Source organism: Nycticebus coucang, chromosome 10, assembly GCF_027406575.1.
Source record: "Nycticebus coucang isolate mNycCou1 chromosome 10, mNycCou1.pri, whole genome shotgun sequence".
Taxonomy (NCBI): Eukaryota; Metazoa; Chordata; class Mammalia; order Primates; family Lorisidae; genus Nycticebus; species Nycticebus coucang.
The window spans coordinates 76,997,259-77,253,986 of NC_069789.1; the positions used below are offsets into that span (position 1 = coordinate 76,997,259).

Here is a 256,728-nt window from a genome sequence, read left to right on the forward strand (position 1 = left end):
CTAAATTATTTCTTAATTTCTGCATTGTTTGAATGCTTCACACTGAAATAAAACATTATGTTTTATAATAAAATAACTAAAGATAACAATTACATATAAAAGGTAAACTCATCCAATAAAATGAATGAAAATTTTAGCATATATCTACCCATCATTAAATAAAGAAATGTGGTAAAGATATAGCTGTTCTAGATGAGGCATCATCAGCCAAAACAAATGGAAAAAGTAGAACTCCAAAATTCTTTGTTTCTAATTTTGGAGTGACCTTGAAAATTAGGCATTCAAATGGCTCATTATGACCTTAATCTCTATTCCCCTAAACATTCCTAGCCCTATTTAGTAAGAATTTAGGCTAAACAGGAACCAACCAATGATTGTAGGTCCCTCGAATAGCAGCTCTGTTAGAGGAGTTCTAGGACCTATATAATTATCTTGGGATTCTACTCTCCTATTAATCTATATCCCACAGTCTCAAAGGAAAATATCAGGTGTTGTTTGCTAATTAGTCTCTTAGCGATCCCTCAGAAAATTCCTACTGATTTAGCACATGATTACTGGAAGAAACTACAAATTGTAGGTTGAGAATTTAATATTTGAATTTCCCATCTTATACATCTCTATTCCAAGGAATTTTCATTTTCCAGACACTTTGATATCACCATATGGCAAAAAGCTCGAACAATTTATGTGTCTTAGGCTGGTTTTGGAAGCCTCGACTTGTCTCGAAATCTGGCACAAATGGTTTGAGGGATCACTGCAAGAGAGTAGCCACTGCTGTTGGGATAGAGTGGGGGCGGAATTGTGCATAGATAAAGGGACCCAGGAACATGGCTGAAAAGGGCAGGATAGATGTCTGAAGTGGCCAAATGCCCAGAGCTGGAGCAAGAATATAACGTACAGGCAAAAGGAAGTACAGGAAGCAGGACTCAGCGTGTAAGTATAAGGGGGTGCAAGGGACTTATCTGAAAACTGGATCAGGGAGTCTGAAGCCAAGGACATCGAGAGTAGTATTCCTTCTCCTACAGCAGGAAGGATAGCACGTAAGGTGCGGGAGCCAGGGAGAGACACAATGTGGCTGACACGAACTGAAGCTGGCAAAAGGATACCCCTGACCTGGACTCTATGAGGGGTGTCCAACCTGGGGCCCAAGGGCTGCAGATTGATTTTGTGAGGGCTGTTTTTCACTTATCGGTGGTGTTGGATATCACGAAAAGTATGCCCAGATCTTTGTATTTGCTAATCAGCTTTTGTAAGTGTTTGTGTAGTTAATGTATAGCTGAAGACAACTCTTATTCTTCCCATGTACAGCAGAGATATAAAAAGGTTGGACACCCCTGCAAGTGGGCTGAATATGAAAACACACGCAAAACCCAGAATTATTGAGTGAAGATCATGAAAAAGAGGGCCAGTTAGAATATCTAGGGATGTGGATCCAAACAGCTCCAAATTGGGAAGGGGTAGGGGTGGGAAAAAGATAGACATGAGGAATGAAAGAGTGAGTTGAGAAGAGCCAGGGACGATGAGAGCTGGGCTTAGGAGGATTTGTCTGGGTTCTCCTCATTTCTGTGACCCCTTGGCCTACTCCATCGCTGTCTCTTTTGTGGCTTCTCATCATCACCTTAAACCCTACAGTTTTGTAATGTCCCAGGATTTTGACTTAGGACCTTTTTCTCTCTTAATTTATACCCTCTCCTTAAGTAATCCTATTTAGTCACACAGACTTAAGTACCAACCATGTGTTGACAACTCTCAATTTTCTCCAAACTTATGGACCTCGTAAGTTTCCCCAAACTTACAGATCTCTCTAAACTTATGCCAGCTTTCTATTCACCTCTTCCTTTAGATGTCTAATAGGTATGTCAAATATAAAATGCCCAAACTGGACCTCCTCTTTGAATTGTGAACCAAGAACACTATATAATTGTTAATTGTTCTTCTGTTTGTAGCTGTAATATCTATGCTGCTTTGCTAGGAAGTTAGAAGAAATTATTCTTCACAAGTAATTCAAATGTAGAATTAATGTTTTCAGGGTATTTGCATGCATATTCACTTATATATTATTCCCCTATGGAGTCTATAAATAACCAGCCTCATTAATTCAAAAAGATGTAAAATGTAGACCTCATCTTCAAAGGACCCAGCATTTAGTGGGGGAGATAAACACATACCAAATGTGAAGCAGCCAATAAGAGTAAAGGCAATAGGAATAACTCTCCTTTGAGGCCCATTATTAATTCTACACTATGGAATACTGTCTCTCATAGGGGTCCAGTCATGGCAATATTAGCTTTAATCCTGGAAATTGAAGAAAAGTTGTAGATAAATTTCCAACTGTGCTAATAGCCAATAACTTCATAAACTCTGTGTCAGGTACTGCATCAAGTATTTTATAAGTTATCATTTCATTCACAACAACCTAGTGAAGAAATTACTATCATCATTAACATTTTAAAGCATTTCAATACTTGCCTAAGTCACCTCAAAATAACATCTTCATCACTATTTTAAATTGCCTTCTTATAATTGGTGGCCCTGCTTTAATAAAATAGTGTCTAGGGTATTTTTAAATATTTGTAATAAAAGAATCAGTGTATATATCCCTTATACTTCAGTAATAATCCTTAATTACTAGACATATTGGGGAAAAAGACCACAGCACAGAAACTCACCTCTATAAAACAGTGGGGCCAATTTTCCAAAGCTCATAAAGGCACGGTAGCAGAGACTGGTCCTTTTGAGTTTCCTGCTGATTACCTCCAGAAATAAGCTCTTAATTCTAAAGTACATTTTATGTTTAGGGCCTTCTCTTATTACTACACATAGATAAGCTAAGATGGAAAATTCATCAGACTTGGAGAGAGTCTAAGAGACGAGCAGCCAAAGCCTGTAGGAATACAGCCTTCCAAATTTATTATCTGTTATGCATTAATTTATCGCATATGGCAGGAACTTAAACCAGATGTATTTTAATGGTGGAGGATATCCCATGACCAGGGCACAGAAATATGGCCTCAACTTGAAATGAGAGAATAAGAACTCATAGGTGGTTCAGAAGTTTTCTTTTATCCTAGTTGTACACTAGAGTAAAAGTTTTCTAATCATCTCTTTTCAAACTAACTGAGGCTCCATTTCTTAACATGGACACATACCAGTGGGGGTGGAGTCAGGGGGTCAGGGACATTGGAAAACAAATGGTCCTTGCCCCCACCCCCTGCATTAGTATGCGACTCTTCTGGAAATTATTGAAACTTCTGAATTTGAAATACAATCATTTTCATTTTTAGAAAGACCCAAGATTTTCTGAGTATTTCTTAAACTAAAGCAAAACATTCTTGGAAAAGACAGCTCTGATATTAACATTCACATGTCCCCATCTGGAATTTATTTATTTATTTATTTATTTATTTATTTATTTATTATTGTTGGGGATTCATTGAGCATACCCATCTGGAATTTAAACATCACATTTTCATAGCCAGAATTCAGTAAAACTTCTTTGTCTGTAACCTGTATTTTTTTTTTTAACTAAAGCTTTAAAAAGTCTAATAAATCAAGTCACATTTAAATGTCAAAAAATAGTTTTATTTTTAATTTTTTTAATTAAATCATAGCTGTGTACATTAATGCGATCATGGGGCACCATACACTGGTTTTATAGACCATTTGACACATTTTCATCACACTGGTTAACATAGCCTTCCTGGCATTTTCTTAGTTATTGTGTTAAGACATTTATATTCTACATTTAGTAAGCTTCACATGTACCCTTGTAAGATGGTAGGTGTAATCCCACCAGTCACCCTCCCTCTGCCCATGATCCCCCTCCCTCCCTTCCCTCTTTCCCTTCCCCATATTCTTAGGTTATAACTGGGTTATAGCTTTCATATGAAAGCCAAACTTTACTAAGAATATAGTTTTATTTTAATGAGGTACATCTAAGGTAAACATTTTTCCATATTAGCACAGAAAGAGTTACGGTTATGTAGTTACAAAACCTTTTTATTTTTCAAAAATTTTTAAATTGGGCAGCGCCTGTGGCTCAGTCGGTAAGGCGCCGGCCCCATGTACCGAGGGTGGCGGGTTCAAACTCGGCCCCGGCTGAACTGCAACCAAAAAATAGCTGGGCGTTGTGGCGGGCGCCTGTGGTCCCAGGTACTCGGGAGGCTGAGGCAGGAGAATCGCTTGAGCCCAGGAGTTGGAGGTTTCTGTGAGCTGTGTGAGGCCACAGCACTCTACCGAGGGCCATAAGGTGAGACTCTGTCTCTACAAAAAAAAAAAAAAATTTTTAAATTACGAAATTTTAAAATTTAAATTATGAAAAATTTTCTTATAGTAAATGCTTTAGTTCAGGAATAATCTTGGAAACAAAAAGTATGAAGTCTGGAATAAATTATTTCTCTTTTTCTGAGGGGAAATTATCTTGAAAATTATTGAGCAACAATTTCTCATAAGTACTTGTGATTTAGCTTTATTTGGTTTTACAATACATATATGTGATAAGATAAATTTGTAAAAATAACTAGTCAATTTAGACAATTCCTAGCACAAAGTAGCCCCAGATAATCAATTGTGCTGTGAAGAGACACTCAGGCGCACACATACCTGTAATTGACTGCCAAAAAAAGTTAATTTGCTCAAAACTAGAAATTATTGACCACCTAAGAAAAGCAGGAAGATATCTCTCTCTTTAAGGAGTAATCTGTAAGAAACTACTAGATGATGTCTGAATATCTATCTCGTTATATTGTTCATAGACGTCCAAGACAATTGGTTCATTGGTTTAACTGTCCTTGAACTTGTGCTGAGCACTTACTATGGTGTGGACACTCTTCTAGGTACTGGAGGGAGAAAACAAAAAAGATGTGCAAATGATATATTTTACTTGGCCAGTTTAGGGAAATTATATGGTCACATTTTTTTCTTACAAAGGTAAAATTTACGTATGTACAGCTATTAAGTATGCAAATGAATGAGTTTTAGCATACCTGTATACCCATGTAACCAACACCCCAATCAAAATATTGGACATTTCGGTAAATCCCTCAAAGCTGCTTCATGCCCTCATTCAGTCTTCCTTCCCCCAAGACTGTCTTCTTCTGACTTCTATAATCATGGGTTAGTTTATCTGTTCTTAAAACTCACATAAATGGAATTATATAATATGTATTTTTTTGTCCCTCCTGTTTTTTTTACTCCACTTAATGTTTTAGAGATTCATGGTATTGCAGTAGTAGTTCATTCTATTAGTGTGTAATAGTCCATCATTTTAAATACACCACAATTGTTGTTAACTATTCATTATCCTGTTGATGGACCTTTGTATCCAGGTTTTGACTATCAGGTCTTTTTGTGAATATATATTTTCATTCTTTTGGGTAAATAACCTGAAAGTTGAACTGCTGGGTCAGTAGGTGGGTGTATAATTTCCTAAGAAGCTCTCAAACTTTCCAGAATGGCTGAATCATTTTATTCTCCCACCAGCCATGTATGAGAGTTCCACTTGTACCATATATCCTCATCAACATCTGGTGTCAGTCTCTTTAGCTTTAACCATTTTAATGGGCTTAAAGTGGAATTTTAGTGTGGTTTTAATTAACATTTCCCTGATGACTAACGACCAATGTTGATTGCTTTTCATGTAGTTACTGGTTACTTGTACATCTTTTTTTTGGTGAAATGTCTGTTCAAGTCTTTTTTAATTGGGTTGTCTTTCTATTTTTGATTTGTAGAAGTCCCTTATATATTGTGAATCAAATTGTTTATCAGATAACATACTTTACTTTGTTTTTTTTATGTTTTTGAGACAGAGTCTTACTCTGTTGCCCTGGTAAGAGTCCCTCAGCATCATAGCTCACAGCAAACATCAAACTCCTGGGCTCAAGTAATCCTCCTATCTCAGCCTCCAAAGTAGCTGGGACTACAGGCACCCACCACCATGCCTGGCTAGTTTTTCTATTTTTAGTAGAGAATGGGTCTCTACTAGCTCAGGCTGGTCTCGATCTCCTGAGCTGAAGTGACATATCCTCTTTGGCCTCCCAGGGTGCTAAGATTACAGACATGAGCAACCATGCCCAGCAGATATATGTATTAAGAATATTTTCTCAAAGAAAAAATATTTTCTCTTTGCTGAGCACAGTGGCTTATGCTTGTAATCCTACTTCTTTGGGAGGCTGAGTAGGGTGGATTGCCTGAGCTCAGGAGTTCCAGACCAGCCTGAGCCAGAGCTAGACTTTGCCTCTAAAAATAGCTAGGTGTTGCGGCCAGAGCCTGTAGTCCCAGCTACTTGGGAGGCTGAGGCAAGAGAATCACTTGAGCCAAGAGTTTGAGGTCACTGTGAGCTATTATGCCACAGCACTCCATTCAGAGTGACAAAGTAAGATTCTGCCTAAAAAACAAAAACAAAATATTTTCTCCCAGTTCAGGGCTTGCATTTTTAATAGACTATTTTTTAGAACAGTTTTAGACTTGCAGCAGAATTGAGCAGAAAACACAGAGATTCCCCAAATGCTTCCTGTCTCACAAATGCACATTCTTCCCCCATCTTGACATCCTGCACTGGAGTGATACATTTGTTCCAGCTGAAGAATCTACATTAACACAACGTGGCTAGAGTCCACAGTTTACATTAGGTTTCACTCTCCGTGTTGAAAATTCTGTGGATTTGGGTGGCGCCTGTGGCTCAAGGAGTAGGGCGCCAGTCCCACATGCCGGAGGTGGTGGGTTCAAACCCAGCCCCGGCCAAAAAAAAACACACACACACACACAAAAAAAGAAAATTCTATGGATTTGACCAAGGTATAATGGCATGTATGAGGTTGGACAATCCAGTCTGCGAACTCAGCCTAGAAAAAGTGCTACAAATCTCATGACAGAGTATCACTATAGCCACCTTCAAAGTGCTCACTGCCCTTGGCCATCTTGAGACTCTTATATAGCATCATAGTATCATATAAACTAGTGTCACCCCCCTAAAAATCCTCTGTGCTCTGCCTGTTCGTTCCTCCTTCCCCTTGATTCCTGGAAACCACTGTCTTTTGCTATCTCCAGAACTTTGCCTTTTCCAGAATATCGCATAATTGGAATCAGACAATATGTAGCCTTTTCGTTTTTGCAGTTTTTTTTTGGCTGGGGCCAATCTTTGAACCCACCAACTCCGTATATGGGGCCAGCGCCCTACTCACTTAGCCACAGGCGCCGCCCAACATGTAGCCTTTTCAGATGGATTTTTCCCAGTGAGTACTATACATTTAAGGTTCCTCCACATCTTTTCATGGCTTGATAGCTCATTTCTTTTTATTGCTAAATAATATTCCTTACCCGGATGTACCACAGTTTGTTTATACATTCACATACTGAAGATGATCTTGGTTACCCCTAAGTTTTGGGGTATTTTGAATAAAGCTGCTATAAACCTGTGTACAGGTTTTGTGTGGACTGGAGGTATGTTTTCAATTCATTTGTGTAAGTATCAAGGAAAGCAATTGGTGGATCATATGTAAACAAATGTTTAGTTTTTTAATTTCTGAGTCCTATAGTTTTTTACATTTAAGTCTGTGACCCATTTTGAGTGACTATTTATTGATTTATTAGAGATGGGTCTTGCACTATCACCCAGGCTGGAGCACAGAGCCGTGATCACTGCTCATTGCAGCCTCTAATCCTGGCCTCGAGCAATCCTTCCAGCTCAGCCTTCTGAGTAGCTGAGACTACAGGTGCAAGCCACTGAGCCTAAAAAATTATAGTTATTTTTTGTGAGGGGTGTAAGGTGTTTTTCTAGATTTATGTTTTTGCATTGGAAGTCCAGTTGTTCCAGCACCATTTATTGAAAAAGCTTTTCTTGCTCCCCTGCATGGCCTTTGTTCCTTTGTCAAAGATCAGTTGACTCCATATGAAGGCCCATTTCTGGGCTCTCTCTTCTGATCCATTGATCTGTTGATTCTTTGCCACACCACACTGTTTTTGCAGTTGCCCTAGAGTTTGCAATACACATTTATAACTAATTCAAGTCTAATTTAAAATAACAGTACATCTCTTCATGGGTAGTGCAAGTACTTTATAGTAACAAAATAAGACTAATTTCTTCCTCCTGTCCCTGTATCATTGCTGTCATTCATTTTGCTTACGCATAAGCATATGTATGTACATATTTAAGTAGACTGCTGCTATTACTATTTTGAACAAAATATTATCTATTAAATCAATTAAAAATGAAAGTAAGTTTATCTTTTCCCTTTATTCCTTCTTCTGGGTTCTTCCTTTCTTTATGTAAAACTGAGTTTCTGGCCTATTACATTTTTCATCTCTCTGAAGAACTTTATTTATTTATTTTTTTGAAGCAGAGTCTCACTATGTCACCCTCAGTAGAGTGCTGTTGAGTCACAGCTCAGAGCATCCTCAAACTCTTGGGCTTAAGTGATTCTCTTGCCTCAGCCTCCCAACTAGCTGGAACTACAGGTGCCTGCCACAATGCCCAGCTATTTTTTGTTGCAGTTGTTACTGTTGTTTAGCAGGTTCAGGCCGGGTTCAAACCCGCCAGCCTGGGTATATGTGGTCAGCACCCTACACACCGAGGTACAGGTGTCGTCCCCAGAACTTTTATGTTTTAAATCTTTATTTACTTATTTCTTTATTTGTGTATTTATTTTTTTGAGGCAGAGTCTCACTATGTTGTCCCAGGCTAGGGTGCTATAACCTCATAGCTCACAGCAACCTCAAACGCCTAGGTTCAATCCTCTTGCTTCAGCCTCCCAAGTAGCTGGGACTACAGGCACCTGCCACAAAGCCTGATTAGTTTTTCTATTATTTTAGTAGAGATGGGGTCTCACTCTTTCTCAGGCTGGTCTAGAACTCCTGCACTCAAGCAATCAACCCACCTCAGCATTCCAAGTGCTAGGATTACAGGTGTGAGCCACCATACTGGGCATGAAGAACTTTTTAAAACATTTCTTGCAAGGTAGGTCTACTGGTAACAAGTTCTCACAATTTTTGCTTTTCTGAGAAACTCTTTACTTCTTCTTCACTTTTTTTTTTTTGAGACACAGTCTCACTTTGTCACCCTTGGTAGAATGCTGGGGCTTCATAACTCACAGCAATCTCAAACTTTCGGGCTCAAGCAATTCTCTTGCCTGAGCCTCCCTAGTAGCTGGGACTACAGGCACCTGCCACAATGCTGGCAATTTTTCTTTTTTAAGAGACAGGGTCTCGCTCTGGCTCAGGTTGGTCTCGAACCTGTGAGCTCAAGCAATCCATCCACCTCAGCCTCCCAGAGTGCTACATTACAGGTGTGAGTCACTGGAGTGCTAGATTACAGGTGTGAGGCACTGCGTCTGACCTATTTCTCCTTCACTTTTGAAAGGTAACTTTACAGGGTACGGAAGTTTAGGTTGGTGGGTTTTTTTTTCTCTCAACACTTGATACATTTCACTTCAATCTCTGTTCATACTTGCTTAGTTTCTGAGAAGTCAGATGTATTTCTTATGTAGTATCCTCTTGGCTTTTTTCCAGATTTTTTTTGCATCTTTGATTTTCTGCAGTTTGAATCCCATAGGCCTCTGTGCAAGTCGGTGTTCCTGCACCTACTTAACTGTCCAACCTCACACACACTAAGTTATCCTGCTTGGTGTTCTGGGACCCTCTTGGATGTGTGGTTTGGTGTCTGACATTAATTTGGGAAAATTCTCAGTCACTATTGCTTCAAATATTCCTTCTGTTTCTTTATTTCTTTTCCTTCTGGTATTCCCATTCCAAGTATGTTACACTTTCCACAGTTATTAAATATTCTGGGGGTTATTCTTAGTCTTTTTTTCTCATTGTTTTCAGTTTTGGATGTTTCTATTGAGATATTCTGAAGCTCAGAGTCTTTTCTCAGCCACATCCAGTCAACCAATGGGCCCATCAAAGGCACTCTTCATTACTGTTACAGTGTTTATTTGGTCTCTAGCATTTCTTTTTGATTCTAGTTTAGAATTTCCATCTCCCTGCTTACATTGTCTGTTCTTCCATGCTGTCTTTTTTATCTATGGCAGCCCTTAGCATATTAATCACAGTGGTCTTAAATCACTGGTCTGATAATTCCAAAATTATTCTGTCTTCTCAAATCATATTTTATGGTTTTTGTTTTGGATTTTCGTAGGTACTACGGTTTGAATGTGTTCCCCAAAAAGCATGTTTTGGAAGCATAATCTCTAATACAATACAGCTGGGAAGTGAAACCTAATGAGGGGTGATTAGGCCATGAGGACAGGTGTTAAGGCCATTATCATAGGAATGGGCTCCTTATAAAAAAGAAGAGTCAAAAAAATAAAATAAAAGGAAGAATTCAGCCTCTCTTTTCATTTTATCTCTTTTCCCTCTTGCCTTCTGCCATGGGGTAATTCAGCAAGTAGGCCCTCACTAAATGCTGGCCCCAGGACCTTAAACTTCCCAGGCTCCAGAACTGTGAGCCAATAATTTTTTGTTCATTAGAAATTAGGTAGTTTCACATATTCTATTATAGCAGTACAAAACATACAAAGGCAACATGCCCTTTAATTGTTTTATTAATTAATTTATTTTTATTTTATTTTTTTATTTTTCCGTAGAACAGAAGTTTATCAAGTAATTGCCTCACATAAGAACACCAGACCTAGGTGGTTACTGTTTGTTTGAATGTGTCCTCCTAAAATTCAACTGTTGCAAAATTAATTTCCAAATTCATATGTTGATGGCATTTGGAGGTGGGGCCTTTTTTTTTTGTTTTAGTTAATCACTTTTTTTTATTGTTAAATCATAGCTGTGTACATTAGTGCAATCAAGGGGTACAATGTGCTGGTTTCATATACAATCTGAAATATTCTCATCAAACTGTTCAACGTAGCCTTCATGGCATTTTCTTAGTTACTGTATGTAGACATTTGTATTCTGCATTTAGTAAGTTTCACCTGTACCCATTCTAAGATGCACCGTAGGTGTAGCCCCACCCATTACCTTCCCTCCACCCTAACCTCCCCCCTCCCTTCCCCTTCCTTGGCCCTTTCCCCATATTCTTGTGCTATAGTTGGGTTATAGCCTTCATGTGAAAGCTATAATTTAGCTTCATAGTAGGGCTGAGTACATTGGATACTTTTTCTTCCATTCCTGAGATACTTTGCTAAGAAGAATATGTTCCAGCTCCATCCATGTAAACATGAAAGAGGTAAAGTCTCCATCTTTCTTTAAGGCTGCATAGTATTCCATGGTATACATGTACCACAATTTGCTAGTCCATTTGTGGGTCGATGGGTACTTGGGCTTCTTCCATGACTTAGCAATTATGAATTGGGCTGCAATAAACATTCTGGGACAGATGTCTTTGTTATAATGTGAATTTTGGTCTTCTGGGTATAAACCTAGAAAAGGAATTATAGGATCGAATGGCAGGTCTATTTTTAGGTCTCTAAGTATTCTCCAAACATCCTTCCAGAAGGAATGTATAAGTGTGCATTCCCACCATCAGTGTAGAAGTGTGCCCTTTGCTCCACATCCACGCCAAAATCTCTGGTTTTGGGATTTTGTTATGTGGGCTACTCTTACTGGGGTTAGTTGATATCTCAAAGTAGTTTTGATTTGCATTTCTCTGATGATTAAGGATGATGAGCTATTTTTCATGTGTTTGTAGATCGTGCGTCTGTCTTCCTTAGAGAAGTTTCTCTTCAAGTCCCTTGCCCACCCTGAGATGGGATCACATGTTCTTTTCTTGCTAATACATTTGAGTTCTCTGTGGATTCTGGTTATTAGGCCTTTATCGTAGGTATAACCTGCAAATATTTTCTCCCATTCTGAGGGCTGTCTGCTTGCTTTACTTACTATATTCTTGGCTGTGCAGAAGCTTTTTAGTTTGATCAGGTCCCAGTAGTGTACTTTTGATACTGCTTCAATTGCCTGGGGAGTCCTCCTTGTAAAATATTCAGGCCGATTCCTTCAAGAGTTTTCCCTGCACTTTCTTCAAGTATTTTTATAGTTTCATGTCTTAAGTTTCAATCTTTTATCCAGTAAGAGTCTATCTTAGTTAATGGTGAAAGGTGTGGATCCAGTTTCAATCTTCTACAGATTGCCAGGCAGTTCACCCAGCACCGTTTGTTAAATAGGGAATCTTTTCCCCACAGAATGTTTTTAATTGGCTTGTCAAAGATCAAATAGTGGTAAGTAGCTGGATTCATCTCTTGGTTCTCTATTCTGTGCCAGACATCAACTTCTCTGTTTTTGTGCCAATACCATGCTGTTTTGATCACTATCAATTTATAGTACAGTCTCAGGTCTGGTAGCGTGATTCCTCCTGCTTTGTTTTTATTGCTGAGTAATGTTTTGGCTATTCGAGGTTTTTTTCTGATTCCATATAGAACGAAGTATTATTTTTTCAAGATCTTTAAAATGTGACGATGGAGCTTTAATAGGAATTGCATTAAAATTATACATTGCTTTGGGTAGTATAGACATTTTTACAATGTTGATTCTTCCCAGCCATGAGCAGGGCATGTTTTTCCATTTGTTAGCATCTTCAGCTATTTCTTTTCTTAAAGTTTCATAGTTCTCTTTGTAGAGCTCTTTCACATCCTTTGTTAGGTATACTCCCAAATATTTCACCTTCTTTGGCACTACTGTGAAAGGAATAGAGTCCTTGACTGCTTTTTCGGCTTGGTTATTGTTGGTGTGAAAAAGGCTACAGATTTATGGGTGTTGATTTTGTAGCCTGAGACATTGCTTTATTCCTTCATCACTTCTAAAAGTTTTGTAGTAGAGTCCCTAGTGTTTTCCAGATATACGATCATATCATCTGCGAAGAGTGAAAGTTTGATCTCTTCTGACCCTATGTGGATACCCTTGATCGCCTTTTCTTCCTAATTGCAGTGGCTAAAACTTCCATTACAATGTTAAAGAGCAATGGAGACAATGGGCAACCTTGCCTGGTTCCTGATCTAAGTGGAAATGATTTCAATTTAACTCCATTCGATACAATATTGGCTGTGGGTTTGCTGTAGATGGCCTCTATTAGTTTAAGAAATGTCCCTTCTATACCAATTTTCTTAAGTATTCTGATTATGAAGGGATGCTGGATATTATCAAAAGCTTTTTCTGCATCAATTGAAAGAATCATATGGTCCTTATTTTTTAGTTTGTTTATGTGCTGAATTACATTTATGGATTTACGTATATTGAACCAGCCTTGAGACCCTGGGATAAATCCCACTTGGTCGTGGTGTATGATTTTTTTGATGTGTTATTAGATTCTGTTTGTTAGGATCTTATTGAGTATTTTTGCATCAATATTCGTTAGTGATATTGGTCTATAATTTTCTTTTCTTGTTGGGTCTTTCCCTGGTTTGGGGATCAAGGTGATGTTTGCTTCGTAGAATGTGTTGGGTAACATTCCTTCTTTTTCTATATTTTGGAAGAGGTTTAGTAATATAGGTACTAGTTCTTCTTTAAAGGTTTGGTAGAATTCTGATGTAAAGCTGTCTGGTCCTGGGCTTTTCTTTTTAGGGAGATTTTGTATAGTTGATGCTATTTCAGAACTTGATATAGGCCAGTTCAAAATTTCCACTCCATTGTGGCTAAGTCTTGGTAGGTGGCGTACTTCCAGGTATTGGTCGATTTCTTTCAGATTTTCATATTGCTGAGGGTAGAGTTTCTTGTAGTATTCATTAAGGATGTTTTGAATTTCTGAGGGGTCTGTTGTTATTTCATCATTACCATTTCTGATCGATGAAATTAGAGATTTTACTCTTTTTTTCCTGGTTAGGTTGGCCAAAGGTTTATCTATATTATTGATCTTTTCAAAAAACCAACTTTTGGATTTATTTATTTATTTATTTTATTTTATTTTATTTTTTGTAGAGACAGAGTCTCACTTTATGGCCCTCGGTAGAGTGCCGTGGCCTCACACAGCTCACAGCAACCTCCAACTCCTGGGCTTAAGTGATTCTCTTGCCTCAGCCTCCCGAGTAGCTGGGACTACAGGCGCCCGCCACAACGCCCGGCTATTTTTTGGTTGCAGTTTGGCCGGGGCCGGGTTTGAACCCGCCACCCTCGGTATATGGGGCAGGCGCCTTACCCACTGAGCCACAGGCGCCGCCCAACTTTTTGATTTATTGATTGGTTGTATAATTCTTTTGTTTTCAATTTCACTTAATTCTGCTTTGATTTTGGTTATTTCTTTTCTTCTGCTGGGTTTGGGTTGGAGTGTTCTTCCTTCTCCAGTTGCTTGAGAAGTCCCATTAAGTTATTAACTTCCTCTCTTTCCGTTTTCTTGAGGAAGGCTTACAGTGCTATAAATTTGCCTCTTAGGACTGCCTTTATAGTATCCCAGAGGTTCTGATAATTAGTGTCTTGATTGTTGTTTTGTTCCAAAAATTTGGTGATTTCCTTCTTAATCTCTTCTATTACCCATCTATCCTTCAGCATAAGGTTGTTTAGCTTCCATGTTTTTGTATGGGTATGCAGGTTCCTGTTGTTATTTAGTTCAACTTTTATTCCATGATGGTCTGAGAAGATGCAAGGAACAATTTCTATTTTTTTAAGTTTGCTGAGGTTAGATTTGTGGCCCAGGATGTGGTTGATTTTGGACTATGTTCTGTGGGCTGATGAGAAGAATGTGTATTCAGTTTTGTTGGGATGAAATGTTCTGTAGATGTTTGTTAAGTCCTGATGTTGAATGGTTAGGTTTAAATCTAAAATTTCTTTGCTTAGCTTCTTTTTGGAGGATCTATCCAGCACTGCTAAAGGGGTGTTAAAATCTCCAACTACTATGGAACTGGAGGAAATCAAGTTGCTCATGTCTGTTAGAGTTTCTCTTATAAATTGAGGTGTGTTCCAATTGGGTGCATACATATTAATAATTGAAATCTCATCATATTGAGTATTACCTTTAACAAATATGAAGTTTCCATCCTATCCTTCCTTATTTTGGTTGGTTTAAAGCCTATTGCGTCTGCGAATAGGATTGCAACGCCTGCTTTTTTTTGCTTTCCATTTGCCTGGAGCATAGATGACCATCCCTTCACCTTGAAGGGATATATATTTGTCTTTTAATGTAAGATGCGATTCTTGTATGCAGCAGATATCTGGCTTGAGTTTTTGTATCCAGTCAGCCAACCTGTGCCTCTTCAGGGGACAATTTAAACCATTCACATTAATTGAGAATATTGATAGGCCTTTGAGAGTCCGGTGGACATTTTTAATCCTTTTGTGACTGTGGATATTGGAATTTGATCAAAGTTTTCTGGGTGGGTTTACTTTTGTGGTGGCAGATTATGCTGGTCTTTATGAAGGATAGGTCTGAGAATATCCTGGAGAGCTGGTTTAGTTATGGCAAATTTCTTCAACATGTGAATGTCATTGAAGTATTTAATTTTTTCGTCATAAATGAAACTCAGTTTAGCTGGGTACAGGATCCTGGGTTGAAAGTTATTTTGTTTTAGGAGATTAAAAGTCGATGACCATCCTCTTCTTGCTTGAAAGGTCTCAGCAGAGAGATCTGCAGTTATTCTAATATTCTTCCCCTTGTAGGTAATGGTTTTCTTTCGTCTGGCTGCTTTCAGTATTTTCTCCTTCATATTAACTTTAGTGAAATTGATTATGTTGTCTTATTTGGGTTGAGTCATGCTGGAGTTCTGAAACTGTCTGCTATGTGAATTTCAGAATCTCTTGGCATGTCTGGAAAGTTCTCCTTCATAATCTCATGGAGAGAGACTCCGTGCCTTGTGAAGCCACTTCGTTGCTTTTGGGGATCCCTATAAGACGAATATTGGTGTTCTTCGAATTATCCCAGAGCTCTCTGAGAGAGTGATCTGTTTTTCCCTCCATTTCTGTTCCTCTTTGACAGTTTGGGAGTGTTCGAAAGCTTTGTCTTCAATGTCAGAAATCCTTTCTTCTGCTTGCTCCATTCTGTTAGTGAGGGATTCTCAGATCTTTGAGGGCTGCAACTTCTTGTCTCAATGTGTCAAAATCTTTGGTCATTTGGTCTTTGAATTCATTTAATTCTTGAGATATCTTTTGGGTTACTGCTTGGAATTCTAATTTGATCTTATTTGCTATCCAGATTCTGAATTCGATTTCTGACATCTCAGTTATTTGTTTGTGCATGGGATCTTGTGCTGTGTCTGCCCTATTGATCCTTGGGGGAGTTGATCTACTCTGATTATTCATATTGCCAGAGTTTTTCTGTTGATTTTGCCTCATGATTGTTTTTCACCATTGCCTCTGGCCGTCCTCAGAGTTGGGGAGGTGTCTCTCCAAGATTAGACCTCAGCAGGATCACTCTATTGTTGCTGGATGTTTGTAGGGAGTGACCCTGTGTAGTTCCTCCGGGGCTGCCCCAGCCAGGGAGTTCTGGTTGTGGAAGCAGCTCTGGAGTGTGACACACCCATATCCAGCAACAGGGCGGGAGGTGGTGCTCACGGTTCTGGGAGTGCCTGGCGCCCAGTGACTTTGGCACAGAAAGCCCAAGGCTCCAGCAGTCTCTGGCCAAGAGAAGGGCTCTGCACAGGGGCAGGTAGGGCTCCGGAGGGCACACAGCTACCACTATCCCTGTCCAGACGAGCGGACTGGGAGGGAAGGGAGGGTACAGGAGGGAGGACACAGGGTTGCGCAGCTCCCGCAGTTCCTGGTCAGGGCATGTGGAGACCTGGCAGGCGCGGGTCACGGGTCGGGGGTTGCCGCGCAGCTCTTATGGAGGTCTGGGCAGCACCAAGCCCAGGAGTTTGAGGTTGCTATAAGTTGTGATGCCAGGGCACTCTACCCAGGGCAACAGCCCGAGGCTCCAGTGTGCCAAAACTGGTCTCACTCTGCCCCTGAGGGTTAAAGCTGTAAGGCAGCTCAGTCCCCACCTTTAGGCTGCTCAGTCAGTAGGTTACTAGCTCCAGCCCGATCCTTGCTCTGCAACCCTGAGGGTGGAGCTTGACAGGGCAGTTCTCTCACAATGGCTCCCTGCGTCCCACAGCCGAACACTATTAGCTCCATCTGGCTCAGTGGCTCAGTCTGGGGCTCTAGACAATGCCCAGATTTCTCCCCAAGGCAGTTCAACTGAGTGCCAAGTCCAGAAACACCAAAACAGTTCACAGGTAAGGCCTTTCCGGTTTGTAGTCTCACCGCTGCTTGTACTTACAGCTGGCAGTGGGAGTAGCTTGCTCGAACACACGCAACCACTTGCCAGTTTTCCACTGTTTTTGTCCTCCTCTTGGGGCCCAGAAGTCCCTTGCTCACTCCCTGTATCCTCAAAGGGATTGTTATAGGCAGATCCCACCAGCCAGAGATGCCTGGAGTCTTATCTCCCCAGACTCACTGTACCCAGTTACAGGGAAGCTGTTACTCGGCCACCATCTTGCTCCTGTCTCTAATTAATTTATTTTTAAAGAGGGTGTCCTGCTATGTTGCACAGGCTGAACTCAAACTCCTGGGCTTGAGTGATCCTCTTGCTTCAGCCTCCAAGTAGCAAGAACTACAAGTGCTCATCATCATGTCCAGATATTGTCTTTTTCTTAATAGCTGGGCAAGATGTACTAGGTACAAGGGACTGAGGTAAATAGGCCGTTAGTAATGTGGTGGTAAAGTCTGGGAGGAAAGGTAATATTCTATACTCCTGTGTTTACTTCTCAGTCTTTTAATTAGCCTGTACCTTTGGAGTATGAATTTTACATGAACTTCTCAGTACATCTTCCTTCCTTAAGTGGGACTGGATTGCTACAGTAAGCTGGAGTTTAGTATTCCCCTTTCCCAGGTTGGTTAGGCTCTGAAAAATCCCTTAATAGTTTAAAATCTTTAAAATAGTTTGTGTCAATAGAAAAACTAGCCAGGTATTGTGGCACGCATCTATACTCCCAGCTACTCATGAGGCTGAGGCAAGAGGATCCCTTGAGCTCAGGAGTTTGAGGTTGCTGTGAACTATGACACCACAGCACTTGTAGAGTGACAGAGTGAGACTCTATCTCAAAAAATAAAATAAAATAAAATAAAATAAAATAAAATAAAATAAAATAAAATAGATTCTCTTTAGTGCAGGACTTGTTAAAAAGAACAGAATATTCTGGTATATTTCAAATTATACTTTCCTCCTTCAGCTGCTATAAGCAGGAAGAGATTTTTCTCTCTGGTAGAGCACTTAGTGGTAAAGATCACAAAATGTGTGTGTGTAGGTGCCCCTGGAGTTTTGAGGAGGGATTGGGTTTGGGGGGGGTTTAAGACATTTTGTCACCCTTGGTATAGTCTAGCTCAAAGCAACCTCAAACTCCTGGCTCAAGCAATCCTCTTGCCTCAGCCTTCCAAGTAGTTGGCACTACAGCGACCCGCCACAACACCTGGTATTTTAAAGACCATCTTGCTCAGGCTGGTCTCCAACTCCTGAGCTCAGGCGATCCACCTGCCTGGCCCTCCCAGAGTGACAGGATTACAGGCTAAACCACAGTGCCCAGCCTCCCCACCTTGAGATTTTAACTCTCAGAGTTATGCACACTGAGCCTTCAGTGATTTGTCAGGTATAGTCGAGGTTTTCCTGTGTTGCTGCTGGTTTCTGTGGAAGTTTCTACTCATACCTTTTTGTCCCCATAAGCCATGTTTCTCTGTATTTACCTGTCTCTCCAACTTTTGGGGCCCTGTGACCTCAATTCTCTGATGGATCCAGGGATAGTTGTTAGTTTCCCAATTTGTTCAGCTTTTACTTGTCAGGATGAAGCAATAACTTTAGAGGTACTTACATATCACACTTTAAAAGCCTGATTTACCTTTGTTACAATTGTAGTGTGTCTTTTAATCAGAAATTTTTAATTTTGATAAAGTCTAATTTATCTACTTTTTTCTTTTATGGTTAGTTCTTTCCATGTTCTAAGAATTCTTAGCCTACTCCAAGGTTGCAAAAATATTCTCTTGTGTTTTCTTCTGGGATCTTTGCAGTTTTAGCTTTTATGTTTCATGTATGATTCATGTCAAACAAATGTTTGAACGTGCTGTAAGGGAGGGCCAAGATTTATTTTTTATCCATACGTTATTTCCAGTTGTTTCAACACTGCTTATTTAGAAAGCTTCCCTTTCCCATTGAATTGAGTTGGGATATTTGACTTTGCAACTATACAATTGACTTTGTATGTTTGGGGCCATTTTTGGACTCACTACTCTACTTCATTAATGTACTTGCCTGTTCTTGTACCACAATCACATTTCTTTTTTCTTTCTTTTTTTTTTTTTTTGTAGAGACAGAGTCTCACTGTACCACCCTCGGGTAGAGTGCTGTGGCATCACACGGCTCACAGCAACCTCCAACTCCTGGGCTTAAGCGATTCTCTTACCTCAGCCTCCCAAGTAGCTGGGACTACAGGCACCCGCCACAATGCCTGGCTATTTTTTTGTTGCAGTTTGGCCGGGGCTGGGTTTGAACCCGCCACCCTCGGCATATGGGGCCGGCGCCCTACTCACTGAGCCACAGGTGCCGCCCATCACATTTCTTTTTAATATCTAAATTCAACGATTTTAATTTTAGTGTCAGGATTTTACAGATTGGAATTTACCCTCCCCACCCATTAATACTCAAGACGCACACTCACTCATGGGGTCAATCTTATTTTCATGTAACTTGTTCAGAGAGAAGCAGAGAATGTGATTAATCCACCACATGGTATCTTTTCTTGCTGTTCTGGCTGTGGAGTGTTGTTGAAAACGCAAAGTCTCAAACTCCCTGAGGTCATTACTGTCTACTCCTGGGATGAGCAAGACCCCTACTATTGCTGGTTGTGGCAGTTGTTTAGAGTATAAGGAGAAAAAAGGAGATATGTCCATTACTATTATGATTACTATGCTACGGGTCCTTCTCTTTAATATACTCTCTCTTATACAGCCATTATGATAAGCATGCCCCCAGCTCTAAGGTCACTGAATCAAGATGGTCTTTCGCTCAGGTTCCTCTTTTGAGCCCAGAAGTTCTCCTGCTTCTTGGGGGACTGGGACACCTTTCATTCTATATGAATTTAAATGAGACTATATATCCACATATCTAAGATGTACTAATAAACTTGGGTCTCCAAAGGGAAGAGTTCGGTTGCTGGATCCATTTTCTCCCAGTAGACTTTTAGGGTCTACGTTAGAAAAAAATTTATCTCTTTTCCAGAATACAAACTAAGACTCCAAATTATCTTTGTAAGAGGGGTAAGGGGCCAGGCACAGTGGTACAGCCTGTAATTCTAGCATTCTGGGAGGCTGTGGCAGGTGGATCACCTGAGTTTAGGAGTTACAGACCAGCCTGAGCAAAAGCGAGACCCTTTCTCTGCTAAAAATAGAAAAACTAGCTGGGCTTGGTGGTGGGTGCCTGTAGTCCCAGCTACTCTGGAGGCTGAGGCAAGAGGATTGCTTGAGCCCAGGAGTTTGAGGTTGCTGTGGGTTATGACGCTACGGCACTCTACCCAGGGTGATGGAGTGAGACTCTGTTTCAAAAAAAAAAATAAATAAATAAATAAAAAGAAAAGTTAAAAATAAAAAGAGGGGTAACAAACTGATGGCCACAGGCCTTATCAGGCCTGTAGCCTGTGAGTATTTTCTGAATTTAAGCCAATGTTTAAAAATTGAGAGATTTTAGTTAAAAGATATGATATCTATGACCTGGGAGAACTGGATCTGCAAGCTGCATGGCCCCTGTGGATTGGAAATGAGCTAGGTTTACCCGCCCGAGCTCTCACTGAGAGCCATAGTCACTTAGCTAGCTTTCTTCAGCATCAGCTTCACTCCTGAAGCATGCGAGTTTATGAATCTTCTATCGAACCTGAGAACAGTTGTCCATGCCTTGTCACACATCCACATAACTGAAAAGGGCAAGTCACATAACTGATTTCTGAACAAAGCTTATCACCACAGTGGCTTTTTTATATCTACCATGAGACTTAGAAGTACCTGACAACTTTTATAATGGCTGTTTTTGTTAACAATAAAAAGTTTAAAATTCCACTTCACTGTGCTACATTTATTCATTCAATAAATACTTATTTAGCACTGTGTGGCAGGCTCCTTTTCTAGGTGCTTGAAATACGTCAGAGCTCAAAGTAGCAGAACTGCTTGCTTTTGTGGCACCCTTAGTGGGGAATGACGAACAATGAACAATTACCATCATAAATGTCTTAACTATTTGTTTATAATATACATAGGTCATTGCAAAAGTTTTGCAATAAGTAAAAATCAAGAAATGTAAATTCTGTGTGGACAGGAACAAATGAATCCCTCCCAGCAACACTGATTAGCAGAGCAAGTTGAAACTTGCAGGGGTGCATCAAAAAGGACGCCGTCGACTGTGTTTCTTGAAAGTGAAATAATGCGCCGTAACATAGTCTGTCTCAAAACTTTCATAGTGACCCACAATATTATAAAGTGGGGTGTATTGTATACAGTGAATGCTTACCAGATGATCTAGGTGCTTTCTTATATTCCTTAGCTAGCAAGTACCGAGCCCTGGAGTATTCCAATGGCCGGAGGTTGGGAAAAAGACCAGGCAGGGAATCTGAGAAGGAATAGTCAGGAAGGAAAGAGAAAAAGAGGAAAGTGGGGTGTCCTGGAAATCTAGTGTCGAAGCATGTTAGTAAGAGAAAGGGAGAACTTCTGATCCACGCTGTTAAATGTTGCTGATAGTCCAGGTGAAAGATGATTGAACCATGAAATGTAACCACATGGAGGTCCTTGGTGACCTTTATAAAAGCAGTTTTTATTGGAGCAAAAGCCTGATTAAAGATGGCTTAAGAGAAAAATGAGCAGCGAAATTAGAAGTAAGCGTAGTCTAGACCAGCAAAAGGAAGCAGGTAAATGCTTCCGGGGAAAGGGATGTGAGACTGAAACTGTGTTTTTTATTTCATTGGTATTGGCATTTTTTAAGAGGGGAGAACCACGAGCAAACTTGTATGCTATTGGAATAAATCTAGTAGAGAGGAAGAACCTGAAAGTGTGAACGAGAGAGAAGAGAATTACTGGAATGGTGTTCTCGAGAAGGTGATAAGGGATGAACTCTGATGAAGGGATGAAACTCCAGCTTTGGGGAGGAACATAATCCCCTCTGGGGGAACAGGAGGCAGAGTGTACGGAGTGTGAGTACGGATTCTGGAATTGGATAACAGTGTTTGGAGTGCCCTCGTAAGTATGTTTGTTATTACTGCAACTTGACACTGAGACCCTGAAATCTTCAGAGATCTTTAGGAACCCTGGCTCTACAGGCTCAAGTATTTCATGTGGGAACAGAAAATGTTGCTGGTAGAGCTATTTCTACAGAATATGTGTCCTTGAGTAACAAAGGATTAAAGTAATAAAGAGCCTTGAGTAGCAAAGGATTCAAACTGTACCCTGCTTATAAACTGCTGCTTGTCCTTGTGGAGACATGCAGATTCTTGCCTGAGCAGTTAGATAAGGAAGGAGACCTTGAAAATGGGAGGAAGGCTGGTAAGCTTCACCTTTGGAGAAGCATGATAAAAAAGGAGAACCAGGCGTGGTGTATTTTGGTGCGAAATATTTATTCTTTTAATCTACTGATATTGGCCTATTATGTTATGAGAAGATCAGTTTTTCCTGAAGGGAGTGTACATGCTCATTGTCAATTTTCCCTGGAAATAGAAAGAACCCAAGGTGAGAAATGGTGATGAGGGAGTTTGGTTTGAGAGAAGGGTGATTCTTTCCTCTTTCTAGGCTTTACTATCAAGGGATAAGATGTTTCCAGAAACTCCTGGGTACCAGGGCATCAGGGCCACTAATGATTTTTATGAATCCTAGGCATTTTTGCCCCTTTCTCTCTTTAAAACAAAACAAAACACACACACACACACACATATATTCACACACATACATACATACACAGAGGTATGAAATCATATTTTATGACTATGTTGTATAATCCAAGCTGGAGTCTTTATTATATTTTATTATAATTCATATTTATAATGTTATATTAATTACAGTTATCTACGCTTTTGAAAGTTGTATTACAAATTTTATTTTTTTTTATTGTTTGGGATTCATTGAGGGCACAAAGAATTAGGTTATACTGATTGCATTTGTTAGATAAAGTCTCTCTTATAATTATGTCCCACCCCAGAGGTGTGTCATACATGGTGATCCCCATCCCCTCTTCCCATTCCCTTATTCCCCTATCCCACCCCTTGTATTAGCTCATCTACTGCCTTCATATTAGAACAGAGTACATTGGAGTCTTGCTTCTCCACTCTTGTGATGCTTTACTAAGAAGAATGTGTTCCACCTCCATCCAGGTTAATACAAAAGATGTATAGTCTCCAATGGCTGAATAGTATTCCATGGTATACATATTCCACAGCTTGTTAATCCATTCCTGGGTTGGTGGGCATTTAGGCTGTTTCCACATTTTGGCAATTGTAAATTGAGCTGTGATAAACAAATTTTTTTTTTTTTTTGGCCGGGGCTGAGTTTGAACCCACCACCTCCGGCATAGGGGACCGGTGCCCTACTCCTTGAGCCACAGGCGCCACCCTAAACAGACAAATTTTAAATATAAAACATTTTCATGGGCCTCTAGAAACACTGTGTGCCTTTGACACTGTGCCTACCATGCTGAATGGACAATTGACCCTGGCAGTGTCAAGCTGCGTGTATACAGCCATGTTAGAAACCAGGTGCGGAAGTTACTCTGTGTTGTATTTCCACTAACCCTGAGCCTTCAGTAAAGTCCTAATCCTCAATGTGATGGGTCTTGAGAGGTGGGTCCCTTGGGAGGTAATTAAGTCTTGAGGATTGAGCCCCCTTGGATAGGATTAGTCCCCTTATAAAAGGGATCCATGGAGCTGACTTGCCCATATTCTGACATGTTAGGGTATAACAAGAAGTTGGCAGCCTGAAACCCAGAAGAGAGCCCTCGCAAGAACCAGATCATCCTGGCAGAATCCCTGACAAAATCCAAATCCGTGGTCCTCCTAGAGCTCAAATTTCAGGCGAAATAAAATGGACAATCTGCTCTTCTTGTTGAGTAAGTGATTCTGAAACTTCTGAAATCCTGACGGGCATATGAAGTGATGGTATATCTTGATTTTATGGAATTCCTGTTTTTTATTAGTTTCAGGATGTATTTTGTAATCACCGGGATCATCTGTGTGTTTGTGTTAGTTGTGTAAATGTCCAGGTAGATCGTGCTTTTTTAAGTTTGAAAGTCTGTTCTCTCAGATATTTGAAGCACTTAAATAGAATATGTGAAATTTGAAAACATAAAGGATTTTAGGGGAATTTAGTCTTTTTAAACTTATGTAATTAATTACATATTAACCTAAGAACAAGTAAAATTCATCTCTTATGTTTTAAAATAATTACATTTATAAATAAAATAATTTGAACTTTATAAGGAAGTTTTATTTTAGAAGAAAAAATAGGGACAAAGCTCTAAGACATTGGATTTAACAACAATTTCTGGTTTGGGTTTTTTTTTGTTGTTGTTAGAACAACTCTGCAAAATAAAGTTGTGGTTTACTGTTGGACAACATTGTTTCACATGTACATCAAACAGGCTAAATAAATAAATAAATGGGCACCTCATAGACCAAAAAAAGGGGAAAGAAAGAAATTTTTATCTTTGGCCTTTTTAAACGTCTCATACAAACCAACTGCGTATAGTACAGCTAAACACATGAAAAATTACTGGAATGCTTAGTATAAGATTTTTTGCTTATGGTTTTGCTTTTTTTTTTTTACAAGGTATTTTTTTCTCCTTTGAGATTAAAATGAACATGGTCACACCACAAATAAAGTGAGAGTCAGAAGTAGAACAGAGAAGGCTCTGAATGGTGGTTTAGTTATCTGAGATCATTAAAAATGGCTGACCTCTAAAAATAGGTACAAAAATATAAACTGTAAACAAAAAATACAAATCTCCTTTTTAAATTACTGTTAAGAACAAAAGCAGGGCCTTACAAGTTTTGGTTCTTTTTTCTTCCCCTGTTGCAAATTCTCATGGCTTTAGGTGGGTGGTGAAGAGTGCACGTCATCTGTGGGTGACACTGCCAGCGGAGGGTGGGCAGGTGGGCCTCTCGTAGGTGACCATGTTTAGATCCTGAGGCAAAAAGTGCAGGGTGAATAGGTCATGGTGGCCTTTCACAAGAATTTCTTAAATATGGCACCCAAAAGCACAGACAACAAAAGAAAATAAATAGAACTTCATCAAAATTAAAACTTCTGTGAATCAAGGGACATTAGCAAGAGAGTGAAAAAGACAACCCATAGAATGGGAGAAAATACTTGCAAATCATTGATCTGATCAGGGATTAATATCTAGGATATATAAAGAACTCTTGCAACTCAACAAAAAAAAAGCAAGCAATCCAATTAAAAAATGTAAAGATGTTTGGAAGTAAAAAAGACTTTTTAATAGATGTTTCTCCAAAGAGAAACAATCTGTTGGTAATGGCCAACAGATATGTAAGATGCTCAGTGTCTCTAGCCATTAGGGAGATGCAAGACCAAACCTGAATGAGCTACACATACTACTTCCCACACTTTAGGAAGGCCATTATAAAGAAGAAAGCAGCATGGCGGAATGTGCCTGTGGTCCTAGCTATTTAAGAGGGTAAGGTAGGAGGGTTATTCCAGCCCAGGAGTAACTGCAGTGAGCTATCATTATGCCAGTGCACTCTAGCCTGGGCAAGGGAGTGAGATCCCATTTCTAAAAAAAATTTAAAAACTTTTTTTTTTTAAAACAAGAAAAATCGCAAGTTTTGATGACGATGTGGAGAAATTGGAACCTTTGCATATTGCTGGTGAGAATGTAAAATGGTATAGCTGCTGTGGAAACATTTTGACTATTCCTCAAAAAGTGAATTACCATATGATACAGCAATTCCATTTCAATTACACTTCCAGGTATTTACCTAAAAGAATTAAAGGCAAAGACTTAAGCAGATACATGTACACCCATGTTTGTAACAGCATTATTCACAATAGACAAAACGTGGAATGGCTCAGGTCTCCAGCAACAGATGATGGATAAACATAATGTGACATATGCACAAAAAGGAATATTATGAAACTTTAAAAAGGAAAGATATTCTAATATATGCTACAATGTGGATGAATCTTAAACATAGTATGCTAAGTAAAATAAGCAAGACTCAAAAGGCAAAATGTATTAATTCTAGCTATATGAGGTGCCCAGACTAGTCAAATTCATAGTGATAGAAAGTTGAATAGTGGTCAGCAGAGGCTAGAGGGTAGAGTGGGAGAAGTTATTGTTTAACAAACATGGAGATTCTGTTTGGAATGATAAAAAAATGTTGTGGACCTAGATAGCAATAGTTGTACAACATGGTCAGTGTACTTGATGCTACAGAATTATACACTTAAAAATGGCTAAAGTGGTAAATTTTATGTTACCGTGTTATTTTATCATAACACAAAATAAAATACACTTAAAAAAGGGTTTTAAAATTTATCAAACTGGGGCAATGCCTGTGGCTCAGTGAGTAGGGCGCCGGCCCCATATGCCAAGGGTGGTGGGTTCAAACCCAGCCCCGGCCAAACTGCAACAACAAAAAAATAGCTGGGCGTTGTGGCGGGTGCTTGTAGTCCCAGCTGCTTGGGAGGCTGAGGCAAGAGAATCACATAAGACCAAGAGCTGGAGGTTGCGTGAGCCATGTGACGCCACGGCACTCTACCGAGGGCAGTAAAGTGAGACTGTCTCTACAAAAAAAAAAAAAAAAAAATTATCAAACTGAATACTGAATTTAATACAAGTAATTATAGGTGGGCATGCCCTTCCAAACTCAAGTCTTCCCTGCACAGAACTGTGAACAAGTGCAGTTTGAGATTAGGAGTCTTACTGACCTTCCAGAGATTGGTTTGCGTTATTTGAAGGGAGCAGAATTTAGAAATCAGAGGCTAAGGAGAGTGCTTGTGATGGGGAAGTTGAAGGCCTTTAATTCTGAATGGAAGAAACAGTCTGTAATTAGAAGAAACGTCTGGGTTAAGTGGCAGTGTTTTTAATTTAATTTAATATCTAAAGAGACAAAAATGGGAAGAGATCACAGATAATGTAAAGAGTGATATTGAAGGGAAGTCTTAAGGGAAAATGTGGGAAAACAGACCTTTGAAAAAGGGACTTTTTTTTGAGACAGAGTCTCACTATGTCACTCTCGGTAGAGTGCCGTAGCATCACAGCTCACAGCAACCTCGAACTCTCGGGCTCAAGAGATTCTCTTGCCTCAGCCTCTCAAGTAGCTGGGACTACAGGCACTTGCAACAACCCCCGGCTATTTTTTGGTTGTAGTTGTCATTGTCGTTTGACAGGCCCGGGCTGGATTCAAACCCACCAGCTCCGGTGTATGTGGCTGGTGCCCTAGCTGCTGAGCCAGCAGGGACATTTATTTATCTAAGAAGGAAAGTCTATGAGAAAAATGCAAAGATGTTTTAGGAGTAGAAAGGAGGAAAAAATTGAAGACATTATAACACCAATAACTTTGATTTCTACGGAGAAAGAGTTTGGAGGCTAAATCATTTTTGGATGAGGCAGAGTCTCTAGAACAGAAGACTTTGCATGGTCTGTTCCATTTGTTCCAAATGCTTTATCACCTGTCATCCACATGGCTCATCCCTCATCTCCTTCAAATCCCTTTCTCTACTGAGTCCAACCCTAGCACCGTGTCTGTGATCCAGAACCCCTTGAGCCACTTCTTTTTGTTTTTTTTCCACAGTTCTTTTTTTTTTTTTGAGACAGAGTCTCAAGCTGTCGCCCTGGATAGAGTGCTGTGGCATCACAGCTCACAGCAACCTCCAACTCCTGGGCTCAAGGGATTCTCCTGCCTCTGCCTCCCAAGTAGCTGGGACTACAGGTGCCTGCAACAATAACCCAGCTATTTTTTGGTTGCAGCCATCATTGTTGTTTGGCAGGCCCGTGCTGGATTCGAACCCGCCAGCTTAGTTGTATATGGCTGGTGCCTTAGCCACTTGAGCCTTAGTTCTTATCACTGTCAAATGTACTATGTAATTTACTTATTGTATGTGTTTTCTGTGTTCTGGTACCCCTCACCAAGTGGGATTTTTTGCCCTTTTTGTTTACTTAGATTGATGCCTCATGCTCAATAAATACCTGTTAATGAATAAAGAGAAAGGTTGATATTATATGAAGGCAAGGGAAAAGGAGAGCCGGTTTTTAGAAATCTTACAGTTTAGTGAAGAGTTCATATTTACTTGGTTCAAATCATACAGCTGTACTAGTTGTTAAAATATTGACACACTTCTGTATCATTTGGTAAGTATCCACTGCTCAGGCAACCTCACCTTCTTCCCTGAGCCCTCAGTCAGCAGTTAAATAGTAAATGCAGGGAGGTGCCTGTGGCTCAATCGGTAAGGCGCCGGCCCCATATACCGAGGGTGGCGGGTTCAAACCCGACCCCTGCCAAACTGCAACCAAAAAATAGCCGGGCGTTGTTGCGGGCGCCTGTAGTCCCAGCTACTTGGGAGGCTGAGGCAAGAGAATCGCTTAAGCCCAGGAGTTGGAGGTTGCTGTGAGCTGTGTGAGGCACTCTACCGAGGGCCATAAAGTGAGACACTGTCTCTACAAAAAAAAAAAAAATAGTAAATGCAAAATGCGTCTGCGGGCCTCTCTCAGACCCTGCTCTAGTGCTGTATGGTTCAAGGTTGATGCTTCTGTCACACTAGTTGTTAAAAATATTGAATATCGTCACTGACATAGATGTCTTTAGGGAATCAATAAGAAATGACAAAAAAAAAAAAAAGAAAAGAAAAAAATTACTGGGCTGCATGATGGGCCCTGTTGAGGTGAAAAGTTTGAATTTACAGAAAGCCAAGCCAAGGAACTTCCCTGAGTTCCTCTAGCAACAGTCATCAACTCACAGAAAATAGCAATAGAGAGGATCCAAATAAGACAAACATGGGCATGAGAAGGCTAGAGATTTTAGGTAATAAGAGGAGTATCTTTGGGAGTGGCTGATAACAGAGCCCTGGCTAATGACTCTTGGTGATATTTAACCAAATCAGTGGGTTAGATTGCTTGGGAGGAGTCCAGAGACAACAGAATCCTGCGTGGTGTTCACCTTACAACTGCAGAGGAGGAAAACCTCTTCCTCTACCCTCTTAGGTTCAACTTTGGGGGACTTCCAAATTAAAGGACAGATTAGTAAGAAAATAGATTTAATAAGTTAAAAATAGGAGTTCACAGAAAAATATTAGGCCTATATACAGTTTTAAGGGGAAAGGGAGGAGGAGAAGGGCACTTCTGTTGTGTGACAATGCCCATTCAGGCGTGATGTGGAGACTTCTCTTTTCTGGTGATAAGAGTGGCTTTTCCCTGCTTGCTCCCAGGGAAGAGATTCATGACAATTGATTTTTATTTAAGTTCTTTTGCGAGGCTCTGCTTTTGGACAGATAAGATATTTCACAAACTCAAATGCCTTCTGCTCAAAATAAATTTTATGCAACAGTGGCATATGCTGGAGTCTTTCACCATCCAACTCATTTGAGCTTTGGAACTAAAAAAACAAAAGACAGTGTCAATTTTATTTTTTCCCTGCTGTCCTATAGGTCCGAGGACTTTGTTATTTCAATACAAAATTGAGACAATACCTCTTTATCACAAATTGTCTTGACCATTATAAGATATGGCATAGTTATACAGGGCATGATAAATAAGCAAATAAGTAGGTAAGATAAAATAGTAAACACATTTGTTTTTAAAAAAGAACAAAGAAAATAAAAACAAAAACGAATTAATAAAGACTTAGTACTTGCCCTCAAGATACTTGTCATCTCTAATGGCAGAGGCTGGATTGATATTCTTCAAGCCTATCACTCGTTAGATTGTTTTATAGGTTAAAATATGACTAGACTTTAAGTTCTTTGAAACCAATGTGAAAACAGTGGGTAGTAGGCAGCCTCTGGTAGTCACCCGCTGTTCTTTTGGGTTTGATCACCACTAGGCACTGTGGTTTCAACTTCCCTGGGGGAATTCTCTCAGCCACTGAAAGTGCTTCATTCAAATTTAATGCATCTTAACCAATGTCGTGGATGAGTCAACTCAAACGAACTCTTTTTCTTTTTTTTTTGCTGTTTCTGGCCGGGGCTGGGTTTGATCCCACCACCTCCAGCATATGGGGCTGGCACTCTATCCCTTTGAGCCACAGGTACTGCCCTCAAATGAATCTTGACTGCACTGTTCTAAGTTTTCTTTTTGGAAGGAGAAGCTCTAGTAAAACTTATTCTTTGACTAAGTGACAATTTTTGTACTTTTCACTTTTCAAGAGGTTTTTGTTTGTTTTTGAATGTTATTAGCAATCTGCAACACAGATTCTGCTTCAGTATCTGCGGTAAATCATTCCGTGTGTCTGTGTGATTTTTTTCCACCAGTGTCTGCTTTTCAGTCTAGATACACATTTGCCTTGTGATAACAGGTGGTATCTTCTCTCCATAGGAATCTGCTCCCAGGAACCGCATTTGCCGTTGAAAGCACCATGTGTTTGTGAGAAACATGTAGGGAGAGCTCTGCTTGTTGTATCAGGGGGTGGGAGGAGCGAGCAAAAGGGGAGGGAATAAAATATTTCTTCCTTAGCTTATTATAATTAGAGATATTTGTATGAAAATAGAATCTCTGTTGCTTAAGTGTTGCTCAGCTCCTGCTGATCTGTTCTCACTCCCAGGCATCCTCCTTTGTGATATAATAGTTAGTTGCTGTGGAGATGATTATCCTGTCATGGAGAAAAGAGACTTATGAATTTAAATGAAGAATGAGCAGCAGGTGCGAAAGAACTATGCCAAAAGCCAAGTACTTCATCCAATTTAATTTTCTCTTGCCTTTTAAATATATGTTGTACCATAAAGTTGGATGTATCCGTTTAAATAACACAGTTTCAGGCTTAATGATGAATAATGACAAAAGGAAAACTTAAGGGAAAGCAAGATATAATAGTGACATCCTACAGAGAAGAAAGAATGAGTTCCAATTATAGAAAATTCAACAATAAAGGTATACTATTTAGTCATTTTCCGTGGTTTAAGTAAACAGTTGAGCTATCGCGGTCTAACTTTTGATGAATTGTTGAGGTAGTTCAGACATCATTCAACAAGTGGGAAGCAGAATGTTGAAAGAGAAAGAATGGGCTTTGTGTCAAACAGAGCTGATCTGAATTCCTACTCTGCCACTTACAAGTATTTTCTTAGGCAAGCCATTTGATCCCATCTAAACTTCAGTTTCGTCAATTATAAAGTTGTGTATAAATATGTAGGATCTTTATGGTTGCTTTTTGATTGGTTTCGTTATTATTATTTTCTTTTTTAGAGGCAGACTCTTGTTCTCTCAGTGCAGCAGCGTGATTGTAACTCACGATAGCCTCAAACTCCTGGCCTCAAGCCTCAAGCGATCCTCCCACCTCAGCCTCTCTAGTAGCTGGGACTACAGGTTCACACCACCACATCTGGCTACAGGGTTGTTTCAAGGGCTGTTCAATGGGTATGGACTCATATGCCCATGCCAGTTGTTTATAGCTAAGGACATTCATTCATTGGTCATTGTGTTCGCTCTAATAGGTCAGCGCCATTTCTGTGCTAGTTATTTTATATTCTGAGTATTATCTATGTTAGGACAGGATAGTGTATGCTGCTGTAACAGATAAACTCTGAAATCTCAGTGGTTTAACACAGTAAAATTGTATTTCTCACTGCCACAGATTACAATGTAGGTCTGGTAGCTCTCCTTCCTCTTGTGGGTATTGGCTTCCAAGCCAAGATTATTACAGCAGAAGAGAGGGACGGAGGAGGCACCCCAGCTTTTAACTTCCTTAACCTCAATCAGGCACATGTCCTTTTTTTTTTTTTTTTAATTTCAGTGTGCTTGTTCATGTTTGTTTGAAGTACTCCTTTTTTGTTGATTTTCTTCTTTCTCCTGCGGTGCTGGCTGTTTTTGATGTTGTTAGTAGAGACGGGGTCTTACTCTGGCTGACCGCTGCTCATATGGGTTTTGAACCTCTGAGCTCAGGCAATCCACCGCCTTCGGCCTCCCACAGCACTGGGACTACAGGCATGAGCCACCACGCCCGGCCCAGGCACATGTTCTTTCTACTCACAGCCAGAACTGGTCACATGGCCCTAATCAATTTTCAAGGAAGGATGAGAAATGTAGTGAAAGTTATGGAATGACTGATGAGTGTTGAGACTATCTCTGCCACTTCACTCCTTGTTTTTGTGAGAATTAGATGAGAGAATACATGCACTCATGCACACACAATGCAAAAAAAGTATACACATTATAAGAAAGGAAAACCCTGTATTAAAATTATAATACTCAGCATGGTGCAGGGGCTCATGCCTGTAATCCTAGCACTCTGGGAGGCCCAGGCAGGTGGGTAGATTGCTTGAGGTCACGAGTTCCAGACTAGCCTGAGCAAGAGTGAGACCTCATCTCTACTAAAAATAGAAAAACTGAGAAAAGCTGATCCCTTGAGCCCAAGAGTTGGAGGTTGCTGTGAGCTATGATGACGCCATGGCACTCTACCTAGGGGAACAGCTTGAGACTCTGTCTCAAAAAAAAAAAAATTGTAATACTCAAGTCACATCTGATTTCTATAATTACAAGAGATGCAAGACCTAATATACAAGATAAGAAACATTAATGGTGAGTAGCGCCTGTGGCTCAAAGGAGTAGGGCACCGGCCCCATATGCCAGAGGTGGTGGGTTCAAACCCAGCCCCGGCCAAAAACTGCAAAAAAAAAAAGAAAAAAGAAACATTATTCGTGTATATTCAGTATTATAATGTTAATACAATTTTTTCTTTCTTAAAACGTGTATATGTATTTTTAGTGCACTCACTCTCTCTGTACAATTATACCTGATGAGCTAGATTAGATAAGAAAGGTCAATTTAGGTTTAAGGTTTGGTACAAATGATGATCTGGTTGAAATTTTCATGTTCACCTGAAACCAGCTAAGAAGCAGAAGAAAGGAGATATATATATGAAGTTGATAAAGGATTTAGGACAATGCATGTTTAATGTAGTACCCAGTGCCAGCCTTGTTCCTTGTGGAAGCATGTCTCAGATTCAGCAGCCTCTGCTGCCATGCAGGGGAGAAATGTATCAAGTCAGAGGAGCCCAGAGCAGAGGCTATTTTAGGGCTGGACAGTGGGGATGTGGAGAGTAAAGGGAGGAAGTCAACACATAAGGGTCTCCCCTATTGCCATAAAGAAATTTCTTGCTGAGTTTTTCTTTTCTACTCCATAATTTATTTTCAGTATATCTTTGAGTCTGCATTCGTAGGAATATCCTGAGTTTATACTTCATGTCAATGGTAGAATTATGCTGATAGCATTGTCCCCTGGAGGAGATACCTACCGTCCCCCAAATTAAAGCTACCCTCTCTTCCTAATTTATAACCCAGTTAAGGAGATGGAAGTCACAATCAGTAAACAAACCAACCAATAAATGGCAAAAGTGGACCTACGTGAAAGAAAGATGATTTTAAAATAGGGTAACATAAAATAAACTGTGATTATGAGGTACAAATGACCAAAAAACACAAAAAGAGTGAAAATGAATAATTACTAGGAGAGTAGTAGACATCAGGCAACGCTAATAATTAAAAAATATTTTAGTTTAGGTTCAGGTATCACAGCTAAGAAGCATAGAGATCAAGTTTAACAACAGGACTAGTCTTGGAGGCTAAGGAAATTTCAACCTACTCTCTCTGGGTAAGATGACACCAGGAGAAGCCTGGCTACTGTGGGAATGGAATGCAGATGAGAGGTACCCTGGGGCTTCTCAGAAATGCCTGGGGAAGACTGGCAAGGCTTACTGTTTTCCAGACAGGGACAAATGAGAAAAATTGTGCCTTGATGTGTGTATATAATTAGGTTATAGGAATATTTAAATTATATCTATAACTACAATTATCTGTACGTAGTTTAAATCTTAATATTATAAACATTTTCCCTATGTGAAATAATATTTAAAACAATTTGTAACAGAAAATATTTCTCAAGTTTGTATTAGATAATGTGCTCAGTGTTTAGAAATATACATTCTTTTTTTTTTTTTTTTTTTGAGATAGTCTCACTACGTCGCCCTGGGTAGAATACTGTGACATCACAGCTCACAGCAACCTCAAACTCTTGGGTTTAAGCGATTCTCTTGCCTCAGCCTCCCAAGAGTTGGGACTGCGGGAGCCCAACACAGTGCCTGGCTACTTTTTGTTGTTATTGTTGTGGTTGCCATTGTTTTTGTTTGTTTGTTTTTTAGCAGGCCCAGGCTAAGTTTGAACTCAACAGTTGTCTACTGTTAGTAGAATAGTCTGTTTCTTCATTTCTAGGTTGATACCCCCTATCCACTGCTCAAATAAGGCACCAGTTATCCATGCTCATTTGTTTGATCGCCAAGTGATGGGGAAGTCTTTGGGCTTCGGCTTTTTTTTTTTGAGAGAGAGAGTCTCATTATGTCACCCTCAGTAGAGGTGTCACAACTCACAGAAACCTCAAATTCTTGGGCTTAAACGATTCTCTTGCCTCAACCTCCTGATTACCGGGGACTACAAGTGCCCGCCACAACACCTGGCTATTTTTAGAGATGTGGTCTCCCTCTAGCTCAGGCTGGTCTGGAACTTGTGGGTTCAGGTGATCCTCCCACTTTGGCCTCCCAGAGTGCTGGGACTACAGCCTCTTTCATTTAATTTTTATAACTTCTAAATTAAGTAGGCACCTTTTTTTTTTTTTTTTTTTTTGAGATAGGGTCTCTCACTCTGTTGCCCTGGCTAGAGTGTAGTGGTATCGTCATAGCTCATAGCAACCTCAAATTCCTGGACTCAAGCGATCCTTCTGCCTCAGCCTCCTGAGTAAGTGGAACTATAGGCCTGTGCGGCTAATTCTTTTATTTTTATTTTCTTATTTATTTATTTTTGAGACACAGTCTCACTGTGTTGGCCAGGCTAGAGTGCTGTGCCATTCACCTAGCTCACAGCAACCTCAAACTCCTGGGCTCAGGAGATGCACCATCTCCTGAGTAGCTGGAACTACAGGTGCCCACCACCACAACTGATGGCTAATCTTTCTTCCTACTTCCTACTTCCTCTTCCTTCCTCTTCCTCCTCCTTTTTCTTCTTTTTCTTTTTTTAGTAGAAATGGGGTTCCCTTCTTGCTCAGATAGGTCTTGAGCTCCTTAGCTCAAGCAGTCCTCCCGTTTAAACCTCCCAGAGTGCTAGGATAGCAGGCTCCAGCAACTGTGACAGGACTTAATTGTTTTATTTTTTGTAAACTCCGAGTCTCACTATGTTGCTCAGACTGTTCTGGAATGCCTGACCTTAAGTGATCCTCCTGCCTTGGTTTCCCAAAATGCATAGTAGGTACTGTTATCACCAGTGTACTCATTAAAAAAAATGAGGCTAGGAGTATGTGATTGAATCAGGTACTTATAGTTTGTCTAATTCAAAAACCTATCCTTTAACAATGTTGGCTTTCTTATCATATTCCTGTCAAGGTACCACTGACTAATAAATTGATCCCCCATTGTTGAATATTTAAATGGCTTCAAAGTTCTTTTTATAATAAATATGACCTTCAGTTGATCACTTAAATTGATCTTAAATGTTCTCATTACACACACACAAAAAGAACTGTGTGAGATGATGGATGTGTTAACTCGATTGTGATAATCATTTCACAGTATATATATATATCAAATCATCCTGTCACACACCTTAAGTATATACAATTTTTTACTTGTGAATTATATGTCAATAACACTGAGGAAAATAATCTATGATAAACATCCTTGCATGTAAAAATGTTGCATACATAAAATTTATGTAGATCTTTACATATGTATTTCTTTAACATTCTTTAAGTATTACTACAGGATGAATTGCTTCAAGTGGCCATATTGGTTACCAAAGAGTTTAAATATTTTGAATTTTTGGCTAACATAATTAAGTTTTCCTACTGAAAATTATACCCGCTATATTCTAACCAATAATATATAAAATGACTATTTCCCTGAAAATTCCCCTATGCTAGGTTTTATAACTTAAAAAGTTTGTTGGTGGTTCTGTAATCCCAGCACTCTACTAAAATATAAAAACTAGCTGGATGTTGTGGCAAGCACCTTTAGTCCCAGCTACTTGGGAGGCTCCGGCAAGAGGATCCCTTAAGCCCAGGGGTTTGAATTTGCTGTGAGCTATGACACCATGCACTCTACCCTGGGCTACAGAACCTCCACAATTGCCTAGATTTGTGGAATCCTGGCAGCTCTTGGTGTTCCTAACTTGGCATTAGTTTATAATACAGTAACAAATGTCATATTATTAATTACAATCATTTGCATACTTAATATTAGCCCCTCTCAAACCATGAATATAAACTTATATTAAACTTAAAATCCTCCAAATGTATTTAATTCAGGTCAGCAGCATTGCTCAGCCAAAGACTATTACTCTGTCTATTGGAAGACTTTTGACTGGGACCTGAAATTCCTTCTATAGAGGAGAGAAATAAAACTACTATCTTTGTCTTTTTTTTTTTTTTATTTATTTTTATTTTTTTTTCTTTGTCTTTTTTGTAGACATGAAGTCATCAGATATTCTTATGTCTGTGGCCCTGAATATGGGCTTTTGGCTATAGGGGCAGAGAAGGAGACTGGAGTGCTTTGGAATAGTATGATTTAGATTTAGAGAAATGAAGAAGTAATGATGAAAAGTGGAATTTTCTTAATAATAATAATCAGGAAATGATTTTTTTTTTTTTTGAGACAGAGTTCACTATATTGTCTGGGTAGAGTGCCAGTGCATCACGGGTTACAGCAAACTCAAACTCTTGGGCTTAAGTGATTCTCTTGCCTCAGCCTCCCGAGTAGCTGGGATTACAGGCTCCCACCACAATGCCTGGCTATTTTTTGGTTGCAGTTGTCATTGTTGTTTAGCAGGTCCAGGCCAGGCTTTAACCTGCCAGCCTGGCAGTATGTGGCCTGTGCCCTACTCACTGAGCTACCGGCACTGAGCCAGGAAATGAGTTTTTAAAGGTATTTTATATATTGCTTTATGTTTTAGGAGAAATAAAAACCTTCCAGGGTTCAGTAAATAAAGTCTAAAAGATAGGTACATACGCTCATCAACTGAAACATAAATAAAATTATTTGAAAAATATTGAAAATTTTTTGGAAGTATTAAAATTACTAGTAGCATGCTCTTTATTAGAAGTCTAAACATTACCTAATTTGTATCTGTTCAGATGATTAAACCACAGTATCAACAAGGAAGTTGTCCTAATTCCTAATTTCAGATAAAAATACTTGGAATAGGAATGTGTATATTAAAATGAAAAGCAGTTGTGCATGACAAAATCTTATAGTATTAAGAGCATGTACTTTGAGTGAGAAAAAAATTGAGTTTATATCAAGTTCTGTCACTTCCTACCTGTTTAATTTGGGGCAAGGGAAAGTTGCTTAATCTCATTCAACCTCATTTTCCAAACTATCAAATAAAGGGATGCTTATGCTTACCTTGTGCCCAGGTGGGAAGGGTTAAAGGAGAATCTGTACCTCAAATGACTAGACCTAATAGATGGCTAGTAAGTGTTACCTATTTCATTATTCAGCATGTTCTTGGTAGATAGACTAGTGACCCAGATCTGTAATTATCTAACTATTTTGGACTTCTCAGATTTGACCATATAGTAATTTAATTTGCTTAGTTATAACACGCTGTCATTCTCAAGATGGTGGCTGAGTAACAGCTTCCTTGCATCTGGGCACCGTGAGTCTGGGGAGATAGGACTCCAGGCATCTCTGGCTGGTGGGATCTGCCTATCATCACCCCTGTGAGGATACAGAGAGTCAGCGAGAGACTTCTGGACCCCAAGAGGAGGACTAAAACAGTGGAAAACCGGCAAGTGGTCGCGTGTGTTCAATCGGTCTAAACCCGCCCTCAACTGTAAGTTCAGTAGCAGCGAGACTGCAAACCGGAAAGGTCTTACCTGTGAACTGTTTTGGTGTCTTTGGACTTGGCACTCAGTTGAGCTGCCTTGGGGAGAGCCTGAGCAGGAATGTGGAGAACTTTGGCCGTTGTCTAGGGCCCCAGTCTGAGCCGCTGAGCCAGATGGAGCTAATAGAGTTTGGCTGTGGGCCGCAGGGAGCCATTGTGAGTGATCTGCCCTGGCAAGCTCCGCCCTCAGGGTCGCAGAGCTAGAATCAGGTGGGAGCTGGTAACCCAGCACCGAGTAGCCTAAGGGTGGGGTCTGAGCCGCCTTGCAGCCCTAACCCTCAGGGGCAGAGTGAGACCAGTTTTGGCACACTGGGTAAGTGGATAGCCACTTCAGCAGTGATTCCAGCGACAAGCACTTTCCTGGGAAGGCTTCTGCTCAGCAAGTTTACAAGTTTGAAGTGCCTTTTAAGTGGGCTGAAGAGAGATTTAGGGTGTCTACCTGCTGGGGTTTGAGAAATCAGCAGCCTCTAGTCGTATCAGAACTGTGATTAACATCTCATACCCCAAAAGACCATGTGTTGCCCAGACAATATTCAACAATATATACATACTGCTTTGTTTTTGGTTGTGTTTTGTTTTTTTCTGTTTTTTTTTTGTTTGTTTGTTTGGTTGTTTTTTTATTTTGATGTTGATGTTGTTTTGTTTTTTAATTTCAACCTTTTCCGTACAGATCTTTTTTCTTCCTCAATTTTTCTAGTTTAATTATAATTTCCCATTGCTGCTTTTTTAATAACTAGAAGTTCATTTTTGCTACTATTTCTACCGCTATTATTTGGTTTTTCACCCAATTTTATCCCGTAAAGTTTTCTGTTTGCTTGTTTTGGTTTGATTTATAGCATTTTTGTCTTTCCTCTCTACTTGGTGGAGGTGGGGTACTGTGTCTGATCAGGTTAGCAAAGAGCTGCTGACCTCAAGGGAACCACCCAACTGGGCACCCCCAGAAGGTGGTTTTTTTTTTTAAGGTTGTGTCAAAGTACCCTACTGTACACCTATATTGCTCTGTCTCCCTATTTCTGTGCCTCTCTTCTTTTTGTCAATATTCCTTTAACCCATCCCCTCTCCTTTCTCTATTTTTTTTTTCTTTTCATTTGGTCCTCCTTTCTTTCATCCCTTTCTTGCTCTTCAACCTTCTCACCCTTCTGGTCCTGTACCAAAAGGACTCATCTAACCCTTATTCCACAGGCACGAGAACTTAAAGAGCAAGAGGAAGTGAAAGGAAAATTAGGGCAAGGAAACAGATAAAAGAAAACACTCGTGAGGAAGAATCAGCAGAAAACTCCAGGCAAATGAAGAACCAGTCCAGAACAACCCCGCCAAGGGACCATGAGGTAGCTACTGCAGAGGATTCCACCTGTAAAGAAACGTTAGGAATGACAGGGAATTTAGAATACACATGATGAAAAAAATGAAAGAAATGATGGAAACAATGAAGGAAACTGCTAATAAAGTGGAAAATAACCAAAAGGAAATCCAAAAACAGAATCAAATAAGAGATGAACGATATGAAGAATATAAAAAGGATATAGCAGAGCTGAAGGAAATGAAACAGTCAATTAGGGAACTTAAAGATGCAATGGAAAGTATCAGCAACAGGTTAGACCATGCAGAAGAAAGAATTTCAGAGGTACAAGACAAAGTTCTTGAGATAACTCAGATAGTAAAAGAGGCAGAAAAGAAGAGAGAGAAAGCAGAACGTTCACTGTCAGAATTATGGGACTTTATGAAGCGTTCCAACATACGAGTTATAGGAATTCCAGAAGGGGAAGAAGAATGCCCCAGAGGAATGGAAGCCATACTAGAGAATATTATAAAGGAAAATTTCCCAAATATCACCAAAGATTCTGACACAGTGCTTTCAGAGGGCTATCGGACCCCAGGTCGCCTCAACTCTAACCGAGCTTCTCCAAGACACATTGTGATGAACCTGTCCAAAGTCAAGACAAAAGAAAAGATTCTGCAAGCTGCCAGGAGTAAGCGCCAGTTGACCTACAGGGGCAAATCCATCAGAGTGACTGCAGACTTTTCTAATGAAACTTTCCAAGCAAGAAGACAATGGTCATCTACCTTTAATCTACTTAAACAGAACAATTTTCAGCCCAGAATTCTGTACCCTGCTAAGCTAAGCTTAAAAATTGATGGAACAATCAAATCATTTACGGATATACAAACATTGAGAAAATTCGCCACAACAAGACCAGCTCTATAGGAAATACTTCAACCTGTTCTGCACACTGACCACCACAATGGAACAGCAGCAAAGTAAGAACTCAGAAATTAAAGGACAGAACCTAATCTCCACACTGATGCAAAAGATAAAACTAAGCAATGGACTTTCACAAAATAAGATGAATAGAATACTACCACACTTATCAATTATCTCAATAAATGTTAATGGCTTGAATTCCCCACTGAAGAGACATAGATTGGCTGACTGGATTAAAAAACACAAGCCATCCATTTGCTGTCTGCAAGAAACACATCTGGCTTCAAAAGACAAATTAAAGCTCCGAGTCAAGGGTTGGAAGACAATTTTTCAGGCAAATGGCATTCAGAAGAAAAGAGGAGTTGCAATCTTATTTTCAGATTCATGTGGATTTAAAGCAACTAAAGTCAAAAAAGACAAAGATGGTCACTTTATATTGGTCAAGGGAAAAATACAACAAGAAGATGTTTCAATTCTAAATATTTATGCACCCAATTTAAATGCTCCCAGATTCTTGAAACAGACCTTACTCAGTCTGAGCAATATGATATCTGATAATACCATAATCACAGGGGACTTTAACGCTCCTCTTACAGAGCTGGACAGATCCTCTAAACAGAAATTAAACAAAGATATAAGAGATTTAAATGAGACCCTAGAACAACTGTGCTTGATAGACACACATAGAACACTCCACCCCAAAGATAAAGAATATACATTCTTCTCATCACTTCATGGAACATTCTCCAAAATTGATCATATCCTGGGACACAAAACAACTATCAACAGAATCAAAAGAATTGAAATTTTACCTTGTATCTTCTCAGACCATAAGGCACTAAAGGTGGAACTCAACTCTAACAAAAACGCTCGACCCCACACAAAGGCATGGAAATTAAACAATCTTCAGTTGAATAACAGATGGGTGCAGGAAGAAATAAAACAGGAAATCATTAACTTCCTTGAGCATAACAACAATGAAGACACAAGCTACCAAAACCTGTGGGATACTGCAAAAGCAGTTTTGAGAGCAAAATTCATCGCTTTAGATGCCTACATTCTGTTTCTGAAAAACAGAAAGAGAGCACATCAACAATCTCACAAGCCATCTTATGGATTTGGAAAAAGAAGAACAATCTAAGCCTAAACTCAGTAGAAGAAAAGAAATATCCAAAATCAAATCAGAGATCAATGAAATTGAAAACAAAAGAATCATTCAGAAAATTAATGAAACAAGGAGTTGGTTTTTTGAAAAAATAAATAAAATAGATAAACCATTGGCCAGACTAACGAGGAATAGAAAAGTAAAATCTCTAGTAACCTCAATCAGAAATGTTAAAGGGGAAATAACAACTGATCCCACAGAGATACAAGAGATCATCTCTGAATACTACCAGAAACTGTATGCCCAGAAATTTGACAATGTGAAGGAAATGGATCAATATTTGGAATCACACCCTCTCCCTAGACTTAGCCAGGAAGAAATAGAGCTCCTGAACAGACCAATTTCAAGCACTGACATCAAAGAAACAATAAAAAATCTTCCAACCAAAAAATGCCCTGGTCCAGATGGCTTCACTCCAGAATTCTATCAAACCTTCAAGGAAGAGCTTATTCCTGTACTGCAGAAATTATTCCAAAAAATTGAGGAAGAAGGAATCTTCCCCAACACGTTCTATGACGCAAACATCACCCTGATACCAAAACCAGAAAAGACCCAAACAAAAAGGAGAATTCCAGACCGATCTCACTCATGAATATAGATGCAAAAATTCTCAACAAAATCCTAGCCAATAGATTACAGCTTATCATCAAAAAAGTCATTCATCATGATCAAGTAGGCTTCATCCCAGGGATGCAAGGCTGGTTTAACATATGCAAGTCCATAAACATTATCCACCATATTAACAGAGGCAAAAATAAAGATCACATGATCCTCTCAATAGATGCAGAAAAAGCATTTGATAAAATCCAGCATCCTTTTCTAATTAGAACACTGAAGAGTATAGGCATAGGTGGCACATTTCTAAAACTGATTGAAGCTATCTATGACAAACCCACAGCTAGTATTTTACTGAATGGAGTAAAACTGAACGCTTTTCCTCTTAGAACTGGAACCAGACAAGGTTGTCCTCTGTCACCTTTACTATTCAACGTAGTGCTGGAAGTTCTAGCCAATACAATTAGGCAAGACAAGGAAATAAAGGGAATCCAAATGGGAGCAGAGGAGGTCAAACTCTTCCTCTTTGCTGACGACATGATCTTATACTTAGAGAACTCCAAAGACTCAACCACAAGACTCCTAGAAGTCATCAAAAAGTACAGTAATGTTTCAGGATACAAAATCAATGTCCACAAGTCAGTAGCCTTTGTATACACCAATAACTGTCAAGATGAGAAGCTAATTAAGGACACAACTCCCTTCACCATAGTTTCAAAGAAAATGAAATACCTAGGAATATACCTAACGAAGGAGGTGAAGGACCTCTACAAAGAAAACTATGAAATCCTCAGAAAGGAAATAGCAGAGGATATTAACAAATGGAAGAACATACCATGCTCATGGAAAGGAAGAATCAACATTGTTAAAATGTCTATACTTCCCAATCTACCTATTCAATGCCATTCCTATCAAAACACCAACATCGTACTTTCAAGATTTGGAGAAAATGATTCTACGTTTTGAATGGAACTGGAAAAAACCCCGTACAGCTAAGGCAGTTCTTAGTAATAAAAGCAAAGCTGGGGGCATCAGCATACCAGATTTCAGTCTGTACTACAAAGCCACAGTGGTCAAGACAGCATGGTACTGGCACAAAAACAGAGACACAGACACTTGGAATCAAATTGAAATCCAAGAAATGAAACTAACATCTTACAACCACCTAATCTTCAATAAACCAAACAAGAACATACCTTGGGGGAAAGACTATTCAATGAATGGTGTTGGGAGAACTGGATGTCTACATGTAAAAGACTGAAACTGGACCCACACCTTTCCCTACTCACAAAAATTGATTCAAAATGGATAAAGGACTTAAATTTAAGGCATGAAACAATAAAAATCCTCAGAGAAAGCATAGGAAAAACACTGGAAGATATTGGCCTGGGGAAAGACTTCATGAAGAAGACTGCTGTGGCAATTGCAACAACAAAAATAAACAAATGGGACTTCATTAAACTGAAAAGCTTCTGTACAGCTAAGGAGACAATAACCAAAGCAAAGAGACAACCTACACAATGGGAAAGGATATTTGCCTATTTTCAATCAGCCAAAAGCTTGATAACTAGGATCTATAGAGAACTCAAATTAATCCACATTAAAAAAGGCAACAATCCCATATATCAATGGGCAAGAGACATGAATAGAACCTTCTCTAAAGATGACAGACGAATGGCTAACAGACACATGAAAAAATGTTCATCATCTCTATATATTAGAGAAATGCAAATCAAAATAACTCTGAGATATCATCTAACCCCAGTGAGAATGGCCCACATCACAAAATCTCAAAACTGCAGATGCTGGCGTGGATGTGGAGAGAAGGGAACACTTTTACACTGCTGGTGGGACTGCAAACTAGTACAACCTTTCTGGAAGGAAGTATAGAGAAACCTCAAAGCACTCAACCTAGACCTCCCATTTGATCCTACAATCCCATTACTGGGCATCTACCCAGAAGGAAAAAAATCCTTTTATCATAAGGACACTTGTACTAGACTGTTTATTGCAGCTCAATTTACAATCGCCAAAATGTGGAAAGAGCCTAAATGCCCACCAACCCAGGAATGGATTAACAAGCTGTGGTATATGTATACCATGGAATACTATTCAGCCATTAAAAAAAATGGAGACTTTACATCCTTCATATTAACCTGGATGGACGTGGAAGACATTATTCTTAGTAAAGCATCACAAGAATGGAGAAGCATGAATCCTATGTACTCAATTTTGATATGAGGACAATTAATGACAATTAAGGTTATGGGGGGGAGGAAAAGCAGAAAGAGGGACGGAGGGAGGGGGGTGGGGCCTTGGTGTGTGTCACACTTTATGGGGGCAAGACATGATTGCAAGAGGGACTTTGCCTAACAATTGCAATCAGTGTAACCTGGCTTATTGTACCCTCAATGAATCCCCAACAATAAAAAAAAAAAAAAAAAGCTGTCATTCTCACCATGGGTACCACTGGGTGTGAAGTAAACAATCTGTAGCTCGTTATTTTCAACCAATAGTAATCCAAACAAGGCTCCAGGAGATGAAAAAAATAATATGAAGACAAAAGGTCTAAGGACACTAGAATTTTAGATAACTCTTGGAGAATTTTGAGAAAATGAACTGTTTCAATATTGACATTTGCTTGGAAATGAGATATAGCATTAGATATGTGCAAGAAATTTTGTGCTTTGAGCAGACATAGTTTAGTGCTAAACCATTTAACATGTTTCATTTAATAGCCTCCTAATCTGTTAAATAGCTAAGTGATTTTATTTTTATGTATTTTAGGCAGCAAAATGAATAGCTCTTTAAGTGCGTTTTGGTGTGTGAATAATATGCTTTTCAATTGCCACTAGCAAGTGTCCTTAATTTAGGAAAATCTCTTCTCTGTTGATGGTTTGCCTCTCTGATGAAGCTGAAGATGTTTGCTCATTGGCATCTATGGATATTTTAATGATCTTTTATAAGCATATTGATAAAGGATTTGATAATATGTGAATGGATAAATATGAAGATTTATATGAAATGTAGCAAGGTTAAAAAAACTATTTTGACAAGTAGCAACGGAGTTTATGTTAGGGAGGGAATTGTCTTATTTTAGAAAGATACTTTAATCTATTGCTTTGAGTGGAAGTAAGACTCAGTAGTGTCAGCTTGAGATGTGGGAACAGAAAGGTAGCAGAGCTGAGAGGATTTTGCTAAGGTGGTAGAATGGTAGGCACAAGAAATCTGTCTCCACACACACAACAGTTGCACAGGCAGAATCTGTGTCATGTAACTATTTTGGAAATCTGGAGTTTATTAAAGTATTGCAACTTCTAGGGGAAGTCTTAGATGGCAAGTAGTGGTTAATTTTAGCGATTAGTAGTAGCTACCTTTTACCTACCTCTTAGTCCTGTAGCAGGCAAGTATGCAAGTGTTCCTAGAGCAGCTTGTACATAATTTGCAGGAGCCCAGGTATCTGCACTCTTATCACTGCAACTGATTACAAGGATGCAAGCAAAGAGGTGCTGGTGTGGCTTCCTACTTCCCCCCATTATTTCAAGCCCCCGTTCCCCCACCCCCAACTTCCAGGGGATTTAAACGGCTAGCACTTTTTCTCCCCCTTTATTTTTTCTCCCTTTTGGGAGCCAGATATTGAAGACCAGGACATTCAAAAGCAACTGCATATAAGGGAGAAATTAAAAAGTCACCACACATGCCCAGGAGACAGCATGAGCTCAGAAAAGACCTGAGAACTACTTAAGTATATACATCATCCTGACTCTTGGCAAAGAGACAGGCTGTAACAATAAAAAACAAAACAAACAAACAAATAACAACAACAATAACAAAACCACACATACAAAAAAGAAACAAATCCTGGGAAAGGGAAGAATCTGATTCCCAAGGTTACCACATTATTAAATTGAAGTGTTCCATTTTCAACAACAACATAAAAAATCATATAAAGAAACAAGGAAGGGGCGGCACCTGTGCCTCAGTGAGCAGGGTGCCAGCCCCATATACCAAGGGTGGTGGGTTCAAACCTGGCCCTGGCCAAACTGCAACAACAACAACAAAAAAATAGCCGGGTGTTGTGGCGGGGGCATGTAGTCCCAGCTGCCCGGGAGGCTGAGGCAGGAGAATTGCCTAGGCCCAGGAGTTGGAGGTTGCTGTGAGCTGTGTGACGCCATGGCACTCTACCAAGGGTGATAAAGTGAAACTCTGTCTCTACAAAAAAAAGAAACAAGGAAGGAGACACATTAAAAGGAAATATATAAATCAATAGAAACTGTCCTTGAGAAAGACCTGATGATGGATCTGTCAAAGACTTTAAAAGAACTATCTTAATTAAAGATAAACAAAGAACTAAAGGAAAACATGGAGGTCATCAAAATGACATATGAACAAAATAGAAATATCAGTAAAGAGACAAATCAGGGCGGCACCTGTGGCTCAGTCGGTAAGGCGCTGGCCCCACATACCGAGGTTGGCGGGTTCAAACCCAGCCCCGGCTGAACTGCGACCAAAAAATAGCTGGGTGTTGTGGCGGGCGCCTGTAGTCCCAGCTACTTGGGAGGCTGAGGCAAGAGAATCGCTTAAGCCCAGGAGTTGGAGGTTGCTGTGAGCTGTGTGATGCCATGGCACTCTACCGAGGGCCATAAAGTGAGACTCTGTTGCTACAAAAAAAAAAAGAGAGAGAGACAAATCAAAAAGAAACTCTAAAGCTGAAAAGTGCAATGGCTGAAATGAGAAATTCACTAGAGGGATTCAAAGACAAATTTGAACAGGCAGAAGGAAGAATCAGTGAATTCAAAAACAGGACAATGAAAAAAAATAACAGGACAATGGAAATTATTAAGCATGAAAAACAGAAGAAAATAGATGGAAGAAAGGTGAATCAAGTCTAAGGGATCCGTGAGACACCATCAAATAGACTGACATATGCATTGTGGGAGTCCAGAAGGAAAACAAAAGAGAGTACAGGAGAGAAAGACTGTTTGAAGAAATAATGGCTGAAATCTTCTCAAATTTGGTGAAAGGCACAAATACAACCATCCAAGAAACTCAACAAACTTAAAATAGGATGAACTCAGAGTCTCACACTAAAACATGGTAAGATCAAACTTGAAATGCAAAAAGAAACAAGAATTTTAAAAGCAGCAAGAAGGAAGTGACTCAGCAAATACAATGGATCCTCAAAAAGATTATCAACAGATTTCTCATCAGAGACTTTGAAGGTCAGAAGACAATGGGCTGATACATTCAAAATGCTAAAACAACAACAACAAAACAGTTAACTGAGAATTCTATATATGGCAGGATGTGATTCAAACGTGTGAATTAAGACATTCCCAGATAAACAAAAGCTGAGGAAGCTTCTTCCCTCAAGAAATGCTCATGGGAATCCTGCAGATTGACATATTGGACACTAGATGATAATCCAAAGACAAATGAGGAAATAGAGATCTCAGTAAAGGTAATCATATATACATGATACATATTTATTATATATATAATGCTTATCTATAAGAATTGAAAGCATTCAGAATACTTTTCTTGTCCAGGGTTACACTAATAATCTGTTTAGCTTTTGTGGCAAAAATACTGACATGGGAACAATCAGAAATAATAGGCAGAGCCATATCTGGCATAAATATTCAGGGACTTCAGTCCTGCACATCCTGCCCCTGTAGCTCTAATTATTTCTCTTGGATTTACTCCTCTTGTCTCTTCAGTCTCAACACCTGTGAATGAAGTTGTGTTGCTCACACAAAGCTTTTGTTGATAAAATCTAGTCTTTGAAGCAGGGTCTGAGTATTTCATTCATTCCATCTGGTGTTCTTCCTCTACCATCCGGGTTGAGCCTGCCTTTCAGCTCCTCTGTCCTCCTTTGCTCAATGACCTATTTTGGTACTTCTCTGGCTTGTGCTCTTTATTCTCCTTCAGACAGTAACTGCATGAAGAGGTATCCACCCCTACATCTCCCCTGCACGGGTGAAATTTTTCCTGCAGACATGTGTCCCACCAGGCCTTCCCATCAGAAGAGGGGAATATTGTGTTGGGTTCATTCATCAGTCTGCAGGCAGTTTTCTATCTGGTTCTCAGATGAAGATTTGTTCAGTGACCTCCAACTCTCAGATGCCTTTCTGCTTTACACGGAGTTCTTGGTGACTAGATAATGGCTCTGCGCTCAGCTTTCAGTTCTGGCCTCCCAGTGGACTTGTCTCCTTCCTTCCTGCCCTGGAAAGCTCTCTGTGAACCTTAATAAAAAGCCCTGATATATGCACAATTACTATTCCACAAGTTTCTGGTTCCTGATTATAAAAACGTATAATACATAGAAAGGAATAAAACTCTGATACATGTCAGAACATGTATGAACCTTGACGATGTTAAGTGAAATAAGTCAGCTACAGAGGACAAATCTGATCATATGATCATCCTTTATATAAGCAAATTAATAGAGAAAGAAGTAGATTCGAAGTTACTAGGGGGCGGGGGAAGGGAAAGATGGGGGGCTATTGTGTAATGGTTACAGAATTTCTATTTGGGGTAATGAAAAAGTTTTGAAAATAGTGGTAATGGTTGCACAACATGGTAAACGTAATTGATGCCACCAAATCGTGCACTTAAAATGGTTTAAATGATACATTTTATTATTATTTTTTTTTTTTGTAGAGACAGAGTCTCACTGTACCGCCCTCGGGTAGAGTGCCGTGGCGTCACACGGCTCACAGCAACCTCTTAACTCTTGGGCTTACGCGATTCTCTTGCCTCAGCCTCCCGAGCAGCTGGGACTACAGGCGCCCGCCACAACGCCCGGCTATTTTAAATGATACATTTTAAAGCATTTAAGATGGCAAATGTTATTACATAAAACAAAACAAAACATATAATAATACCCCCTTGACCTTTCTCAGTTTCCTTCAGGGCTGTTCTCTTTTTGTCTACCTCTTAAACATTAGAGTTAAGTAACGTTTGGGCCTTGACTTTCTTTTTTTATTGTCCTGTCCTCTTTATCTGGGGAATCTCATCTTATTTGCTAATGATGACTAAATTTTTAGCCTAATACTCTCTCCTTAGAGGCAGACCCAGATTTTTTTTTTTTTTGAGACAAAATCTCACTTTGTTGTCCTCAGTAGAGGGCCATGATGTCATAGCTCACAGCAACCTCAAACTCTTGCCTCAGCCTCCTGAGTATCTGGGACTATAGGCGCCTGCCACAACGCCCAGATATTTTTAGAGATCAGGTCTTGCTCCTGCTCAGGCTAGTCTGGAATGTCTGAGCTCAAGTGGTCCATCCGCCTCAGCCTCCCAGAGTGCTAGAATTACAGGCATAAGCCACCGTGTGCAGCCAGATCCAGGTTATTAAGTGATCACTTTGTATTACCACTGGCTCTTCAATCTCAGTATCCCCTAAATGAACTCATCCTCTTCCTTTCAAAGCAAAGTTTTCCTTCTGTAGATCTTTAGCGTTCTTTTCTGTACCAACCCCAGTTCCCCAGACCACACACTCAGGTGTGTTTCTTTCTCTTTTCCAACATCCTGTCTTTCTTATTCCACCTTCACCTGTGTCTCCCCATGGACAAACTACTGGCCTCATCCTGAATTTGACTCTACCTTTAGGAATCACCTCTTTCTGCCTGGACTGTTCTAGAATGACTCCTGGCTCTTGGTCTCTTTTCTCTTACTCTCAAAGTCTTTGCCCCCTCCACTTTAAAATCTGAGATTTATGTTTCTGAATATATGCTATCAAAGAGAGAGAAAGAGGCTCCTAATTGCCTTTATCTTTTTCATACTTGTTTGTTTCAGAGCTGTTGCAAATAGTACAGCTACTATATCAGTTAAGGTATTCTAGAGAGACAGAACTCATGTGCATCTGTGCACATGTAAAATCTCTGTGTGAGCAGGGCAATTGCATTTAGAAGTGCCAAGATTGGAGAGACAACAGGAGTGAATCCACAAGATATTAAGTAATCAGAGCAAAAAGAGCCAATATTTACAGAACCAAGGTCCCTAAATATTGATACCAGATACAGCACCTGCATATTATTTCTGATTTCCCCTATGCTAATATTTTTGTGTCCAAAGCCTAAAAGATATCAGTGCAACTTCCGACCAAAAATCCCAAAAGTATTCTTAATGCTTTTTTTTTTTCCTTTTTTTTTCGAGACGGAGTCTCAAGCTGTTGCCCTGGGTAGAGCGCTGTGGCATCATAGCTCACAGAAAACTCCAACTCTTGGGGTCAAGGGATCCTCTGGCCTCAGATTTTCATTTTTAGCAGAGATGTGTCTTGCTTTTGCTCAGGTTGGTCTTAAACTCCTGAGCTCAAGCAATCTACCTGCTCTGGCCTCCCAGAGTGCTGCAATTACAGGCATGAGCCACCATGCTGGGCTTCTTAATGCTTTCAATTCTTACAGATGAACATTATGAGTACTCCTTTGCCCAAATGATTTTGTATGTGTAATATATGTTTTTATACATGTATATGTTTATACATATTTTACACATACACACACACATATATATGAAGAGATTTATTTTAAGAAATTGACTCATGCAATTATAGGGACTGGCAAGTCTAAAATGTAGAGGGCAGGCCTGTGGGTTGGTAACTCGGGCAAGAGTTGGTGTTAGTCTTGGGTCTGAAATTTTTGAGGTGGACCAGTAGGTTAGAAAATCAGGCAGGATTTCTATTTTACAGTGTTTAAGGCAGAATTCTTTCCTTTTCAGGAGTCCTCACTTTTGCTATTATGTCTTTCAGCTGATTGAGCAAGCACACTCAAATTATTGAGGATAATCTCCTTTACTTAAAGTCAACTGATTATAGATGTTAGTCACATCTACAAAATATCTTCATAGCAATATCTGGACTGGTGTTTGACCAAACAGCTGGCCACCATAGTTTAGCCAAATTGACATATAAAATTTAACTATCACAGCTGCTCTAGTGGTTATAGTAATCAGCATGGGATAACAAAAAGCAATAATATATTCATTCATTGTATCTGTAAATTTCCCCATAAAAGAGCTAGATGCTAAGTCAAAAAAGAATTCTAACAAGGTCAATTCTAGTGGAATTCTGACTACTTTTGAATAGCTACAATGAGAGTTTTGTTTTGTTTTTTCGAAAAATCTTTTTATTTAAGAAGAGATCAGAAATAGTACAGAATTGCTATTGTGTTATTTATTTTTACCCCACTGTACAAGTTGGCTTCCAAGTTTGAATACTTGCTTGAAGAAGATAATAGGCAGGGTTCAGTCAATTGATGTATATAGATTTAAATGTTTTAAGATTTACTGATTCCCACGGTTGAATAGACTGTGTATTATCTTTACAAGACAACCCCTCCCTTATCTTTAAAATAGGAATGACCTCTACTTCATATTATTGCTGAGAAAATAATGTATTAAAATGTGTAGTACAGGGCGGCGCCTGTGGCTCAGCGGGTGGGGCGCCGGCCCCATATGCCGAGGGTGGCAGGTTCAAACCCAGCTCCGGCCAAACTGCAACAAAGAAATGGCCAGGCGTTGTGGCAGGCACCTGTAGTCCCAGCTACTCGGGAGGCTGAGGCAGGAGAATCGCCTGAGCCCAGGAGTTGGAGGTTGCTGTGAGCTGTGTGACGCCACGGCACTCTACCGAGGGCAATAAGGTGAGACTCTGCCTCTACAAAAAAAAAAAAAAAAAAAATGTCTAGTACAGTACCTAGTACGTGGTGGGTACTCAGTACATGTTTTATTTACCCCTCCTAGAAGCTCAGCAAGGACTTTGTTTATTCAGTTTTCCCCCCATTCTCCTTTATCATCAAATTCCTTCCATCTCCTGGTTCATTGCCTTAGCAGTCATATCTCCCTTAGTCCTTCATTCCCCTTGAAACATCACTCCATTTTTCTTCCTTATTCTATGGGAAAAAATTCTGAAGGTCATGTTTAACTTGCTGCTTGTCTTCACCTCTCATTCTAATTGCAGTAACTTGAGCCAAGCTTTCCTTCCTCCATCTCCTCATTCCCATCCTGATAAGAAACAATTCTTATGTAGGTTGCCCATGCAGATGTCTGTGAAGCCTGAATCTTTTGACTTTCCTGGCTTGTCTGGTAGCCCTTTTTTCCTGGCTTGTTTTCCTCCAGAAGCTTCTTGCAGTACTCCAGACTCTGTCCTCTCTTCTCTACCTGTACTTTCTTCCTAGACCTTTAAATATCATCTATTTATCGATGACTTCAAAATCCATGTCTCCTTTCCTGAGCTCTGTTTTGAGGTCTAGACTTATTTATCCAACTACCTTTGGCATCCTCACTTGAATATTTATTAAAATTTCAACATGTCCAAGACAGAACTGATTATTTTGCCATCCTCCCAATTCATTCCTCCCAGTTTTTCCCATCACTGTAAGTGGCATCTTCACTTGCCCAACTGCCTAGATGCATTCAGTGGCAAGTCCTGTAGGTACTTATGAATAAGTCTTGGGTCCAGCTACCGCACACCTTCTCTACAGCTACACTGTGGTCCAAGTGGCCACCATGCAGCCTGGATTACTAGGACAGTCTTCCAATTAGTCTTACAGCCTCTTCTCCTGCTTCACCACAGTCCATCTCTACACAGTAGCCCAAGTGATTTTCCTAAAATGAAAATTAGAATACAGTTGACCTTGAACAGTACAGGAGTTAGGGGTGCCAACCCCCCATGCAGTCAAAAATTTGTGTATAATTTTGACGCCTCAAAAATTTAACTACTAGTAGTCTACTGTTGACTGGAAGACTTACCCATAGCGAAAATGTTGAATAACACATATTTGCATATGTATTTTATTTATTTATTTAATTATTTTTGCAGTTTTTGGCTAGGGCTGGGTTTGAATCCACCACCTCCGGCATATGGAGCTGGTGCCCTACTCCGTTGAGCCACAGGCACCGCCCATATTTGCATATGTATTATATGCTGTATTCTGTTTTCTTTTTCTTTCTTATTTTTATTTATTTATTTGGGGTTTTCTTTTCTTTTTTTTTTTTAATTTCAGGTTAATGTGAGGGTACAAACAACTAGGTCACAATATTTGCATTTGTTAGGTAGAATCCCTCTTGTAATTGTGTCAGGTGCCATATACCCTTACATTATACCCATTAAGTGGGAGTACACCAATTCCCTTCCCTCCCTCTCTCCTCCCCCCCACAATTTGAATTGAATTGAGCTTTTCTCTTATGGGGGCATGTATTAGATCATCTGCTGGCTTTATATTAGTATTGAGTACCTTGGATACTTGGATTTCCATTCTTGTGATACTTTACTAAAAGAATGTGTTTCGGGCAGCGCCTGTGGCTCAGTCGGTGGGGCGCCGGCCCCATATACCGAGGGTGGCAGGTTCAAACCCAGCCCCGGCCAAACTGCAACCAAAAAATAGCCGGGCGTTGTGGCGGGCGCCTGTAGTCCCAGGTACTCGGGAGGCTGAGGCAAGAGAATCGCTTAAGCCCAGGAGCTGGAGGTTGCTGTGAGCTGTGTGAGGCCATGGCACTCTACTGAGGGCCATAGAGTGAGACTCTGTCTCTACAAAAAAAAAAAAAAGAATGTGTTTCAACTCCATCCAGGTTAATACAAAAGATGTAAAGTCTCTTTTAGTCATCTTTTTATGGCTAAATAGTATTCCATGGTATACGTACACCATGGTTTATTAATCCTTTCCTGAGTTGATGGGCATTTAGGTGTTTCCACATCTTGGCAATTGTAAATTCAGCTGTGATCAAATAATCTACTTCAAATGTCTTTATGATAAAAGGATTTTTTTTTCTTCTAGGTAGATGCCTAGTAATGAGATTGTGGGATCAAATGGGAAAACTAATTTGAGATCTTTGAGAATTTTCCATACTTCCTTCCAAAAAGGTGGTTTTACTTTGCAGTCCCACCAATTGTGTAAAATTGTTCCCCTTTCTTCCCATCCCCGCCAACATCTGCAGCTTTGGGACTTAGTGATGTGGGATATTCTCATTGGAACGATGAACATTTTTTCATATGTTTATTGGCCATTTGTCTGTCTTCCTCAGACAAGGTTCTGTTCATGTCTCTTGCCCAGTGATAAATAGGGTTGTTGGGTCTTTTTTTGTTGATTAATTTGAGTTCTCTGTGGATTCTAGTTATCAACCCTTTGTCAGAGTCATAACATGAAAGTATCTTTTCCCATTCTGAAGGTTGTTTGCTTTAATTGTTGTCTCCTTAGCTGTGTAGAAGCTTTTCAGCTTAATTAAGTCCCATTTGTTTATTTTTGTTGTTGTTGCAATTACCACTGAAGTCTTCTTCATAAAATCTTTCCCCAGGCTGAAATCCTCAAGCGTTTTCCCCACACTTTCTTAGAGGATTTTTATTATTTCATGTCTTAGATGTAAACCTTTTATCCATCTTGAATCGATTTCTGTAAGTAGTGAAAGGTGCAGGTCTAGTTTAAGTCTTTCACATGTGTTTATCCATTTCTCCCAGCACCATTTATTGAATAGGGATTCTTTTTCCCAGAGTATGCTTTTGTTTGGTTTATCAAAGATCAGATGGCTGTAAGAGACTGGTTTTATCTTCTTGGTTTTCTATTCAGTTCCATATGTCTATGTCTCTATTTTTGGGCAATACCATGCTTTTTTGATGACTGTGGACTTGTAATATAACCTAAAGTCTGGGCTTGGCACCTGTAGTTCAGTGGTTAGGGCGCTGGACACAAACACTGGGGCTGGTGGGTTTGAACCTGGCCCAGGCCTGCTAAACAATGACAACTACAAAAAAAAAAAAAATAGCCGGGGGCAGCGCATGTGGCTCAAAGAAGTAGGGCACCAGCCCCATATAGCAGAGGTGGCGGGTTCAAACCCAGCCCTGGCCAAACCCCCCCCCCCGAAAAAGCCGGGCATTGTGATGGGTGCTGTAGTCCCAGCTACTTGGAAGGCTGAGGCAGGAGAATCGCTTAAGCCAAAGAGTTTGAGGTTGCTGTAAGCTATGATGCCATGGCATTCTACCAAGGGCAACATAGTGAGACTGTCTCAAAAAAAAAAAAAAAAAGAAAAGAAAAGTTAAGTCTGGGAGAGTGATGCCTCTAACTTTGTTTTTATTACTAAAAATTGCCTTGGCTATACAGTTATTTTTTCTGATTCCATAAAAACAAAGAACTATTTTTATCAGTTCTTCAAAGTATGAAGTTGGTATTTTAATGGGGATTACCTTATATCTGTAAATTGGGTAGTATAGACATTTTAACAATGTTGCTTCTCCCCAGCCAAGAGCATGGTATGTTTTTCCATTGGTTAGTGTTTTCTGCCATTTATTTTCTTAGGGTTTCATAATACTCTTTGTGAAGATCCTTCATCTCTTTTATTAGGCATGTTCCTGGGTATTTCATTTTATTTGAGGCTATTGTGATGGGAATTGTGTCCTTGATTAGCTTCTCAGTATGGCTGTTATTGGCATTTACACAGAATACTGATTTGTGGACATCGATTTTTATACCCTGAGACATTACTGTATTTCTTGATCACCTCTCTTCCCTGTCTCACTGCAAATGGCTGGTAAAGAGATGTCTCTAGTCTTCCATCTTGCTCCCTATATACTGTATTCTTGAAAAAAGCATAACCTACAGAAAAGAAAACATTATGAAGAAAGTCCTAAGGAGGGCAGCTCCTGTGGCTCAACGGAGTAAGGCGCCAGTGCCATATGCCAGAGGTGGTGGGTTCAAATCCAGACCCAGCCAAAAACTGCAAAAAAAAGAAAAAAAGAGAGTCCTAAGGAAAAGAAAATATATTTACCATTCATTAAGTAGAAGTGGATCATCACAAAGATCTTCATCCTCATCATCTTCATGTTGAGTATGCTGAGGAGGAGGAAGAGGGGTTGGTCTTGCTGTCTCAGCAGTGACAGAGGCAGAGGCAGAGGCAGAAGAATCCACAGGTAAGTGGATGCACACTGTTCAAACTCATGTTTTCAAGGATGACCTGTATATGACTCCTCTCCTCAAAACCTTTTAAATGGTGTCTCATCACACTCTGATGCATAGGGCTCCACAGGGTGTGATGATTTCTCCCCCCTTCATTCCAACTGAAACACTATAGCTGTTTTGCTTTTTATCAAACACAGCAAGTTTGTACCCACCTTGGGACGTTTGCACTTGCACTTTGAATACTTTTCCTCCACAGCTGTCTTCTTCATCATTCAGGGCGCAGCTCACCTGAGAGTCCTTAGAGAATCCTGTGTGTTTCTCCCCACCCTCCATCCTTATCCACCCTAACATTCTATATTAATATTTGAAGAACAGCATTTATTAATGACAATTTCAAGACCTGAAATTATCTTGTTTATTCATTTACATGTTTACCATCTTTTCCAACTGGAATATAAGTTCCTTGAAGGCACAGACCTTGTCTGTTCTTATGCTCTGCTGTATCCCTGTTATCTGCAACAGTGCCAAAGTGGGTTTTTGATAAATGTTCAAGTGATTTACTACTCCTATCTCTGTTTTGAGTACTCACCTTACCTTTTTCTGATCTCAGTGTCTTTAACATTAGGATGAAGAAGCTTGAAAAAAGGACATGTGAAATTTCCTTCTGGTGTAGTCCACACTGATTACTTTTTATACCTATAGCAATTACAGAAAAAATCTTGTTGCACCAAAGGTTTGTATCTATTGTAGAATACTCATTCATTCAACAAACCTTTCTTGAGTGCTGACCATAAACCTGATACTGTTCTAGGCATTGCAGTCCAAGCCATAGCCATTAAGATCACAGTATATGTCTCAAAAAAAAAAAACAAAACCAAAAACCCCAAAACAAAGCAGACAAATCCCTCACCCCCAACAAACAACAAAAACACTAAAAAAATTCCTTTGGAAATCTAGAAGGTTGGTATTAACTTGGTTCTCCAGTTGGTTTTCTACCAATAGTCACTTTGGTGATAGCTTTTCTTAATATTGCTTAGTTTATCCACTCTGGGATCCCTCTAAATTAAAATTATTATGGCTCTTACAGTAGTTAATTCCCACAAATGCTAAGATTAAATGATATAATTTATATGGCTATAACTGTAATAAAGCCATGTAAAGCATATTCATTAAGGCTGCAGAATTTCTGCCAATCTGATTTAGTTCTTACTAAAATTTTGTCATGCTTCTTAATTTAACTGCAGCGTGACTTGAACTAAAATTTAGAATTTTATGAATCTAATTTTTTATAACATGAATAAAATGTGTATTAATCCATTTTGTGTTGCTATAAACCATGCCTGAGGGTGGGTAATTTATAAAGAAAAGAGATTTATTTGTCTTTTGTAACCTAAGCGAACTGGTAATTGACACAATGTCAAAATAAGATAAAGAATTTAAAGCACTGTGGACAAAGACGGTTTTAATTAGGTACCATAAATCATGCCAAGGTAGATGATGGTATATTCTACCCATCCCCCACACCATTTGTGAGTGCAAACAATCCAGAGGTGTATTGGGGGGCCTGCTGTAGGAATGGTCTGCCCTTGGTTTAGGCAAAAAGGGGTACATTACAAAGCACTGAAAAGCAATAATAAAGCTAACTTGGCTTGCATTTTTGAAAAATCACCACGTGCAACAATTCTTAGCAATACACATATTAGTGATATAATACCCTTCCCACTTTAATGGCTCAGTCTCAATGTTCTCAGATCTCTTTGGGGTTCCACTGCTGGTACTTCCTCCCATCTCCCCATCCATGCACACCAGAATAGGAATCAGAGCCCTGTGTGTCACTTCCCCTTAACTATTGACAACTCACTAGGAGAATTACTGTGTTGAGGATTTGCGTTAAAAAGAGAAGAGGGAACTGTGACTCTAAGAGAAAAGAATAAAAACATGATTTACAAAGTACATTATAATTAATTTCAAAATGCACATTATAAGCACATGTTGTGTACAAATCTCATACATGTGTACAAGCTTGTATTGTAAAAGAATTAATCCCCAAAATAAATTTAGCAGGAGTTCTGTTCTAGAAGAATAATTCGTCAGCTGAGGAAAAGAATCTTGAATGTTAACAATTTGTAAGAAATAGCTGAAACATGCCAAATGACTGTTAAACTGATGTAAGTGCAGGCGTATGAAATTGATTTGGATGTGGCCCCACAGGGAGTATCAGTGGTGGTCCAGCAGGTGGCACTCTTTCCTTTGTGCACTGGCACTAAATAAACAACTTCCCCAGATACAAAGTACTAAAGTCTTGACTTCAGAAGAACCTGTTGATCTCTGGCGATAATATGGCTGTATCTTTCACAAAGGCGAGCGTGCTGGTCTGGTCTTTGTTCAATTTGAAGATTGGTGCCTACACATCTAAATGTCTCTCTGGTTCTTGGGTTTATCATCCTTAGTTCTGAGCCTTTAGTAGTTTCCAGTAAAGCGCTTGGATGTCTACTGTGTGTCAGAGGTCTTATGTAATGCTTGAGGTCTACGTAAAAATGTGATGATTCATATTTTACAAGCACATGTTGAGCAAACGTTTCTCAACTTAAAAAAAATCGATGTCCTTTTCTATTAAAAAGTCTACCCACTCCTGGTGCTTCTGCAACTTTAAGAATCATTGATGAGCAGAAGTTAGATTGTATCACGTTCTTTCTAGAGAAGATTTTATCTAGCTTAGCTTTCTATAGTTTGTATTACGAAAACAGCTATTTAAAAAAATATGTAATTAAAATACAGGGTGTCCTAAAAGTCACCCCTAAAGTTTCCATACACAGGGAAAAATGGGAAATAATAGCTAAATGTATCTTTATTTACAAAATATTTATTACAAACTTTTACAAAATATTTACAAAATATTTACTTGGCTGGCCAAGTCTTTGTAAAATTTTGCCACGAGTATAAAGACATGTTTAGCTACCATTTCTCATTTTCCCTATGTATGGCAACTTTAGAGGTGACATAAGTGGTACTTAATGCCTGCCCCCTGGAAATTTGATATGCTAATCACAAAACGAAAGTACCATAACAAATACATTAGTAAAAAGCACTAACATTTATGTAATAGTTAAAGCACTTTTTCATTTATTTTCTGTTGCATACTAGCTTCATTGAAAGTATGCTAAATATATGTTAGGCATATTAATATGGATTAAGTATATTACGTCTCAATTTTCACAGCTACCCGTTTTGAAGATAAAAAAAAATGAGGCTTAGGGTGGGTGTGGTTGCTCATACCTGTAATCCTAGCACTCTAGGAGGCTGAGGCAGACGGATTGCCTGAGCTCAGGAGTTCGAGACCAGACTGAGTAAGAGCAAGACTCCATCTCTAAAAATATCTGGGTGTTGCCGGGGACGCCTATGTAGGAGGCTGAGGCAAGAGGATCACTTGAGCCCAAGAGTTTTGAGGTTGCTGTGAACTATGATGTCGTGGCACTTTGCAGAAGGTGACAAAGTGAGACTTTGTCTCAAAAAGAAAAAAATGAGGCTTAAGAAAATTTAGGTTATTTCCCAAGATAATGGCAAGTCAGTATCTGAATGAGTATTGGAGCCTTGTATTTTCCACCCTAAAGCTTGTGCCCCTAAGACCAAATGTATTAACTTATTATAATAATCTTATGAGGCAGCTAGCAAGTAGAGGAGCTTATATTTTTAAAAAATCATAACATCGGGCGGCACCTGTGGCTCAGTGAGTAGGGCGCTGGCCCCATATGCCGAGGGTGGCAGGTTCAAACCCAGCCCCGGCCAAACTGCAACAAAAAAATAGCCGGGCGTTGTGGCGGGCGCCTGTAGCCCCAGCTGCTCGGGAGGCTGAGGCAGGAGAATCGCTTAAGCCCAGGAGTTGGAGGTTGCTGTGAGCCGTGTGACGCCACAGCTCTCTACCAAGGGCGGTACGGTGAGACTCTGTCTCTACAAAAAAAAAAAAAAATCATAACATCGCTTTCAATGGTTAAATCTATTTTGTATAAAAATGCTATGTACAACAACCTATGAGAGATATTATTAAGTTAGGCATTCTTTAGAAATTATATAAAGATATAGATAAAAGGGAAAGAAGACTGCTAAGATGAGAAGGTGCCAGAGACCACTTTAATTGATTTTACAATTTGCCTGTGGTTAGCCAAATATTCAAAGGAGAAAATTCAATAAAGACTACAAGAAATATATTTTAATAAGAAAAATGTGTTTAATTTGCAACATGTATTATAGTAAAAGGGTTAATGTCTTTAATACTGCAGATATAAAGTTCTTCCACATCAATAAGAACAATAGTCAATAGAAAAATGGAAGGCAATTCACAAAGAAGGAACACTTACGGCCAGGTACTCCATGGAAAAAATGATCTACCTCATGAAGAACTTTTAAACTGAGCATTAGAATGTGATACCTATTTTGACTTTCAAATGGACAAATATTAAAAGGAATAATGATAATATTGATAACATAATTTAAAAGCTATAAAGATGTTCAATCTTTTTGAGGAGTAGGGCAACAGGGATTACAAACACTGGTAGGTGGATGAATGAAGCTACATTTATACAATGAGCTATCATTGACCTACATCTAGATAATGATTTCTAGTGATTGATTTCTAGATATTTGTTCCAAGTGAAAAATTATAATACAGACTGTAGAATGTAAAGAGAGTATCATTCATTTTGATAAATAATTCTAATAATATACAGATAATTATAAATTATGCCTGTACATATTTATAAATATATATGTATATATAAATAAATCTATAGGAATTGACACCAAACTGATATTTGAGATTATCTAAAGATACTGATGTTGGGGGTTGGTTAATTTTCCCCCTTTATCTTTTTATTTACCTATGTTCTCTAATTTCTATAGTTAAACCTGGATTAATTTTTAAATAAACAAAATCAAGAAAAAGTGTCCTAATTAAGAGGATGAACTCTGAAGTCAGACAAGTTAAGTCACAGATGACCTTAGTTAAATTCCTTAAACTTTTATTTTTTTTTGAGACAGAGTCTTACTCTGTTACCCTGGATAGAGTGCTAGGGTTTCATAGCTCGCAGCAACCTCCAATTCCTAGGTTCCAGTGATCCTCATGCCTCAGCCTCCTCAGTAGCTGGGACTACAGGCACCTAGTTTGCCTAGTTTTTTTATTTTTAGTAGAGACAGGGTCTCACTCTTGCCCAGGCTGATCTCCAACTCCTGAGCTCAGGAGTTCCACCCTCCTAAGCCTTCCACAGTGCTAGGATTACAGGCGGGAGCCACCACGCCCTGCCAATTCCTTAAACTTCTTGACCTTGGTTTCCTCCCCAGTAAAATGGTGATAATAATAATACTTGTGTCAATGGGTTCTTGTGGAGATTAAATTAGTAACTGATGTAACATGTATGTGTACTTCTAAATTAATCAATTACAGAGTTCCTGCTCCTATAATTCAAGTCAGTATAAGGTACTTGGGGTACACAGCTGTTTGAGATCATATCTGCCCTACAGGCAGTGAAGTAGACAAATGGCACTAACTCAGATGAGGGCATGGCAAACAAGGGCTTCAGAGTTCTATGACATGCAAGGGAATCTCAAAACATACACACTTGAAAGATATTAAATATCTATTTAACTATGTTCTTTTAGAAAAAGAGGTAACTTAAATGGTGAATCGTTGGTGTGTGAGTTATATCTCAATGAAGCTGTTAAAAGAGTAATCATTTTAATGTGTGATATTTACCTAAAAACGCTCTTAAGAATATTTTAATACAAAATACTGCACACTGACACAATACAGAAACTAAAATTGCATAGGAAATTTTCTGAGCTAGCTGACTTGAATCATGAGAAATTGAATCTGGTTCACAAAGTTATTGAATTGCTTGGAGACTTATTTTTAGTGTGTGATTAATAAAATGATGCCCACATAGGATTTGCAAATATTAAATACTATGACTAAAATAATGAATTTCTTAATTTATTCTGTAAATCATTGGGGGAAAATAACTTTATTTGTTTTGGGGGAAAAGGGAAGCAGCAGCTCTTTCTTGATGTAATATCAATACTTTTAAAGGTCCAATTAAAATTCCACTTCATCTAGAAAACTGCTTTTGTTAATCACTCTTGTCCTACTGATAATTCTAGCTTCCATTTACTATACTCCTGGGAATATGTCAAGTGCTCCATGAATCTAATGAAACTTAATTTTGACCACAGCCCATAAGGTAAATGTTACCAGCTCCACTTAACAGATGAGGAGACTGAGACAGGGAAGTTAAGCAACTTGACTAGATCATATGGGATTAAGTGAGTGCAAGCTGGAACTGCCAGGTTATAAACCTGTTAGTATGACATCATAAAAATCCTTCCTGATACCTGTTCCATCTATGAATGTTATAAATGAAAAAATAATGTTAGATCAGAATAATAAGTCTTTACTCAGAGTATTCCTAAACAAGAGCTGACAAGCTAAAATTATACTCTAGCAAGAGACCCAAATTATTTTTTTCAATAACAATATTGAAACAGCATTTTGTGGGACAATTATGCCATTTTATATTGTGAAAGAAATTACTCCTCTGAGAAGACATAATATTGAGGGAAGATTTGAACATGAAGTAGTTTAAATTGTTGTTAGACCAAGGAGTCCATCCCCCGTCACCTAAGTCAATCAATGGGGAAGCTGATAAGAGATCAACAGTTTCACTTTTATTTACAGAAAAGCCAACAATTTTTTGTTGTTGTTGTTGAGACAGAGTCTCACTTTGTTGCACTGTGTAGAGTACCATGATATCGTAGCTCACAGCAACCTCAAACTCTTGGGCTCAAGTAATCCTCTTGCCTCAGCCTTCCAAGTAGCTGGGACTACAGGCACTGGCACAATGCCCAGCTATTTCTTTTAGAGACAGGGTTTCGCTCTTGCTCAGGCTTATATCGAACTCTTCAGCTCAGGCACTCCACCTGCCTCAGCCTCCCAGAGTGCTAGGATCACAGGTGTGACCCATTGTGCCCAGCATAGAGAAGCCAGCAATTTGGGGGAACAGCCAGGATATTTCCTCAAAGAGCTATTCTGCCTTCGTCTTTTTCTTTGTTACTTTTAATTTTTATAGTAAAAGTAAACATTAGCAATATTATTACTCATCATAGTACACATCAAACAGATTCCTCCTCGTAACTTACAAAGTTAAACATATCTTTTTATTTTAAAGTGGCTATATTTTTTAAGCATTGTTATTTAGACTAAATTTATAGTTAGTATTTTACTGGGTGCACAGAGTACCCTGGGTCCTTGATTGGTACCATGGAGTTTAGTTCCCCAACTTAATCTGATAGTAGGCCTTGCAAGTGAATAAACAACCTCCAGGGGACAGCACATAGGCTCACCTGGCCTTGTTAGCCCCTGACCAGTACCTCTTTGCAGAAAATGGCCGTTCAGGTTAACAGTGAACAAAATCACTGAGTGGTTATCTAGATCACAGCTTTCATTGAGTCTAGATTATTCCATTTTATTATTTCATTTTTTCAGTTATTTAACACTTACCTATTGGGCACCTACCATGTGCCGTGCTGTTCTAGGCATTTGAGATCAGAGGATATAACAGACAAAAATTCCTGTTCTCAGAGAAAAACAAAAACCACATAATCAAAAAAATACAAAACAAGAAACAACAACAAAGAAAACCCCTGACTTTATGGCATTTATACACGTATCTCAGTAGAGGAAGGCAGACAAAGAAACGTATGCTGGATGCTACAAAGTGATCTGATTAAGAAATGATGAAAGGCAAGGAGCTGAGAGACCCAGGGCTGGTGTTTAAGTAGGGGAGGCTTAAGGAAGAAGGCTTCAAGTAGGAAAGCCTCTCTGAGCATTAGCATTTAAGTGGAGACTTGAATGAAGTGAGAGACTTAGAGAACAACACACGTGAGTATTTGCGGGCAGTACAAGTGCAAAGCCCTGAGCTTGATGTGTCTTAGAAAGAACAAACAGGCCAGCAGGGCTGGAACAGAGACGGTGAGGACTGATGCTGTCTGAGGTCAGCAAGGAAGCCCAATTAGGCAGTGAGGGACTCTGTGGTTTTTTCTTTGAACAAGGGAGACCAGCCGGGAGACTATTGTGATAAAGGAGGTAGGGGGAGGTGGCCGGATGGCAGTGGATGAGAATTGGTTGGCTACTGGGCATACTTTGAAAATAGAATTGAAAGGATGTAATGATGGATTGGAATGCAGGGTGGGAGAGATTGGGTATGAGGTGTGAGAAATTTTTGGTACAAGTGCAAGTTAATGAACTTGGGGGTGGGTGTGTGTGGGAAAGCCTTCAAAGTCCTCCTCAGGCCTGGATCCAGTGTGTACAGACTATTCGACCTTGTGGTTAAGTCAATAGGAGTTGCTAAAGAACTGACTACTAAGAATAGCATGAAATCAGTGGTGACCCCTCTGCCCAAGCCAGTCTTGTTTGGAGAGGCTGCCAAACTAAATAGTGGCTGTGGGAAAAGAACAAGTGCCCATTCTAAGACTCTATTTCCAGTTTGCTAAGGAAAGGAATGGAAACTACAGGTGTCAGGACAGAGTTTCATTAAGTCTTACCAAGTTTCAGGTCTGGGAGTATATTGTGGGACTCAGCCTCAGTTTTTCCGTTTTTCTCTTTCTTTTTTCCCTTCATTCCTCACCCCCTCTTTGGCCCAGCTTTTCGCAGCAGGAAGGTATAGTTAACTGCTGGTTCTTACAGTTCAGAGGGCATCAGAATCCTGGGAGGGCTTGTGAAAAGGCCCAGGCCCCACTCCCTGAGTTTCTAACTGGAGACGGTTGTGTTTAGAAGTGGCTCAGCGGGTAGGGCGCCGGCCCCATATGCCGAGGGTGGCAGGTTCAAACCCAGCCCCGGCCAAACTGCAACAAAAAAATAGCCCGGCGTTGTGGCGGGCGCCTGTAGTCCCAGTTGCTCGGGAGGCTGAGGCAAGAGACTCGCCTAAGCCCAAGGATTTGGAGGTTGCTGTGAGCTGTGTGACGCCACGGCACTCTACCAAGGGCCATAAAGTGAGACTCTGTCTCTACAAAAAAAAAAAAAAAAGAAGAGTGGGGTGGGGGCGGGGAGCTGGTGGAGAGGGAGGGTGCGGAAATTTTGCATTTCTAACAGGTTCCCAGGTGACACTTGAGAAGAACTGGTACTTCTTGTCCAGGAGGGCGTGCGAGGCAATGAGACCTTGAACTCCAGCTTGCAGTGTGAATAGGGGAGGTTCCAGAGTTTACAGTCATCGGGGAAATGGTTCATTTCCTCCAAGGTTGTTTCTCAGCTGCCCCCAAACAGGTGAAAACACGTTGTACAAATAAGGAATAAAAGCGAAGTGAAGGAGCTGCAAGTCCTTCTAGGTTAGACAGCCCCTCGGCGGCGCTGGCCAGTGCAGCGAAGGCGGGAGGACAGCCCCGGGCCAGCCCACAGAGACTCGGAGGGCGCGGACCTGGAGGAGGCGCCCCGGACGGCGACGCCTCTCGCTCTCGGAGGAAGTTGGCTCTTTAATTACAGAGCAGGGTCGCCGTCGCATCAGCTCCGGGAGCGAGCAGCGGGCGCCGGGCGGGCGGCGCTCTGCACACCGGGCCCGCGGCCATGGGCGGCTCGGCCTCCAGCCAGCTGGACGAGGGCAAGTGCGCCTACATTCGAGGTACGAGCCCCGCCGCGGATCCTGGGCCAGGCCGGCCGCCCCGGCACTGCCCCCGAGCGGGGTCCGCGAGGCGCGGGGAGCCCCAACCGGCCCCCGCCGCCCCAGCCAGGGTTTCTGATGCAACCGGAGCGCGGGTCCCCGGTGCGCTCTGGCCTGGGCGGGGGCCCGGGATGCGCTCGGCTTGGGAGGCGCGGCTGGACGGCGGGGAGACGCAGGTGCAGGACGCGGGGTGGGGACCGCTCGGCGGGCGTCGGTCCTGCCCTCTCGGCCCGGACACACCCAGCCCTCTGGTTCCCGGCCCCGGACTGAGTTCGGAGCTGTGGGAACAGCGGGGATACCCCTGGTCTCCACGAGGCCCCCGGGGATCCCCGACCTCTGAAGCAGAATTTCCCTCCCGGCGCTGCCGGCGACCTTCTTCTCTAAACCGCGGCGCCGTCGGCTTCACGCCGACCTGACTTGCGGGATGGTTTCATCAGAGACAGAAAGGGACAAGGTCATCACGTCCCCAAAGGTGTACACTTCCCTTCCCTCCCGGGACAGGCGGGACAGCAAAAGAGGAACCCCGGCATGTTTTGTAACAGTTGCTGAAGTTATAGATGGGGAGAAACTCACCCAGGGGGCCGTCAGAGGTGTGGGGTGACTCAGCTTGAGGCCGAAAACACAACCGGACTGAACCGAAACCGCGGGACGCCCTGGCCCTGCACCCCCCCTTCCCCACGCCCCACCCTCGCCTCAACCACGACTGACCACTTGGTGGTCTTGTCAATTTAGTGCTGCTTTTTTTTCCTTTTCATTTCTGGCATCAAAAACATCTTCTAAACTGGACATTAAACTCTAGGTTTTAACCTAATTCTCTAAATAAAAAAATGGTTATGTTCTTCCTAATACCACTTTCTGGCCCTTGAAGCTTTTCCTCAGAGGAAGGCATTTATTGGGTGTCCTTGTTTTTATCATTTGTTTTCAGTCACCAAAACGTTTAAAACCATTTTTGAAAGGGCATCAAACCAGGGCACATGAAGAGAAATGTAATTGATTTTCCAGATTGCTGCTCTGGTGTTTTTGGAGATAAAGACCATCAATAACCCATCCTGTTAGGGCTAATAAGTGGTCAGGTAGCACTTTGCTATTGTTTATTAAAACAGAAAAAGATGGATGATTTACTTCTGTTAGTGAAAGAGCTAAATTGAGCTTGCCTTAGTCTTAAAAATTTGGCTGTATACTTAATGTTTTCACCAGTGTATCAGACTGAAAGAGCAGTGCAGTACAATGCAGTGAGAAAGCGTTTGTATTTGGTCGTTAGCAAAATTACGTTTATGGTATTTATTATATAAGACTGTTGCTTTGGAACAACAAAAAGTACAATCGTCTATCATCATTATTTGACATCCAGCAATGTGAAGGATTAACCTGCTTAAAGAAGACTTCATGGTCATGACAGTTCTGGCTACTGATGTCCTTATTATACTCATGAGAAGGAAATATATAACCGTCTATATTCTAAAATTAACATTATTACACATACAGAAGTATAAGGGAGTTAGGGCACCCGAGTAAAACTATAGCAGGTGTGTGAAGGTCATTACATCTCTGAGTTTTGTTCAGTTTTATTTCTTCGTTCTATGTTCAGGAAGGTACTTCCAAGATACGTGTAGTGGGAAAGGGAAGAGGAGAGTTAAAGTTAGAATACTGCCAGAGAGAGTGAGACTCTGCTTCATGTGAGAATACAAGTTTTGCCAAAAGAGAAAAAACCCTTGGAAAAATGCATGGTGTTGTGAATTATTAGTGCATGAGCAAATGAAGGTCATGGGCTGTAATTTCCTAATGGTTTTGAAGCCCCATGTCCCTGAACAGAACCATAGCTCCTATCTTTACCTCCTAGTCAATACTTTTGCCTGTAAATATTCTCAAGCTTTGATTCAATTGTAAGCAAAGTGGTTGAAAGTTCAGCAGTAAAGCTTAAATACAGTTTTATGACCTGTTTCTCACAGTAGCCACCAGTAAAATAATATAGATTTGAAAGCTCATGTAGCTGAGGCAATAACTTTCTTTCAAGCTTGATTCACTTTCCTAACACGGAGAATAGCTGTCGTATAATTTGAGTGACTTTTGTTAACGTCATTTATTCTGTGTTAAAAACAGTTGTACTTCTAGTATGTTAAAGACGCTGAATCAGCATTTATGTCTAGACAGATCATTTATCAGCTGGCTTTCAATTTGTGTGCCTCCACATGTGTGTGTCACATGGAGGTTTCGAAAATACACTGTTTCTTCAGATTTAGTCAAGGTTTAGGTAAGGAGGTATTAGATGTGTTGATGAGTTACTGTATTTCTAAAGATGTTAGTTTCCAAAATCACTACCATACTCATGTTTCCTACAACAGAATAAATTTTTAGGATTGTTTTAGAGGTCTTCTAGTAACTTTCTTTGATAAGACATTTCTATGAATAAATAATACCGGGACCAGCTTATAGTCACATGGGCTGCTGTGTCATGTGTTAGCCTTGAGCGATGCTTTTATCACTGACCTGAAAGCATCTTCCTTTAATGAGAAAAAAAGCTCTTATATAATCCAGCCCTCAGTGGTCAATTTAAAAAGCTCTTCTCTTTTTATGCCATGTTTCCTTTTTCTATTAAAGCTTTGGTATGCCTGAAATTGAACGATAGCTTAAAAAAGCACAATGCGTTTTCCTGTTTAAGCAATTTTATTTTCTTTTAAAAATTACCATTGAATTTCTTATGAATCAAAAAGAAAACCTCAGAACTCTCCGGTATAAGAAGTCCCAAGGAGGGTCAGAAAATGGCTGGGAAGTCAGTGCCTCAGCTGAGAACTATGGGATGCTCTGATCCTTGGGGGGGTTGGTGGATGCTTCCAGATCTGCTAGCAGCAAATAGCAGTTAGGAAAACTGTTCTTTCCCCAGATTTACTACTGCATAGTCAGTTATGCTTAATGTGAACAGGGCCCAGTGGTTTCCTCTGAAATGCTCATCTATGACCTGATGTTTATAAAGTAAGAAGTGAGTTTCAGCTTAAAAACATGTATTTCTTTTAGGGGAGTTCTGTCATACGTATACCACAAGGGTTAACCAAGGTGTCTAGATGTAAAATTTATGCTGGTAAGTGTCTAGAGTGAAGTCTCCACGTACAAGGTGGAGGGTGGGGGAGAGCTGTACATGTTTACAATCAACTTAGTCTAGAAGCGTAGGGCTAGTTCACACATTTGCTTCTTCAGTTGTAATTTGTTGGTGGGAGATGGGCATAAAAGCTGGTCTGGGCTCGGCGCCTGTGGCTTAAGCGGCTAAGGAGCCAGCCACATACACCTGAGCTGGCGGGTTCGAATCCAGCCTGGGCCTGCCAAACAACAATGATGGCTGCAACCAAAAAATAGCTGGGCGTTGTGGCGTGTGCCTGTAGTCCCAGCTACTTGGGAGGCGGAGGCAGGAGAATCGCTTGAGCCCAGGAGTTGGAGGTTGCTGTGAGCTGTGATGCTACAGCACTCTACCCAGCGTGACAGCTTGAGGCTCTGTCTCAAAAAGAAAAAAAAAAGCTGGTCTGATTTATCTTGATAATTATGACAGTGTAATCTTAGAGTCCAAGTATTCTGGCTGGCAATGGCAGTATACTGTGATGGAAAAGTTAGGATATGGTAGACACCATCCATCAACCCAACCATCCTTTCCTCGTTTTTCTTTCTAACAGAAGCCTGGTTTTGTTTAGGTGGTGAAGTTCCTTCATGGAGCCCTCTGTTTGAGAGAGGCTTGCTCTATTTATGGACCCAAGGGGTGGGTTCTGACTGGTCTGTGCCTGTCCTGGTAGTGTGGTCCCTTTGCCAGAGATGATACTAGGCATGGGATTGTGATGCTATCTGACCAGTGATGGTTGAGGGCAAGTTTGCTAGCTTCTTCTGGGAGGGGTTTCCTCTTCTTTAACAACAACAACAAAAAAACAAAGCAAAGAGTATTTCCTTCCCTCTATTGGAATTCGTTGCATCTGTATGGGCTGCCTAGAACTGTGATTTTGATCTTGATGAAACCAGCCATAGGGGAGCTAGTTTAAAGACAAAGGCAGGACTTGGAGCACTGCAGAACTGAAGTAACCTCAGAGAACAGAAGCCTCATCCCCACCTGCCTACACAATGCCTATGTACTTCTTTTTATAAGAGATACTAAAACCCTTTTGAATTGGGGCAGTAGAGATTCCTAATTATCCCCTATATCATTATCCCCTCCTGTCTTTAATAATAGAACACCCAAATTTTAGCTGTCCATGGGAACTCCCATAATAATGATATTGCCCAGCCTCCTCTGCAACTGGGGTCATGTAACTGAGTTTTGGCCAGTGGCATGTAGGTAGAGGTTTTGTATGCTATTTCCAGAAAGTGAAATGAAAGGAGAAGGGTATGACCTTCTTTGTCTTGTACTTCATGCTGCTGACTGGATTGTGACCATGGCTGGAGCTGTCATCTTAGATCATAAGATTTCCTTTTAAGAGTCAATGCAGACCAGAGTAATTGGACAGAGCCCATTTTCCTGCAGCTGCAGACTTTGTATAGTAGAACCTCCAAACCAGCCCTGGACTACTTACCTCTAGAGCTTAATAAGAGAAATATAAACTTTTATCTTATTTAAGCCACTGTTTTTTTTTTTTTTTTGTTGTTGTTGTTGTTGTTGTTTTTGAGACAGAGCCTCAAGCTGTTGTCCTGGGTAGAGTGCTATGGCATCACAGCTCACAGCAACCTCCAACTCCTGGGCTCAAGCGATTCTCCTGCCTCTGCCTCCCAAGTAGCTGGAACTACAGGTGCCCGCCACAACGCCTGGCTATTTTTTGGTTGTAGTTGTCATTGTTGTTTGGCAGGCCCTGGGCTGGATTCGAACCTGCCAGCTCAGGTGTATGTGGCTGGCACCTTAGCTGCTTGAGCCATAGGCACCGAGCCTAGCCACTATTATTTGTGATATTACTATTATCCACAGATAAAATTTACCCTAACTAATATATAATTGTCTTCTGTTTCCTGTGGCCAAAAGCATACTAACCAATACACTAAGTACTGCCTTATTGGGTCCCCTTTAAGAAAAATTAACCCAAAGAAGTGAGAAAGTGAGTAACAATTATACTTTTCATATTTGCTTGAGTTTTAATTTGTAGAAATGATGGACTCCTCTAGCTCCCTTGGTGGGAATAGCAGAGATGGGGGAAAGTGGTGGGAGGGGCTCAGTATAAATCATGATGTTGACCACTTTATATTTTGATTAAAAATAGCCTTGACGCATGCCAAGTTATTGATGAAGTAGTAGGAATTTCAAATAAGGAAAACTACTGCAGAGCAGGATTTTGTAGTGTCAGAATTACTTTCTACTTCCCTCGTTCTTTGTAAATGGAAACTAAGGCCTTGGGATTAGGACCCTCTTTACAAAGCCCCGCATCTAATGTTGCAAAGCCATAAAGGATTTTGTGAATTGAGAGCTTCTGAGTTTCAATCAAAAAGAAAGCAAAAACAATAGACTGTGACAAATTAATATTTTCTCTTGTACTTTGGATGGAATAGTGACCTTCCCCCTGGTGGATTCTAATATAAGCCTTGATGAACTCTATAGAGTGAGACGCTAAATCAAGGCCTGGTCTTGATGAAAATACCTCTTTTTGCCACGGACATTGGCAGCAAGAGGACCACATCATCAAGGTGCTCTGGTAGTAGTAACTACCATGGCAACGATAGTAGTTGTTATTATTTTATTTTTACAGTGGACTCCTGAACTAATTGCAGTTTTACTCTCTTGTGATCTTTGAGAAGGTCAAAACTGGGTTCACAGGTGGAAGGTATAATAGCAGGATTCCAGTTTGTAACAGTAGTTTTGAAACCGCCCTTACAAACTGATGAAGAGGGGCAAGGTAAGAACTAAAGTAAGGGTTCCAAAACTCTGTGAAGGAACAGGCCTAGCTAAAATTATGATAACGATCAGCCACTGTCCCCTTGTTTGCTTCTCTATAATTGCTACTCTAGAGGGTAGTTGTAAAGATTCTTAACTTTTCTTCTCCATAGACAACACCCCTGTTTGGAACCTAGGCGTAGTTTTTGAGATATCTTCACAGTCCTGCATTCCAGTAAGGGACCCACCCAGACCACGGAACTAACTCTGCTTCTCTTGGCCCCTCCACCCAAGGTTCTGCATGTCAGTAATGGACTTATCTGGAAAGCGGCCCATATCAAAGGACTAATGGTTCTCCCTGAACTCAGCCAATGTGCAAATACCGATTGCCTAATCTTATACCTACTAAACTATCTTAAAAATCTTGTTCCCGGGCGGCGCCTGTGGCTCAAGGAGTAGGGCGCTAGTCCCATATGCCGGAGGTGGCGGGTTCAAACCCAGCCCCGGCCAAAAACCACAAAAAAAAAAAAAAAAAAAAAAATCTTGTTCCCTGGGCGGTGCCTGTGGCTCAAAGGGGTAGGGCACCGGCCCCATAAGCTGGAGGTGGTGGGTTCAAACCCAGCCCCGGCCAAAAAAAAAAAAAAAAAAAAAAAAAATCTTGTTCCCCCCAGTTCTCAGGGAGGTGGATTTGAGAAATTCTCTTGTCTTTCTCCTTGCTTAGCACTTCTTTCTCTGCTGTAACCCAACTGTCTCTGGATGTTGGCTTTCTCTTCTTGGGCAGCTGGAAGATGAACTTGGCTGGGCAGCAATAATTTCTAATTTAATTGAAATAAATACACTGAAAGTTTTATAAAATATGCGGTATGAATTATGACAGTGAATTTTAATTTCCTAATTAGGAATTTTAATTCTTTTTTTGTCAGTATAACTAGGTAACATCACTCTAAGACACAAGGTATATTAAACAATGTGCATTGTGAAATAGGAAATGAAGTCAGAAATGAATATAGAAGTATAAAGGAAAGGAAGACAAAAGAATAAAAGCATAATTCATGTGCTACAGTCTGTTTAAGGCACTTTAGTAGAGCACAGGAGATGAGGGCTAGAATTCTGACAGTACCAAACTAGTGTGCATATGTGTGCGCGCGTGCACACACACACACACCTGTACAGAACCCCAAATGCAATATAGATTTTCTCCTTTGAAACTGGAAAATTCATTTTAAAAAGACACTAGCAAGTTTCTGCCAATAAGAAAATGCAAGCCAGCTTTTAAAAGTCACCCCTTTTTGGTACCGAATGCTTTTTCTCACTTAGAGACCAGAATAAAAGATTTAGAGATATGAAAGCAATTAATTCAGTTTGCAAATTGCAAGGTCTAGGATCCAAAGAAATTTATCTTTCTGCGCTTGATGTTGTATGGAATGAGCCTATAGGATTAAAATAAATGAATATTTTTTTGCTAGGAGCCTCAAAGTGCTTTTTAAAAGGTCCATAGTCTCAAGGAATTTTGGAAGAAAAGTAAATGTCTCTATGCCAAACCATGTGCACTCTTTTTCCTTTTTAAAAACTGTTTTTATTTTAAAAATGAAACATAGGTTCAAAAAACCACACAAAGAAAATGTGTAGCTTAATGTATCATTATAAGGCAAGTATCTATGCAGCCTTCCCCCAGGCCAAGAAATGGAAGTTCACAGTCATTGCAGAAGTGATGCCTGTGCCCTGTCCAAGCTCTAGACCTCTTTGTCTCTTCAAACATAACCACTATTTTCAGTTATCCATTTCTGTCTGAAAAACTACCTCAAATACACTGGCTTTTAAAACAGGTGTTTATTTGCTTACAATTTTGTTATCTGGAGGGGGTCCAGTTGGGCAGTTGTACTTTTTATTTTTCCTGGTGGCTGGATTTAATTGAGAGGGTGTTCTTTCTCTGCAGGTAGCCTTTCTAGGATACATGGGCTTTCTGGTAGGGTACGGACTTTTTAAATGGTAGGTCAGGGTTTGCAAGAGTGTAAAAGCTTCTAGAAGTTAGGCCTGGAATGTGCATTTTTTTCTTTTTTCTTTCTTTTTTTTTTAAGAGATAAAATCCTGCTCTGTCACCCAGGCTTGAGTGCAGTGGCACAAGTATCAGAGCTCACTGTAACCTCACACTCTTGGGTTCAAATGAACGTTCTGCTTCAGACTCCTGAATAACTGGGACTACAGGTGTATACCACCAAACTCAGCTAATTTTTTGCTTTTCATAGAGATCAAGTCTGTCTGTGTTGATCAGGCTGGTTTCAATCTCTGGGGCATAAGCATTTACAGGCATGAGCTATGCTGCCTGGCCTTTCTCTGCAACATTTTGTTGGCTAAAGCAAGTGTCAAGTTTAGTTCAGATTTATGAGGAGGGGACTACATAGTGGCCTGAATACCACGAGGTGTGGCTATTTAAGTGGCTACTGGGGTAGCCCACTAATGGATTAGCTAGTAGCTCACTAATCGACTAATTAGATTTTATGATGACTTCCTCAGATTCACTTATGGTTTCATCATGTACCAATAAAAATTTTTTTAAGAAGCCTAAAACTCCTGAATATCTGTAAAACATAATAAAGTGAAGTGTAATAAACCTAATGTACGTCGTATTTGGATATAGGGTCTTTAAAGAGCTAATTAAGTTCAAATGGGGCATTAGGGTGGCTCCTGGTCCTACAAGAGTGGTGTCCTTCTGAGAAGAGATTAGGACACCGGCACAGAGGGAAGACTGTCTGAAGGAGAAGAGAGCAGACGGCCATCCGTGAGTCAAGCAGAAAGGCTTAGAAGAAACCAGCCTTGCCGATACCTTCATCTCAGACATCTAGGCTCCAGAATTGTGAGATAATACATTTCTATTGTTTTTTTAAAAATGTGTATTTTAATCTATAGTTTTCCCTGAATCTCTTTCTTTCATTTGCACATTGTCTGTTGAAGGACTTGTGCTGTTTGAGTGCTTTCCAGAGTCTGGAGTTTGCTCGTGGTGCAAGTCCACACATTTCTCTTACATTTTCTACGAATTGACAGGGATAGTGAGACTTGGTCAGTCTCAAGATCAATCCACCGTAGCTGATGCTGAGTCCTTCACCTGGAGGCACATGATATGTGCATCATAAGAGTTTTAAAATATACAAAAATCAAGAAAGGTAAAATCTGCATGGTTGGAAACAAAGGAAGCCTTCCCAGCAGCATCAATAATCTGAACAAATTGAAACTTGGCACAGGGGAATCAGAAAGGATGCTGTTGACTGTGGTTTTTTGAAATAATGGACCATAACACAGATTGTCTCATAACTTTTGTAGTGACCCATGTACCTGGTTGTTTTTCTTTTTGTGATATTAGTAGCCATCAATGTTCCTTGCTTGGACCCATTAATTCATTGGAGATTGAAAAATGATGATGTTCTAATTATGTCATTTTACTTTTACTTATTAACTAATATTTTACAGAATGATACTGTCCATGTCTATTATTTGGTTATCTAGTTTGATAGTTCAAAGGCAGGCAAAAAAAACTTTATCCTTTCCTTTTATTTACTGGGTTTCAAAATAATTTATTGGTTTCTTATCATCCCTTAAATGTGATAAATATGATAAATCCCTTAAATTGACTAAAAAATTTCATTATGAACTCATGAATTCCATTGTAGTTCTAAGCTTTATTGAAGCTTAAATTTCCTATCATTGGCTAATGAAATCTTCTGTAAGTTGGTTCCTGAGCAGTATTTGATAGCTTCTTTGAAATTTTCTTAGTAATATTTGATAGCGTCTTTGCCATCTTGTAGGTCAAGATTTTTTAGGCTCATCTTTTTTTGTGTTACATATGGAATAAGCAAACTCTCTAAGTAACCCTGATTTCTTTTAGTGGGAAATGGTATTTCAAGGTGACAATTGGGATCTAAAGATACTCATTACTGTGACTGCGTTGGCCATTGTTTTGGGACATTCATACCGTACAGAACTAGGAAAAAGGTGTATTTTCTATATTATATCTGTATCTCCTTTTTCCACTCTGAGAATCTTGGTTCTCCAAGGCACAAGAGATGACAGAATTAAATATACTCTAATTCTCATTTGCTTTGTCATACTTAATATGCACAACAGTCTCAGAATAACAATAAGAATATGCCACCATCAATTATGATTATAGAAAGCAGTTGAACAAACTGTTTTACAAATCACTAACAAAATTTTTGTATATGCTAATTCAATTCTCTCCTAACTTTATGCTTTTACTATGTCAGAGCATATAACCATTAAATGCTATTCTCTGTACTCATTTACTCTTTGTTCTATGATTAAGTGTTATTTAATGCACCAGTCTTTATATTGATGTCTCTGTGGTGTTTGAAGCTCATTACATAGTAGATTCCTCAAGAAGAGCTCATGGGAATATAACAAAGAAGTATGAAGATAAGATTAATTTCGTGGCTCAGTGATATCACCAAAGGCCAGCTTATTTCTATTTTTCTACTCTCTGTAGACTAGCTCTCTTTATGATTGACAGATGGCTGGAGCAGCCAAAGGTATCACATTCTCAGGCACAGCACTGTCCCAGAGGCTGAAAAGAGGACTATCTATTTGTAAGAGCAGAGAAACCTGTCCCTGATGCCTTAGGAGCAGACTTCCCCTTACATCCCACTGATCAGAATTGGGTCACACATTCCTTCCTAAATCATCATTGGCAAGAGTGTGAAATTATCATAATTTCTGGACTGGGGCTAGGGCTGCTGTGCTGAAGGGAGGATCTGTAGGGAGGATCATGAATATCTGAACCATTCAAGTTCAGTTAGCAAGAAGGAAGCATGAATGGCTGTTAGGTAGGTAATGGACATGCCAAAGTTTGGTTAAGTGTCTTGAAGGAGCACTGAGATAGAAAACTGGTTGTGGAGATTATGCAGGGAGATGAGATATTCTTAAGTTATGGTATTTGGACCTGGGCATAGTGACTCACACCTGTAATCCTCGCACTCTGGGAGGCTAGGACAACAGGACTGCTCAGGAGTTCGAGACCTGAGCACCATCCCGAGACCCCGTAAATCATAAAAAGTGGATGGGTATGATGCTACATGTCTGTAGCATCAGATACTTGAGAGGCTGAGGCAGGAGAATCACTGGAGCCCAAGCTATGGTGGATAATGCTGTTGTACTCTAGCCCAGGCAATACAGTGATAGTCTGTCTCAAAAAAAAAAAAAAAAAAAGAAAAAAATATATATATATGGTCTTCAGGTGGATAAGAAGTTGGTATCTGTTTGAAGAACATTTTGAGCAGAGAAGGGAGACCAGAAGGTGGAGGAGGGAGAGAAACTTGAAGGCACTGGAGAAAAGGTGGTATGTTGGGAGTGTAGGCAAGAAAGAGAGAGGTTTGGTGGGAGGGAATCTCTCTTGCTGTTTTACTGCTACCTACCACTAGTAGAAAATAAGCTCCATGAAGCCCAGGTCTTTGTTTTGATTCATTGCTGTTTTCTCAGCACATAGATCAGTGCCTGGTACATAGTTTGCTTAATGAATGGAGAAAAAATATTTGAAACTGTAAGATTCGTATAAGATTATTGCATTTGTAAAACAAGTTCAGGATGTGATGAAGAAACAGAACAGATGAGAAAGTGTTCTTGGAAATTAAAAATCAGATGATCAACATTTAAAAAAACTCCTTTGTTGCCTTAGAAAATACAGATGAGGAGAACATGAAGATCAAAAGATAGAAAATAGGCTCGGTGCCTGTAGCTCAGTGAGTAGGGTGCCAGCCACATACACCCAGGCTGGTGGGTTCAAGTCTGGCCTGGGCCTGCTAAACAATAACCGCAACCAAAAAATAGCCAGGCGTTGTGGTGGGTGCCTGTACTCCCAGCAGCTTGGGAGGCTAAGGCAAGAGAATCACTTACACCCAAGAGTTGGAGGTTGCTGTGAGCTGTGACACTACGGCACTCTACTGAGGGCCACATAGTGAGACTGTGTCTCAAAAATAAAAAAAGGAAAATAGAAAAATGTTTTAAAAAAATTAGAAGGTCTATCCAAAAATTTTAATATCTGACTAACAGAAGTTCCAGAAAATAGAGATCAAAGAAAATTAAGGGGAGAAAATTATTAAAGAAACAACAGATCATTTTATGGAACAGAAGATCATGTGTCTCTGGATTGATAGGGCCAAACAATTCCTGGAGCTCACCCAGAGCTGAGAATAGTTCATACTCCCATCGTCCAAGGTAGAAAGACCTTGCAATGTATAGGACATCGGTTAAAGTCCTTAGTAGTGAGCAAAAATTACCCCTAGACCACAGGGCTGCTTTGGACCCGCTCTAATAACAATTTAAAAGCAAACCTCAAAAGGATAAAACTGATCCCAAATAACTGTATGCCTGAATGAAGTCCAAATTATTTGTAGCTGCAGCCTCCAACCTCTGTGACACCAGGGACTGGTTTCATTGAAGACAGTTTTTTCACAGACTGGAGTGGCAGTGAAGAGGATGGTTTCAGGATGATTCAAGCACATTACTTTTATTGTGTACTTTATTTCTTATTATTATTACATTGTAATATATAATGAAATAATTATACAATACACTGTAATGCAGAATCAGTGGGAGCCCTTGAGCTTATTTTCCTATAATTAGACCAGTGGTTCTCAACCTTCCTAAAGCCTCCTAATGCTGCGACCCTTTAATACAGTTCCTCATGTTGTGGTGACCCCCAAACCATAAAATTATTTTCATTGCTACTTCATAACTGTAATTTTGCTACTGTTATGAATCATAATGTAAATATCTGATATGAAGGATGTATTTTCATTGTTACACAGGGGTCACAACCCACAGGTTGAGAACCGCTGAATTAGACTGTCCCATCTGACAGTGATGGGAAACAGTGACACCCAAAGTATGTTTCTGCTATAGAGCCTGGGGGTGACCAGATGCAGCTCAATTGTCACTTGCCACTCACTGATAAGGTTTTGATACAAGGTCTGCAAGCAATTGATTTGTTATGGTCTCTGTGTAGTCCAACCTCTCTGCTAACGATAATCCGTATTTGTAGCTGCTCCCCAGCACTAGCATCACTATTTCAGCTCCACTTCAGATCATCAGGCATTAGAATCTCATAAGGAGCACACAGCCTACATCCCTCACATGTATAGTTTACAGAAGGGTTTGTGTATCTATGAGAATCAATGCCACTGCTGATGTGACGGGAGGCGTAGCTCAGGCGGTGATGTGAGTGATGGGGAGTGGCTGTAAATACAGATGAAGCTTTGCTCCATTGCTCACTCTGCCACTCACCTCCTGCTGTGCGGCCCAGTTCCTAACAGGCCGCAGGCTGGTACCCATCTGTAGCCTGGAGGATGCGGATCACAGCTTTATAGGAATACAACAAAATACCCATTCGATCCAGTTGAACATTACCAAGCAAATGAAAAAGCAGAGAAATATCCACAACTATAAAGGAAATGATATACCTCAATAGAAATAGATGTAGGAATTGCAGACATGATGAAATTAGCAGACAAGGCCGGTAAAGTAGTTTTTATAAATAGGTTCCACATGCTAAAGTAGAGAAAAACATGAACATGAGGAAAAGAGAATCAGAATATACAAAAAAAAATCCTTTTATTCTCCAGTATTTGGGAAAGAACAATATGACAACCGTTTCGTAGGCTGCTGGAACATCTGGGGGGACTATAGGCTGTGCTGACCTGTCACCAACATTCTCTGCAGAGCTGGCAGAGGAGCGGAGCAGCTTGCTGAGAACTGTGTGTGCACAGGAGCTGCTGGGACGGGGCTGGTCTGGGGGTCAGAGCAGATGAGCAGGGTTAATTCAGAAATGAAGGGAAATTGTGGATGTTCTTTTAGAGAGGATCTTGTTAATAATGGTCATGTCCCCTTAACTCTGGGGCTCACCCAGAACAAGTGGCAGTTTCTGCGATGAGCTCAAAACTCAGAGGTTTTTTTCAAATTTGGATCGAATCTGTTTGCTTAAAGAATTATTTCCTGCGTAACTCATGGTGAATGAGATGGATAGATATGTCTGAGAAGTTGCCTAACCAAAACAGATGCAGGCTAGAGTTGGAATAAAGATAAATTTATTAGCAACCATGGCAAATTTGCGTAATATGTAGAGTGTAAATATTTAAAAAGGTTTTTTAAAGAGAGAGGATTAAATTAATAACCATAAGGGAAATGTATTATTTAAACAAAGTAAAGATTTTTGGAGCATGAATAATGCTTGTGCTTATCAACTGAAATGTCAATTCTTATCTTAAGAATGTTAACTTCTGGCTTGAGGAATGATAATAATAACAATAGTAAAAGCTAACATTTATTGAGCCCTTAACACTGTGCCAGGCAAGTAAATGTCTCAGAAAAAAGGGTATCAAATGCTCTTCCAGAAATTCTAACAGTTCTTCCAGAACTTCCAAGTCCACATAGCTTTTTCTTTAATGGAAAAAAGTATCCATCACTTGGCAGGATTTGAACTTAGCCATTTTAGCCACCTTAAATTAACTAAACCCATTTTTATCCCTTGATATAAGTTGAAAGATTTATTAAACATTTGATTCCACATCTTAATTTTAAATTTTTGGCTGTTTTTGAAGTGGATATATTCAGTGGGTGAGATGGTAGGTTATAAATGGCTAAATCCAGAAATTAAAATACATCCACATCGTTACCAAAAAATAGTACAGAATTTATAAGTAGGCAAAAGCAGGTATTGCAAGCCACTTTAAATTCACTTTAAATAAAATGGTACTGTTAGGCAATTTCTTCATTATAAAAAAAATTTATATTTTGGAAGCAAGGCATAAGGTGAAAAAAAAATTACAATAAATGGAGCTTTCAAATTTGAGAAACAGGCTGGGCAATCTCCTGAGGACTCGCTGAATCAGAAGCTGGATTCTCTGTGGATTTCGGATCTGTTGACTGGCTGCCTTCAGTTTCTCATATGGAAAACAGGGACAGCAGTAATGCTCAGTGAAATAACAGGAGATCAGGAATGCATAATGTAATGTAATAAATGTAATATAATCCTCAGATTTCCCAGTCCTGCCATTATGCTAATCAGGGTGTTTTCCTATCAGTAATGGTATCATGCCTTTGCAGAGTAAATAATTGGCTTTCACATACTGCCAAATAATACCTATCTCACACACTTGTTCTGCAGACTAATTAATGTTTCAGAGTGTTTGAACACAATGCCTCTTCAGAAGCAATGGCATTACAATATGTTGGGACACTCTAGTATTGTAATTAGTACTAATTAGATTCTATTCAACAGCTTGTTGAATTTACAAATTACTGCATGAAAGGTATTCTGCTTTATTTACTCATTACGAGAGAGTCAGATACAAGAGTTTAAATAGGAACCTTTAAATACCTATCGTCAAGGTTGTCCACAGGTTCCTACTCTCAAACCAGGGGAGGGCAATAGGAAAATAGTGTTCTAGGACCTGGCCTGGGAAGAGCAATTCCAATGATGCTCCAGGAGCCATCTCTCAATGGATGACAAGAACAGAATGTGGGTATCTCTTCTTAACTTGGAGTTCAATGTCAGTGTCATCATATGGGTGGTCTGAAACCAGCTGTGGGGTGGCATAATAAAAGTCGTCGTCTTTTTTTTTTTTTTTTGGACCTGGTTTACCAGCACCTCATTGCTGGTATCCTTTTTTTCAGTGTGTGCAATCTGGTCTTAGTGGTAACCAGTGGGACGGTGGCCCAAAGCCATATTTTAGTTGTGTGTTAGTCAGAATGGGCTAGCAGCTGAAACAAACATCCCTGTAAGCCCAGTGGCTTTTAATGATTTGTATCACACCCATTACACACACGAAGGTGGTTTGGTGAGTTAGTGAGGGAAGTGGGCTTTTTTGTGGATGATTTCCCTCTAGTGTGTGTGCCATGGGCTCCTTTGGAGACCTGGTGAAACCTATGGACTCCTTTCCAGAACAACATTTTAAAATTAAAATATTACATATGCAGGATTATAAAAGAAACCATTTTATTTAAATGCAGCTATCAAAATATTTTAGAACTCTGTGATATAATAATATATGTGCTTCAGTAACGCATTCAATGACAAGGTCTCGCAGAGGGTTTAATAGCTACTGTCACTTTGAAGAAATGCTATTTTAGGATATGCAGCAATTTAAATATGCTATGAAAACATCCGTGACATCTATTGGTGACAAAGTCACAAGTACTGCCAAATTCTATTGTGGTTTGTTGCCTGCATTCAGAACTGAAGGAAAAGCTGAATTTGAATATACGGTTAATAAAAATACAGATGTTATTCTCCCTATTCAACTTTTGGACCTCCTGAATTCTATCTAGAAAACCCAGGAGGGTCTATAGATCTCAGATATGAATGTCTGACCTACTGGTTTTATTTTCTTATGGCCACAAAGACCTTAAATGGATACCATGCATATGTCTACAGATAAGGGAAGAAAGAGAGTTCAGGATTATGTGGGTAGATTTGTGGACCAGGCCTGGAGCTGGTTTACATCATTTCTGACCAAGCTTCTCATTTCCACATGACACAGCCTCCTTCTGTATTTTCTACTGGTAATTCCCATCAAAAGTCCTATCTCTTTCTTTGTTGGTCACCTCTTCCCTTTTACCATCAACAAATGTTTGTTGAACCTAACATTGCATTGAATAGCTTTCCTACTTTAAGTGGATTCTTATTTTGAAAGTAGGCTATGGTATAACATATGCCTACTTTATCTTTAGGTAAGAAAAATGGAAGCCCTCTAATTTTATTCTGTCTAATATGGCAGCCACGAGGCTTGTACGACAAAATTGAACACTTGAAATGTGTCTAGTCCAAATTCAGATAGGGTGCATGTATGGAAGAGACACCAATTTTGAAGATTTAAAACAACAAAAAAAAGAGAATGTAAAATATTTCACTGATATTATTTAAAAGCCATTTACCTACATTAAGGTAGGATGCAAGTGGGGCATACACACCTATTTTAAAGATTTAAAACAAAAAAAAAGAGAATGTACAATATCTTATTAATATTTAAAAGCCATTAGCTACAAAATTGTAGCTAAACGTAGCTTTATTTACAAAATAGTCATTATGAAAATTTATAAAGTATAGTATTTACAAAATCTGTATATGTTGGCCATCCCTCTGTAAAATTTTGTAATGAATATTTTGTAAATAAAGGAATGTTTTGTAAATAAAATTATAATTTCCCATTTTCCCCATGTGTGGAAACTTTATGGGTAACTTTTGGGGGCACTTTGTATTCTGGTTTTCTTGGATTAAATAAAATATACTAAAGCGAATTTAATCAGTTCTTAAAATTTTAATGTGGCTACTAGAAAACTTAAAGTAACATTTGAGGCTCGTGTCTAAGCTCACATGATATTTCTTTTAGACTGATTTTCTTGAATAAAAATTCGTAGAACAGTCTTAGAACTGCAGGGGATCTTAGAGATAAGCATCTAATCCCACCCTTTCATTGTAATCTGACAGGCTGAAGGAGCCATCCTCCCCCCACCAACTGCATGGCTAGTAATGAATGACAGGCATAGGACTGGAATTCAGGTCTCCACACTCCTAGGACAGAGCCCTTTTTATAGTCCCTGGTATTCAATCAAACCAAACCAAAAAACTTCACAATTTGAGTTTCCAATCCAAACTAAAACATATTGTAATTCGGAGTTATACCTAAGAACCCTAAAAATGACAAGCATTTTTGTCAATCTGATGTATTATTTAGCCCTAGTTAAAATTGAAGCATAGCTTCCCCTTGCTACTGAGGAATTCCCAGGCAGGCAGGCACACTGGCTAGTACTTGACTCCCTCGTGAACCCAGATAAAAGAGGCCCAGAGGTCATATCCTTTGCTCCTGGTCTCAGGAATTTCCCTTTGTTGAATGAATGGTTAAGCTCATGCAGAAATGCTAAGATATTTTTAACTCTTCTAGATTTTGTCTTAAAAAGATGGAAACATGTGGAACCCTAGTATTTAACATGACTGCCCCTGTCTCCTTAGCCAGGAGATAGCAGAGTAGATAGCAATTAAAAGAAATAAAGGATGGGCTTCATTTTCTTTTGTTCCATTTTCTTTTTTTTTTTTTTTTTGTAGAGACTGAGTGTCACTGTACCGCCCTCGGGTAGAGTGCTGTGGCGTCACACGGCTCACAGCAACCTCTAACTCTTGGGCTTACGCGATTCTCCTGCCTCAGCCTCCGGAGCAGCTGGGACTACAGGCGCCCGCCATTTTTTGTTCCATTTTCTATTCTTAGCTCCTACTCTAGACTCTCAAATAAATTTAAGAGGCTGTCTGAAGTCTTTTCTGATCTTTTCGTCATAGAATATTCCTTCCCACGGGTTTTCTCTCTCCAAATCACTTTCCCTCGGTAGCTCAGCAATTTCCATAGGATTACATTTGAGCTATTTTGTATTTAGATAATACTTAAGATAAGAGTTTAGATTAAAAGTTTCTTATTTCAATGTATTGTAATATTTTGTCTGCCCCCCCATTGGAATTTTAAGTACTGTAAGTGTTCCTTAAATCATATAATTTGCTGTTGAAATTGAAATGACATAGTTATCTTATTCAGCATTCTTTGGAAAAGAGTATATGTCACCTAGACTCTGGGTATGACTCATTTTCTCTGAACTTTTGCTGCATTTCCAGTGGTTTCAGGAATTCTCAGTTGTGAGAAGAGCCGTAAGGAATGTTGCCCCAATCCATCCACGACAATTTCAGTGACCCATTTTTTTAAAATTCAAATTAATATGAAAGAACAAATTTTTAGGATATATTGTTCTCATTTCTAAGGTAAAGTTCAAGTTGTAGGAGAGCTCATCACCCAGGGGGATGTGCTTATTTCAGATCATCACAGTTGACAGAAGTGGATGTTTGAGAAAGGGAGCACCAACTCTGTGTGTCTCCATATGTTTTTTATGAAAGTATATGATCTCTTGAGATGCATTGATAACTGAACTCAGCATTTCTCCAGGAATATTTTTAAAATTTTGCATTTTTAATTAAAAGAAGAATGTATGCATTATGATGTACTCTGCAAATGAGTGTAAACCTTATCAAGATTTGTAATAAAAACTCTCAAAATGATATTTACAATATATGTATCATTTTCAGGAAAGTGGACAAATTAAAATGAACTCACCGAGCAGATAAATCCTTATAAAACATTTATCGTAAAAGGATAACTCTGCAGCTTTATTGATCCAATAGAGAATTGGCTTTGGAGGTGGACTACACCCAAGTTTAGATACTGGCTCCATCTCTTGTTAGGTTTGCAATCTTTTGCAAGTTACCTACCCTTGCGTAACCTTGGTCTCTTCCACTGCCAAATGGACATAATGGTAGCTCAGAAGATGATTGTAAAGATTTATTGCACTAATCTTTGCAAAGCACTTAGCACTGTGATAGGGACATGGACTCAACAGCTGGTAGCTATCTTGTTATTTATAGGAGTGTACCTTATTCAATTAAAAACCTAAGTGAAAGATTAAAAATCAACTTTTTTTTTGAGACAGAGTCTTACTCTGTTGCTCTGGGTAGAGTACCATGGCATCATCGTAGCTCACAGCAACCTCAAAGTCCTGGGCTCAGGCAATCCTCTTACCTCAGTCTCCCGAGTAGCTGGGATGACAGGCATGCCCAGGCCTGGCTAATTTTTCTACTTTTAGTAGAGATAGAGTCTTGCTCTCTAACTCCTGAGAGCCATTCACCTGCCTTGGCCTCCCAGAGCTGCTAGGATTACTGGTGTGAGCCACTGTTCCCAGCTTTAAGGTTGAAGATTTTAAATAAACTGTACATCAAATAAAACCATTTCTGTCAAAATCCTTAGTCAATCAGTTGAACCAGAAGTGAATTTACACACATTGTCTTTAATTTATGCAGTTGAGACTAGAAAGCATGGACTTCAAGGGCAAGTACATGAACTTGGTGCAGCAGACAGAACTCTTTTGAGTCCCAGTTCTAACACATTCTGTGTGACCTTGAGTTTGTCTTGAGCCTCTGCTTTCTCATCAGTGAACCATGTTGTTTTAGTTAGTCTTTCCAGACTTAAGATGAATTTATAAGCCTTACCTTGCAGCATTTAATTTAGTCCTTAAACCCTAAGCTCCACAGAACACATCTGTTTCCTAGAGCAAAACATTTATTGTGTATCTTTCCTACTAGTTGTTAAATAGAATATGCCCTGTGCCGTGAAATCACTAAATCACAGACTAAATCACTGCTTTTATGGGACTTACATCATAGAGGTGGCAGCGGGGGAAATATAGAAATAATAGGACGGCAAGTAGCAAATAAGCATTATGAGGCAAGAAGGCTGGCGTGTGTTACAGAGGAATGAGCAACAGAACTGGGGGCAGGGGGAGGGCAGTGAGGTCAATGGGTCACATCTCAGAGGGATTTATAGGCCACTTAGAGCTTGGGCTCTTACTCTGTGTGAGAAGAGAAACCATGGGGAGTTCTGAGCAGAGGAGTGACATAGTCTGATTTCTTTTTTTTTTTTTTTTTTTGAGACAGAGTCTTACTATGTTGCCCTTGGGAGAGTGCTGTGGCATCACAGCTCACAGCAACCTCCAACTCCTGGGCTTAAGTGATTCTCTTGCCTTAGCCTCCCAAGCAGCTGGGACTACAGGCGCCCACCACAACACCCGGCTATTTTGTTGTTGTTGTTGCAGTTGTCATTGTTGTTTTTAGCAGGCCTGGGCTGGGTGGAACATGCCAACCCTAGTGTATGTGGCCTAACCACTGAGGTACGGGCGCCGAGCCGGCACAGTCTGATTTCTTTGCTGTGTAGAGAATAGACTGTAAGAGGGAGGAAGCCTCAGATAGGAAAGAGCCAGAGTTAGAATCCAGGTCAGGAATTACGGTGCTTGGAAGCTGGAAGGAGTGAAAAGCGGTTGGGTTATAAATACATTGTGGAGTTTGAGCTGACAGCATTTGCTAATGAGATATGTGGGATGGGGGTGGGAGAGAATGTTTTCAAGGATGATTCCAAGGTGTCTGACTTGAACAAAAGAAAGAATGGAGTTGGCACTTACGGAAACAGGGAAGACTGGGGGAACACGTGAAGGGAGAGGATGAAGGAAGAGCTTCCTTTCCGACATGCTAAGTTTGAGATTCAAGTGGAGGCGTCAGGGTGGCCAAGGGGGTCTCATCTAATAAAAACTGTCATTAGTTAAGTGAGTCCTTCAATTTCTTGCCAGGCACAATCTTAAGAACTTTCTGCACATTGCCTCACCTAAATTCTCACAACAGCCCTCTGGGATAGATACTGTTAATATTATCCTCATTTTGCAGATGCCAAGACAGGCCCAGGGAGCTGGTCTGTGGTCAAAGGCACGTATCTACTATTCAGTGGGTGATGTGCTCCTTGAAGCTGAATCCTTGCCCTGACTTATAGTTTCTCTCATTGCACAGCCAAGAGAGGAAGAGCCTGGGCTTCAGCATAACCAAGCTGAGTTTGTGCTCCCATAAAGGGTTTGCTTTTTATCAGTTGCCTCAACTTCTTTTTGTCTTAGTTCTCATGGACAAGTTGAAAGTTATTGAATTCAGGTCAGAAATATCATTTACTATTTAAAAGCAGAAAGATGTTGATATATACTTACAATATCTTTTACTTCAGAGGATCACAAATAATGTTTAGCACCTAATATTATAATTCAAGAGAGCCGCAAGAACTGTCATGTGATAAAATTATTGTTTCCAGAGGAAATAAGCTTGGATGCTGATCCATGTCCATTATTGTCTTCTTTTATACCTGAATTAGGGATTTGGCCATGAATTTTCATTTTTAGCATATCCTAATCTAAAACCAGCTTCTTATTTGCGATGCTACTGAGTAAGTGAAGTTTTTCTATCTATATTTCATGATAGCTTTTAGATGAACAAGCAGAAGTATAATCACAATGTTCTCATTTGCATAAGCATCTCCCTGACAGGTCATCAGATATCTTTATTGTTCTTGGGTACTTTTCATGGGCTGCTGAAGGTATGCATAATCATCACTAGCAATTCATCTTTTTACCTAGCTTAATGGCCCCTGTTACCTATCAGGAGAATGATGGAGTGAAAAGGCAGTGTGGCCAGGGCCCGCTTGCCTAAGAATGTAGAATGAATTACACAGGGGAATAAATTACATTCACGTCTTCTCATCATTCAGTTACCTTTTATAAATTTCATCTCATTAGGCTAACAATCCTGGATGGCCTGGGAAAAAAAAGTCATGCACCTTCTTACCCAGGGGCTCAGATTCCTTGTTCCGTGTGAGGATAATAGAGACCAACTCTATTATCTCATGAAACTGCTGATTTTTAAATTAACAAAGAATGTTTTGCAATAGGGAACAGGGCTAATGCATTCGCTTGGGGTGGGGTTGGAAGTGGGGTTTCTGTTTATAACCCTTTTTGAAAAACTGTTTTGGAGGCTCGGCGCCTGTAGCTCAAGTGGCTAAGGCGCCAGCCACATACACCTGAGCTGGTGGGTTCGAATCCAGCCTGGGCCTGCCAAACAACAAATGACAGCTGCAACCAAAAAATAGCCGGGCGTTGTGATGGGCGCCTGTAGTCCCAGCTGCTTGGGAGGCAGAGGCAGGAGAATCGCTTGAGCCCAGGAGGTGGAGGTTACTGTGAGCTGTGATGCTACAGCACTCTACCCAGCAGGACAACTTGAGGCTCTGTCCCAAAAAAATAAAATTGTTTTGGAGATAACAGACAAAAAATTATTTTCTTGACAGAGTTGTTTTAAATCAATACTTGATTGAATTACTTTTTTATTACTGTTTGCTTGGCCTCTACTCAACAACTATGATGGTGGTAGTGATGGTGATGACTGTTGTCTGGCTGGTAATGCAAAAGCCTTGCCTATGGCTGGTCTGTGGCAGATTAGGGACTTAAACCCCTTTCTTATGATAAGCAGAAGGGGAATTTGGGAAGCTGTATGACTCAATAGAAAGATGGTGACAAGCACTTTATGGGGGCAAGACATGATCGCGAGAGGGACTTTGCCTAACAATTGCCATCGGTGTAACCTGGCTTATTGTACCCTCAATGAATCCCCAACAATAAAAAAAAAAAAAAAGAAAGACGGTGACAAGGATTTGGAGTAGCCCATGTTAGTGTCCTCTTGGGTAACCTTGCGTAAGTTATATGACTGAGCCTCAGTTCCTTCATCTGTGAAATGGGATAATGACAGCTAATTGACATTTTGTTGAGAGCATTAGGCCATGCATGTGCTGTGTTCTGTCATGATAAGGACTCATTAAGTGGAAGCTATTTTAGCTATTATTATAAGCCAATCTCGTTGAGCAATAATCTAATTTCAAAGAACAGAATTAAGGCAAACCTTTCATCAAATGTCAGGAATCTCACATATAAAATGATGTGAGAAAAAAATTAGGGGAAAATATTAAAACCATTACTTTTATTTAAATATATTAAGTAACAATTAATTTTCATTATAAATTACTACATGAAACATAAAGGAAAATATAAAGAAAAAAAGTAAATTATTCATGCCCCTCAACCTGTTAAGTCATTTTATTGATCTATTTCTTTTCTCTTCTCTTTCTCTCCCTTCAATATTTCATATAAATACATTCATGAACATAAAAAACAAAATTTGGACCATATTTTATACAAATATGTATAATGCTACTCTACAATATATCACAAATAACTCCCTTATCCCTAAATATTCTTCTAAAACTTAAGTTTTATTGTTTGTGGAAGATGCTAGCTTCCCTGTATCTTATAATTTATTTTAACCATTTTTCTCTTGTTGGACATTTAGGTCATTTAAAAATTTTCATTACTATAAATAATATTTCAGTCAGCATCCTAGTGCATAAATATTTATGTGCATCTCTGGTTATTTTCTGAGCATTATTTCTTGGGTGTCAAAGAGCGCGAGCAATTTTTAAAATTGGTTTTAAAAAAGAAAGGCATAATCAATGCATAGCATATCAGGCACACTGAATGTTTGAACCTCCTGGGACACAGCAACTAGTCTGAAGTTTTAGTAGCAGAAATTTTATCTTACTCATTTCCCTACCTTTTTAGTATTCTACGGTATCTATCTTCAAACCTTGCTTGTTGAATAAATGAATAAATATTTGCTTTGAACAGGAGTTAATTAAATCTAGATCTCTTTCAGATAGAAAAGTACCTGAATTTGCCCTTTCTAAGAACCCTATACGCCTAAGGAACTCTTGAAAAAAAATTTCATAAGCTTATATAATGACTATTATGTTCGATAATTCTTTTTTTTTTATTTGTTGCAGTTGTTGTTTTAGCTGGCCTGGCCTGGGTTTGAACCACCAGCCTTGGTGTATGTGGCCGACGCTCTACCCACTGAGCTACGGGTGCAGCCCTTCGATAATTCTTATTGCTAAGGAGTCTTTTCTTTTTATTATATACTATATTCTGCTTATACTTACCAGGGAGTAGGTTCAATAAATAATCTGAGAGTTCTTTTTCTATCTCCATTATTTTTCCACTTTGCCACTATTTGGCGACATTTCTTTATATGTCTTATAGTTTAAGGAGATTATAGTAAAGTAATAAACATCACCAGTTTGCTCTTCTGTAAGAGAATTCAAAGGTCATTAAAGGTCATTTCATGCTTGAATCCTCTTACCCAGGGGGTGAACAGCTTTCATTACGTGCAGTAATAGGAAACTCACTATCTCCCGAAGCCAATCAATCCATATCTGGATAGCTGTTTTGTTAGTGAGTTGTGCCAGGACTGAATTCTTCCTAGTTTGCCCCCTGCCTCTTGGCTCACGCTTAGGTCCTCTGCCACCCACTCCTGCCCAGGCCCAGCCAGTTCTCCCTGGTCTTTAGCCGCTGATCAGCACCAAGGCTCCTGTCTGTACAGGAAGAGAGCTCAACTGATAAGAATCTGGGATTCAAACACATGTCTGTTTGATCAAAGCTAGAAACTTTTTGTGGTAAAATATACATGAAATAATATTTATCATCTTAGCCATTAGTAAGTATGCATTTTAGTAGCCTTCAATGCATTCACTATGTTAGGTAACCATCAGCCAAAACTTTTTCATCACTTCTAACATAAACTCTGTACCCATTAAGTAATAGCTACCCATTCCTCCTCTCCCCAGACCCTGGTAAACTGTTTTACTTTCTGTAAATTTACCTCTTCTAGGCACCTCAGGTCAGTAGAGTAATACAAGATTTATCCTTCTGTATCAGAAGCCAGTGCTGTTTTTACTATAGCACCCAGCTGTTATAGCGTCACTTTCCATTATTTTTATTTATTTATTTATTTGTCACCCTGGGTAGAATCCTGTAGCATCATAGCTCACAGCAAGCTCAGAATCTTGGGCTCAAGTGATCCTCTTGCCTGAGCCTCCTGAGTAGCTGAGACTACAGGTGCCTGCCACAATGCCTGGCTGATTTTTCTATTTTTAGTAGAGACAGGGTCTTGCTCTTGCTCAGAGTGGTCTGGAACTCCTGGGCTCAAACAATCCACCCATGTCGGCCTCCCAGAGTGCTAGGATTACAGGCATGAGCCACGGCAAGCAGCCCACCCTTCATTGTTTGTATATTTAGCCTTACTAAACTCATTTGGGTCCAAACACTGCCATACTTTTACAAAGATCTCTAAGGCTTTGACCACGTGTCATTTGATCCAATAAAGAGCAAAGTGGAGAAAACAATGCATTTCTTTGTTTTGAACCTTATTCTCCTTTTTCGGCATTTTTTTCTTCCTGTTCTGGATTCCTTTTTTATGGAAATATAAAGAATGGAGAATAAGTGTCCTCTACTCCTGGTAGCAGTCATTCCGGTTTTGATCTTGCTGTTTAGAAGAATTATCTCTGCTATTTTTTAAAATAAATTTGATATCAGTAAAGGCAGACACTGTTTATGATCTTTTTTATCATGAGATTTCAAACCATCCTATTAATATTAACTCCATAATCTTTCTTGGTGTTAAACTTAAGCCCCAAGGCTTAAATAAATCTGCATGAATCTCCATCCTTCCCTCCTCTTTTCTCCTTTTGAGGATCATATCTGCCTTTGTCCAGCACCTCTACTGGTTGACAACAGCTTAGCATTCTTATTGGTAAATTTTCTCAGTACACTGGATTGCAGTTATTTTATCGCTCACTTTAAATTTTTACCAATCTTAGGCTTCCTTTTGCTGTACCCATCTGTTTGAAGTCTGAAAATCGGTATTCTTGGAAAAGAAAACAAGAAGGAATGGAAGAGTGGATCAGTTTTCCCTTCACTGTGCTACTCCAGAGCATCATATCATTGGTGCCAAATATCTGACTTACCTCTTCATGGTGTTCCTTTGCTCTTAACATAACTATGAAAACACTTTCTGTTGTTCTTATACATTAGAGGTCTCAGTCTGTCTGTCACTATTTTTGAAGAGCCTTAGCACTCTTATGCTTATTTTTGAAGACCCCTTCTTTCTTTTTTTTAAATTCTAGACTTTTTGAAATCAGAGGTCACAATAGACCTATGTAAGATCCCCCATCATTCCTCCCTCTGTCAAATCACAAGCTGTGATTATATAGACAGAATCGTCCATAGTCTGTGAACAGATGGGTGTTACTAGACTTCCTTTCAGAGGCTTTTGGCCCAGAGTCATTATTCTGTTCTTGCTGAGCCTTTTGAGGTCTGCCTTCCTGAGGTCCAGGCTCTATCATCATACTTTCAACCACTTCCCATCTGGCTATCAAAATGTTAGGATCTTTTTTCTATTGCTATTGGAACGGACTTGGACAATTCATCAAAAAGATGGTTAAAGTATCAAATCATAAAAAGATACATGTACCTTGAACATTAAACTTAAAACATGTTAATGAAACAAATACATTTACTCAGCAATCTTTTGACCTAGAGCTAAGGTCTTTTCGAAAAAATTGATTAGAGTTCCACGTTGTCACTTTTGCATCATCTATAATTTTCAGTTTTGATTTCTTTTAAATAGGGCAAGATCTTGTAAAGAAATCTGATCGCAAGATCCGTTAAGATCTGTATTTTTGTTTCAAACAACATTGTTGTGCCTTCACTTAATTTAACAGTAATCATTTTTAATAATTCTTCATCAAAATTTTCTATAACATGTTTTACAAAGATAGTGAAAAGCCTTGGATGAGTGATAGTGGTTAAGACAGCTTCTGTCATATGCTATCGTGACATCATTGATGTCACCAAGGTTCATTATTTCACTTCACTAGGTGGTGTCTCTCCAAGTAGCAGTTCCCCTGGTTACTTCCTCTCTCTTTAGAGAATTACATTTGCTATTCAGTCTAGGCAGTAACTTGCCAGACATTTCTGTTTTTAGTTTAGTCTTTAATCAAATGTAGTTGAAGTTCCCCCATCATAACTGTTTTCATGCATTCTGTACAATTCATGGCAATTCTGTGCCAGCATTGTAAAATAAATTAGAAACACATTTTCCATTTTTTCCATGAGGCCAAATAGTCTTTTAGTATCTATTTCATCAATGATATGATTTCTTTCCTCTCATTTAATTCTCATTTGAATGCCTCTTCCTCATCCTCACCACCTAGGTTTGTGGATTTTTCATCCAGGCAGTAGGTGATATTTCTTTACTTCCCTTCCTTATGGGTATTTCTTTGGAATATTATGAACTTCCAGTAGTTACTATGGGTTTGCATTTACCAACCATCTTATTCTCAAGTTCCAATGCTCTGGACTGCTTCCGTACAACTATGAGACTCTTGAGAGTATCACTCTGAGAACTTTTCCCAATTATTTTCGTGTGAAATCTCATGGCTTCTCCCACTCTAGTCTCCTTTTTCCTATGACATGACTGTGAATCTCTATGGTAAATGGTTTCATGGTTTTATATGGACACTGCTTTCTCTCCTCTTCCATAATTCAGTTTAAAGACTATCTAATGGTCTTCAAGCTTTCTTTGCTTTCCTCCTGAGGTGTATTTCAACTCTACCCAAAGTCAATTACTGCATTACCCAAAGGCATCAAACAGAAAATGACATTCTATTCACTACCCACCTCTTCCTGATTAACTGTTCACTTTCTCTCTTTCCCAAAGTCCTAACCATTGACAGGAAGAGGTCACAAGAACCCCACCTGTGTGTCGGGGTCTTTAGTCTCCAGCCTGTGATGTCTTAGGTGCCAACGATGTTCCTTTTGTCTACTAGCAGTGTGGCCACTCTCATAAAGACCTAAGAACTAAATTGTGGGTTCATGGGATCACCGTGTCTCAGTAGACTATTATATTCTAGAACTAGTTAGTCATCAGAAAAGTGGACAGCAAGCTTGACTGACCATATCTTATCTGCACAGAGCCCTGGGCTATCCCAGTAAGGAATGGTGACCATCATCCATCCTCTTCTGGAGGTGGCTCCTTGATGGTCCACATATGCAAAGCCAGCAAATGGCAATGTCTATACAGGTAACTGTACAGCTGTGGCTGGACAGTGTGTCAAGGATAAATGTTGTACATGAGTTTTCCATGTATCGTTTTAGAAGATCATGCTCCCCATCCCATCCCTTTTTTGTGATAAGCTTAAAATTTGGAGCTTTCTGTTTTCCCTTTGGGTTGTATTCTTTCATAGTGAACTATACTCTTTTATACATGTATCACCTACAGTATCTAGTGGTGTTTGAAAATTCAGCACTTAATAAGGATTTTTTTTTTTTTTTTTGTAGAGACAGTCTCACTGTACCGCCCTCGGGTAGAGTGCCGTGGCGTCACACGGCTCACAGCAACCTCTAACTCTTGGGCTTACGCGATTCTCTTGCCTCAGCCTCCCGAGCAGCAGGGACTACAGGCGCCCGCCACAACACCTGGTTATTTTTTTGTTGCAGTTTGGCCGGGGCTGGGTTTGAACCCGCCACCCTCGGCATGTGCGGCTGGCGCCCTACTCACTGAGCCACAGGCGCCGCCCCTTAATAAGGATTTTTTAAGTTAATTAATTTATATGAAGTCCCACTGATTATATGAACAAAGATTCTGGGAGTTGTTTTTGTACAACCATTTGCAATTGCTGAGTTAATGGTCTTGACTTGTACACTGCATTTCCTTAGCAAGTTGCACATGTTCAAGATATGTGGTCAAGTTCTAAATAGTAGGCTGGGTTTGTTTATGTGTCATTTGGTATTAGCATATAGTTGCTTCATTCACTTGAACCCCAAATACAATCTGTTTGGTTCTATTAGGAAAGTAGAAACTTCTCTCCTATAAAAGGCATTGATGCATTTGTATGTTAAAATTGCAGCAATTAGGTGCCTATGTTAATCCCAAAGAATTATCATTTTAAAAGTTGAATTTAAGTCTGAATTAAAGTATCTCTCCTTTTTTCCTTTACTTTTTCAGGCCAAGCCCATTGTCCTTTCATTTGCCTGCCAGTGCAGGCTTCCCATGGAACTCATTCTGATCTAATTTTATAACTGAGAACATTAGGCGTCAGAAGGATTCTTACAGACATCTAAATCAAAGTGTCACAACTTGAAGTCAGGGAATTTGAAGTGGCAGAATTTTTTGTGTACATACATTTTTCTGGTATCCAAAGCTTTGGGCATATTATTAGAGGGGAATATGACCCAAACTTAACCATTATTTTTATAGACATCTTAGACATAAAAGTATCTATCACATTTTTATAGACCTCTTAGATCCTTCCAAAATAAGCAGAACACTTGGCTCACATTCTTTCTCACTGATGCTCTTATCTTTGGCCTGGTACTTTTTCCTCTTTGGGGTTGAGGATTTTTCTGAAATATCATTGATTTTTGAGTGGCATGGAAGTGCTTGTCCTATTCACTGTGACCTGTCATGGGGGCTGGTAGTGCCGTCAGTGCAGAGTCACAGTTTGGGTGTGAGAGTCTGCTCACCAGCCACTACCTCTGTGCTGAGTGTGGGCTGTTAGTCAGGCACACCAGTACATACTATTCTTTTAAAAATGGCAGCTCTCAGCACATTTCTACTGCATATATATCCATGATTGAAGTTTTCCCATTAAATGCACTTGTACAGATTTTCTTCAAACAGGTGATGAAATTCAAGGCTTCTGTTGATTTCATTTGTGTTCTTCCTGCTATGCTAGCGATTTGCTTCAAAGCTAAGTGTTTTTGTATTTTGTAACCTGCAAAATGCATCTCCTCTTTTAAATTGAAAGCAGTCAAATGAACTACAAAAAAGGTAAAAAAAAGCGTAACTTTCATACACACAGGAAGTGCAAAGATACGGTAATTACTAAGTTCTTTTTCTTTTTTATTTTTTTTTTGAGACAGAGCCTCAAACTGTCACCCTGGGTAGAGTGCTGTGGCATCACAAGCAACCTCCAACTCCTGGGATCAAGCGATTCTCCTGCCTCCACCTCCCAAGTAGCTGGGACTATGGGTGCCTGCCACAGCACCTGGCTGTTTTTTTTTTTTTGGTTGCAGCCGTCATTGTTCTTTGGCGGCCCAGGCTGGATTCAAACCCGCCAGCTCAAGTGTATGTGGCTGGCGCCTTAGCCACTTGAGCCATAGGCACCGAGCTAAGTTCTTTTTCTGATAGTTTATTATTGTACTTCTTGGTTTATATATATATACAGCTTTCATTATGAACACTATTGGCACCCTGAGAAATATTCTACAGGTCAATAATTTGTGTGGATTTGAGTAAATGATAATACATGGACCTCAGGAAACTTTGAATTGTTTATTTTTTTAAATGATAGGCACTATTGATCCTGTGTCTTTTTTTTTTTTTTTTTTGAGACAAGCTCTTGATCTGTTGCTGGGCTACAGTGCAGTGGTGTCATCATAGCTCACAGCAACCTCAAACTCCTGGTGTTGAGCAATCCTCCTGCCTCAGCTGAGGTAGGTAGCTTGAACTACTGGCATGCATCGCAACACCTGGCTAATTTTTCTACTCTTTTATCAAGATGGTGTTTCAAGATGGAGGATTTTGTAATCCTCCCAAAATACCAGGATTACAGGCGTGAACCGCCATCTTTTTCTTAAGTTAGTTGCTGTTACTGGTTATCAGCTGTGGGAAGTTGAATCAAGATCAGGCATCTATTTTAAAATCACCTATCTTTACAATGCCTCCATATCCTTCCCTATGGTTAAAAACTTCCCTCTTCTCCTGAGAACTGTGAACATCCTTCTCATGGAGGCTGGTCTGCACTCTACACTTCTCTGTTAGAGTGACAAGACTCCAGTAACCCCAATGTAACCTCAAAAACTTCAATTACAGACTGGCCTCTCCTTCCCGGTCCATGTCCTAGAGACATTATTCATACTTTCACACAACTTATTTCTTAAAAAGAACAGTGGGGAACCCAGACCTGAGTTAGGTGTGAGGTCAGAGAGCTACAGAATGAATGGTCAAAGAATTTATTACAAATTAGGGCAAATACGATCACCTCCAACTCTGGGCAGCTGACCTATTGCTTCATCCCAATGGTAGCTGCATCTCTAAGAATATCACAAGAACCTGACAACAGACACCAATCTGTGACATCACTTAGCATGGGACACAGGGAAGCCCTTCTCACTGGTTTTTAGTAACCAGCGTAGAGCAACTAGTAGGCAAGATACAGGTGCCACGCTCCTTCACCCTCCACACTCCACCCTCTGCTCCCCACCCTAAGGATCTGAATCCAGGATCATGATTCTCTCCCAGGTAATTTAAGTGGAAGTACTGACATTTTAGATGCTTTAACTTTTCTAGTTTAGAAGTAGGCGTGTTGTAGCTGAGAGGGAAATGAATGCCGAATAGCTTCAATTGGTACTTTGCTCCTTTTCTTCTCTCCTTTCTTAAACAACCCCCTTTCCTTTTTCTCATTCTTCTGTTCACTGAGTCCTTGAGTGGTTTGGGTGTTGTTCTAAGTGATGTTTAGAATCAATAAAACATACATTCACGTTTTCCCATATATGAATCAGAAAATAATTGGGATATAAGAAAATAAGAAAGGATAAACTGAAGTGTGTCCGGGTGACTTTTCTGTTGTTTTTGTTTGCAGCAGATTGTCCCTTTCACAGCATGGAGATGTAGGAAGTCTGTTCAACCCCGGCCAAACAGAATGAGTGACAAAATACGGAGGATTTCACCATACCTTTTCTGCTCAGAAATAGAAAGGGCCTCTTCATGTTTTTACAAAGATTATCTATTTCATCTGTTAACCGACAGTGCAGATTATGCCTAACCATTTTTACTCACAGAACAATCCAGAAAAATTTTATAAAAAATTATTAAACAGGGCGGCGCCTGTGGCTCAAAGGAGTAGGGCACCAGCTCCATATGCCGAAGGTGGTGGGTTCAAGCCCAGCCCCAGCCAAAAACTGCAAAAAAAAAAAAAAAAAAGTTATTAAACAGGGTCGTGCCTGTGGCTCAGTGAGTAGGGTGCCGGCCCCATATGCCGAGGGTGGCGGATTCAAACCCAGCCCCGGCCAAAACTGCAACAAAAAAATAGCCGGGCGTTGTGGCGGGCGCCTGTAGTCCCAGCTGCTCTGGAGGCTGAGGCAAGAGAATCGCGTAAGCCCAAGAGTTAGAGGTTGCTGTGAGCTGTGTGACGCCACGGCTCTCTACGGTACAGTGAGACTCTGTCTCTACAAAAAAAAAAAAAAAAAAAATTATTAAACAACTGATTTGCTTAACTTTCTTGCCAAATGCCTGCTTAAATAGTAAGTTAATAAGAATCATATTATCAGAAGGTTTTAAGACAATAGTAGTCCTCTCTCCGGCCCTTTACCAAAATAAATTATGGCATACTAATTTATACTAAATTAAAGTACTATAGTCATCACTGTGCTTCCATCAGAAAAGCATTTAAATGTAAATCATAAACTGTTTTTTTTTTCTTGTACTTTAAAGCCACTCACAGCTCTCGCAGCTGAGTGGCATAGAGGGAGTCTGTGATATTACACAGCTTGAGGGATTTAAAAGGTTCAAAGTTACTGATGGGCCTACTGAAGTAACTTGGGGAAATTTATTCACTATAATGCTTCCTTGCTGCCATTCATGATCAATCACTGATTTCAAATCTAAATGTTTGGCAGTAGATGTGGAGATCTTATTTAGCCTTGAGGTCCATTCACATTTTTGCAATAGAGGGGCTTTTGTCACTGAGGCCTCCTGCTGGCATGGTCTCTGAATGGCCACTACCCACACTGTCTTTTTCCAGGGCAAGGGGTGTTTCCCCATAATCCCAAATTAGCCCAGGACCTGGCCGCTTCCTTCTTTCCTTCTTACTCTGGATCTGAAGCCTCTTCACTAGTTTCTTTTCCTCTTCCTAAAAACAGGCTAAAGTCTAGCCCATTTCACACACACCATCACCTCTGCCTCTGCCCCCACCGCCAAGAAATCCTTCCCTTTGATGCTTTGAGCTACTGTCCCTTTGGGCTGCTCTTTCCTTTCCTTCAATCTCAACTTGTTTTCAAGAGTCGATTTTATATTCATTACTTTCATTCTCGGTCCTTACCATCCTGTACTCCTGTCTTCACCTTCACTTGTCTGCCTGAACTACTGTGAATGCTTTGATGGTGAAAGTGACCTCTATTCATGGATCCACACATTCCTTTCTCAGTCTTCCTTCTCCTTTTCTCCAATAGTTGCCACCATCGAGACAGCTGCTTTCATTCCAATCTCTTTTTTCCTGTGGGTTCTGTGGTTTTCCTTTCTCCCTAGCCAACCTGACCAACCCTCTTTTTGCACCATCTTTGCTTTTTCTTTCTTTTCCAGATTAGGAAAAGTGAGATTATTTGGTTTCCTTATTTGGAGGTATCTTTATATTAATTGTGAGGATGGATTTTATGAACGTAAGGTAGTAGGCTGAAGAATGTTCCCCAAAGATATCAAGTCATAATCCCTGGAACCTGTAAATATGACTTTTTCTTTTTTTCTTTAACATCTTTAAAATTCAGATTAATACAGGGTACAAATGATTAGGTTACATTGTTTGTGTTTCTAAGGTAAAGTCAGGTTGTAGTTGAGCCCTTCATCCAGGGGGTATGCTGTGTACCCTTACAATGTGCCCATCAGGTGAGAATTTACCAATTTCCATCCTTCCTAACTCCCTCCCCCTGTTTTTCTTTCCTGTGGGCATCTAGTTGTTTTTCTATTGATTTTTATATTAGTATTGAGTATATTGGATACTTGGATTTCCATTCTTATGATACTTTACTAAGAAGAATGTGTTTCAAATCCATTCAAGTAAATACAAAAGATGTAAAGTCTCCATCTTTTTTATGGCTGAATAGTATTCTGTGACATACACATACCACAGTTTATTAATCCATGCATGGGTTGATGGGCATTTGGGTTGCTTTCAAGTCTTGGCAATTGTGAACTGAGCTGCAATAAACATTTTAGTGCAAAATGTCCTTGTGATAAAATGATTTATTTTCTTCTGGGTAGATACCCAGTAATGGAATTGTGGGATCAAATGGAATGTCTACATTTAGCTCTTTGAGGATTCTCCATACTTCTTTCCACAGAGGCTGTAAAAGTTTGCAAACCCATCAGCAGTGTAAAAGTATCCACGCCAACATTTGCAGCTTTGGGACTTTGTGATGTGGGCTATTCTCACTGGTGTTAGGTGTTATCTAAGGGTGTTTTGATTTGCATTTCTCTGATGATTAGGGATGATGAGCATGTTTTCTTGTGTTTGTTGGCCCATTCATCTGTTGGCCCAGGATCTGTTCATGTCTCTTGTCCAGTGATAGATGTGATTGTTTGCTCCTTTTTTGTTGATTAATGTGAGTTCTCTGTAGATTCTACTTATCAATCCTTTGTCAGAATTATAAATGCAAATATCAAGATCTTGCAATGAGGTGATTAAATGCAATCATTAAATATATCCTTATATTAGGCAGGCAGAGGAAGGTTAGATACATACATATGCATGCACACATACACAGAAAAGATGGCAATGTGAAGACTGAGGCAATGTGAAGACTGAGGCAATGTGGAGTGCTGCAGCCACAAGCCAAGGAGTGTCAACACCCATCAAAGCTGAAAGAAGCAAGGAACTGATTCTCCCCTGGAGCCTCTGACAGAGTGTGACCCTACTAGGGAGGGTGAGCCTGCTGATACCCTGATTTCATCCCAGTGTTTCTGACTTAGACTGCTGGCCTCCAGAACTGTAGAATAAGTTTGTTATTTTAAGCAACCAAGTTTGTGGTAATTTGTTATGGCAGCCACAGGAAACTAATACACACCAGGAGGCAACAATATGGAAGTATGAGAAATACAAACCCCAACAGAGAGCTCATTTGGATGGCTCTCCATCTACACTTTCCTTGGAAAGCTTTCTGCTTTCACTCTCCAGAGGATCCAAACCAGGGAAACTGTCTGCCTCTAAAATTACGTTCCCAGAATTTGTGAGCTCTCCTGTTGTTCTTTTCTCTTTCGGGATCCTCTGATTCCACTATCCATCCTAGTTTAGCAAAGCACATATGCATTCCTTCCGAGTGTGTATGGTTTTCAATGACTGGTGATGGAATCTGGGAACCCAGCTATATTTGGATGAGGTCAGTTCTGAGTGGGCGAGCTCATGTTAATTAGTTTAACATAAGTGTAAACCTTTAAATAGACTCGTAGCTCTCTCCTGTTTCTGCATCTATCACAGGAATAGGCTGGGATTAGATAATAGCTGTGGTTCCTTCCAACTCTGAAATCCTGTGACTCTCTCACTAGCCTGCATTTACTTTCACTTAGGAGCCTGAGGCCCTTTGTACTGTATGGCCTTCTTCTATGCACAGGTTGGGTTCACCTTGAGCTCTCTCTCAGCTACTCAAGTTCCTGTAGAGGGATGATTGTTTTTCATTCTGGGTCCCAGGTCAAAGCTTAAAAAAAAAAAAATTAACTCTTGACTGCATTGGCATCCCTGAATTCAGACTTTGTAATTTACCCAAGTAAACTTTGCTTTCTTTCCCCAGGTTCCTACATTTCACCCAGAACTGTGAACAGAGCTTGATCAAGCTAATCTGATTTCTTGCAGATTTCATTCCCTTTTTTCTTTGAATATATTTTTCTGTATTAAGTGTTGCTTGCTTTAGACCTTCCCACCTCAATCAGATCAACATGGATTATTGCCCCTTTCTTGAACCTGTGTCTTCCCATATATATTCTGAGATCCTTCACAGCTCTCACCTCCCTCTATTCCAGTTTCCAGTAAGGATTGTATGTCCCCACTTCATACAGTGTCAGGGAGGTCAGTTGGTTCTCAGTCCCTCATGATTATGAACCAGCACTAGCCTTCTCAGAATGCTTAGAATACAACTTTCTTACTAAACATTTTTTGAGCACCTACTATAAACCAGATATATCTATAGCAAATAAGATGTAATTCCTGCTTTAAAATTTCATTATAATAAAGTTAAGATAACCACACAAATAATAATAATGGTAAGTGGATGCTCTGAAATATCGATGGAAATAGGCCCAGATACGAAAGTTCATGGACCTAGGTTCTGGTCCCCAATGCAGCCTTTGCCATGAATGTGGATTTATTGCACTAGTTTTCTAATGTGCCCAGTGGGTTTGTAGAATCTATTTGTGAACATGTAGTATGGATTAAGTGATGTAGATGTAAATGAGAAAGTGCCCAGCATTTATCCCTGGTTCATAGTAGCAGATCAGTTAGCGATTCTTAAATGCCAGAGAAGGGTATTTATTCAAAGGGAGGAGAGATCACAGTTGGTTGAGTGGATCCAAAAGGGCTTTGTTAAGATGTAGCATTTAGGATAGGTCAGATTGGTGGATCCTCAGGCAGGAACCTTCTGAATTTCTTTTTTATCCTCAGTATTTTATACGTAGGTTGTGCTTAATATATGTGGTATGAATAGACTTCGAAGGACAGATGGGATTGTGAAGGATTGGATTGGACTTGGAGAGAGGGCATTCTGGGCAGGGGCACAGCATGGACTGGAAGGGACAGGTCATGTGGCAGAACACTAGTCTAGTTTGATGGGAGTATAGGCAAGTCATAGAAGTAAGAGTGAAATGTAAGCTGGGACTATCACGTGAGTATTGAGAGGGCTTTTCCTGTTAGATGGGGCACCTGAACTTAATTCTATCTAGTTGCTCTTTAATTTTTCTATCTCCAGCCAAATGTGGGGAGAGGGAGCTTTTTTTAATCGTCGTTCTGGGTTGTTGAGAGTTTACCATTATAATTGCCATCTGTGTGTTTTTCCTCTTTGTTGCAGGCAGTCACTGGGAGGGATAATTTTTCCCTAAGCTTAAGAAGACAGATATAAATGGGCGGTGCCTGGGGCTCAAAGGAGTAGGGTGCCGGCCCCATATACAGGAGGTGACGGGTTCAAACCCGGCCCCAGCCAAAAAAAAAGAAAATAGATATAAAGAGATTGGCACTAAGAAGGAATAGAAAGGCAGACAAGTTTTTCTTGTTTATGCCCCAAACTTGTCTTTCTTAAATACTATGCTAAACATTATTAATAGTTTTTAAGCTTTTAAAAAAAATCATAAAATTCAAGTCAAAGAAGACAAATATGCAGAAAGGAAGAATTCATGATTTTTAGGTGAATTGGCACTCTGTTTCTAGCTACCAGTAAAGAGTCAAATATATTTGGACCTATGATGTTCTGTGTCCTAGATCATTTCACAGAGTGATATGAAATAGTTTTACAACTTGAATCGGCCTTACACATAACTCATATCACAATTAGATGTGTTTCCGATATTAGTGTCCCTGAGAGAGGTGACACCAATGTACAAAAATAGCTGGGGAGTGTCTGAGGCATTTGAAGGAAGGGTGCTGAAGAAAGGGTAGAGAGGGTGCTGAAGATGAACTTGATTCTGGTATTTGATTCATTGTCAGTACACAAAGTACATTATTTTATGAACCTTTAAGAAAAAAGTGCTGCCTGTTATGTTTAATGATTGTCCTACCCTAGCCAGTTGGTCATCCTGGCTTCTCATGCCTTTGACCTTTCTTGCATCTCTTCTGAGATACTTGGCATTTCCTGCTGCTGTCCCATATTGCTTGGCATGAGACAGACATGCATCTCTGTAGCAAAATGCAATTCAACTTCATTTACCTCTTGTTTAGAGCCCATGAAATGATTGGTTGTTGCTTTGCAATAAAATAAGAAATTGTGGTCATTCTTCCAAAGAAAAATATTTACTCCAAGAATATCCAATTTATCCTACAATTTCATTTCCATGCCTTTCTACTTAACACAATAATGCGTTTCAATGTTGAATCAGAGTAAATTTTTAAAGACATGTAAAATGGCAATTAAATTCAACACTAACTATAAACAAAGTTCAGTTAAAGCGACAATGCTATGAACAGCTATGGCCAAGATGGTGCATATGCAAATATAGCAGCTGATGGAGGCAGTTAAAAAATCCCATTGATTATAAGACACTCCCAATTTAGAGATGTTAAAATGTGTGGAAAATGTACATAGGAGAAACAATTAAATACCACTCTTTAAAGCATGCCCGCCCATGGACCAGTCTACCTCTTGCTTAAGTATTTCCTTTATGACTAAAGACTACATTAATTGAACCACATCCCTTTATGGCTTTGGTTTCTTTTCTCTTTCTTTTTCGTTATTTCTCGTTTTTTTTTTTTTTTGGCAGTCTTGCTCTGTCTCCCTGGGTAGAGTGATAGTGGTGTCATCATAGCTCACTGCAACTTCAAACTCCTAGGCTGCAGTGATCCTGCTTCCTCAGCCTCCCAGGTAGCTGGGATTCCAGGTACCCACCACAATGCCTGACTAATAGAGACAGGGTCTCGCTCTTGCTCAGCCTGGGTTCAAACTCCTGAGCTGAAACAATCTTCCTGCCTCGTCCTCCCAGAGTGCTAGGATTATAGGCTCTGGTTTCCTGATGTGCACTAACAGGTGTCCAAAAACCATAATGGACATTGAATGACCACAGTCATCTTACCAAGGAGCTCTGCAGAAAGGAAGGCAGATGCACTCAGCATCCCTTCACCTAACTCGGTTTCTCCTTATATGTAGAGGCCTCCCTTGCTCCCTTCCACCCATTACATGTACCAGTTACAAGTTAATTTAATGGATGATTTGTGCGGTTTACTTCAATTTTTTTTTTTCCAAGATGGAGTCTCACTCTGTTGCCAGGGGTAGAGTACCAGTGGCATCAGCCTAACTCACAGCAATCTTAAACTCCTGGGCTCAAGCAACCCTCCTACCTCAGCCTCCCAAGCAGCTGGGACAAGAGGCATATGCCACCAAGCCCAGCTATCTGGTTTATTTCTTGATGGCCCACATTTCATAAATCATATCTTTTCACATACATACAGGAAAGGATATGTTGAAATCATTGAAATCACATAACTTACCCTTCTGAGTCAGTTTCATCCTTATCTCTTTGAACAAGCTCATTGTAGACATCTCTGTACCGTGGAGTGTGCACTACAAATAGGGATGTGAGAAATCAAACTGTCAGTCCCGCGTCTTCCAGGCTGAGGGCTGATAGACACAGCTATGTGTGTTTTGGCAGCCTTCACTCTGAATTGAGCAGATTTCAAACTTTCCTCTCAGCGGTGTACCTAGAGTTGAATCTCTGAAGACTTATTTCATTGCTGATAATTTGCAAGATGGAGAGATTTGAATTTTTACTTTATCCATTTTTTTCTCCAGTCACTTATTGGTGGAAAAAAACACTGAATAGGAAGTTGTGAAAGAGGAACAAAGAAAAGCTCAGTTAACTAGATGGTCCTGAAAAGGCTGCAAGAGAGATGCGGAAGGTACACACTCTGGTTGCTTTTGTTTCTGGCATTGGAACAGGGCAACTTTGCCTTGGAGCTGGATGTATTCATCCTTTGGAAGCTCCCTTGGGGTAGAAAGAAAACTTGATTCCTGTTTTGGATATTACTCCTATTACTATCTTGAGAGGGTTGTTTCCATTTTAATCTGTTCGGGTACAGTTGGTTAGATGGTGAAATGTGATAATGTTTGCAGCATCAAGCACAATGTTCAGCGATAGATAAATCTTCCTATTAGCATTGAGTAATCATTTAATCTTCAGGTATATGTCTTAACATTTTAAACTATGCATTCACGAGGTTTACCTAATTAGCCAGTCCTTATTTTATTGTTATATAAAGAAAAAACCCAAATTTAAATGTACGACTCAGTTGGTGGAGAAAAAGAGACGTAATTTCATAGGGAAATTCTTACACAGAGAATTTTATGTCTTAAAATTTATATTTCTTCTTTTTTTGAGGTTAAAAAAAACTCCCTCCCTGAGGTAAAAAAAAAGCGAATAGGAAGTTGCTATATATAAAAAATAAGAGGCATAGACCTTCCTTTCAAACTTTTAGAAAATCAGGCTTAGAAAATCTCACATAGTAAGTCAAAGGGTCTCATTGTTTGGAAACATTTAAAATATTATGATTTTATGGGAATAAAAGTAATTGTTAGATGATCTGAATTTTTTTAAGTTGGATTTTTGATTTGATAAAAATGTCTTGATTATGTAATAGTTGTACAACTACAAACGCTTGTCACAACTCCCATAATTTACTGTTAAACTTGGTGAATATTTTTGTATGCAAATTATACTTTAGTAACACAGGCAAAAAGATGAACTATTTTGGAATTTAGAACAAGACTGTCTGGAATTCCAAGCAAGGGAGTTTCTTTTCTTTTTTTTTTTTTAAATTTCAGATTAATATAAGGGTTCATATGATTAGGTGACATTGTTTGCATTTGTTATGTAAAGGCCAAGTTGTAGTTAAGCCCTTCACCCAGGAGGTGTGCCATATACCCCTGTGTCATGCCAGTTAGATGAGAGCACACCTATCCCCTGACCTCCTACTCCACTCCTAAGCAAGGAAATTTCTCTGGACAAACCTCGATACCAAAATCATAGATGAGAACAGAAATTGTTGTTGTACTCAGAAGCCAAATGTAATAAACCTATTAAGAAAAAATGATGTAGTGACTATTTTACATGCTTATTATACTTCCCAGGATATTTAGGTCCGTCCTTTGCTTCCATCACAATCATGTATGTCTGCGGAGGTAGAGAGGGATGGAGACTGTGGGAGGTGGCATCCTCTGAGAATGGAAGGATGCTTGAGGTACTGGATGAGGGTGGAGGTGAGGCAGAGCAATTTCTCCACTTCCACTCTCATAAACGCACGTGGAATGGACACTTAATATATTTCGAAAGGATTGTGTCATAATGAAAATGTAAAAGCAAAAGTGAGAAAAGAAAACAGGTAAGTCCAAATTGGTATTATTATACAATTTCTGGTTCTTTGAAATTGGGACTACAAGCTTATATAGCAGAGTATATAATCATAGTTTAGATAAACTGTTCACTTATTTCAATCATCTGAATGTTCTTGAAAATGATGGCGGAATTGATGCTATTTGGGAGATTACTATTGATTTTTACTACTCTTGAAATTGTTGGATTGATTTTGCTGTGCTTTGGCAGTTAATAGGCCATCGATTTGCCTTGATTTTTAAGTACTAATTTAATGATATGTAATGGTGTTATTTGTATAAATATTGTGTGCTACCCATTTTAAAATAAGATATGTCTACAAAGCATAGCCCTTTATAAAAATAGGGGAAAAAATTTTATCAATAGACCTATTATCCAATGATAGTCACTGTTATCATTTTGATACATTTCCTTATTTCCTTTCAGTCTTTTTTCTCTGGCTCAGCTGGTTCTGTTTCTTTTCATTCTTTGTAGTCCATCTCTCTAGAGACAAACTGCTAGATTTTATAATAAATATATCTAATAAATACTGATATAATCACTCATTTGTGGAATCTAAAAAAACTGATGTTATAGAAGTAGAGAGTAGAACTGTGGTTACTAGAGGCTGGGAGGAGGTAGTGTGGATGGAGAGGGATGGGTAGAGGCTAATTGAAAGTATACAAAATTACAGCTAGCTAGGAAGAATAAGTTCTAGAGTTTTCTAGAACTGTGGAGTAACTGTAGTAACAATAATTTATTGTTATACTTTCAAATAGCTGGAAGAGATTTTTTTTTTTTTTTTTTTGAGGCAGAGTCTCACTTTATCGCCCTTGATAGAGTGCTCTGGCGTCACAGCTCACAGCAACCTCCAGCTCTTGGGCTTAGGTGATTCTCTTGCCTCAGCCTCCTGAGTAGCTGGGACTACAGGCACCCACCACAACATCCGGCTATTTTTTTGTTGCAGTTTGGCTGGGGGCCGGGTTTGAACCCACCATCCTTGATATATGGGGCTGGTGCTCTACCCACTGAGCCACAGGCGCCTCCCTGGAAGAGATGTTTTTGAAAGAAATGATAAATGTTTGGGGTAAGGAATTTGCTAATTAGCCTGATTTGATCATTACACATTGTAAGTACTGAAATATCATTCTGTACCCCATAAATATTTATAATTATGTGTCAATCATTATGTGTCTTCCTATAGTCTCTTCAAATAGCCATAAAAGATTAGCTGGCTGCACTTCATGTCTTTGTGATAATCTAGTCACGAGCTCTGAGTTTCTTTCTTCAGATGAAATGCTTGATTTTCCATTTTTACACGTCGCGTGGGTTTTCTCCTCCTCAATGTTCTCCAGGTAAAGGCTATAAACCACTTCCTCTCGAAAGTTTGCCTCATTTCCTGTCCATTCATTTCCCTGACTTTGGCTGATAAGTCTTATTTATTTGAAGTCAGACCAACTAAGCTATATATATATATATAAAGTTTTCTCTTCCTGGGTAATTGATTGAGATAAGACTTCTCATCTTTTTCCCCTCTAAGGGAAATTGCTTCAGCTTAGAGATTATTTTTGAGTGTATTTGATTTAAAATTTTTTCATTATTACTTTGTGTCCATTTTGTTTAGTTATTTACCTAGAGATTTTTAAAGAGCCTATGACTCATAGAAGGCATTGTACATTCACATATATTTTATAATCATTACCTAGGATGTTTACAGAATTCCACCCCCACCCCTCCCTTGGGAGTTAATACGCAGCTGCTTTTTATTCCTCACCTGTTACTGTTACCCAAATATAGACAAGTCTAAAACGCCACAGGAGGCCTTCAGGAAAATCAGCAAAACAGATGACAAAGCAGCTCATTTCTTTTCTTCTTAAGGGTTTCTCTTTTTAAATTATTTCCAAAGTAAATTTGAGCCTGTTTTGTGTTTCCCATAAGTAAATAACTTTTTTTTTTTAAGGTAAAGCCAGGATTTATTTATTATTATTATTATTATTATATTGGAGTAATGTTTATTTTTTAAATTAAATCATAGCTGTGTACATTAATGCATAACTTTGGATTTTCAAACTGTTTAAACTTAATTCTCTTCCCTTGGATTAAGCCAGCCAAGTATTTTTGTGTCCCATAGACAGGATCTTAATCTAAACTTTTACTTCAAAGCTTTCTTGTAAATGTGTAGTTTTGATGCTTTGCCCTCAAAGTAGTAGTAAGCCTCAGATAGGATTTGGAGATTTATTCCTCAGATAGGAATAAAATACTCCCTCAGGGAGCTTCTTTCCTGGCCCCCAGGCTGCTGCTAGCAGGTCACCTTTATTCCCCTGCAGGTGGGCCAGGGCAGGCCAGTTTGCACCAGGTATTTATATGATGAAGGTACCGATCATGTTTTCCCCCTAGTTTGTCTCACGCTAAATCACTGCATAGCTAAACATATTGTTTTAGGATGACTCTTTCTGATGACTCATTGATTTGATGTTTCCCTGGTTCTCTAATGAAGGGAAAATATAAACTCACAGTATGTAAGAAACACTTTTGGAATGGAGTTTTCTAAAGAATTTTAGTGATTCTTAGAAGTTTAAAATGTTGGTGTGAATGCTCCATTGGTGTGGCAGATTATTTTTCCATTTGCTTTCCCTTTAGTCTTATGGCAGAGGAAGTTTGGAGGCATAGGCCAGGAAAATGTACTCCATATAGTGCTGATATGTACAGTATGGATTCAATAGATATTTATCAAGGCGTTCTGTGTGTCTGGAAATGGACTCTCTAGGCTCCCAGAAACAAAGACGAGTAATGCCTTTTCAATGAGCAGCCTCACTGGGGAGAGAGGGAATGTGAATAAATCAGGGCATGATAGTGTGGAAATGGGCAACTGGGGATGGCTTGGGTAAAGGGCTGTGTGAATATAAGAAGGGGAGCAATTAATTCTGAGCAAGGTTTTGGGTGAAGGGAATTCAGGAGAAGCTTCAAGGCAGATTTGCAATTTTACTGTAAAGATGAATAGGGATCTGCGTGGGTCTGTGGGTGCTGGGAAGAGTGAAAAGTACAGGAGGAAGGTTGCACTTGTGCCATGCCCAGCTATGGTAGGGCACGCACTTTGCCGTAGTCATCACCTGCCATGCTCTATGGATAGAGGAAAAGCCGGAGAGGTGAGTTGGGGCTGACTTGAGAAGAACTTGGAAGAGCCCAAGGTGTTTTATCAGGGGGCCCAGGTGGTGGTGGTGAATCTGTTAACTGAGAGGGGAGCAAGTTTGAAGTCCCTGCCAGGACTTCCATGTGGAGTTTTTTAGCAGGAGCCATTTGGAAATATATGGCAGGGGTTCAGGAGAGGATGTTGACAGGAGGGAGACAGAACAGAGGTGTGCAGTGGCCTTTTGTCTCTAGGAGGGAAAGTGGCTAATTAAGATGTAGATAGAGGTGATGAATCCCGGAACAAGGGTTTAGGTGACCGTTTCAAGACGTTTGATGTAAAGGGGGAAAAAAGAGGACAGGTGCCTAAAAGGCAGATACGTAATTTTCTTTTTTCTTTAGGACTTGAGCACACTTGTAGGAAGAACTCATTGGAAAGGAAGACAATGATGATCCAAGAAAAAGGGCATCATTGATGTAGTAAAAATTTGGAAGAAAAATATTGGGATGTCTTCCTTTTGAGACAGGAAGGAGGAAAGTGTGGTCCATGATGAGATGAACTTAAGAGGTGGATAGTAGCGGAATGAGACTTACAAAACTTCTGTATGCTTCAAAGAAGCCTCCGAAGAGTAGAGGGAGGGTGGCGAATGGGAAGGAAAATGGACAGATGGGTTGATCATGGCTAGAGATTAGCTGGGCAGATTTCAAAGAAAGATTTCTTTAGGGGTAAGAAAATTGAAGATACTCTTGACTGCGGTATTAATGGATAAACCATGGGATCCCGGAGGTCAAAGGTAGGTAATGAAGGAAGCTAAACCTGGAGTGGGCTGGGGAGTCAGGAGTTGAAGTGCCTGGAAGGCTGAAAGAGATGAATAGTATGTTAAAGAGAGAGAGAAGAAAGGGGAAAGGATGTTATGGATCAGGCATGGTGCTTTCATACCCAGTTTATTCAGTCATACGTTTATTCCTTTAATCATGGAAAAATATTTACTTTTGTTATGTTAAATAGAACAAGCAATCTTCAATCTTCCCCTGGAAATTGAATATTTTACTTTAAAAACCCCTCTCATTTTAAAGCATTGGCTAAGTTATACATAATTTATTTTGAGATATATACAGACAGTCCCTGGGTTATGAACGAGATAGGTTCTGTAGGTTTGCTCTCAAGTTGAATTTGTATGTAAATTGGAACAAGTACATTTACCTATTACCTGTAACAGCCTCTGTTCATAAGTGTGAGTCGTATATCAGTAGGAGGTTTGTTATTCTTGGGGACTGCCTGTATATACACATATATATGCACACACTATAAAATTATACAAAGGGATAAAGGGAAGTTAATCAGTTATAATTTTTTTTTGCTAAGTTATCCCAATCTATTGTACTAATAGAATAAAATTCAAATACAGTAGAATCTCTGTAAGTTGACCACCCAAGAGACTGTAACAACTGGTCAACCTACAAAGGTTGGTCAGCATAAGGAACTAGGCCTACCGCACTGAAAAATACATGTGGTGCATGTCTGGTCTATAAAAGTTAGCTCAACTTAGGAGGTTGTCAGTGTAGGGAGGTGGTCAACTGTAGAGGGTCTACTGTATTTAGTTAGCCTAACCTTAGCACATACATTAGCCTAACCTTTCAATTAAATATAGGTTTTTTTGTTTTTTTGTTTGAGACAGAGCCTCAAGCTGTCACCCTTGGTAGAGTGTCATGGCATCACAGCTCACAGCAACCTCAAACTCTTGGGCTTAAGCGATTCTCTTCCCTGAGCCTCCCAAGTAGCTGGGACTACAGGCTCCTGCCACAACACCCAGCTATTTTTTAGTTGTAGTTGTCATTGTTTGGCAGGCCTGGGCTGGATTTGAACCTTCCAGCTCTGGTGTATGTGGCTGGCACCCTAGCCGCTTGAGCTACAGGCGCCGATCCTAAAATGTAGATTTTTGAATTTAAACTGAAGTGAAGTTTCCAACCTGAGTTTCTTTTAGCTTTGCCCATAAACCATTTATTTACCTGTTGCAGATTTCTTCTTCCCTCCATTACCATTTTTATGTTCCCCTGTGTCAGCATCTCTGTCACAAAGGACAACCAGTGGTATCTACTTAAACTATCCAGAGTGGCTTCTTTGCTGAGAAGAGCTCACAGAAACCATACTAGACACATTTATTAGCATTATGATGTTTCTGCTTCTGCAGGTAACATCTTGTCTTGCAATGCTTACGTCTTTTATTTGGAGAGCTTCAGTGCTCTGAAAGAATTCTGTTATATTCTTTGAAGGAAAGTGGATGAGCAGATAGCTTCCACATCCGCAAAATGGGAATGTTCTTGGCGTTCTGAGACTGTATTGAAATTTCAGAATTCTCTGTAGTAAATAGTATGGTTTTTGAAACAGCAGCAAATTCAAAAATGTACTAGAATGCAGGCCATTTGCCAAAGAGCCATCCTTCAATCCTGTTGAGATAACTCTTCATCTATTTTATAAAGTCAGCAACCTTTAAGGAAGTTTTTCCTATGCAAAGTTTTTCTTTCAACTTATGTCTGTCTTTGTCTCAGTCTCTTGTCTCTTTTATATCTGGTTTTCAAATTACTTTGATGTATAGTTACACACGAGTACTTTTCTTTTACCTCCCGTTCCAAGTTCCTTCACCAGATTAAAAAATAAGTTGCCATATTAAATAGAGCCTTCACGGGACCCGTCATCAGAGTTATACCCTATACTGTTCTGCTCTTCTCCATCAGAACAAAACAAAGGAAAACTGATAAAGTGCCCCCAGCATTCTGGAACACGATCTTCCTGCCCCTGGAAACATGAGGCTGTGTGACTATTCTTTAGAGAGCTTTAGGTGGGTACTTTAATACTAGTGAACGTGGATGTTTAACACAGCTAACTTCTCCAGAACAAGAGGCTTCTCCCTCTGGGGTAGTACAGTTCCACGCATCTTCCTAATGTTTACAAATGTCAGGATCTATCATCCCTCATTACGGTGCTAGTGAGTACACCCAACTGGCTGATCAACTGGAGGACGTTATTGAAAATTCAGATTCTCTGCCTCTCTCAGGTAGATTCTGCTTTGGTTGGTCTGAGGTAGGGAATGGAGATCCTTTTTTTCTTTTTTAAGTCAGAGTCTCCTTATGTTGCCCTCAGTAGAGTGCTGCAGCATCACAGCTCACAGCAACCTCCAACTTTTGGGCTTAAGCGATTCTCTTGCCTCAGCCTCCCAAGCAGCTGGGACTACAGGTGCCCGCCACAACGCCCGGCTATTTCTCGGTTGCAGTTGTCATTGTTGTTTGTCAGGCCCTGGCTGGGTTCGAATCCGCCAGCTCCGGTTTATGTGGCTGGCGCCCTATCCACTGAGCTGCAGGCGCTGAGCCTGGAGAGCCTTTTTATTAGGCAGCTGAGGAGAATCTTATGATCAGTAAGACAAAGGAAACACTGGGGAGATGGGCGATTTTCATCCCTATTTTAAGATGAAGATATGAAGGTTTTCTAGAGCTATATTGCTTGATATGGTAACCATTAGCCAAATGTGGCTATTAAAGTGGAAGTTTACTAAAACTAAAATAGTAACTTAAAAAGATGATGTGAGTCGATAGGTCTGTTAATTTGCTTTGCTATAGTTCTCATTTTATTACCCCTATGTATCCCTTAGCGTCATGTCGTAAACCTGATTATACACAATAAAAGTTATTTTAAAAAATAAATAAAAAAGGGAAAAATATTTCAGTTTCTCAGTCACACTAGCCACATTTCAAATGTTCAGTGGCCCCCTGTGACTAGTGGCTGCTATACTGCATAGAACCGATACAGAACATCTCCACTGCCCCCCAGATTTCTATGAGACAACACATTTATCAACATATCATGTTTCTGCTTTTACACATAATAACCTTTCTTTTTAGTTGGAAAGCTTCATGTACTCTGAAAGAATCCCATTGTATTCCCTTAAGGAAAGCAGATGAGCAGATGACTTCCACATCTGCTAAATGTATTCTAAAAATAAAGTAACTTGCCTAAAGTCATATAACTAATAAGTGGTGCAACAGATTTAGGGATCTGGACCTGCACGTTTCTGAAGCAGAATGTTGTGCCACAGGAAATCCAGCTTCATTCAGCAGAGATGGAATCTGCTCAAGGGAAAGGACTGAAGTTTTGCTTTGTGCTGAGACTAATCGTCCTCTTCACAAATGTGTGAAACCCCAGAAGTCTTCTCTTTTAGGTGTTAGTACTGAAACCAAAGCATCCCTCCGAGAGTGGCTTGGTATAAACCTGTAATGGTAACATACCTGGGGAAATGCAGACAGAAGCCACTAACCTGACTGCACAGTAAACCAAATTTATGTCTATGGAAACGATTCTCTCCTGATCTATGTCCAGTCAAAACAATTCACTCCTGAACTATGTCCAATCAAAAGGAAGTTCACCTGGCCCAAGGGAGCATCTCATTCCATTCCCTTCCGTTCCCTGCCCTACCCGCTTCCCCTCTCCTCCCCTCCCCTCTCTTTTCCTCCCCTCCCCTTCCCTCTCTTTTCTTATTTTAATTTTCCTTTTTGGGGGCAGAGTCCCACTCTGTTGCCCCAGGCCAGAGAGCTTCAGTGTCAAGTGATCCTCTTGCCTCAGCCTTCCAAGTAGCTAGGACTATAGGCGTGCACTACCACTCCTGGCTAATTTTTCAATTTTAATAGAGACGGGGGTCTCACTCTTGGTTAGACTGGTCTGGAACTCCTGAGCTCAGACATTCCACCCACCTTGGCCTCCTAGAGTACTAGTATTATAGGCACGAGCCACCATGCTAGGCCAAGATGTTCTCTTTAGCAATTTGGAAATATAATAACAATTTCTCTTCTTATATCTAGGCAATCCTTCACATACCTCAAATATGTCCAATTTAAATCAGTGGTTTGGATTTTGGAATGCCTTTTTCTTGTAGAAACAATGTTATAAGTGTTTCCAGGCTGACCTGCAAAAATCTTCATTGTACATGAAAGAAATAGTGCATCTAAATCATAGCACAGAAGAACTGTAATATTAGTTATAAGGAACTGCCATTTACAACACTTTTTTTATACCATCAGAAAATTATTTTAATAGTTATAATGTTTTTGTTTTATAGAATCGGTATAAAATAGCAGTTAATTTCTCAATATTTATCAGAATTATTTATCCTTGAAGTCTTGCCTAAGTGGACCTGAAATCAACAAAAGTTCTTGGACTATTGGCTCAGAAATCACCCTAGGAAGCCCACCCTGTTGATTTCTGTCATGCTTAGCTCTTATGAGATGATGACCTGGTCCTTTAAAACAGTCTCTTTCTTTCTTTATTCTTTTTTTTCAGGCTTGACATGAATTTGGCAGGGTTCCTTAGACATCTTCCAGCTCCTGTCATTTACTGCTTCACCATTCAGTTCTGACAGCATGCATTTCAACTTCGTCTGCTCTAAGTTGTTTCAATAACATTAAATCATCGAAATTCTTTTCTCTCTGTTTTGGAGGGTTTTTTAAAATTATTGCTGAGGTCTGGGCTATGTAGTTTTTATGACTCTGTTTCTACTGGCACAAGCTGCCGTCAAACATTCATAAAGTTGTTTACGGGTTTGGCTGGCATCAGTTTTCCCTGAAAGGAAGCTGTTGGAACAGTAGTGCTTAATTGATGTACTAGCCTGTCATCAATTGCCTTTATCCCTTGAGTAATCCCTGGAACTCGGTGAGCTCCTGACTCACACCAAGGGCACTGGTATATCGGACCATTAGGTACTGCTATATTGAACCTATAACTCTTCTTTTTCGAGACTATACAATATACCTTCCAACTTTCTATACTGGGAATAACTCTTCTCATTCTCCGTTAACCATTAGTAGTTTTAATGGAGGTCAGATAGATGGCATCATATGTCTTGAGCGCTCATTAACCTTCCACATCTGCATAAAAGGTACATCTCTCATTAGTAAAGACAGAAAAGTTTGAGAACACGGTGCTGGTGAGTCTGTGGGTAATGCTGATTTTACATGATACTGGTGGCAGTGCCAAACGGTGTAATTCTTATGGAGGTTGATTTGTTTATTTTTATCAAAATTATAAATGCCTTTACTCTTTGACCAAGCATTTCCTTTTTTGCAAATTTATACTGTGTATAAATATAAATATATATGTATATCTGCAAAGGTACCAAAGGTTTATATAAGATGATATAACAGAAGTACTATATAGCTAGCAACAGTCTTAGATGGGAAAACTTTATCATAAAACTGTCAGCCTCATAATAATCATGAATTCATGATCAAAATGCTGACTTTTTTTTCCATAGAACTTGATATAATTCATCCTAAATTCACATGGATGGGCATTGGGTGAAGAATATCTGCAAATATTTGAAGAAGCACCAAGTTGAAAGTCTTTACTCTCTAGATAATAGAAATTACTACAACACTATAGTACTTCAGACAGTATGGTACTAATGGTGCAGTTATTGACAAGAGACCTATGAAACAGAACAGAGAGTTCAAAACATCCCATTCAAATATGAAAATAATATATATTTGAAGAGGCTATACAGATTTGGAGAAATCAAACTATTCAATAAATAGTGATGGAACAGTTGGTTATCTGTATGGCAAAATACGGATTCCCAAATCACACTCTACACAAAAATAAATTCCAGGTTATAAAAACCTTTAAGCCAAAAGCACTTTTAGAAGAAAATATTATAGGAGAACATCCTTATGAATTAAAGGGTAAGGAAGGATTTCCTAATTTGGACATGAAAAACACAAACCAGAGAGAAAAAGGGAGTGAAATTTGACTCCTCAAACTTGAAAATTTTGTTTAATATAACACCATAATTGAAGTGAAAACACAGGCCACGGTTTGGGAAAAGATACCTACAATGTTTGTATCTGAGAAGAATTTATACCTAAAATTAATAGACAATGTCTACGTGTAGTAAGAAGACGTAAGTGGAGAGGGTATGAATTCACAAGATAAGAAGCCCAAATGGCCAGTAAATGTATGAAAGGACGCTCAGCTTCACTAGTAAATGCAAATTAAGGCACCATTACTCACCCATCCAAATAGACAAATGTGTTTGAGGAACAGTAAGAGTTTCTGAGGATGTGGGAGAAGGGAACTCATATTTGGCTGGTGGGATGTGAAATGCACAGCAAATTGCAGTTTGGCAGTATCAAGTGCAGGTGAAGACGCTCACAGTTTGCCCTGATATTCTAAACATACACTCCAGAGAAACTCCGAAGGCATATGAACTGATGTTCACATCAGTATTGATTCTAAGAACAAAAAGAGAGAAAACACGTGAGAGGACCCTCAGCAAGGAAATAAATGGCACTGTATGCTAGGATTATAGATATCAGTTAAAATAAGCAAACTAGAATTAAACATGCCATTTGTATGTATTATATATGGTATGTATATATATATATATGTACATACATAGATGGGATATGATTGCCATAATGCAGGTGAAAAAAGCAAGGGGCAGAATGACAGAGTCAAGTTTGAAAAGAGGTATGGCGAAATATTAATTATGATGAACACACACATATGTTGTCCGAGTCTAAAATGATGCACAGGTATAAACACCAGTTTCAGCATCGTGGTGCCTGGTTATGTTGTGGGGCAGGTAGTGGGTTTGCAAATGTAGCTGTGGCATTTTGTTTTCTATCTTTTTGAGCAAATGTGGCATAATATTAACATTTTATTTAGCTGGATGTAGTTAGATATATTATTCACTATTACTCTGTATCTTTGAAGTTATTTCAAAAGTGAGGAAAATACACACAAAAATCTTTTTAGAGTGGTCTGTAACTCAACACATCTCATCTCTGAAGTGGGAGCATAGATCGGGGAAACTTTTCTAAAAACATTTCAAATTATCATGCATATGATGGGGCTGGTCCATAGCAGTACCTTTTAACCTTGGCTTTGTGCAAAACAGATTCTTAATCAGTAGATAAGAAAATCTACTTAATTAGTGCATTTCCCAGGGAGCCTTACAGTATTAGCCAGCAAAGACTGCAGCTTTAATTGAGACAGTGATGCAACTTAATTGGAACACCTGAATGAGATTAAAGGGGGGGTTACTCATATAAGGTCAGCTGGTTTCCCTCATGCCTGGAGCTTTGCTGGGTCTGTGCCTTCTTGCTGGCAACCTCTGCCAACTGGGAAGAATCTGAGCTGAATGCTTGTTCTGTCTTTCAGAGACCATTTAATGGAATGTTTTAAATACAGGTGTCATGTCTTTCAGACTGTTCTGAACACATTGGCATGCTGATTCTGCTGGTAAATTTTAGAACTCATTACACTGAAGCACTCACTGTTTGCATTGCTTGTAACTTGTTATTGAGCCAACATTGATCCAATGTTTAATATACATTAAATGAAATGAGTTGATTATTGTCTTTGGACTCGATGATGTATTTCAATTGATTACATCTGTATTAGTCAGAGTTCTCCAGAGAAGAAGAACCAGTGGGAGATCAAATACATTATATATGTATTTGTTACAATGAATTGGCTCACATAATTATGGAGGCTGGCAAATTCAAGATCTGCTGTCAACAAGCTATGGACCCAGGAGGGATGATGATATAGTTCCAGTCCAAAAGCCAGCAGGCTGGAGGCCCAAGAAAAGATATGTTCCAGTTCATGTCCAAAGTCTAGAAAAGGGCAACGTCCAAACTCAAGGCATTCATGCCAGAGAAAATCCCCTCTTACGTGGGCCTTTTGTTCTGGTCAGGCCTGCATCTGATTGGATGAGTACTATCTGCCCTGGGTGACTGAGTAAAACAGGTTGCCCCATCTCCTTCTCTCAGTCTACTGTTCATGTCACCCAGAAACACCCCCCCAGACACCCACCGTCATCACATCTTTTAACCTAAATTTAAGACCATTTTCCTAGTCTTGACTGTATAGTTTTTATTACAAAAGACTATTTATTCTTTCCTTAATTAAAAAAGTGCTTGCATTCCTCCATAAAAATTAACAGAGAACAAAAACTTAAAAATTGATATAGTACAAAAACAGATGTAGTATTAACAAAAACAGATATAGTATTAACAAAAACAGATATAGTATTAACAGAGAACAGATATAGTATTAACAAAAACAGATATAGTATTAACAGAGAACAAAAACTTAAAAATTGGCTCTTTTTAAAAATGTGCATAAATGTTCTGTTACTAATACTTTTATAACCTTGGACCAGTCAATTTCTGATCTGAAAGTAGGAAAGCATTGAAGATAACCATTAGGACCCCATGCAGCTCCAGAGGGGAATCTTTGGTCTTTTCATCAATATGTGGATATTGGAATGTGGCAGCCTTGGCAGGTCCATGCTGCCATCCAGACGAGCTCAAGTTGTTTTCTTAGGCAGACTGTGGAATGTAGTCTCAGTAATTTATAGTTCTACTGCATGGTTCGATCCCTTGGTGCAAGTAATAACTACTTAGAAGTAAGTGAATTTCACCTGTGAGACTTGAGCTCCAAGTAGAGCTGATGTCCTGAGGTGCTACCACATTTATTAAGTGCTATGTCAACTCTTCTAATGGAAGAACAATTACCAAAGGCAAAGTAAGTGACGTTAAAGAACATATTACCTAAATAGTTAATGCTATTGGGTTTTTGTTGTTTTTTTTTCTGTTTCTATTTTAATTTAATTAACTTATTTATTTTTGAGACAGTCTCACTCTGTCACCCTTGGTAGAGTGCTGTCGTGTCATAGCTCATAGCAACCTCAAACTCTTGGGGTCAAGAAATTCTCTGCCTCAGCCTCCTGGGTATCTGGGACTACAGGCACCTGCCACAACACTCAGCTGTTTTTGGAGGCAGGAGTCTCACTCTTGCTGAGACTAGTCTCGAACCCATGAGCTCAGGCAATCCATCTGCCTTGGCTTTCCAGAGTGCTAGGATTATAGGCATGAGCCACCAAGCCTGCCCCTGTCTCTATTTTTAGGCCATCACATACAATGGCTTTTGGATGATTTTTCGCTAACATCCATTACTCAGAATTTTTTTAATTTAGTGATTAACTGAACCACCGCTTGGCAGACTGTTCAATAAATAGTGATGAAACAATTGATTATATGTATGGCAAAACATAGGTTCCTATGTCATGCTCTATGTAAAAGCAAATTCCAGACTGTAAAAAACCTTCATGCAAAAAGCACTTTCAGAAGAAAATGTTATAGAATATCTTTATGAATAAAAGGGTGAGAAAGGATTTCCTAATTCAGATACGAAAAGCACAAACCAGAGAGAAAAAGATCATTAGATTGTCAAAAAAATGAAATTTGACTGTATGTTGAGCTGTATTTTCAACTGTTCAGATTTTATTATTGTTCAGGCTGTTATCAGGAAAACTACATCCAGAGACATAGTGTCATACCCCATCAGTGGACTGTGTGTCAGACATTTGGGCAGTTCTCAAAATCTCGTGAGGATGGGGTAGAGCATGCTAAAATAGTTTTCACTAGTGAGTACTTTTTCAGACTTGTGAATAATTTCAAAAAGTAGTTGGCTGGCCTTCAGAAATGTTGAATAGTTCACAAAGTTTTTCCTGGACCCTCCCAAGCCTGGCAATGCCCTCTTTCATTTTCCAGCCAAGTCCACTTCTTATTGTTACCCGAATCCCAGACGATTAAAACAAGTAGGGCCCCAAACACAGTAATCTAGAAATGCATTTTTGGAATGCATTAATTGCATAGATTCTTAAGAGACAAGGGATGTAAAATATAAAGAAAGAATTTCAAAGAAATACATTTCTGTGTGGAGAAAAGAAAAGTTAAATGAAATAAGGAAAGGAAAAGGGAAAAACTAGGCATGTAAGAGAGAAACCTGAAGGAGACACCACGGGACCTACCAATGTGTTGAAAGGGGAAATCACTGACGTTCCTGGGCTTGTTGCCTGGTTTATTTTTAAGTCAGGCCTGATTTCTTTTAATGTGCATGTTGTGTTAATTTGCATGAGTGCAATCACTGAGCAAAGAATCTTTTCAGGATTTTGGAATCATCGGAGAGCCTCTAATAAAATAGATGCAGAAAAGATCTCACAACTATGATTAGACACAAAAAGAGCAAAGGGAGTCTCATTATTGCAGTTTTTGAATTTTAGTTATATTATTTTCTCCAAAACCCAGAAAGGTTGTCTAATGAGCAGAAACATTATTTCTCATGAATTCATAGTTCTTCGGATGCTTTTTGAAAAAGCAGCTGTATCAGATTAGTTTAATTTTCTTTTTCACACTCTTCCCTCTCATTTTTTGTAAAGAAAAAGACAGCCAATCTGTGGCTTTCTTGGGGGACATTAGACAGCTTAGCAAAGTGACAAAATAAACAAGATTTATTCTCATCTCATGTGCCACGAGAAAATTGGAGGCATGCTATGAGATAATGAGAAAATAATCTTGAAAATTTCTAAGCCCCTTTTTTAAATGATGTGGAAGGAGATTTAAAGTTAGCTTCCATGTAATTATGGCCAAAGCAGGATGTGTGCGTAAGTGTGTGAGTATATATATTTTCCTAACTTCATGCATTTTCTTTTCCTTTAAAAAGGAGGAGACTGAGGCTCGGCGCCGGCTCAAGCGGCTAAGGCGCCAGCCACATACACCTGAGCTGGCGGGTTCGAATCCAGCCCGGGCCCGCCAAACAACAATGACGGCTGCAACCAAAAAATAGCCGGGCATTGTGGCGGGCGCCTGTAGTCCCAGCCACTTGGGAGGTGGAGACAGGAGACTCGCTTGAGCCCCAGGAGTTGGAGGTTGCTGTGAGCTGTGATGCCATAGCCCTCTACCCAGGGCAACAGCTTGAGGCTCTGTCTCAAAAAAAAGAGGAGACTGAACTTAAGGCTCTGGAGTTCTAGAAAGCTGTTCTCTGGAGTAGTTGACGACAGTGGGGTTTTTACTTTTCTGTAGAATAAAGTAATGGTAATGGTAACATAAAATGATAAAATGTTTTTCCAATCTTAACATCTCCTTCTGTTTCTCTTACTAATATTAACTTTGAAGGGATTGTTCTACTTAATACATAGTGCTGGTGGGACCTCAGTTCATTTCGGGGGCTGTGGTCATTTGCAGAAAAAGGTTGTTGTTGCTTGTCTTACCCCCTGGAGCTGGAGTATGCTCTCTTACACCCATCTGTAGGTACATACGGACACACCGCCCTTGATGGGCTAAGCTTTGTGCCCATATTAAAAATAGTAAGCTTGCTTTTAGAACAGGGTTTGGGGGTAATAGAGGGTGTCTAACAGTCTGAGGGCAAGTTCACCGTAGCCTTTTGGATCTCCGTAAGTGTGAGTTTTGAAAACCAGGACACTGTGTTTTATTGTTCGTTCATAAGCATACCTGCTCTCTGTCCAGATGCTTTCTGAGCCCTGGGAGGGTCCTGGCATGACTTTGATACATTTAACACCAGTTCTTGGGAGGATTAAGTGTTTGTATGCTCTCATTGTAGTTTAATATCCAGAGTAAATCATAGAGAACTTGAATTGATTTATATGTCTCTTATTTTTAACTCAAGGTGGATGTTCTTCAGAGTAGGCTGCAGAGTCAAGGCTGCCCTTGAATCGTTTGGCCTTTTCCTAATAAAGGCTGTTTAAAAACCTGTAGTTTGAGCACCAATAATAAATGTTCTTAAAACACACACACACACACCCACCTTTAGTTCAATTATGGAGAAACCAATTTATCCCCATTCTCTAAGGCATTTACTAGAAGAAAAAAGAGTCCTTGGGCATTATTCTATGTAATTAGATTTTTGCACCTCTGTGTTGTGAATTGGGATTTTCAAAGTCTCCACCCTAAGGTGTAAAGTGGTGGTGCCTGGCAACCCGAGACCATAGCTAATGATATAATTCATCAGGACTTTTAAACTTTTATAATTTGAGAAACTCTAGGGAAAATAAATAATAGTGGATTTTGTATTTTGTTTTGTAAATATTAAATATATTGTATTTTTAGGAGGCATTTGTCTTGTTTTTTTGTGTGTGTGTTTTTTTTTGGCCGGGGATGGGTTTGAACCTGCCACCTCCGCGGCATATGGGACCGGCGCCCTACTCCTTGAGCCACAGGCGCCACCCGGCATTTGTCTTGTTTACCAAAATTAATCTTCACCCAAATTCTCAGCAGTTTATAAGAAACTGTGCCAAAGCCTGGTTAATCTTCTCCTTATACGTACATTTGCCTCAGTTCCTGGGAATAAACACCTTGTTAAAATAAAACTTATATTTTTAAATTTCTATATTTTTCCTCTTTCACAGTAACAATATCAATATAATATCTGAAAATCATGATTTTCTTTTTAGTAATGTCATAGGAAAAACCAAAGATAAAATGTTAAGTAAATAAAATTGGATAGAAAATATAATAATCTCAACTATTTAAAAATAATTGAGAAAAGATTAGAAGGAAATGTAGCAAAAATTGTGTTTGGATTTTTTAATATCTTTTTGTACTTATAAGCTACTTTTCTAAAAGTAATTAAAATAGGGAAGAAGCTGCATATTTTAAAGAAGATTTAAGAATATATCATAGTTGTGATGACACTGGGAATGATGGGGTCACTAGGAATAATAGTATCTTTTGAGAAAGACTGTAGATAAACAGTAGATTTGAGTTCACCTGCTTTAGGGCTGGGAAATAGTTTTAAAAGAATCTTCTAGAATGAGAAAATATACAAATCTATCAGACTTCAGGTAAGGTTGACCTCGACTCTTATATACTTTCTCTGTTTCCCTACTAGTCACGGAAAGCACATAAGCCAAGAAAGGATTTTGCTTGTCAATAATCTCATGGACAAAAACTCATTTAAAAGCTTTAAAGGAGGCCGGTTGTGGTGGGTCACACCTGTAATTCCAGCACTTTGGGAGGCCAACTCAGGAGGATCCCTTGAGGCCAGCAATTTGAGACCAGTCTGAGCAACGTAATAAGACCTATGTTATGTCTATACATAAAAAAATTTTTTTTTTTTTTTTTGTAGAGACAGAGTCTCACTTTATGGCCCTCGATAGAGTGCGGTGGCCTCACACAGCTCACAGCAACCTCCAACTCCTGGGCTTCAGCGATTCTCTTGCCTCAGCCTCCCAAGTAGCTGGGACTACAGGCGCCCGCCACAACGCCCAGCTACTTTTTGGTTGCAGTTTGGCCGGGGCTGGGTTTGAACCCGTCACCCTTGGTATATGGGGCCGGCGCCCTACTGACTGAGCCACAGGCGTCGCCCCTACATAAAAAATTTTTAAAAATTAACTGGGCATGGTAGTTTGCCCCATAGTTAGCCCAGGAGTTGGAGGCTGCAGTGGAGTTGGAGGTGGCAGTGAGCTTTGATCATGCCACTGTACTACAGTCTGGGTGACAGAGTAAGACACTGTCTCTTAAGGGAAAAAAAAAAAAAGAATTAACCTGTAAGTCTCACTATTTTGTAAACAAATATGAGTTTCAAGAGTATATATATATATATTTTTTTTTTTGGCCGGGGCTGGGTTCGAACCCTCCACCTCTGGCATATGGGACCGGCGCCCTACTCCTTGAGCCACAGGCGCCACCCAAGAGTGTATATTTTTAATAATAAATATTTAAGCTGAAAACTATGCTTTTTTACTGAGACATGACATGGGTTTCATTATTATAATGCATTATAATTTGCTTTGTTCTTAAATATTTGCTCAGCCATTCTTTCATTCATTCAACACATATTTGCTGAATATGTAAATAGAGTGTACTCTTAGAAATAAGTCATATTTAAACAGCTATAGCAGAAACGGTACACAGTCATAATGGCAAAAAATGGTGCCATTATTAGAGAATGTAAGAGAAGGTGAGATTGCTTCCAGCTGGGAAGATTTCAAAACCATCTATTCTTCTTTGGTTATCTGGGCTTGAAGGGTCTGCAAGTGGCAGGGCATTTAGAGGAGAAAGCAGAGGGACATGGGTATGCACAGAGGCAAGGACAGTTAGTTCGAAGGGAATAGGTGGGCTGTAAAGACAGCTGGGGCCATATCTCAGGTCCGTGGTGCTAGGCTGAGGGATTGTTATCTAAGCAAAGTAGAACCATTGAAAGTTTTTTACAAAGGCAGTGACATGATCTGGCAGCAAAAGATCAAATGAAACTTATCACTCCAGAACCCAGAGGCTATGCCTATGTGACTAATGAGCCCTTTATGACTCTGAGAAGACTGCCCTGGTAGCATCAATGCTAGGATTTGGCTCCCTACTCTAACATCTGGGCCTTGGTAACTTGTGCTACCTTTATCTTGAGTGGGACCGAGGTGGCCAGCTTGGATTTAGCCTCTCCTGTTCTGCCCCATCAGCCCTGGACTCTGGCCACTTTTTGGAACCTGTCTCTAAGCCTTGGCACGCTTCCTCTAAGCCTCCAGGCTCTGTGTGGCAGCCCTGGAACTCTCCCTCCCACTCCAGTTTTGATAATGTTTTTGTCCCTCTTTTAGAGCTAAGAGTTAGTTAAGTTTCTTTGCCCTGCTGTGTTGCTGAGGTGTAGGGTAGATCAAGAGACTTACGTGGTGTCATTGAGAGATAATAAAGGTTTCATTGAAGGCGTGGTGGCTGAGATGAAGAAAAGGGGGTAGATTCAAGAACTACTGTGGAAAGACGTGTAGAAATAACAGGATCTCATGACTGAATACAGGGATGAGGGAGAAAGGGGTCAAATGAGTGCTGAGTTTTTGAGCCTATATGGATTTAAATGGTTTTAAAAGGACCAGCAGATACTTGTATTTTTCTTACTTGTATGAAGTTGACTGCAAGCTGTTTTGTGGACAGAGTTGTCAAACAGTCTTCTTCTATTAATAGCTTTAGTGATGATCACCCTAAAGGGTGGTATGTGCAGCCTAGTCGAGCGAATCATGTCAACACAATGCCCAGAGCAAACTGTAATTATTGAGCAGGCTTAGGGGACATATTTCTGTCCCCAAATGCTGGTATACCAAAAATGTGGAAGAAGCCCTTCCACTGATGTTAGTCTTTCTGTTATTGAGTGACTTCTCTGTAGTGGAAAACTTGGCACTCTGTTTTACAAACAAGGGAATCTGATACTAAATTTAGGGACAGAAATGAAGGAAATTCAATGTTCTAGAATCTTGAAAACTGTAGAAAACAAGCTAGTTTCAGCTGAGGTGGTTTTATGTGGTGCCTATGGACTGATCCACTTACTCAAATGTTTTCATGGTAGAATATTAAATAATAGTAAATATCTGTTGATCAACTAGTAGGTGTCAGGCACTGTTCTAGATGCTTGCAGAATATTTTTCTTTCTTTACTCCCATGAAACTCTGTGATATGGCCATCTCATTATCTCCATTATACAGCTGAGAAAATTGAAGTTCAGAGAGAGAGTCTCAGTGAACACAGCCATTAGCTCGTGCTCCAGCTCACTAACTTTTATGGTTTATTTAGTTGGTTTTAATTCATGAATGCATTAAAGATCTTCACTACTGAAACATCTGTGAAAATGTAGGTTCTATTTGTTTCAGCACCGCAGTGGGGGCGGGGAGCACAGCTTCTCCGTATGCTGCTGAGCAGGATGGCCCTAGTTCAAGAGTGACAGTGAACAACTTGGTCTTAGTTCCTTATTTCAGCTTGAAGACCCTCTCTGGGTGCTTGGCGAGGAGGTGTTCTCATCACCATTGTCACCATTGTTTTAATTATTACTTATTTTCTGATATATATATATATATTTTTTTTTTTTTTTTGCAGTTTTTTGGCCGGGGCTGGGTTTGAACCCGCCATCTCTGGCATATGGGGCCGGGGCCCTACTCCTTTGAGCCACAGGTGCTGCCCTAATTATTACTTATTATTAAACACTTTCTGTGTGCCAGATACAATGCTGAGCACTTCACTGCCTTATTTCGTGGAAATATTACAGTAACCCTATGAGGTTGCTGCTTTTTACCCCCTCATTTTACATGTAAGCGGAAAGAGAAAATGACTCTCTTGAGGTCCCACCGCTTGACAGTAGCAGAGATGGGACTCAAACCCATGTCTATCTGACTCCAGAGTCCACCTTCCTAAACACAGTGGTATTTTGGTCCAGCACTAGACTTTGCTCTCATTCTTAAGGTTCCTACATTAGGCCCTTCTTTATTTGGGTTTGGATGGATCTAATCTAAAATCTGGATTCATCTGGTGGTGGTGTTAGCTGTTTTATGCACATGTTGAACTGTTGATAGTTATTAGGTTAATTACCTAAGGAGGCAGCAATCCTTTCTTTTCAAGTGCTACCTGTGGGTGAAGTGTTGATGGTGTCCCGATGCAGATATTCAGATAACAAAGCATCTTTCTCATATACTGGAAGGGAGTGGCAGCCCTGCACACCTGAACAGAAGCAGGGCATCCCCGGGGGAGTGTGGTGATGTGGCAGGAAATCAGCCTTCACAGCTTTATGGAGCACATCATAAAATGACGTCTACCTTTGTTCATTTCCATCCAATTGCTTTCCAAAGTGCAGAAAGCATCAGAACTTGACAGTTTGCTTTTCTGATAGACTAAACAGTGGTTACTCGGACCTAAAGGGAAAATCTTGTTAATCATTTATGTTTCAATAATTTGTTCTCACTGTAGGAATTCTCAGAGATGTTCTAGTTCTATGTAAGAAAATTATAGACAAGAAAGGAGGGTTTTACTACTTATGCACTGGATGAAAGCTAATATAATACACTAACCAATTGGATAATTGTAAAGCCTACATATATTTAAAGTATTACGCAAATGCTAATTAATAATACTGTAAACTCACAGAGCAAGCAAAAGCATGCCTAATTCTAAGTTGTAGGAGCTTTTATTTGCATTTCCACAGAATCTATTATTAGTGGCTCTCAAAGCACTTTACAATAATGAGTAAAGCCTATAACTATGTCTAGTAAATGTCATTGTATTAGGTGAACATGAAATAATTTTTTTTTACCTCACACATATCGTGAGACTTAAATGCCTGAGCAAAAGTGGGATTCTCCATACATGGTGTGTTCATGCGCCGGGCGTGTTCAGGGCTGTGGATCTGTGGACATAGAAACTGGCAGCTGTGGATCTGGCGCTCTCCTTGAGCATTTCAATTGATGTGGTTAGAACTCTCCACTTAATTTTGAAATTTTGCCTGCATACTGCATACTATTCCAGTTTTGTTATGCGTATTTCCCCACATTTTGCCAGTTTATTACAATATTTCTCTATTGATTATAATATCAAATTTTTTTATATATGGTATCAAATTTTAAACATAAAAAATTATGCCAAATTCCCACAAAAGCATTTTAAAATATTTTTGGAATATTACATTAAGCTTATTTTTGCTCAAGCTAATGTCCTGTTCTGTGAACTAATCACTAACTCTGTAGCAAGTATGTGAAATGTGGTGAGTATTTCTGATCTGCTTCCGAACACTCCTTTGCCCTTTCTCCTCTTAATTCTCCTCCTTTGCCACTCCTGTACTCTCTAAACACCAGTTGGGAAAGCACAAGAATGTTGCTAATGCCTGATTCTGTCCGTCTCAAATCCTCACACTCCCTCCATGTGGTTGACAGTTAGCTTTACTTACTTCTGGTGTTGAGAGACTGTACCACAGTTGCTGACTGTGGGGAGACGGCTGACTTCCCTACCATACTTCAACATACTACAGATTCAAAGGAAAGTAAGGACTAGTGTGTGCCTTTACGGTTAGGACCCTGGAAACTAGGGAGTCAAGCGAAGAAATTGAATGAAGAAAAACACTATTGGTTACCAGATGGGTGGTCCTATGGGTCCCTGAAGTCTCTCAAGATGATACCAGAAGAAGAGAGAGAGAGAAAAAGAGAGAGAGAAAGAAAGAGATAGAGATATCAGGGTTTGTGCACCTGGTATCCGAGCCTCAGGGAACGGGGCTAATTACAGATCCCTGAGAAATAGTGACACTGGTAGACGGGAGGGGTATTTATAGAATTACTTAGATAGGCTTTACTCTGCCAGACGTGCTCTACTTCAAAATTCTGATCTTCGTATTTTTTCAGGGAAAACCGAGGCTGCTATCAAAAACTTCAGGCCCTACTACAGTCGCCAGTACTCCGTGGCTTTCTGCAATCATGTGCGCAGTGAAGTAGAACAGCAAAGAGATTTGACATCGCAATTTTTGAAGACCAAGGTAAACATGGATATTTTGGTTTATGTATTTCTCCCAATGAAGAAAGGTTTATAGCTGATCATATTTCTGAAATAAACAATGGTTGAACGGCACTTTTACAAACTTTGCTCTGAAATCATTTCATGCCCCAGAGACTCTCTTTGCCTGGAAGTTAGACTGTTACCTCTTGTTGGTAGTGTAACCCCCATACAAATGAAAACTAGCATGATTCCAGTTTTGCTATGCGTATTTCCCCACATTAATGCTTTGTTATCAGAAAATTTGGCTTGCTGTCAGGAAATTCAGTTTTTAAAAAGTCGTAATTTCAGGGTCTCGTGCTGTGAACATTTTTATTTTGGTCATTGATCAAATATGATTTTTCTCTTCAAATCCTCTCATTTATTCTTATTTCTTTGCTCTATTATAATAATTAACCACAACCTCAACAAATATTTACCAGAACCTACTATGTATGTGCAGGTCGTATTCTATGAAATTGGACAAATTCTGTCTTCTTGGAGTTTATATTTACACATAGGAGACAGATAACAAATAAACAAATGATTGTCGGGGGATATCAGGTAATAATAAATGCTACAAAGGAAAATAAAACAAGTCTTTTTAGAGAGGGTGATTAGGGAAGCCCTCTGTGGAGATGACATTTGAGCAGAAACTGGAGTGAAAGTAGAGTAGGCTGTGTGAAGATGTGTGGGGAGAGTATCCAGGCAGAGGGAACAGCAAGTGCAAAGGTCCTGTGGCAGGGAGGGAAGGCCAGAGAGCACTGTGAGGGAGAGGAGAGGGAGAGACAGGTAGGGGCCAGATCATGCAGCCCTGTAAGCCATAATAAAGGTTTTAAGTCCCACTGGAGGTATAGAATATAGAGGGCAATGTAGTTCCGAGTGATCTTTCTGGCATCTCTGTAAAGAATAGATCCGAGGGAGGAATGAGAGGGGAAATTAGAAACGAGTGAGGAGTATACTGTAGTGTCCAAGGGAAAGATGACGGCAGATGGGACTGAGGTGGTTGTGGTCGTGAGAAGAAGTATTTATGGTAGAGCTCACAGAACTTGTGATAAAAGAAGAAAATTCCATGGTGACTTTTTGGTTTCCAGCCTGAATAAATAAGTGAATGGAGCTGCCGTTTACTGAGAAGGAAGAGTCCAGGTGAAGTGGATCCTGAGTTCCCTTCTGGCCATGTTAAGGCTGAGAGCCTTATTTGGCATACACCTGTGGAAATATTGAATAGGCAATTGGATGTTCTGATCTGGAGCTCAGTAGAGTGATCAAGGCTGGAAAATAGAAAGCTGGGAGCTGTTAGTTTACAACTGGTATTGAAGTCCTGGAACATAATTAAGGGAGAGAATAAGAGAAAAGAAACAGTACACGGGCCCCAGTATTTGCAGATCAGCAAAAGGAGAAGGATCAGCAAAATGGACTAAGAAGAGTGGAGTAGGGGGGGAAATCCAGAAAGTGGAATGTGCCCAAAGGCAAATGAAGAGGGTTTTTGAGGAGTGAGTGATACACGAGTCAAATATTGCTGCAAAGTTCAGTGAGTTAACCAAGGATTTAGCAGCTTGAGAATGTAGGGATAATGAATTGTTTTCCCCATAAAACAGTGATTCTTGAAATTTAGGAGCTTATTAAGAATGCCAATTCTGGCCAACACCTCTCAGAGATTCTGATAAAGTAAGTCTGGGTGAGGCCACATTTTTTAACAAGCTTATCCATTGATTAAGTGGCGCAGGGTTTAAAAGATGCCCATAAGAAGTATAAAGTGCTGTTTATACCATGGCTTCAGTCTCATTTAAAGAGATGAGTGAGGTTCTCTCCTATCTTTAATGAGGCAAAATGAGAGACTGCCTCATTATCTGTAAGGACAGAATATTAAGCACTGGAATTTGGAAGGGAATTTATTTCATCCCATAGTAGATTCTTAAAAGAGACTGGCATATCTGTCTTCTCCGTGTGGCTTATGTACATTTTTGCATGAAAGTAAAGGGATATGTTTCTGAAGGCAGTATGATTTTTTTTTTGTAGAGACAGAGTCTCACTTTATGGCCCTCGGTAGAGTGCCGTGGCCTCACACAGCTCACAGTAACCTCCAACTCCTGGGCTTAAGCGATTCTCTTGCCTCAGCCTCCTGAGTAGCTGGGACTACAGGCGCCCGCCACAACGCCCGGCTATTTTTTGGTTGCAGTTTGGCCGGGGCCGGGTTTGAACCCGCCACCCTCGGTATATGGGGCCGGTGCCCTACCGACTGAGCCACAGGCACCCCCGGCAGTATGATTTTTTAATAAAAGAAAAGATGTAAAGGATTAGCGCCCATAGCAGAATGGTTATGGCACCAGCCACATACACCGAGGGTGGTGGGTTTGAACCCAGCCCTGGCCAGCTAAACAACTGCAACAACAACAAAAAATAGTCTGGCATTGTGGTGGGCACCTGTAGTCCCAGCTACTTGGGAGGCTGAGGCAAGAGAATCGCTTAAATCTAAGAGTTTGAGGTTGCTGTGAGCTGTGACGCCACTGCACTCTACCAAGGGTGACATAGTGAGACTCTATCTCAAAAAAAAAAAAAAAAAAAAGATGTAAATTCAGTGGCATGTAAAAGACACTGGGTGTTGATCTGGTGCTGCAGCCGAGCAAACAGTGGGTTCCTCCAGGAACGATCTCATCTGACCCAGTCATCAGCCTCATTCAACTGGGCATCTGCCATCTTTGGAAGCTTTGAGTCTTTTTAGTCCTTGCTAATAAATGTGCATGCAAAATGTTTTTATTGGGGTTGGGGTGGGAAGGCAGGCGCTTGGCGGAATAAAAGAAACTTGTAGGACCATATTTAAATGAGCCAGCTTTTATATTCAATATCTAATAAATCCCATATTCTCTTAAATTAAAAAAAAAATAGCCCATTTGTATATTTTGAAATAATGTGGGAATGGCACAATGAGGCAGGATGGGAATTATCCTCACATAGTCATCCCAATGGAAGACCTAACCAGGAATTGAGTGGAACCTCATCTATAGCACATACACCACCCAGATGAATGAGAAATCCTCAAACTTTAAAGTAGAACTGAGGTTTATTGGCTACATACCTGCTTTTTCTTTAACCCAAGAGCAAACATGGTCTCCTTGAGCAGCCCCAGGAGGGTGTAAGTATTTACAGCCTGGCTTCTTCAGGCTCTGGGGTCTGAGAAAACCACTGACACCGGCTCTTGAGATCACACCTGCAGGTGTGATGGAAGTGGGAAGACCCTGTTAATGCTCCTGTTTTTCAGGAATTAACCCTGAGGCATGTCCACTGTTACACTTTCCTGCCTCATTCCCTCTCTCCCACAGGGTTTATAAAAAATTTATCAAAGTTGTACAAGGCACAGCCTTATTATAATCCCTTCCATGGTATGCATCTATTCCTATAGCATAATGGAAAGAAATTAAAATCATAAAAATTCAATAAGACAAATATTTGCATTTGGTCACAAGAAACGGGAAAGGGAAATTGTGGAGGAAAATGAAGAGACACCAATTTCTCCAGGATCTCAGTGCTGGATAGTTTTGAAATGCCATGGATAACTGAATAGTAAAAAGGTATGCTATCATTTGTTGTGATGGTTAATTATATTCCTCTTCTTGAAGCCACCCTTGGAGCCTGGAACTGTTTTGTATGAAGCAGAGCTATCACAGTTTGCTGAAGACCTAAAAAAGTGGAAGGACAGATACGTTGTGGTTAAAAATGATTTTGTTGTGGAGAGCTATGAGAATAAAGAGGTAAGACGTTTCATTGTTACCACTAGTTTTTGCAGTATTCTGAAAACATTGGCTGGGTTGATTGGCATACCCTCTACTTTGAGATTGATTCATTCAATAAGTACTTATTCAGGTAGGTAGTCATTTCAGCAAACATATTTATTAAAGGCTTACTATATACCAGGTGTTATACAACGTTCTGGGTATATAGCAGGCGATCAGAGAGATGCTTGCACATTAGCAGGAAAGATAATCTTTGAATAAGTGATTGCCAGTGAGTGTGAAAATAGAATGTTGTGCTGAGTGACCAGCGTTTGGTATAGGAGCCTTTCCAATGATCATTCAGCCTAAAGGTCCTTCTCAGTTGCTGTCCTGATATCTCTCCCTCTCTGCTCCATTGCTGTCTTCCTACCCCTAAGCCTCACACACGTATGACAGATGGTTGCGGTATTACCCTGTTTCCCTGAAAATAAGACAGTGTCTTATTTTAAGGTGTGCTCCCAAAGATGCACTAGGTCTTATTTTCAGGGGACGTCTTATCTTTCCTGTAAGTAGGTCTTATTTTTGGAGGATGTCTTATTTTCGGGGAAACAGGGTATTACTATTTTTTTCTTTTTTTGAGACAGAGCCTCAAGCTGTTGCCCTGGGTAGAGTGCTGTGGCATCACAGCTCACAGCAATCTCCAACTCCTAGACTGAAGCGATTCTCTTGCCTCAGCCTCCCAAAAAGCAGCTGGGACTACAGATGCCTGCTATAACACCTGACTATTTTTTGATTGTAGTCGTCGTTGTTGTTGTTGTTGTTTGGCAGGCCCAGGCTGGATTCGAACCCTCCAGCTCTGGTGTATGTGGCTGGCGCCTTAGCTGCTTGAGCTACGGGTGCCAAACCAGTTGAAGTATTATTTAACAAAGTTTTCTGGTGCCAAATAATTCAGAATCCATTTACATCTATGGATTTTTATTCACTTGCCTTTCTTTCAGTTATCTCATTATTTTCCTTGCCTATAAAATGTGGAGAAAATGACATAATGTATGTAAAGCATCTAGCACCTGGGAGGTCTTCAGTTTTTATTGGTTCCCATGTCTTTCCCCAAGTAGGGAGGTGGCATGGTATGTGAGAAAGTATATTGCAGTGAATTTGGAAAACTGAAGTTTAGGTCAAGTTGTGCCACTAAGTAGACGTGAATGAGCAGTGGTTCTCAACCTGTGTGTCACGACCCCTTTGTAACAATGAAAAAACATCGCAGCATCAGGAAGGTTGAGAACCACTGACTTAGAGAGTGAGTCAGATGATCCCCATGGTTCCTTCCGTATCTTACCTGGTGTGCATTTTGTAGTCTCCTTCACTCTTCAAACTCCCTTTGAAAAGCTTCTATTTAACAGTTAAAGATAGTAACAGATTTAAAACTCTGCTGTCTGGACTCTAAGTTCAAGAGTCATCAAGACCACCTCCAGAGACTGAGCAATAACTAACTCTGAGGCCAACCCAGTAGGAAGAGGCTTCACGCTGACCTACCAATGTGTTTCGTTCCCATTTCTGATGGGAGATAGAAATAAAATACAGTGCATAGGCTTCTGGACAAGGCTCAAGGGCCCTCTTGGGTGGACTTACTCTTTTAAACGTACGTAAGCTAACATTTTCTCTGTGTATCTATGTTAGGATTTCATTCAATACTTAATTTATACTCAGAAACAAATTATCAGTGTGGTACAAATAATATTAATGATGACAGCAGACACCTTGTAGTTTGTATGGCCTGTTACAATTTCCTTTCAGGGAAGTGGGAGGATAGACAGCATGACATCATGGTTAATACCTCTGAGTCACACCCTTAGTGTGATCCCTTTGTCATGGTGTTGTGGTAAGGGCTGAATGATGCACTGAAGCGCTTAGCACGTGGCCAGGCCTGTGGCAGAGTCCAATATAGAGTAGTTGTCAGTATGAGCACTACCAAGCTGCTGGGAGGAAAACCCTGAGAGCTCACTGTTGGATTTATCATGGTTTTCACCATATTGAACATGAATGGAAATTGCATTTTTAATCAAATCTTGGTATTTTTCCTCTTTTTTTTTAATTTAAGTTTGCTCCCTCAAGGGCAATTTATGTGTTATGCTGCTTTTTCTTTGTGCATCATTTTTATATGCACCTGTTCAGGTTGTTAAGGTATGTTGACTAGATTTGATAATCACAAAATATTAAAAAAAACAAAAACAAAAACTTGGGTATCCAGAAAGTCTATGCAGTTTTCCATAATTCTTCTGAGTTTTAATAATACCTTTTTTTTTAATTTATAGGTTTGATTTTTAAGATTATATCTAAGAGTTATGCATGAAGTACCTATAAATTGCCCATTATTTTATTGAAAGTCCAATTTTGGCTGGTGATTAAAGAGGAAAATGAAGCATTTTGATAATCAGTTCCTTGTCCTGGGCTGGACAGACATGAGTATGGATCTCGGGTTTCTCATCTACTCACTAGTGGGCCAGCAGGAGGTTATTTAACTTTTCTAAGAGTCATTTTTGTCATTTGCAAAATGGAGATAATATCTAATGCATAGTATCATTTTGAGGATTAAATGATAGAACATTTAAAACACCAATCTCGAGGCCTGTTGTAAGTAAGCACACAATTCCCAGCTGAGTCCAGTCTAAATCAAATTGCTTCTAAACATTCTCAAAAGCGTGAAAGTTTGGAGTCTTCTCTTTCTTTTTTTTTTACACTTTCTGGCCGGGGCTGAGTTTGGACCTGCCACCTCCAGCATATGGGGCCAGTGCCCTACCCCTTTGAGCCACAGGCGCCGCCTGAGTCTTCTCTTTTGTTCTAAGTCCTTGATGTGTTTGTGCAGTTAGTTCATTACCAGGCCTTCAAATATGAAAATAAGCTTGTTCGTTATCTGAACGTTTGTTTCGTTTGGGTCTCTCAGTCATCTGTCCTATTGACTAAGCATGTGTTATTGTTATTCTAATTTTTTTTTGCCTAGATCAACATTTTAGTTATTCTGAAGAGTATGCTGTAAATTTGGGGTCTCACAGTTCTCTGGTTTCAAGTCTCAACCTGCCTTTAGACTGTAACTCTCACAATTTTGCCTTGACTTACATCCTCCCATCAGATGCACATACTGACGCTGTACCTTTGGCAGTGTCCTGGGCCTCTTTGTGTTTCGCCAACCAGCTTTGTTCTAATTTCATGATAATGGACTTCCATTCTGATCTTTTTACTGCAAAAATAGTTTCACATCTGAGGGCAGAGTGGTGGCCTATTTTATCATGGCAACATTTTAATGGTTTTGATGGAAATCCATGGCAACCGTCTTTGTAGTTACGTGTTCCGTGGTCGCATTAGTCATCATACACAGCCCACATCGGTCACCCAGCATTTGGTGCAGTGTCTGTGTAAGCGTCACTGTTGTGGTTATTATCAGAATGATTCGGGCGTTAGCACCTGAAATGGTACATAATGTGTGGATTTTCTAGAAGTTATTGAGTTATGTTTTCCCCATTTGAGAACAGTGAATCTCTCTGAGATGAGGGACTTTGAACTTACCGTGACTTACTTGTGACCATCACGGCAGAGTATTAAAGTACTACCTTGCAATTAGCAGGTATGCAAAACATATTTTTTGAATACATGATTCTAACTCAGTGACAGAAGATGGGGATTGCTAACTCTGGGTGTATATGTCTAGGTCTACTTTTAATAGTCCTCATATTTTCCAAAAACATAAATGGGGGAATAAAACCCATTCATTTATATCTTTTCTTTCCCAGGCCTATCAGAAAGGAGCTGCTCCTAAAAGCCGAATTCTTCCCGCTGGTGGAAAAGTACTAACCTCAGAAGAAGAATATAATCTATTATCTGACAAGCATTTCCCAGACCCCCTTGGTGAGTTGCTAGCATTCTTTTTCAAGGCAAAATCCCCAAACTTCTTTGTTTAGCTAGACTGGTGGTTCTTAATCAGGGACAGGGACTTAACCCTCCAGGGACATTGGACACATTTTTGGTTGTCACACTGGGAACAGGAGACCACAGGCATTTAGTGGGCAGCGGCCAGAGACGCTGCTAAGCCTCCTGCAATGCACAGGACAACCCCAGCAATGGAGAATTATCTGACTGAAAATCTTGGCAGTGCCAAGGTTGAGACACTGGGCTGGACATGTAAGCTCCATAGACAAATGGAAGATGTGATTTCTCTAATTTAGGTAAACATGGTGCCGTTTCTATTATTTCAAATGCTATTCAAAGACAAGTCTGGAACTGTGTTTTTAGCACATGGAAAATGTGCTATTAATCAGGTCTCTTGAAGCTTTTGGAATATATTGCAGACTTGGATACTACCCCTCAGAGCAGCAGAAATAAACAGGTAGGCCCCAGTGCACAAAATGTACAGTCCCATCCTCTAGTAAGCAAGCTTGGACCTGTCAGAGAATATTATTTTTCTAATTTAGGGTATTGCGATGAAATACCCTAAATCAGAAAGAAAATCCCTCCTTTTTATTTATTTATTTATTTAAAAAAACCCTTTTAATAAGATACAGTAACTCGTACCGACTGCATGAAAAAAGCATTGCATTAATATGCATATCTATAAGTGAAGCTGACTGCTGCCATGGAAAGAGCATTGAATTGAGAATTGGGAGACTGGATTTTTATCTAGTTCTGACTGTGCCACTTCTCACATGTTTTATAGTAGCCAGCTGCAGAACCTCTCTGGTTTCTGTCTCTCAAATTAAAAACAGGACTTTGGACTTTAAAATCTAGAAGGGTCTTTCCAGTTCTAACATTCTTTGATTCTCATTCATTTTACTTTTTTCGTGTACAGAATGTGATAGCTAATACACCACATATAAACCAAATAGAGCGATTCATAGCAATTCTTGAACTGTGGATAACGTGTTAATTCCATCTGGCTTCATGTAAACCATACTACACAGTAATTACGTGGTTTCTTGCAGAGAGCCCTGGTTCTTATTAATGGGCATAGTCATTTCATTAGAATTTATGGAGAAAAATATAATCATTTTTTTCAATTGTTATTTCAGTGCAGAATGCTTAGTATGATGTTTTTAATAACATAATTACAGTATTAGTACATGGATCATAAACCTAGATTAACAAATTATTACGCAAACAACACTTTATGTGTGCTGTGCATATTATTAGATATCCTTTCAACATCTACCTATATGGAGCTGCAGCTAGAAATGGAATCCCAACACGTTGACTCCTCAAAATCTCTCCAGAATTTTCCAAATGAAATCAGCCAGAACAGACAATATATTTACTGATTTATTGATGAAATCATGTCGGAAAGCAGGAAAAGGGACAAAAAAACACAAGGCGTGTGTGACTAATCCCTGTTGGCCTAGGGGTTCAGCTTAGGGCATTTCCATGACTTTTTATCTTTTTTTTTTTTTTCCATGACTTTTTAAATTGTATAGTGGGCCTTCAGAGTTTTAAAAATAGAATATTCTACAGTAGATCCTTTGTGATATCTTGGTAACTCAATGTAGAAAAAATGCAGACTGATGGCATCTGGAAAATTATTGTAAAAGGTTAAGTGAGAGATAACTAGAGGCTAATAGTGAATTTCATGGGGCTTGCTGAGGCTTTTAAACACAAAGGGTCAATGGTTGTCTGTACAAAATTATGACATTCTTGGAGTGGGCAAGGATAATTGTTTTATAAAACCGTGTCAATCAGGAAGACTCGCGGTGTGATGCCATTTCTACTGGAAAGAATAAAGATACAATAAAGGCCCAATTGCTCAAGGAAAAGCATTAGAGGCTTAGGAACAAATGTATTCTTTTACGGAGTGTTCAGCTAAAATGATGCATCACAAATGCTCCCATGTTTTGCTATAGTGATTCACTTAATAGGCATTTTACTTGGATTAGTTAGAATCTGGCTTGCTGCACAGAACAAAACACTCAAATTAAATACATAAAGTTTTATTATCTCACTAAAAACATTTGGATGTTTCTCAAGGCTGGTGTGGCAGATCCATAAATTTGTTAGAGCCTTGGGCTCTTTCCAGCTCTCTCTCCCTTTATTTCTAGGTTGTGACCCTTGCTGGCAGATCTAGGTGCTGGAGCTCCTCCAGAGCTTTCTCCTTCCAGACAGCAGGAAGGAGAAAAGGGAAGGGGAGGACACATTCTTTTTCCTTAGGGATATCATCAGGGAGTTTCGTAAGCCGTTCCAGTTTGCATCTTATAGGCTACAACTTAGTGAGCTGTGAGCAAGCTGCAAGGAAGACTGAAAGTGTGGTTTTATTTTATGCCATCATTTTGCCCAATTGAAAATCAAGGGTTTCAAATTACTGAAGAAGGAGAGAATGAATATTGTGTTGCAACTGTAGGTCTCTCTGCAGCACTCAGCCATTCCTTTGTTTGTTCAATCCTACATTGATTTATTCTCGTGTTATTTTGTGCCAAGCATTTTGCTGGGTCCTGGTGGGCCCGGTGCATTCTACCTGTGTCCCCAGTGCATTCTACTCTGTCACCTTCCCGTTCCAGGACACAATAAGCACAGACAGGGCTCCCATGTGTGCTCTGGGAATCTATTGTTTATTTAAGCCACTCCTGACTTATTAATTTGCCGGTAGCTGACTCGGCTCCCGAGTCTGCCTTGTGGTGATTCTTTTCTTGGTGTGCCCAGTATGCTCGGTGGGCTTTAGGGGGTCACCCTTTCTTTCCTTTCCCTGAGATGTAGGTGTCCCTGCTTGTTCTCCATGACTCTGGAAGGGAGCTGGGACTCATTTAGCCAAGTGCAATATCATGTCATAGGAATGCATGGAAAGGAACAAGGTTTAGGTAAGGGCTCTGAATTCAATTCTGGGAATTGATTTTGAGGGAAGAGGTAAAAAAATCCCATTGTTTAGCACTTTTAAAATTTCCCAGGCCAACATGGCGCATGTTTCATTCAACAAACTGGCTGTCTACCAACTTCCGTGGCTGTGCTCTGGGCCAAGCATACACAGGTGTGTAAGATGCAGTCTGCATCCTTAGGAGCTCACAGTCCACAGAGGTGGTTCTGCTTCCCAGGGAGGGGAACCTCATGGGAATCAACAGAGGAGCTCATCTCACGCTCCTCTCTCCCCTGCCTCCCTGCCCCAGCTGTGGGTGCCAAACACAGAAACAGGTCGCTACCATATTTGAGAAAAACACGATTGAGAGCACCTATCTGTGTCTCTGGTGACAGGGGAGGTAGCCAGGGCATCCCAAAACTGACTTTTGAAGGATGAATGAAAATTTCCTATGGGAAAGCATGATGGACAGAAAGGAGAAAGGGTTATGTGGGCTATAAGAACAAGGTAAAAAGTAGAAACTGGCAGAGAACAGGAAAAACACCAACACTCAGTGGGGAGATTGAGTTGGCAGAGGAACCAATGAAAGTGACAGAGAAGACTGAGCATGGTGGCTCACACCTGTAATCCTACACTTCAGGGCCAGTCATCCAGCGCTCTGGGAGGCCGAGGCAGGTGGATACTTGAGTTCCAGACCAGCCTGAGCAAGAGTGAGATCCTGTTCCTACTAAAAATAGAAAAACAACTGGGCATGGTGATGGGCACCGGTAGTCCTAGCTAGTTGGGAGGGTGAAGCAGGAGGATCTCTTGAGCCCAGGAGTTTGAGGTTACTGTGAGCTGTGATGCCACGGCTGTGACAGAGTGCAACTCTGTCTTAAAAAAAAGTGACAAAGGAGAAACAATTTTTAAACAGTGTGAAGGAAGGAGGCCAGGAGAAAGGTGCTCAACAAGGGGAGAGAATGTTTCCAAAAGAAGGGATGGTTCGCAGCAACAGATGTTACAGGTCAGATTAAAAGGATAAGTAACAAATAGCCACAGGCTGGTAGTCAGGATGACCTCAGCAATTGGGTTGAAATCAGACTGAGGTGAGAATAGGGTGATGGCCTGAAGACAGCAAAGGCTGTTCAGCAGTGATGGGAGGAGGGAGAGTGCAGGGCCAGGGCAGATCTGGTGGAGCCCAAGCCCATTGGGAGAGTAGTGTGTGTCTTCACGGGCGGACAGGCGAGTCCACAGAGGGGCAGGAGGGAAAACAGAGCTCTGTTGCCAGGTCTTTTTGACATAATTAAGTTGAGAAAGAGTGTATCTGCTGGCCCTGGCTCTTCCGGCAGCCTGTTGCTGTGAGGTAGGGGATACTGGCGGCACTCCCATATCCCCACTCTAGGACAGTGTCTAGTACCAACTTTCCATCCCATGGCCTGCCCCAGATATTTCACAGCATGAAATACATATACATTTGCAATAAAGAGACATAGGGTTTGTTTTGTTTTATTTTATTATTATTACTACGTTTTTTTCAGACAGAGTCTCACTCTGAGTCACCCTGTGTAGAGGAGCTGGTGTCATAGCTCATAGCAACCTCAAACTCTTAGGTCCAAGCAGTCCTCTTGCCTCAGCATCCTGAGAGGCTGGAACTATAAGCTCCCATCACAACACCCAGCTGGTTTTAGAGATGGGATCTTGCTCTGGCTCAGGCTGATCTCAAACTCCTGAGCTTAAGCAATCTACCCACCTTGGCCTCCCAGAATGCCAGGATTATAGGCGTGAACCACAACGCCTGGCCTAAAAGATACACATTTTAAAATGTATTTGTGTTTCCAATATTTCTTTAGCCTCTAGTGAGAAGGAGAACGCTCAGCCCTTTGTGGTCGTACCAAAGGAGTTTCCTGTATACCTGTGGCAGCCCTTCCTCAGACACGGCTATTTCTGCTTCTGCGAGGCTGCTGACCAGAAGAAGTTTAGTGCTCTCTTGAGTGACTGCATCCGGCATCTAAACCATGGTATGGCGCAGCTCCCTTCTCATCCCCAGTTGGGCAGTGCTGCCCGGGGCCAGTCATCTGTTATAGGGATTCTTAGAAAGAGCCACAGATGGTGCTGCCTGAAGCAAAAACGGGCAACAAAGCGAGCGTGTACTCCACCAGCATGGCCCGCTGGCCGGTGGTTCGGCCAGGTCTAGGAGGTCTCAGTGGAACACAGAATGTGGAACGGTAGCTGATGGCAAGCGGAGGCAGGAATTCAGGCTTCTCTGGGTTTATTTATGCAGATCCTTTTGTATAGAATTCATGTTCCCGTTCCTGAGTTTTAAAATTTAAATGCCAGCAAGAATGTGCCAATTTGTTCCTAACAAAATAATAGTCTTTATGGCATTTCTTGTTTATTTTCACCTGAGTAACAGGTGAAATATCTGAGTAATAGTTACTTACTTACATAAATGGACACAGTTTGTTATCTAATATTTATTACCCAGTCTTTGGTTTTCAGAACTTTAGGGTCCTCAAGAATCCCCAGAAGAATTTAATTAAAACAGTGATGCGTGGGCTTCACCCTCAGACTTTCAGATTCACTGGGTCTGCTCTGACGGGTCCACAGATTTTGCTTTTTGAACAAATTTCCAAGGGATGCCACTGCTGCTGGTCCATGGACCACACATGGGCTGGTGTCTCTTTCAGGCCATGTTGCCTTTAGGTGTGGATTGAACTACTATTTCATCTATGATAAAAGAGATATTTCATTCCAGTATGTGATGACATCAGTATATTGATATGAATGCTGGGTTTTCTGGATTTCACAAAGCCTTCAGTTACAGATAACTGAATTCTCTGTTCTTTGACGATTGTAAGGCAGCCACTCTAAGAGCATTGGGCTTACTCTGTGCCAACCTCTGTCTGGGTAGGAACAGAGTAACGAAGCATGCAAAATTCCTCTCTCTGGGAGTCTAAATTCCAACAGGGAGGAAGGACGAACACACCCACAAATTCTCATTTGATAGTTATCAAAGTGAACGCTTTAAAGAGCCATAGAGGTGACTGCCTAGTGATGAAGGGAGTACAGTGCTCTCAGCTTTCAGAGGAGGTCTCTTTGAGCAGGTGACATTTGAGCTGAGTCACTTCATCTGTGTGCCGCTATTTCCTAATATGGCTGATTTCACTGTACCCTTACTTTAAAGTGAGAGGTGTCCCAGACGGTGGCAGTCCCACAGGGTCAGAGTCTCTAGTGGTGCATTTCAGCTGGTGCTTGGTTTTAGCTTAGGGGTTGATAGGAGGCTGATGGAAAAAGATCACATCACTCTATTTTGCTGTAGCACCTCTGAGCAACATTTGCCATAATATTGGCTCCCCCATAGTTAGGAAAATGATAAAAATGGTACTCTTATTAACATCCTACCTGTGGTTTTAATGTTTTAGAAACAAAGAATTGCCTAGCCCTGTCTGCTCCCTCTAGCTCATTTTCCAGGACACTTACGCCTCTGTTTTTAGGGCTCTGGTCTAGCACGAACATGCAGTTGGCACTAGACACAGAACCGCGAATTTGCACTGAGCAGAGAATGTTCCCTGCCCAGTCAAGTGGGGCTTGCTGCATTCTCCTGCCATGTACATAATAGGAATTTCTCCAGGGAGTTTTGGGACGTTATGCAGCCTGCATTTAGACTCCATTTATGGAAGATTTCAGTGGATTCAAAACCTAACTCTGCTCTCCAGTGTGTTATCAGAGGCACCAAGATAATGATGTCTCGTTATAGTTCCCTGTTTCTGTGTCACATTCCTCTCTACAGAAACTGGATTTCCCCTCGCTGTGGCTTTATGCAGGTTTAATCTGGTATAACTTCCAGTGGCTCCAGGCGGAACCAGAGAGCAGCACAGCATTGTAGGCAACAGTCCTTGACCATCATGGGCCAGTGAGCTCGGGGGGCGTCCCCTGCTTCTTTCTCTGTCTCCCACAAGGCCGTGAAGCACCCACTGTTTCTCTATCACTTTTTCTGTTCTAGTTATTCGTTGTATGATCTTCAGTAAACCTGCAGGGTTTTCACAAGGTGCCAGTTAACCATATCTTCCCCATAATTACCAGAAGAGTTTAAATATAAATATAAAATTCAGGCCGTGATAAAGGCCAGAAGCCCTGCGGGGGCTGCTGGGAGCCTGCTGTCTCCCGCCCCCAGGCCAGCAGAGGGCGGTCAGCCTGCTTTTGTCAGTGCTTCACTGGCTGTCAGGCCACCATGAGAACAGGGCTATACACATTCCAGCAGCTGATGCTGGGCTGCTGTTGGGCCCACTTGGGGTGCCAAGGGTATATCCTTCATACTCAAATGCCTCTGTGGGCCATCCCCAACGCCTCATGGGTGTTGGGTCTGGATTGATCCAGGTGTCTGTGTCCGTTCATTCTGGATCTGGAACCACTTGTTCTGTTCATCCTGGTGGGGCGAGTGATTTCCCATCTAACCCTGACAAATTACATGCAGTTTGTAGTAGGTACCTCCTAAGGTTGGTTGGCCAAGCAGAGAGCACTATGCTCCTCCTTCCGTCAAGGCAGGGAGCAGCCTCCAGCTGCCTCAGATTTTTCACACTCCTAAGAAGCATAAAGATATGTACACTTACGTGTGTGTGCGTGTTTTGGTTTAGTCCCAGCATTTCTTCATTGATCGGGCATCAGAAAATCTTACAAGATTAATCTTTAGGAGAACCTCCCACTGGAACTTACTGGACTAAATATCAAGCCCATTGTTTGACACTTGCCTAGAGCAGCTTGCTGCCTTCTGTTCCTTTTAAAGTCACACTGCAGAATGTCCCCTGCCACAAAATGGAACTTATGTAAAGCCAGGCTATTCTGAGAGAGCTCTGGTGCCCAAAACGCAGTCATATTCTTCAGAATTTTAGTTTTTGCAAAATAAATATGATCATTGTGGTCATAGAGACATAGTTAAGACTCCTGACAAATGTAGAGGGCTGAGCACACGCAATGTGGAACAAAGATCATTCTCAGTGGGAGTGTGTTCTTCCAGCTCACGATAACCTTTACCCGGCGTGGAAATTTCCAGAAAGTGGAAAAAGCGTTCCTGGTAGGAGCAATACAATAAGTGAGGGCTAGGAAGTGAGACAGAGCAGGGACCATTCGAGGAACCGAAACAATTCTGTGTGGCTGGTGCTCAGAGAGGAGAGAGGAGCAAAGTGAAGATGGGGAGACAGGCAGGATCCGGGCTCCACAGGAGCAAATAGATGCATATAGAGAGTTTTGTGATGCATATAGAGAGTTTTGACTTTATTCTAACAGCAACAGGAAATCATGCAAGGATTTTAAGTGAATAAATGACCTTGTCAGACACTCACTTTAGAAAGGTCATAATGGCTTGTAGTGTAGGCAGTGGAGTGGATGGTGGCAGGCTGCACGGTCTGGAGGCCACTTAGGAAGCTTTGGCAGGTGACAGGGTGGTAGCTGGCCCCAGAGAGGGGTGCACGAGTGAGTGAAGGCATTTGTTAGTATCAGGCCATTGTACTCAGCCTGCTGTTGCTGAGGATGGGGGTGTGGGAACAGAGGAGTTGGATGTTAGAAGGTGGCCATCACTGGGTGAATGGGGGTCCTGGAAAGGAGGTGGAATGCTGGCAAAGCTCTGTTCTGCAGTGCTGTGCTAGCATGAAGGACGCCAGGGCTGCCATAAACAGATATCAATATCTACATCTCATCATAGGCACTATGGAAGAGGGGACAGTAGATTATTTGGGAAGCCTGATGGCACACAGATTGAAAAAGATAGTCTCAAAGAAGAGCCCAGAGGATTTTGATAAGACCACAGTGATGGAAAGACACTCTACACACCTCTGCTTCAAGTCGGACTAGTTCAGTCACCCATGACAATTACAGCATCCTGGGGTGCTGGTGAGGGAGTGAGTCAGGCGGAAAGTGGAGCTCGCACAGTGGTTGCATTTTGTTTATTATTATTATTTTTTTTTTTTTTTTTTTGCAGTTTTTGGCTGGGGCTGGGTTTGAACCCACCACCTCTGGCATATGGGGCTGGTGCCTTACTCCTTTGAGCCACAGGCACCACCCAGTGGTTGCATTTTGGAATCGGTTCCTCTGTCTGTGCTGTATGCCTTGACCTCGCCTCCAGGAAATCCTATGTTAAATCAAATGCCTTTGCTAGGTTTGATTTTGACACTTGCACATTTTGGGTGTTCAATAGATGTTGTGGAATTAATTGAATTTGAGAACAAAAAAGAAGCTTAAATTTTAAATCAGATAGAGCAAATCCTTTCTGGTGTGTTTATTTGAGCATGATGTTTTAGCCAACCCTCAGCAGCAAGCCTCAGATCTATTTTCACCAACTTAATTTGTACCCGGAGCCCATTATCTCCTATGAAGCAAGTTCATTACTTAAAGAACCAAGTGTCTAGTGTGGGCATCGATCAATTCTAACTGAAAGTATACAATAAATTTCATCTTGTAATATATAAAAGCTTACTTTTAATGTTTGTGGCACATGCTTATGTTTGTGGATACAGACGTATAGATTTGGTAAATTTTAACTTATGGTTAGGCCCTTTAGGTACTTTACTAGAAAATGAATAATGTTTGGAGACAAGTAAATTAAAATATAATTTTATTAAACATCTCTTTGAACTCTTAAAAAAAAATTATATGGAATACTGCATACCTCAGGCCCTCTATGTGCTTTAAACAAAATGCTTACTGATTACTACTTAATAAATAATTAACTAGCAATTTCTAGTTTTCATAGGACTGCCCCAAACAAAATTCTTTAAAAGGATTCTTTCTCTCTAGGATTGGCCCGGTGGCTCACACCTGTAATCCCAGCACTCTGGGAGGCTGAGGAGGGTGGATTGCTTGAGCTCAGGAGTTTGAGACCAGCCTGAGCCAGAGTGAGAGCCCATCTCTACTAAAAACAGAAAAATTGGCAGGGCATGGTGGCGGGTTCTTGTAGTCCCAGCAACCCAGGAGGCTGAGGCAAGAGGATCACTGAGCTCAGGAGTTTGAGGTTGCCATGAGCTGTGACACAGGGCACTCTAGCCGGGGACAACGAAGTGAGACTCTGTCTCAAAAAAAAAAAAAAGGATCCAAGGATTCTCTCTGTTTGGACTACCTTGTCTCCTGGAGTTTAGCCCATGCTCTTTTCCTCACATAGTTAATACTCTACCATATAGATATTTTTCTTTGTCCTTTTGTGAGTGTGTGGTTTTCTCTTAAGTTATCACTTCCCCCTCTCTGGTCCTTGCTGGTTATTCATAAAACTCTATATTTGGAAGAGACCTTTGTGGTAACCTATTTCAGTCCTTCAGGATTTAATTATGACAAGACTTACAGAGGTCACAGCTACTTAGTGGCAAAGTTGTCCTGACACCTGGTCCTTGACATCTATTTCAGTTATGTGGATCATGGTGTCTTCTCAGCATTACTTTATAAAGACTCGTCTCTTGGGCATTTTAAACGTGCTGCTATTAAATCAGAGTACTTTTTGCAAGGTGTGTTTGCATGATCCAGAGTGAAGCAAACCCAGGGCTATTCACTTAAGGTCACCTGAGATCTGGGAGATGTCTGGCTTCTTGGTGAGTAGTATCACCTGAGCTTAATTTGGTATTTTTGTCTACCAGCTAAACAGGACTATATTTTTTAGTTTAGATATTCCCTGAAGATAAAATATTTGATAGTGTAGCTTGCCTGCTGGCCAACTTTTGTGTGGTCTGAAACACAAACCATACATTTTATACAATTAAATAAAAATTTATCTCATTCATTTAAATTAAATTTAATTTATTGATTTTGTATAATTTAAATAATTTTATAAAGGAAGACAACACTGCTTGTGAGGATGTAGGTGGGAATACCTTAAAAATAATAGATCTAAAACATATTTTCATATTATTTATATTTATGGATTTATTTAAATTACTTGAAGCTCTTAGAGCAATCTAAGAGCTGGAAGTGGAAGAACAGGTCTCCCTCAGAGACTAGAATAAATAGGGTTATCCTTTCTCAGATGTTCAATGTTTATCGCTACCTGTACCTAAGGGTATATATTCATAGGTTCATTGTAGCCCAAGGCTTTGTTGCTATGGATCTACATTTGAATACTTCTTTTGATCTGTTAAACACGGTTTTATTTCAGTGAAACCGCTGATTCTCACCCCTCTTTCCCATTTCCAATGAACTGGATAGTTAATTGGCATGAAGGTCTAAAAATTGTGTGATTATAGTGGTTAAGGGGGAGAAATTGGAACAATAATACATAAAGATTAAGCAAGCAGGGAGGTGAAGTTAATTCAAGCAATTTTTTTTTTGTCTGCTATTTAGATGGGATAGATTCCAAAATCACTGGACAGTTTTTGATGTTATGATTGTGGAAAAGCTTTGATAGCTTAATTTTTTTTTTATTTTGTAGATAGGAGATAGATTTTAGAGTAAAACATACTAATTAAAACATAAAGAATGTTACTATTCCCTCTGAAATTTCTTATGTCTTTCCCTGATCCTATAACCTTCTTTTCTCTTTGAGACAACTCCATCCTGGATTTTGTGTTTTGCTTTCCTTTATAGCTTTACCTCATATGCTTAATCGTTTTGCATGTTTTTGAACTTTATCCATATGGAATTTTATTACATGTCTTGTCTCAGGGTTTCTTTTTCTCAATATCATATTCCAGTGATTCACTATTACTTGTACCTGTAATTTGTTGATTTTCAATGCTAATTATGTGCTATTATATTAATATAACATCATTTCCAATATCTATTTTACTGTTGATAGGCATTTCAGTTGTTCTGCATAGCACCAGCAGAGGTGCTATGAACACTTGCTTTTTCTTGCCCATTTATAGGAATTTAATTTTGACGTGGTTTACTAGTTTCTGAAGGAATGTTCCCATCTGTGTTCATGAGTATATTTGGTACGTTATTTTTCTATTTTTTCAGTGGCATTTTCAAATTTTGCAATCAAGGTTATTCTTGCTTTATAAAATGAGTTAGACAGCCCTACTACTAATTTATGGCTTTCATATGAAAGCTATAACCCAATTATAACCTAAGAATATGGGAAAGGGGGAGAGGGAGAGGAGGGGAGAGGGGAGGGTGGGCGGAGGGAGGGTGATTGGTGGGATCACACCTAGGGTGCATCTTACAAGGGTACATGTGAAACTTATTGGATGTAGAGTGTAAATGTCTCAACACAATAACTAAGAAAATGCCAGGAAGGCTATGTTAACCAGTATGATGAAAATATGTCAAATGGTCTATAAAACCAGTGTATGGTGCCCCATGATCGCATTAATGTATACAGCTATGATTTAATAATAAATAAATAATAAATAGTTTTTAAAAATTAGTTAGAATGTGTTCCCTCCCCCCTCTTTGTTTTTTCCTTTTCTATATAATCTGGAATAGTTTGTGTAAGACTGAAATTATTTATATTTATATTTAATTTGTTATTTTTTTCAAGACAGAGTCTCCCTTTCCCGCCTTGGGTAGAATGCCGTGGTATCATAGCTTAGAGCAACCTCAAATTCTTGGGCTTGAGCAAGCCTCTTGCCTCAGCCGAGTAGCTGGGATTACAGGTACCCACTACAAGGCCCAGCTTCTTTTTCTATTTTTAGTAGAGAAGGGTCTTGCTTTTTGCTCAGGCTTGTCTTCAACTCCTGAGCTAGGCAATTCATCCACCTTGGCCTCCCAGAGTGTTAGAATTATAGGCATGAGCCACAGTGCGGCCTTATTTGTATTTTTAATATTTGGAAGAATTTGCTAGTAAAATCATCTTAGCTTAGTGTTCCTTTTGAAAGATTTTAAACTACTGACTTAAATTTTTAAATTGTTGTAAGAGTATTCAGTTTTTCTATTACTTAAGTCAGTTTTAGTAGGTTACAATTTTCTAGAAATTTGTCCATTTTGCTTATGTTTTAAAATTCAATGGCATGAAGTTGTGCATAATATCCTCTTATTTTTTTTTTGTTTGTTTTGTTTTTTGTAGAGACAGAGTCTCACTTTATGGCCCTCGGTAGAGCACCGTGGCCTCACACAGCTCACAGCAACCTCCAACTCCTGGGCTTAAGCGATTCTCTTGCCTCAGCCTCCCGAGTAGCTGGGACTACAGGCGCCCGCCACAACGCCCAGCTATTTTTTGGTTGCAGTTTGGCCGGGGCCGGGTTTGAACCTGCCACCCTCGGTATATGGGGCCGGCGCCTTACCGACTGAGCCACAGGCGCCGCCCTATCCTCTTATTTTTTAAGGGTATATTCATGGTGTCCCTTTTAATCTTTGTAGCATCAATAGCTGTTTCCTCTTTATTCCTATTTTGTTTCTGTCTCTGCACTTGTGTTTTGCTTAGTCTTATTAGAAGTTTGTCAGTTTTACCAACTTTTCCGACAAACTCAATTTGGATTTGGCAGATTACTATGTATTTGTTTTCCATTATATTAATTACTGATGTTCTTAAAACTGCCTTTCTTCTGCTTCCTTGGGCTTTATTTTTGCTGGGTGTATTTTCTCGTCTCTCCAGACAGATGCTTAGCCCATTGTGATTACTCTATAAAAATACTTGCAAATCTTTTGACACTCTTTCTTTGAAAAAATGAAGCCCCTTTTTCCTCTGGTTGAATGTTGACCAGACATAGCGACTTAGTTCTTATGAACAGAATGTGGCATAAGTGATTGCATGTGATTCTCAAGAATAGGTCACAAAAGGAATTACTTCTGCCTGACTTTCTCCCTCTTGGGTCACTCACTTGGGAGAACTTAGCCATCAAGTGAGAACACATGAGCGGCCCTCTGGAGAGGCCCAAGTAGAGAGGTATTGAGTCTTCTTGCTAGTAGCCAGCATGAACTTTTCCACCATCAGGGTAAGCTACCTTGGAAGTGGATGCTTCTGTTCTGGCAAGCCCTCTGATGATTACAGCTTTGGCCAACATGTGACTGCAACCTCATGAGAGACCTCAAGCCAGAAATAACCAGTCAAACTGCTTTGGAATTCCTGATCCACATAAACTATGTGAGAAAACAAATATTTGTGTAATTTGTTTTAGAGCCCTAGAAAAGTAATATGTATACTCATTGTCAGCCTTTCTTCTGCTCTAATAGAAGCATGTAAATGCTGTGAATTTCCCTCTATGTACTGTTTTTACTGACTCCCACAAGTTGGGCTATGCAATATTTTTATCATTCAGATTTCAATATTTTCTACTTATTATTTTTTAAATTTATGAGTTACTTAGAATTATGTTTCTTATTTTCCAAATATATATATTGTGTATTTATTATAGATTTTTACCTTAATTTCATTGTGGACAGAAAACAGGGTCTGTTTTAAAACTTACTACACTTTGCTTTATGATCCTGTGTTTGGTTGACCTTCGTAAAAGCTTGAAAAACAATATCTATTCTACAGCTCTGTGTGTCCATCAGTTTGTGTGTCAACTGTGTCACTCAAATCTGTATCCTTGCTGATTATTTTTTAGTATGCTAATTTTATCAGTTATTGTGAGAGATATGTTCAAATCTTCTGTTACGATGGTTGATTTATTTTTTACATTATTATTTATTGTTGAGTTTTGTATTTTGAGATATGTATACACACACCCTGTATACAGCTATATGTACAAATGCACAGTCTTACCAGAAGGATATGTGTTTAGAATTATTATCTCTTCCTAGTGGACTGAACATTTTATCATAATGAAATGACCCATTTTATTTCTATGAATACTATTTGCCTTAAAGTCTATTTTGTCTGGTAATAATGTAGCTATACTAACTTTTTTAGTGCTTTTAATTTTATATATTTTTCATCTTATTAAATAGTCATGAAATACCTATTTAATATAAACACAGGAAAGCCTTTCAGATGAGCATGTAGTTTATTTACATATATTATAATTACTTATATTTTTAGTTGTAAGTTTATTATCTTATTTTGTGTTTACTATATATCCTGTCTTTCTGTTTCCTTTTCTTTCTTTCTTTCTTTCTTTATTTTTTTCAGTTTTTGGCCAGGGCTGGGCTTGAACCCACCACCTCCAGTATATGGGGCCGGCGCCCTATTCCATTGAGCCAGAGGCGCCGCCCTCCTTTTCTCTATTTTCTTGCCTTCTTTTGGATTATTATTGCTTTATAATAGAAATGTGTGCATTCTGTTTCCATAGTTTAATTTGGCATATTATGTGGATTGGGATTTTGATTCTGGTACTTTTCTTTTCTCCTTTTGTCCATTACTTGTGTCCAATTACCACACTATCTACTACCTCTAACTTAGAGATAACCATAAAACTCCAGAGGTAAACAATACCATAAAAGTTGTTTAGTTATTAGAATCTCCTGGAGCACCCCCTAAGATACAGATTTCTGGGCCCCACTCCCAGAGTTTGTGATTCAGCAGGTCTGGACTGGGTCCTAGGAATTTGCATTTCTGACATGTTCTCAAGTGATGCTGCTGCTGATGCATACTTGAAAAACCACAGTATACACTCCTTTAATCCTCACAGCAATCCTGGGAGGTAGGCCCTGTTCTTTTCATCATCTCCATTTTCCAGATGAGGATTCTGAGGCATCTGGTAAGGCAGATGGTGATTGGTAAAAGATTTTGAAGCCAGGCAGTCTGACTCCCGGCCCATACACTCTATCTCCTTAGACCATGTCGCTTCTCAGTTGGCAGGCACTTACTATTTTTTTTTCTTATAATGGTTTATTCTTTTTTTTTTTTTTTATTGTTGGGGATTCATTGAGGGTACAATAAACCAGGTCACAATGATTTCATTTGTTAGGTAAAGTCCCTCTTGCAAACGAGGCACTTACTATTTAACACCTACTGTATTTGACTAGCTGCCATTAAAAAAAAAAAGTAATCTGACTCCTTATTCAGGACCAGATAATTTGAGGTTAGTCACTTTTTACTGAGCTTGGTATGGTTAATTACTTAGTATTAATGTGAGAGGAGAGTGAGCTGCTGTATATATCTGTTGAAAGTCATATGACAATTGAGATACAGAAGTTAAGTCTTTTCTTTGCTTTTAAACATAAATTTGTGCCTTAACCCAAATGGGTGTTCCTGTGGTAAATTGTACTGTAAAAATGCTCTCCAAAGCTAGAATTTTCTTGGCTTGCACAAATATATAGCTGAGAATAATTTTGTGGAGTATGTTCAGGGGTGAGGTTGAAAAATTCTTTTTTTTTTTTTTTTTTTTTTTGAGACAGAGCCTCAAGCTGTCGCCCTGGGTACTCAACTCCTGGGCTCAAGCGATTCTCCTGCCTCTGCCTCCCAAGTAACTGGGACTACAGGTGCCTGCCACAAGACCCGGCTATTTTTTTTGGTTGGAGCCATCATTGTTGTTTGGCGGGCCTGGGCTGGATTCGAACCCGCCAGCTCAGGTGTATGTGGCTGGCGCCTTAGCCGCTTGAGCCACAGGCGCCGAGCTGAAGTTGAAAAATTCATGGTACCAGTTCTTGATGTTCTAAGTACTTAGCTTCCCCTGCCCCTTCAGCATTTTCTTATGTTAACTGGATTCTCCTATTGGCTGTTGCCTTGGGGTGGGGGAAAAGTCCTGACATGACCCAATTCAAAAAATATATTTTTTTCTCTGTTTTAGTATTTTCCTGTGGAAGCCATAAATCATGCTATAAGTCACCAAAATGTGGCTGATAGTGAGACATTCCTATTTTAGCGGGCTTAGAAAAAGAGGTGAAAGAAAAGGAAGTTGCAGAGGGGTGATGACAGCATAACACCCACTTTCACGTCTTCCCGGACCAAGCCCCTCCCTACCAACTTCCTTTCCAGTGGGAGACCAGGGCAAAGACCAACTAAGAAAGGAACCAAGACTTCTCTTCATTTGTACTTCTCTCTTCCCCTGCTTTCCACAGAAGCTGGAGGACTGTCCAGATTGCCCAATCGCCTAGATTGGTGATCACCATTTTATTCTAGTTTTGTGCATGTATGTCAGGAATCAATGACACTTTATGTGACAGGGTAGACAAAAGTTAGAACAAAAGAAATTTTTATTAATATTAAAGGTCTCCCATATTCAGAACATTGTCTTAGATGCTGGGGGACAAAACAAATCAAAAACACAACAGCCATTGCTTACCAGCAAGACTCAGTTTGTCTAAGCTAACCCCAACGCTAGTATGTTCAGTCAATAGTAAAGAGTTTTTGGAACTATTTTCTCCTAACTTGCAAGGATAGGTGGAATAAAAGAACTGGAAAGTGAACCAGAAACGTCATTTCACCTCATTCTGTCTCAGTGCAGATGAGCTCTTGCATAGTCCCCAAGTGGTTTTGTTGGGTTTCAAGGCAGTTGCCGGTCTCCTAAAATGTCAGGGTTTTAGGTAACTGCCTGGATCCTCAGTTCTTGGAGCACTCTTGGTTGAAAAATGACCAGATAGTACAAAGTAAGACAACCATAAGACAAAGTTTATTGAGAAAGGGAAAAATAGGTTTATCGAGTAAGAACGTTTATAAAACAAGATATATTTGCCATTGACAGTGAACAGACCTCCATCCATTGCCTCAGCCAGTAGGCAAAGAGGCCTCGAATATGGCTGGGGGCTCTCTGTGTCAGGCCTGCCTCATGATTCAAAGGTCACTGTGGAAATGGAGTCTTACTGTGCATTGGAACTCCCACAACCCTCTCTGAGGGCCCGTGTGTGTGTGTGTGCGCGCATGCGTGCACGCACATGCCACAAGGTAGCTTTAAGATAATGACATGGTATTCTTAAGCCTGTTCTAGGTCACTTGCAAGACTCTATTGTACATGTTGTTAGGCTAGAGTATTTTACATCCTTTTGCAATTGGCATGCAAAGTTCTGATTGGTAGATTGGTCAGATGGTCCTTCCTCCCCGGGTGTGAGCAATCATCTGGGCCAAAATTAAGGTGAGCAGCACTAAGACGTGGGCCTGGAGAGCCGTTCCTAACTAGCTCTCTAACACTTCTGTTCCAAAACACATGATGAGTCAGTCCAGATGTGCTCGGGTCACATGCCAAGCTGTTGTCCTTTCAATTCTTAAATGCCCGGTGAGGAGGATAATGGTTGAAGCTATCTTTCTTTTGTCTTCTCTAAGCTTTATAATACCAGATTAGATATTTTCAAGTTGAGAAACAAAATTCTGTCCATAAATTCATAGACTCTTTTTTTGGCGATGGTAATGAGTCATTCTTACTGAGAACATAAGAAACAGTTTGCATATTTCTAGTCGGAAGACGCTTAACCAACAGAGTGAGCTGTGTTTCCTGACACTCTATGCCCTAGTCACAAACCACAAAATTTTGCAACAAGGATACTCATTAAGGGCATGCAGTCTTAACAGCTGGGTCTCTTTGGACCTGTGTGGTGTGTTGGAGTCATTTTTGATGTGTGTAGTATGTGTGTAATGTGGGGGTGTGTGTGTGTGCGTGTGTGTGTCTGGCCTTGCTGATGTCACTGCATGAGTACAGGTGCTGCACTTCACATCTTTTGCACAGATGCAAGTTCTCGTATTTAGTGTCTGACTTTAAAATGCACCATGTTACCCACCTGTGTGCTGACAAATGAACAGCAGCAGAAGGGAAAAGAAATGTTGGATTTCAGGTGACTGAAAGAAATGAAAACCTTCCACTACTTCTTCTATAGGTACCTTGGAAGACAAAAGCTGCCTAGGATTGTCAGGCAAAGTTCTAAATATCATTAATTTTGAGATAAATCGATTGACACTTATGCTTGAGTTCGGTTATAATGAAGGATAGTGAAATTCCCGGCACAGATTAGTGAGTTGCCAATGTCCTAACAGTTTTCCATCTCTGGTTTCTCTTCTGAATTTTAGTTCTGAATTTGTTGGTTTTCAATTCTGGACACAGCATGTGTCATAGCTGTTCATAGCATTTATCCTTTTACCAGGTCAGAAATCTAAGAAACTTATGGTCAAATTAAGATGTCACTGGACATATGAATGTTATAACTGAAGAGGAAGGAGCAGATTTGAAATTGAAATATTATAATAGAGAGTTGACAGTTGGGTTAAATGGATTGTCACACATAATGATCTTAAAATTGTATTTCTTATTTTGATTTTTCTCTAAAGAACATACCCTAGAATTTTAGCTCTATTTTTACTGCCCTTTCTCTCCCTCTACCCTTAGAACTAAACTTTGGGCCAATAACTCACTTTGGGCATCCTTAGTTTTATTTTCTAAAGGCCTGAGGTTAAATGCTATTTCCACTGGAAAGCCTTCCACAATCTATCAGGGCGAGATGAAAGGTGCTCTGATTCCTTCTTTCTGTCTGTCCAAGCATCAGTCCTTCATGCCTCCTTGTTTTTTCTCCCATCACACTACTAATCCTATGTTTTTTTTTTGTTATTTTTTTGAGACAGAGCCTCAAGCTATTGCCCTGGGTAGAGTGCCTTGGTGTCACAGCTTGCAGCAACCTCCAACTCCTGGGCTTAGGCGATTCTCTTGCCTCAGCCACCCAAGTAGCTGGGACTACAGGCACCCACCACAACACCTGGCTATTTTTTGGTTGTAGTTGTCATTGTTTGGCAGGCTCCGGCCGGATTCGAACCCACTAGCTCTGGTGTATGTGGCTGGCGCCTTAGCCGCTTGAGCTATAGGTGCCACGCCAATCATATAGTATCTTCATTGACTGACTACTGACACGAGAAGCCCCTAGAGGCCAGGCCTTCACTTGTCTACTGCTGCTTCCTGCCCTTAGCCCTGGACCTGGAAGGTAGTGAATACACCCTCATTTTTAGTTTTTTAAACTGAATAAATGAACATAGATGATTATTTCAAGAAGTGTCTGGAAATTATAAAAATAGTTAATAGAGCAAACCAGATTATTTTTGGGAAAAGACTAGTTTTCTTGAGTTAACAGCAAAGGCACTTTCTTTGGAAATCTGAGTTTCTTTCTTGACTACCCTTGCAGTCATTTGCTTATTCTTCATTTTTCCAAAGATACATCAACTTTACAACTTTCCTTTCCTTTTTCTTCACCTCCTCTCCCCTCCCCTGCTCACCTCTCTCTTCCCCTCTTCTCTCCTCTCCTCTTCTTTTTTCTCTTTTCTTTTCTTTTCTTTTTTAAGACAGAGTACTGCTCTGTCACGCTGGCTAAAGTGCAGTGGTGGCTCAACACTTGTAGCTCAGCAGCTAGGGCGCCAGCCACATACACTGGAGCTGGCGGGTTCTAATCCAGGCCGGGGCCACCAAACAACAATAACAACTACAACCAAAAAAATGGCCAGGTGTTGTGGTGAGCACCTGTAGTCCCAGCTACTTGGGAGGCTGAGGCAAGAGAATCATTTAAGCCCAAGAGTTGGAGGTTGCTGTGAGCTGTGATGCCATGGCACTTTACCGGGAGTGACCTAGTGAGACTCTGTCTAAAAGAAAAAGAAAAAGAAATGGTTTCTGAAAAACTATCCTATTCATGAAACTTTACTGGAATAATAGCAGAGAAGATAATAGTGTTCTCCAATCCCACCTGTTGAAATGTGCAACTTACACTTATTCCCAGATGAAAATAATGCATGTATAAAATGTTTCTTGATTTTTATAGAGCTCCTAGAGGGAGAAAACAGAAATGAAATGGTTTATACTTTATAGCTTATCAGAAATATGATTGCCAATTACAATGGTAAAATACTAGCTAATATTGCTAATATTTATTGAGCACCTACTAGAGGCCAAGTACTGTGCTAGGACTGACAACAATCCATTTGGTTAAATGGTGTCATTGCCTTTAAGACACTGAGACTTAGGTAAAAGAAGGTATCAAGTGGTAAACTCAGAATTCAACCCTGAATGTGTGATTCTGAAACTCAGATTCCTAACTACTATTTATGAAAGAGTCCAGCACCTGAAGAATTGTTTTCTGTTTTCCCTGTCCCATTTTTAAGAGGGCTTTTAGAAAGCAATAATACTGGCAACCAATTATTGAATGCCCTGTAGTATAATGGGTGCTTGATGTATGCTATTTCAACCTCTAGGACAATACTAAGGAGAAATAATTGTATCCTCATCTTACAGATGAAACTGAGGCTCATGGAAATTTAGAAATATATTTCTTAAGGTTCACGAGGTTATTACATTTCTGCTCTTGCTTCTGTAACGTACTAGAGTATGTTCAGTGTGTGAATAATCAGAGGTCTGCAAACTGTGTTATCTGACTGAGAAAACCAGTATGTTTAGCCTGACAATGATTGAGGAGAGGAAAATAAATCTTTAGATATCTTCTGTCACATAGAAGAAAGATAAGACATAGTTTGTTTTGATCCAAAAAGTCAAAATGTCTCTTGTAAAGATAGGCAAGCCAGATTCTGAAATTATGATTGCAGTAGCTTTCTTCTAGAAATTTTATTTAATTAAAGGTAGAAGTTGAATCTATAATTCATAATTAGTAAAAGCCAAATTTGAACAGAGTTGAAGCCCCCAGGTAGCATCTATTACATGCATTTTCTAAATATACCATTGCATTTTGTTGTATTAGAAGGAACAACACTTCCAGAATATCAGAGGTGAAGCCTCAAATTTGTTCTGTATCTGCCAGAATGAAAACAAAAATAGCTCATGCCTGTTATCCTAGCACACTGGGAGGCTGAGGCAGGAGGATTGCTTGAAACCAGGAGTTTGAGGTTGCTGTGAGCAAGGCTGTTTCCATGGCACTCTAGCCTGGCCTACAGAGGGAGACTCTGTCTTAAAAAAAAAAAAAAAAAAAAGAAAGAAAGAAAGAAGGGAGAGAGGGGGAGGGAGGGAGGGAGGACAAAAATAATCTTGTCCTTCTTTTTTTTTTTTCCTTCTAAAAATAAAATGTCAGTTCTTCCAGCAGAAGGTAAAGTCATCTGATGGTATGAGAGATGGGGGTCTCCTCAGTGTGGGAAGATCTCATAAAGCAGAGAATGTTAGACAAGTCAACTAATCATACCCACCACATATCATGATGAGGTGTGAGAGAAGGGATCGATAAACATGAAGTTCTTGGAGTTCCCTCAAGGAGGCATTAATGGTAAACTGATAACACCTGGTGAGAGCTGGTGCTGTGCCATGTGTCTATAGTGCCAGCTGCTCAAGAGTCTGAGACAGGGGGATCACTGGAGTCCAGGAGTTCAAGGCCGTTGTGTACTTTGTGCCTGTGAATAGCAGCTGCACTCTAACCTGGGCAACATAGTGAGACCCTGTCTCAAAAAATAAATAAATAAAACAAATGTGGTGAGAGATGGAGCTCTGACTAGAAAGGTGACTTGAGGAGGACCAGGAGACCCAGGGTTAGCTAATCGCTTCTGGTCACGGTACAGCGGCTGCTATTAACTGGGCAGGGGGAGCATTTAAAGATAGACAAGGGAGGCTTGGTGCCCGTAGCACAGTGGTTACAGCGCCAGCCACGTACACTGAGGCGGGCGGGTTCAAACCCAGCCTGGGCCAGCTAAACAACAATGACAACTGCAACAAAAAAAAATAGCCAGGCATTGTGGCAGGTGCCTGTAGACCCAGCTACTTGGGAGGCTGAGGCAAGAAAATTGCTTAAGCCCAGAAGTTTGAGGTTGCTGTGAGGTGTGACGCCATGGCAATCTACTGACGGTGACATAGTGACACTCTGTCTCAAAAAAAAAAAAAGATAGTCCAGGGAAGGTTTGCAGATGCCCGGGCAGGTCTACTGGAGATTTGCTAATATGTACTTTGGCCTGGTCTAATGTTGACTTTTTTGCAAGGAAAAGACCAGGTGACTCTTATCATTATTTCCTCTCTTTGGATTGCAGAATAACTCAATGCCTTTGCATCTGTGGAGAAAAGGACAAAAAATTGTTTTTCCTTCACATAAAAGGACATTGGGGCACTTTGGTTTCTAATGGTACCTGTGGACTGTGCAGTACTAGTCACATAGGTGCTAGGGAAGGTGACTTTCTGGAGCATACTAATTCCACTTCAGAACAAAGAACAAGGTTAAGTGTGAAGAACTGTTATCATCCCTCCCACAATTCCATCCGTCTTACTTTCCTTCCTTCTGCCAACTAAACTTAGCTGCACACCTTTTGTATGCCAAGCACTTGCTAGGTGCTAGGAATCCAGGGGTCTACTTCACAGATATGATCCCTGCCTTCTTGGAGGTTACAAACTATTGACAATAATAAAGAAAAAACTTAATTATGAATTGAAATATGTATGTAGAGGATGCAATGAGATATTATAACAGAGGGGACTTGATTTAGTCCTTGATTGGTTCAAGGGAAGGATTCTGTGCAGGAGCAGCCTGGCAAATAAGCCCTAAAGAACATATGGTCTCAAGCAAGAGTTGGCAAACTCTGGTCTATATACCAGATCTGGCTGCCACCTGTTTTTGTGTGGAACATAGCCACACCATTTGCCTAGGTATTCTGAGGCTGCTTTTGCAATAGGATGGCAGAGTTGACTAGTTTCAACAGTGACCATATGGCTTACAAAGCCTAAAATATTTACTGCTTTGCCTTTTACAGAAAAAACCTGCTAAACCCCTGGTCTAGAAAATACTTGAAAATAAGAGTTCCTATATTTAGATTGGCCCTTGTATTTTTAGGTAAGCCATAGGTGGCGTGTCTGAAAGGTTTGTGGGCACAAATCACTTGGATGTGATAGCACATGACTCGTCATGAAATAGACGGTAAACAGGCAAGTAGCTTTCTTCCAAATTTGAGATTGCATATTTCAAATGGATTTTCTATTTATGGAGAGAGGTGTGATAGTGATGAGCTTTGCATTTAGAATTCTAATTTGGAAAACTATTTTGAATTCAAATCTTGGCTTTTCCACATAGGTGCCCTGTTACTACTGTTCAGTTTTCTTTTTTTATTTTATTTTATTTTATTTTTTATTGTTAAATCATAGCTGTGTACATTAGTGCAATCAAGGGGTACAATGTGCTGGTTTCATATTACCCTCCCTCCACCATAACCTCCCCCCTCCCTTCCCCTTCCTTGGCCCTTTCCCTATATTCTTGTGCTATAGTTGGGTTACAGCCTTCATGTGAAAGCTATAATTTAGCTTCATAGTAGGGCTGAGTACACTGGATACTTTTTCTTTCATTCCTGAGATACTTTGCTAAGAAGAATATGTTCTAGCTCCATCCATGTAAACATGAAAGAAGTAAAGTCTCCATATTTCTTTAAGGCTGCATAATATTCCATGGTATACATGTACCACAATTTGCTAGTCCATTCATGGGTCGATGGACACTTGGGCTTCTTCCATGACTTAGCAATTGTGAATTGGGCTGCAATAAACATTCTGGTACAGATATCGTTGTTATATTGTGATTTTTGGTCTTCTGGATATAAACCTAGTAAAGGAATTATAGGATCGAATGGCAGGTCTATTTTTAGATGTCTAAGTATTCTCCAAACATCCTTCCAGAAGGAACATATTAGTGTGCATTACCACCAGCAGTGTAGAAGTGTGCCCTTTTCTCCACATCCACGCCAACATCTCTGGTTTTGGGATTTTGTTATGTGGGCTACTCTTACTGGGGTTAGGTGATATCTCAAAGTAGTTTTGATTGGCATTTCTCTGATGATTAAGGATGATGAGCTTTTTTTCATGTGTTTGTAGATTGTGCGTCTGTCTTCTTTAGAGAAGTTTCTCTTCAAGTCCCTTGCCCACCCTGAGATGGGATCACGTGTTCTTTTCTTGCTAATACGTTTGAGTTCTCTGTGGATTCTGGTTATTAGACCTTTATCGGAGGTATAACCTGCAAATATTTTCTCCCATTCTGAGGGCTTTACTTGCTTGCTTTGCTTACTGTGTTCTTAGCTGTGCAGAAGCTTTTTAGTTTGACCAGGTCCCAGTAGTGTATTTTTGATACTGCTTCAATTGCCTGGGGAGTCTTCCTCATAAAATATTCATCCAGGCCGATTCCTTCAAGAGTTTTCCCTGCACTTTCTTCAAGTCTTTTTATAGTTTCATGTCTTAAGTTTCAATCTTTTATCCAGTGAGAGTCTATCTTAGTTAATGGTGAAAGGTGTGGGTCTAGTTTCAATCTTCTACAGGTTGCCAACCAGTTTACCCAGCACCATTTGTTAAATAGGGAATCTTTTCCCCACTGAATGTTTTTAATTGGCTTGTCAAAGATCAAATAATGGTAAGTAGCTGGATTCATCTCTTGGCTCTCTAATCTGTGCCAGACATCTACTTCTCTGTTTTTGTGCCAGTACCATGCTGTTTTGATCACTATCGATTTATAGTACAGTCTCAGGTCTGGTAGCGTGATTCCTCCTGCTTTGTTTTTATTGCTGAGTAATGTTTTGGCTATTGGAGGTTTTTTCTGATTCCATATAAAATGAAGTATTATTTTTTCAAGATCTTTAAAATATGACAATGGAGCTTTAATAGGAATTGCATTAAAATTACATATTGCTTTGGGTAGTATAGACATTTTAATAATGTTGATTTTTCCCAGCCATGAGCATGGTATGTTTTTCCATTCGTTAACATCTTCAGCTATTTCTTTTCTTAAAGTTTCATAGTTCTCTTTGTATAGATCTTTCACATCCTTTGTTAGGTATACTCCCAAATATTTCATCTTCTTTGGCACTGCTGTGAAAGGAATAGAGTCCTTGACTGTTTTTTTGGCTTGGTTATTATTGGTATAAATAAAGGCTACAGAGTTATGGGTGTTGATTTTGTAGCCTGAGACATTGCTGTATTCCTTGATCACTTCTAAAGTTTTGTAGTAGAGTCCCTAGTGTTTTCCAGATATACGATCATATCATCTGTGAAGAGTGAAAGTTTGATCTCTTCTGACCCTATGTGGATACCCTTGATCGCCTTTTCTTCCCTAATTGCAATGGCTAAAACTTCCATTACAATGTTAAAGAGCAATGGAGACAATAGGCAACCTTGTCTGGTTCCTGATCAAAGTGGGAATGATTTCAATTTAACTCCATTCAATACCATATTGGCTGTAGGTTTGCTGTAGATGGCCTCTATTAGTTTAAGAAATGTCCCTTCTATACCATTTTCTTAAGTGTTCTGATCATGAAGGGATGCTGGATATTATCAAAAGCTTTTTCTGCATCAATTGGAAGAATCATATGGTCCTTATTTTTTAGTTTGTTTATGTGCTGAATTACATTTATAGATTTACATATATTGAACCAGCCTTGAGACCCTGGGTCATGGTGTATAACTTTTTTGATGTGTTGTTGGATTCTGTTTGTTAGGATCTTATTGAGTATTTTAGCATCAATATTCATTAATGATATTCGTCTATAATTTTCTTTTCTTGTTGGGTCTTTCCCTGTTTTGGGATCAAGGTGATGTTTGCTTTGTAGAATGTGTTGGGTAATATTCCTTCTTTTTCTATACTTTGGAAGAGATTTAGTAGTATAGGTACTAGTTCTTCTTTAAAGGTTTGGTAGAATTCTGAAGTAAAGCCATCTGGTCCTGGGCTTTTCTTTTTAGGGAGATTTTGTATAGTTGATGCTATTTCAGAACTTGATATAGGCCTGTTCAACATTTCCACTTCATTCTGGCTAAGTCTTGGTGGTGGCGTACTTCCAGGTATTGGTCAATCTTTCAGATTTTCATATTGCTGAGAGTAGAGTTTCTTGTAGTATTCGTTAAGGATTTTTTGAATTTCTGAGGGGTCTGTTGTTATTTCATCGTTACCATTTCTGATTGATGAAATTATTTTACTCTTTTTTTCCTGGTTAGGTTGGCCAAAGTTTTATATATTTTCTTGATATTTTCAAAAAACCAACTTTTGGATTTATTGATCTGTTGTATAATTCTTTTGTTTTCAATTTCAATTAATTCTGCTCTGATTTTGGTTATTTCTTTTCTTCTGCTGGGTTTGGGGTTGGAGTGTTCTTTCTTCTCCAGTTGCTTGAGATGTCCCATTAAGTTATTAACTTCCTCTCTTTCTGTTTTCTTGAGGAAGGCTTGCAGTGCTATAAATTTGCCTCTTAGGACTGCGTTTGCAGTATCCCAGAGGTTCTGGTAATTCGTGTCTTGATTGTTGTTTTGTTCCAAAAATTTGGTGATTTCCTACTTAATCTCGTCTATAGCCCATCTATCCTTCAGCATAAGGTTGTTTAGCTTCCATGTTTTTGTAGGTATGCAGGTTCCTGTTGTTATTGAGTTCAACTTTTATTCCATGATAGTCTGAGAAGATGCAAGGAATAATTTCTATTTTTTTAAATTTGCTGAGGTTTTATTTGTGGCCTCGGATGTGGTCGATTTTGGAGTAGTTCCATGGGCTGATGAGAAGAATGTGTATTCAGTTTTGTTGGGATGAAATGTTCTGTAGAGGTCTGTTAAATCCAGATGTTGAATGGTTAAGTTTAAATCTAAGATTTCTTTGCTTAGCTTCTTTTTGGAGGATCTATCCAGCACTGCTAAAGGGGTGTTAAAATCTCCAACTACTATGGAACTGGAGGAAATCAAGTTGCTCATGTTTGTTAGATTTTCTCTTATAAATTGAGGTGCATTCTTATTGGGTGCATAAATATTAATAATTGAAATCTCATCATATTGAGTATTACCTTTAAGAAATATGAAGCGTCCAGCTAAGAACACAGTAAGCAAAGCAAGCAGACAGCCCTCAGAATGGGAGAAGATATTTGCAGGGTATAACTCTGACAAAGGTTTAATAACCAGAATCCACAGAGAACTCAAATGCATCAGCAAGAAAAAAACAAGGGATCCCATCGCAGGCTGGGCAAGGGATTTGAAGAGAAACTTCTCTGAAGAAGACAGGCGCCCGGCCTTCAGACATATCAAAAAATGCTCATCATCTTTAATCATCAGAGAAATGCAAATCAAAACTACTTTGAGATATCATCTAACTCCAGTGAGACTAGCCTATATCACAAAATCTCAAGACCAGAGATGTTGGCGTGGATGCCGAGAAAAGGGAACACTTCTGCACTGCTGGTGGGAATGCGAATTAATACATTCCTTTTGGAAAGATATATGGAGAACACTCAGAGATCTAAAAATAGATCTGCCATTCAATCCTGTAATTCCTCTGCTGGGCATATACCCAGAAGACCAAAAATCACAACATAACAAAGATATTTGTACCAGAATGTTTATTGCAGCCCAATTCATAATAGCTAAGTCATGGAAAAAGCCCAAGTGCCCATCGATCCACGAATGGATTAATAAATTGTGGTATATGTATACCATGGAATACTATGCAGCCTTAAAGAAAGATGGAGACTTTACCTCTTTCATGTTTACATGGATGGAGCTGGAACATATTCTTCTTAGTAAAGTATCTCAAGAATGGAAGAAAAAGTACCCAATGTACACAGCCCTACTATGAAACTAATTTGGGACTCTCACATGAAAGCTATAACCCAGCTACAACTTAACAATAGGGGGAAGTGGGAAAGGTGGGGGGTGGTGGGTAGAGGGAGGGGGATCGGTGGGATCACACCTGTGGTGCATTATTACAGGGGTATTTGCGAAACTTGGTAAATGTAGAATGTAAATGTTTTGGCACAGTAACTGAGATAACGCCGGAAAGGCTATGTTAACCACTGTGATAAAAATCTGTCAAATGGTTTATGAAGCAAGTGCATGATGCCCCATGATCATATCAATGTATACAGTTATGATTTAATAAAAAAAAAAAAAGAAATATGAAGCGTCCATCCTTAGCCTTAAGTATTTTGGTTGGTTTAAAGCCTATTGTGTCTGCGAACAGGATTGCAACGCCTGCTTTTTTCTGCTTTCCATTTGCCTGGAATATAGATGACCATCCCTTCACCTTGAGTCTATATCTGTCTTTTAATGTAAGATGAGATTCTTGTATGCAGCAGATATCTGGCTTGAGTTTTTGTGTCCAGTCAGCCAACCTGTGCCTCTTTAGAGGACAATTTAAACCATTCACATTAATTGAGAATATTGATAGGCCTTTGAGAGTCCGGTGGACATTTTTAATCCTTTTGCAACTGTGGAAGTTGGAGTTTGATCAAAATTTTCTGGGTGGGTTTACTTTTGTGGTGGAGGATTATGCTGGTCTTTATGGAAGATAGGTCTGAGAATATCCTGGAGAGCTGGTTTAGTTATGGCAAATTTCTTCAACATGTGAATGTCATTGAAGTATTTAATTTCTCTGTCATAAATGAAACTCAGTTTAGCTGGGTACAGGATCCTGGGTTGAAAGTTATTTTGTTTTAGGAGCTTAAAAGTCGATGGCCATCCTCTTCTAGCTTGAAAGGTTTCAGCAGAGAGCTCTGCAGTTATTCTAATATTCTTGCCCTTGTAGGTGATGGTTTTCTTTCATCTGGCTGCTTTCAGAATTTTCTCCTTCATGTTAACTTTAGTGAAATTGATTATGATGTGTCTGGGGCATGTCTTATTTGAGTTGAGTCGTGCTGAAGTTCTGAAACAGTCTGCTATGTTAATTTCAGAATCTCTTGGCATATCTGGAAAGTTCTCCTTCATAATCTCATGGAGAAGAGACTCTGCCTTGTGAAACCACTTTGTTGCTTTCGGGGATCCCTATAAGATGAATATTGGTTTTCATTGAATTATCCCAGAGCTCTCTGAGAGTGTGATCTGTTTTTGCCCTCCATTTCTGTTCCTCTTTGAGAGTTTGGGAGCGTTCCAAAGCTTTGTCTTCAGTGTCAGAAATCCTTTCTTCTGCTTGCTTCATTCTGTTACTGAGGGATTCTACTGTGTTTCTCAGATCTTTGAGGGATGCAACTTCTTGTCTCAATGTGTCAAAATCTTTTGTCATTTGGTCTTTGAATTCATTGAATTCTTGAGATATCTTTTGAGTTACTGCTTGGAATTCTAATTTGATCTTATTTGCTATCCAGATTCTGAATTCGATTTCTGACATCTCAGTTATTTGTTTGCGCATGGGATCTTGTGCTGTGTCTGCCCCATTGATCCTTGGGGGAGTTGATCTACTCTGATTATTCATATTGCCAGAGTTTTTCTGTTGATTTTGCCTCATGATTGTTTTTCACTGTTGCCTCTGGCCGTCCTCAGAGTTGGGGAGGTGTCTCTCCAAGATTAGACCCCAGCGGGATCACTCTATTATTCCTGTATCTTTGTAGGGAGTGACTCTGTGTTCCTCTGGGGCTGCCCCAGCCAGGGAGTTCTGGTTGTGGAAGCAGGTACCGAGTATTACACACCTGGATCCAGCTACAGGGCAGGAGATGGTGCTCACAGTTCTGGGAGTGCCTGGTGCCCAGTGACTTTGGCACAGAGAGCCCAAGGCTCCAGCAGTCTCTGGCCAGGAGAAGGGCTCTGCACAGGGGCAGGGAGGGCTCCGGAGGGCACGCTGCTACCAGAGTCCTGGCCAGACAAGTGGGCTTGTGTGGAGGCAGGGAGAGTATAGAAGGGAGGACGCAGGGTTGCACGGCTCCTGCAGTTCCTGGTCAGGGCATCCGGAGGCCTGGCGGGCGCGGGTCGTGGGTCGGGGGTCACAGTGCAACTCTTATGGAGGTCCGGGCAGCGCCATGCCCAGGATTTTGAGGTTGCTATGAGCTGTGATGCCACAACACTCTACACAGAGGAACAGCCCGAGGCTCCAGTATGCCAAAACCAGTCTCACTCTGCCTCTGAGGGTTAAAGCTGTAAGGAAGCTCAGTCCCTGCCTTTAGGATGCTCAGGCACTAGGTTACTAGCTCCCACCCCATCCTTGCTCTGTGACCCTGATGACGGAGCTTGCTGGGGCAGTTCTCTCACAATGGCTCTCTGTGGCCCACAGCTGAACACTATTAGCTCCGTCCAGCTCAGCAGCTCAGTCTGGGGCCCTAGACAATGCCCAAAGTTCTCCGCACTCCTGCTCAAGTTCTCCCCAAAGCAGTTCAACTGAGTGCCAAGACCAAAAACACCGAGACAGTTCATAGGTAAGGCCTTTCCTGTTTGCACCCTCACTGCTGCTTGTACTTACGGCTGCCGGCGGGATTAGGTCGATCAAACACATGCAACCGCTTGCCAGTTTTCCACTGTTTTTGTCCTCCTCTTGGGGTCCAGAAGTCCTTTGCTGATTCCCTGTGTCCTCAAAGGGATGATTATAGGCAGATCCCACTAGCCAGAGATGCCTGGAGTCTTATCTCCCCAGACTCACCGTGCCCAGTTGCAGGGAAGCTGTTACTCGGCCGCCATCTTGCTCTACCTCCACTACTGTTCAGTTTTCTCATCAGTAAGACAGAGATACTTCTAGTACCTACCCGCTATAGTTATTATCAAAATTACATGAGATTAATGCAAGGAAAGTACTTGGCACAATGACTGACATATGACAAGTATCTATTATCATACATTATCTTTAAGATACAAAAATATTTTCATTAAATAACGTGTCAACTTCTGGAATGCTGTCTCATAAACAATGTTCACAGGTTTTGTTTTCTATCCTAATACAACTTTTTTTCATAATATTTGAGGATAAAAAGCAATGACTTCTAAATTAATAATTTTACCATCTTTTGAAGCTGATTTTATAATATTTTGAAAAATTTTGCATATTTTCAAAATTAGTTCTTTTTTGACTCTGGAAGTTTACAGTGTTTGCCCACTATATCTGTCCCCTCTCTTCCCCAGTGCTGTATTTAGAGAGTGTATACTTCTTACTGAACTCCCATCCTTAATCTCACTGCCTTCAGCTTTGAATATCCTTAAATGCCCATCTGGCATACCTTCCTCCTCATCACTCCTTCAGTCTGCATCTCTGGCCTATATTAATCCTATAGCTTGAATCCAATTGCCCCTAGCAACACAGTTCCCAAGTTCATTTTCAGCTAGTTCATAAGAGGGTCTGTTTTTCCATCCTCTTCTTGTTTTCCCTTTTTCTGGTCTGCAGTCTTTGCATTGACCTGACCACTTCCCCTACCTTCTCCCTGTAGTCCATTCTTCCCTGAAGTTCTGGCTCTGGTTCTACTTTTCTATGCACCTGACTTGCAGGAGTGCTTGGGTGCTAAGCTAACTGCCTGCAAACACCCTTGTCTGCGGTCCCCTCTCCTGCTCCAGACCTCTGTTCCTTGCTGAGCAATGGAGTTCTAACCATGCTGCCCATGAAACTGGTACCCAGCGCTCCCTTAAAATTCCTGTTTGGTGAGTTGGGTGCGGTGGCTCACGCCTGTAATCCCAGAACTCTGGGAGGCCAAAGCAGCTGGAATGCCTGAGCTCACAGGTTTGAGACCAGCCTGAGCAAGAGCGAGACCCCCCCAAAAAATAGCTGGGTGTTGTAGCAGCGCCTGTAGTCTCAGCTACTTGGGAGGCTGAGGCAAGAGAATCGCTTGAGCCCAAGAGTTTGAGGTTGCTGTGAGCTGTGATGCCAGGACACTCTACCCAGGGTGATAAAGTGAAACTCTGTCTAAACAAACAAACAAACAAACAAAAAAAAAAAAACAATGCCTGTTTGGTGGCCACCCGTCACTTACAGAAGTCCCATAAGCATTGCAGAGAATACCAGCAATGTACAGCCTCTGGGCTTGCTTATGCCAGGTGATGGCTTCATGGCACCTTGAAATAAGCCCTGGCCTAGTTGCCTAGCTAAAAAGAAAAATCAGAACTTATAACATAGAAATCAGGTTGTGGGATGCACTCACTCTGCTGCTTTCTGATCCTTTTTGGCTTGTTTCTTTGGGCTACATGGTTTTTGGGCAAATATAAATCAAACTGTGTTCTCTGAATTCTGTGACATGGGAAGCAGAGGCACCAAATGATGATGCCGGGGCTGGAAAGTACCTTGGAGACCCTGTGCTCCACTGCTGTTATTTGAAAGACGAGGACTTAGGACGGGAACACTTGGAGGAAGAGTGGCCTTGATAAGGATCACTCCTCCACCTTTTGGCTAAAATCAGGTGCTAAATGGTCTAAGGACATACAGTGTTTGCAGGCAGCAGAGAATTTTAATGAGCCAAGTAATTTCTTGAGCCTAATGTTATTTCCCCTTTTTGTGTTTTATTTAAAAATCTCCTGTACACATCCAACTTTATGTAAATGCATAAATTGGATCATATTATAAATTCTGTAAATGTTAGGATTTGTTTTTTTTCACTCTCTCCTTCCATTCTTTTAGTTCCTCCATCAACAATATTAAAAACTCTGCATGTATCTTTCCATATTTTTCTTTGTATATTCACATGCATTATAGGGTTTTGTTTTTTTTTAAATAGGATCATGTGGGCGGTGCCTGTAGCTCAGTGAGTAGGGCGCTGGCCCCATATACCGAGGGTGGCGGGTTGAAACCCAGCCCTGGCCAAACTGCAACAAAAAAATAGCCGGGTGTTGTGGCGGGCACCTGTGGTCCCAGCTGCTTGGAGGCTGAGGCAGGAGAATCGCCTAAGCCCAGGAGTTGGAGGTTGCTGTGAGTCCTGTGACATCATGGCACTCTACCAAAGGCAGTAAAGTGAGACTCTGTCTCTACAAAAAAAAAAAATAAATAAATAAAATAAAATAGAATCATGTAATACATATTTTTCTCAGTTTTTTTTTATTATTATTCAACAGGGCCTCGTGGAAATCCCTCCAAATCAACTGACATAGTACTAATTAATTTATTAGCAGCTATATCGTATTCTTTTTTTTTTCTTTTTTCTGAGATAGGGTCTCACTCCTTTGCCAAGGCCTGAGTGCCATGGCATCATAGCTCACTGCAACCTCAAACTCCTGAGCTCAAGTGATCCTCCTGCCTCAGCTTCCTAAGTAGCTGGGACCAAAAGTGTGTACCAGTGTGCCCTGCTGAATTTTTTATTTTTTATTTTTTAGAAACGGGGTTTTGTTATTGCCCAGGCTGGCCTCAAACTCCTGTGCTCAAGCAATCCTCCTGCCTCAGCCTCCCAAAGTGCTGGCACTACAGGTGTGAACTACCACACCACCCCACATTCTGTGGCTTATATCTCACATTATTCAACCATTCTCTTGTTGATGGCCTTCCCTTTGTGTCCAAGTTTGCCATTATAATCCATAATAAATAAGTCTCCTTGTACATGTATCCTCGTGTTCTTATTTCTATGAGGCAGTGCCCAGCAAGTAGGATTGCTTAGTAAGTGTATTTTTAACTTTAGAGTTGTTACCAGATTAATTTTCAGATGTGCTTTAAAATTTTACTTGTCAATAGTGTATGAGAGTCCTCTTTTCCTGCATCCCTGCCAGCAATAGGGTTTTTGGTGCTTTTCTTTTTTTCTTGAAAAAGTCAAGAAATGAACATCCCTTTTATTCTGAACAACTTTTCCCTGACCACAAGTGAATCTGAGTGTCTTATCCAATATTTGTCATCCACTTTGATTTACTTCTGTGAGAAGAATCTATCATTGCTCTTTGCCATTTTCATTCATTCATTTTTCTCTTGTTCTTTCTTTTGTAAGAACTCTATGAAAATTTAGATTTTAATATCTACTATATCGATTTCTATATCTCCGTTAGAAACATTTTTCTCAAATTCATCATTTCCCTGTCACTAACATGTTATTATTGACCTTTAATCATGATATGTTTTGCCATGCAAAAGTGTCTAACTTTTATAATAGCCAAATATGTCCATCTTTGCTTTTATGGCTTTTGGATTTCCTGGCTATAATAGTAAGATGTCCTTAACCCTAGATTAATATATAATTTCCTCAACTTTTCTTGAAGTTTTTATCTTGCTGTATTTTTCACATTTAAATCTCTAGTCTGCATGGAAATCATATTATATATGATGTAGTCTAACAGTTTCACTTTAAGTTGATAACAAGTGGTGCCTGCACTTCTATCAAATCATCGCCTTGTCACTGAATTAAAGTACTATCTTTGCCATATATTAAAATTATATATATATATATATATACACACACGAGGTCTGATAGTTCATGAACTCATCCTAGAAAAAAATGCTTTGTAACTCATTGCTGAATATCAATATGACCGCCTTTGAAGCACTCCCTTTAAGAAGCACTGGTGGCAGCGCCTAGCCCACCTTTCAAAGCCATTTTGGAACTCTTCTTCTGGAATGGCCATCTGAGCTGTTGTCATATTGCCTTTGATGTCTTGTACGTCATCAAAATGTCTTCCTTTCAATATTTCCTTTATCTTTGGCAATAGAAAAATGTCATTGAGGGCCAGTTCAGGTGAGTAGGGAAGGTGCTCCAATACAGTTATTTGTTTACTGACTAACAACACCCTCATAGGCAGTGCTGGGTGAGCTGGTGCATTGCCATGATGCAAGAGTCATGAGTTGTTGGGCAAGATTTTCAGTTAAGATTTTCCTCTCCGTTTCTATATCTGCTGTTTACTTGGTCTGCTATGTGTCTCACAGCAGACAATTTTGGTGCACAACTTGATGCGTTTTTGCAATGTTTCTGTCAATTCTGCTTGCTCCTGTGCTACCCTGACCTCCCATCATCAATGACACCTTCTCTCCCCTCAGAAAACCATTTATTAGTCCACGTGTACACTGCTGTTTTGTTGATGGTTTTGTCCCTATCAACTTGGATTAACACGTCTCTGATTTCACTTTCACTCTTTCAAGTTTAACAAGAAATTTACAAATGTTTGTTCATTGCTCGAATTCAAGCTCAGACATTCTCGTGACAACACACACAAACATGCAACAGCAATAATGAAAGTCACTCAGGAAGACAGCGCCACATGTCAGCACCAACAGCTGCCAGACGCATGTCAAGGTGATGGAACCTTGCCAGCTGTTTTCTGCACAGAACTTGTATTTGCCTGTGATTATCTAGGTATCCTCTTTGCTTTTCCATTGATTCATTTGTTTATTCCCACGTTAATGCACTTTCGATTTGATTACAGTAGATTTTTTGTTGTATATGCTTAGAAGAAAATTTTCCACTTATAACTCATTCATGTTCTTTCCTGGACCATTTTGAAGCATATATTCTCACTTGAAAACTTACATTCATGGTAGCTAATTATCCCCTAATGCCTGCTGGGATTCTAATTGCAATTACATTAATTTATAAGTTATTTTAGAAAATACTATTAAATTATTACATATCTTATTCAATGGGGAGATCTTAAAAATTCATTTTAAAGACCAAACTCATACTCATGGGGATAAACTAAAACGTTGTAAGAACGTGCATTCCCTGGCTCAGCGCCTGTAGCACAGTGGTTAGGATGCCGGCCACATACACCAAGGGTGGCAGGTTCTAAGCCAACCAGGGCCACTAAACAACAATGACAACTGCAACAAAAAAATAGCTGGGTGTTGTGGCGGGCACCTGTAGTCCCAGCTACTTGGGAGGCTGAGGCAAGAGAATCACTTGAGCCCAAGAGTTTGAGGTTGCTGTGAGCTGTGATGCCACAGCACTCTACCGAGGGTGACATAGACTCTATCTCAAAAAAAAAAAAAAGAATGTGTATTCTGGGTCTGTCCTGAGCTCAAGGCTGCAGTTAGGATCCTGAGTGAAAGAAAGAAAGGAAAGTCACTGGTAGCTGGAGCAAAGCCCCCAAGTGCCAGCTCTGTCCTTAGCCCTTTGCTCACATTGTTTCACCTCCCACAACAGTGTCTTGCTCACAGTTAGGATGCTCTTCACCTTCACAGGCTCCAGAACCCACTGCCTTGCACTCGGTTGGGAGTCTTCATAACCTTATTTTGTATCTGCACCTCATAATATAAATTAACCATTCTCCAGGTGGGTCTGAAGCTTTCATGGCTTGGGTGTTTAAAAACAGGAAATGCTATTTCAGGAGGACCTTGTATGTGCTCTGTGTGGTTTGCCTTTGTGCTTTGGGTCCTGTCTTCCCCTTTGCTTTAAACGCTGGCCGCCTGCCACAGTTCAACCCTCCCATGTCTACTTAGCTCCTGTTTCATGAAAATGCACATATCCCAAACCAGACTCCCATGGCCCTTTGTTTCTTTCATAGCATTTATCATGCTTGTAATTGTATTATACGTTATTATGCATTCTTTTCCAAGCACATGTTCTTTTCCACCTGTCTTGTGGTTATTCAGGGTGCTGGGGGTCCAGCGGTGAACAGATGACGGGTTTATCATTATTTCCTACTCAAACTTCATGCCTATGAACCAGATGTGATTCTTTTATATACAGAGAATCTATATCCATCAGTTATCACTTTTTTCCTGGTTAAAACTTCTGTGTTTTAAATATACTGTATTATTGCTATTTTCCTAAATGTACATGGTGAGTTTTTTTTTGAAGTTTGCCAGATGAAGTTTGCATTAAACAAAAAATATTTTTAGAGTCCCTACTATACGTCAGGCACCATAATAAGCACTGGGAAGAAGATAGTGATCAAAAATAGACCCATATGCACAAGATTACCATTTTAAAAGAAGGAAGTGGGGCCAGGTGTGGTGGCCCACACCTGTAATCCTAGCACTCTGGCATGTCAAGGTGGTTAGACTGCGTGAGGTCAGGAGTTCTAAACCAGCCTGAGCAAAGTGAGACCCTGTCTCTACTAAAAATAGAAAAAAATGAGCCAAGCATTGTGGCACACACATATAGTCCCAGCTACTCCAGAGGCTGACGCAAGTGGATCACTTGAGCCCAAGAGTTTAAGGTTGCTGTGAGCTGTGGCGTCATAGCACTCTGCCGAGGGTGACAGAGTGAGACCCTGTCTCAAAAATAAATAAATAAAGTAAAATAAGGAAGTTGGATCAGTTAGTTTGTAGGTGAATATTTTAAAAGCTAAAAAGCCATGAGATGTAACTTTATAAAACAGATAAAAATGTCAATTAGGAGCCTAAAATGGATTTAGTATTTGATATCTATATTTAAATTGAAATGTGACTGAGCATAACTGAACATTCTAGACTTGTAGGTTCATATTCATAACTAGAAGAATATGGGAATTATAAGTAATCAGCCCTTCCAATCCTTGACACTGAAGAATAACACACTTTTTAAAGAATGAATACTACCAGTGTAACTCATTTGCTTTCTTTTATATTGTAATAAAATAAATGCTTATTTTTAATTTAGACATTTAACTTTGTCTTGCCCAATATACTTACCAATCAACTAGAAATGTGAGTTATTTAATTCGATCTTAATTAGAAACTGATAATCATCGCTCAGATCTACATTCATTTATTCAACAAATATTGAGTTACACAGCACGTATCAAGTACTGTTCTAGGCACTCAGGATGTAGCAAAGAGCAAAACCAAGATTCTTGTTCTTATGGTATTTGTAGCCAAGGGCCAATGGTAGAAACAAAATAAACTGAAAGCATAATAAATAAGAAAATTATGTAATATAATAGAAAGTGATAAGTCCTTTTGAAAATTGGTAAGAATAGATTAAGAGGGTCCAGGAGGGCTGGGGCTAGAGGGATAAGGGCAGGCCAGAGTATAAAATAAGTGATATTAAAAATGTACAGAATTAAAAAAGGAGAGCTATGCCTAGCCTAAAATTTAAGAGAAATTTGTAGATATAGAGTACTATCAGGGAAGATAAAAAATGGGTTAAGTATTACTCAGCTTGAAAGAAAAGTTCTGGGAAGACAGTAGAATGACTTTCTGATGTTAATGTTCCACTCTATTGTAATGTAAGAACTGCCTGATTATGAGAACTCTTGTGTTCTGTCTAACGTGATGTGTGGAAAGATTAAGGCAATGTCTTCGGACTGACTTAAACTTGATTAATTTTAATATGTAAGCCCACAGGGTTCAATAAATATTAGCTTATACTATCATTAATGGTAATTGGTCTAGAATAATTTATATGCTGTTCTAGCTATTTAATTAATAATAAATGCTGGCCTATTACTAGGGAAATGGACCAGACATAAAAGCACATTATATTTCTATGATTTCAGCATAAAAATACCATTAGGAGGCCATTTGCAATGGCTCACACCTGTAACCCTAGCACTTTGGGAGAACAGGGCAGAATTGCTTGAGGTCAGGAGTTCGAGACTAGTCTGGGTAACATAGCAAGACTCCTATCTCTACGAAAAATAAAAATTAGATAGATGTGGTGGTGTGCACCTGAGGGCCCAGCAACTCAGGAGGCTGAGGTGCGAAGATTGGTTAAGACCTGAACTTTGAGATTGCAGAGGCCAGGCAACAGAGTGAGACTCTGTCTTTAAAAAAAATAAATAAATAAAAATACTATTAGGAACTGTGAATACCCAAGAGGTATAACAAGCACATCATCATAGAAAACATGCAGCATACACACACACACACACATTTCTTTTTCTTTTCTTTCTTTCTTGCTCTTTCTTTTTGAGACAGAGTCTCAGTACGTCACCCTTGGTAGAGTGCCGTGGCATCACAGCTCACAGCAACCTCCAACTTTTGGGCTAAAGTGATTTTCTTGCCTCAGCCTCCCAAGTAGCTGGGATTATAGGCGCCTGCCACAATGTCTGGCTATTTTTTGTTACACTTGTCATTGTTGTTTAGCTGGCCCAGGCTGGGTTCAAACACTTTTGGCGTATGTGGCTGGCACTGTAACCACTGTGCTACAGGCACTGAGCCCACACACACATTTCTGTAAAGCTTTGACACCTTTCACACAATAATTGAGTTTTTAGTTTTATTTCCTCTTTTTCTGTTTTACCAAAAGGGAATTAGATCATTGGGCCATTCTTTCAGATAGTTCCATGGAGTGATTTAATTACTTCATTTGATTCAAGTCTATAGCCACTACTGAGATTGTCTACAACAGGAAATGGGGCACCTAAATCCATCAAACATTTTAACTGTTTTTTCTGTTTGGTGGAGGGAAGGAGCAGGGTGAACAATCGGTTGCTATAAATATAGCTGATTGTTGTAAGGCTGTATCCTGTTTGGAAATGATCTAATCTAATATGTCTATTGCTGGTTAGTAGCTTTCTACCACACTGAGCAAGAATAGTAGAGATGGCATTATTAGCACAGAGCCCCCAAAGTTAAAGCTTGAAGGCTTCCTCACTGTTCATAATGTGGGGTTTATGAGTGAGATATAATCATCAAGAGCCTTAAACTTGAACTGAACTGAATCCACAAAGGAACTTGTTACGAGTTACCTAATCTCTTATTTTTAACATGTTATTTTGATCCTGGTTTGCTCTCTTAGATGAAGTGTGGTATGTGTCTAATGATGACTTAAAGACAAAGTCAGCTTTCTTCATTACTGATTTAGAACAGGTCCCCTTTGGAATGATGCTGTTTGAACGCAGAATGGCGTGCCGAGGCATGCTCTCTTTTACCGCCTCCCTCCTCTGCCCCACCTCAGATAAACCTCTGAAGTCTTGAGCATGTGCAGCTGTCCCATACAATATGGGAGCTACTTGCCCCGTGTGGCCCCTGCTCATGAAAATGTGCCAAGTCCAAACGGAAATGTGCTGTAAGTGTAAAGGGCACTCCAGATTTCCAAGACTTGGTATTAAAAGAAGAATGCATAGTATCTCATTAATAATTTTTATGTTGATTATTTCAAATACTTAGGGTTAAATAAAATATATTATTAAGATTAACATATATATATATATATATTTTTTGAGTCTCATTTTTGGTGCCATAGCTGGCAGCAACCTCAAACCCTTGGGCTCAAAGCAATTCTCTTGCCTCAAGGCAGAAGAGAGCTCAGGCAACCCACCCACCTCGGCCTCCCAAGTGCTAGGATTACAGTCATGAGCCATCATGCCTGGCCTATTAAGATTAATCTTACCCATTTGTTTTTATTTACTTTTTTGATGTGGCTCCTCTAAAATTTAAAATTAGATGCGTGGCTTTCATTATTCTCTTATTTCTACTGGATAGCACTGGTCTTGTCCTATTTCCCCTTTCATTATCCTGGGGCCTTTAAAACCGAGTATCGATTGCTTTCTTTAGCCTAGAGAATGATATGTATTTGTGTGTGTGTTTCTGTGTATGTAAAGGGATGTGCGTGTCCCTGTGTGTGTTGGGGGTGGGAGAAGGTTCAGTGGGAAGGAAAAGGAGCAAAAGATGGGAGGAGAAGGCAGTGCCTTCAGTCAGTTGGTGTGAGATGCCACCTACTCTCACCTCAAGTACAGAAGAAAGAATAGCTGAGCACAGGTTAGTTCGCCAAAAGGCAAATTTGTTTTTTTTGAGACAGAGTCTCACTCTGTCACCCTGGCTAGAGTGCCATGGAATCAGCTTAGCTCACAGCAATCTCAAACTCTTGGACTCAGACAATCCTCTTTCCTCAGCCTCCTGAGCAGTTGGGACTATAGGTGCCCACTATGATACCTGGCTAGTTTTTGTTGTTTTCAATTTTTAGTAGAGATGGGGTCTCGCTCTTGCTCAGGCTAATTTTGAACTCCTGAGTTCAAGAGATCCACCCCACCTTGGCCTCCCAGAGTGCTAGAATGCTCTTTTTTTTTTTTTATTTTTTTAATTTTTTTTTATTTTTTATTTATTTATTTATTTTTTTTGTAGAGACAGAGTCTCACCTTATCGCCCTTGGTAGAGTGCCGTGGCGTCACACAGCTCACAGCAACCTCCAAATCCCTGGGCTTAGGCGATTCTCTTGCCTCAGCCTCCCAAGTTAGAATGCTCTTTGTTTTAAAATAGGGTGAATCATTAGAACATGAAGTTCATTTGAATTCACATGTAAATAAAGCTTCCTTCACATCAGTACAGAAGCAAACATGAGGGTTAAGAATTATTATCACCACTGTGTCCTTAGTTAAGAATAATCAAAAATTGACCTATATTCCAACTGATAGTCTTGATTGGGACAGAAGGTATAACACTTTGTTCTGTAGCATTTTATGAAAGAAAAATTTCTGGTTGAGATAGAATCTCTTAATGGTTTTATAGTTTGTACTCGAACACCCAAACAAATACAGTAGCTCTTTGGGAGAACTGGATGATTTTGTAAGTCACAGTGCTTTCGATAAATGTTAAATTAAGGGGCATCAAGCAAAGTCTACTTTTTCAAAGAAAAAGAAAGGTGTTTTAGAGTTAATCATTTAATGTTCTACGTAACTTAGTTTTCCTGTAATCTTGTCATAGACCATAAAATGGCCAACTTGAATATTGTCACTACTTTATTAGGTTAATTAATGAGATAGCCCAAGTGCTGAACTCGGTAGAAATAACCATGAAATGCATCGTTGTGGAAGGGGAAACAAGGAGGGCAAAGAGACACCAAACAAACACTGTCTGATAGAAATGTAATCCAAGTTCAATGTCATTTGATATTTTCTAATAGCTACACCAATGACTTTCTGCAGCTCAGAGAAAAGATGAGTATCTGAGAGAGAAAGAGAGAGGGAGGAGAGAAAGTTTAGTGGGAAGAATAGGATAAGGTGGCTTTGAAGCTGGAACTTTATGTCCCTGAGTTGGAATACTGTCATGGAAGACACCATCCAAATGTTAATAACACTAACTGTACTTTAGGTTCATCATAGAATCATACTATTTCATAGTTTAAAAAGGAGACATGACAATCAGCTTCTCATTTGAAATGAGAAATTAGGCCCAGAGAAGCAAAGTAACTCACCTCAACTTCCATAGCAAAAGTGGTAGAAGTAGAAATAGCACCCAGTTTTAATTCTTACTAGACACTGCGCTATGGCCTATGGATACACTGACAAATATGACCTGACAGTCCTTGCCCTCAAGGACATTATAGTGTAGTGGAACACAAGTTCATCCTGTTGTGTCACGATGACACCTCCATGCACCTTTGATGCATGTATACTTGTGCCGTCCCCTGACCTGGCCCAGTTTTGGTAGAAATCAGGGGATAGTAATAATACCTTGAAGGACATTTTCGACAAGTCCCAAAGTGCTCCAGAGAGTAAGGAACTTTTTCCTTCATTCATGAAAAGCAAATCATTTGATAGAGGCAGCATGGATGTCTTCTAAGTCAGCTACACCCAACAAGATCAACTGAAGAATGACCGCTTCAGTTGGAATCATGCTGGAAACTGCTTGGATGATTGATCCAGAAGCTGGTCTTCAGCCCTGCTGATGAGGAGGAAGTTGTCAGGTGAAAAACTCCACTCACTAAAGTCATTTCTTTTATAAGCACCTCAATGTGGACCCTAACTGTTGGGACCCCAGCACATGCTGGGATTTTGACAGCTGCTGGTGCTCCTGGGAGCACTCTGAGATTCTAAGAGGCAAACTGCCAGGACCACTTTGACTATGGAGAGGCAAATATCACTGATGGTCATGAGAAGATTAGTTTCAAAAAAAGTCAGTAGATCAGCATGTATCTTCCTAAGGATAATTAATAGTCTAACTTTAAACTATGAGTCACAAAATCTCCCCCTCTTTGTTTCTTAAGTGTTCCCTTTCGATCATTGCTCACATGGGTGCATATTTTACATTGCTTAAAGGATGTGTAGGTAATTTTATAATTTGTAGTTCTTTGCAATTAAAGTTTTCCCCAGGGCGGCGCCTGTGGCTCAAAGGAGTAGGGCACTGGCCCCATATGCCCGAGGTGGCAGGTTCAAACCCAGCCTCGGCCAAGAACTGCAAAAAAAAAAAAAAGTATCCCCAGACTACTTTTTCATAATGTGTCTCAGTCACCATAATTGTCATATTTGTGATTGCATAATACTCCATTCAGTAATCCTATCTGATTTTGCTTAAACTTGTAAGCCAAGTCATTAACCTTAAACTTTTCTGAAAGTAACTGGGAATGCTTAGAGGTTTTGCTATAAAATCGTGCATTTTCCCTAAGTATAAAGCCATGTTCAATGGGTCCCCTGGTGAGACAACATGTGCTGATTCACAGAGTCACAGAGTCACACCCCAAAGGCACAGTGCTCTCCCAGTGAATTTTGGCTTAGAGCAATTACACAAAATTGGTACACACTCTGGGCTAAGCTTGCCCAGAAATTAAAAAGAACTCTCTTGGCAGCTTGGCTCTTGCTTGTCAAGAATGTAGACACTATTTTTACTGGTACATGAATGCTGAATTTCCCATTAAAGAAAAAAATGAGCTGTTGTCTAAGAACTTGAAGACTAAATTGTATGCTGTCCCTTCAAACCTAAGTAGGGGACCAAGAAAGTAGCCAATGTTCTCAAACCTTCCTAATCAGGGCAGGGTTCTGGGATTCCAGGGGTCAATGGCTGCCATCCCTGCCTCTTAGGAAGAGAATGGAATATGGGTCAATTTAATTTATGTCTTTAAGAAAGACATAAATTATCCTATGCAAGGGTAGGCTGCATAGTTAGAAGTTTTGAGTTACCTTGGATTCTTTTTGACGGGACTAGAAATTATATTCTACCTATAATCTTTATTCTTATTTGATGACCTGTTAAAATCAGCTATTTATTCACCTGACTTTGGGAAATGACATACGCTTTCTTGGATTTCATCTTTTTCAATTTTATACCAGAAATGATTACCTCTGGCTTACCTGTCTCATGAGACTGCTGCGAGAATCAAATGAGATGTTGTAAACTGTAAAAACCTCTGACAAGTTCAAGGTAGATGCTATTATTTTAATCATCAGTAATGATGAGTAGAATTTCCCCAGATAATATCACCAGACAGGTGCTATACTGGGTGGGTTTGTCAGGCTAAGATATGATGAAGTGATGCCAATTAATGCCATCAATCCCAGCAATTTGTTTTTCTAAGATAAAATCCTGGCCAAGTCATTTCCCTGTCTGCCTTCCCTTGTAAAAAGTGCGTTCTCACGCTGGGCGGTACCTTGGCTCAAAGGAGTAGGGTGCCGGTCCCATATGCCAGAGGTGGTGGGTTCAAACCCAGCCCCAGCCAAAAACTGCAAAAAAAAAAGTGTATTCTCACAGGTATTGGTATGACTCAGGTGTCCTGATTTCACAAGATGAAGGTCAACCGTGGAATCAGTCAAGAAGAATTTCTGTAATATTTTTGTGTGCTACAGGGACAAATTATACCAAGATCCATTTGTTAATAGCCATTTCTGGGAATAAGAAAAGGTATCATCAAAAATGAAGGCCAAGTCTGCAACTAGAGGAACAGCCTCCCTATTCACTTGAAAACTCAAACTTGCTTTAAATTGTGTCCAGGTTGTGTGGTGAATTTTTCCCTGCAGAGAGCGAGCCACACAGCTCCCCACAATGTCACCAAGAGGCACATGACCCAGTTTCTGTGGTCTGAGCTGAAAGATTACCCGAGTGTGTGCATTGCCACAACTGCCTGTAAAACATTATGTGGTGGACAGTTTTTAAAGAGGAAATTAGATAGTTTTCATCTGTTTCACTTAAGTTTTCATGTGTAATTTTTATCTTTTTTTTACTCCTGAGGTCATTTTAGTAATATCTTCACAAGTAGTTATCAAGCGTTTGTGAGACGGGTCTGTGCTCACTGTCTTAGAATACAAATCTACATCTATACAGCCATATATATTTGTCCTGGGCAGATAGGAATGATTGACTATGTTATTGTTCTCTTGGGCTGACTTTGCCCATGTGGGTAAGGCACACGGGGTAATAGATGAACTCTTTTAAACCCCTGGAAAGCATGTTCAATGGATCACATCTTTAGGGCAGAGTATTTTGATGGCATTCAGAAAGAAACAAATATTTTCTCTTCCCATATTGGGGGTCTGATTTTTGGAAGAGACTGGGGCATGGGTCATTTTTATTTTCTAAGGCTTTGAAAAAACTTAAGGTGAAGGTAACTGAGATCCTTCATGCTAGAGAAAAGAAAGCTATCACACACAAGACACAATCCGTATGTTCTCTGAATACTTAAAAAGGGAAAATGAGGTCAACAAGGGTGATATCTGAGGATTTGTGTTTAAACAATGATGACTGCTTCTGAATGGAGCATTTTGGGTGTTTGAAATGGTCCTTATTAACCTGCCCAAAGTGATGTCTCCTTATCTACATATTTTTTGATAAAGCTTCATCGTAATGCTATATTTAAACATCACTTTGATTAATCAGAAGGGTTTATTTGGGTTAAGAAGGTGAACAGTTGACAGAGGGGACAATTCTTAACTTTTTAATGAGGAAACAAAGCTATCAAGACCTTAAGCATTCAAGAGTGATGTTCTTCTACTGATTTTTTTTGTCTGGGTAACTTTTTTTTCTCAGAGGAGATTGTAAACCTCCTGCAACAGAATCACCTAAAAAGCTTGTTTGAATGCAGATTCCTAGATCCAATTCCAGACTTGCTAAATCAGAATCTTAGAGGCAAGATCAAGACTAGAATTTTTAATAAGCACCACAGGTGATTCTGATGCTTGAGATCCACTCCCCTAATGCTGGGTAGAGGAGAGGTTCTCAAAGTGTGTTCTTGGACCTGCAGCAATAGCATCACCTGGGAGCCTGTTAGAAATCAAATTCTTAAGCCCTACCCCATACCTACTAGGTCAGAAACTCTGGGGTAGGGCTCTGCAATCTGTTTTAGGAAGCTCTCTAAGTGACTTTGGTGCTCATCTGACAAAGCACTGGAGAACAGTGAGTAAGTTGCCTCCAGCCGCTCTTTACAACAGTGGGAGGAAACTCATTCAGACAACGTAACACTGACATCCCCAATTCTCTGGGTGGCACAGGAGGAGGTGAGTGGCAGGTGCTTCATCTGTATTTACAGCCACTCCCCATTGCTGACATCACCACCTGAGCTCTGCCTCCTGCCAGATCAGCAGCATTAGGTTCTCAGAATCCTGCTATAAACAGCTCATGTGAGAAATCTAAACTGTGCTCCTTATGAGAATCTAATACCTGATGATCTGAGGTTGGAGCTAAGGTAGTGATGCTAGCACTGGGGAACAGCTGAAAATACAAGATGGAACCATCTAGTTCTGGGAAAACAAGCTCAGGGCTCCCACCGATTCTGCATTATGGTGAGTTGGATGATTGTTTCATTATATATTGCAGTGTAGTAATAATAGCAATAAAAATGCATAATAAATGAAATGCACTTGAATCATTCCAAAACCACAGCCCCAGGCCTTAGTCCATGGAAAAATTGTCTTCCATGAAACCAGTCCCTGGTGCCAAAAAGGTTGGGGACTGCTGATGTAATGCATTCCCACACTTGGGTTTTGTTTGAAAGTTCAGATCAGAAGGAATTTTACAGGAGATTTAATCCAGCACTTCCTCTAGAGTTTTAATCCCTTTCTTTTCCCTCTCCCACTTTCTCCTTTCTTTCCTTCTTGTAATATTTAATAAGTACCATGTACTAGGGGCTGGGGATGCTGTGGTGAATACAAATAGCAGCCTCCTGTCTGCTTGGAGCTTACAGTCTAGGGGAAAGGTGTATCTCCCAAGATTATGCTAATAATTGTAAAATTATAATTGTCATAATGCTGTGGTAGGCAGGTGCCCTGAGGGTATGTAATAGAGGGATTTGAGCAAATCTGTACATGTTCTACAAGGAAATGAGTCCTGATGGAGCACTTCCTCTCAAGCAGAACTTTTGACATCCTGCTGGAGCCTGCTTAATTCTAAGATGAGCCTAAATGTTAGAAATTTTTTCCTTATAGTAAAAGTCTTCCACACTCTAGTCTGCGCAATCCTGGCTGTCATGTCTGAATCCACATGGAACCAATCAAGTTTTTACGTCCCAGATCTTCACAATAGATAAAAATCTCTTCTTTCTAGGTTTTTTTTTTTTTCTTTCCAAGGTTGTGGGATGCATTATTCACTTGATCTTCTTTAGAAGCACTCCACTTTTTTCCTGTATTTTAAAAATGTTTGTAAAATATTCTGGTGCTCACCACGAGCTACAGGGATGGAATGATCAGCTCAGAGGAGCATATCTCAGAGTCCACATATGACCATCCTTGTTCTGTTATACTCCACACTTCTGAGGCCCCCACTTACCTGCTTTGTGGACAACTGTGTCACACCACTGACTCACTTGCACTGAACTCATGGTTAAGTGAAACCCCCTGGGTTTTGATTTTGGGGGAGGTCCCTTTATTAATTCAATCTGTTTACCAGTCCTTTTTTGCATACCTACTACATATCAGACACACATGGTGAACTTTTGTGAATGTGTTTTTGATCTTATGTGCTAGATTCATTTATCCACATTATATTTCATTTTGGATCCTGAGAACCTGATTCTGACATCCACTAGACTGTGAGATACTTGGCGTTAAAAGCCATTATTTTTTTTTTCAGCTTTGTATCCTCAGGGCCTATAGAGCTCAGCATGTAGTAGGTAAATAAAATTTAATAACTATTATATATGTACAGGATATAGACATATACACACACATATGCACATACCTTCTTTTCTGAGTAATTGAAAATTTTTTGAGGGCAGGACCCTAGAGATTTCTTTTGTGATATCAATAACCTCAGTCCTTTTACCAGCACTCTTCAATTTGATTGTTTAACTATTTGATAAGGTTTATTTGCATTATCAGCCAGTCTAAAGTTCTTCAATGCATCAATGAAAATCATGCAAGATGTGATTTAATAATTGCCTTGCTAAAATCTAGACATGGGATGTCTCCAGCAGCCTTCTAATCTACCAATCTGTTATGTCTGACAAAAGGAAATGAGGTTAGTCTGTCTCCACCTGTTCTACAAATCACCACTTCCTTTCCTCTGTTGACAATCTTTTTTAATATTCATTAACAAGTCAAGAATTCATGAGCTTCACTGCTTTTAGCTGGAGAGGCATGAAGTATTTTTCTGTGTGGTTAAAAATTTATCTCAAAACAACGTCTTCATTAGAAACACGTTTCTTCCATTTGTGTGAGTAGTGTGTTCTGGCCTCTGAGTTAGTTCTTGTGTCTGTATTTTCAACCCGAGCAACACCATGGCAGCTTGTCCGTGGGTCTCTGGATCCCCATGCAGTATATATACATTTTCATTTGGGGAAGTATATTTCTCTTTTCCTGGTAGGTCTGTGTTCACTAACATAACATGATTTGATCAGTTGATAAATATTTTAGTATAATAGTTTACAAACCATAGTCCAGGGACCTCTGATAATTTGCCAGTTTCTTCTAAGTACCTGGGGCTGGTTCCCATAAGAGTTATCATTTGTAACACAGTAATAAGTATTTGGTTAGGTTGGTCATGTATAAATAGGTTTTTAAATAAAAATAAAACTTTTATTACCACCTCATTTGGATGGACACCATTCACTATTAATTGCAGTGAGGGGGTTTTCTTTCGTTTTATTTTTAGTAATGTCATGTCACGTTCTGTTGGGCCCTCAGTCTGTTCACTTACAAAATGAGGAGTTTGGACTAGATGATCTCTAATCTTGATCAAACTCGGGAATTATGTGATTCTAATGAGGAGGGAAGTCCCATTTAAAATAACTTTTAAATTAAATTATCACAAACACACATGCAGAAGTGCCTGTAAAACTGGTGAAATCTGAGTGCGAAAGTTGGACCACATCAATGTCAGTTTCATGGTTGTGATTTTGTACTATAGTGTTGCAGAAGAGTATAAGGGATCTCTATTTTCTTAACAATAGTACATGAATCTAAAATTGTCTCAAAATCAAAAGTTTTAAAACATTCAAGTGTTAAAACTGAACTTCGGAGGTGTGGGCCTTGCTTGACCACACACTAGTTTAAAGAAGCTGTTGAACCTCCTTGAAATTCAGTTTTCTTGTCCTCTGCAAAGTGGGCATATTAACTCCTATGTTGACAAGATTATAAGACATGGTGTGTTAGACATCTCACAAGGTCACATACTCCGTGGTGGGGACTCAGGAAATGTCAGCTACCTTCCTCCGTGCCCCTTCTCCTTGTTCGAAAGAAATGAGCAAACAGGCTCCCTACAGCGGTGCTGGGAAAGGTTCCCTCAGACCCAAGCTAGAGACAGCACCGTGAGCCCCACAGCAGCGTAGTGAGTAATGCTGTTACATAACGTTCACAAATCCCCAGGCAGATCAGCTAACAGGGCTTGGCGAAGTTTACCGATGAAATAAAAAAATAAGGCAGCCTCCAAACCTGGCCTGAGTCAGGGAGTCGTCGGGACACAGCAGCCAGAGTCGGAATCTTAGAATGACTCCACGGGACTTGGAGCTGCAGTGTCTCAGGTGACTCAGATTTGTTATAAATCTGTGCAAGTGGAAAAAAACAAAAGTGATTTCTTTCTGGCTTGCCCCCTGAAAAACTGTCCCCAAGGGGCCTAGAGAATTCTTCCTTCCCTTGCAAAATCCTTAATTATGTCCCCAAGTTAGAGTTTTCCATGCAGCTGCACGGATGAGGAAATCGGGAGACTCTGAAGAGAATAGTGCTTTCCTAGACATTTCTTGCTCCTGAGAAGGTGATTATTGAACAAATGGCCAAGATGTGTCTCTCATGTGTCTCCTAAAATTTAGCTTGGAGTTTCCCAGGGCTCTTTCCTCACCCCCGAATATTTTAATCAAGGGTTCGGCCTGAAACACAGAAGGCAAACTCACCACATTTTCAAACGCTACTGAGGTGAAAGGGAGTGGGGGACAGAATTACAATTTTAAAATGACTTTGGCAGGCTTTGGGATGCTGGGCTGATGACAGTAAACTGTAATTTAACAGGCATAATGTTAAAGTCAAAAGCAGAAGAGCAGATTAGGAGAGGCTTCGATTAGCCAGAGTCTTATATGACAAAGTTATAGGGATTTTATTTGACTACAAGAAAGATAGGCACCAACAGTATGGTGTGGTTATATTAAAAAACAGGTTAGAGATCAGAAAAAGGAAAGTATCTTTCTGCTTTATGTAATTTACACTAGTCAGACGATACCCAGTGTATGGTATTCAGTTGTAAGGGCCAAGTTTATGAAAGATATTGATAAATTAGAATGGATCATTGAAGGAAGGAAGGAGAAGGGAGAGCCAAATTTAGACGATCCAAAAGATAAGTTTGTTTAAAGAATGGCTGAAGGAAAATAAGGATATTCAGCTGATTGCTGTTTTTTTAGAGTTACCATATGGAAAAGGAGTAAACTTGTCTATTTTGCTCTGAAAGGAAGAAATGAGATTAATGAGAGAGAGAGTTCATGGAAACAGATTTTGGCTCGATGGAAGGAAAATTTAGAGCAGTTCAGTGACGGAAAGAACTATTTCATTAAATTGTGAGCTTCCTGTCACTGGAAATATTCAAGCCAGGGCTGCACAAATGTCTCCCTGGGATTCGAAAAGGTCCCAACATTGAACTAGAACTTTGGGTAGGTGACCTTTAAGATCACTTATGAGTCTCATAGTCTATGATTTAAGTGAGCATGAATGCCAAGGCCGCTTATGACGTCCCAAACTTTCAACTCTTGGCTCTGATACTGACCAGCTGTGTGACCTTCAGCTAAGAAATTAACCATTTCTTGCTCTGGTTTCCTCAACCACAAAATGTGGGAGCTGAATCTACTGATGTCTAAGTTGCTTCCCAGTACCCCAGTCTTCTCAGCCATCCTCATGATTAAAACATACTGGAAACAGAGTTGGCGCTGATACCGGCCCTTTTTTTTTTAAGTCTGCTTGTAAGGAGAAGGCTTAAAAACTGAAAACTATTGTTATTCTGGAGGCCATTGAACTAAAAATCTGCCCGCTGGCAGGAGAGCTGGTGATTATGAACCTGGGATTTGTTCCCATGAGATCTGTGGCAGGAAGTTGATCCAGTATGCAATAATCTGAATTGCCTCAGACACCTGTCCACTCTGGCTCAGTTCAGCAACACCTTTGCAAACATGGTGGAAGAAATGAAGATCGTGTTACAATCGCAGCATAGTTCTTTTACAAAGCAAACCTTTGTTCTTTATTTGCTTAACGATCTGGCAGTTGCTATTAAGCTTCACTGATGATCCTTAGAACAAATAGTCATAGAACAGCTTATATGTGGCAAATCTGTTCTAAAAACAGTATATAAGCTAATTTATTTAATCAGTTTATAAACTGGAAATCTAATGATGAGCCAGTAGATTAGATCCTTTTCCCCTATGGAAAGGAAATAGTTAAAATCAATTTTAAGTTTTTTTAATGGTAAAAAATCCTAAATTCTGTCTATAAAACCAGTGTATGGTACCCCATGATCACATTAATGTACACATCTATGATTTAATAATAAAAAAAAATTCCCAAATTCAGATCCATGCTCTTATTCTCCGAGGCTTTGTTGTTCAATGACTATGATTTCTTTTGTGATTTGATCACTAATACTTTTTTTCTCTGCTTATACGAAAGTGTCTCACTTCTACTATGATTATCTTCTACTCTCCCTTATTCCTTCTTTGATTTTTCTTTGATGCTCACATCATTGTCTCCAAATCTCATTGCTTCAGTTATTTTTTTTTTCCAAAAATCTTTGAAAATGCATTTGTCAGTGAGAATGTCATCATTTGCTTTGACAGAGATATATAAGGTAATGAGAGAATTTCAAACACTTTCTTCTGAGGTTGGTGGGGGAAGAAATAAACAAATGTATGCTTCTTGTAAGGACGTGAAGAATTTAAAACTTGATTCCCTTGACTTGAGCGTCTGGCTGTATTCAACTCCATCTAAATACAATACCATATTTTTTTCTGTCTCTTTGTCTTCTTAGGGTGGAAATGAAAACAGCTGTTAAAAATAAGAGCACATGAGTCAGTCTCGAATCCAATGTCATAATTACAGTTTTCATCTCAGTTGGTAAAGTTGTCCCAGTTTACTGAGCCCCATATCCCAATCCCCTTGTGGGGAGAACACTACCGATGGTGTTGTCAATTTTATAGCAAGACCTTAATTTTTGTTTTCCAAACCTCTAACATTAAATCAGTTGCCAAGCCAAGGAAAATGACAAGGGAAAAATACTTCAGTTTAAAAACTTGATTCTTGGGATGTGTCCTTTTTCTGATTTAGATTCTGACCAGCTGTCTCCGTGGGTGTTAAGAAATGTCAGTTTTCCTTCTACTTTTTTTTTTTTTGGTAGAGACAGAGTCTCACTTTGTTGCCCTTGGTGGAGTGCCGTGGCACCACAGCTCATAGTAACCTCCAACTCCCGGGCTTAGGCGATTCTCTTGCCTCAACCTCCTGAGTAGCTGGGATACAGGCCCCTGCCACAACGTCCGGCTACCTTCTACATTTTTTGACAGTGGAGATTCTGGGCTTCATCGGATCTTCACTGTGAAGAATTGTGCTTGAACTCTTATAGAAGCTATACCTTGAATTGTATTTTCTGTTTCCCAAGTTCTTAAGGCTCATGAACTAGTAAGCCAATCTTGAAAGAGTCATCCACAATCCGTTAATTAATTGTCATCTTTCAGAGCAGATTGATCTTTTAATTCTGCCGAGTCCTCTGTATCACCCATTTAGTCCTTGACTGAAATAGTCCTGCTGCCTAAAGCTGTGATGGTCGCTCCCCCCTGCACCAGGCCCCCGAGAATCAGCTGTTGTCACGGACTGATCTAACATTGCTCTATAAAGGCAGTTTATGTGCTATCCTTAAGAGGGCTTCATACAGAGGGAGAGGCAGGAAATTTGGCCCTTCACTCACTTTACTTTGTCCACTTTATTTCCCCTTGATTTCTTTATAGCTTGATTAAATTATTTCTACAGTTCATTTCCCCACTAAGATTTATATAATTCTGTTATCACTGTGTGCTGCAAGAACTAATTTATGTGTTAGAAATGAAGATAGAGCATTGTGTGATAAGTGGCATTCTGAGAAGGCCATTCAGCCCCAACTCCCTCCCCAAGCCCTGGAATCCCACCAGTAGATGTTCATTCCTTGCCAGGATATTGCCTCTCAAATGTGACACCTTTTAAAATCCAGTGTGTTTGGAAGCATAAGCCCATAAAACTAGCATGTGAGGTGGTGTAATGTGTGGTGGTTAGCAGCAGGCTCTGACGTCCAAATACCTAAATTCACATCCTGGCTCTGCCATTCACTAGCTCTGATAATTCATTCATCTTTCTGGGCTTCCTCTCATCTGCAAAATGGGGATGATGATAATACTCCCCTCTGAAGGTTTCATGAGGTTTCACTGAAATAGGTAAAGTCAAGTAGGGGCGTGCAACCTGCAGCCTGCCACGTGCAGATCACATGAGAACTTCTTTGCTCACTTGTCGTGGCAGATATAACGAAAATTGTGCATGGATCTTTTTTTTCCTGCTCATCAGCTTTCCTTAGTGTTTTGTGTGTGTAATGTGGGGCCCAGGATAACTCTTCTTCCAGTGTGGCACAGAGACACCCCCAATAGATGAACAGTACCCTGCTGTGTTTGTGACTATTAGCTTTCGTTCACATAAATTTGCATATTATATTGATGTGCTTTTGATAGAAAGCTGATACAAGTCACAAAGAAATTAGAGTTTTGTTTGAGAAACTGGGAGGTGACACTTTGAACATACAAGGTGCTGTTCAGGGGCGGCCTGCCTTGGTGAGGCGCTGGACTTGGGAGCAGAAAGTCGTAGGTGTCTGGGGCTGGGTAGGGAAGCATTCCTAAGAGAAAGGAAGGAGCTGGACCTGTTTCTAGTCCTGACCAGTATGCTCAGTAAGTGGCAGCTTAATCAGCGAGGATGGCGAACCAGTAATAAGGTGCACACCTGCAGAAGAACTTGGAATTCAGGACTCGCTTACCTTTTTCTGTGTCTCATAACTAGATGCCTTGTGATATTCAGGTAGGTAACACCAGGTGTCTGAAACATTGCAGTTGAAGAACCTTGGAAAAATGTGAAATGAAATGTTTTGCTTTGTTAAATGCCCCTTCCTTTTGCCTTTAGATTACAAGAAGCAGACGACCTTTGAAGCCCAAGCCTTTTTGGAAGCTGTGCAGTTCTTCCGACAAGAGAAGGGTCACTATGGCTCTTGGGACATGCTCACTGGGGGTGAAGTCCAGGTAACACAGGGCTCAGAATTTTGGAAACTCTCTCTGTCTGAGTGGTAGGAAGTCAGGGTCATTTTAACCGATCAAATAAAATGTTGCAAAAATGGAAGATGTGGTTCCAAAAGCCATTCCTGTCATTGTCTAGAGGAATGATATTCAGCCAGTGTGCCATGAGAGGATCTTAGGTGTGCCTCGAAAAATTTTGAAAGCTCGTTGATTAAATTATTTTTGAAAGACATTCAAAGCACAGTAAGTATATTCTTTCACTCTTTTTTGTTTGATCAACATAATGTAAGTGTGCTGTGGAAGTTTAACTATAGGTTCAAGTCTGTCGTGAGATTAAAAAAATAAAAAGGTTGGAAGACACTGGCCTAGGGGGATTGATTGGTCAGCAAGTATTAGGCACCCACTACACAGACTAGCAAACTGGACTCTAATTAGGGCAGCCAAAAACCACTGCAACAACAGGGCCACTTCTACTATTCTTATGTAAAAAGAATTATTCTTTGAAATGATCTTCTGCTTCCAGACTAGAAGCAAGTGTGTGTCGGGAGATATAGTGCAAAGCATGTGGCAGGGGTTTGGGGTCAGCAGACTTAAATCTTAGATTTAAATCTTGCCTACTTATTTAACCTCTTTTAGTCTCAGATTGCTCCTCTGAAAAAAAATAACATTTATCTTGCAAGATTATGAAAATAAAATGAGATGCAATTGGACAAGCATTTGGCACCCAGCTGCCTTTATCTCCTGAATGACATGTGAATGAACTCATGGGTAGAAACAAATTTTAAAAGCATTAGACTGTTTTCTATGTGTTTCATTTAACTTTTAGTTTTCTGTCCTCTGTGGTACATTATAATTTCCCATTATCCTGATTAAATGCTAGTCATAGCCTGATTGTTCCCAGGGACAATGTTACAAGTCTCTATGGGAAACTGTGTTTTTTGATGTGACCCTAGCTCCCCAGTGACACCCGTCACATGGCCGATTCAGCCAAAAAGATTAGGGTGGGTTGGGCCTTATTTAATTAGAGGAACACAGTGTCCAGGAATGCTATTTTTTTTTTTTTTTTTTTGGTTCCATCTCCAGGGTACCTCTTATGGGAGCTGAGAAAATTTGGAATTCCTTTGTTAAGGAATAATATTTGGAAGATGCCAGATGGTGCCTTGTCTCTGCATGGTCATTAAACATTTAAAGCCAAAAACATTTCCTCATGATGATGGAGCTGTGCTTTATTACTTTACCATATGAAACATATGTTTACCATCAGAATCATGTCCTTTCATTTGGTAGATTCTAAACCCATTTTTTTCCCAGCCTGAGACTTCTTCCAAAACTGTAACCAATTCTTAGTTTCTACTATGTTGGGGAGGCACATTCATTTTATAAATTGAAGAGGACTAAAGAGTTCATTGTACTTATGCTAAAAAGAAAAACAAAAGCATAAGCAGAGGAAGCTGAAGCATTTGACACTGATTGGCCTGCCACGTAACCCAACATATTTCCTATATAGATCAGTATTAAAATGCCTTTATAATGTTCAAATTCTAATTCTGTCTGTTTGCTTTGCCAATCTTATGAGGTGGGTAGGGTAGTTTGATTATTTCCATTTTGTAAATGAGAAAATTGAGGGAGCCATATGACATTTCAGTGACTTGCCCAGTTTTATTCATTTAACAACTATTTATCGAATGCCCAATGTATGCCAGGCACTTTCCTTGGCACTAATGATCCAGAGATGGACAGGACAGAATGAGCCGGGCCCTGCCCTGTGGAGGATGCTGATTGTTTCAGTGTCACATGCTCAGGGGACAAATGGGAAAGGAAATGATGGCTTCTGTCTCCCAGCCCAGTGATAAATCAACACCACCCATGAAAACATACTAAGTTGGTGGTGGCTCACGCCTGTAATCCTAGCACTCTGGAAGGCCAAGATGAGCGGATTGCTTGAACTCAGGAGTTCCAGACCAGCCTGAGCAAGGGTGAGACCCTGACTCTACTAAAAAATGGGAACATCAGCCAGGTATAGTGGTTGGCACCTCTAGTTCCAGCTCCTCAGGAGGCTGAGGCAAGAGCATCTCTTGAGCTCAAGAGTTTGAGATTGCTGTGAGCTATGATGCCACAACACTCCTTGCAGAGTGACAAAGTGAGAAGAAAGATCAACAAACGCTGGCGTTTTCAAGTGACCCAATGAGAAGTTTCGCTCCCCTAGGAATCTGAGAATCCTTGATGAAATCTCAGACTGCAGAAATGTGAGTGCTAGATTATTTGTATTGCACCCTCCAGATGAGACAAAGAACGTTCAGAAAGCATACAAAGCTGATCTGTGACAGAAATGCATTTTGAGCTAGCTTGAAGAAGCTAGTAAAAGCAAATGGCTTCCGAAACTTTCCTGTATGAGACCAGGTGAGGATGAAGGTTCATTTTGCAGGGGTCTTCAAACTTTTTAAACAGGGGGCCAGGTCACTGTCCCTCAGACCGTTGGAGGGCCAGGCTATAGTTTAACAAACAAACAAAAAAAAACTATGAACAAATTCCTGTGCACACTGCACATATCTTATTTTGAAGTAAAAAAACAAAACAGGAACAAATACAATCACACCGCCTCATGTGGCCCGCGGGCCGTAGTTTGAGGACCCCTGTTTCATGGAGCTTAACAGTGAAGTAGTATCTACTCTGAGACTCAGAAAAAAGAGACCAGGCCCAGAAAACCTACCAACTAGTTAAAGAAAATGACATCTTTTGTTGAAAGCACTGGGTTTATTTTCATTTTCTCTTCCTGTCCACAATGAACTTAATCCTAACACTGTCCTAACCCTCTCTACCCTAGGGGCCTGGGTTCAGAAGAGTTTCACCCTTATTATGGTACTACCTTCTTAGTAATGACTCACATAGCAAGTATGGCCGGCCCTCATGACCACGGTTATTTTAGGCAAGTGTCCAGGCAAAGCAAATATCTCAGAATAACTTGCCTGACAGACTGTTAAGGTGAAGTTATTTGTGTACCAGTAACAACATCAACATATTTTCTACTTGTCAATATAAAGGTATCAAATGAGCTCATGAGGGAAGGTACTTTGCAAAATGGAAGGTACCTACAGTTATTTGGCATATGAACCTCCATAGTTGACCACCTTCCCACACTGACCACATCCTTAAGTTGACCTGATTTTCATAGACCCGACATATACTACATGTATGTATCAGTACAGCAGGCCTCGTTCCTTAGGTTGACCACCTCCAAATGTTGACGAGTTTCTTTCAGCCTCTCGGGTGGTCAACTTACAGACATTCTACTGTATTTGTTATTCATCTTTAAATTAGTCAGATGAGCGAACAGCTCATAATTCCCACATAGTAGAGTGGTTTCAAGACATGCAAACCACTCACATGTTTTAGGCCCTATCTGTACGTTCCAGAGTTGTCTTTCCTTGAACGATGTTAAGCATGATCCCCTTTGAATGGATTCTTTCCTGCACAGCCACTCGGTAACACGAGGGCACAGTGCCCACAGCCTGGCCAAACAGTGGGGCCGGGGCGCCTCAGGAGGAGGGAAGGCTCTCTGGAGCTCATGCTACCCTGTCAGGGTCAGCATTGAAAAGGAAACTGTGTGCAGCGGCCTTCAGGGGAGAGGCTGGTTTATTAGTTTTGATCAACCTCATGACATGTTTGGTTTCGTCTGTGTGTTAGAATTTAAAAATCTCCACGTCCCAGAAGTTAAATGTATACAACACCTCCTCTGTTTTCTTTTTTCTTTTTTTTTTTTTTTAAACAAAAGTGATATTTTTAGGTCCCTTATGGTAAAACTCAGTGGATCCTGTTCTGAGGAGAGGAGTTTAGGAAACTCCTTCAATATTATGATTTATCGTTAGATTAGCTACTTCCCCTAGAAGAGCTTAGGACCCTGCTTGTCCCCAGCTTAAGAGAGCTGACCAAGGCAGGGGATCCCAGAGTGGGCCCTGGGCCTGTGAGCGACCTCACAAAGTCAGGGCACAGTGGGGTGGGGCTGAAGGTTAGAGGCCAAAGGTGACAGTGTGGGGATGAGACACCACTGGGTTTTAGCACCCAGAGGCCCTCCCTGCCCTGTGTCTAAGCCTCAGCCTCCCCCCATCCCCATCCTTGCAATCCATTCCCACCCACGCCTATTTTTCCCCTAAACATAGTTCCTTTTCAATTCCCTAAGTTGTAAAATAGAACCAAATTTCTTGGAACCCTGTGTGGGAATGGCTGAAAGAAAACTATAAGCCCACCCAAATAGAATGTTCTTTTTCTTTGGCCTCTGTATATAATGTTCTCATCTTTTCAAACTCATTTTCACGCTTATGCTCAAATTCAAACCAAACCCTGCAAAAGGGTGAATTAGGACAATTATGATGATCCTTAAGTCAGATACTTTTCCACCCATTGATTTTAAGTTCCTGGGCCTATCTCCTCCTTCTTTGCGGCCCACTGTCTGCACACCACACTTGGAACAGATGTGTTTTGAACAGCAACTTATCCCATTGATCAACGTGGGGTTGTGGGTTATTAATTACCTACTGAATCTAGCTGTTAGACCTGCTCGCTTCCATGGAGTTTTGTACTTGTCAAGTTCCTCTTACTTGCCTCAGAACTGGTGACTCCTCTCTCAACCACCCACAGAGAAAGACAAAAACAGTCCCACCACTGCATGATCAGGGCTAGTGGAAATGCCATCCTCATTATAACCTTTGCCACACCAGGCAGATGGACACTGCAAACATCAGGTGCCCCACTTGCTGTGCTGACCTGAGCAGACTTCTCTCCCAGGGGCCCCCAGGCACAGTGGGACTGGACAGCTCGCCCACCTCCACCATGGGAGGGTCCTGTTTAGTTGAGCTGAAGCATCACACCCTGCTCTGGTGAAAGGTGAAATCTAGTGAGCTTTTAGGCGACAAGGGGCAAACAGCTAGGACCCAGAGACCAGCAGATGTAATATTTGCCACTGTCGGAGAATTGGCCTCAGGGAGCGGAAGTGTCCGATTTTCTGAAGCAGAGCAGCATTGCATATCGTGGCTTCACACCTGCCCAGTTTCAGGCAGCTCTGGATGAATATGAGGAGTTACATGTCTGGCAGGTCAGTACTTCCAGGACATGGATCACTTTTGTCTGATTCCAACCTGCCCCATCTAAAGGTTTAATGATGCCTCTCAAGGGAAGGAGGATCCCCTTTTTCCTATGCTGCACTTGTTCTTGCTAATAAAGTATTTGTAGATTGCCAAAAAAAAAAAAAAAAAGAAAGAAAGAAAGAAAAAGAAATCTAGTGAGCTCATGTGTATTTCCACTAGCATGAGGCTGACCCATGACCTCAGAATAAAATCTTCCTTAATTCCCAAAGCGTAATTTGAATTTTTATGACAAGTGAGAAGGCGGAGGTCAATTATTTTGGACAAACATTATTTCAAACTCATTGAACAGATGTCTCAAGCGATTCTTGACTTTTCTGCCTGTTTTCATTCCTAAAATGAGGCTTGCCCTTTTGTAAATCCTAGTCTGCAGCAAACTATTGAAAGCTGAGCTTGGGACCAAAAGGACCCCCCAGAACATAGTTTTTTCTTTTTTTTTTGCAGTTTTTTGGCCACGGCTGGGTTTGAACCTGCCACCTCTGGCATATGGGACCAGCGCCCTACCCCTTTGAGCCATAGGGGCTGCCCAGAACATAGTTTTTTCAAGTGAACAGAAAAGCTTCTGCAGTTCAAGGCCAGGGGTAGGGAAGGATGGGCCAGTGCCGCAAGGAGCATTGTAATGAATGAATAAATGTGTAGAATGCTGCTCAGATTCCAGAGAAACATTTTAACTGATCTAAGCGAAATTTTAGGAGAGATTTAGGAATACGTTTTTTAAAAACTCTTGAAAATTTCAGGCCCCTTCATATTTTTCTTAACCCACAAGTATCCAATTGTTCCCAAGTTTTTGTTACTCCCTTCTTCTTTTTTCAACCTGTATTCAGCTTCATCAAAGATGCTTTTTACAGTCATGGTCTTCTAGGCAGGACATGGACAGAGAGTTGTCAGCAGTCTACAGCAAACTCTTCAGTGGACTGCCCTTGTCGGAAACCCGTATTAAACCGAGCGAAGTCCTCCTTCAACTCCACTCTAGATTTTTAGTGAGGGCTGACATTTCACCTGTAGCTTGTCATTGGACAACTTTTCATCAGCTGACCCTGACTTTCAGGAAATGAAATGAAAATAGCAGAAGTATCAGTCTGAAGACCCAGAATCTTAAGAAAAGACCGCTGCTCTTTTCAGGGACACCATCTCTGCAGCATGCCTGGAACGTCCAGATTGCCTGACACGCTCCTAACCAATTTGGGGGGTCAGGTCCCAACAAGTGTCCAAGTTTAAGGGAGTTAAATCTATGCTGAAGGCAGAGAGAGAGAAGAGTACATAAAAACACATTTCCATTTTGCCACACCACAAGGCGTTTGTGCCAAGGTGGTTGTGTATGTCAACATCGGGGAATCCCTCCTCCTAGATAGAAACCAAGAGGAAGCCTCTTGGAACAAGAAGGGAAAGGTGTTTCTCACATCAGTCCAGCTCCAGATGCATTCTGTTAGTGGTATATGTCCCTTCCTCAAAAAAAAAAAAAGAAAAAAGAAGAGAAGAGAGGGCAGCGCCTGTGGCTCAGTGAGCAGGGCGCTGCCGCCCCATATACCGAGGGTGGCGGTTCAAACCCAGCCCCGGCCAAACTGCAACCAAAAAATAGCCGGGCGTGTGGCGGGCGCCTGTAGTCCCAGCTACTCGGGAGGCTGAGGCAAGAGAATCGCTTAAGCCCAGGAGTTGGAGGTTGCTGTGAGCTGTGTGAGGCCACGGTACTCTACAGAGGGCCATAAAGTGAGACTCTGTCTCTACAAAAAAAAAAAAAGAAAAGAGAAGAGAAAGGAAGAGAAGAAAAAAATGTTCCGGTACTAACAATATATACCAAAACAAAATTCAGCATTTTTTTTCTTTTTCTTTTCTGTTTTTTTTTTTTTTTGAGACAGTCTCACTCTGTTGCCCTGGGTAAAGTGCTCTGGCATCACAGCTCACAGCAACTTCAAACACCTAGGCTCAAGCGATCCTCTTTTCTCAGCCTCCCAAATAGCTGTGACTACAGGGGCCCACCACAAGGCCCAGCTAGTTATTCTATTTTTAGTAGAGACAGGGTCTCACTCTAGCTTGGGCTGGTCTTAACCTCCTGAGCTCAAGCAATCCACCTGCCTCAGCCTCCCAGAGTGCTAGGATTACAGGCATGAGCCACTGTGCCTGGGCAAAATTCTGCATTTTCATAAAACTCAATTTAAAAATAGTATTCTAAATTGTACAGTCACCAGAAGCACGCCGTTAGCAAAAATACAACCACTTCCGGTGGCATGTCCACCACCTTCACTTTCCATGCCTGGACAGTCTTGGGGTTGTTCCCTCCTCTTCTTCACACCGCTCCTCCCTTCTTTTTCTAAACATTGAAGGATGAAGGAAAGTTCAGGTCATAGGAGGGACAAAGAGCATGGGATTCTTAGATCTTGAGGGGGCTTGAGGAGGAATGACGGCCCCAGGGGATATAGACCAGGACTCAAGGCCCCCAAACCAAGCCTGACACTCCCTTCACAATTTTGCTGATTGAAATCTCCCCTGTTGGGCAGCGCCTGTGGCTCAGTGAGTAGGGTGCCAGCCCCATATGCTGAGGGTGGTGAGTTCAAACCCAGCCCCGGCCAAACTGCAACAACAAAAAAATAGCCAGGCGTTGTGGCAGGCGCCTGTAGTCCCAGCTGCTCGGGAGGCTGAGGCAAGAGAATCACATAAGCCCAAGAACTGGAGGTTGCTGTGAGCCGTGTGACACCACGGCAGTCTACCGAAGGCAGTAAAGTGAGACTCTGTCTCTACCAAAAAAAAAAGAAAAAGGAATCTCCCCCATTAGCTTACTCACAATAGATTCTTCCAGTTTGAATATGAGAAGTGTGAACTTGAGGGATTTGTTCCTTACACTGGGAAAGCAGCAGGGGGAGAATGTCAGCAGACATCGCCATTCCTCCGGGATATTACAGTGTTGACTCTTAAGAGTGTCTTAGTTGAGATTTCTGTGGCCTTTTAACTGGGCTAAAAGTTTGGTTTTTTTTTATTGTTTGGGATTCATTAGGGGTACAAAGAATTAGTTACACTGATTGCATTTGTTAGATGCAGTCCCTCTTATAATGGTGCACTGCCCCTGAGAGGTGAGTCATACACCGAGCCTGCTATCCCCCTTCCACCTCCCCTCTCCCCACTCGCTCATTCCTTTACCTCCCACCTTGTATTAGCTCATCTACTGCCTTCATATTAGAATTGAGTACATTGGATTCTTCTCCATTTTTATGATGCTTTTCTAAGAAGAATGTGTTCCACCTCCATCTAAGTTAATATAAAAGATGTAAAGTCTTCATCTTTTTTAGTGGCTGAAGAGTATTCCATGGTATACATATACCGTGACTTGTTAATCCATTGGGTTAAATGTATTAACCTGCACTGCTCATCCAGCCCAGGATAGGAGCAGCCAATCGTGATGTCTTTAGTTGGCCTGACGTTCAGATTTACCCGTCACTGATTACTCTTCTTCTCCGCAGGTGTTGAGCAACCTGGTGATGGAGGAACTCCTGCCAACCCTTCAGACAGACCTGCTGCCGAAAATGAAGGGGAAGAAGAACGACAGAAAGAGGACCTGGCTCAGTGTAAGCCACAATTTTGCTCTACAAGATGCACTCAAAATGAACATGCCTTTCTCTTATCTTTTAGAACATCTGTTGTTGTTTTTAACAATTCCTTCCCTTGGTGGAGAAATACCTACTTTGAGCCTGCTCAGTCTCACTGACATGGTGACTAATTCAAACAGACTCAAACTTTGAAAGAAAAATTAGGATGTGTGTACAGTTGTGTTTATGTCAGGGTACTCTGTGATGAACGCCCCTCTCTCTGCTCGATTCCATCAGCACTTGTGTTTGACAGAGCCCCGATTTATGTGTTATTATTCCCTGTTGTAGCTCCTCGAGGAGGCTTACAACCTTGTTCAGCATCAAGTTTCGGAAGGATTAAGTGCCTTGAAGGAGGAATGCAGAACTCTGACAAAGGGCTTGGAAGGAACGATCCGTTCAGACATGGATCAGATCGTGAACTCCAAGAACTTTTTAATTGGAAAGATCAAAGGTCAGTGGAGATAATCCATGCTCCTGCTAACTGAATAAACTGTATACTTAGGGATCCACCACATAGCAGAAATACATGGTTTAAGAGGAGAATTAAACTGGGGAAAAGGGGAGGGGGTGATCACAGCTGTAACAGGAGTGTGCCAGAGGAATGGCCAAGGGCCTGGACCTTCTCATGGAAGCTTTTGGACACAAGGCAGAGGGAACTTTGCCTCTTGCCTGTGGTGGTGCACATGTATTCTGAGACTGCCCACATGCCCATCACTACATGGTGGCATTCGTTATGCTAAATTATGATGGCTGCTGTCTCCCCTCCCTTTGGCTATAGGTGCTCAGAGAGCTAAGCCATGTTGCCCTGGCTTACTCAAGTCTACCCAGGGCCTAATACTGTGCCTGACTCTCAGTGAATGTTTGAATCATTGGTTAAATGGATTTTCCTTTGGTATGAAAGCCTATCATTTTGGCATAGAGGCACTAAATCTGGACTTTTAGCCCGAACTCCAACATTAGCCAGTTGTGTGTGCTTGGGGAGGTCACTCAACTTCCATTTGCCTCAGTGCTCTCCTCTGAAATCAGGGGGGCTCTCAAACAGCCCCTGGGCTAAAGCTGGTCCACCACCTGTTGTTATATATGGTGTTCTATTGGAACACAGGTGTGCTCATGCATTTATATATCACCTACAGCTGCTTTTGTGCTACAACAACAGAATTGTGTAGTTGAAACTGGACCTTATAGATTGCAAAGTCACAAATATTTACTATATGACCGTGGACAGAAAAAGCAGTTTGTCTATTCCCATACCACAGGCCTTAGATGGAACCCTGCAGGATAAAATTCTGTGGTTCTCTATTCTGTCTGGGGCCCTCGCAACTCAACAACGCCACTCAGAGGAAAGGTGTGTGGGCTCATCTCTGTTTGTTTATCAACAGTCTTCATAGATGGGCTGTTCTCAGACTATTCGCTCACTCACGTGCTCACTATTTGTTCACTAAAAAGCATCTACTAAATGCTTCCTTCCTAAGCAAGAAAAGTGAAGCTTTTATAGGGAACAAGGAAGATGCAAGCTGGGCACTGTAGCTCAGTGGTAAGAGCGCCGGCCCTGCACACGCAGGGGGCGGTGGGGTCAAACCTTGCCTTGGCCTGATTAAGGAAAGAACAAAAAAACAAAAAAGGAAGATCCAGTTCCTGAACTCATGAGGCTTAGAGTCTAAGAGGGGATTGTCTGCTTGGTGGACGTCCTTTGCAATTTAGATAATTCACACTGCAGCCCAGCACAGGTCCTGCTGAGAGGAGGGGAGAAGAGGCTTCCACACAACAAGGGCGATGTGTCTGTGCTTTTGGTGCTTTCCAAGGCCAGATAGAAACTAGCTTCAGAGAGTTTTTTTCGTTTGCTACTATCCACGTCTTTATTCCTCCATCAGCACAACTGAACTAGAGTTGACGTATATTGAATCAGTCTGTACAACTTAAAGCTGCCGCCGCCCAACTCCTAGGCCAAAATTTCTGTGATCTGGGACTAAGCTGGACCTAAAGTGACCCTTCTCATGGTCTGAACTAAACTGTTTTCTCTTGCCTAAGTCACTGTAGCTCTGGTATAGCCTCATACGATGGAAAAAAGATTCGACCCTGGACTATTACTTGTTTGCTAAAAGAAGCCTTGAAAGGAAGCAACGACCAAGTCCCTTTAAAATGAAATATCAGAAACACATTTTAATCAGGCCTCTGGTTCATCACCACTGAAACAAAAAAGCGTACATCAGATTGTGTTGATAAAGGGCTTTGGGTTTCAAAAGTACTTGTGGAGTATTAAATGGTGATCACCCCATTTCCTCCCACGTGACTTTTTGGAGCAAAGCACCTGAGCTCTAGTTCTGCTCCACAATTATTTGTTCATTCAATAAGTATTTATGCTGCTTCTGCTGAGTACAAGGCTGGAGGATTCAAAGCAGATGACATGATATTATAAAAAGGAGAGGATACGAAGCATGTCCCAGATGCTGAGACAGGAGGAAAAACACAGTAAATGCCCTAAGAGAGGCAGGAGTAAAGAGCACAGTGGTTCCCAGTCTAGACATGGATTGCATTTGACCTCAAAAACACAGAGTGGGGTCCTCGTAATGAAAGCGCTGTTTCGGTGTTGAGGAATTAGAAGCCAGGATTGTGCCAGCAGGCTCATGAGAGCTGATGGTTACTTCCAGAGAGCCACTTCCAGAGTTCTAAGCACTTTGAATAGAATAAACTCATTTAATCCTCACCATAATCCCCAGAAGTAATTGCTCAGAGGGTCTCTATTTTACTGGTAAGAAAACTGAGGCTGGACGGCACCTGTGGCCCAAGGAGTAGGGCGCCGGCCCCATATACCAGGGGTGGCAGGTTCAAACCTGGCCCTGGCCAAAAACTGCAAAAAAAAAAAAAAAAAACTGAGGCAGAGATTCAGTAACTTGCCTGGGATTCCAGAGTCAGGTTCCACACCCAGCCCATCTGGCCCTAGCATTTTAGGCATCATCACTTTGTTCAAGTGCTTCCAACAGCTGCCTTCACTTCAGTAAGGGGTATGAATCCATGGGCCACAGTGCTGTATTCATCACAACAGCATCTCAACAGCATCTCTGCATGCTTGAAAGACAGCAGAGTGTACAGGAATGGGGCATGAAGTGTATTCTTCCCATAAGAGAATCCCTGCAGACCGCAGCTCAGGAAGCTGGGGGGAGGGAGGGGGTCCAGGGCATTAGGCTGTCCTGAGTGAGTCAAATTTGAGCCAAGCCCTGAAGATATGAGTAGGATGTTTACAAGCAGAGGTGGAGGGAGGAAGGCACAGGTAAAGGGAACACTAAGAATGGGGGCTGGAGCACAGCGTGGTAAACAGACTCAGAGGATGGCAGAGAGGACCAGCCACCCTGCTCTCTGTGGCCCTCCCATGCCTACCTCCGATCCACCCCACAGGTGAAATCAGCCAGCTGCTGCCCATTCCTTTTTTTTTGAGATACAGTCTCACACAGTCACCCTGGGTAGAGAGTGCCATGGCATCATAGCTCACAGCAGCCTCAAACTCTTGGGCTCCAGCAATCCTCCTGCCTCAGCCTCCTGAGTAGCTGGGACTACAGGTGCCCACCACCACACTTAGCTAATGTCCTATTTTTAGTAGAGACAGGGTCTCTCTCTTGATCAGGCTGTTCTTGACCTCCTGAGCACAAACAATCCACCTGCCAGAATCACTTGAGCCCAAGCGTTTGAGGTTGCTGTGAGCTGTGATGCCATGGCACAGTACCAAGGGTGACAAAATGAGACTCTGTCTCAAAAAAAAAAAAAAAATCCACCTGCCTGGGCCTCCCAGAGTGCTAGGATTTCAGGCATGAACCACTGTGGCCTGCCTTGCCCAGTCTTTATATTACCAATGTTTGGCATTGTTCTCAAATTTCAATTAGATGCTTCTAAAATAATTCCTCTCTCAAAGTCAATTAACTAGTAATGAACTTACTCTCCATGCAAAGAATTTTACATTTTGGTATCAAGCAAGCCATTTTTAGAAGAATCATAGATTGTTTCATATTTGAGTCATACAATTGAAGACAGGTTCTTTTTTTTCTCCTAATAATTCTATGACCTGTTTAGTATTTTACATCCCAAATATTTATAAGTTATTTGTTACATCATAGTGTTGGTCACTTCAGATTCAATCGTAACTGAAATATTTCTGCCAGTTGAAATGAGAATGTCACACTGTGAGCACATTAGTTACAAATAAGAAACACACTTGAACTGAAGTCCTGCTTTGGCTCGGTGCCTGATGTTTAGTGGTTAGGGTGCCAGCCACATACTCCGGGGCTGGCGGGTTCAAACCCAGCTGGGGCCTGCTAAACAACAATGACGACTACAACAAAAAAATAGCCAGGCATTGTGGTTGGGGCCTATAGTCCCAGCTACTTGGAAGGCTGAGGCATGAGAATCACTTAAGCTCAAGAGTTGGAGGTTGCTGCAAGCTGTGAAGCCACAACACTCTACTGAGAGTGACATAGTAAGACTCTGTCTCAAAAAAAAAAATTGTAGTCCTGCTTTTGCAGATTAGGATATGACCCTGGTCAAGGCGTCTGACACCTCTAGTTCTCCTTTTTTTTCATTTATAAAGTGAAGGGCTTGGACCCCAGCCCAGCTTCTGCTTCCCTGTTCAGTTCTGTGGCACTGACAGGGCTGCATGACCTCCCTGGACCTGTGAGGGAGCCTTCCAGTCCACAGAGCCAGCTCAGTCCTCTTCCAGCTCAGGCTCCCCTCAGCACAGCGCTGCTTCCCAACACAGCTGCTGATGAGAATGACCTCTGCACTGGAAAAAATGCAGATTCTCCTGTCCCACACGCACTGAGTGGGTCAGGACCTTCACTATGCTCTTCCTCTCCTAAATCAGAGGGCAGTATTCGGCTCTGGAGAATGGAATTATGGTGACATTTTCCCACCCCCTTTGATGATTTTCTGTATTCTTTACATTTTGGTCACTAGGAACATTGTCCTTATCAATAAAAATATTGTTTTTGTTTTGTTTTGTTTTAATCGGGAAGGAGGATGGGAGTTGGGTGGGAAAACTAAGAGGAATTTTGTTCCATTTGCCCAAGGAAAGAGTGTACTTGAGTTTGCTTAGTGGGGATGAAATTATATCGACTGATTAACTCTTAGAGGAAGAGATTAAAACTCAATAAATTATGTTTTTAGAAGTCCTACTGTGCATATTTAATGATAGTGATTGATAGCAGATAGGCAGATGGCCTTTTCTTCTTTGTATTAGGCATTGCGAGTTCAGAGGCACCCAAGCAGAAAATGCACTTTATCCCGGGGCCAAGGAAATCTTGGGCCATGGAGAGATTCTGTTTGCTCCAATTCTTTGAGCGCCCAGTGGTTTTCCTTTCTGGTGAATGTGGCACAGGGCTGATTGTGCTAGCCTGGCTCACCCTTTGAGCTTGCCATGGCTGTTAAATTGCTCCAGGGGACACCTTCCAGCCCTGGCCTGGCTCCAGTGCCTTGGAATCCAATTTTGCCCCAAGTCACAGTTTTTTGGCTATTTCCTACTTCAGCGATGGTGGCCCAGCTGGCAGAGAAAAGCTGTGCAGAGAGCGTGCAACCGTTTTTGGCGTCCATTCTGGAGGAGCTCATGGGACCCGTGAGCTCTGGATTCAGTGAAGTACGTGCACTCTTTGAAAAAGAAGTGGATGAACTCAGCCAGAGCTTCCAGACCAGCAAAGACAGTGCCCAGCTAACGGAGGTAGGCTATGAGGCTGAGGAGTGCCCTGGCTGCTTTTCCATAGGGCATCATCTGCCATTTATCCTTTCCTTTCCACCTTCTCCCTCCCTCCCTTCCCTCTATTCATCTAGCCTTTCTTCTGCTCATCCAGCTACCCCATTTATCCATCCATTTCATCTATCCATCCACCTGATTTCTTTTTTGTTTTGTTTTGTTTGAGACAGAGTCTCACTATGTTGCCCTCGGTAGAGTGCTGTGACATCATAACTCACAGCAACCTCCAACTCTTGGGCTTAAGCAATTCTCTTGCCTCAGCCTCCCTGAGTAGCTGGTGCCCTACCACAACGCCTGGCTATTTTTTTGGTTGCAGTTGTCATTGTTGTTTAGCAGGCCTGAGCTGGGCTTGAACCCACCAGCTTCGGTGAATGTGGCCAACACCCTAACCACTGAGCTACAGGTGCTGAGCCCCACCTGATTTTCCTGATAGATGGTTTTCAAATTACAAAAATAATAATATGTTTGTACAAGGGAGACAATATACTCAAATATATATGAAGGTAAAACTAACCACCACCAGCGATACCCAGTAATTTTAGCCTACCCACAACTCCTAGGCCACCTCCATTCCTAACTCCCTGAATTAAGAAATATAAATAGCTTGGTATGGTTTTTCCCTATACTTTTTCTTTATTCATGCAACTATATAAGCATATATCCTCATGTAGATAATTTTGTTGGTTTGTTTTCAAAAATGCAGAGTCATGCCTGGGCGCAATGGCTCACACCTGAAATCCTAGCACTGTGGGAGGCTGAGGTGGGTGGAGTGCATAAGCTCAGGAGTTTAAGATCAGCCTGAGCAAAAGCAAGACTCTGTCTCCACCAAAAATAGGAAAAAAAGTATATAGAGTCAGGACATAGACCAATGTTTCTCAAAGTCTGGTCCCCAGACCATTATCATTGTCACCTTGGTATTAAAAATGCCAATTCTCAGGCCTCACCACAGATCTGCTGAATCAAAAACTGTGGGGCTGGTGCCCAGAAGTGTGTGTGTGTGTGTATTTTCAGTTTCTGGCCGGGGCTGGGTTTGAACCCACCACCTCCGGCATATGGGGCTGGCGCCCTACTCCTTTGAGCTGCAGGCGCCTCCCAGAAGTCTGTTTTAATAAGATCTCCATGTAATTTGGTGCACCTTAAAGTTTGAGAATCACCAACAAAGACAGAACTGGGCAGCTTGGTTTTACACTTGACATCTGAGGATCATCCCTGCAAGTCAGCAGATAAAACCACATCCCTCCGCTTCTTTTTCTTTCCTATTGTTTTATGTATACATACGCATATGAAATTGTACATAAACAGGACCATTTCACAATAGCTTTGAGGTTTCTTATTACAGACTATTGTTTTTTTTTTTTAACTTGCCTATATGTCCCCTCCTTCCTGGATGCCACCCACCTCCCTTCAAGTAGTTAGTGTTAACAACTTAGCGTGGGCCATTCTGTACCTTTCCCATGCTGATGTAGTAATAAAACACATACAGTTATTGGCTATGTTTTTACATTGCTTGGTTTAAGAAAAATGATATTTTACATGCTGCTTATCAGTTTTTTCGTTTATAAATACCTCAGGAAACTGTTTCCAAGGCAACTTTTCCAACTCTAAATAATTCTTTGTAATGGTTGTGTAATATTTCACATATAAATACCCCATGATTTCCTCAATCATCCCCGCTATTGCTGGTATCATGAACAAAGCTGCAATAAATAACCTGTATATATATTCTGATGCCCTGATGCTTATATTTCTATGGGATACATTCCTAGGACAAGATTGCTAGGTTGGAAGGTATATTTCTTATGTTAACAAATGTTCCTGTTGCATTTAAAAGAAAGATTTTTTACATTTCTAATATTTGTGTATGGCAGGAACTTTCTCCTCCATATTCCCATCAGCGATCAGTGTCATCACTTGTGTAAACTCTTGCCAACCTGTAGGAGCAAGGAGGTGACCCATTTTTTCCTCTCCTGTCTGTTTAATTGCTATTTTAAAAAAATAGACAGTTTCCATATCATGTGATGATGAATTTGGCCGTGTGCTTTGGATCATAAATCCCACCTCAGTAGACCTCTCCATAACTCACTTCTTGAAGGGAGTGGTGTTTTCCCTTTAAAACACAATGAGAATGGGCCCTGTTTTAAAACGTGAATTTTAAAATTCCCATTTAGAGAAATCTAGAAACGTAGCCTATAATCCTTGCACTTTGGGAGGCTGAAGCAGGTGGCTTGCTTGAGCTCAGGAGTTGAGACCAGCCTAAACAAGAGTGAGACTCTGTCTCTACTGAAAGTAGAAAAATTAGCCAGGCACTGTGGCGGGCACCTGTAGTCCCAGCTTCTTGGAAAGCTGAGGCAAGAGGATCACTTAAGCCCAAGACGTTGAGGTTACTGTGAGCTATGATATTATGGCATTCTACAGAGGCTGACAAAAAAAAGAAAAGAAAAGAAATCTAGAAATGTAGATGTATCTCTTTCCTGTGAGCTGGAAGAGCTCCCTCAATGATTCTGGGGGGCGTGTCCTATATAATTCATACTCACCCTTCCTTACCCACATTTCTCCCTAGAGCCTCCGTTGTCAGCACCATTTTTGTTTTCTTCCTCTCTGCCCATTCTCCTGTTTATTTTAAAACTCAAATATTTTTAAAAATGATTTTAAAAGTGGGGATGGTGCCTGTGGCTCAGTGAATAGGGCGCTGGCCCCATATACCGAGGGTGGCAGGTTCAAACCCAGCCCCGGCCAAACTGCAACAAAAAAAATAGCCGGGTGTTGTGGTGGGCGTCTGTAGTCCCAGCTACTCGGGAAGCTGAGGCAAGAGAATCACCTAAGCCCAAGAGCTGGAGGTTGCTGTGAGCTGTGACGCCACAGCACTCTCCCAAGGGCGATGAAGTGAGATTCTGTCTCTAAAGAAAGAAAAAATATGTTGTTCTGTTGCAACAACATTCCTAGCGTAAGAATGTGTTGGCCATGATTATATCAATGTACACAGCTATGATTTAATAAAGAAAAAAAAAAAAAGAGTGTGTTGGTAAAACCTGACGGCTTAGTGGATGTGGTCTGAGGAGGGGAAGCCTATGGCCTCATTAATTAAGTTGTCATTTGTGCAGACCAGGGTAGGAGGGACCCAGTTTTAAAAACTGGATTCCCCTCCCAGGCAGGCCTCTTCCTGTCCACTCCTCATACACTAGGACCTTGGAGCAGCCTACTGCAGAGAGAAGCCCTGTGGGCCTTGGCAGAGCCTCACAGAATTGTGAGAAATGACGGCTGCCCTCCCAGAGTTCGGGAGTCCAGGGAGCACCTCAACGTCCCTGGGTTTCTTGAGAGGGACACCACTCATTGAAGAAGGCTTTGGAGGCTGTGTGCCCAGCAGCAACATGTGCCAAGAGCCTACCTGCCTTGTTTGTGGGCTCTGGAAGTAGGAGCTTAGAGTCCACCAAGAGCTGGAGTCCTGCACTCCTGGGACTGCCTGTCATCTGGTTGGTTCTCCTGCTGGTCTCTGTCCTAGAGCTGCCCCAGGGACCCATCGGGAGGGAGATAAGACAATTGAAGATGTCACATATGTCATGATCCAAGTAGTGATGCACTTGACGTGTAATTGTTTAGAATGCGTGTAATATATACAAAATATTGCTCCTAAGTCTAGAAGTCTTTCATTTTTCCTTTCACTTTAATGCAGCATCTAGATCAGCTTATGAAACTTCCACTGGATTCTGTGAAGATGGAAGCTTGTTATAGTAAAGTGGACCTGCTTCAAGAGCGCCTGCAGGATCTCAAGAGCCGCTTCAGATTCCCCCACGTTGATCTGGTGATCCAGAGGACGCAGAACTACATGCAGGAGGTGGGAGTGTGGCTAAGGAGGGGGGATAAGTGTGGCAGAGGAGACCAGGGTGCTAGTGTAGCTCAGGTCGCACATCTTAGCCATCATGTTGAGAGAACACATATTCTGTCCCTCCAGCTGGCTTCATCTTCCTTCCTTGTTGATGAACATCACAGGGAAATAAAGTAGCATCAATTGATAATTACTCGGTTTGTGGAATCAGTACTTTTAACCTTGGCTATCCATTAGAATCATCTGGGGAGCTTTTAAGAAATAGGTACTGATGTCTAGACCCCATCTCCAATGATTCTGGTAATGTATATTTTATATATTTTGGTACTTTTTTAAGAACCTCCATGTTCCTATTCCTACTGCTTCCAATTTGCAGCCAGGATTAAGAACCACTGGCTTAAATCAATTCCCTAACATAATTAAGAGTAAACCAATCAATCAATCACAGCTTCACATTTGAATTTCTTGAGTCCATTTTTCACATTTGAAATTTGGCTGAGGCTCGGTGCCTGTAGCTCCGCGGCTAAGGTGCCAGCCACGTACACTGGAGGTGGTGGGTTCAAATCCAGCCCAGGCCTGCCAAACAACAATGACAACTACAACCAAAAAATAGCTGGGCATTGTGGTGGGTGCCTGTAGTCCCAGCTACTTGGGAGGCTAAGGCAAGGAGAATCGCTTAAGCCCAAGAGTTTGAGGTTGCTGTGAGCTGTGATCCCACAGCACTCTACCCAGGGCGAAAGCTTGAGACTCTGTCTCAAAAAAAAAAAAGAAAGAAAGAAAATTGGCTTAAATCAATTCCCTAACATAATTAAGAGTAGACCAATAAATCAATCACAGCTTCACATTTGAATTTCTTGAGTCTGTTGGTAAGTTTCTCTCCCCACCCCAAGAAACCTTTTCACCAAGAACAGGAGTGAGTAGTGCAGACACTTTCCACATCGCCCATAGTGTTTCCTCAGTGAAGAAAGGGTGTAGCCGTGTAATCAGTGATGCCGTAAGACATGGTTCCATTTCACACTGCTGGATCCCATTTGGGGGAGTTTGAGTGAGGCACAGCCAGGGCCTGCCAAAGGACAATCACAACTACAACCAAAAAATAGCCAGGCATTGTGGCAGGTGCCTGTAGTCCCAGCTATTGGGGAGGCTGAGGCAAGAGAATCACTTAAGCCCAAGAGTTGGAAGTTGCTGTGACACCATAGCACTCAACCCAGGGTGACAAAGTGAGACTCTGTCTCTAAAAAAAAAAAAAAAAAAAAAATTAAAAAAAATCAAGTCTGCTACAGTGTTGAAGTGCTGGGATAGGGGTATGTATTGGATGCTTTGGGATCACAGGCTTGAGGAAGAAGGGAGCATTTTTTTTCTTCAGCGTTATAGGTAGGTTTAAGCAGTACATTTTGTCTAACCCTTGATTTGTGAAAGATTAAAGAGGAACGAGAAACACAATTGGGCAACGGTTTAACAGAAGTCCTTTTGGTAATACGGGATCCTAGTGAGACAGATACAGGACAAAGTGCAGAGAATAAGATGTCCGAACTACTTCTGTTTTCTGACCCATCAGCCATTGTCCCCACGTCACCCTGCCTCCCTTCTCAGACTTGCAGAGAGTGCGGGGCAGGATGGAAGGTGGAGAGAGAGATGTGCTGCAGAGTGGCTCACATCTACCTGCAAGGGGAGCTGCAGCCAAACTCTAGCTGGAAAAGGCCTCCTCCTCCTCATCTCGTTAATACGTAAACTAGATAGCGTTCTTGGCATGCAGCCAGGAATGGAGGAGGAAAAATAACCACCGGAGATGATGCAGTTCTCAGTTCCATGGTCTAGGGTTTTCCAGTTCAGAGGAAATGAGAAAAAGAGATACATGTGTGTTCACATACGTACACACATATGTGTGTGTGTTTCCCAGCCTCTTATTGCTCCCACTGTGGGCAGTTTTTCTTCACAGTTCAAGTAGGGGGATGACATTGCCCTAGGTCACTCAGAGGAATGCCTGAGGGGACTCTTCTCAGACAGCTGATACCCTCTCTCTCCTCAACCCTGCCAGACAGACCTGAGGGCAGCAATCCCAGCCCCTGACTCTGGTCTGTTCTGTGCTTCCTTTGTTTTCCAGCTGATGGAGAATGCAGCATTCACTTTTGAGCAGTTGCTTTCCCCACATCTCCAAGGAGAGGCTTCCAAAACTGCTGTTGCCATTGAGAAGGTTAAGCTTCGAGTCTTAAAGGTAAAACTGTTCCCTAATTTCTAGAAGCATAAAACAAGAATGTGACCCCTGCGTCTCTTGTTCGGTGGAAAATACCATGTTGTCTTCTTCACTCTAATCTTCTGACTATCTCTAAATCAGCAGCAAGTTCCTCAGATATGACTTTCATGCCTGTTCTGCCCTCTAGTGGCTGTGGGGTCCTCAGCATCTTTGCCCACAGCTAGAAGTGACACATCCCAGCTAACTTTCAACTTGACATTTATTGGGTCTCCACTGTAAGCATTGCAGGTATTGCATGGGATATAACAGTAGGCAAAAAAAAAAAAAAAAAACAGGAGGCAAGGCACAACTTTTTTCTTCAAAGAATTTACATCTTTAATAAAAATCAAAACCTCTAGTGATACTCTTATCTCAAAAAAAGATACATTATTGATATTATTGATATTTTATTAGTATGAGTCCACCTTCCCTGTGAAACGAGTATAAAATGTGTAAAAGATGCTTATGTGGTTGCTAATAAATCATAGTATTTTGTGTAGTGTCTCTGAAAAAAAAAATCAAAACCTCATGTCAAAGGAAATACTCTGAGGAAAATATGCCTGCTGTATGAGATTTTTTAAAAATGCATTTCCGCATATCAAAATGGTTGTAATAATAGCAGCTGGTACATATGTGGTATATTTTAAAGATTTTTTTTAACCTACTTTGTTTCATTTGATTCTCACAAGGACTTATGCCATAATTAGGATATGTCCTCATTGTACAGATGAGGAAACTGACTCTGTGAAAGCTAATGTGATGTAAACTAAGCAGGCTAGTCAATGGTGAGCTTAAAGTTAAGATAATCTTACACCTCGTACTAATTTATTACTACCTTCTATTTTCCCTAAATGGTGCTTTAGAACAGAAGATCAAAGTCCCACAGAACCTAGGGGTGGTTCCTGAATTTTGGACCTAATAGGAAACTCTAGCAACCAAATTGTTGACATTAAAAGCAATAGTGATTATGGTAATTGCAATTGAGTTGAAAGAAAAGACAGTATGAGTGTCAATGCTTTAGCAGACAGAGAGAGAAGAAAGAGAGAGAGAAAGAGAAAGGGAAGGAGGGAGGGACAAAGGGAGGAAGGGAAGGAATAAATCCAAACATTAGGACCTCAAGTTTGAAAGGGACTTAGCATGCTTCTAGTTCAATTTCATATCCAGTGTTAAGAATATGCCTGCCAGGGGTCGCCCCCTGTTGGCTGGACACCTCCAGAGTTGGGATCTTTCTTCCTCCTAGGACAGCCCATTTGATGTCTGGCCACTTTTGACTGTAAGAACATGTTCCCTTATATTAGACCAAAGTTCTCACCACCAGTGATTTCAATCCTGCCCTTTTTGTTCATAGCCTCCTTCCACGTGTCAGTGTTCAGTTGTTTGAATAGGGCTGTAACTTTGCTCCAAGTTATTATCTCCCACATGAATGCCTTCATCTCTTTAACCATTCTTCATTTGGCCTGACCATCCTGCTCGCCTGCCTGTGACTATACTCCAGTTTGTCTGGGATCCCTTTGATGTGACATCTAAAATTAAACCCTGGTTGCCAAGGTTAGATGATCAATGCAGAACAGAAAGAACCCTCATCTTGTTCTAGATCAGTGGTTCTCAACCTGTCGGTCGCGGCCCCTTTGTAACAATGAAAATACATTGCAGCATTAGGAAGGTAGAGAACCACTGTCCTAGATGCTGAAGTTCTTTGGTTAATATGTCACAGTGTTAATGGACCTATAAGCAAGGCCTCTCTTCCCTTGTGGAAATCATTACAACCCACCAACTCTGCTTTCAAGATGTGGAGGATGGTGGTTCCCATGGACCCATTTGGGACTAGGGTGATGAAGTACAAACTCACTCCCACCCAGGTCTAGCTCCAGCTTCTTTGTAATACAAGAGCAGTCACTACTCTGTTTTGATCTTGCCTCAGTTTCCATATCTGTAAAAGGAGTGGATTATCAGTCATACCCAGGCCTAGAATAGAAGTGTAATTATCAGTCATACCCATGCCTGGAGTGTGAGTGTAATTACATAGAAAGATCTCTAAGACTGAAATTAGGGAAGGAGAGATGAAGTAGGTGGCTGAGTTTTTTGTTTAAGTGAAAGTTAAACAGATTGTAATGTTGCTATTTAACATATGTTTCTGTATTGACAGCAATACGATTATGACAGCAGCACCATCCGGAAGAAGATATTTCAGGAGGCACTGGTTGAAATTACACTTCCCACCTTGCAGAAGGCACTGGCATCCACGTGCAAACCAGTAAGGAGATGGGTTACTCCAAAGCACCTGCTCTTATTTCCTCTAAAGTTCTTTTGCTCTGGAGCGTGTACAGGCAGACTAAACCAAGGAGGAGTTGGCGTTAACTTTTTGTAAATGGTCAGATAGTAAATATTAATATTTTAAGCTTCATAGGCTGTACTATTTCTGTTGCCACTATTCATCTCTAGTGGCATTCATCTCTGCTGTTGTACAGCAAAAACAGCCGTCAATGCTATTTTGCCATCCCCCTGAATTAGACAAAATCCCCAAGGGTGATAACCTGAATTTGAGCCAAGCTAAGGGATGACATAGAACCCCTGAAGATTTCCAGTGTTCCTCATTATAGCTTGACTCATAGAGCCAACGTGTCTTCTGAAACCTGACCACTATATACAGAAAAGACGGTAAGATGATTACAGAAGGATATTTGTTCTGCTAAATCCAGTAGTGTTTATTTAATGAACTCAATGAAACCATTTAAAGCTTCTGCAAACATCAGGCATCCAGGGATGGCCATGATGATGAAGGTCTGACATAGTCTGTAGAGGAATGAACAAGCAGAGTCTGAAAACAAGAATGAGGAGGTTCAGGAACTGACCCAAAGTCACAGAGCTGGTAACCACCTGGTAAACCACATGGTAAACACTTTGAAAACCGGGTCAGCTACTACTACTATTGTTATTATTACTGCTTCTTTGTTTCAAAAGGGATCTATGAGGCGGCAACCATAGCTCAGTGGGTAGGGCGCCAGCCACATACACCGAAGCTGGTGAGTTCAAACCCAGGCCAGGCCAGCTAGAACAATAACAACTGCAACAACAACAAAGAAATAGCTGGGCATTGTGATGGACACCTGTAGTCCCAGCTACTTGGGAGGCTGAGGCAAGAGAATCACTTAAGCCCAAGAGTTGGAGTTGCTGTGAGCTGTGACTCTACGGCATTCTACTGAGGGGTGACGTAGGAAGACTCTTTCTCAAAAAAAAAAAAAATAAAAAAACAGTGATCCATGAGCCTGGACACTGGGAAGGCCTGCTTCCTCTTGGAGCAAATGATAAAGAAGTTTTTAGAATTTAAAAAGGGCTGCTTGGCAGTTTGAAGAGTCTCCAAGCACTGGAACATTAAAATGCTTTGCTTGAATTATTTCACTGCAGAAATGTCTTTGGTCACTTTTATAGTCTGTAAATGCTGTTTTTTTTTTTTTTTTCCAGATACTCATTGGCATATCTAGTATTCAGCATTTACTTCTGGGGGCATATTTCTTTAATAGAAAAGGGTTTGATTGAGCCAGGGGAGTAAGGCATCTATCTGTCTGACTGTCCCTTGGCCTTATGCAGAGAAACAGTCCAGCAGCTCAGATGACAATAGGCCACCTCCACACGTGTCTGCACACGGGTGTTCTGCCTGGAAATTTTCCCTTTTACAACCCCAAAGGCATTATGGGGGCCTCAGCGCCACCTCCCCCCAGGTGAGGAGAAGGGTAAGGAGGGTCCTCTTTCCTGTCTGGCCCTCTCTTTCCAAGCGTCAGCAGAGTGAGTTGTGCCCAGTCTATAAGAGGCGCTCATCATTTTTTAATCAAGACAGACTGATTTCAGAAGAACTGTGACCCAGAGTTTCAGATAATGAAGGATATTCCAGTGTCAAGAGATTTTTTAAAAATCTGGATTTACAGGCGGCACCTGTGGCTCAGTCGGTAGGGCGCCGGCACCATATGCCGAGGGTGGCGGGTTCAAACCCGGCCCCCGCCAAACTGCAACCAAAAAAAAATGGCCGGGCGTTGTGGCGGGTGCCTATAGTCCCAGCTACTCGGGAGGCTGAGGCAAGAGAATTGCTTAAGCCCAGGAGTTGGAGGTTGCTGTGAGCTGGGTGAGGCCACGGCACTCTACCGAGGGCCATAGAGTGAGACTCTGTCTCTACAAAAAAATAAAAAATAAAAATCTGGATTTACACAATGTATAAATTAGGGGATTATCTGCTTCACTGAAGGAGTCTGTGTCACTAAATTGTGTTTCCCTTGGTTCTTTGAGTAGCAGTTTCCTAGATCTGTGGTACTCAACCCTAGCTGTGTATTACAGTGGTCTGGGGGAGCTTTAAAAAAACATTCTGACTCCCCAAGACCCACCCTCAGGGATGCCAATTCAGTCAGCCCAGGGAATTAACTATATGGCACAGTTCAATCAGTTTGATAGAGAAGACCTGTTCTGTAAAGTTGGGCACATCACAACAGTATAAAGGTCCCTAGAAATACTCCTTTCCACGGAATTATTTAGCTGGTGGAAATTTTAAAGGTCTTATTTCTTTACCTATCACACATGTATTAAATATGTATCCACTGTGACTAGGCATTGTGCCAGGCCCTGTCCCTGCTGTTGTAGAGTTCCCCAGGTAGAGGCAGGAGACAGGCAAACAGGATGCCCCCTGAGGAGCACAGCAGCCTTATGGGGAGAGTTCCCGCAAAAGTGCCACACTCTGCTTAAAAAAAAAAAAAAAAGTCCGGGCGGCGCCTGTGGCTCAGTGAGTAGGGCGCCGGCCCCATATGCCGAGGGTGGCGGGTTCAGGCCCAGCCCCGGCCAAACTGCAACAAAAAAATAGCCGGGCGTTGTGGCGGGCGCCTGTAGTCCCAGCTGCTCGGGAGGCTGAGGCAAGAGAATCGCCTAAGCCCAGGAGTTGGAGGTTGCTGTGAGCTGTGTGATGCCACGGCACTCTACCGAGGGCCATAAAGTGAGACTCTGTCTCTACAAAAAAAAAAAAAAAAAAGTCCTCTCTGAGGTCAGGAGGACTTCCCAGAGTCATGATTTCATCTAGTCAGGAGGGATGAATGACAGGAGAAGGAGGAAAGAGACCAACTAGGGAAGACGAAGGGTGTCTCCGGCATGAGTCTGTCGAGGAGGAGGCAGAGGGGCGGGGTGTGAAGTGGCATACCCAGGGTCCCATGGCGAGGCCAAGGAGTGCACAGTCTGCTGGGCAGGGCTCTCTCCATGTGTCAGTCCTGTCTCATAGACCCTCGCAGGGGTCCTCAAACTCTTTAAACAGGGGGCCAGTTCATGCTCCCTCAGACCGCTGGAGGGCCGGACTATAGTTAAAAAAAAAAAAACTATGAACAAATTCCTGTGCACACTGCACATATCTTATTTTGAAGTAAAAAAACAAAACAGGAACAAATACAATCACACCGCCTCATGTGGCCCGCAGGCCGTAGTTTGAGGACCCCTGCTAGAGTGATGATTTTTATCCTCTGTGCTGCCACGCACTGGTGTGGCATGAGAGGATCTTAGGTGTGCCACGAAAAATTTTTTTTTCTTTTTTTTTTTTTTTGTAGAGACAGAGTCTCACTTTATTGCCCTCGGTAGAGTGCCATGGCATCACACAGCTCACAGCAACCTCCAACTCCTGGGCTTCAGCGATTCTCTTGCCTCAGCCTCCCGAGTAGCTGGGACTACAGGCGCCCGCCACAACACCCGGCTATTTTTTTGTTGCAGTTCGGCCGGGGCCGGGTTTGAACCCACCACCCTCGGTATATGGGGCTGGCGCCCTACCGACTGAGCCACAGGCGCTGCCCATGCCACGAAAATTTTTAAAGATCATTAATAAATTATTTTCAAAAGAAGTTCAAAGCCCAGTAAGCAATTTTTTTATTCTTTTTTAAATCAACATAATTTAAGTGTGCCACAGAAGTTTAACTATAGGTTCAAGTGTGCCATGAGATAAAAAAGGTCAAAACACACGCTCTAGGGGTCATTAAAACTCATGTTGCTTTCATCCTTTTGGATGGGTATAATCGGACCCTGTTACTGGCTGCCGTGATCTTGTTTTAGGCACAGCACCCACAGGTCCTAGCACTGAGAGGTGTCTGAATGTGGTGGCTTCCAATTGCCTGCTGTAAATCCTGTCCTTACAGGCAAAAGCATCAAATCCCACTGCTAAGTCCCTGATTCTCTAAGAACCACGTGTGGATATCCCACCCCCAGCACATCAGGTGCAAGGATTACTGAGTTAGACACTGGGATGTGATTTGGTACATTTTGAGCCCTGTCTTCATGCTGATAATAGCAAACCATTTGGAAACACTGGCAATCAGGGAGGGTTAAGGGATTTTGCATTGTGCCTGGGTTGTCTTAGAGGGAATCAGTGAGTGCCAAGGCCAGTTGGAGAGAGAGAGAACAGTATTCCTGAAAAGTCCCTGACTAGAGATTCTTCTAACTTGAAAGGGACTCGATACTAATTAAGCTAAACATACATCTACTGTATGACCCAGCAAACCCAATTTTAGATATATAATCAAGGTAAATCCACAAAAAATGCATAGAAGAATGTCCATAGCAGTTATATTCATAAAGATCAAAAAAGGAGAAAGATCTCAATTTTCATCAACAGGAGCATGGATAAACAATTTTAGTTTCTTCATGTAACAAATGCCATTTATCAATAAAAAGGAACAAGCTACTGCTATCTACAGCAACATGGATGAATCTCAAAAATGCACACATAAGGAAGCAAGTCTGTGTCCAAATTTGACCACACATACCAACATTAATTAGCAAGTACTGGGCGGCACCTGTGGCTCAGTGAGCAGGGCGCCAGCCCCATATACCGATGGTGGTGGGTTCAAACCCAGCCCCAGCCAAACTGCAACAACAAAAAAAATAGCCAGGCCTTGTGGCAGGCGCCTGTAGTCCCAGCTACTGGGGAGGCTGAGGCAAGAGAATTGCCTAAACCCAGGAGTTGGAGGTTGCTGTGAGCTGTGATGTCATGGCACTCTCTACCAAGGGTGATAAAGTGAGACTCTGTCTCTTAAAAAAAAAAAAAGAAAAGAAAAATTAGCAAATACTCACAGAATCATCCACACAATCTGCTCTGCCTGCTCACAGACATCCCAGGAGTCCATCATATTATGTGATTCAATGTGGCTTGAAAGATTGACCTGATGTGGATGAAGCAACATCCATAGGTACCAGCAAACTTCCATCCCTCAGCCCAATTTGGTCCTTCCTGGTTTTGTAAATAAAGTTCAATTTGAAACACACACACACACAAATGCACACATAAGAATACCTGATGTCATTTATATATAGGTTACTATGGAAGTTTTGAGACAGACTATGTTATGGTCCATTATTTCATTTCTGAGAAACACAGTTGACAGCATCCTTTCTGATTCACCAGTGCAAGTTTCAGCTTGCTCAGCTGATCAGTGTTGCTGGGAGGGCTTCATTTGTTTCTGTCTGCATGGGTTTTTTGTTTCTTGATTGGGGTTTCTCAAAACTTTTGTAATGAGCCAGATATGAAATTTAAGAATAAGCAAACCTGGGCGGCGCCTGTGGCTCAGTCGGTAAGGCGCCGGCCCCATATACTGAGGGTGGTGGGTTCAAACCCGGCCCCGGCTGAACTGCAACCAAAAAATAGCCGAGCGTTGTGGCGGGCGCCTGTAGTCCCAGCTACTCGGGAGGCTGAGGCAAGAGAATCACCTAAGTCCAGGAGTTGGAGGTTGCTGTGAGCTGTGTGATGCCATGGCACACTACCGAGGGCCATAAAGTGAAACTCTGTCTTTACAAAAAAAAAAAAGAAAAGAAAAGAAAATGTGGGCAGCGCTCACAGCTTAGTGGATATGGCGCCAGCCACATACACGGAGGCTGGCGGGTTCAAACCCGGCCCGGGCCAGCTAAGAACCAACAATGACAAGAGCAACAATAATAACAAAAATAGTCGGGCATGGGCGGTGCCTGTGGCTCAGTGAGTAGGGCACTGGCCCCATATACGGAGGGTGGCAGGTTCAAACCCAGCCCCAGCCAAACTGCAACAAAAAAATAGCTGGACGTTGTGGCGGGCGCCGGTAGTCCCAGCTGCTTGGCAGGCTGAGGCAAGAGAATCAGCTAAGCCCAAGAGCTAGAGGTTGCTGTGAGCTGTAACGCTACAGCACTCTACCAAGAGTGACAAAGTAAGACTCTGTCTCAAAAAAAAAAAAAAAAGAATAAGCAAACCTAATTAGTCATGGTAGACTTCAGACCAGTGCTTCTATCTTGGGAAAGACTGGAAAAGGGAAAAGAGGAACATTGGGAGGGGGGCAACAGTGCCACCTGTGGGGCTCCTTCCCGCAGCATCATCTTGATATGGGTTATGGTTATGTAGACATATTTCCATATTTTAAAGTCGAGCTGTACTTTTAAAATCTGTGCATTTTACGGGTTACAACATTCCTTGGCAAAATACTGTTGGTATACATAAAAGGGAAGAAAGAAACACTTTGATAATAGGGACAAAAGGAGACCCCAAATACACAATGAGGGCTTGAGATGATAAAAAAAATCTTTGCCGTCTTCCAACAAAGGGAACCACAGTGGACAAGCCACTCCTTATCGAGGACAGTTAACAGGTCATAGTGGATTAGATGGAAGGGAACCCAATAAACACTTGTTGAACTAAGTTGTTACTTAAACATCTTTTGCCTGTGGGCCAATCTCACACCCCGAGAAGGGAATCATGGTTGGGAACCATCCTTTCCAGGGCTCCTGTGAGAGCAGGCATCTCATGACTTTTCCTCTTTGTCTTTTTATCTCTCCCTCTCCAGGAGCTTCAGAAGTATGAGCAGTTCATCTTTGCAGATCATACCAACATGATCCATGTGGAAAATGTCTATGAGGAGATTTTGCATCAGATCCTCCTTAATGAAACCCTGAAAGGTAAGGAAGGCTACTGCTGCTGGAAGGAGCTCCCCGCAGAGGGGAGCGGCCCCCGAAATGGGACTCAGTAAGGTGAGAAAGAGGAAGAGGAAATGGACATCAGCGTGGTGGGAGACAACCAGTGTGGAAAAAGGAAGGACACTCCCCGTGACTACACGTACATGCTTTGGCCCATGCTGTGCTGGCCCTTTACATACTCAATTTCTCTTTTTTTTTTTTTTTTTTTGAGACAGAGTCTCACTATGCTGCCCTCGTAGAGTGCTGTGGCATCACAGCTCATGCAACCTCCAACTCTTGGGCTTAAGCAATTCTCTTGCTTCAGTCTCCCAAGTAGCTGGGACCACAGGCGCCTGCCACAATGCCCAGCTATATTTTGCAGTTGTCATTGTTTAGCTGGCCACGGCAGGGTTTGAACCTGCCAGCCTCGGTATATGTGGCTGGCACCATAACCACTGTGCTACGGGCGCCGAGCCCTTATTTTCTCTTTTGATACAAAAAATGAAATCTGTGAGATGGGAATTTTAAGCTTCATTTTATAGATGAGAGTATTGAGCCTCAGCGAGATTAAATGATGGGTCTGTCATGAAGAGCTATCTTCCTCTTGCAGTTCTCTAGAGAACAAAAAAGAAAATGGGCCCTTGGGCGGCCCCTGTGGCTCAAGGAGTGGGGCGCCGGTCCCATATGCCGGAGGTGGTGGGTTCAAACCCAGCCCCGGCCAAATTAAAAAAAAAAAAAAAAAAAAAAAAAAAGAAAATGGGCCCTTCTTAGGCAGAGGCTCATTACCTCTCGCAAAGCTGGGAGGAGGTGACTCCAACAGCAAGGCTTCCCCCCTGCTCTCTCAGCACATTCCTCCCCCCTACTTAGCCAGACAGAGGCGCACGGGTGGTGATAGTGGCCTGCAAGCCTTGTTGGGACTCTAGCGCCCAGTGTCCTGTGAAACCAAGGCCTTTCCTGGGATTGGAGTGTGGGTAGGAAAACTTTCATAAAAATATGCTGGAGAGGCTCGGCGCCTGTGTCTCAAGTGGCTAAGGCGCCAGCCACATACACCTGAGCTGGTGAGTTCGAATCCAGCCCAGGCCCACCAAACAACAATGATGGCTGCAACCAAAAAATAGTCAGGCATTGTGGTGAGTGCCTGTAGTCCCAGCTACTTGGGAGGCTGAGGCAAGAGAATCGCTTGAGCCCAGGAGTTGGAGGTTGCTGTGAGCTGTGATGCCACCACTCTCTACCCAGGGCAACAGCTTGAGGCTCTGTCTCAAAAAAAAAAAAAAGAAAGAAATATGCTGGAGAGGGCCATCACCAAACTGTGGGCCTAAATCACATCTGGTCTCCATAAGGAAGGTGTAGAGTATCACAAAAACCCCTCTACAGGGTGGTGCCTGTGGCTCGGTGAGTAGGATGCCGGCCCCATATACCGAGGTGGTGGGTTCAAACCCGGCCCCGGCCAAACCGCAACAAACAAATAGCCGGGTATTGTGGCGGGCACCTGTAGTCCCAGCTACTGGGGAGACTGAGGCAAGAGAATCGCCTAAGCCCAGGAGTTGGAGGTTGCTGTGAGCCGTGACGCCACAGCACTCTACCATGGGTGATAAAGTGAGACTCTATCTCAAAAAAAAAAAAAAAAAACCCTCTACAAAGAAAAATGACCAAGCGCAAGCCCTAGGCCACAGTGGCTCATCACCCGGGAACCAATGAGATAAGGAATGTGAAGGTGTCCATACAGTGTCTCCACAGAGGAGGGCTGGGTAAAGGCCACTGCAGCCCACCGGGGCCACCTTTGGGTGGTTTAGAAGAAAAATCCTTTCCTCTAGAAACTGACTGCTCTGGGTCAGAAAATTGTCACAACATACTGATTTTGTTCGAGAAGAAAACTAAACTGCTAGCTGCTGAAAACACAAATCCCTACTGTCTTGGGTATGAACGGCAACCCATTGGATGTGATATTATTGGGTACTACAACCCCTGCACAGCCCTAAGCAGATGACTATGGTCAAAAATGTTAGCTGCTGTTATTGTTGTCATTATTGTTATTATTTTTTTTTTGAGACAGTCTCACTCTGTCACCCTGGGTAGAGAGCTGTGGCATCATCATAGCTCACAGCAGCCACAAACATTCTCTTGCTGGGACTACAGGCACCTGCCACAACACCTGGCTAGGTTTTCTATTTTTTTTAGTAGAGACAGGGTCTTGCTCTCACTCCGGCTGGTCTTGAACTCCTGAGCCCTGGCAATCAACCCACATCGGCTTCCCAAAGTGCTAGGTTTATAGGTGAGAGCCACTGCACTTGGCCTGTTGTCATTCTCTTTCCTCTCCAGACCTTTGAGACTGAGCTTGGTGCACATAGATTTCAATTAGGACACTCCAGCTCACTGAGGCTCTCTCATCTGCATGCTCAGCACTGAGAATTGTCACACATTCAGGATTGTGCTTTGGGAAAAAGAGAGAAGTGAAAGGTCTGCCCCTGCCTCTGGGGAGTTTTGGTCCCCAGGCAGCTAATAAAATGTAATAGGGGCCTCCTGAAGTGATGTCCATGATACTATTCAAACCAAGAGTGCCTGGAAAGCAAAGGCTGTATTTTACTCATTTCTGGATTTCCAGTGCCTGTCCCATATTAGATGCGCACCAAATATTTGCTATTAGAATAAATGAATGAATGAATGCTGCAGAGGCTCCAAGTTTGGAAAGAGTTTGCAGTCTTTTAGTCATCAGAGACCAAAGAGGGTAGTGTTAGATACTGAAAAATTTGGATGGCCTGAGAGGCTAAGGGGTGGTGAAATTAGAAAGTCCAGGTTGGCCAGGGCAGGGTGTTAATGTCGTATTTTGTTTTCTGATCTCTCTCAGTGATAAAGGAAGCTGCTATCCTGAAGAAACACAACTTATTTGAAGACAACATGGCCTTGCCCAGTGAAAGCGTGTCCAGCTTAACAGATCTAAAAATCCCCACAGGGTCCAACCAGGCCAGCCCTGCCAGGACAGCCTCTGGCCTTCTGCCAGGAGTCCTGGGTAGTGAGACTCTGAATAATGAAGTGTTCCAGGAGTCAGAGGAAAAGCAGCAGCCTGTGGTCCCTAGTCCACTGGCCAAACGAGAAAGCCTTTCTCTGCCTGATCCCAGCCCTCCCCCAGGTGGGGATGAGCAGGTGATCATTTCAAGAATGGAGGACCCCGTTGTGAGTCCTGTGGCTGCGGAGGACACGTCAGGACTCGTGGGCACACCTGCAGCACAGCTGGAGTTTGGAGGGACCCCCAAAGATGAAGAATCCACCCACGAAGAGCTAAAATCTGTCTCTGCCTCAGGCTCCTTAAATGAGCTGAGAAAGTTGTTGACAGAGACCATTGAGGTCCCTGTCGCATCTGCTCTAGCAACTGAAAAAGATACCAAGGAAGATACCCTTTCTCCTCAAGAAAATGAAAAAGAAGATGAAAAAACACAAATCTGCACAGAGGCCCAGCGGGCAGCTGCCTCCCCTCTGGACAACTGTAAAGAAAGTGAAGCCAGTGAGGGGAAGGCCCATCCTCCTCCTCTGGAGGCTGAAGCAGGGGCTTGGGAATTGGGGGAATTTCCAGAGCCAAGTGGCTCTGCCTCTGAGCCAGCCTGTGGAGGCCTCCCCAAGGCTGACTGCCCAGGCCCCGCAGAGCAGCCAGTGGAGATCAGGGAGTCAGCAGAGGCTGGGGAGCCAATGGAGGCCAGGGAGCCAGTGGAGGCTGGGGAGCCAGCGGAGGCCGGGGAGCCAGTGGAGGCCGGGGAGCCAGTGGAGGCTGGGGAGCCAGTGGAGGCCGGGGAGCCAGCGGAGGCCGGGGAGCCAGTGGAGGCCGGGGAGCCAGTGGAGGCTGGGGAGCCAGCGGAGGCTAGGGAGCCAGTGGAGGCCGGGGAGCAGGCAGAGGCAATAGAGCCAGTGGAGGCTGGGGAGCCAGTAGAGGCCAGCGAGCCAGTGGAGGCTGGGGAGCCCACAGAGAAGGCTTCCACACTGGTCACCCAGGAGGGAGGAGAGGCCGAGTGCACAGTGCAGGGTGAGGTGATGCTGCAAGAAGGTTGCATTGTAGGTTCTGACCCCACCTGCCCCAGTGAGAGCCGGGTTTCTGAGGAACAAGAACAGGTCGGAGAGAAGAACAGCCCAGGCAAGGTCATGGCCAGCACGAATAAACAGGAGATTAAGGCTGCTCGTGTTCATGAGTGCCAGTGGGTAGTAGAGAATGTTCCCAACACAGAGGTCCTAGTTTCCCATACAGAGGATGTAAAGAAGAGAGAATCTTGTCAGGACAGTTACCCAGATCAGCCCTTGGAAGAGTGAAAGGGACAGTTTGGCAAAAGTCTTTGACAAAGCTAATCAAAGGGTTATAGTTATGGGTACACTTAGGGGCTGCACGTGAGATGTTAACCAAAAAAAAAGATTTGTTAATTATTTTCTTAATGTGAATACGAAAACCAGAGGAAATGAATGCAGACAGCCCCCTTCTGTAGGACTGAACTGTTCTACCACCAGTGATTGCTTTAGTGTTTTAATAGGCATTACAAAGGCAATGAGGAGCTTGGGCGGGGGAGCCGAGAGTGCTGAGGGAGGGAGTGAAACTGCAGTGAAGGCTGTGAAAACAGCACAGTTTTCAATATACTCTGCACATTTTGATGGTGTGACACTTACACACTTTAAGGCTTTTTAATTTCATATATGAATCTAATGTATACTGTAACTCTAGCTTCATCATCTACTATACCAAAGTCACTATCTCTTAGGGACTCAGCATTTGTTCACAGTCTGGGTCCAAGAAAAGAGCAGTTCATGAGCAGTCTCCCCTGCTGTGTGCGCCCCACCACCTGTCACACCCAGACCACAAGAGAAGGCTGACGGAAGTGAAGGGAGGGAGGAAGGTGTGGCCTGCAGGCGTGTGTGGCTTGTTACTAATTCTGCTATCACTTTCTTTTTAATTAATCTTGTTGATTCTTATTAATTAATATCCTTTTAAAGAAATTCAGATGAGGCAGGAAAATTTCATTGTTGTATATGAGCCCAAACGCATTCCAAATTAGCCTTAGACTGTGCAAAGGGCTTAGCTGTAAGTTATCAAGCTTAAAGCCTACCAATTAAACAAACATTATTTGAACAGCAACTCCTTGCCACGTACTGTGTTTGGCGTAATTAAAAAAAAAAAAAAAGGTGCTGATTCTAGTGATTCTAGTATGAATTAAAAGGTCCCAGGGAATTTGATCTAGAAGAGAAAACATGCTAATTTTCAAACTATGATGGTTTTGTTCTCTTTCTGTTCAAATAGTCCTGGTTCATTCCTAGAAGGCAACAAAATGAATAAATGAATAAATAGGTGGAGACAAAAATTAAGGTATATACCATCAAGTTTCAAAAATGTTACCCAAAATAGAAATCATTCTTTGGTCATTCAACAAGTTACTTGAGTTCCGGTACTAAGCTCTGGGGATACCATGGTGAAGAGGATGCTGTTTCTTCCTCCTGGAACTTACATTTTCATGGAAATAGACACAAATACATGTTCTAAATTGATCATGACCTTTAATCATTAATGATAAAGATGAAATGAACTTACTTGCAAAAGATTAAAAAACATTGCTCTATTTATTGTCCGTCAGAAAAATACTAGAAAAAAAAAAAACAGAAAAGAAAAATACTAGACTGTGTCCCAAAATCTTCAGTCCCAGGTACTATGTCTTGAAGTTTCTTTCCACAAATTTTCATATTACATCCCAACATACTGTCGTAAGAGTTTGTTTGATCATCACAGTCAAGTAAGTTTATGTCTTTTTAAATTTTTTGGAAAATTTGGCCCACAGTTCAACCATTTAACCGGGAATTAAAATATTGTCTTCCCCACCCCTCATGAAGAATTTCTTGGATTTCTAGTCATAAGTAATGAATAATAATCAGTGTCTTTAGACTCTCATATCAAATGGTGGCCTCTTTTTTTGGAAGGTTTAGATCATCATGTCTATGAGGGATCCCGTCGTAGGTGAAGAAGGCCCCTGCTTCACCCAGTGCTCACTCAGATCGTGGCATGCAGCCCAGTACATTGACATTGTTTACTTCCTGTCTCTCCCAGAGGCTCCTCTCTTCAAGGACAGAAACTAGGGTTTAGTCATCATATGTGCTTCCTGCTAGAAACCCAGAGCTTTGAGTAACGGCTTCCTACCTCCTCAATTGCTTTAATATCCCTGGTGTCCAGCACAGGGCCTGGGCATGTTTCAGGCTGCTCAGGAAGCATGGGAATTCGACCCCTAGTGCACTGCTGTGCAGGGACTACTTGGGGCTTGCTGTCAGGCAGAGAGATGTTTTGAATCCAACTTTTTGCTTTTGTTGAGTCTTAGGTAAAGTCCAAAGGGCAGATGGCCAGATGCGCTGCCCAGGAAGGCAGGGAGCCAAAGGAGCAGGGCTTGTCCCCATAAAGACTGTCCTTCTCTCTGGGAGATTCGTGGCTAGGGTGGGATCCCAGCCCAGGCTGACCCCAGGCCGGAGTTTCCTCCCTGTGCTCACCTCATGAGTTATTGCACTTCCTGAAAAGCTAAGAGATTTTTTTCAACCCTAAAAGAAAATACATTTCACTGCATTGGATCGGATGAACATCAGTGCCCTTCCTTTATCCATCCTGCAGGCCCGAGAGTCCTGGGTACTGAGTGGAAGGTCATACTCAAGAGCACAAAGAGTTTTTCTGGACATACTTCACGAAAGACAAGTTCTCTAGCATAAGCAAGACGATTGTTTCATTTGAAGATGGAACAGGAAACTAGAGTGCATTTAAAATAGTCCATTGCATTTTAACATGTTGAGTGGAATAACATTCTATTCCGAGTTTTCATCTTGCTTTTTGTACGGACTTGTATGTGTTGTTTCCAGATGGAGCAAGATTATCCTGATCTAAATGAACAACACGAAAAGCCTCTGTGTGCTGCCCTGGGGCTCTCTCCTCTGGGCAAAGACATTAGAAATGCATAAAACCTTAAGGGTTTTTGGCAAAAACTTCATGATTTTAAACCAGTTATGTTACTGTTGACCTTTCACAAAGAAAGAATATTTTCCTTGAAAAAAAGAAAGAGCTCATTTTTCTTTTGTAGCTTGTAACAGAGACTATAGTACCTGGCATTATACAGAGTAAATTCGTTTTTTAAAGGATTTTGGAGACTACAAAAATAAGATTCCAATTTTTCTGAAAGCTTTCTGAATTTATGCATTTTATTATAAAGATTCTCAAGTCCAGTGTTGTAATCCTTCATATCAGAGCTAGTGATTTCAACAGGTTTCACAATTCTCCCACACAAAAGTGATTTTAATGCATTTGAACAAGTGATATGTGATACGAGCTACATAGAAATTTTAATATGGGGGAAGGGAAAGACATCACTGACTTAAAAGTAAGTTGGCAACATGTGCCTTCTTATTTTAATATAAACCAACAGGTTTTAGGGTCTGCCTTCCACAGTCTGCAACTTTAAGAAAAGAAATCTACACTGTGGATTGATTTCTGGTCACTATATAAAGCAAATAAATTTGAAACACTTTGTAACCACGTATTTACTTTGCCATGTGCCTATATTCCAATAAAGTATTTGTCCTTAAAGAGCTGTCCAGACATCATTTATTTGGAATAGGGCTGGTTTCATCTTTTAAGCAAATGTCATACTTGAGCTAGAAGGAACAGCCTTCAGAAATGAAAAGGTGAGTCACTCTTGCTAGTATATGGAATTTTTACTTTGCTGTTGTCGGGAAGGAATCTCCAGGGAAGCCACTTTATGCTTATTTCTCTAGGAACTGGATCACGTCCATAACACAGCAATGGGCAATTACTCTTGACATAATTGAACTGCTGTTCAAGCTTAAATTTATTTTCAGTGGGTAGTATCGAGCAAAACACTCATTCTTTCTGTAATCATGAATAAAACAACATTTACTCACCACATCCATGAATTGAACAGTTGAGTTGTTATTTACCCAGGAACTTATTCATTCAAGAAATAATGAGTGTGTATCCACTATATGCAGAGAAACAGAAGAGAACACAGCAGATGGGATCCCTGACATCACCAAACTCAGATTATCAGCGTGGACATGGCCAGTGAGAGCCCAAACTTGTCTGTAATCTTGGCTTTACCTCTACACCAATAGCTTCAGGCAGGGAAGGAAGAAGTATTGGAGAAGTCAAGTGCAGCAGCGATGGGGACACTCAGGATGGTACAAGCTTGCTTTCTCCCTGTCCTCTGTCTATACCAAACTTCCAGCACGCAATAGTCCCTCCCAGAGTAGCCCCTCTGGAACGTATATCAGATTGAAATTGGGGGTGATAGAGTTGCTTTGACACTCCGGTTGCCGAGTTTTTTCTTAGAGTATATATGTATTTATTGGATGTGGCTTGGACAGGACTGATGGAGGCCTTGTGAGTGGTCAACTAAAACTATTCTCTTCTCAGCCATCCTGGGAGTTGCTTATACTTGAACACCTCTGAATGTTTGCCATATTCATTCCTTTGCCAAAAACATCTGTATTTCCCTTCTCTATCTGACCCTTCTCACTTTTCCTGTAAGTGTTGGGACAAGTCCTTTTTTTTTTTTTTGAGACAGAATCTCAAGCTGTCACCCTTGGTAGAGTGCTGTGGTGTCATAGCTTACAGCAACCTCAAACTCTTGGGCTTAGCAATTCTCTTGCCTTAGCCTCCCAAGTAGCTGGGACTACATGTGCCTGCCACAATGCCCAGCTGTTTTCTGGTTGTAGTTGTCATTGTTGTTTGGAGGGCCTGGGCTGGATTCGAACCCACCAGCTCCCGTGTATGTGGTTGGTGCCATAGCCGCTGAGCTACCAGTGCCGAGCCATGGGACAAGTCTTGATAAATCCTCACCCTGCCCCCACAGCCAATAATACCATTTTGAACTCTTACCCTAATTTACTCGCCCACTTCTGTCATCTCTCACTCCACTGCAGCCCTCTACCTTTCCTGTGCCTTTGGGACAAGTACGGTCCTTCAGTCTTTGAGCAGAGCATAAGTCCCTGCATATAGCAATATGTTGAATGAATAAATAGATATTACCCATCCCAGAAGTAGGAGACAAGTGGAGATATAGCTAATGATCCCATAGGTCTGTGGAGCTGGTTGACTTTACTTACCCTCAGGCTACTGAGATAGTTCTGCTTCAGTGATGAAACTTGACTATGAGTTTCAGAGTCAAGTTACACCCAAATTAGGCTAGTTATCACGAATCACCTCCTACTTTTCAGAGCAGCAGTCCCCACTGGATTTTCCTAAGGTCCCTGTGATGTAAACAATGCAGAAAGATTAAGATTCTTGGGGGCGGTGCCTGTAGCTCAGTGTGTAGGGCGCCACACCAAGGCTGGCAGGTTCAAACCCTGCCCTGGCCAGCTAAAACAACAACTGGGGCAGTGCCTGTGGCTCAGTGGGTAGGGCGCCAGCCCCATATATCAAGGGTGGCGGGTTTGAACCTGGCCCCAGGCAGCTAAAACAGCAATGACAACTGCAACAACAACAAAAAAAAAGCCGGGCATTGTGGCAGACACCTATAGTCCCAGCTACTCGGGAGGCTGAGGCAAGACAATTGCTTAACCAGCATTTCTCAACCTTGAGTCACGACCCACAGGAACTGTATTAAAGGGCTGCGGCATTAGGAAGGTTGAAAACCACTGACTTAAGCCCAAGAGTTGGAGGTTGCTGTGAGCTGTGACACCATAGCACTCTAACGAGGACGACAAAGTAAGACTCTGTATCAATCAATAAATAAATACATAAAAAAATAAAACAATGACAACTGCAACAACAGCACAACAAAAAAATAGCCAGGCGTTGTGGCGAGTGCCCGTAGTCCCAGCTTCTTGGGAGGCTGAGGCAAGAAAATGGCTTGAGTCCAAGAGTTTGAGGTTGCTGTGAATTGTGATGCCACAACACTCTACCCAGTATGACATAGTGAGACTCTGTCTCAAAAAATAAATTAAAAAAAAACCTAAATAACAAATGCAATCAGTGTAATCTGATTTATTGTACCTTCAATGAATCCTCAACAATAAAAAAAAAAAAATAAAAATAAAAAATAAAAGAAATTCATCTTTGAATTACACCCAAGTCTGCGAAAGCAAATGCCCAAGAGTTTATGGACAGCATCTGCCTCTGGCAGGGAGCATGAAAAAAGACATCGTCCCCGCTTTTCAGGGAGCTCATCCAGTTGGGAAGGCTGAGAAGCAAATGGTTCTGCAGGAAGAGGAGAAGGGTTCTGCAGCACAAACAAAGGCAACTGTGACTCTATTCAAGAAAGTTCAAGTTAATCCTGCCCTTTATTTCTTGCCTCTGTTATTTTCTCTCTGTCATGAACTAAAGTCCAAAATCCGGCTGCCTACCTTGAAGAAAACTTACCAAGATTTTTTTACGCCAGCTCCTACACACTCTTTCCCAGAATCTGAGTCCTCTATGAATGCTGTTTTTAGACCTGTGAACTCAGTTGTTTCTCCCGCTTTGGTCTCTGCACCAAGCAGTGCACATATGTCACAGTGAGAGTTCTCTTTGTATTAGCAATTCCAAGGGGGCAGGATAGGACACAGAATAGTAAAGACACTAAGGTGATCTTGAACTTAAGAGATGGTTTCTCCAGGTAAGACTTCAACTGCTCCCCTCTACTCCCTCACTGTTCTGTGCTGTTGCCTACACAATGTGGGGACAAGTTTTTCTGTACATTGGCTTGAGAAAGATCATGTGGGAGAAAAGGAAGGTGATTTTATTTCTGTGCATTGGAGAATTCAAGTTTTGAACACTTAAATTTTCAATTTAGGCATTAGAATAGATAATGATTTCCATGTACCTTTATTCAGTCAGGATTAATTCATGGATTAATTCTTTCAAAAAATATTTTCTGGGCTGGACAAAGCTATTTTCTGTAGCTCACACCTGTAATTCCAGCATTTTGAGAGGCCTAGGTGGGAGGATCGTTTGAAGACGAGTTTGAGATCAGCCTGGGCAATACAGAGAGACCTTTTCTCTACAAAAAAAGAAGGAAAAAAATTGGTATCTACTAATGTGTTGCAGACTGCTGGGCCCTGGGAATAGAATAATGAACAAAACAATCAGCCTTTGCCCTTACTGCATTCAGATCTGTGGGTTATCGTTTCTGCACTGAAAATTTCAGTTATTCCACTTAAGGGAGATATGCTTAATATAAACAAGCTCCGTGCTTTTCAAATTACATTTTGAAATTCTTCACGAAGTTCCCTTATAAGCTTGGTTTACTTCTTTCGAGGTCCTTTATGAGAAAGTTGTATGGCTGACAACTCACAGTGTCACTTCTTGGGCTAATCGTTTAAACTTCGTAAGAGTTTGTTTGTAAAATGGGAAGGATGACACCCTCATAACAAGATTATTGTGACTATTAAAAGAGGTAGTATAGGGCGGCGCCTGTGGCTCAGTCGGTAAGGCGCCGGCCCCATATACCAAGGGTGGTGGGTTCAAACCTGGCCCCAGCCAAACTGCAACCAAAACATAGCCGGGCGTTGTGGCGGACGCCTGTAGTCCCAGCTACTCGGGAGGCTGAGGCAAGAGAATCGCTTAAGTCCAGGAGTTGGAGGTTGCTGTGAGCTGTGTGAGGCCACGGCACTCTACCAAGGGCCATAAAGTGAGACTCTGTCTCTACAAAAAAAAAGACATTGAAGCACACATGAACAAAATGAGGCTCAGAAAAGTTAAGCAACTTCCCAAAGGTCACACAGCTAGTAACTGGTGGAACCAAGTGAAACATTTCACTCCAAAACTTAGTACCTTAAAACAGTAAGCTCAGACTACTAATGCATCAGGTAGACAGTTCTGATCCTGGCTGGCTCCCTGGCTCTTTCAATACGTTTGGGAGTCAGCGGCTGTTTGTTGGTCTAAACTAACCACACCTGGGACAACTGGGCCTTCTTATTCCTTGGGGCCTCTGAGATTTCAGCAGCCTAGTCCAGGCTTATTCTTATGATAAGAAGAAAAGTTCTCAGGGCAGGGGAGTGGGGAGATTGAAAGGGGGAGAAGTAAAAGGTTTTTTGAGACCTCGGCTTAGGACTAGTGCACTGTCACTTCCTCTATATTCTATTGGCTAAAACAAGTCACATGGCCAGCCTAGTTTCAATGGCTAGGAAAAGCTGCAAAGTCATACTGCATTGGGCATGAGTCTAGGGCAGCCATTACCTGAGGCCACCAATGCAATCTTTCTATCTCACCAGGATGTGAATGACTTCTGTTTGACGCCAAGACCCATAACCTTGTTTCCAAACCATACTAACTATAAACATTCATACTGCTAACCTTGGTTGGTCACTCTGAACACTTCCCCATACTGATTTGCTGTTCTAGCCAAATTCAGCATTAAGTGAAAAAAAACACATGATCATTCCCAACTCCAAGTCTTTGACCTGTCAGAGAACCTTGATGTTTGCCTTGGTTTTGAAAATGAATTTTCCATTAAAAATATTTTTAAAAACTTAAAAACCCCAGTCTGAGCAAAAGCGAGACCCGTTTCTACTAAAAACAGAAAATCTAGCCAGGCATTATAGTAGGCACCTGCTGTCCCAGGTACGTGGGAGGCTGAGGCAAGAGGATCTCTGAGCCCAAGAGTTTGAGGTTGCTGTGAGCTATGACAGAAAAGCACTCTACCTAGGGTGACAGATTGAGACTCTGTCTCAAAAAACAAAAGAAAAAAAAGCAACTTAAAAGGCTAGTAAGCAGAAAGCTCTACAAAGATTTTTTCCCTCCCTGACTTAGCAACAGAATTCACATTATTTATATCTACTGCTTAGCTTAATTATAACAAGATCAAGGGTCATGGTCAACATGTTGATTATCTCAAGATGAATGAGAATATTTGACCTGTGGCATTCTTTATAATTTCAAGTAAACAAGTGCAATTATTTCTAACAAACATGCTTAACAGATGCAGTTTTCTATAGCAAATACTCATAATCTTTGAAAAAGATTACAGTCTTTCGGGGGGTAACTATAAACATACACCCACTTTTGAATAAAGACTCTTTTCTCCAAAGCAAAGCAAAACAAAACAAAACAACTAGCTAGAAACTCAATATCCTGCCACCAAACAAGCAAATAAGGATATTATTTAAAATTTTTATCCTGCTTGTTTAATATTCTTTATTCTTTGTAACCCTAAGGCAACTTATTTGGAAAATCCCTCTCCTTTACCTATTATAATATGACTCTTAGAATATAACATTCTTTTTTTTTTTAGAGACAGAGTCTCACTTTGTCACCCTCGGTAGAGTGCTATGGCGTCATAGCTCACAGCAACCTCCAGGTCTTGGGCTTAGCCAATTCTCTTGCCTCAGTTTCCCGAGTAGTGGGACCACAGGCACCCGCCACAACACCTGGCTATTTTTTTGTTGTTGTAGTTTGGCTGGGGCTGGGTTTGAACCCGCCACCCTTGGTATATGGGGCTGGCACCCTACTCTCTGAGCCACAGGTGCCACTCTAGAATATAATATTCTTTTTTTTGCAGTTTTTGTCTGGGGCTGGGTTTGAACCCACCACCTCTGGCATATGGGGTTGGTGCCTTACTCCTTTGAGCCACAGGTGCTGCCCTAGAATATAATATTCTTAAAAGCACTTGTATCGGGCGGCGCCTGTGGCTCAGTGAGTAGGGCGCTGGCCCCATATGCCGAGGGTGGCGGGTTCAAACCCAGCCCCGGCCAAACTGCAACAAAAAAATAGCCGGGCGTTGTGGCGGGCGCCTGTAGTCCCAGCTGCTCGGGAGGCTGAGGCAAGAGAATCGCGTAAGCCCAAGAGTTAGAGGTTGCTGTGAGCCGTGTGACGCCACGGCACTCTACCCGAGGGCAGTACAGTGAGACTCTGTCTCTACAAAAAAAAAAAAGAAAAAAAAAGCACTTGTATCAAACTTTGCCCTTCCGGTTTTCTCATTAGAATATTGTTGTGCCTAGTGATCTATGGCTTTTTTTTTATGTTGGTCACCTTGGTGCTTGTTTCTGTTTTTTTTTTTTTTTACAGTTTTGGCCATGGCTGGCGCCCTACTCTGTTGAGCCACAGGCGCCGCAGTGATCTATGGCTTTCTTTAAAATTTTAATGAAGGCTGAATAAAAAGTTATGAATAAAAGGTTATGAATCTTGTTACAATTTTATTCCACATCTTATAGTGTGCTGTCTTATCAGGAATGTTCTTTTGTTTTTCTGTCTGCCCAACACATAGGACCACGTCAGGACTCGTATTCTGTTCCCAGAATCATTTTAAGTCTCCTTTCTATAAATTTCCTTGGCTATTACAGCTGGAAATATTGGTTTTGGCATTTAACTATGTACCACTAAGAAATTTTTAATGATTTCATATGTATTTTGACTCACAACCAGATGGTAAGCTTTTGGAGGAGAGATATTTTTTTCCCTCTGGATGTCTAGATATTCAATATATTCATAGAATCTTAAACTCTTAGGGTTAGGAGATACCCTAAATTTTATCCAGTGCAAATGTACCCATTGGTCTTGCATTTCCCCATTAAAACCTTCTTGCTAAGCAGTCATCTGCCAAGGATAGAAAATTATCTTCCTAAGGAAACGTTCCATTTTCAGACAACTCTACTATTCAGAGAGCAAAAATATTGCCCTTCCAATCTCCCCTCTTTCTCTACCATCATCTCCAACCATTAATTTCCGTCCCAGGCATCCAATTCTATCACGGCTACATACAACATTCTGAACTCTTTTCTTCAAGGTAGCTTTCAAGCATCGCCGAATAAGGAGATCCCTTTTCCAGGTTAACTATTCCCAAATCCTTCTCATTTTTCTATGGCATGGCTTTGAATTCCTTCATTGAGTCTTTTTACAAATGAATTCTTTGTGTTTTCCTAGAAGCAGTTTCCTCAAAATATCCCTCCGGGCCCTCAGTAGCCTCTACCTCACAGTCTACGCCTTTTCTCTTAAAAATCTTCTCTCCCCAAACCCAACCCAGAGTAGACATCTTTTGTTCACTTCTTCCCTTTCTTGTTATCTTCAAAGGAAAGCGAGGAACATTTCTTTTTTCATGCTGTAGCTTTTGTTTCCAAGCACTATTGGAAGATAAGTGACACAAAAATAATTTTAAAACATCTAGAAATTATAAAAAATGACAAGTTCCTACATTTAAGTTTCCAGGTCTACCACTTTTGCCTCCTTCTAAGGAGGTAAAAGGAAGATTTGCTGGTTGGCAGGCCACTATTTCTTTCTAAAGGTGGGGCTCATCAACTTTCCCTTTCCACTCTGATTCCCACTTGCAGGAGGCCATATAAATCCATTTCTTCAAGAAAACATCTCTTCCCAGAGTTCAATTCAGGCAAAACAATGTGATTCAATGGTTAACTGTCTTCTGCAAGGGCCTCCTGACTGCAAGAAATCTCCACCAGATTTGTCTTACCCAGGAAAAAACTTCCTTTGGTATTGTGTTACTTCCTATAAGAGATTTTTGTTGTTGTCTTCTGGGCATTTATTGATCAACTATTTTCACCCAAACCAAAACTAGAGTTACATAGTATATATATCTAGAGTTCAAAAAGGTCAAAGCTGGAAATAAGGATTTGGGTGTCAATGGTATATATTTGGAAGTGGGAGTAGATAGAGTATCTCCACTGGAGAAACTATAGAAAAGTGAGCTAGGAAACTTGGGGAACATCTATATTCATGGAGCATGAGGAGAAAAAGTCATACTCAGAAAAGTAGGGAAAAACAGAGTAAGGGTATTGTGATGAGAAACCAAAGAAAACAACTGTTAGAAGGGAGTGTCAGTATGTCAAATGCTGCAGAGTGGTCAGGTATGAGAAGGCGTGAAATGTGTCCATTGGCTTACAAAAAAAGTCATCCTGGTAAGACAGAAACTAGATTTCAATGAAAGGTGAAGATAGACACACTCTAGTTTGTCTTTGTCTGCCTTAGAGCGTGTTACCCCAAGCTGAATCTGACACTCTACATATGGTCTAACTAGTGGAATAAAGAGAGAGCATAACTTTGATCCACTCGGTGTGTTTATCAGTGTAGCTTCTGGACATATTGAAGTTTGGGGGGTTTTGTTTTGGCAGCCCTACTTACTGCACCATTCCAGTGACTCATATGAAATGCAATCTGCTCAAACCTTATGTCATTTCCATATGAAGCAGAGGTTAATTCATACATCCCATTCTATGCTTGTGCAGCTGAGTTTTAAAACTAAGTTCAGAATTCCATTCAGCCACAATTTATGTTGTTAGTTTCAGTTCTTTATTCCATCCTATTTTCTCTGTCCTAATTCTTCCATCCAACAAGATTAGTTATTCTCCTGGCTTTATGTCACCCATAAATTTGATTCATTTATACACCAATAGTGTGTCCATTCAAGTTATCAATAATGCCAAGTCCCACACATTCAGGCAAGGGTTGGATGAAAACTGGAAGATTAGGGCTGGGTCTGAAGCCAACAACAATTGTCAAAATGCTGACGCTAGTCGATCCGAAGCCAGGGAAGTCAGTGAGTTTGGTAGTAAGAGTTGTTCAAGGCGGGGGAGAATGGGTAGTGACTAAGAAATAGTGCAGAAACCAGGAACTGAGTCAAATCACAACCTAGATGAGCAGATTTCACAAAAAGGACAAATGTGAAGGTAGAGAAATCACAGGAACATCTGCGGTCACGACAGGCTCAATGGAGAAAATGCACGTATAGATACGAACTTCTGGACTTCCAGTGGCTTCTATTAAATTTCCTCTCCTCCATGAGCAAGCATGTCTGTCCTTCAAAGTTCCAAAAGTGGCTGATAAATAAAAATATGATGCAAAACAGGTGTTATTACTCTTTCCTAAGGAACTTCCCTCATGTGGAACTTTTGGGGGTTGGCCAAGTAATCAACTAATAATTCACCGAATTACTATCATCTACTTCATTCACATTTTCTTCTTATCTCCAAGGTAATAAAATTTTTTTTTTTTTTTTTTTTTTGTAGAGACAGAGTCTCACTTTACTGCCCTTGGTAGAGTGCCGTGGCCTCACACAGCTCACAGCAACCTCCAACTCCTGGGCTTAGGCGATTCTCCTGCCTCAGCCTCCCGAGTAGCTGGGACTACAGGCGCCCGCCACAACGCCCGGCTATTTTTTTTGTTGCAGTTTGGCCGGGGCTGGGTTTAAACCCGCCACCCTCGGCATATGGGGCCGGCGCCCTACTCACTGAGCCACAGGTGCCGCCCCCAAGGTAATAAAATTTTATAAGAAAAGTTGGGTAATTTATATAGAAAAGAAGTTTCTTTAGCTCACTGCTCTGCAGGCTGGAAGCCCAAAATGGACAACCACGTATGGTGAAGGCCTTGTGCTGCTTCACAACAAGGTAGAAAAGTGGAAGGGAAAGAGGCTGTGTGTGAAAAAGGAGATCCAACACGAGAGGCAGCCTCACTTTATAACAACTTGCCCTTGTGGGGCTGATTCAGCAAGAGTTCATCCCATGAGAGGGCGTCACTCTATTTGTGAATCTCTTAGTCCATATATGTTGCTATAAAGGAACACCTAAAGCTGGGTAACTCATAAAGAAAAGAGGTTTATTTTTGCTCGTGGTTCTGCAGGCTGTACAAGAAGCACAGCACCAGCCTCTGCTTCTGGGGAGAGCTTCAGGCTGTTTCTACTCATGGTAGAAGGCAAAGGAGAGCTTTGTGTGCAGAAATCACAGGACAGAGAGAAGAGGCAATAGAGAGATGAGGAGGTACTGGGCTCTTTTCAACAACCAGCTCTTTTGGGAACTAAGAGTGAGAATTCATTCACTCCTGTGGGAAGGCACCAAGACATTGGGGAGAGATCCAGCCCCACAATCCAAATACCTCCCACTAGGTCCCACCCCCAATGCTGGAGATCAAGTTTCAAAATGAGGCTTGGTGAGATCAAACACACCATATCCAAACCATAGCAGTGACGTTTGGAGCTTCCCTCCCCTATGACCCAAATAACCTTCCCCAAGGTCCCACCTCCCAACACTGCCGCCTTGCAGACCAGGCTTCCTGCACATGAACTCGTGGGGACACACATAGCAGGAGAAAATAGGAAAAAAGCATGACTTTTCACTGGGGTTCCCATGTCGTAATGTTTCATTCCACAGTTTTCTTTTCTTTCTTTTTTTTTTTTTTTTTGCAGTTTTTGGTTGGGGCTGGGTTTGAACCCACCACCTCCCGTATATGGGACCGGCGCCCTACTCCTTTGAACCACAGCACCACCGACCACAGTTTTATTTTCTACCCCGGAATTTCATCAAGGATTAGTATCAGCATTATTTTTAACATATATTAGCATAGCTAAAATAAAGACAAAATTGAGGGCTGCTGAGGATGTGCCTGGAACTCTCATACCCGCTGCTGATGGAAATGCAAACTGGCATGGCCACTTTGGAAAATGATTTGGCAGTTTCTTATAAAGTTAAACATACTTTTACCCTAGGACCACTCTTAGGTCTTTACCAAAGAAAAAGGAAAACTTTCGTTTAAACAAAAACCTGTAGAAAAAGGCCTAAACTTGCTGTGTTTTTTGCAGTTTTTGGCCGGGGCTGGGTTTGAACCCGCCACCTCCGGTATATGGGGCTGGCACCCTGCTCCTTTGAGCCACAGGCGCTGCCCTCCTTGTTGTGTTTTTAATTGTCAAAAACTAGGAACAACCCAAATGTCCTTCAGCTGGTAATTGGATCAACAGACTGCAGTGCATCCATACGATGGAAGACGAAGACTACTCAACAGTAAAAAGGAAGGCTCTACTGATGGGTACAAGGGCATTAGGGAATCTCAAAAGAATTAGGCAGAGTGAAAAAAGCCAGACAAAAAAGGCTCCATACTGCATGATTCCTTTGATATGATGACATTCAGGGAATAGAAAATGTACAGGAACTGAAAAAATAGATTATTGTCACCACCACTTGGAGACGGGGGAAAGATTGAAGTGTCACGTAAGGGAATTTGGGGGTGGGTGGGTGAAGGAATTGCCCTATGTCTTGTTTGCGGTGTAGCCATGCCATGTACATGTGTTAATGTTCATAAGACCATGCACTCAAACGGATAAGCTGTGCCAAAGAGTACATTTTACTTAGATGTAAATTATAAAAATCTATGTTTCCTTAAATGACCCAAATTCTTAACAATAAAGGAGTTAAATATGCTATGAAACATTTATACCTTAAAACATCACACAGCTGTATTGGAGTTTGTTATCGTTTTCATCTGCTCAGCAGCTTACGAACAGCCTTCCTCTATGTGGGAAATTTCTCACCTCATAAACCTACCTACAGGTTCTTAAATTAGAACTCGCCAACTTAGCTTTTCCACTCTCCCTGCAGCTGGGCTGTGGGTCCTCAGACCCAGTCTTATAAAATTTTGATTCAAATGACAGATGCCTATGGAGGAGCAGCCTATGAAGAATTCATTTTGTTGGGGGTGGTGGACTGTAGGAGAGAAATCTCCAGAGGGTCAAGCAGCAGGGTCTCCCTCCAGAGTCAGTGGTGCAGATTCTGTAAGCCTGGTTCTTAGACCTTCTGTGATATGAACATGTTTACATTAATTTAAATTTTAAATTCATTGCTCAGATTAATGGCAGTGTTTTTTGTGTAACCCCAAATTGGAACTCATAGAATAGTCATTAAAAATTAAAAATGACAGGTAGCACCTGTGGCTCAAAGGAGTAGGGTGCTGGTCCCATATACCGGAGGTGGCAGGTTCAAACCCAGCCCCGGCCAAAAACTGCAAAAAAAAAAAAAAAAAAAATTAAAAATGACATATATGGGTTGGGCACCTGTAACTTAGTGGTTAGGGCGCCTGCCACATGCTCCTGGGGCTGGTGGTTTTGAACCTGGCCCCAGCCTGCTAAACAAACAAAAACAACAACAAAAAAAAATAGCCAGGTGTTGTGGCAGGTGCCTGTAGTCCCAGCTATTACGGAAGCTGAGGCAAGAGAATCACTTGAGCTCAATAGTTTGAGGTTGCTGTGAGCTATGATGTCACAGCACTCTACTAAGGGTGACAAAGTGAGACTCTGTCTCAAAATAAAATAAAAATATCACATGTATGATTAAAAGCTTACTACTGTGGGCTATGACTACACTCTGAATGCCGCGCCTTAGACCATCACTGAGCAATGTGGTTTGTGCTGGCAATGATTTCTACACCACCCGCACCTCATCCCCAACAAGGTATAGCCTGTGTCGTTTCTCTAATGGAGCGGATTCATGACGAGCCCCTTTAAACTGCAGGAAGAAGACAAAGGAAAGGTAACTGTCTTCTTCAACTACCTGTTTCCAGACTCCCAGCCGTGATGAATTTCAAAACATCAGGAAGAACAATTTGAATCTCCCCCCCGTGCTGTTTTATTTTCAATATACCTGGGTATAGTAACCTTGAAGAGAATTGTTTACAGATTATAATAATGTGCAAAAATCTTAGCTGTGGTTTTGAGTTAAAAAAAGAAAGTAGTCATAAGAAGATTAAATACATGTGCATAAGCAAGAAAGGCCTGAAAGAAAATTTGCTGAAATGGTAAGAGTTGCTTGAGCTAGTGAGATTTTATGTTATCTTATTTTATTTCAGATGAGAGTACAAATGATTAGGTTACATTATCTGTGTTTCTAAGGTAAAGTTCAAGTTGTAGTTGAGCCCTTCATCCAGCGAGTGGAATTGGTAAACTCTCACCTAACGGGGTAGTGAGATTTTAAATGTTATTATTGTCTTCCGTCTCTGCCATTCTGCCCTCTATGTTCCACAATGAAGATGTAGTACTATCAAAATCAGAAAAACTTGAATGTTCAAAAAAATTTAATTTGAATTTACATTTGGCAAAAAGATCCTCTGTTTTCTCAGAATCCCCTAGGTTAAGAGATCCTTTGGGTGCATTTACTCCTATCATTGGGCCCTTTAACAACATAAGTGGAGCAGCACATAAGCAAAAAGTGAAGCAGTCATCAGAAATTTTTGCCAAGTGAAAATTGGCTTCCTAAAATAACCATTTGACAAGTACTGTTCTGAAAGATTCTCCTGCTCTCTGAAGTTCTGACCTTGACTCAACTCTTCTCCACCAGAATTCCTATGGTGACACTGGGGCATCTGCTAGGCTACCTTGCTGGCCCATGCTTCCCACTGTGGGAAGCCATATACCTGGGCATGGCAAGATGAAACGGACTTCCCAGGCGGGAGTTAGGATCTCCAAGGTTATTATTTTTCAGCTATGTGTTTCTAAGGAATCCCCCAAGAGGTTTAACCTGAGCAATAACTCAAGTTATTTAAGATCATTTCCACTCGCCTGATGTGCCTTAAGAAATTACAAATACAAAAGAGATCGCACTCATTAAACCACAACATGACATGCTGTGAAAAATACAACATACAGTTCTTTGAAGTCTGAAAAGCCTACAGAGTTTTTAATTTTTCACCTGAATATCTTTTGATGTATATGAATGTGTCCTTATTTATTTGCACAACAGTGGTTTCTATGATAGATTAAAACCACAGGTAGAAACTTTCTCTCGGTAGGAAAAAAATTATCTGAAGATAAATTTGGTAGACTCCTTTAAGGAGATTAAAACAGACATAAAACATTTTCAAAAAATCTCCATGAATAAGACAATTTCACAATGACTCTTTAAAGTTAAGTAAACCAGCTAGGCTTAATGGCTCATGCCTGCAATCCTAGCACTTGAGGAGGCCAAGGCTGGAAGATAGCTTGAAGCCAGGAGTTTTGAGACCAGCTTGAGCAACAGAGTGAGATCCTATCTTTATAAAAAATACAAAACTTTAGGCTCGGCACCTATGGCTCAAGTGGCTAAGGCGCCAGCCACATACACCTGAACTGGCGTGTTCAAATCCAGCGCGGACCCACCAAACAACGACAGCTGCAACCAAAAAATAGCCGGGCATTGTGGCAGGTGCCTGTGGTCTCAGCTACTTGGGAAGCTGAGGCAAGAGAATTGCTTAAACCCAGGAGTTGGAGGTTGCTGTGAGCTGTGATGCCACAGTACTCTACCCAGGGTGACAGCTTGAGGCTCTGTCTCAAAAAAATACAAAATTTAGCCAGGGTGGTGGCATGAACTTGTAGTTCTAACTAGAACTGGGGAAGCTGAGGCAGGAAGATCACTTGAGCACAGAAGTTTGAGTTGCAATGAAGTATCATGATGCCACTGCACTCCAGCCCTCAGACAACAGAGTGAGATTGTCTCCAAAACAGAACATAGCAAATAATAAAATTTAGTAAACCCATGGAAATTGTAGAGACACTATTTTAAATGAAATATGTTTTCCTCCTAGTTATATAATGGTTATCAAGGAAGGAGTGACTTTGTTTCTCTTAATTAAAACTGGTGACCCTTAGGTGGCGGCTGTGGCTCAAAGGAGTAGGGCACTGGCCCCATATACCAGAGGTGGCAGGTTCAAACCCGGCCCCGGCCAAAAACTGCAATAAATAAATAAACAAACAAACAAATAAAACAAAACTGGTGACCCTGATGGGGCGCAGTGACTCATGCCTGTAATCTACTAGCACTCTGGGAGGCCGACGTGACTTCAGGAGTTGGAGACCAGCCTGAGCAAGAGAGAGACCCCCATCTCTACTAAAAAAAATGGAAAAAAATAGCCAGATACAGTGGCAGGCACCTGTAGTCCCAGCTACCTTGTAGGCTGAGGCAAGAGGATCATTCAAGCCCAAGAGTCAGAGGTTGCTGTGAGCTATGACACCATAGCACTCTACCCAGGGTGACAAAGTGACACTCTGTCTCAAAAAATAAATAAATAACACAGTAATGGAAAAGAAAATATAGTTGTATTTCAAGAGAATATGGCGTTTCTAGTTTCTGAGATGTTAAATGTACATTCCTAGGTACACCTTGATGCGTTCATCCAACGCTTTCTAACAATATTGGATTAACTAAAGAAAAGCGGTAGAGGTAAAATTTGGGAAGAATAGTATGAAACATAAAAACTAAAGATTGAGAGAGACAATTGCCTTAACGTGGTCAGTCTTCTGTTAATGACTTGAAGGAGGTGAGGGAATTAGCCAGTGAATATCTTGGGTAAGAGCATTCCAGACAGAGGAAAAAGCTGAGACAAAGTCCTTAAGGCAGGATTGTCTTTGGCATGTTCAAGGCACAGAAAGGCGGCCCTGGGGTTAAAATGTATAAGGGGGAGAGAGGCAGGCCAGAGGCCAGAGAGCTAGCAAGAGGAGATTCATTATGACAAAGTGAAAATGTGGTTATCATTTCACTTGTGTACTAATCTTAGAATGAACAAAGGACTGAGGCTCCTGCTGCAGACCAAACAACTCCAGAATTTAACAGCTTAAAATAACAAATCTTTTATTTCTCATAATGCTGGGTCAACCATGTGACTGTAGCTGCAATCTGCTGGCAGCTTACCTGGGGTTGGAGCTTCTTAGCTGGCCTTGCTCATTGGCCTACGTTCTTTTTGTGTTGGCTTGGGGCTGGACCACTTTTTCCATATGATCACTCACCATAGAAGCTTAGGCTTCTCCACCACAGTGGGAGCATTCCAAGAGACCAAAAGTGAAAGCTGCAAAGAATCTTGAGGCCAAAGCTCTGGAACTTTTGCATTGTCATTTCCATCACATTCTGTCTGCCAAAGCAAATCATGAGCCCAGGCCAGAGTCAAAGGGTGAGGTTGAGACTCGGCTTTTTGATGGTGTTGCAGGAAGATGGAGCCCTATGGAGAGAAAGAGCACCCAAACAACCATGTTTATAAGAGGAAGGGCTTTATTTCAGCTGGCAGAGCAAACGCAAAGAATTCAACATGGACGAACTCCCTGACTAGCTCGGTCTTCTCCTTTTTAGCCCCAGCCAAAAAGTTCCAGCCCACAGGTACCTTTCTCATTGGTCAGTTTGAATCAAAGGGGAGAAGCTGTTCCAGCCTCTATAGAACTACAATATTTCACAGAATCGGAAACTTCCAGATCCTAGGAAGTTAAGTTTCTACAAATTCCTAGAAGCTGTGTCACCATGGGGGGTGGGGGGGGACCCCTGCAGGTGTATCCTTGGGTCTAGAACTCACCCTTCCCAGGTATCCTCTCTCAATGGGAGGAAATGAAAAATATTGGGACCATGTTTTCCAACCTATCACACAAATGTGCTGTTCTTTTGTTGTAAAAATCTTTCCTGACAAAACATTGTTTGATAGTATGATGACAGACCATTCACATCATATGAATATTGCCTCATCGGCTGGGTGAGACAGCTCATGCTTGTAATCCCAGCACTCTGAGAGGCTGAGGTGGGTGGACTGCTTAAGCTCAGGAGTTCAAGACTAGCCTGAGCAAGAGTGAGACCCTGTCTCTACTAAAAATAGAAAAAAAGAGAGAGAGAGAGAAAAGAAAGAAAACTAGCCAGGCCTTGTGGCAGGTGCTGGTAGTCTCAGCTACTCAGGAGGCTGAGGCTTGAGGATTGCTTGAGCCCAGGAGTTTGAAGTTGCTGTGAGCTATGATACCACCATGGCACATGGCACTCACCATGGGATTCAAGTACTATCAGGGTGACAGACTAAGTCTCAAAATTAAAAAAAAATTTTGCCTTGCTATCATAAAAGTCTTTTTTTTTTTGAGACAGAGTTTCAAGCTGTTGCCCTGGGTAGAGTGCAGTGGCATCAAAGCTCACAGAAACCTCTAACTCGGGCTCAAGTTTTTGCATTGCCTCATTGCAAGTTTTTCACTTGCCTCTGTTTTTCTATTTTTAGTAGAGACGGGGTCTCTCTTTTGCTCAGACTGGTCTAGAAGTCCTGAGCTCAAGCAGTCCATCTGCCTTGGCCTCCCAGGGTGCTAGGATTACAGGTGTGAGCCACCTTGCTCAGCCCATAAGTCTTTTTTTTTTTTTTTTATTGTTGGGGATTCATTGAGGGTACAATAAGCCAGGTTACACTGATTGCATTTGTTAGGTAAAGTCCGTCTTGCAATCATGTCTTGCCCCCATAAGGTGTGACACACACCAAGGCCCCACCACCCTCCCTCCTTCCCTCTCTCTGCTTTTCCTCCCCCCATAACCTTAATTGTCATTAATTGTCCTCATATCAAAATTGAGTACAGAGGATTCATGCTTTTCCATTCTTGTGATGCTTTACTAAGAATAATGTCTTCCACTTCCATCCAGGTTAATACAAAGGATGTAAAGTCTCCATTTTTTTTAATAGCTGAGTAGTATTCCATGGTGTACATATACCACAGCTTGTTAATCCATTCCTGGGTTGGTGGGCATTTAGGCTGTTTCCACATTTTGGCAATTGTAAATTGAGCTGCAATAAATAGTCTAGTACAGTGTCCTTATGATAAAAGGATTTTTTTTCCTTTGGGGTAGATGCCCAGTAATGGGATTGCAGGATCAAATGGGAGGTCTAGCTTGAGTGCTTTGAGGTTTCTCCATACTTCCTTCCAGAAAGGTTGTACTAGTTTGCAGTCCCACCAGCAGTGTAAAAGTGTTCCCTTCTCTCCACATCCAGGCCAGCATCTGCAGTTTTGAGATTTTGTGATGTGGGCCATTCTCACTGGGGTTAGATGGTATCTCAGGGTGGTTTTGATTTGCATTTCTCTAATATATAGGGATGATGAACATTTTTTCATGTTTGTTAGCCACATAAAAATCATTTTTTAAAGGGTTTCATCAATTTTCCCAGGGTGCTTTCCAATCCTTTGATATTTAAATCATTCTCTTTGAGTCTATTGTGTCCTAAAGACACCACGGTGTTAAACAAAAGTGATGCTTGTGTACAGCTTAACTTTTTAAAAATTAATTAATTAGACAGAATCTTACTCTGTGCCCTGGGTAGGGTGCCGTGGTGTCAGAACTCACAGCAAGCTTAAACTCTAGGGCTCAAGTAATTCTCTTGTTTTAGCCTTCCAAGTAGCTGAGACTACAGGTGCCTGCCACAACGCCTGGCTGTTTTTTCTATGTTTAGGAAAGACTGGGTCTCACTCTTGCTCAGGCTGGTCTTGAACTCCTGAGCTCAGGCTATCCACTGACCTTCGCCTCCCAGAGTGCTAGGATTTCAGATGTGAGCCACCGAGCCTGGCCAGACTAACTTTTTTAGAGGTCAGTTCCTCAGTGAATATTTTCGTCTTATAATGACTCCTGCTTTCTTCCACAAACTTGTATTTGTAGAGTTTTGGAGAAAACATTATGATAAAAGAACTGTTGACAAATGAAAATGTGTCAAATATTAAACAAGATTATTTTGTTTGTCCTGGGGAGGAGTAGTAGACTATTATTATTTTTATTTATTTTGAGACTGAGTCTTACTATGTCACCTTTGGTAGACTGCCATGGCAACCTCAAACTGTTGGGCTTACGAGATTCTTTTGCCTCAGCCTCCCAAGCAGCTGAGATTACAGGCGCCCACCACAACACCTGGCTATTTTTTGGTTGTAGTTGTTGTTGTTGTTTGGTGGGCCAGGGCTGGATTCGAACCTGCCCGTCTGGTGTATGTGGCTGGCACCTTAGCTGCTGAGCCACAGGCGCCAAGCTGGGAGGAGTAGCAGGCTAAAGCTACAGAAACTGGAAGAAGCTGATAGTTGTTGACAGTTCCCTACACTCTACCTGTACTTTTAAAATTGAATTAAGGGGCGGTGCCTGTGGCTCAGTCGGTAAGGTGCCGGCCCCATATACCGAGGGTGGCGGGTTCAAACCCGGCCCCCGCCAAACTGCAACAAAAAAATAGCCGGGCGTTGTGGCGGGCGCCTGTAGTACCAGCTACTCGGGAGGCTGAGGCAGGAGAATCGCTTAAGCCCAGGAGTTGGAGGTTGCTGTGAGCTGTGTGAGGCCACGGCACTCTACCGAGGGCCATAAAGTGAGACTCTGTCTCTACAAAAAAAATAAATAAATAAAATTGAATTAAGTAGAAGAACTCATATGGCAAGGATTAGCTTTATTTTAATTAAGCTAGAGAAGAAAAATTTTAGAAACAGTTGAAGGTACAAAGAGCCAAATTTCTTCTCAGTGTGAGAAGGGGCTTTCTCATAGTTAGAACTGTCCATCAATGGAAAAGATCTTCATGCAGAGTATACAGTAAATAACAACCTTCTAGTACTTCTATATTATATTTAATTCTTTTATTCCAGGAGCTACTGCAGTTACTAACATTATAGCTTTCACTGTTTACTAGCTGTGTCTCTTATCACCATGGGATTCAAGTACTATCAAGGGAAGCTGCCTGGCAGCATTTTCAGTAACAAATTATCTCTATGCATCTTAGAGGAGAAAAAAATAAAGAAAGTCATAAAGGTACACTGGGTTACCTTTGCAATTGTAAAATTTCCCCAAGGCTCAATCAAAATAACGAGGTTTTAAAAAACTTCTCCAAAGAGATCCTGATATTTATTTGCAGTATTAAGGGATTCAATAGACAAACTATGTAATAAAATTAAAAGTAAAATGGGGGCTAGGCGTGGTGGCTCATGCCTATAATCCCAGCATTCTGGGAGGCTGAGGCGGTTGGTGCATTGCTTGAGCTCAGGACTTTGAGACCAGCCTCAGCAAGAGTGAGACCTCGTCTCTAAAAGGTAGTCAGGATTTGTGGTGGGGGCCAGTAGTCCCAGCTACTTGGGAGGCAAAGGGAAGAGGATCGCTTGTGCTCAAGAGTTTGAGGTTGCTGAGCTATGATTCCAGGGCACTTTACCAACAAGGGTGACAAAGTGAGACTCTCTCAAAAAAAGAAAAGAAAACCCCAAAGTAAAATGGGACTGATTTTCCATGCTATACACCATTTTATAAATCTATAAACACGACAAAAATTCATATTTTTGTAAAGCATCACAAGAATGGAGAAGCATGAATCCTATGTACTCAATGTTGATATGAGGACAATTAATGACCTGGTACACAGTGGGGGGTGGAGGAAGGGGAGAGCAGGGAGAGAGAGAGAGAAGGAGGGAAGGGTTGGGGGAAAGGAAGAGCAGAGAGAGGAAAGGAGGGAGGGGGTAGGAGAAGGGAAGAGCAAAGAGAGGGAAGGAGGGAGGGGGTGGGGTCTCCATGTGTGACACACCTTTTAGGATCAAGACACAATTATAAGAGGGACTTTACCTAACAAATGCAATCAGTATAACCTAGTATCTTGTGCCCTCAATGAATCCTCAACAAAAATAATTAATATTTGCGTTTTTACTTTAAGTTTAATCGTGACTATAAAGACACCAAAGCAAAGATTTGGCACAGACAACCAAATGCTTCCCATATTTATTATTCTCTTCTTCCTAGTTATAGAATCCCTGAGATGAAACTGGACATGTGGCTGCCTACTCAGAGAATACAAATCTCAGTCTTCCTCGCAGCTGGGTGTGACCAGTAGATTAGCTCCTTTCTAATGAGATATGAACAAAGAATGGGGTTCAGTGTTCAGATCACATCCATCATAAAGGCAGCTGTTTGCCTTTCACTTCCTCTTTTCACCTTCAGGCAGGCTGGAAGGTCTACTGTGTAATGCTGGTGAACCAGTTTCTACCATGGAAATGCCTCTTAGGGCAGAACAACACCAATTCCTGAATGACTTTGGAGGAGAGTCGCCCATCAGCCCCGAATCACTCACCTGCTTCTGAACATTGTCTGAAGCGAAATCTCTTCTATCTCGTATAAACCAATGTATTTGGAATCTTTTTCTTCCAGCACATTGGTTTATATCAGAACTGACAGCGTCATCATCCTTATCATTTGTACTACACGAGTACTATGTTGAAAACTTTTATTATTTTCAATCATGTATATTTATGAGAGACCATCTCCTTAAAAGACTTAGGAATTTTTTTTTCCTTTTAAAAGGCTCCTATGACTACTTGCTTTGTGGGGATTATATTAAATAACACAATAAAGTGATTATACAATCTTTTTTTTCTTTTGCAGTTTTGGCTGGGCCAGGCTTGAACCCGCCACCCCCGGTATATAGGGCTGGCCCCCTGCTCCTTTGAGCCACAGGTGCCGCTCAATCTTTTTAAATATAAAAGCATTACAAATTAAAACTCATTATATATATATTTTTTTTCTTGAGACAGAGTCTCACTCTGTCACCCCGTGAAGACTGCCGTGGCATCATAGCTCCCAGCAATCTCAAACTCTTGGACCCAAATGATCCTCCTACCTCACTCACCCTTCCAAGCAGCCAGGACTACAGGTGCTTGCCATAACACCTGACTAGTTTTTCTTATTGGTAGAGACAGGTTCTCACTTAGGCTCACCTCAAACTCCTGAGCTCAAGCAAAGCCACTTGCCTTGGCCTCCCAGCGTGGTAGGAATGACACATGTGAGCCACTATGCCTGGCTCATTATATCATTCTTGAGCTCACAATTCACAATAGCAGTGATTTAATGATATTTCTGCAAACATTGGCTGGCTAATGTGGCCCATCTCCCAGGTACCAGGCTCTTGCTTCCAGAATAATCGGTCTTTCAGGGACTGTATGTAACAGAAGGAGGGGATAGTAAAGTGTAAAGAGGCACATATCCTTTCGATCATTCCGTGGAAGGGGCTGCTTACTTTACTGTGTATAAAGTTGGCTTTAATTATTTGAGAGATTGATCTACTTAAAAGAAACTTTATTAAATTACCTGATAAAGTGCTACTGTCTCACTGCACATGTCCTTCATTTGTTAATGAAAAGGCAAACCTAACTAAACCTATACCGTTGGCCTATCATTTTGTTAATTTTATTCTCTCCCTTTACTCCTCTCAAATTATTTAAGGAACAAAGTTTTTCTGTCCACTAAAACATTAATTGGCTACCCACTGCATACAGAACCTACCCTGAAGGAATGTCCACATAAGGTACGGACCTTTCCCCACTTACCTCATTTGACTTTACTACAACATGGGGCACTTTTAGCTACTCCCTCCTTGAAATTTTCTCATCCTCTGACTGCCATGACTCTTTTTCCTGGTTTGCTTCCAAACTTTCTGGCCTTCTTTATTGGTTGTCTCCCATTTCTTAAATACTGGAGAGCCCCACTGTTTCTTCTGGAAACTTCTCTTTCCACCCTCATTCTTAGCATTTTCTTGGACTTATGGAACGCCCAGAGAATGTCATAAAATCCTGGAATCTTCTGAGGGAAAGGCATATTGTACATAATTTTAGGATTATATGGACATCCTAAAGCAAGTGGTAGACCCCCTCAAGGGTCCTTACCCCTGGAGTTAAGAACCACTTTTCTATCTTGCTTGGTGACTTTTAAATGTTTTCTCTGTAGGCTGGATCTCTCTCTTGATCTTTAGACCCACAAACCCAACTGCTTACTGTACTCCTCCACGTGACTGCCAAATAGGCACCTGGAACTCAGCATGTCCCAAATGAGCTCATCTTCCCCCCTCTTTGCAATAGTCTTACATGCTGTGATTTCCATTTCAGTCACTGGCATGACCATCCAACTAATTGCCCAAGTTATAAAGAAATAGAGGCATCAATCCAGATGTCTGAATAGATGTTTCTTGAATGACTGAATGAATGGAAAGATGGATCAGGTGTAATGAAGGCAATGAAGACTAGCTGCTAGGAACAATAAAAGGGAGTTTATTTCAAACGCACACACAGTAGTGTATTTAGTGTAAGGCACTATGCTAGGCACAGATTTCATTAAGAATTGGAGTTTAATAATTTTTTCAGAAAATTAAGAAAACTGGTTTATCAGAAAAGGATAGTCAGAGTATTTCTATTGGGATAAATATTTTTTCTTTTTTTCTGATAAATTTTTTTTTTTGGGGGGATAAATATTTACTTAAGTTCATTAACCTTACCTCATATCTAAGAAATGCTGAATTATTAGTAGCTTCTCGGGAGTCTTGCCTCTTGTCATGATACCTTTAAAGATTTCATCACGGTTTATACCTATTAGCTTCTGTCAAGAAGCTGGGACACTCTTTGGAGTTTTAGGTCACTGAATTTGGCAGCTTTGCCTCCCGGTCCTCCCTTAGCTCTGAAGGAAATCAGAATATTTTACCCCCAAAGATATTCCTTTCACATATTTTGAGATGGCTGTCACAGGTCCAGCAAGCAGAAGTAACAGCTGCAAAGCTGTCTTTTGTGGGGGAGATTTGCATCTGTCTAGAATCTGCCTTGATGCAGCCAATACTTTCCCTTGTCTAAATGTAGGAAAGATTAATAGTCTGACGCCTTTGAAGGTTGGAAAAGAAACATTTACCGTCTATTCTCTCTGAGGGCTGCTACCTTCATCTATGTAACAAGCTCACCTTTGCTAGCCTGTTCTCTTCCTTTCCTCTTCCCATAACTTCTCTTCCTACTAAAATCTGTTTTTGGCATGCTCTGAGCCCACATTGTTTGTGTGACCTCAAGATGGTAGCTAGGCTTCCGTACTCCATTAGGGTTTGGAGCTTTAGTCTGAAGGCTCCCATGTATACATGCCTTTTCTCCTGTTAATCACTATGACTCCCGATTTTTCAGCAAACCTCTGGGTGGGGGGTGGGGGGTGAAGGGCCTTGGCCCCTATAGCTCTTAATTTGTATTTCAATAATGGCATTTATATTTTATTTTATTTTATTTATTTTTGAGACAGAGTCTCACTTTATTGCCCTTGGTAGAGTGTCATGGCATCACAGCTCACAGCAATCTCAAACTCTTGGGCTCAAGCAATTCTCTTGGCTCAGGCTCCCAAGTAGCTGGGACGACAGGTGCCCACCACAGTGCCCAGCTATTTTTAGAGATGGGGTCTTGCTCTTGTTCAGGCCGGTCTCGAACCTGTGAGCTCAGACAATCCGCCCGCCTCAGCCTCCCAGAGTGCTAGGATTACAGGCATGAGCCACCATGCTCAGCATTTGTATTTCATTTTATGATGATTTGTTGTGTATGTCCTATCTCTTGTAGGACAACCCAAAATAAGTGACTGAGGCAAAGATCTCAATTAATAGAAGTGTATTAAGCCAAACTTTGAGGATGTACCCCAGAGGGAATACACAGACCACAGGCAAATCCATGACTGTTTATTCAAAGAGGCATTTAGGAACTTCAGGATTTAAAGGAAGGCTAACAGAAAAAAGAAATGGAGAGGGGTGAGGTAAATGCTTATATTCTTGTAGGGTCGAGGTAAATCTGTATTTTACATAAGATAAGGCAAATATTAGAAGAGGAAAAGGGAGTGAAGGAAGTATGGGGTTTCAGACAACTGCCTGTCCCTACAAGGTCAGAGTTTCAGGCAACTGTGTGACCTTGGTTCTTAGATTTGTTCATGGTCAAAAAATGACCAGACACCCCAAAGTAAGGCAAGTGTGAGAAAGAGAAAGACAGGTTTACAGAGTCAGAGCAAGGTGGAGGCTTACAGAGCAAGATCCATTCTCCACAGACAGAGAACAGGTCCCCATTGTCACAACAAAGAAAAGGCAAGGAGGTTGGGGCAGTGCCTGTGGCTCAAAGGAGTAGGGTGCTGGCCCCGTATACCGGAGGTGGTGGGTTCAAACCTGGCCCCGGCCAAAAAAAAAAAAAAAAAAAAAGGCAAGGAAGCAAAGGTTATGGATAGTGGTTCTATTTTACACAGCCTGGGTCAGGCCTACCTCCTGGTTCAGAGGTCACCTTGGAACCAGAGTCTTACTGTGCATGGGGACCTCCCATGAGCCTCTCTGACAGCCCAAGTCGGGGAGTGTAGACAGCAATGCAGATTTAAGCTAATGACGTAATTAGTCTTAAGGCTGTTCTAAGTCACCTTCAAGACTTTTTTGTACCTGTTGCTAGACTAGAGAGTCTTCTACATCATTTTGCAGTTGGCACACTAAGTTCTGAGTGGTAGGTGCATAGGTTGTCCCTCCTCCCCAGGTGTGAGCAATCACCCAGGATAAAATTTGAGTGAGAGGCACCAAGATGGAGGCCTGGGAGCCCTGCCTTTGAGCTCCTTCCCCGGGAAGAGTCCAGATATCTAGCTCTCTACCTAACAGAAGCATCAGTTATGTAGATGTCCCTGGGTAGGTGGAAGAATGATTCATCTTGTTTTGTCTCTGTTCTGCACCTGAGAAGATAAACTTGCAGTCAATAATTATAAGTGTGGAATTGAACGGACTTTAGTTTTAGAAGCTAGAGGTAACCTGCCGACCCAAAGTTACAATTTGCTTGTCCTTGTTTTTTTTTTTTTGTAGAGACAGAGTTTCACTTTAAGGCCCTCGGTAGAGTGCCGTGGCCACACACAGCTCACAGCAACCTCCAACTCCTGGGCTTAAGCGATTCTCTTGCCTCAGCCTCCCAAGTAGCTGGGACTACAGGTGTCCGCCACAACGCCCGGTTATTTTTTGGTTGCAGTTCAGCTGGGGCCGGGTATGAACCTGCCACCCTCGGTATATGGGGCCGGTCCCTTACCTACTGAGCCACAGGCGCCGCCTTGTCCTTGTGTTTTTTTTGTTCGTTTGTTTGTTTTGTTTTTTGAGACAGAGCCTCAAACTTTCACCCTGGGTAGAATGCTGTGGGCATCACAGCTCACAGCAACCTCCAACTCCTGGGCTCAAGGAATTCTCCTGCCTCTGCCTCCCAAGTAGCTGGGATTACAGGTGCCTGCCACAACACCCCGCTATTTTTTGGTTGCGGCTGTCATTGTTGTTTGGCGGGCCCAGGCTGGGATTACAGGTGCCTGCCACAATACCCCGCTATTTTTTGGTTGCGGCTGTGATTGTTGTTTCGTGGGCCCAGGCTGGATTTGAACCCACCAGCTCAGGTGTATGTGGCTGGTACCTTAACTGCTTGAGCCACAGGTGCTGAGCCTGTTTTTTTTTTTGTTTTGTTTTTTTGGCCGGGGCTGGGTTTGAACCTGCCACCTCCAGTATATGGGGCTGGTGCCCTACTCCTTTGAGCCACAGGCGCCACCTTGCTTGTCCTTATTTAAGAATTTCCTTATGGGGCGGCGCCTGTGGCTCAGTGAGTAGGGCACTGGTCCCATATGCCGGAGGTGGCGGGTTCAAACCCAGCCCCGGCCAAAAACCACAAAAAAAAAAAAAAAAAAAGAATTTCCTCATGAGTGATTTGTGGAGCAGTCCTTCACAGATGCTTGAGGCCTCTTAACTTTCACAGATACTCGGCTGATCATAATGTGATTAATAATAACAACCATTAATTTGGAAAAGTGTGTTGCCATGACTCAACCCTCAGGCTTGACCTTCCCTTTTGCATGAGGAACTGGGGGAGTCCTGAAATTGTTATTTTCCTTTACGCCTATGAGAGAGATTTTTTGCACACAGATTTTGTGCATACACGTATTTTGTCTTGTACCTAGGAGAACCGTGAATCATTCATTACTGAGTTAATGAAATTTTTAATCTTAAAAAAACTCACTTGAAGGTAGTATACCTGTCCAAATGTGCTTTGCTCATTCTGCCATTGCTGTGTCAATCACTGTTGAGAGCCCACTGCTGGCTAGAGCTCAGGCAATGTCAGAAGTGGCAAGAAAATGTCAATGGCTGTAGCTTAAGCTTGGTGCAGAAACTCCAAACAATAGTAAACATCTGAGAGGGGGCCACAAGAAACAATGAAACAGTCTCTGATTGGCATAAGAACTGTATAGACCACTAGTCATGGATGACGCGTGATAGAGGGCTGCCTCTGCCTCACACATTAGTGCTTAGTTCTGAAGGCCTGCTCTGTACTGGGCTGCAAGGCTGCGTGTCTTGGCCACGGTGAATGCTCAGATGAGGAAAGGCCAGCACTTCTCAATCCATACGCATCCACACACAGCTGTTTTTATTATTTCAAGAGAAGGTTATGGCAGCAATAAGGGATTTTGGATTTGTCTGAAAGAGAAACGCTCTTTGAGTAAATTTCCAGTGCTTTTCAGCTAGTTTCCACAATTGACTGGGAAATATAATTCTACACCTAATTATTCTGATATTATTTCTCATGTAGTATAATTTGGATCCAAAACTTCCCCCCACCTTGGGTGTTCCAGGGTAAGTATAAATGGACTCAGATATGAAATTTAGTCAATGTGAATATTCCTAGGGCATAGCTTAATTTCAATTTTGGTTTTAATATTTCTCCTATAATGTTCATCACATTTTATAATAGATTATTTTTAGTCTGTATTTTAGTGACTCATTCTGACATCTGTCTTACTAATGGAGACAACTTGTTAGCAGGACTTTAACTGTTAACATTTCCTGTTAGCAAGACTTTCCTTGCCTAAATTTGTGCCACCTAACTATACTGTTGTTGTTGTTGTTTTCTCCCTTAAATTCAAAGTAGTGTGATGGGGCAAAGCCAAGCCAGGAAGACTTCTATAGCTTGTTTATACATCTGGTAGAGTCTGACGTGGTTGGAGGAGTAAGGTTCTTGGACTTCAGAGGCAATGTAGTAAGGTTTAATCATATTATTTTGCATTTAAATTAAACCATTTTGAAACTGAAAGGGGGGAACTAATCAGATAGGATATCGTGACAATTGTATAAATCAAGATTGTCATAGACAAATCAGAATTTATAGTCATCCTACTATGGTAGAAATGATCTGGATTAATTACCAAATTTTATTACTATTTCCTCACTTTTTGACCTGAGGAAAGTGATATAACCTTTCTGTGAACTTCGTTTCCTACATCCGTAAAACAAGGATATAATTCATCTATGAGGAGAGGGGAGAAAGTGCCTTATAGAATGTATTCATAAATATAATCATGATAATGTCTGCAAATATACCTCAGAATTTTTCAACACAGATAGTATGTTATGTATGGATTAGGTTAAGTTACACTCACAGATTAGTTACCCTTATCAGAAATTCATATTTGGGCGGCGCCTGTGGCTCAGTGAGTAGGGCGCCGGCCCCATATGCCGAGGGTGGCGGGTTCAAACCCAGCCCCGGCCAAACTGCAACAAAAAAATAGCCGGGCATTGTGGCGGGCGCCTGTAGTCCCAGCTGCTCGGGAGGCTGAGGCAAGAGAATCGCGTAAGCCCAAGAGTTAGAGGTTGCTGTGAGCCGTGTGACGCCACAGCACTCTACCCGAGGGCGGTACGGTGAGACTCTGTCTCTACAAAAAAAAAAAAAAAAAAAGAAAGAAATTCATATTCTTTTTTATTTTTATTTTTTTGAAACAGAGTCTCTCTGTTACCCAGGCTGGAGTGCAGTGGTTCAATCCAAGCTCACTGTAGCCTTGAACTTCTGGGCTTAAGCAATCCTCTCGCCTCAGCATCTCAAAGTGTTGAGATCACAGGTATGAGCTACCACACCTGGCCCAGACATTCATATTCCAAGATTGGTAGCTGGTGTTCTCAGCAGGCAAATCCTACAGAGGTGGGTACTATATTTCTTAGTCTTTTGTTTATTAATACCAAAGATCATTTTATTTAATACAACATTTGTCAAAATGAATTTCATGTTGAAATTCATTATTGTGGAACCCCACAATTATAGAATTAGTGATTTCCAAGATATGTAGACTGGCTAAAATATCTTAGAGGCCCTCGTATCCTTGTATGAACAAGTTGTAAAAACCTAGAGTATTGGGGATGGTATATGGGTTGAAGGACTTCCAGTTGCCTGGTGCCTATCTTAAGAGTGACAGAATCCTGGTTCTGGAAGATGGTTCATCTGTTTCTAATGAAACTTTCAAGCGAGATCATGATTGTAAAACATACTTCATCCATCTCACAAAACGAGTGTATT

At 41.0% G+C, this 256,728-nt stretch overlaps 1 protein-coding gene and 1 pseudogene across 1 annotated transcript; one reads left to right on the forward strand and one right to left on the reverse strand.

Annotated features, from left to right (window-relative positions):
• The first annotated feature begins 65,185 nt into the window (after positions 1-65,185).
• NIBAN1 (niban apoptosis regulator 1) lies at positions 65,186-225,804 on the forward strand. The gene is made up of 14 exons (XM_053606916.1): positions 65,186-65,409; positions 128,564-128,694; positions 132,308-132,439; positions 136,186-136,300; positions 141,050-141,217; positions 190,631-190,746; positions 199,331-199,435; positions 199,745-199,907; positions 204,967-205,154; positions 208,858-209,019; positions 211,115-211,225; positions 213,390-213,497; positions 220,060-220,171; positions 223,014-225,804. The coding sequence occupies exons 1-14, from the start codon at positions 65,355-65,357 to the stop codon at positions 224,459-224,461; spliced, it is 3,114 nt and encodes a 1,037-aa protein (XP_053462891.1). The 5' UTR covers positions 65,186-65,354; the 3' UTR covers positions 224,462-225,804.
• LOC128595605 (protein MIX23-like) lies at positions 114,887-115,316 on the reverse strand (annotated as a pseudogene).
• Positions 225,805-256,728: the final 30,924 nt, after the last annotated feature.

Excerpts from the sequence above, each read along its gene's own strand:
- NIBAN1 (XM_053606916.1), top strand. The coding sequence starts at position 65,355 with ATGGGCGGCTCGGCCTCCAGCCAGCTGGACGAGGGCAAGTGCGCCTAC. Across the intron at positions 136,301-141,049 it reads GCATTTCCCAGACCCCCTTG|CCTCTAGTGAGAAGGAGAAC; the intron begins GTGAGTTGCTAG and ends ATATTTCTTTAG. Across the intron at positions 199,908-204,966 it reads TTTAATTGGAAAGATCAAAG|CGATGGTGGCCCAGCTGGCA; the intron begins GTCAGTGGAGAT and ends TTCCTACTTCAG.